This window comes from Thermobia domestica, chromosome 14, assembly GCF_964235325.1.
Source record: "Thermobia domestica chromosome 14, izTheDome1.hap1.1, whole genome shotgun sequence".
NCBI classification, from domain to species: Eukaryota; Metazoa; Arthropoda; class Insecta; order Zygentoma; family Lepismatidae; genus Thermobia; species Thermobia domestica.
The window spans coordinates 75,076,128-75,329,072 of record NC_137467.1 but is presented as its reverse complement, the minus strand read 5'-3'; the positions used below and the strand labels follow the sequence as shown (position 1 = coordinate 75,329,072).

The 252,945-nt window shown below is 34.8% G+C and overlaps 2 protein-coding genes across 3 annotated transcripts; one reads left to right on the top strand and one right to left on the bottom strand.

Moving 5' to 3' along the window:
* Positions 1-14,117: 14,117 nt before the first annotated feature.
* On the top strand, positions 14,118-135,611 carry Ten-m (teneurin transmembrane protein Ten-m). 2 transcript variants are annotated; one of them, XM_081738286.1, is made up of 25 exons: positions 14,118-14,162; positions 39,995-40,165; positions 60,287-60,374; positions 65,887-66,083; positions 76,989-78,905; positions 81,724-82,001; positions 84,163-84,379; positions 87,260-87,454; positions 91,389-91,598; positions 93,973-94,081; positions 95,725-95,951; positions 98,693-98,900; positions 103,304-103,330; positions 106,972-107,188; positions 110,200-110,376; positions 111,303-111,538; positions 112,909-113,081; positions 113,816-114,065; positions 115,160-115,395; positions 117,667-117,824; positions 119,949-120,990; positions 123,174-123,573; positions 124,942-125,122; positions 128,412-130,011; positions 132,865-135,611. In XM_081738286.1, exons 2-25 carry the CDS (start codon positions 40,045-40,047, stop codon positions 133,743-133,745), a joined length of 9,345 nt encoding a protein of 3,114 aa, XP_081594412.1. In that variant the 5' UTR covers positions 14,118-14,162; positions 39,995-40,044; the 3' UTR covers positions 133,746-135,611. The 2 variants fall into 2 exon arrangements, with proteins under 2 accessions (XP_081594412.1, XP_081594413.1); XM_081738287.1 differs by lacking the exon at positions 103,304-103,330 and having other exon boundaries at positions 65,869-66,083.
* Positions 135,612-142,910: 7,299 nt separating this feature from the next.
* On the bottom strand, positions 142,911-143,666 carry LOC145669875 (uncharacterized). Its single transcript, XM_081738221.1, has one exon. It carries the CDS (start codon positions 143,664-143,666, stop codon positions 142,911-142,913), a length of 756 nt encoding a protein of 251 aa, XP_081594347.1.
* Between the last annotated feature and the right edge of the window lie 109,279 nt (positions 143,667-252,945).

The following is a 252,945-nucleotide window of genomic DNA, read 5'->3' as shown; positions in this document are numbered from 1 at the left end:
GTGGGATTTTGAGGAACCACCGCGAGTCTACTGCCATCTATTGCTTGCCGATTTCTCGACACAACTTTCCTTTTACCCTTAAACGAGGGGAGTAAGAAGCGTCCAGATGTGATTTTTCTTCCTTTTTCTTGTTGGTTTCTCTGTTATTTAAAATAATATAGAATAACACTTGACCCTTGATAATAATCTATTGTTTCATTAGTATGTTATTTATTACTGAAATCGGTGAGAAGGAAACAGATATATTGTGCAGTGTGTATTGGTATACAAGCTTTTCCCTCGTATCTATTCCGTCTATCAATACAAAATTTGGTACAGTCATTCCTTATACCTTATAATATTTTTTAAGATACATTTCGATTGTGTGCTTTTACTTGGGATCACTCCAGAGGGGTCCAAAGTTGATGGGAGGAATTTCTGGAGTGAATTTTCCCGACATTCTCCCAATTTTTCCTGTTCAAGTACTTTATGGACCCACGTACATAGCACCTCTGGAAAGCTTGTTCCATGCTGAAGAGAATGAACTATAAACCATGACTTTTCAATGAACAGTGTTGATGCAATAGCTATTTCACTGCTAGTATACGATTTTCTTTATACTAAGAGGGTCAATTGGCCCCAGAGACTTATTCCGTTCTCCATGACACTTAACTTTTTGTGCATGAACATCTGTTTGTTATGTTTATCAAATGGACTAGGTTTGATTCGGGTGTTCGGATGACACGATCGTGTCCTTTCATTGTTAGTACTTGAAGCCATCTATAACACTATTAGTACCAGTGACACTGATTTCTGTATAACTTGGGGTGTTCATTCAGGTATGTGTTTGTTTTGTTGTCAGATATCGCCTACAAGCAATCAATAAGAATTTTAGTACGGGGCCCAAGCAAACTTTGGATGCGTGTATGGTCTGGGTTTCTTTAGCCTCTCCAGGATCTGCGCCCATAGTTAGTACAGATCAAGTCAAAATGATGGACCCGATTTCAGAAATGTATTCTGTGAAATCTAATACATGTGTTATTTTAAGACACCTGCTACGAAAGGTAAACTGTTTAAGTTTTGAAATAAAACACTGAACTGCTGAACAAGACTGTACTATTCATAAAAATAAATACTTTACATGTTTGGTTGCAGACGTGCAGCAATGTTGTGTTTTCAGGTCAAAGTTTTCTTCAAAAATATCACAAGGGTTCTATGTAGTGCATGGAGTTAGTGTCAGAAACCACCAAAATATTTCACTTCCGGCTACCAGTCTGCAATTTTACACAGTTCTTATATGTATACCAAAGAACAGAAAACCGCCGGGAGACACTCGATCCAATGTCCAGAACTCGTGTGATGACGTCATCAAAATGGCGGACAGCTCGATTCAAAAAATAAGCCATATCTCCGTTATTTATGGACCGATTTTCTTCAAACGTGGCTCGTTTTAAAGGAAATTAAATTTGCAATAAAACATGTTACCACAATATTTCCTCTAAAATTAACCGTTTCGGAGTTATTTAAGAATTTAATAAATTAATGAGTATTTATTGAAGAAAAATACATAATAACTCCGAAACCCTTAGTTTTAGACGAAACACTTAGGTAACGTGTTATATTGTTAATTTCATTACCTTTAAAATGAGCTATTAATGAAGAAAATCGGTCCATAAATAACTGAGATATCACATATAACGTGTTAATTACATTATTAAAATGGCGGTCAGAACTAGTAATACATAGCGACAAATTCAGCCAAAATACTTCACTTCCATATACCAGTTCCAAATTTTGCACAGTGTTTATACACATAATAAATAATTTTAAAATACCTGGGAGACACTTGATTTAACACGCTGAACTCCTATGTTAACGTCATCAAAATGGCCGCCGGGATTAAAAACATACAACTATCTTTGCTTAAATACAACTATCTCCATTACCGATCTTTTTTTGAGTCTTCCAATTGTTCCATTTGAAAGAGCATGAAATAAGCTACAAAAATGTTATTCGATTTAGTTTATAGGTAAATGGTTTATGAATTATATATGGCGATGACAACTTGAAAGTGGATTAAAAGAACATCCGTACATTTTCTTCTAGTAGATGGCAGAAGTTTCTACTTGAAGAAAACGCAAAAACATTTCTTTTGTTTTTACTAGTGGTGATTTCTGATACTTACCGAATTTTTAGAAGAGAAGCAAATATTCTATCACACGATGTACTGGAAGACCACCATAGTGCTAGAATGTTTCCTTTTAGATTAGGTCCGCAGCATTCGACAGGACAGTTTGATAGACTTGTCCATGGAGGTTTGCTCTCGATCATACTATGCGCGATGGCTGCCAGTGTTTTTGTACAACTTAAACCAACTGCCAGAGATGTATCCAACAGTGAGTTCCAAAACGGAAATATATCTGGCTGCAAAACAAAATTAAATTTTCCAGGATGGCACATGACCAGTTACATGAGCAGAACAACAAACTAATTAAAGATTCTTCAATTAACCTATCCCGTCTAAGTCAAGGGGAGGGACTATTGCAATGGATGGTTGCAGGACCCGAAGTTGTCCGCATGATTGGAGAGTTCCAAAAGGATCGGAACCTGAAATCGTAACATCACTTCCGAGGAGCATCATGAAAATACTCCAAGTTTTCATAAGAAATTCGAAAACCATGTTTCTGCCCTTGTTGAAGTGTTTGAATCACACGGCAACCCATTCGAAGATTACGAGTTAACTACAGTCAACAGTAGTAGAATCATTCTCCCAGAAGAAAATGCGATGAGCGTCATGTCGGCAAATGCTACAGGGAAAAGCCAATTTGATACATTTGTCGAAGATCGGTTGATCCTTAGAAAAGTTTCCATCCATGAAGTCATCAAAAGAAACAACCTTCCCTTGATGAGTGCTAAGAAAGTTACAGTTAAGTCCAAAGACAAGCAGAAAATAGTAGACGTGAGAAAATACAGTACTCTTTTTGCCAAGTTATACGTTGCTAGTCAATCAAGGGGAATTGACGCCAAAAAGTTCTTTACCCATGAAAATAGCTTATGTCCACATTCCATATCCGACCGCGTTAAGCTCGGAAAACCAATTTAAAAAATCCGACCTGGTGTCCTGTATCGTCGAGTCAAGTGGGGTTCGGGTGACCAGTGCTCATGAGCTCGAAGTTTCTTCGCTCATAATCGATGCAGCAGCCTTGATCCATATGCTTGTCCCTAAATCCAGCCGGACATTTCAAGAGTACTGCAACCAGATTGTTAAACCATACATTCTAATGAGATTAAGATCTGTGGAAAGAGTTGACCTAGTTTTTGACCGCTACCTAGAAGGAAGCCTAGAAAGTGACGTAAGACAGTCTAGAGGGTTTGGGCTCAGAATAAATGTAAAATCTAATGTTGTCATTCCCCTGGTCAAAATGGATCTCCCCGCCGGGAAAAGAGCCATTTGCACCTACAGAGACACCGTAATTGGATAGCAAATGGTGGTGACACTTGAAGCTATATCTTCCGAATTCCATGAAGAAGCCGATGCCCGTCTCCTACTTCATGTATGGCATGCAATGGAATACTCGGGTTGTTCTTAGGTCATAGTGAAAACTGTTGATAGTGACATGGTACTAATTGCTATATATGCCTTTTCTAGACTCAATACACTGAAAGAATTTTGGATTGAATACGGCAGTGGAAAGCCCCTCCATTACCTTCCGATCCACGAGTTGCACAACGAAGTTCCACGAGGAGTTCCAGATCTTTTGCCTTTCTTCCATGCATTTACGGGGGCTGACACTGTGTCAAGTTTTGTAAGTATTGGTAAAACCACTGCATGGAAAACGTGGATGACTTTCCGAGATGTAGACAAAGCTTTTTCGGCATATTCTCAAGTTCTGGACAACATCTCTGAAGATGACGACACGTTTTTACTCATTCAACGCTTTGTAGTTCTTATGTACCATTCATCAAGTTCTGCAGAGTCCGTCAATGAGGTCAGGCGGATTCTCTTTATTCAGCAAAACAGACCCATTGAAAATATTCCACCAACCAGCAACGCTCTGTTGCAACACTTGAAGGGGGCCATCCTACAATGTTCATTGTGGACAAACTGTCTTCAACGGAACAGTCAACGCTTGGATCCTTGCGAGTAGGGATGGAAGAAGACCGCAGATGACTACGAGCCCCTCTGGTCGACAAGCCAAACTTCACCATGGAAAAGCTAAAAGAGTTGATAGCATTCAAGTGCAAACAGATTTGCACGCGCTGTCGATATGTAAAAATACACGAACTTTGTACTTTACTTTGTAGTTGTGAGGGTCAATGCAGAAATTAAGTTTAATGTTACAAACTTGTCACTTTGTTTAAAGTTTACATTGTTTTCAATAGTTGTGGCTTCCGCGTTAATAATCCATGTGGATGTACTTGTTTTCATTGTGAGAAACTGTTGTAAATATCTGTTACTGTTCCTAAAAAAGAAAAGTATTTTTTTATTTTTGCCAATCAGTAAAAAGAGGGCATTGGATCCACTAAAAGATGTAAATAACTATTTTTATTTTCATGTTCACTCTTTTGTGGTATAATTTATAATTAAAGATGAACCACTCTTAAAAAAATTATACAAGCATGCAACATCGCAATGGATGTAATGTGTTTACTTAAGTTAACGCCTCTTATAATAACAGAAACGTCATTGCAAAATATATTAAGCCAACAGCAACCATTTTAAAACTGTTTTTTATCCCCTTCCACGTTGTCATCGTCATAAACCATTTAAAATCGAATAAAATTTTTGTAGCTTATTTCATGCTCTTTCAAATGGAACAATTGGAAGACTCAAAAAATGATCGGTAACGGAGATAGTTGTATTTAAGCAAAGATAGTTGTATGTTTTTAATCCCGGCGGCCATTTTGATGACGTCAACATAGGAGTTCAACGTGCTAAATCAAGTGTCTCCCAGGTATTTTAAAATTATTTATTATGTATATAAACACAGTGCAAAATTTGGAACTGGTATATGGAAGTGAAGTATTTTGGCTGAATTTGTCGCTATGTATTACTAGTTCTGACCGCCATTTTAATAATGTAATTAACACGTTATATGTGATATCTCAGTTATTTATGGACCGATTTTCTTCATTAATAGCTCATTTTAAAGGTAATGAAATTAACAATATAACACGTTACCTAAGTGTTTCGTCTAAAACTAAGGGTTTCGGAGTTATTATGTATTTTTCTTCAATAAATACTCATTAATTTATTAAATTCTTAAATAACTCCGAAACGGTTAATTTTAGAGGAAATATTGTGGTAACATGTTTTATTGCAAATTTAATTTCCTTTAAAACGAGCCACGTTTGAAGAAAATCGGTCCATAAATAACGGAGATATGGCTTATTTTTTGAATCGAGCTGTCCGCCATTTTGATGACGTCATCACACGAGTTCTGGACATTGGATCGAGTGTCTCCCGGCGGTTTTCTGTTCTTTGGTATACATATAAGAACTGTGTAAAATTGCAGACTGGTAGCCGGAAGTGAAATATTTTTACGCTAACTCCACGCACTAATGTGAGTATCGTGCGTAACGGCACACAATCTGTCGATATTCTATCTTTCTGCCAAACCTTCTGTAGAATGTTGCGCTTAATATCAGCAGTTCATTGTATGTTCACTGCTGACTCTTAGCGGTAGAAACATGGAAACACTGCGTGTAAACTAAACTTTGAAAGTTAACCACTCAAAGCGCATGTCTCGCGATAACATATATTTATTAAATTTCACTCAATAAATTTCTGATACCGGATCCATTATTTTGACTTGCCCTGCACAATCAATTTACGTAGTTGCCGGGACCATTGGTGTGATCCCACAACCCATCTCTCTTGGAGTTGAGATAGTGTAGTGAGAAATGGCCGAGAGTTGGATCAACACACGTTTGCACTTTATGCTATACTTCCAGAATCACCCAACCAATAATATTTTTTATTTCAAATGCATTACCTTTGTTGCTGGTGTTCACTGGGTTTTAACCCTTATCCGGGCAAGCTATTTTTGTAACGTAGACTGCAACTGGGGCCTTACCAACTCTATTAGCCTTACCAACTCGATATGTTCATAACTTTTAACTTCGACTAAAGATAGAAGAATTCAGAATTTTATGGCATCGAAATATTTATGGTTATTAAGAAATTCGAAGAAAAATATGAAGCTACTGGGCCTGGGAGGCCCCGGTTGCCCGGATAAGGGTTAATACTCGAAGAAAATTTTGTTTTGATCGATTTTTTAAAGGGCTAATATTTTTCAAAGGCTAATAATTTTTCTTTTGCCCGTTTTTCGTAAGTCGAAAGAGATATTGAAATGTAACTTACCACAATAATAGATAATGTTATTCTATTGAAAAAAGAAAGAATAATCAGTGTTGCCATCCATAGAAATTACAGTGCGGCCAAAATATGAAGTTCCCAAAAATCTAGGTTAAGACACCGACTAGAAAAATGAACTCAACGGTAATTGATGACTTATCATGTTGTCTTGGTTCCTTGTTAACTACTTTTTAAATAATATTTGTATTTATTTTGTAATAACTTTAATAATTTATTACAAAATAAATAAGTTATTACCAAATAAATAAGTTATTACAAAATAAATAAGTTATTACAAAATAAATAAGTTATTACAAAATAAATATAACAATATTTAAAAAGTAGTTAACAAGGAACCAAGACAACATGATAAGTCATGAATTACCGTTGAGTTCATTTCTCTGGTCGATATCTTAACCTAGATTTTTGGGTAATTCATATTTTGGTCACACTGTAATTTTTATGCATAGCAACACTGATTATTCTTCCGATTCGTATTTTTGCGTGTAAAATAATATTATTTATTATTGGTAAGTTACATTTCAATATCTCTTTCCACTTACGAAAAACGGACAAAAGAAAAATTGCTAGCCTTTGAAAAATATTTAGTAGTCTACCCCCTTAAGTTGCAACCACCAAATTGTCGGCGAGAAGGGATCCAATACTCAATTACAGCTACACAAAGTCCCATTGTTCAATACAGTTTATATCATAATCAGTAAGACAAAAACGCTCAAATGGGGAAATTTCCTAGTGCAATAAATTAATTTATTCTGTGATATGTAACGAGGGAGGGCCAATTGTGCCGCCCGAGGTTCCAGCCTATTCAGCCTAGGCGTTAATCCAGGCCTGGAACTGGATATACTGTGAGGGTTAATCTTGCATTATAGTCTGTGTACCGTGTGTATCCTGTACAGGCTTGTTGACAGCCCTGTGTAAAAGCAAACCGATGGATTTCAACTTGTTTCTCATTGTACGTGAACAAATGTAGATACCATATGTTTCCCACCAACTCGTGCAAGATCTTGTGATGACTGAAATCTGTCTGCCAACATAACCGCCGAAATGCACGGTTCTGTCTAAAAGAGAATTTCATTTTTCGACCACATTTGCCAACTTTTCTACATTTTATGCACTCTACTTTCTGAATCTTAGCGAACTGTCTACCCGCTGTGCTTTTATGCATTTTCATAATGCGCGCAATTTCAGCATTGGTTTTGCAACATTTACTTAAAGTTCAAATTTTATTGTTTTTTTGTCAATATTCTCAATTCTAAGCCCGATGTAAATGAATTGCACGACTTTTCTCCTGAAATACACTGAGTGTAAACATTTATGAAAAAAAAGGGGGGGTACGAGACGAGTTTGAATTTCAGAACTGACAAGTTTCACTACACGCTTGAAAACTTCAGCATTCCATCCGAGATCCTGAGTACCTGCACAATGAGAATGGTACTGCCAGAGGCGGATCCAGTGGGCGACGGGGCAATTGCCCTCCCCCAGAAGAGGAAACTTACTTATTTTATATATAAATAAAACTCATCGCAGAGTTTGAAGCTCTTAAAAGTAGTCGTATTACAACCCACCGCCCCCCTCCAGAAGTCCGTCGTGGATCCGCCCCTGGTACTGCACGATTGAGGGGTTGATTAAATAGTCGAGTGCGGACCTCAGAGTAAGCTAGACCGGGTCAGTCAGTAAATATATAACTTCTGTAACTTAATTTGCACTCTGCATAACATTTTCTTCAAATTGATGTATATTTCATTGTAGGCTATATTTATGCTTACTTATGTACTAAACGTTGCAAATACATAAAATTATATGAAGTTATTATTAATTTTTCCATTACTGTATACCTAGATACATTTCCAACACTTACATTCATTCGTGTATCGCAGTATCGATGCTCTTCGTCCATTGCTCGAAATCTAATCTTGGAAAATAAAAATGCATAACACAATTGTTTCGTGGTAAACCAAGATGTCATTAAGCAATTAAATTGAAAATAGAATGCTAGAGTACAGTGATGTGTGTAGCAACTATTACAATTATCTAACAAGAGCAACTCACCACCACCGCCACGACTATACTTCTGTTTACAGAGATGCTTGTCATAAATGCGATTGGATTTACTAGATGTCAAAGAATTAATTATATCTAATTAGATAGTCCTAATTGACAACTATAGTATAAATCCGAGTCACAGTATATTAGCAGATATTAATTTCATATGTGCTAAATCTCATCAAAACTTCGTGAATAATTGAACATTGATATAATGGGAAACCCTACGAGTGGAATATCAACCACTGTGAATAACGAACAAGTCTCCCTGGTCACTAATACAATACCTTTGCATTATGTAGGATGCATGTTTCATCAAGTTCGTTTAACCAAAAAAAAAAAAAAAATCTTTTTTTTTATTTCTATTTGCGTTATAAGTTGCAAAATTTGACAGGTTGCAGTGTGCAAACATTACCATGTCTATTTATGTCCGTTGGCTTGGAGCTGCGTTTATTTATTAACTTTTAGTGTCAACCATTTTTACTAGTCAGAATACTCTATGGACTATTCCGATTTTGTTTCCTTTTGAAAGCAAATTTATCATTTTTGGATCAAGAGATCCAATAAATCAACAATTTTCTTGTTCGCCTTATATTTACAGAACTACATATAGTGTAGCCAAACCCAAACTATCACTTAATTCAGTATGATGTCCTTATTTCGTTAAAAAAAAAAAAAAAAAAGATTTAGGGTCCGTTCAAAATTTTGTTGTGGGCCCCGATCCTAGATCCAGTATATTTCAATTAACAAAAATTTTCTTGTATGCCTTATCTCTGAAGAACTACATATAGTGTAGTCAGACCCAAAACTATCAGTTAACTCAGTATGATGTGCTTATTCCGTAGAAAATACGAAAACACGATTTAGGATCCGTTCAAAAATTTTCTGGCCCCTTAACTAATTATTGACAAAGATCGCAATCTTTTGATGCATTTTTTAGTTCCTAAAATTCTTGGGCAAGATCGCAATCTTTTCGTCCATTTTTTTTTTTTATCATTCTTAAAATTCTTGTTTAAGAGTTCTGTTTTCCCAAAAATTCCTTTATACGTGTACTATAACGAGATTCACTTCTGTCTGTCTGTTCGAGAGAGACAAAAATCTCAAGAACTTCTTAATGGATTTCCATCAATTTTGGTCGGAATGTAGATGATCGAAAGTTAAAAATTAAGTCCGTTGATGAAGGTGATCCATGCACTTGATTACAAGATATGGATAATCAAAAATCAGTTCCCTATGTGTGGCTATGGAAGTAATTATTCATTTCATTCTTGGTTGATAGGCTACTCACAGTGCTGATAAGATTACCAGGTCAGTATAATGCTCAGGATACAAAATACTAATCTCTCGGTGAAATACAATAACATATTTTCTAGTTTCAAATTTCATTTATCTTGAAGTATACTCCCATTTAATTTGAGGTAAAATTGTATATTTAAGCGTATGTTTGGTGAAATTTAGGAAGTGGTATTCTGAATAATATAAATAGATAACTCGGCACCCATAATGTTTGGAGAGCACGTGTATGAGTTCCCCACTTCTTTGGCAGCCACTTTGGACATGCTTTATTCAAACTGTATCAACATTTTTTTGAACAGCATCAAATTTCTTTTCTGAAAAAGAAAACATGTAAAAAATCCAACATCAGCCATTTTGAGCTATTTTAAATCTAACAATGGAAGCTTTACCCCCCCCCCCAAAAAAAAAGGCACCAAGGAAAAAAGTGTATTTTTCTAGTCAGTCATAGTAGATGTGTGTGTGTGCGTACAGTGAACTAAGGACCTGTCTTTCGTTGAATCTTTCCCGTGATGTATAGCCCCAAGCTGTTAATTAACAAAGCATTCATCACAATCTGCTTTTCCTGGCTAAATCCCAATTTCGTCCTTTCGGCTTAAGTGTAAATTCTTGTCCCTTGTCGACGAAAAAAAAAGAAAAAGAAAAGCTTTAAAAATGAGCGAGACGTATAGAGAGAAGAGAAGAAGAAAAAATAATTCAAGAAAAAAATTCAGAATATAAAAATCTCGCAAGAATTAGGAGTAAAAAACTGAGTCTAGGGAATGTTGGTATTACTATAGAAAAACAGTGTGACAAAATTTCAAAGATAACACACTTAAATCGTTTATATATATATATATATATATATATATATATATATATATATATATATATATATATATATATATATATATATATATATATATATATATATATATAATATTATATAAACGGCTAGGAAAAACGAGAAAAAAGTTTTATACAGTGATGTTCAAAAGAATTAGCGTTATTTTCATTCGCTTATTTGAACTAGCACATTTTTTAAAGGACCATACTGGTTCACTGGTAGAGAGCTCACCTCTGTTGCAAAGGGTTCTTTGTTAGATTCCCGGTCAGGCGAGCTGGACAACATCGTATACGAGGGCTTTCCCATTTCGTCCTACTTTCTCATTCCAACAATTCTGGCATAATCACTTCCATTCATCATCTCCTTTAACCTAAAGAGCAGTACAATTTTCTTTTCTTAGAGGATACAGTATGCGGCAAAACAAACAGTACTGAAATTTGCGTATGGATGGCGCACATATTCAAAGTAGTATGAGCTGTGAGCGCCACACGTGTGCTCAGTCGTGTGTGGACTAGTGTAGTGTGCAACTGATGGAAAGATAATGTTACTTACAACAGAGGAGAAGGTGTTCATTCACAAGCACTATTTCCGCTCAGTTTTCTCAGTTCCGTTCGGTTTTTCGCCGGATCCGCTTTCGGTTTTCTTCAACACCGGTTCCGGTTTTTTTTCAAAATTGGTTCTATTTCTGACTAGAATAGTGTTTCGTTGTTCTCCGGAAACCGATTCCGTTTCCACAGAAAGTGTTGTGTGTTTACCAAAAGTTTTCAACGAAACCAGTTTCGGTGAAAACCGAATTGGTTTTGAAGAAAACCGTAACCGGTTTCGGTGAAAAACCGAACTGGGTTTTGGAGAAAACCAAACCGTTCTTTTGGAGAAAACCGAAACCGGTTTGGATGAAAAACAGTATCGGTTTTGGAGAAAACCGAAATGTCGGTCTTTCGGATTTCGGTTTTTCTAGAAACCGGTTTCCGGTTTTTATAAAAAAACCGGTTTTGCCCATCCCTAGTATTTTATCAGTCTCTTACCTCTTTGAAATCATTGCGTATAGTAGGAAAAAATAAACCAAATATCGATCAGAAACCATGAGGTGCATAATAGCATAAATACAACACAGAAACAAAAGTTAGTTTTTCATTTAAGTATACGTAATACTGATTTATATTACTGACGTGGAATCACCTAATTACACAGTATTTCTGGAATTTAAGAATGATTCCAGAAAAGAATCAAAAGATTGTGATTTTGGCCAATAATTAGTTTCTGGCTCAGGGGCCACAAAATTTTTGAACGGCTCCTAATTCGAGTTTTTTTTTTTTTTTTTTTTTTAAATAAGCACATCATACTGAGTTAAGTGATAGTTTTGGGTTTGGCTACACTATATGTAGTTCTCCAGATATAAAGTGTACAAGAAATTTTTTGATTAAAATATATTGAATCTTTTGATCCAAAAAAGCAAACGTCCTTGTGAGTGTGTGGGTAACATACGTGCCTTAGGCGAGAGAGATCTAAGTTTCATTCTAGGTGGCAGCTCCTGATGAGATTCACATTAATTTGTAGATCTCGAATAACCTCGGCGCTGAAAAGGGATATTAAACTCTTGATCAATCAATTAAGAATTGAAAATGTCCCCGTAAAGGTATAACTTAAATGGGATTCATTCTCTCATTTTCAGTTTAAATAGTGAGGTAGACAGTGCCATCACATTAACCACTCCTTCTGGAATATCTTTGGGATTTTCTATAAGGCTTTCCGGGCAGGTTGCAGCAGGGATCATCTCTTTTTTTTCTGGTGCGCACGTTCTTTTTTTCATCATGTGATCCATAACCCTCAAGAAGGAAGCAGAAAGTAATATCAGTGGAAGAAATACTACTTCAGGGACCGTATTTCTGTGAAATAGGAAACCTGTAATGCATCTCGTGAAATTTAGAACAGTGTAATTCACATCAGTGAGAGGTGATCTAGTACAGAAAAGGGACATTTGACCATCATAAGCTAATGAGTGTGGCTGAGGAGATATTGGAACGTCGGAAGTTAGTTTGTGTGGCTGAGAGACTGAAACAAGTATACACGAGGATGATTCAGAAAGTAATGCCTCCAAACTCACTACTTGGCCAATAGTACTGGAAACATTCTGAACTGTTTATCATTAGTGCACTGATGTTTATGCTATAGAATGTCAGTTGTTTCACCTTTCTATCTCTTCTCGTTCCATAGTAATAGAACACTCCATGGAATCCAGTGGTGACGTTTGGTTGGAATTGCGGGCTGCGATTGAATTTCCGACAGCGGAAGGTTGTGCGCCCAGGAACATTCATCGCCGGCGACGACTTGTGGATACACATTACGACCCGGAAACGATGCGTCAGTCGATGGAGTACCGCCACATGTCCTCTTCTCCGCCAAAAAAAAAAAAAAAAAAAAAAAATCAAAGTTGTCCCATCTGGTGGCAAAATGTTGTTGACATTCTGCCTCATCCTGCCTATATAGTCCGGATCTTGCGCCCTACGACTTTTGGCTCTTCTCTAAATTTAAGGGCCAACTTTACAGTTGTGACGCGGAGGTGGAAGTAGCAATTCGGCAATGGTGTCGCTAGCAGTCACTCCAATTCTTCGTCGACGGCATGAAAAACCTTGTTTCGCGTTGGTGCAAGTGTGTTGTCCGTAATGGGGACTTTGTTGAAAAATGATGCTACCACTGGTAGCTGACATTGCAAGCTTGATGCTGTCAAACACAAAGATATCACCTTGGAGACATTACTTTCTGAATCATTCTCGTGTATGTAATTAATTTCAGTATGCATCACAAGCAATTTTTTTTTACCTTTTTCTTTTTCATTCTTTCTTTCTTCTTCTTTTTTACATCATGCGTTACATTTGTTACCGTGGCCACCCTTATATTTGTTTTTGGGTAAATGCGGTGGTGACAATAGTTCCATCCCGAAATAATAATTCTGCGTACATCCATTGGTAATCATATAGACTTGTTACTTAAAGAAAAGAAGAGGGATCATTAATCTCCATCAAGCAATCAACAATGGATATCCGTATAGGAAAATCTATGTGTGAAAAGTGCATTTTCTATCGTTGATTATTGTTTAATAAATCACGAAGCACATCATACAACTTTTTGTTAAATCTTTTTTCTATGAACGTGTTCACATAAATTAAATTATATTTCTTGTTTCCAAGATACCGTAATTTATAAGCTCCAGCATTTGCATGTAAGATACCTATTATAGTATGCTTCCTGCCTCTGCTTCGGTCTCCCTTCACTATTGAAACATAACATCAAAGCGGATCTGAAATACTGAGTCGAAATTAGATTAGATAATAGAGAATGTTAAGGGTTGTAGTAGAGGGGAAGAGGAGAGGTGACAGATTATTAATACGCGTTGCTTTATCATTAAGCATATTACACGCACTTGCCTTATCCTATTGCGTCGACAACTTATGCATATATATATATATATTTCAGAAGAGAAGATAGAGGCTCTTCCTTTATTTCGACCGTACAAACATGCGTCGTTTTGTTTCAACGTAAGAAGTAAATCAGGCACGAACTCGACACAAGATTCACGAAAGAAGAAGAAGAAAAATGGAATTGCATGTCCTTTGATTGGGGTTTGTACGTGTATACATATAGGTAATCCTCTTTCCAAGGTTCAAAGTATCACAAGTTGAAGTTTCATTCTTTAGTTTGAATCACTCTCATTAAAACAGATAATTGCTCTCTACGTACTAAACGCTTTTAAATTATTCAAGAAAAGAGCCTAAAGATGGGAACAGATCTTCCAGTGCTTTTTTGCTTTCACCATCCAATCCATTAATATAAATGTAATTTTACACATTTTCACGACACCTGACTTGAATTTTAAATGTCGAATTTTCTCCGTGTAATAGTAATCCAAGTGACCCGATATGATAAGATGAAAAAATGAACAAACATCTTTTCATGTAAATTTACGTACGTATACATTACAGGGTTAGCATAAATAATCCATTCGTTTTGAAAAGGCTATATTTTCAAAAGTATTACACGCACACACCTGACAGATACATAAAAAGAACCACAAACTCACCAAGTTTATGAACCCTCTACAAATGTCCTTTGGTAATAAGACACACGCGCAGATGATACACGAGCTCATTTCATACACTCTGTAGCATAGTCCTGTCAATTGTCTGCACTGCAGCACTGATGCGTTCTTTGAGCTCGACTCAAGATTGCAGTAGTGGGGGTACCTAAACAAGGTCCTTAACTTACCACCACAGGAAGAAGTCGCAGGGCGTTAAATCACGAGATCTGGGAGGCCAGGGGAACAAAACTAAGTCATTCTCACCAATACGCCCAATCCAGCGATACGGAATGTATCAATGAGGGGGGGCCTCGTCTTGCACTTCCCCTCGTGCTGCCACCTGGAATACACAATACAAACTTGGTCCTTTTCAGAACGAATTAATAGACTGAAATAGTGTGACGTCACATCCTTTTCGTTGCCATGGTGATCGCCATTTTATTTTCTATACAAACACGAGCGAAGGCTGAGAAATAACGCATAAATGGTGATATATTATGTATTTGATTGTAAGCATTAATGTAATTGAGCAGAAATGGAACATGCAATATCCTAGAATTCTTTACTAAAGATTTTCGATATTCTGTAGGAACATAAAATTCTTAATCGTAAACGTAAAATTACTAAGGCAAAATAAATGAGCAAATATGATTCGATCAGAACACACAATTGCAATATTACATGATACAGACAAATCAACACGATCTTTACATAAGGTTTGTTCCCCTTCTGTGCAATACATCGAGGCATTTATATTAACAAATAATGGATACAAACTTACCTCAACTTCAGTTCTTCATGTTTGCCTCCACTCTGCCTTTTAAATATTTAAATTCACCATCATACATTATGGAAGACACGTGATTTGATTCAAGAGCATTTTCGCCTTTTTCCTCCAACTTTACTTCGTTCTCAAAGTATTTAAAAAATTCTAAATAATTTCACAGCCATTGTTTACTCAACACATCATTTACACACTCACGTTTGTATAGAAAACAAAATGGCGATCACCATGGTAACAGAGAGGAAATGACGTCACCACTATTCCAGTCTATTATTTATGCTAACCCTGTATTTAGATTAAATCGAGGTCAGTTTACTTTCCGTAACATCAAACGAAAAATACGAAATGTAGTATATAATATAATATGTCATGGTGAATGAATGAAGTGAAGACTGAAGGATAGTCTTCACTTTATCAAATTAGGAGATAGGGCATAGGCCCTTACTTTCACCTTTCCGCAAATTTGTAGTGGGTAAAATGCACCTTGAGTGCGCACTTTTCATGAACTCATGACACACACAATTCTCTTGATAAAAACGTTTTCCAGTTTATTTTTTCTTATGTGGCAATTGTTTCATCAAAAAAGAAAATTATTATTGTAGGGTGAGATTGTAGCCACAGAAGAAAGTGTGATTTTATTATCTTTGAAAGAACATGCTCAGTTGCTGGTTCATAGGCACAGTAGAACTAACGATAAGCGTTTACTTTAGGTGGCTCTTGATTTTTATAACTGAATGTTTATTACTTGTTCGTAGCTGTCGAGGATTTTATCACTTCTCATTTCTTGAAGGATCACTGAAATGATAAGAGACTTGTAAGTTATTAGATATGTTTTCCGCGTGGAGATTATGAATCAAAACTTACATTTAGGAAAGAACACCAGACAAGAGTCGAAACTGTCTCGTTTCGAAAATGGTTGGAAAAACGATCTTATATATTGAAAAAAATGTATATGTTTTCTATTGGAAGAACTCTGTCTCGTCACGAGAATTTGACTCGTGTACAGTGCTAGTAACATTTCCAACTTTACCCAGCAGGTGTTAAGTCTACACTTTTGGTAGCTTAAATCTGCTCGTCTCAAGTTCACAAGAACGTTGTAACTCAGTTTGTACAGGTATTTTTGACATACCCTGTATATTATATATGTACGTGTTGATTTTTGAAAGAATACGTTCTGCAGTGCAACATATATACATATACACAGAGAGAAACAACGTTATCTCCTTTATCCTACTCGGCATTCACACAGACACAAACAATCTGAATGCTGTATCTAACACTAACAAGTACCATGTAAATAATTCAAGCTGTTTCTCAGGGACGCGATGCGACTGCTGTGTGTTGCGATGTGTAGAGAGCGAAAAGTTGGCTAATGCAGTTTTAATCGCCCTCATCGCATGTACTCGCTGCCTCCAGACGAGGAAAATTTTTAATCCGTTTCCTCTTCTTCGTATCATGTTTCAGGATAACAGCATTAAGGGAAAGACAACCACTGCATTTACAAGTATTCAAAGTAAGTATTAAAAAAAATGGCGCTCATTAACGGAATGGAGTCGACGATATTGAAAGCACTTGCTCACCGTTATAAAGTCCGTGTTAATGGTTTGTGGTGTGGTACTTCCCTATTATCACAAAACAGTGTTAGTTAACCTAGTATAACGACGTGTGGCGTGATAGAATCGATCTCTATCGAAGAATTGGATACTTAAAACTCAGTGTTTTAAATTAAAGTATTTTAACTTGCGCTACCTGAAATCAAGAGAGTGGGTCACATTGGATAGGTGAGAGAGGGAAACATGTATACATAACTTGCATAATGCACTTTTGAATAATACGGGCTCTAACGCGGTTTCATTACAGGGTGGCCCAAAAGTATGTATACACCTCTGCATTGATCAAATATAACATTCTAGCTTATGAGTTTATTTGCCACGGCTGTTCCGAGCTTAAGATATAAGTGAAATGGCTTTTAGAAAACCGAGCTTAAGATATAAGTAAAATGGCTTTAAGAACAAATAATAAAGAAACTAAGTCTATCTGATGGATAACAATAAGAAATTATATAAAAAAGCAATGAGTTGATCAGTACCGGGCTGTATACCCACTTTTGGGGCCACCCTGTATTATATAGGGCAGGGCTTCTCAACGTGAGGGTCACGAGAGGGTTTCGTGGGGGTCGCGAAAATAAGCGGAAGAGATAAATATAATTAAAATCTAATTTAAAATAATATTAAATAGTATTTTGAATTTTGTTCTGATAGGCATATATTTTAATTTTGATTAACGCTCTACCTACAACCTATATGAAACCCAGTTTTACAATATATAAAAATTAAAATTATATGTTCTTAAAACATTTTCAACAGGTGCAGAGTTGTTTAAACATCAATTTAAATGAAAGACGTACTAATTGAAACTAATGAGAACTACATATTGAAATACCAGAAAAATACAAATGCAACAAAACTTGCATATTGAAATACAATTAAAATCGAAAGCTAATAAGATACTTGAGCATGGTGTGATTTCACTAGTGCGACAATGTCCGTTTCAATCTTCGTGACGAACATTATCAAGTCATTTAAAATACTCAATAACATTTTAACAACGAAGTTTTTTTTTTAACCAAAATTAAAAATCACTTTATTTTTTTATCATATGGCCCAAAATTAAGGGAGTTATGAAGTTTTAAAATTTTCAAACGGTCTCTATTTTGAAACAGGATTACGGATCGGATCCGATATTGGTAATATGAATGAATGGTCAAATCTGGTTTTAATCCATTTGCTTTTAGGGAAGTTATGGTACCCACTAGATACAAGAAATAGATTCTATTATTATATAAATAGATGGATATCGTGAGATTTTCGTAATAGGTGTATTAAAAATCCTACACATTACAAAACAGAAATTATAAAGAGGTCGCTGACAAGAGGATGTGATAAAAGTGGGTCGTGATAGGAATTAGGTTGAGAACATAGGCCTGTACTATTGTGCTGCCAAAATGTCTTGAGCCGTGGCAAAAATGCGAACTAAAGCTCACACCCTCACACACCCACGCGTTGAGCCAATAAGGGTTCAGCTCTTGCTAAGCGAGAGAAAGCGAATGGAATTCCTTCAGCCGATAGCAGCGCTTGCAACGAAAGAATAGAGATCAAGACAATGTGGTATATTTATAGTAATGTTTTCCCAAGCTCAGAGTTGCCAATTCGGGGAAAAAGTCGCTAAATCTAGGAGATTGAGCATCTCCAGTAAAGCAACAACAAAAAAAAAATCAATTTTTTGACTGGCGCCTTTTTTTTTTGGGTGATTTTTAAATAATGATTTGGCGTTTTATTTACAAATCTAGTTACTTTTGTGCTGCGAACTTGTCTTGCTGTAATAAAATACTTTTAGTTGGAAATAATTCAATGTGTTTATTTTAACTCTTTTTGTTTGTTTTAATAAGCAGATATGACAAGGAGTTGGGCAAATATACAACTTGACTACCCTTCTAGTTTGTTTTCTGTTACCCCTGCTCTCTAATACAGAATAAGTCAAACCTTCTCTGACCATTAGTTTGCAGAACTTCCATTGAGAAACATAAGTAGTACATCACCTACGATAGAAAGCCGACTGTAGGCCTACCCAATGAAAAATGTGAAACTGTACTTATATATGTAGGTGAAATCTTGTAACCCAGCCGAACAAAATCTAAAGTGGTTGTACATCTTTAAAACACGAACCAAAGTACAGAAAATAATGGGGAATGATCATCGAATTCAAGGATTGGTTGCTTCCTATCGACAAAGATGTGACTAGAGCATATTGTTTTGTGTGGTAGTAGTAATGATAATAAAAGTAGACTTTACCCTTGTTGAAAACATAATAAACTATATAAACTTCGTGTTAAAATTTACAATATAGGCAAAGGATTTAACGAATATGTTTTTAGTGACTTTTCGTCTAAAATTGGAGTCTTTTCATCTCTCGTTTAGTGATTTTTTGTATCAATGGTTTGGCAATACTACCCAAGCTTCAAGCTCATCTGTAATTGCCTGTGCGCTGGTGACATCTCCGTGAACCGTTAGGAATTAGCGTTAGGACTGACAGACTGAGATGTCTTGCTTATGTAATAAGAATTTACGAATTAGCACTAGGTTTACCTATTCAATTAAATAAATAAATAAATACAGGTACCGGTAAATAAAAGTAGTAAATAGCAAGTATGCATGCATGGGTGGAAACACTGTGTAAGTCGAGTCAAATTGGCTTGTGATATGTGATGTTAACTAAACTTACAAGTGAAGAATGGCACACTGAAAAAAATGTATGTGGCGTACGTAAAATCGTATGTTACATTTGTAAATCCTGTAGTTTTTTGGACTTAACGTACAAACACATGTTTGTACGTATAACTGAAAACACATGTTTTATAATTCTTTCTGTATAAATGTTCCATCTGTACGTATTTTCCGTATGAAACAATTTAGGCGGTCAGGTTCTCACATAGAAATGGACGTATATAACATATAGCTGACGAAGGTAAAACGGCATGATGTAACATCTAATGGCAGTGCGTATGTAGCATATCGATAACGTATGCTCCGTACTGATTTCTGTAGTAAGCAAAAGAATTCCGTAGATTTGTACAATATACCGCTGTCCGGAGAACATAGTTTTCTCAGAGCAGCTTGGGGTTCAGTACAGTAGTAGAGTACCCATCTCAGGTGCGGGGAATTCTAGTCTAATCCTATACCATGTAAATTTGTGGTGAATAACATCTTAGCTATGGGTTCTCTCGTTTCCTTCTACATTCTCATTCCAGCAAATTCCTATTTCAGTAACCATTCATTTTCATTAATCATCTGTCTTCTTCAGCCTACAAGACATAATCATAGGACGTAAAACTGAAATATTTCATTTTTCGTTTACAATTGAATATAATACCATAACAACGCCGGAAAATATGGCGCGTTTGAGAGCGTCCATCCAGCAATCTCAAAAGCGTTTTTACAGTCCGAGGTCGACCAGGCGATTTTTTTCTCAGTGCAGAATTGCTATAAAGTTTGATACATAAGTTTTGTTTTTCTATCCGAAAAAGTATCATGCCAGCCAAGTCCGAACCTAATGCAAAATGCTCGCTGAGTAGATCACAGAACCACCATTATGAATATACTCCTCCAGAACAAAGGTACGATGCTCACCGCATCACGCCATTGTGACTACTGAAAATGGCACGTATACCGCTACTGATCGATACCCATCCGCTGCCGTATTCCAACCCCAACTCACCCAGCGCCCTCTCCAAATACGGGAAGTCTTTTCGTCGGACCCTGTATTTATAAGCTTAAACTAAAGCTTATGATATATAATTCTCCGTAACTGCTTTTTCTCTATGAAAAGCAGTTTTTACCTAAAGTTTCTAAAGAAATAACAAAACATATCATAGCAATATGTTTACTATTATTAGACCCTATTAGTGGATAAGTGATAGTTGAATAATAATATTACACGGCTATTTCTGCATTGTTTCATATGGCCATATTAGGAAACTGTTTTAATTCCAACAAGTTTTATTATATATCAGTATTCCCGATAGTTTCCTTCAATTTTTAAAACCCTATTTATTACTTTTTTTCATGTTTGTAAACATAATCTAACATTTGTAAACTTTGCCTATACAACGTTTGCCAAAAAAAATTCTCTCACACTTATTGCAATTTTATTATTTTAGAGGGTCGATTTTTAGAAAAATGGAGATTTCGTGTAGTTACTTTCAAATATTCGTAACTTAGGCAATAATTAGCAAAGATATATGAAACAAGAAGCAGGGTACATCCAGAATAGAGAAAAAAGATTCAGGAGATGTATGACTTACTGCAGATTTAGCAAACCGTCACCTCGGGAGGAGGAGAAAGAGTGAAGGAAAATTAACTCCAATTATCGTTTTTATTTTGTCGTGGCATTCAGTGCGTTATATATTGTTTGTTACTGTTCTACGTAATTTATTTGCCCAAGATACCTAGACGGGACTACTCAACGTGTAAAGCAAAGATATGATGGACAGTTATTTTTCTTCCTACGACTCAGAAAGATGTGTAGAAAACTGGATATTACACAGCTTGAATAAAGACATATGTTGAAAATTAAATGTTAATTGCTGTGGCTTTATTACTAAGCAACTGTGGCCTTATTATTCAGTAATTCATCTGCATGCATCAATTAATATTGACTCACTGAGACACTCTTAAATCCTCGTAGTTCAAAGAAGGTCACAGAGGTAATTAAATCTTTCTTAGGGAAACAGCTTTCAATTTTAGTATGAGGGGTGTTCACTATATTCTAAGTCTAAAGGTGGCGTAACAATCGTGGGATAACGAAACTCAGTGAAACGATTGCATCATCCTTCCGTTCAGTTGTAGTAAGATGGCGGAAAGGCTGATACCGAGCGGTGTCTACGATAGCCAGCAAGATGCTCTTACCAAAGCTGCTATTCAACAGTACGAATTTGAGCCTCTTCTGCATCCACCTTATTCTTCAGAATTGGCCTCAAGTGACTGTTGTTTTAGGAACTAAAGAAACATGGACACGATTAACGTTACAGCGACGATGATGAACTAACGTTGGTCTTTTATGCTGTCCAAGACTGGTTTGACGGTTGTGACAAAATTTCTTCCATGTCTTACCAATCGATGTGCTAAATGCGTTGAGATCTGGGGAAGTTGTGCAGAAATCTGAGTAAATACTTTCAAATCCTCATACGTTATGCTTAGAACTTATTGAATGCTTCTCACAGCACTAAAATCAATTTACTTTTAGAAAAGTATTCAGCATGCCAAGTAATTTAAAAAGAAAGGTACACGTTTCTTTCCTTCTTCAGAGAAAATAAATATGTAATATTTCAGTGTTAAAAAAAAGTAATAAAGCAAGTATGTGTATGGCTGCATTTGTGCACAACTCTATGAAAGTCTGAACCGAAAAAGAGACAGAGAACGCTCAATAATCTACAGACTTGATAAACATGCCGTTACTGCATCAATAAAACAAAAGAGAAGCAATCTTACCGTTCCTTTCGTATCTGCCGACTAGGAAAAGAGGCTTTATCCAATATTACGGGAATTCTTTGACTCTTTCTTGCCTTTGATCTGTTCACGCTTCGTTGGATAAATCCTGTATTTCGCGGAAAAAGATAGCAAAAGAGCGGATCTTACAGCTACGGTGCATGTTATCAAACAGTAGACTTCGGTCTATTGCAAAAAAAGAGTGCACCAGCATGTAATAAAAGAAACGTAAAGAAGAAAGAGCCTTTCTTGTTATTTTTAGTTGTTTGGTTCACTTCCGATTAATTTTGTTTTCAGAGAAATTGTGCTTTGATGAAATTTACTCTACATATTCTTTTTTTTTTTTTTTTTTTTTTGTACTACTTCTACTCTCTCTGTGCTATGTAACGAATTTCAGATACATTTTCTGTTTCATTTGGAAAATCATAAAAATTCAAAAATTATTGTAACGATAAAAAATGTTTTAGATATGTTTCAGTAAAATGAATTATCAGTTTTTATTTTAGAATAGTGGTTTCCAACCTTGTTTATCTGCCCCCCCCCCCACGTTGAGCTTGCATATTTCACACCCCCTCCGCCATCCTTTTTACTCGTTGGTCATGCTTGCTAGGTGCGTTGGCTGACCTCTTATTACGAATTCAGATACAGCTTTGATTTCTCAAATCTTCAATAATAATAATAATAATAATAATAATAATAATAATAATAATAATAATAATAATAATAATAATAATAATAATAATAATAATAATAATAATAATAATAATATCCCACAAGTTTATATTTGTTTCCAGCAAGACTTCTGTATACCACTGTAGCGCAATATTCTTCTTCTTATTATTATAACAAATGTGGTCTTTATGAAGCCACAGTTCTTACCAAATACAGTAGTTATTTTGCGTTTGTTCGACATCTAATTTAATGCCTCTTCGTTTATAATATTTGTAAGAAAAATCATAATTTAGTGTACCATCTTGCAGGCCCGTATCGAGTTTTTTTTTTTTTTAGGGGGGCCGGCCCCCTAAATTTTTGCTGCTCCCCATAAAATTTTCACGTTAGGCTTGCAAATGAACAATAATATGGTGATGAACTATAATATTGTTGAATCGGCCCCCCTAACTTCAGCCGCCCTCCCTACATTTCTGGGCTGGCTACCGGCCCGCCATCTTGGCTCCTTGTAAATCAGATATGAATTTTTTTTAAGTCGCCCTTCATTTTGTTTTAGTACTTTCAAACACACCGGAAACTCTTTCGACAATTGAAAGAAAGAAATGTGATTTGTTATCATACATCTTTAAAAACGAAGAACTGCGGGTAATGTCGAAAGAGCAGGGCAGAGCAGTATTTAGTATTTATTTTCGGCACTGTTGGTAACGATTAATATACGAAAAGTTTGAAGCTCGTTAGTGATCGATTGGTAACGAGCTCTTTCCTTCTTGATTCAATAGTGCCACTATTGTGCTTTTGAATAATAATAATAATAATAATAATAATAATAATAATAATAATAATAATAATAATAATAATAATAATAATAATAATAATAATAATAATAATAATAATAAAACGCAGACTGTCTACATCTGCAATATTGGAACCATTCACAATTGTTCGTTTCATTAATTTTTCCGTCTGGTGTTTTGATCTGAGAAGTTTATTTTGTAGTTGTGTGAATGTTGTATTAACTTCAAAATTTCCCGTTTGTGTCAGTGTGTGTGTGTGTGTGTGTGTGTGTGTGTGTGTGTGTGTGCATGAAGTAAAACAACAGCTTCCAGTTCAAAGAGAAGATTGTATAGTGAGGATTAGATAAGGTGTAGTGTTACGTTCATTAAAAAAGACGATGTTCAAGCACCACAGTGTGTTGTGTGCAGAGGCGGATCCAGAGGGGGGGGGCGATCGGGGCAATTGCTCTCCCCAGAAGAGGAAACTTTTTCTTATTTTATATAAAAACAAAACCCGTCCCAGAGTGGCAGTATTACAACCCACCGTTCCCCCCAGAAGTCCGTCTTGGATTCGCCCCTGGTTGTGTGTCATGCTGTCCTTAGCAATGATGCTCTCCACTCCATCTGATTGGAACGACATTTGTTAACAGCACATCCAGCCCTCAAAGACTAAAGATTTTTTATTGTGAAAAGGAACTGGGTAAAACGTATGAAGTTTGACTGATCTGGAATCTTTCAGGAGCAAAATAACAAGGTGAGAGAAGCATCATACGAACTTTCTCTTCTAATAACGAAAGATAAAGAAAAACTCATATTATTGATAAGACTCTTATCAAACTTTGCATACTGAAGGCAACCAAAATTATACTTGGGGAAGAAAGCCAGAAAAGACTTGACATAATATCAGTTTCAGACAATACTATGAAACGTAGAATTAATGAAATGGCCTTGCATTTAAAAGATCAGGTAGTTGAAAAGGCTAAAAAAAAATAACCCATATTTGCCCTGCTATATGATATTTTCACGGACATAATTCAGTGTTTAATTTAATAGTGTACTGTAAATGAAAATAGGTTAATAGTTCTTTTTTTTTTTAAGTTTGGAGGGATCGTTTAAACGATCTGATATTTTTCTATCATCATTCTCTTTTCTTTCTTTTTTCGTTTTCCTTTTTCTTTCTTTTCTTTTTTCTTTCTTTCTTTTTTTCTTTTTCTTTTTTTTTAAAGCTATTTATCTTGGGACAGAATTTTAGGAATATATACTGATGGTACTCCAGCAACATTAGGTTTGCGGTATGGATTTATAAAGCGGACAAAGGACAGAAGAAATCCCATAATTATTTGTTCGTACTGCATAATTCACTTGCAAGCCTTAACTGCAAAAACTTTACCAAAAGACCAGAACTTTATCATTGGGTATTAAGTTGTTAATTTTGTAAAATCAACTGCTTTGAAAACTCGTGTCTTTGAGGGTTTGTGTGACGACCTCAGTGCTTAACATAGAACTTTACTTTTTTCATACCGATGTTCGTTGGTTGTTGAAAGGTAATATGTTAAGTAGGCTCTACCGTAAGAGCTTAAGTCAGATGTGGAAATATTTAACCTAAGTGTAGGAAAAGATGAACTTTATACTTCTTTTACTGATGACATATTTGTAGTTTCTCTTTCTTGGTGACTTTTGAAATATTAAATAGTCTCAATCTCCAACTCCAAGCACTGAGAAAAATGCATAATCCAGTCGGCATGTAAATGCTGTTTTTACCAGGTTACGCGCGTCACCACATTAAGTAATGTTGTTTCATCCGTAGTACGATCTACACCACCGTCCAGCGAAAATTTTGTATTGTGGGACTACCATTTTAAATCTAGAATTAACGCCATACCCATTCCGACGGTGGTAACTTACGTATATAATGTTGTTACCACCTTTCTACGGTTGTCCCCTCATGGTTCTTTCTAAATCTGTGAGTCCCTACCTTACGATAGTAATAGTTTTTAACACGAACTCCATCATGTGAATAAAATTGTCCAATCACAGCGAGTCTAGTACGACACCGAACTCCAGAGTTGGCATGGTGTTCCCACCTGCTGTACTTTTATACATGAAATTACATTACTTAAGGAGCGCACCCGCGTAAATACGATGTATCCACACAGAAATCCTAGTCCTTTTTTTCTCAGTGAGGTAAAAACATGAACATACTAACTTCTTATGACGCAATAAGAGCTTTCATGGAAAAGTTCCTACTATGGAAACGCCGTTTGAATGCTTCTACTACGCCCAACTTTTCATCTTTTCCTCGATTGACGATAAAGAATCTGATTTAACCATGCGGAGAGACAAAATCAACTCACACCTAAACTCAGTCTAACTCAGTCTATGATGAACTCAAGAGATCTTTCTCCTGATTGTGTGAAGAAGACTGGCAGTGCGAATTAGCAAGAACACCTCTCACCATTGGTGTGGATTTACTTCCACATGAAATACAGGAGGAAGCAATTGAATTGAAGTGCGATTCAGGTGCCAAAGAACCGTCTTAGTCAACGTCTTTGGAAGAGTTTTGGGTTTGTTTCCTGCGTGTTCACCGAAGAGTAGCAAAGAAGCCATGTTCAGTTCCACAACTTACGTCTGTGAATCAGGATTTTTGGCGTTGACCGCAATAAAATAAAAGTATCGCAACCGTTTGAAAGTGGAAAGTGATCTGATGTGTTTTGTCGAACTTGTCACCGAGAATTTCGTGAAGGAAAATCAATCTCAACAATCACATTGAGTTTTTTCCTGTGCCCTTACTTGATACGTTTTTGAATTCCATCTTATACACTAAAATAGTATTTTGTATTAATTTTTAATACCGTAAAAAAAATAATTTGCATAACTATTTAGTTTTTAGAAATAGGAAAGTCGTAATATCAAACACGTAGTGTTTTCAAGTTTGCTAAAGCTAAAGTGTAAATGTTTATTACAAGTTCTGTTTTATTCATAATTTCACATTTTATTTCAGTCATAACTTCTGCTTCCCTTGCTTTATCTTTACGCCTCCCCAGGGTGCGTGCCGTTCAGGTTGGGAACTGCTATTCTAGAGTATGCTAATTTTTAACACGTTTCCTGGTATTGGTGGCCTTAGTCATTTATTTTTACAATCGGCAACCTTAATCGTTTGTTTTTTTCCGTGTACCACTGACAACCTTTAGCTTTTAAATTTTAATTATAAATATTGCTCAGTTTAGCGTTGGAACTAAACGCATAACGTAAATAAAAATGAGTCTATACAAAGCAACCACCTGTTTTAATAACCTTTGTTGCGGTTTGGGCAATATATCATGCGTTTATCAGATAATTATATGTATAATATATAAAATTACGTGAAATGACTCACTCATTGACATAAAATCAAGAGTACTTCCGGCTGACGTGGTAACTTGAAATTTGACGTGCTTATAGCTTTGGGAGAGAAACCAACAGGAAAATTGTTAAAAGTATATATATATATATATATATATATATATATATATATATATATATATATATATATATATATATATATATATATATATATATATATATATATATATATATATATATATATATATAGAACATTTTCTCACATCCCATAATTATTAGATATTTCTGGTAGGACTACAATGATGAAATTAGGCATCCTTATAGCCTCCCGAGTGAATATTTCTAGTTCCTAGGGAAACTAAGGGGGAGAAGTAAATTTCTCAATGTTATTTAAATTGATTTTATTTTTCGATGAAAAACTTTAAAGTTTAGGTATTGAAACTCAGAACTGAACCTGAAAATTGAAATTGAAATTGAAACTCAGAACTTAACCATCCTCGTATTTTTAAAACTAACAAACAAAAATATAGTCAGAAAAATGATTATAGGGAGTTCGGTGGAGTTTTCAAAATTCCACTCCGTGTATTTTAAATGGGACTATTTCCACACACCTCCATCAGCTGCAGAATTTTGAAATTTTCTGATGTTTCAAGGTTTGCGGTGTAACCATCTGAAAAAGTTCAAAATGTTAGGTTTTTGATATATAACGTTAAGGGTGTTAGGGTGTGGACCTATAACAGATCTTGTTGACACTATAGCGCTCGCAATTTTAATCATACCAAGGCGATACATGGTGTGTCCATTTTCTTGATAGAGTATTTTTCATTAATCGAATTGCAGTTCGTATATAAAGGATTCCCGCCTGCTACGTACGATGGCTCATGCCATAAATAATTCATCGTTAGCCATAACTTGTGGAAAATACTCTCGATAACTAAATGGGCTACAAGAATCCTAATTTCAAAAATTGACAGCTGCTTGTCAAGTCTAGCTGGAGGTTTAATTGCCACAGTTTCAAACGCTGTCCTTTCAATTAGTGACATTGCCAGACATCTGCTTGATATTAGCCATAGTATTGGTAATAGGAATAAAGAAGACACAGTGGGTATGAAAATATTGCAGTCCCGCTAATGCGGTCAAAAGAGGGATGGAGGGGGGAAGGGATACTGTCGTAAAATTTAGCATGAATCTCAAAGATATTTGCTTAACTGCACTCATATTGAGTGAACACACACAGAGGAAAAATGAAAAGTGTTTCTTAATTCTTGTATGGATCTCTACAACTCTGGTTTCGTTATTTTTTCCACACGCCATCTTGTTTCAAAATGGTGGCCATTTTAAAAGTTAAATTTGAAAACCATTTTAAAATTTGCTGAGCATGAAAATGTAGAAAGAAATACTAACTTATTTTAAATGAAACTTTCACTACATTGTTTATAAAATATTATTTTAGTACATTGACCCTTTTTCTTTTATTAGAATCTGACTATAAAAAACATTTTGAATTAAGTAATTTGTGTATGTTTACTTTGTGACAGGGATCCTAACATGCTTGGTTTATAATTGACTTATAATTCATTATTATTTTACGTGTAGTCTATTGTGCCAGGTTCGCTTAATAGCTGTTCGTGGCACTCAAAATTAAATAATAATAATAATAATAATAATAATAATAATAATAATAATAATAATAATAATAATAATTATTATTATTATTATTATTATTATTATTATTATTATTATTATTATTATTATTATTATTATTATTATTATTGTTGTTGTTGTGAATTCTTTAATTAGATCATAAAGACTGTCCCAAAAATCGTTAACAATTAACGACAAATTAGTTTTGCAACCAACTGCGTCTCACAAAAGCTAACTTTCTATAAAATTCCTAATTCTTAAAACAGTTTGCGCATAACACTTTTCTTTTGATGACATCAATAATAGATGTTGAAGTGATTGTGCCATTAACTTAAAAATTTATGTCTGAATATTAAAAAAAACCTGTTATTTTCGCGAAGCTACCAATAAATGAATATGGCAAAAACTAATATGAGAATAATGAAAGACTTTATTCTTGTATGTAACTATCATCATCCATTAATTTTGGGAAAATTAAGAACTTTTTCCGTTCCCTAAAATAACCACTGATCCTTGGATGCATGAACATTATCAGATTACGGATTCTGAAAGCAAATAATGTGAGCTTTGATTTGGCGTATTTTTTTCTGTTGCATTTTGTATCAAAAGATTTATCTCTCCTCCCTCTGTTCTTTCTTTGTTTTAACTGTGAGAGAATCTGGATCTGTTCTTTTCTCTTTACTACTTTCTCTCCGAAGATTTCTTTATTTCATGTCTTTTGTAATCTAAAGAAAGAAAGAAAAAAAATGATCTGAATGACACATGAGTTAAAAAGTATTGATTTTCCTTCTAATATGCGTGATTTTCATCGGTCTTTGCTGAATTTTTTACTAACAACGAGATTGCAGATAAATTTCACAAGAGATATCCAGAGAAAGTACAGTAAGAATGGAGATTTAATGAATCACATTTGTCTGAATTATTAGTTCCTGATTTGCATTTTGTTGTGATATTCTGGCACTGTATATACAGTATATTGAAAACTACATAGAAATAATATTAACTTAATAAATAGTAACTACTACTACTACTACTACTACTACTACTACTACTACTACTACTACTACTACTACTACTACTACTACTAATAATAATAATAATAATAATAATAATAATAATAATAATAATAATAATAATAATAATAATAATAATATGGTGTTTTAAATACATTCCTTAAAACTGAAACCAAAAACAGATAATTTCATATAAATATTGCATAAAATAAACAAAAATGTGGAAGGCAAGGCAACATATTACTTTTGTTTAAAGATTATATAGACAATATAATTTCTTTATACCTTGTTGATATGCTAACGTTTAGAAAGCCAAAAAGACAGTTCTTTGTTTACTATTGTTTCGTGTGCCCCGTGGTTGCTCTTTGAAGTAAGAACGATGAGTAGTAAGTACTAAATATACGCGTCCACTGAACGACAATTGAGCAGGGAAAATCCGTATTTGACTGTCGTAAATACTTTTCAAAATTTGATATTTTGGCTTTATAAACGTTAGCACATTATCAACAAGGTACAAATAATTTACATTGTTAGAAAACTGCTTTTCTGTTCAAACCCCTTCTATCATTGTACTGACCTCCTATGTTTACACCTTGCAAAACTAATATCTTTCATTACTTTCCCCATTTTTATTTATATTATGCAATATCCATGTCAAAGTACCTTTTTCTGGTTTCAGTTTTAAGGAATATAATTAGAAATATCATCTGCAGTGCCTCTCAGATCTTGATTCAACGTTGCCAAATTTTATGCATTAGGCTGAAGTATCTCTGACGCAAGGCGATAAAGTTCTCTTGCCAAAATAATAGGTTCACAGTATATGTTCACAAAAATTGAGCTGTTAGAAAAGAAAACTTGTGAGCAGCAATGTATGACGTCATAAAACAGATATTCACATTACATGTTAATTAACATTCATCCGATTAAAAACACTTATACATTATATCTGCATGCCATCAATTCTTTCACAATCTCAATCACTTTTGTTAATCCGTCTTCTGTAGCCAAATGGTCATAAACGTAGGACGTCAAACTAAAAATATTTCATTTAAGTTATTTTTCCTTCTGGTAAAGTTATCAGTACAGCCCGGATTTATGTGCAAAATGCATGTTTATAGTAACATGCAGAAACGTATGGAAAGGTTTTTTTTTTTTTTTTTTCAATGGACTTGTAAGAATTCGTTTGAGAGGCAAATGTTAGCGCATATAAGTGCATATTTTGAGTTAATTTCAGTGTGTTTGCATATATTTCACAAACTTTGCTTGATACTGCATATATCCGGATTTAATTGCTGCATACTAGCATATTTCAGAGTATGAACTGAATCACTTTGTAAACCAGATGTAGATTAAAATTTGTGTTTTGGGAAAATAGCGTTGAGTTTATTGTTCACAATCATAGGGAAACTTACTTTCGATTGCTTTCGCATTCCTGTTTTTAAGATGCACCAGTGGCTTTTGCTGATGTAGAAAATTACTTTTCGATTTATGAAACGTTTCTCACCGATAAACGCAGAAGGTTTATGCAAGAAAACCTAAGGAAGATCTTCGTAGTTCATTGCAACATAGGCCACTAAAGTATTCAAAGAAACTGCAATTTTATTTCCCAGTATATATTTCAGTGCATATTTTAAAATTTTAATGCATATTTTAGTGCATATTTTAGATATTTTTAGTGCATATCTGAATGCATATCTCAGGGTTTGTTTGTACATGGAAATCTGGGCTCTAGTTACCAGACATCCTCGCTCCCGAATATAGGCCGCGGATTAAGTATAGTTGTTTTAGTGTAAAGTGAAAAGCAGCTCAGAGTCATTAAAAAGCAAGTGATAATTTTATTATCATATTCTGTAACATCCAGTATTTTCCTCGAATTCTGTTCTACTGATGCTTCCCTCACTTACATCCATTACAGGGTATGTTTATTCTACCAACACTTGTCTTTATCACTTGTACCAATTTCTCACTTCAACTTCTTCACATTTTCTTTTAATCTTTTTAGATTTATCTTCCTTCATCCTTAACACTGATTTTTGTTTTGTTTTGTTTTGTGTTCGCCTCTTTCTTCATTTATTTCCTTCTTTCTTTATTTTTTTCCCTCCCTGAAGTCTCTTCGCTTCTTTCAGTGTGACAAGGCACAAACAAATTCTTGCACGCTTGTGTTAAAATTACTTGAGGGTGTACGTTCATTAGGTAGTTTACGACGCGTGACGGGTCTATGTTTTCTGGAGCCCTGACGAACTGCCTTCTTCCTGCACAGGTCATGCACGGGTATTCTTCGTATTCTAAGAACGCAGGAACGCACACTTTGAGAAAAAAAAAAAAGCCCTTAACTAACGACTAGCTTTAGAAGTGGGATTTATATGTCTAAAAACGCTTTTGCAAAGAATGCCGTGATTAATGCAGTGCTGTATTATCTAGATTCTAATTGCACATGCCATATGGTTGTTCTTTTCCTAGAAGGTTCAGTTTATTTACATGGTTGTCAGTGTGCGTAGGGAGAAGAATTGAATATGGAGCACATGAACGACAGGATTGGCCTTGCGTTTATTTCTCTCCCTATCTTCTTTCCCTCTGAATTCTATTATTATTATTATCATAGTAATTCGTACGTAAATAGTAATATAGTACGTAAATTCTGTATTATTATTATTATTATTATTATCATTATTATTATTATTATTATCATTATTATTATTGGGGACACCGTAGCCTACTGATTAGAGCATTGGACTCGTGGTCCCGGGTTCGATTGCCGGCCGGTACTTCCCAATTTTCGTAGTCTAGGCAAACTGGGGCAAACTGGGGAGTCACGTGAAAACAAGACATAACGACCATTAGCTCCTGATGCACCTCTTACAGACAGGGTGACTATGTGCTAGTCACTAGGCTGGACGTAGTTCAGATGGTCGTTAGCAGATGGCGCTGGAGCAGGCTTAGGCTCACAAAATAAGCTGTTACGCCAAGTGGTTTGGTTATTATTATTATTATTATTATTATTATTATTATTATTATTATTATTATTATTATTATTATTATTATTATTATTATTATTATTAAGTATTCGGCCTTTTGGCATTTCCTTGAACTAGATTTTTTTTTTTTTTTAATTTTAGGTTTGGGCCCGGAAATATCTCTCCCACGTTTCTCGATCTTCAACTTCCTCTTTTAATCCCAATACTTTCTTTTCTTTTTTTTTAAATCATCGATCAGTTGTGTTCTTCTTCTTTCTCCTATTCATCGCTTTCCTTCCATCTTTTCTTCTATGGCGGTATAAAAAAAGACAATTTCTTCGCAAGATATGTCCAATCCAATTGGGCCTTCCCACGAAGGATTCTCTTCTCTCCTATCCGTTTTAAAACATCTTCGTTTGTTACTCTCTCTGTCTATTTTTATTTTCTCTATCTTCGTCCAACACGACATTGCGAAGCTATCTAAATATTTCTTCTCTAACTACTGTAATGTCCAAGTCTCTGAACCATACAATTCAATACTCCATATTATATATATAGCACCTGATCAACTTATTCCTTACTTAGTCCAATATTAAATCTGTTAGTTGAGAGTATGAGTGTATAAGAGGAAGAAAATTTCCAAAATAAGAGGAATACCAATGGATATATCTCATTAAGGAGAACAAACTGAAGTGAGTAATTGTAAATATTTAGTAAATTCACAGTATCGAGGAAAACGATTTTTCTTTCTACCTAGGTGTAACATAAAAATGAATACTGTATGGTAGCCCAGCAACCTATTCAGATGAAACTGATAGTGTTATATATCCTCAACAGGTTTTTCATTATGGCACTTGCAAAACTATATGGTTAATGAGATATAGTCCAAAATTATGACTGATTCTTAAACTTTATTTCTAGTTATTAAACTTCACTACTACTTCATTACTAAACTTACTAAACTTCACTAAACTGCATTACTATTCATGAGGTATAATTTATATTAATCGATAGATTAAATGAAAGTGAACAAAATAAAGGGCTTGTGGGTTAATCCTAATGCCTATTTTTTTTGACCAAATCGAAAATAACGAATTATTTCTTACGGTAGAAAATATCTCGTTCGTTGCCAGATTTAAAATACAGCATCATCATATATATTTTGCTATTATTGGCAGGTCACTTGCTGCAACTGAGAAGCTTCTACGCTTCACAGTCTTCCGCTAACCTCTTCGTGTTCACGTACATTTTTTTCTGTTTTGATATCGTCCATTAATAGTAATCTCCTTCGCATCCTCCCTCGCTATCCAGCCATCATACCCTCTAGCACGTCCCTCATGATACAGTTCCTTCTTTGCCAACGTCCCAACGAGTGTTTCCCTTCCTCTTCTTAATAACATCTAGAATTGTTCTTTTCTCTTCCACCATTTTTAATACCCTGTCATTCGTTTTCTGCTCGAACTAGCTAATTCTCTCCATTCTTCTCCACCCCTACATTTCGAAAGCTTCCAGTCATTTTTCATAATTTTTGCGTAATGTTCATGTTTCTGACTCGTACAGTACAATTCTGCACACGAAGCATTTTATGAGTCTTTTTCTCAACTTTTTATTCAAGGTCCCACAAAATAGTATTTCCTTTCTCCTAAAGGCTTCTTTCGCCATTTCTATCACGTTCTTTTATTTCACGTTCACACTTCATATAATTCAAATAATACTAACCAGATATTGAAAACTAGCCATTTATTCTATTTTCTCCCATTTTACTTCTATATTTGACCGACCGATTCGTTCCAATCACCATGGTTTTTGTCTTTCTAACATTTATTTTCATTCCATATTCATCACAGCTCTTCCTCAAGTTTTCTAACAACTTACTAGTTTTCTCTTCAGAGTCCGCAACAAGAGCCATATCATCTGCAAACCATATACACCTAATCATTCTACCACCTACTGAAATGACTATTCCTATCAAACTCCTCTTTCAATTACAATCTCCTCTGTCATTTCCTTGCATAGCATTAAATGATAATACAGTGAAACCTCTACTAACGGATACCTCTATAAAGCGGACACCTCCCATAACGGACATATTTTGTAATCCCCAAACACTGTAATAGGAAAAAACATATTGGCAAACCTCTCTAAAGCGAACACTCTCTAGTACGGACACGGACAGTCTTTCTTGTCTTTTATAGGTATTACTTACCTCCGTATTACGGACACTTTCTCTAGAAACAAGTTGAAAACACAGTAAAAATACACTTTTAGTAATTCATACGTATGTCATCAAGGAAGAACATGAGGGTGTGACAACATTTTGCCTCCTCAACAGTCTCTTCAGCAACCCAGAGGAAGGGTCTCTGTTTCACAACATCCTTATATCCTTTGCTTGCATTCCACTCCCACCCAACCTGTTTCAGAAACAAAAGTGATTGACAGTTGCCCACTGTTTGGGATGACACATCATTCTACTGTCCCGCTGGAATCTCTAACCAAACAGAAGATAAGTTTCGTATTTTTGACCACGGGTACGGATATTGTGTTTTTTTTTTTTTTTTTTTTTTAAGTAATTGCTGGACTGCAATTAACTCACAAATTAAAGCAACACACCGAAAACGTAGTAAGTAGCGATAAGTGTAAAGTACAGAGAACTATAACATCTTATTCCCATGTTGTGCCTCAAACATAGGGAATTGGATAACGCAAAATAATGCAGGAACAGTAACATTTTGGTAATATTCATAAATACGTGATTCATGCAAAAATATTTTTTCTAATTGCATATTACATTGTTTATTAATTTACGTAAGAAAATATTGAAACCTCTCTAAGGCGGACACCTCTCCATAGCGGACAATTTTTGATTCCCCACGGCTGTCCGCTTTAGAGAGGTTTCACTGTAATAATAATAAATTATCTAGAATACAAAATACGCTAAATGTGCAAATTCTCTGTATATGAAGTGATTTCGTTATAAATATACTCCAATACTAAGGATGCTGTTACGACAGAAAAAAAAAGTAATAGGATGATGCTATAAAATATTAATTACCCTGTAACTCTATATGATTTATTAACAAAAGTACTTGGTAATAATCAGTTTGGCAGTGACAGATATTAGGTCATTTGGCCCCCTAATTCTTTACTTTATTCTGTTCTTAAAGCAAGGAACTGTTATCGAAAATATCCATGATATAATCTAAAGAGCAACCTCCTCTCTCATTTTGTGAGCCACTTTATGCCTTCAAATGGCACTGAAGTGTAGAATATGGGTGTTGGTAGAGGGAACAAGAACGTGTTAAGAAAACTGTTCCACGATACACACACTAGTTTCCAAATTGCGAAAAAAGAAACTGTAAGTGCAGTTTCACAGTTGACCATAACTCAATGGCTTTCTCTCCTTATTAACTGTGCACTTCGAGGAGCTTAAGGCAATAACTTAGCTAAGTACTTGAGAGGTATTAAGGCTGACGAAGGACTTGTTATAGCAAAAGAGAAGAAATGATGAGGGTGGATAATGAAAAGGTATACAAGCAAGGGGGAGAAAATTTTCGTTGAAATAAGCTAGTGCTTTACAATAACTATTATGAAGGGAGCCAGAACACAAAATACTTAAACAATTTAGGTTTAAACAATTATTTTCAGAATAGAAATGCGTAGTCTATATGAAATTCCTGTTAAAACACAGCGTGTTTTTTCTCTCTCTCTCAAAATTCTCTTATTCATGGTACTCAAAAGTACTAATTTCAATAATACACTAGCTGAACCTGCGCTCCCTACACAACTCATCATTCACATATGAACATGAATCTCCTTGTCATTTTTCATATCATTTGTACATGTCCCTCTACAGACACAAGTGAAGAACGTCTTGATAAAAATTGTCAAGAGGTACCATAAAGGGGAGATTTTTCGATTATTTTTTTCAATAACTCGTACCGTTTGCAAGATTTGAGCCTACTTCCGGTGGAGTTTTTAATTCGTGTATGATCAGTGTTTTCTCTCTTCTTGCATGCAGCATGTAATAAGCAAATATATTACACACACAATTAATTGAGCCGTCCAGGCCCAAAACGGCTCTTGTCCATTTACAGAAAATCCCACAAAACCGAGAAAAATTGTAGGATCGATGCGTTTTGTAGATTGGAAATATTTTTTTTCTATTTGAGGATGTTCGAGTGTTTCACATGAACACACTGAAGTATTCCCAGTTCTACAAAACATGCAGATCGTACATTTTTTTAAAGTTTTCAGTAAATGGACAAGAGCCTTTTTTTTTTAACTGGACGACTCAATTATAATGCCAGTGGTATATAGTGTTCATTGGGCAAAACACTCCAAACAATAAAGATTCATCTTAGACTGGAAAAATGGTTATCCTTCGTTTCCCATTATCATGTGGACATGAGGCAAACGCCGAGAGATATACTAACCCCGTACACAAATGTTTGGTATTGGGATGTATAACCCGTAGGATATGATGCTTTACTTTCTAAAATTTCAATCCTTCCAGTGCACCCCTAAAGAATGTACTCAAGAAATAACTGCCATTTTAAAAAAAAATATTCAATTGGAACTGAACAATCTATACAAAATTTGCAATCGATCAGTGAAAACGGCATCTTTCTAGAGCTTGTGGTTTCCGAGATATCGTTGTCAAAATAATTGGTCACAAACATACTGTATAAACTTTTCTTGGCCACAAACAGATAAACCTAGCATTTTAATATATAGATTAATACAGTGACATACACAAGGTGATTCCAGATTTTAACCCTTCTCCCTTCAACAAGATATAAGAATACACATTTACCATGTTAAGATGTGTATACAAAATTGCTCAAACAATATAAACTTGGCGAGCTTGACACTCACCCACTCCCGTGATGAAATTCCGTGTACACCACTGGATTATATAAAGATAACATAATAAGATAAAAGATAACATAAATATTCAACATATTTCTATATTAATGAATTTTAGTAAAGTTGTTTTACGTTTATTTCTTGTATTTTATCTACTATAATTTTCATTGTATTGAAATATTAATAATTTTTAGTAATTTTGAAAAAAAAAATACTATTGAATTTGCGTAATGATGATAAAATCGTATACGAAGCAATCAGTCAGTCAATCGTGTCAGAAACGTAAAAAGTGAAAAAGCAATTGACTGGACCGGAACTCGAACCCGGGACCTCCGGTATACCATGCTGATGCAATAACCACTACACACCAAGTCCGCTTCCCAGAACAGCCACCCACTCTCTTACTCTCGAGGTCAGTGCTGTCATCTCGGACCACGTGAGTTGTACCACACGGTAATCACACTATTATTCTGGTAATCACAAAATACAATTAGGGTAGGGATTGGGAGAATTTTATTTTGAGTTTTATTTAAATTCCATAACCAATCGCAATTTAATGTGATTCTCTTTATTTTGCTAGATAGGCTATTTACTAAATTCTTGTATTCTGTTTATATTTAGATCGGTTTTTAAAAATTTTCTATCTTCGTAATAATATTGAAATTAAATAAAACTTCTGAATTGACCACGAATTTCTCTTAAATACTAGAAACATATAAGATGATTAAATATATGACGTATTGGTGACAGAAGTCTGAGTTCCTAGAATTACTCCAAAATAAAGTACTAATGTTCAATAGAAGCAGTAGCTATTATTTGTGATTGTGTGTACTAAGAGACTTGCGTATGACGAAGTAATGAGTAGAAAGCGTCATTATATTGACACAGCTACTCGGAATTTAGTTCCGCTGGGAATATTCCACAATTAACTTTATTGTTGGACCAAAGCAAATATATTTTTTGTCATATATATATATATATATATATATATATATATATATATATAAAACGCTTAGAGCATTTCTGCAGGCTTTGATGATCGCTTGCAGCAACTGAGGCTAATGAATTGAATATTTTAATACAACAAAAACATGTGTAGTGCCATCTAGTAGAGAGACTGTATTTTCTGTACTGGTTTCCATGAGGACAAATACTGTACATTTTATGTTTGCTTATACAACGTTAATTCAGGATGTCAATAAAAAAAATATAACTATTATATATATGTATATACATGTACTGTAACATATTTCATTAGTTTATGCACAAGAACTCATTTTGCTATGCCTATTTATTTGCACTTGTAATTGATTTTAAAAAATAAATTATATATGTTTTCCTTAAAGATAACTAGTTTCAATCTATTTTGGTCTATTACAGGAAATAGAAATATAGTACCCACAAATTATTTTACACGTAAAAATAATTGTGAGTTTGCTGATTGCGAAGAAAAAGTCCTTCATTGACAAATCTAGTTCTATTATTAGTACATACAGCATTTACTCAACGCTTAGTTCTTCATTAAGAAATTTAGTTCTATTATTATTAGTACATACAGCACAGGCCCGTATTCAGGGGGTCTAGGGGGGCCGGGCCCTCCTAAAGAAAGAAAATATGAACAAACTTTGGTAAACCAATCTCCCTAGTGCTACAGCTCACGAAAGATTACCACCAAGCAAATGGTGCGCATTCAGCTGAGTGATGCATGGTCCGAGTGTCCACTCTGAGTATCAATACTTCTATTTAAAAAAAAAAAAAAAAAAAAAAAAAAAAACCTGGAGTTCATGATATCTTAATAATTCAGATAGTTCCACCAATGACTGTATGATAGTGGATCCACAACGAAAAAATAATTTTCCCGTCGGGAATCGAAACATGATATTACATGTTAGTTCAAAGCATGAACCACATCAAACAACTTATTACGTATTTCTATGTCATAATATGCATATAATTGAAAATTGCAATTATATTCAGCTAAGTTTTATTTTTCTGATAAGCCTTATTTTATGATTGGATAATTACATTTCGGAAATTGATGGCAGATCAACTGAATGTTTATCTGCATATTTGAGTATGCACTAAAGAATATCCAAATAAACCTTCATAAAGTAGTGAAGTAGAGAACTGTTGAAAACGACAAAACCAAGTCTTCGAGGTTTTTTGTTAGGCATGACTACCATATTTTGACCTTATATTGGTATCGAGTTAAATAATGTATAAATGAAGTACTATTCTATTTTTTAAATCTTCCTATTTGCGGCGTTAACATCAGTATGATAATCTTTCTTTTTTGTTCTTTTAATTCCAGGAGGATTGCTAGATGGTGCTCCCCCCGATGTTCCCCCTCGAAATCCCTCGATGAGTCGCCTCAACGGAAGGAGCACCACGGGAATCATGGGGAACCCCGCCGACAGAGACGGTGATTTCGAACCTTCCTGTCTGGTGAGGACCCCATCAGGCAACGTGTATATACCTACAGGTAAGTTTATCAAAATTATAGCTCATTGCAGACAAGTGAATTGTAGAGGTTGAAATATTTTTTTTGTACAAAATACAAGAGGGTTGTTTAATAATTGTCAAAGTTATTAGTAAAGTAAAATCCAACTTCTCCAATTTTGTAGAACCTCTTGTTTCCCATAAGACATACATTGGCGATCTGAGGTAGATGCGATGATAAAGAAGCATGCGCAAAATTATCAAGTAAATCGTATACCTAAGGTTAAGTATAATGTTGTGCGTTTGGGCGTCTACGAGCTACTTTATTGTCCAAATTGTATATACTTGTATATTGCCGTATTTAAACAATTTTATTCCTATGTTGCTAAATTTATTTTTGTGTTAGCAGCCTAAGGGAACATTTTATTGTGAAGTGATATTTTAATTTCTTGGAAATCTTTTTGGGTTAATGTTTACTATTATCATCTCAAAATTACAGAATTACGTGTTTTATTGAACAATTCGATTTCAACAGTAAATAAAAGTCATTGCCTTTTAAATTATTGTATCCACGAATGTAGTTTTTTTTTTATTTTTTTTTTAACGTTAAGTAGCACGTTTAACATTCTAGGGCCAATACTAACTAAAAATGTATAATCTAATGTTACAAAACTCGTAAGCAGTAGAAATTTAAATTTTATTTATTATATGTTCATTTTACAATAAGAACCATCGGTAACACCACATGATCGCAAGTTTTCTATTACGTATTTTTAATAATCCAGTCTCAGTGTTCAAAAACCGTAAGATAATATGGCTATCTTGCAAGAACTAAATGTTAGTTATTTTCTCTTGGGTAACCCATGCAAATATCAAACTAGCCTCAATATCTAGTTCAGTAGTATTTTACACAACAAGATTTGTTGCCACTGTATTCATATATATATTGAAAAGTCTTTAACATGTATGTTTCCCGTGGGACAAAGTTCAGTAGTGGCCTCAACAGGGAATGAAAGATCTTAAAATACATCTTAAAATTATTATATAATTTTATCATGTGAAAATGAAACCTTTTCTAAAATTGAATATCAATATGAAATTGTGGTTTGGAAGTAAAAGAGGAAGTATAGCGTATTTTCTATTCATAAATATGCGTGAGGTCAACAATGATATGCCACTCCTAACAATCCGAGTATGATGTTTTCTTCTTTTTAATTATTTTATGGTCAATAAGTGCACGAATTGATTTTCATCTGATTTCAATGAAGATTTTCCACTCATACATTGCAAGGGGATAAGAGATGGCGCTATAAACACTAAGTATGGGGGAGCTTTGCTCTCAATTTTTATTATTTATAATTCCTTACTTTTGACAATTTTACTATTTGTGACAATCTTAATACACTGTTTTTCAATTTTAATATATTCATGCGCCGCTTATCCTTTCTTATTACACTAACAGTGTGATAAACAATTATATTTCAAACAGGCAAATTCGGCCATTTTGGCACGTGTCATTTTAGTATATATGCTTACTTCAAACAAATTTGATTTAAAACAAATTTAGTGAAATAGTCGACAAGGCTCTACGGCTGGGACTTTCTTTATAAATCTTCCGAAAGGGAGATAACTGAAACTGAAACTACCAAGGATGTTATAAGTAGAGGATCTGAAGCATCGGCACATCTGATTGGCTACTCTCGTTTCCGCTATCGTCTGATTGGCTACTTTTGTTTCCGCCATGATTGTTGGCTCAAAACATTGCGATCCTATTGGGCGGAGTGGGCAGAGTAGGGGTGGCGAAACTTTGACGTATGACTTCAAGATTTTGTTGTAAGGGCAGGTCCTCTATTTTATAAGATCCTTGGAAACTACATTGCAATTTGCAAGACACCCCACCGACTCGACCAGGGCCGGATTAAGGGAGGGGCTTAGGCGGCTAGGGGCCGTATGCATAGTTATTCTGCGGGTTACTTAGGGGCTACGTACGGGACACGTGATAATTTGCGTTGCAGAGTTCTCCCGCAGGGTCAAACAAGCCCGCAACCTTCCCGTAAGTCAAGGAAATGGCTAGGGGTGCTTCAACGCACCCTTTGCTAGCCCGTAGCAGTTTCTGTTGTTGTATAAAATGCATATGCTCCGTGCTGACAAAATATTTGAGTATGTTAATGACTTTACCGAATTCGTTGAGCTGATTAAGCGATAATAAATGACATATTGATGGCATCCAATTTAAAAATATATACCAATTCCTGAAAGAAGATTGCAGGATATTTTGCTTCCGCTCGTGCAAATATTGAATACAAGGTCAAAGAGTGGACTAACAACTTCTACCTGAAATAAAATAAGCGAGAGATACTTGTTGTTATAGTATTGGTACTGAAGTAGATTTTAGATTAGATTGTAGAATAGCTTCAGAATTGATTCTAGGGGTCCAGTGGTGATTTCAAGGATCGACCGGGGGGGGGGGGATTTCCCCGAGAACTATGACGTTCCCTCAGGACCACATAGCCTATCGTGCTCAATGTGAATTCTCAGTATTTTCGTTACTAATACATTTCATCCGCAGTATATTGAAATCGCAAAAAAGAAAGAAAAAAAACTGAAATCATCACTCATGGGAAAAATTGACTCAATAGTTACACATATTTCATCGTGAAAATGTTATTCTAATGTGTTTTACATCCTTCTCCCTGTTGGTGTTTTCTTACATATCTCGGTTAGCATAGGTAAAGTTGAGGAGCACTAACATCCCTTTTTTTTCACTAATGATCTAACGTTTTCTGCATTCTTGGTTTCTTACCTGACCACCAGCTGCGTACACATTTATAATATGCTTGCAAACTTATATATTATAAATAAATAAGTGCGAAAAACCATGCCCAACACAGGATAAGTTTGCATTTATTCCGATTCCAAGCTGGGCACAATTTGAGGGATCACACATGATTTTGTCCGCGAAAGCAGGCACATTAGCGTTGGTGATATGCGTATAAGGAAAGACAAGTGGACATCATCGAACTCCTGTTTATCGACGCGCTGTAATTGCTCAAAGTATGCATCGGTTCACGTGATTATGGAAACAGTGTTAAGAAGTATGGCTCATAATTATGCAATTATAATGGAAAACTAGGTTCTAGTGACCACCTACTACAGATAGATGTGTATTTTTTATACTAATTTGATCATTATTCGAGTAAACAGTTCTATCAAATTTTGACACATTTCTTACATTTTCAGGTTAGGTTAGAGCTTTGTATTTCTTTTAGCAAAGTATGTCTATATGAAAAGCTCCATTACTACTTGCAGATTAACTTCAGGAGGGCACAGTATAAATACAGTGTGGGTGTATAACATAAAAACTACAGTACATAAGATACGAATCAATTTGTGCTATGTGGCTAAAAGCACGAATGCTACCTAACTGAGTTATGGTTGGAGCGCATCAGGCGGCTCCGAGTGATAGTGAGCGGGTGCGTCCATAGAGAGCAGGCGCGTCAGCGATGGGGATATACGTATATACGAGGATAGTGGAAGAGCACACTTACACATACAATACTTTCATTATCACTTAAATCATTTCAATATGCTGCCATTGATGGTAATTACTCATTCCTTCACGAAAAATGTAGGGCTTCACATCGTATTTTACCTATAAATTTTCTATTTCGTAAAAGTGTCTGCTCGAGTGAACCCCTAATTCATTTACACAACATCGCAAACTCGCCCGTTCCCTACGGACGGACCTCGTCTGTAGCTCTCCAGCTTCACCTTGGCATTAAACCGTAGTAGATGCAAAAATTGCTTGTAATAAGCAGCTTGCAAAGTTTGGTGCGTGGTTTTGAGACGTCTGGCTTTTACTATATGTAGGTATGTCTTATACAATTGTACGCAATTAGATGATAACACTCTAGGAATAAATAGATGAGAAGTTTTACGTTATTTGCATGAAATATCCTCCCAAAAATACTGTATTTATAGACGTAACTTTTATGCCCTCCTAAGGTTAACTTTTACTGGCAAATTGTTTAGAAAATACATTCACAAAAATACTATGGGCTGATTTTGTCCAAAAAAATTACAGTGTATATGTAATTTATTTCTAGTGGGATCTCTATTGTAAAGCTACAGCCTCACACGTTTTCTAGCTACATATCCATATTTCTTTTTGCGAGTTAACAGGCTTTACCTGAAAATGAAAAAAGAAATGTATTGCTAATCTACACCGATATTTTTCCGCTTTTCTATATCACTTTATAACTATTTTCAAGTTAACAGACTTTATCTGAAAATTAAAAAAAAAAAAAAAGATCTGTATTCCTAATCTACACCATTATTTTTCCGCCTTGGCAAGAACAAAGTTCACAACATTTATTTCATTTTTTTTGATATAGCATACGTTGTATCCATGCAGTTGCTGCTTCGATGTTAATTCTTTATCATAGTAGAATTGAGTTTCGGAGTTCTACCTTCAACTATTTTTTGACAAAATTTTAGCCTCGCTCGAGGTATACTAGACCAATCAGCTCTCAGTGTTAACCGTACCTGAGGGATCACTTTGGAAGCTTTATGCATTGCACAGTCAAGGGGAAGGTTGAGGAAGCCCACAGGTACGGTTCGTCTAGGGGACCCCTACGTGGTCGACTATGCATATGGCCCTAGGTGAAAAGGGGCCTTCACTCTGATCAAAATCTCAATTGGTTACTTAAAAAGAATCATGAAGATACAATCATCATTATAAAATAAAATATGACCAAAGATATGTAACATATTTCCTTAACTTTCCTACTGTACTTTCACATAAATGTATTAGGTGAAGTCAGCAGGGGCCACATATTAGAAACAAATTACTAAATTCTTTATCTATATTTGAGGATAAATAATTTGTCATACAACAAGCTTTGCTTTATTTTAAATAAAATAAAATCTGCTATCTGCTTGTATCTCCACGGACTCTTTCTGAGTATTCTAAATTCTCCAGTAAAGACCGATTAGAATGCACAGGATATGAGATATATACTGAATATTAAAGCACTGTAGAGTTTGTTAACTACTAACACTGTTGTAATTCAATATGACCTTTGTGATATCACATGTAGGAATTTAAAATAATTGTACGGTTGATATTAGTGCTTAAAGTATGTGCATAGAGGGTATCACTTATCCTATTAAGATCCCTTATCAGAGCTACAGGTATATTACAAACGAAGAGTACGAACAGGATATCCAGAAATGAAAAGTAATTACCTTATTCGACCTGGGAAATTTATTGGTCAATAGTGAGAAATAAACAAATAAAATCTTTGGAAGTAGTCAGAACATAAACAAGATCAAAATCAGTTATTTGCTACAGAAGTTATTGCTATTATTATTTGGAACAGTACTAACTCCAACAAAACTTTTTCAAATTAAAATGAAAAATCCTTATCATTATTGGTGTGATAATGGAATACGTACTGTTGATCATATAGTCTTTGAATATGAATTACTTAAAACTAGAAAACAACTGTTGCAACAAATTCACCAATATCTTGAATGCGATCTCTTTTCAATAAAACAAATAATTGCTGGATATGATTGGAAGGCTTTTCAATCACCATAACTATACAATTTCTTCAATCAACAAAAATAAATCTTTAAATATCAATTATAGTTACAATATAAATCACATAATCCATTTAAATAAATTATGTATATTAAATCATATATACTCAAAGAGAAATCTTAGAAAAATATTAATTGTGAATAAAGGAAGGCAATACATCAACATTTTTGGAGAAGACAAATATAATTAATGAAGGTTATCAGAAGTATTATGGCAATGTTATCAATCAATATTAACAATATCCCTCAATCAAACAAACAAAAGTAATACAAACAAAAACAATTATCTTCCACAAATCACAATTTCTAAGCCATAAGCTATTACACTAAATCAAATTTACTGTGTCAATTTGGTGCACTCAACAATTTTCTTGAAGACAATTAGACCAACAGAACTTAACTCTTTGATTCCTGGCGATTCTAAAGTGCAATGGTTCATGTGAAGCTATAAAGTTATTTCTTTAATTTTTTCAGTTATATTTATCACATGATTAGGAAAAAGGCTACTGGAACCAAAAGTTCGAGCCTATGAAGAAGGTATCCAATTGGAGACCAATGAAATGAAATGAAAAGAATATCATACTTGAGTCAATTGAGTTCGACAGCGGCTGTGATAGTGACTGCCTCGTAGGTAGTAGTGCTCCAAGAGGAAGGAGTTAAGTGGGCCCAGTGATACACCTACACTACACTTACACTTTATGTTACATTTACACGCACGCATTTTTGCCGATCCCAAACGTTTCAGCATTCTTGCCCATTTGATGTCGAGAACATAATCCAAACAACCCCTGCGGGGCTTCTAACCCGTTCCTACTACTACTACTACTACTACTACTACTACTACTACTACTACTAGAACTACTACTACATTAGCTGTGGATCTATATAGTACAAGGGCAAACGTACTACTACTACATTTGCTGTGGATCTATATAGTACAAGGGCAAACTTATTTTAATGAAAGAAGTTTAATGAAAATTTTAAAACAATGATCGTTAAATCACTTTTTGAATATTATTTTTAATCTTATTTTAACGAAAGAAGTGTTATAAACATTTTTAAAAGTAGTAAAAAAAAAACTGTCAATAGGCAGGATTCGAACCCTCGCCAAAAACATTTTCGTTACTAGCATGTTACGCTAGACCACTTTTTTTTTTTTTTTTTTTTTTTTTTTTTTTTTTTTTCACTTTTTCAATATTATTTTAATCTTATTTTAACGAAAGAAGTATTATAAAAAAATTTTTAAATTAGTAAAAAAAACTTTCCTAAAGCAGGACTTGAACCCACGCGAACAACGATATTCCTTAGTAGTATGTTGCGCTAACCCACTCGACTACCTTTTTTTTTTTTTTTTTTTTAATTCACTTTTATTAACAATTTATATACATTTACAAAACAATAAAAGTATTTAAAACAAATATAAAAATCACAAAAATAGAATCATTTCACTCTTATAATAGCTCTTGATCATACGTAGCAAACTCAGCAATTAGGATATCACTTTATCTTTTAACAACATGCATTGTCAAGAAAAGTATTTGTATAAGGAATATTTAGTTAAGAAAGCCAATCTTTTATAACAATTTCTAGGAAATTTGCAAATAATTCTTTTCTTCTAACTGGTGGAAAATGACGATATTGATCATAAATGTAGTCATAATACTTTTGTTGCTGATGACTCTTATAGCATAATAACATGTAATGCACAGTATTTGCAGCCAACCACATAACAGCATTATTCTTAGTTCTTGGAAAGAGCTTAATATCTGGTTTTAATAATGTTCGAACATGCACCATATTTGGAACAGTACGACAAATTTTACTAACTAATTTCTGGTAACAATTCCAAATTTCTGTTGTTGCAGTACAATTTGTTAAACGATGTTCTATATCATCTACTTGACCACATTGCATGCAGCTGTTCGTATCTCCGAATTTTAAACGATGTCTTTTAGAATTTGTGTCAACTATATCATTTACTACAGCATACCACGTTGATTGAAGTAAAATTTTGACATGAGATGAAAATACATTCTGCCACACTTGTGTCCAATTTACATCAGGGTATTTAGTTGTTAATTTAGAAGGCGGGAGTTCAAGATTTTTCAAAAGTTTTATGTACAGAGACTTAACTGAGCTCAACTGATTATCTTGTAACTCAGCCTTACAATAAAGGTACTCACACACAACATCTTTATAATACCAGAAATAATTTGGAATTACTTGAATATTAACTGGCAAATTAATTCCAATGTTTTTAAGAAGAGTTGTTAGAATTTCGAAACTTATTCCTGCAGAATCGTTCATCATGCTCTGTATGCCTCTATGATTGAAAAAGGCTTTGGCTTTGTATTCGACATGGACAAGACCAAGACCACCATTTTTTCTAGGTAAGCATGTGTACGGATACCTTACACGAAAAACATGTCCATACCAAAGAAACCAATTACCTACGCTTGTAAGTTTCTTTGCTAATATATTGGGCATTGGAAGAATCTGTGAAATATACCATAATTTTGAAAATGCATGATTATTAATGAAATATACACGTGATAATAAGCACAATTGGCGTGACTTATTCATCTGTAGAACTTGACGTACATTATTGAGCAATGTATTATAATTTAGATCTATAGTATCTCTGATTCGAGAATTAAATTTAACACCAAGAATTTTCAAATATGAAGATACAGTTACCAATCCACAGTAATTTTGCTGTGTTTGTGTGCCAAGCGGGAGAAGTTGAGTTTTACCTATATTAATCATCGCACCAGAATATGCTGTATATTCATTCAGACAACCTTGTAATGTAGAAAGATCTAAAGGATTATTAAGAAAAACAGTTACATCATCTGCATAACTACACACTTTCAGAGTTCGATTGTTGAAAGTAATACCTTGAAGGCGATTATGTATACTGTCTAACAGCGGACGTAACGATATTACAAACAATGTCATACTTAATGGGCATCCTTGACGTACACTTCTTCTAATACAAACCGGCTCCGTAAAAAAGTCATTAATTTTTAACTTGGTTTTAGCTTCATCATAAAGCACGCGAATCCACTTAATAAATCTTGCGCCCAAGCCAAGTTTACTTAATACTAGCCACAAATATTCGTGGTTAACCCTATCAAATGCCTGATGGAAATCAATTGACAACAGAGCATTATTTCCTGAGGAATCTTCGAACATAGTAATAACATCTCTTATACACTGTAAAATGTGATATATTTTCTTCTTTCCAACGCAAGCATATTGAAAGGGTCCCGCTAACAAGTCAATATAACTGGTTAATCTCTTATTTAAACATCGTGCCATTATTTTATAATCAAAATTCATTAGCGTAATTGGTCGATAATTAGATACTTTTGTAGGATTAGCCTGCTTTGGAATAAAAACAGTTACTCCAGGTGATTTATATTTCAACGTTGGAATTTCACTAAAATGCTCATTTACAATTTTCGTTAAAGTTTCACCAATTATCGGGAAAAACTTTTGATACCATTCAGCAGGAAGACCATCTATTCCAGGTGATCTTCCATTTGACGCAGTCATAACAGCTTGTCGCACCTCATCTCCACTAAAAGGTGATTCAATGTACTTCGCCGTATCAGAATCTAAAACACAGGGAATCTGAGATATAACATGTTCTGGAATAACTGTTAAAGCCGATCTTCCATATAATTCTGTATAATATGATTGGAAAACTCTTTTGATATCTACTATTGAATTCCAACCTATTCCTTCATCATCTTTTATATTAGTAATTAATTTTCTACTGCCACGTTTGTACTCTTGAATCAGATGGTACAAGGATGGGTTTTCTTCAGGATCAATGAAAGGAGCTTTGCTTCTAACTTTCATACCTTCCATCCGTTGCCTGTTTATATTCAGTAATTTGGCCTTGTACTTTTTAACGTCTGTGATATGTTTTGGATCATGTGTCGCAGCAGCTTGTGCTTCACTCAAGCATCTATAGTAAAAATAATAAAGTTTTCGTTGATCCCTGCTTTTCTCCGAGGAAAACCAACGACAGTAACTCGCAACACGAGGTTTAAGGTACTGAAACCACCACTCCGTTATTGTTTGAAAATATTTTTGTTGAAGCACCCAATATTTCCATTTATTTTGAAATTCCTCACAAAAAAGTTTATCATCGAGAAGAGATGTATTAAAATGCCAATACCCTCTACCTCTTTCAATCTTTAGACCTGGAGCTCGAAGAGAAACAATATAGGCTTGATGATCAGAAAATACAGTAGGAACTATTTTCACAGAAAGGAGATTTCTAACTAAGGTTTGTGACAAATATATGCGATCTATTCTTGATGCACAATTGTTACGGATATATGTAAAACCACGTATATTAGGATTTTTATATATCCAACTGTCTTGAAGGTGTAAGCCCTGTACCAATTCATTCAAAGTAGGACTATAATTAAATCCTGGAGTTTGATCTTCAGCCCTCAAGACACAATTAAAGTCTCCAGCTATGAGAAAATATTCATGATTTGGAGCTAAGCTCTCAGCTACATCAATAGCAAAAAACATGTTACGTGCATTCCTAGCTTGCGAACCAGACGGTGAATACAAATTTGTAATTTGTATGTTACCAATGCTTCCATTGATTATCCTTCCTGTAGGGTGGAATAGAGTAGGTGAGAAATTTACATTATTTTTCACAGCTACTGCCGTACCAGTACCATTAAAATTGAAATTATTATAAACAGTATAACATTTCCCTAAATCCAAATATTGTAAGCCGACTTCTTGTAATAAGGCTAAGTCTACCCCTTCTTTTAACAAAAAATCACGTAATGAGAATAACTTGACATTTGATTGCAAATTATTTATATTGATTGTAGCGATTGTTAAAGACATGCCAACGATGAAGAGAAAATTACGTATATGCACATAGTTTAAAATCTCCATTCATAACCAGTAATGCTATTAAAGGGATACAAATTGTCAATTCTGTTAATAAGATGTGATCAATGATTAAATAAAAAATCAATCTTTAAAATCAGGTATTTGTGAAGCGCTGAACAATATTATTTTACTATTACAGAACTCGTTTATCATAAGATAGCCAAAGAAATCCCTTCATGAAATTTCATCAAATTGTCCTGTTGATTACATATTTTCATTGCAATAATTCATTATCGGTAATTTACTTTGTGTAAAATCAACCTAATTAAGTAAATTATAAATTATAACAACAACATTCCATAGTTTCAAGGCACGTAATTCACTTTTTTAAAATTTCCGTCTTCAATTTGGAATATGAAGTCTAATTATGATGATTTTAAGCAAGAAAACGTATACATTACATATTCATCACATAATATTGTATTAAATCTATACAGTTATCACTTTTTAAATTTACTCATGTTTCTTCCGATGACAGATTAGATGGATCATTTTCGCTTATACTTGTTACTTCTATCTCACGACTTACCGTTGTTTTAATTACTTTCTGAGCTAATTCATTTCTTTTTAAACGTTTCCTTCCTCTTCGTTCCTGTAACTTGGACTGATTTTTAAGATCTTCATCTTGGGTAATCACCGTACCGGCACGACATATTTGTCCTTGCACTTGTTGATCATTTTGTCCCTGAACTTCCTGATCTTTTTCCCCTTGTACTTTAACTTCTTCACTTTTACATTTTGGATTTTCTACATTACTAGATATAGGAGGAGTACTATGTGTAAGAATATCTACTGTTATTCCTGGGAAATTGTTTCCTTGTCCAGTGGAAGCAGATTCTAATTCAACATTTCCTGAATCGCTGAGAGATACATTATTTTCACTACATGAAGACTGATTATTAGCATTCTTTCCCACAGAATTAATTTGACTATATTCTGGATCATTTTCATTTTCGTTGCTTGCTTTTGAAGGGAGAGGAGGGAAATCCTCTTCAACTATTATCTTAAGTTGTTCTCTATTATCACTTTTTGTTATTTCTGAAGTAATATCAATGTTCATGTCACAATCCACTGATTCCTGGCCACTACCATTCAAAGCTGTGGGAATACTAAAACTTGAAAATTGTGGTACGGTATTATTAGGTTGAGTCCTTTGTACTGTCAAAAAATTACCGGTACTCAGTTTCTCAGAATAGCTCAATTTTTCTACTACATTTTTTGGCCTAATCCTCTGAGGACATTCAGAATTTAAGTGCAAGGTTGAGTTGCACCTAATGCAAGTTTTTTGTTGTCCTGGGTATGTTACCCAGTACTTTTGTTGGTTAATGTAAACAAGTGATGGGATATCTTTCTTCAATTCTACTCTTATTAATTTTGTTCCTGTCCGGATTGGATAAACATGCTCGGGAGAAAACAATTCATCTTTAATACTGTACACTTTTCCATAGCTACTCATAACATTTTGAATTGCATCATGTGATAGTTCCATTGGTACTACATGTAATCTCACTGTCACAATCTGAGAATCTGCCCATGTAACCTTTATTTCATGTTCACCTTGATCATCAACAAAGGTACATATTCCGTTTGATTCATTTATCACTCTTTCACATAAGGAACACGATTTTAGCTTAACATATATGCATTTTCTATATACATCAACCTCAATACTCAAAACCTCATCTACAGGAAAATGAAATTTACTATATAACCAATCATGTATACTAATTGAACTTGGCCTTTGATCAACTTTTCCAAAATCAAATTTCAGTGTATTTACACGCTTTACTGACATATTTATGCAAGAAGGTATAAGTAAACCTTAAATAACAATTACCTGTAATAATTTTCAATTTATATCAACTTGTTTATAAGCCTATTATTTAGGCCTAACCCTAGTTACGAATATATTAATTCTGAGATTCAGCACTATGTACTATGCGTCTGTATACGACAAATCCCAGCAGCCAACTACTGACTACCAGGACCGACACCAGCTGACGTTTTTAACCACTCGGCTACCAGAGCCGACAACAATTCTCGTTTACTTTGTGCTATATTTAGATCATGTCTTGTGATATCGCATCTGTATCGACCAATCAGATCAGAGGATATGCTGAAACGTTTGGGATCCGCAAATATGCTACACGCACATACATTCCCTTCTTTTTTCTACTCTTTCCCTTTTCTATTTTCATTTCACACTTCCCTCTACTTTTTTGCCCTGTTCACCTTGGCTTTTCGCCCTCTTTCCCTGTCTGAACTCCTTTCCCGACTTTGACTTTTTCCTGATTTTGACTTGTTTTCCGACTTGTGTCAATTCTTCCCGATTGTGTCCTGTATCTTATTCTATTTTGTTTTTCAATCATAAATCCTCTGTTTGAGGTACACATTTGACCAATTAGCATTAGTAGCACACTTGGCTAGAAAGCTGGTGCACCTACCTATTTGACTGATAATAGTCTTATGAAGAAGAGTCAACTATTTGTTTACCTCAAATGGTAATGAAGGAAGAAATGATAAACAAAATAAAAGAATACACTGTAGCATTTTCTATATACTAACTCGCAACCAGTTAGTATAGTATTAGTAATAACGTAACGTAACTAATTACCCTTGAATACATCTTCACTTCCTAGATAATTACAAAATTATACTGGCATATTGAATTTTCAAAACTATGATGATAATGTTGGTGGTAAACTAAGATATTCATTATATGCAATGCATATAGGTACCGTATATATTACAGAAATATTTTTCAGTCTATGCGTTGTTTATAAAGTACAAAAACAATACGTAGATAATAAGGTGCAGATTGACGAATTGTTGACATTAAAGCTGTAGAAGAGGGAGCGTAAGAAGTGTATGTAAATGCACCAATATAATAATATCACGTCTTATTTGGTTTTTAAATTATATTTTGGCCAGGGAATTAACTGGTTGCTCTTGCATACCTCTCTTGTACTAACACTTCGTTAATTTGCATGGATGATAATCATTTAATTGTAATAAATAGATGCACAGTAGAGCGTCGATTATCCGAAGTAATTGGGGGACATGGGTGTTCGGAAAACTGGTTTGTTCGGGTAATCGAACTGTACTGTACTATACTGTACTGTTTACCCGCGGACATTAGGTCTCTCGACACTTCTGCGCATGACAGAAGTAGAACAGTCCAAAACAAAAAATAGGTGTTTGTAGGTACAGGCAACAAGTGTTCGTTTTCTCCTCTGGGAGCGACTCTGGGGGCGAGAGAAAGAAGGCTGGAAGTTTAAACATAGTTGCCAAGCTACATAAATTGGATCCAGATCAGCAGTACATTATAGTCAGGCGATGATGTCACGCAGTGAATAGAGCGCGCGCATTTTAAATGCAGCCTGCTTTGTGTTTCTAGGGGCTTCCATATTCGGTTGATTGCGCAAAAGACTCGCGCGAGGACATAATCTATTGTCTTTCTCTACAGTAGACATACATTTGTGCTTGAGCAGTTTACTGTTTTTTCTAGTTCTTTCTCTCACCTGTTTCGTGTTTATGCTTGCGCGTGTGTGTTGTGTGTGTGTACGTGAGTTGTTTTGTGTATATTTTAATAAGATGGAGCCAATACCGTCAACCAGTGCTGGCGTGAAGAAATACTTACATGAGTTTTCTCTTGGTTCTCCCGTTTCCTTTCACTTTCTTCATTCCACCATTTCATTCATTTCTCATCATTAGTCTCCTTTAGCCTAGCAGGCATAAGCGTGGGACGTAAAATTTAAGATTTCATTTTTTTATTATTCATAAAATCTTATCAGCTATAGTTTTGATGCCGGGTTGGTAACACTGTTCAAACAAACCACCCTCGCCAATAACCAATGCCTTCCTTCCTCTTCTTCTTTTACACTTCTCTCCTTTCATTAACATAGACTCTCCTTGGCACTCTGCCAACTGGAGGTCTCTGCCGAATGGGCGAACAGTACTGTATTGTACTGGATTGTACTTCTACAGCCAGTGCCAAACCGACAGAAGTGTGCTGATTGTTGAAACACAGCGACTGGCGGCTTGGCCGGTCAGCAGCGCCTTATGAAGGCCCTATTAGAAGCAATGTTCCGCCAGCGGTGGCTCAGTGCGGCGACTACTGTGGGAAACTTGGTTTGGGAGTGAGGGGGATGATGGATGGTAGGGTGGGAGAGTAACAGGTGCGAGCGAGTACACAGTTCGGTTAAGCGGTCGTTCGGTTGACCGACGTTCGGATAATCGACGCTCTACTGTATTTTATTTTTATGGTACTTTCTTTTCCAAAATCCACATACAAGTTTGTCGCCTTGCTTTTAGTGAAACCAATATTGGCTAAGAGAAGTTGATTTCACAATATTATATTGTATTTTCTAATTTCGGGCTAAGTGCTGAATAGAGGCCAGATATGTATGGATAGAAACTACCCTAACCTAACCTATTCTATCCTTCTATCACTTGTTTATGTATTGGCCCTCTTATCCAGGATATTATCCGTATTTTTTTTTTTTTTTTTTTTTTACTGTAGAATGCTGATCTTATTGTTAATATGTGATATTGTACATTCTCTCTCTCTCTCTCTCTCTCTATGAACGTATGTTTGAATGTACTCATCCGTAGGCAGGCATTGTTTAGCGGGGGTAATTCCTTATATGAAATGAAAGGAATAAATTCTGATAAATATTGTCGCTTTGCTACAAAATGCATTGGAAAGATGGAAGAAACGCGCAGCCATCTGTTGGTTAACGCTCCTTTAAACTCACTGTAAATGTTTTCTTCACTCGTAGAGCGTGGCGTAGAAGATTTCTACTTCATTCGGATAATTCAGATGTGGCAGTGCAATTAGATGCAGTGTGCGATGGTAATTGTAGTTGGCATTTAAGATGCCTCTACTATCCATCGGGGGGGGGGGGGGCTAATTTTATCACAGATGGATTTCCCTTCTCAGATATTTAGCAGTTCAAATAAAAAAAAAAAATCCTGTATATTAAATTTGTTTTTATATAGATAAAGCTCGCTTGTGGCTATGTAGATAGCGTACGCGCCTTTGGCGCGGGGACCCGGGTTCGATTCCCAGTGGAAGCTCATGTGGACCGGATCCTACATTAAGCTGTTTTAAGTTCACGTTTCATGTAGCCTCGCTCGTAAGTAAAACTCATGTTGGTATCATTGAAATACATACTTCCCTCAATACACTAGTTTCTTTTACCCTTAGTTTAGTGCGATGTACATTTCCCAAGAACGTGGAACAAAGTTACGACATCAAATAAGGAAAGCGTGTCTATAAATATTACATAGTCACAAACTGACAACAAAGAATCGGTACGGGAGATGTGAATGACGTTGTTGAGTATGTAATATGGTGATACAGCGTTGTCAATTTAGAGGCAAATCGATTTTTCCATACGCACGACGACACGTCTCCAAAGTTCATACATTTTAAACTTTTGAACCTTTTCTTCTTTACCTCTCTCCAGTTATTCAATTCCTTCAATTCCCAGAAGACGGCATGGTAAGTGAAACGAAATATCATTATGTCTTTTATATATATATATATATATATATATATATATATATATATATATATATATATATATATATATATATATATATATATAATGTAGCAATTCAAAAACATAGATTTCTGTATTTTTGCAAAACTTTAGACATTACCGATCTTGTGTTTCTTGGGTTAGTGTTGTGGAAATTTCTTTTCTGATAGCTGTATCAGTTGACCAATAATAACGAACTGACTCCATTGAGGCGTCAGGAAAATATGTATTGAAAGGGTGTGTGTGTATAAGAAAATGGTAAATAAGGCCGTAACTTTACTACATGTATTACGCATGCTGCTTTATTAGTTTCTAGCCAGATAGATAAAGAGAGAGAGAGAGAGAATGTGTGTGTTTGTGCGTGTCTGTAAACAACTACTCTCCCATAAAGTTTTATTTTCCATTACAAAAGCTTCACAGTTTAACTCTATTCTGTACACCCACCCACATAATATTCAATAATTCTGGTAGTATTCTCCGTCAGAAAAGAAAACTTTCAATCACATGAAGATACAAATACATTATTATTTTTAATTAATTTTCTGGAAGAGAGCGTTTTTGTACTAAAACTGTGCTCTCGTATTATGTGCTCTGTTCGCTTTTGTGTTGACTAAATCTCTCTAATCAGACCTCAATCTATTGTTAATGATAACATATAAATAGCTCTCAAATATATTAATTGTGTTAGAGTGTTGAGAGTGAAATAAAGTTTTCCTGTTTTTATCTTTATTTGAGAATAGTATGAATTTCATTCAACTTAACTCGTCCTCATGGCCTTCTGATAATTGAATTCTAAGCTCATAGTAATCATGACCACTCACAATTAAAGAGTTCATACGGGTGTCACGCAAATCCGAAGGAAACATACGGCAACTGATTTAGCATGAAAATTAATGGGGATCACTAAAATTTAAGCTGCTATGGACTATAGGGAGCGGAGCTAAGGCAGAAAGAACTTTGAATGCCGCCGAAATGAGAAAGGCAGTAATGACGGTGTAACTGAATAACTTAGCAAAGAGTGAAAATAAGCAAGCCAAAAGTAATCTACCAACCATAAGAAAGACAGCAAGAACTGTGAAAGACTATAAACAGGGTTGCCATCTCGAACGCAATGTTTCCAACTCAGCAAAAAGTTAATATGTCAGAAATAGCATATGAATAGCAATTTCAATGCTAGGAAAATGCATAAGTAACACAAAGACAATACGAAAGATTTATTTCACATGCGTGAAAAGAGTTGACGATATTCGTGCGTGAATATCGTACGCGAGGTAAGAGAAATAGAGGAAGACTGCGGATGAAGGAAGCTAGTCACACGCGTCCCTGTAGCAGTTTTGTTTCGAAACAAAATTTGGAAGATGTTTGGAATGTCCCGGGATGTTCACTGGAAGCTACGTTCAAAGAACACAAAGCGAATCAAATTTTTGAATTATCTTGCGGAAAATTGGTAATGAACTAATGACTGAAGGCGGAGGAAGGTATCTTGTTGCCATATTTTAATTCTGAGTGATAAGACCAATGTATCGGTGATGAATTTAGCCATGATCTTGGATGGAATTATGTTTCTGGGTTAATGAAACACATCAGCAAATTATACAAGGCCTGTACATTTCGCAGGTTCACAACTTCTTATAAAACTCAACGACGACAGGAACTGTCACGTTGTAAAGATCATCATCCTTCTTGTTTGCTGCCCAGGAGCCACCAAAAGCAAACACGATCCTTTACCCTGCAAATCGTGCCACTAGAGTTGCTCCAGGATGATTTGCAAATCACATTTGGTCATATTCGCTGATCTACTTGCATGTGCTTTCACATTAGGGAACTTAATGACCATGCTCGCTGAGAAGTAACCACTGGGCACCAAAACAAAAATACACCTGTGTGGAAGCAATGTGCCATTCATTCCAGACACCAGCGTAATCATATATGAATGAATGCGTCGTGGCAATGATTGAACCCATGGCACCAAAGATTGTCTTGCTGACTTTCGTGGCAAATGTTCTGCCAGAACGTAAATCTTTAGCAAATCTAAACTGATCTGCAGTAATAATCTACTCTGAAGTAACTCGTGCTAAGTAACTCGTGTACTTACCAAACCTACGGCGATTGTTTAAACAGCTTGGCATCAACGTTGACTCTCGTGCTAACTTTACGTATAATCTTGCTCAAAGCTATATATATATATATATCGTTTGAAGCGTTTGACGCGCGATTTGGACGCTGTGAGTGATAAGTTGTTGTGTGGATCAAGTTTTTTCCCTTAATATTCGTCCTCCAGATGCGTGTTGTGCAGTTGTGAATAATTCCATAGTGTTATCCCATTGCGATGAAATGCTCACGCACAGTATTATCAAGTCGTGCTTGTAAGGAATGTCGGTATCTGCAAGGCGTTGTGTCTTCCAATTCTTGAAGAGTGTTTTAGTTTTTATTCCGCTTTTCTGTGCCAGAACAATAACGATTTTCAGACGCGGTGATATGGCAATCGCTAATCCAGGAGGACATAGCTGGGGAGATTCCGTGCCTCTTTGTTGTTTGGTCCAGATCTTGTATGCATCGGTCAAATAATTGTCCAAGAATTTTGTGCATGTTTTCTTTGGTGGTGATGGAGCATATAACGACCTACTGCTTTCGTGAATCTCAATGCCTGGTGAACTTCGTTCTGGCAACAACGTCATTTCTTCTGGTAACGCTGAGTCATTGCCGAAATCGCTTTCAATATCCTCAACATCTGTGATATCGACGTCTATCATTAATGTGTTAAACTCATCGACAAAAAATACTTTCTCACGTAACTTTAAATCCGTTCCGCAAGAAGATCTTGCTCCCGCGTTGGAGTTTCCTTTGAGATACCGAACACATTTGCTAAGAATTTCACAACTACGGCTTTTGTACACATGATGCACGTTTACATTTCAGCCTCCATAATACCGCCAACTCTGCTTTCATTGACACTACCTGATCTTTGTGATCGAATTCTTACACACAAACACCAATATTCGCTCACACTCGCACTTATCACTACAACTACTAGCACTGGTTCCGTCTCGCGCCTTTACATATCACGCTATCTGCACACTTCTTACGTGTATACGGTCCTTTACTTTTGCTCCCTGTGTTCCTTAGCATAGCACATTACACCACAGCTCTCTTTATTTTGTAGCACACATGTCAACTGGTTTTGTTTACATTTCCGCGCCAACTACGCGGTTTTTTCTTCCAGTTATATATACTACACACAATAAAACCTTTACCACGGAATCTCATTGTTTCGGTGCCATATGCTATTTCCTTTTAGAGCAGCTTTCCGTTGCATAAAGGTTATATTGAATTGTCTGTCGTTCTTATAGTTGGTAAGTTAATTTTAGTTTTCTTATTTTCTTCTTTGCGAGATATTCAGTTTCACAGTCATTACTGTCTTTCTCTTATATTTCAGTTTTCCTTTCCCTAGCTCCGCTCCCTATGGTCCATAGCCTCTTAATGTTATTCCACTTCAACCTTTAAACACTTTTAGTCTCTTAATGCCATTCTACTTCAACCTTAAAACTCTTTTAATCTCTTAATGCCACTTTGTTTCAACCTTGAAACACTTTTAGCCTGTAATGTTATTTACTTCAACCTTAAGACACTTGTAGCCTCTCAATGTCATTCTACTTCAACCTTAAAACACTTTTAGACTCTTACCGCCGTATGCAGAGTCGTTCTGACGCGTGATTAGTGACATACTAAAGAGTTGGACTAACATATGTTTCCTACAGTAGTCAGGCCTTTAGTACGACGCTAATCATACGTCGAAACGACTCTGCATAAGATCTTTAATGTCTAAATTCAACTTTAACCTTAAGACACTTTTAGCTTTTTCACCTCATATTTGGACATTGACATTGAATTTGACTGAGGAAAAGAACAAATCACATGAACTTATTTACATGTTTTTTAAATCGCTATCGTAAACCTTTAATTACTATTGTAGCAAGAATTGTGAAAATATTTTCGTTATTGTTTATTTTGTAAAATAACTACATGATTGTGAATATACATATAAACAATACTGATCATATATGCATGTTCTGTTGTTTCAGATGTACCAAAGAATGCCACATTAGACTACAAGTCCAACTCGTCCTGCAGTAGTCCTTCAAAGGGAGATAATCAGAAGAACTCCGATAGGTAAATTTTAATTTTGTTTTTTAAGTTCTAACATCTAAGATTGATTACTTTTAAACAGAAGAAAAATTATACGAACACTGAAAAGAGACCCCCCCCCCCCCATCATTTCTTTATTTTGTTCTCTTACTAAAAAATGTAAAATGGTATCACTAGTGGTGGTCAAAATCTGTTGCTTAATGACATGTTTTGTATTTAAATATTACATAAGAATTAAGTTTGTGTGCCAGAGAAAAGTCTCATTTTGAATAAAATAAGAATAATCTTATTATTGGTAAAATTAATGTAGCGCATTATGTTTTTATTAAATAGATTAACTATTTCAGTACCATTAAATAATTCACGAAAAATATATAGTTTACTGAAGAAGCCTATTTATTTTATACAAACAAGGAGCTGTCGGTAAAATGACAGGCAAAAATTTTTTTATTCATGGAAATGCTTTTTATCGAGAATTCTGAATTTGTTTTATAAAAGAATAATATCTTAAAATAAATAAATAAATAAATAATACGAGGGAGGATCAGAAACTAAAGTTACAAGACCAATATTTCTGGAGTTTCGTCTGTTATAAAGGAATGAAGACTGTGCGGTAATTTTAATACATAGAGTTAGCAACTATGCAGGGTTTTAGCCACCCGCCACCTACAGCGCTAGTTGTAGGTAAATACAAATGGCAACTAGTTTTGAAACTGGTCTTGCGAAGAAGTCCTGTCAGTTATTCGATTTCTGTGGGTGAATCTCGTCAGCATGTCACAGAATAGTATCGAAAGTTTGCAGCTGGTAGACAAAACGTCACCGACGAGGAGCAATGGCCGATCCAGCACGGCATCGACAGATTTGAACACAGCTCACGTAGAGGAGCTCATTCACGATCATGTTACGGCATTTGATGGCAGAATTGGGAATGTCACTCGGAAGCACTTAGGAGGCCGTAGCTTCGCTTCAGACGAGGAGATGAAACACTTTGTGACAACGTGTTTGAACACGCAAAGACAGATTTTTTACCAGGAGGGAATCTTTACACTCACCTCACGAGGCGATGACTGCTTCAACCGATATTGAGACTATGTCGAAAAATAACCTAATATATATATTCTCTGTTGGCTGTATTGGTTGTATGAAATAATATATACAAGCCTCACTGTAGGCTTTGTAACCTTACCTTCTGATCACCCCTCGTAATGATCGATAGAAATATCCTAAATCGGATGAACGGTTAAATAATGTTATTTGTCAAAATAGAATATTAATAATGCCTGTACTTGAGTTAGTTTTCATTTATTGAGTCTATTTGCCGCATTTCGTGTCGGAAAAAAAAAAAGAGTTAGAAAGGAGACGAACCAACTCAATTTAGAATTAGTACTAAAACTAAGTCTTAAAACACATAATATAGTGTTACCTACGTAAATGACCATTCTCAAACAATGTTGTGCTTATTTCCTGTTTTATTACTGAAACTTTGTCTTTTAGAGTGTAAAAATAATTTAATTCTGGTTTATTGACAAAGTTTTTTTAAAGTTTGATTAAACAGGCGTCTTTGATACTCTGAAATGTGTGTGTTTACATTATTATGATAAGTGTCTGTTTTTGATTCTTTCTTCAAAGCAATTTTTTTTTTTATTTATTAAGATTCCGTTTTGAAGACTACTAGTTTAATATGTTTTCAAACAGCATTTCCTGTTGATACACAAATAATATTTTGTAAATATTGTGTAATAAAGCCTGATTTGAATGAATAAGAACTTTTTTGTGTGTGTGCTTATTTGCTTTCTTTTCTTCCTAATATTGAGCTCTCGTTTGCTGTTGAAAGCTTTGTGGAAAAAAATCTTTTTTTCTTGCGTCAGATTTCTATTTGATTTTTCTTAATGCGAGTAAGAAAGATAGCTTGTAGTCCAAAACCTGCAGATATTCAGATATTAATGTGAAAATCGTGTAAAGATAATACTTAGGAAACTGCTACCACCAAGACTCGGACTAATCTTAGTAGCTATACGTCTATCATTTAATAATTGCCGGAATTTTCAATGGAGAACTTTCATTTTCCTCAACAACGTTTTGTCAAAATACAGAAATTCCAATTAATGTTTTGTATAAAATAACTAGTTTTAACTGTGCCAACAAATTATGTCGTGTGAAAAATGGAAGAATGAATTATTGGTTTCTGGATATTTGTGACAAGCCAAAAGCTATAGAAAAATTATTGAATGCAGGACGTTGCATTATGCATATTTCAGTTTTACGTCCCACGCCTATGCCAGTAGGCTAAAGGAGACGTTGATGATGATAAATGGATGCAAAGGTGAAATGAAAAAGTGGGAGGAAATGAGAGAATCCTGAGGAAACCCACGAATACGGTGTTTATCCACCACAAAGCCCACTTGGCGCGAGCTAAAATCGAACCAGGGACTCCATGCACCAGAGGCGAACGCTCTACCACTGAGCCACCGTGCCTCCTGAATGGAGCACGTTATTTACAACTAGAAGATTAATATTGTTTATAATCTCAAGGTGACAACCGTATAGTACTTCTGCGCCATTCAGTTTTGAGTAGTATCAACCAAAGTTTCAAAGTGGTTCTGTGAAAATTGAAATTTTTAAGAGCAACTTTTGTTATTGCTAATATCGAAGTATTTCTGGTTATAAAATCAAAAGATCCATATATTTCAATCAAAAATTTTTTTGTATGCCTTTTATCTGGAGAACTACATATAGTGTAACCAAATTCAAAGTATCACTTAACTCAGTATGATGTGGTTATTCCATAGAAAATACGAAAACTTGATTTCGGAGCCGTTCAAAAATTTTGTGGCCCCTGATCCAGAAAACTAATTATTGTCCAAGATTGCAATCTTTTGATCCATTTTTTTATCATTCGTAAAATTTGTGTTTTTATTATTAGTAGAAACGTTTTTGTTGTGATACTTCTATATCACAGCAATGGATATCATGTGATGTGATGAATTTGCCGTAAATACTTTAAGAAAATGGCGCTGATAAAGATGGGAGTTCCCTTTGAAAATTGCTAAATGACAGACGTATACTGAGATTAGCCAAGGTAAATATTTGTAATAATGTGGCATTGTAGTTACCTAAGTTGAATTTTTACTTATATTAACGAAGAAGAATAAAATAGTAATGTGAAACAAGAGAAAATTCGTTTTTTTTTTTTTTTGGAGGAAATTCAACCCTGAACAAAGCTTTCAACAGCAAAGGGGAGTGATATATTGGGAAGAAGGGAAAACAAATAATGCATACAAAGTAAAGTAAATAAGTACATAAAACAAGTTGATTTAAATAGTTAATCAATCATTATATTAATCTTCTGTTTTTTTATTATTATAAACTTTGTCCCAGTAACTAATTAACTTGGTATGTTCCTGCAAACGTTATTCTTACAGTCTTGTTAAAAGAAAAAAAGTACTGACCTCTCATCTTATTAAAAAAAAAAAAAAAAAAAAATTGCCCATAAGCAGAAGTAAATCAAACCAAAGATAATTTTCCCGGACTCTTTCTTATCTTTATTTCAAACCAAAAATACTAAATCGCTGTACAAAGAGTTATGAGAATACAGCCTTCTAAAGAGACGTGGGTAGCCAGTATTTTTCTTTTGCTCCCTTTTTGGATCAAAACATCCAATATATTTCAATCAAAAATTTTCCTGTTCGCCTTATATTTGGAGAATTACATATAGTGTAGCCAAACCCAAACTATCAGTTAAGTCACTATGATGTACTTGTTCCATAGAAAGTACGAAAACTTGATTTAGGGGCAGTTCAAAAATTTTGTGGCCCCTGATCCAATTGAATCAAAAGATCAATTATATTTCAACAAAACTTTTTTGTGGACCTTATATCTGGAGAACTGCATATAATGTAGCCAAACCCAAACTACAGTTAACTCAGTATGATGTACTTATTCCGTAGAAAATACGAAAACTCGATTTCGGCCGTTCAAAAATTTTGTGACCCCTAATCCAAAAACTAATTATTGGTCAAGATTGCAATCTTTTGATCCATTTTTTGCATCATTGCTAAAATTCGCGTTTCGTTTTATTTAAGTATTTAACAACATAATGATACAGCTTATTTTTGTAGCTGAAGTTATAAAGAGAGAGCAACAATAGCAACAATCGGGTGGGGGGGGGGGGGCATAAAAAAGTTTGCTAGGGTCAAGATTTGAATATATCATCTCAGCGTCCGCTTGGTAGAACTTAAGAAAATCATAGAAAAAAATCCGTCAAGGTGACCGGTTTTGGAATTTTAATCCCAATTGTGAAGGTGAAACTTTATCTACTAACCCAAGGCCCTTCTGCTAATCCTTACGTGTTCTAATTTTATTTTCCCTTTATTCGAGTTTCCGTTTTATGTCATTAAAGTAAATAATATTTAAAGGTTCGTAAAAGTGTGAACTGTTCATTACAAGGACATTAACAAGGTTTCCACTAGGCACTAATGTAGGGTTGCCAACTCTGTTAAATAAAATTACCAGCGCCTCCTCAAAATTCCCTATGATATAGGCCTATGTGTGCAGTATCTCTGTTCGGACCCATCCATGGAAGAAAAGGTATTATTGTGGACAAAAGTGCATTAGCACCTGTATTGTGCATATCCCTAGTACATTTAGTAATAATCTTAATAGATACATTGTGCTAAAAATTAGAAACTGAATTAGAACTAAAAATTAGAATGGTCGGTATTGATCATTTTATTCCATTTACCAGTAACTTCCACTTCTTTATAATTATCGAAACAGATGAAGAAAAGAGTAGTATATTACGTGACAATTTTGCATTTATCAAATAAGTCCTAAAGAAGAAATTGGAAGTTTAAGGAAAATTGTCATATGCAGCAGCTACGGACATAAAACTAAACAGTGCAACAAACGTTGTACTAACGAAATGCCTCAAAGTTATTTGCCAACATTCAATGGACAATTTAAATTTATCGCTATATTTATGCCACACAATTATGACAAATTGTACACTTGTGTATTTATTGTTGAAAACAATATTTCACAATAAAATCTAATTGTTATAAAATTTCTTATGTTAAGTAAATGAAAGAAAAAAACTGTCATAGATTAAAAAAAAAAGTATCGTTTCATGTATAATACAACGGAAATTTGTATTTGTGAAGACATTGTTGAAGAATTTCGATGTTCGATGTTTTATTTTGGATTACAGATTTCAAAATACCGGTCATAAAGGTGCCGGTAAGAAGTTTGTACCGGTCACCGCCCTTAATCAAAATAACAGCTACATTTTCGGCCAGGCCGGTGAAATATTGGCCAGTTGGCAACCCTACACTAATGTTACTGTATGTGATGTTTTCCAGGAGCATACCGATTCTGATAAGCAAAGCCATGTGCATCTAATATTATGAATAAAAAAAGAAAAGAAAAACTAAACATTATTTTACATTCTGATAATACTGTATTTTAGTTAGTTCGATTTGTGCAATAGGTGGAATATTGTATCACTAATTTGCCAATCAAGTTTCTCTTTTATTTCTAGATGTTCCTTGCCATTTGGAACCCCGGTTCCAGTCCTACCCGTCCGCAATAACCTCCGCCGGCCTAACTCCAGCCATTTCCCACAGTCGCGGTTCCAGTTTAGAAAAGGGCTAGCCTCAAGATGCTCGTGGAAATGTACAGCTATTGTCTTTATTATATTTTCAACTGTATTGACAGCAGCACTTACATATTTGTCAGGTTAGTAGTTTATATTTTTTACTTAATCGTTTTTATACGTAGTAATATGTGGTGTATAGTCATTGTTTAATCTACTAGAAGAATAATTTTGCTTACCAACTAAAAAATTGAGATCTTTTTCAGATTAAATTGAATGTGTTCCAAAATTGTACTGCAATAATACAGTAGAAATGGATAAAAACACCTGATTTTTTCTCTTACACAGTATTGTCTATATATCATCACTGCGCCTCGAAGAACCGCTATGTGACATTTTTGTCGAAAATGAATTATGCCGCGCAAATAAGCCTGAAAGCTGTCAGGCAGCGTCCCTTATAATGTGATAAATGAATATTCAATTGTTTCGCCACAACAATGAAAAAAAATAATAGATTGAAATTTAAAACTTCAAGTTCACATGATACGTATTGATCCTCTATGTGCTTATAAAGACGCAAAAGATAAATCGACATGTGCTACGTGGACACAAAAATAGTAATATAATATTGCTGAAGCAAGCTACAACAATGTCCAGTGCATAATATACACAGAACCAATTTTATTATATTTTTCAAATGTTTCCGTGTATATTTGGCAAAATGTTAGGTTTGGAGTGTTTTTTTTTTTTTTTCTCCTGAAAAAGTTGTGGTTTTAACACATAGCGGTTCTTCGAGGCGCAGCGACGATATGTGAATTCAACGAAATTCAAAGTGTAAAAATGCAATACAGTTTTGCGATTTCCGACCAATGCATTTTTACTCGTTGAGTTTCATACATTGCAGTTGAATTCCCCATTAGCGATATGTGCTAGCCGATCCTACATTCGGCGATGATGGAGCGATGTCTGCATCTTATCGGTCAAATTAAACCGGTATTGATCACTAATATCTCTAATCTATCGTAAGTAATTCTTCTGATGTATTAAAACATATACGCTTTCAACTAGTTTATATTCATTTGTACTTCTGCAAATTAGATAGAGAAAAGAATGTACACATCTTCTGTTATCATCGCGTTAAAAAAAAAAAAAAAAAAAATGACATTCCATGTTAACGAAGAATCGAAACTTTCATTTTCCGGTCATTATCTGATGTGCGTGTGCTGCTTGGATTCCAAACAGCCCTTATTCTTCATAAAATAGCACAAGAAAACTTAATATTGACAGAAATACTTACTTAATTGATTAGTCTGTAGAATATTTTCTGTACAGTTTCACCTACTTATTCTGTTGTCTTGTCCGCCAGATTGTCATTCACATGAAGATGGATTCACTATTAAACACATTTTTCATTTTTGGTGCAACAGTTCTCAAATTGAAATAAGACCTGTTGATAAGCTGGTTCAAAGTGTTCCTGAGGAGTTTATCAGAACATACTGTGGGTGGTGACTTAGTGCGGTTCGTTTTTCAAAGTTGTGTCACCGGTACAGAATTTCACAAATCAATAGCGTATAGCATATCAGTGGAAGACGTTCATTTACAGCTCCTGGTTCAAATGCACTGTTGATGTTTATCGCGGCTAAATGTTCAAAATGCACCAGTTGTAACTCGTAAAGGGAGATCAGTCGCAATTGTGTGTTCTTCGTGGCACACTTTATACTTTACGCTGTTCAACAGCACCTGCCTCCTGACTAAGCGGGCATCTCAGCTTTTTTCTGAACATAAAGAAGTTTGTGAAGTCTCACGCATAACCTCGGTTCATCAATTGGTTGCTTTACAGAAGGTGGTTTCCCACCAGACGTAAACGCAGACGTTTTAGTTCCTCGTTATGAAGTTTGTGTTATTCCCCATTCCTGTTCCTGTCCCAGGATTTTGTTCTCAAATACTCTCAGTCTACTTTTTTCCCTCAGAGTGAGTGACTATGTTTTGCAACCATACAGAACAACAGGCATGATTATCGTTTTATATATTTTAAGCTTCAAATTCCTAGACAGACTTCGCGACCACAAAAGATTTTGAACTCCTTCTTTTCTTTCTCTCTATTTTTCAAAAAATCAGTTTCGTCATTTTAATGGAGATGGGATACTCAACTTACACTATCTCTTTCTTTTTCTAATAATCAATTTTCTTTTTCTTTTCTCTTTTTTTCTAAAAATGTATCCATTATTCAATCAATCTTTCTCTAAAAATCAGTTTCTTAATTTTTAGGGAGATATTATACTTAACTCACTCTATCTCGTCCCTTCCCTCTCTTTTCTTTAAAAATCATTTACTTTTGGGTTTTGTTTACACTTGATGCTAAGTTAACTGTTTGTGTGATTTTAAGTTTCTAACACTTTCCTTTGCTTTACTTACAACTATTGTAGAAACCAATTACAAGAAATAAATAAATATAAAACGAACTACAATATAAATGTCTGTAAAGTATCTAGAAAACATTTCATGTACTATTGTAGTTATTAAAGTGTAATAATATCAAGGGAAAAGAATCGTGAACACACAAAATTACTGTACAAAAAGATTCAACAACTAAATCGTTTAATATTAAAATTCTTGACGTAAATAAACCACTCATTTGCTGCATGAAAGAGGGAAAGGGATGAGCGCGACAGTATGCGCTATCGACTTTGCGTTCAGTTTTAAAAAGCTCGCAAGTGTTGTGCTAACACCATTATTAATTCAATATTATCGATCCTTTAATCGCTTTATATTGTTTTGGTTTTGAATTGTTTTCGTAACAGATTCTGCCTATTTATAATACTTTTGTGAAGATAAATTTAATGTTTTCTTGTTTCTTATTAAAACTTAAAAGATTTTGTTTTCAAACTTGATGTGTGTTAAAGTTTTAATATTTCTTGTGTCTAATGCGTGCATAACTTGTTACAAATCCTATAATAGGATGAATGGTTAAGAGTATAGCTTCCGTGCTTACACCTTCCCATTTTTTCAAAGGAATGTTACTTTTTCCGCTAGGTTATTTGAAATTCCACTAATACTGATTTCTTTCTCACCTCCAAAATAAGAAATACTCTGTTTCTTGCTTGTTTGTTGGTTGAAGTTTTTTTTTTTTTTTTCACCGAGGTTATGTGAAACGTAGACCTAGTTTAATATGGGGTCCGAATCACCATTATACATTTAAATTTTTTAATGTTCTTCCACCGGTAATTGAACCTGGCACAACATGTATATGCACTAGCCATCTTTTTCTTATTCACTCCAACCGGGACATTTGTGTTCATAGTCTTCTGATTAATCTTATTTAGTACTCTGTAATACTTATACAATACAACTGTGACATGAACACAAAAAACTTCTAGGAGAATTGACAATGCAATGTGGGATTTGAACTCACAATGCATTGCGTCTTGCGATCGGAAGCCTAACCCCGAGATCACTCAACTATTGCCACCGGCTTTTTAAAAATTCGCCCAAACTGGGACTTTTATCTCTATGGTAATGTAATTAATCTTACTTCAATGTTCCTCCTAATGGAACACGACAGAGACAAGAGCACAGAAACTTCAAGCACAGTTATAAACGCCCATGCTCTTCACTAGGATTCAAATCCATGATGGATTGCGTCTCGTGATTCGAAGCTGAACGCCCGACACCATTCGGCTATTGCCACCAGCAACGAAGAGGGGCATTGCTGTTTCTTATTGACCTTTGACAGGGAACATACCAGGTCCTCAACTGTTGCAAAACGATTGTCAGTGTGAGCAAAGCCTAGGAAAAGAAAACACTTTCTTGTGTGTGTGTGTGTAACCATTTTGCATATAACTAAGAGAGAGAGAAATTATAAAGAGTACGAATATATTGTAACGTTTCTTTCTTTTCCCAGTGACACGTGCAATGGTGACAACGATTTTTCTTTAAATAATATCAGAACTCGAAGGTTTCGTGCTGCTGCATTCTTGCAATCTCTGTATGTTTATTTATCCTTATCTCCCATTCAACTTTTATCTAATTTCACTTCCATATACTAGCTTACAACGTAAAATATATTGACATAAAGTCAACCAACACGCAGTGAAATCAATATGTTACATAAGAAGAAAAAGATAAGTTGTCAGTATACATTACATTTCCTTATGTATGTTTAGAATTTGATACATTAAGAATATATATATTCCTAAAGGTGAGCGTGAAGTTCTTAATATTGATGGAGGCAGAAATGATTATACATATTATTAGTGTATTTATGTTTTGTAATTTTCATTAATATTCATTATGTAAAAGAAGAGATAAATGAAACATATCCAGTCATACAGAGTATTCCGGAAATACACCAACAAATTTCGCATACTGTTCAGGATCTCAGTACAAGAAAGAAAAAAAAAAAAGTTTATCTGTGATCTTGGTCGGAAACATCTAATCACCGAGATAAGGCCAATTTGATGGAATAGGTCGTAGAGTGGTTCTGTCTCCGTAATTAGATGTTTCCGACCAAATTCGCGGATAACTTTTTACTTGTATTGAGCTCCGGAACACCTATGCAAAGTTTATCGGTTGTTTTATTCAGTGTAGCCAGTCTACGACCAATTCTACTACTTACCTTAAATTGGTCCCATCTCCGTAATTAGGCGTTTCCGACCTAAATCACATATAATTTTTTTTTCTTCTATTGAGCTCTTGAACACGTATGCGAAGTTTGTCGGTTTCTTTCTGGAATACCCTGTATATGGACACACGATATTTCCAAGGTGTATTCGCAATTTTTGTCACTATGTGAACAGATGGATTCATTAGCTTAAAATTGATTTTTTTTCTCTTCAAGTAAATATATAGGGTCTTTCAAAACAACACCGACAACGTTCGGGAGGTGATTCCTGACACTAAGATATGACAAAAACTATAGACCAACCTTGGTGGACAAATGCTTCCTTTCGGAGTTATAGGCTGCCGAAAACATGAAAAAATGAAGTTTAAAAGTCTATCGCTCCAATACTATGGGACCTACCTTAGTCAGGTCAAGACTTTATGTAGGACCTAGTATGTGCCCTATCCAAATATCCACGTTTGAGCATGCTGCGGTACTTCCGCAACAATTTTTATGTTGGTAGTTGATGAGTACTTCAAATTATATGCCCGTACCCAAACTGCCTCTATAAAAATTGTTGCATGAGTACCTTAGGTTTCTGAAACATGTATTTTTGATAGAGTACATATTAGTTTCTAAGTGAAGTCTAGACCCGACTACGGTAGGTCCCATATTATTGGAGCTATGGGCCTTTAAACTTCATTTTTTCATGTTTTCTGCAGCCTATAACTCGGAAAGGAAGCATTTGTTCACCCAGGTTAATCTATATTTTTTGGCTTATCTTGGTGTCAGGCTTAGGCGTCTCTGGCGGGGGGGGGGGGAAGGGGGAGGAGCACGCGTCTCCCCAATATTTTGAAGTACAAAACATTCAATATTCTATTCTAATTAAATTCATTTACTAACGGGAGATTAACATATAAATATTTATAATTATATTTTTTATTTGGAATATAATATGCAGGCTGTGAAACTATTATAACAGAGTTCTTGATATGTCTCAGGGGGACCGTAAAGGTGAGCAGATAGGTAACAAATGGAATCGATGATAATAAACAGGTTGGGCTAGGCACTACCATTTAAAGACTTTCTTTGATGCCCCCCTCCCCCAAATTTTATATGCCAGAGACGCCAGTGGTGTCAGGAATCACCTCCAAAATGTCGGTGTTGTTTTGAAATTTCCTGTATAAACAGAAAACTATAATGAAACTGCTTTGTATGTACAAATCTTACTCGACGAACCTGGATTGAAACATGTCTAAACATAGAAATGCACTCAAGATTGAGATTGGATTGAGAATTGTTTCATAATATGAAGTGGAAACCTTTAATTGCATTTTCAATCTTTACTAATGTATGATATCATGTAGTAGGCTAGAACTCTAAAGGAAACTTAATTCCCATCCATGCGTTGTGTTTGAATTCTACCTCAAATTGACCTATTCATTTCTAGTGGGAAAAAAAGTATGATCACACAAATGTAGTGATCTTTATGGTCCTTGATTGATTTTTGAAAATTACGGTACTTTTATATTTGAAAGCTAAATATACCAAAAGGATTGATTTTGCTTTTCAATATATTCACTTGAGATATGATTTCAGCGAAAGCAAATTAAATGAAAAGCATAAACGAGCGGAATAATTTCATTTGCATTTTCACTTTTATTGAGTGCTTATATACGAAGGCAGTCAATGACATTTATGAGCAAAATTGTACCCTGGAGAGTGTAAATGCTGTAAAATAAATTATTTTATTTATTCTCTTTTTAAGAGAGATATTAAACTTGCATTTTTCCTTCTAGTTGGATCAAAGGAAGTATTATTATAATAAACGCATTTCCTGGCAGCTCAAAATATGAAGGATTTTACTTTGTATCCAGGAAATTGAAAGTCTATCAAACTGTTTCGATGTTCGCAGATATCTTTGTCGTGTCGATGACCTCAATTTGCTGCTCAACTGAAGACTATTATTATTATTATTATTATTATTATTATTATTATTATTATTATTATTATTATTATTATTATTATTATTATTATTATTATTATTGCAATATCTCGGTTTAAACCGGTTTCAGCGTAATAATCTGACAGTATCTCTGCAAGTGCATACTATTGCAAGAATTTGTCTTCAAAGATCTTCCTGACCATATAAGAGTACCTAGAATTACCGATTTTGTGTAGGTTTGTTAGATGTTTTGTGCTTATGTTTCAGTTACTTCACAGTATTTTAGGGACACTGTAACTGAGATAATGATTGGTCTTACTTTTGAATATCTTTTTGACTTTGTCTGCCAGGTCTTTATATTTGGTATTTTTCGTACTAAATTTTGTATGTATGAGTGGCGATGTTACATTTATAAAAATTACTTTTTACTCCCTTATATTGATAATAGTGATCTCGAATCTATTTGTAAGTACCATTTTATCCGTTTTGACATCCCAGAAGAGTTTATATTTATCGTTTTCGAATACTGGATTTGACTTTTATTTGTAGTATGGCTTGGTATCAGTTTTAATTTCTATGTTATGTGCCAGAAACTGGTTCAGTTGGTGAATGCATTTTGCAGCATTGTTGTGTCTTTTCAAATAGTCTCTGGGAGCCATTATACGATATGATCCTGTGATGCGTTCAATTGTTTTTTGATATGTCTCCGCATTTTCTGCATTTTCCATCCAGTATTTCTTGCTTTACTATGTGTGTACAGTAGTTTCGGGTTGATGGCTACCTTAGATCCTGCTGTTTCGGAATAGATTCCAGTTTTATTGAGTTAGGCATTTGATTGTCGTTTATTTGTATTATTGCCTTCTAAATGATTCTTAAAGGCTTCATGGAGTTATTTTGCTCTCCGCTTACTATGTTTTTGCTTATCTGACTCATAGTTTGTGATGAACTCTGTCATGGATAGATGAAGTGGTGTAGGTTTTGTGTCTGCATCCAATAGAAATAAATGGTTGGTTTCTTTTCTGTTGCTGAAATATTGGCAAAGGTCTTCAATCTATTCTTAGCGAAGTTTTTTTTTACCTACGATACCAATGTCTTCTTTTTCTATGGAGAGTTCATTCGCTCTATTGCAACTTTTGATTGTTTAATTCTGAATTCTGTCATTAAATTGCGGATCATTCGTGTTAAACTAATTAAATCAGTCTCTGTCTATTTGATTGAATCAAATAAATATGTAACGAGGGATACTGCAAATGTGTTGTTCGCTTTAACTTTGTTAGCATTAGTAAGCTGGGTATTTTCTTAATTTTTGACTGGAAATCTTTCTGCAGTGTGTGTTTCATTGTGTTCTGTTCGATTCCTCGAAGCTGCATTATTCGTAGGTATTTAAAGTGCTCTCCTTCGTTTTAAGTTTCTGTTTTGTAGTGTTCATTTATTGGAGATCCTTTGGTATTTGCTATTTCTCTATTTACAAAGGTATTGACTTACATTTATTTATTTATTGCTAAATCCATACAGATGCCATGGCTAAAACCTGTTATTACTTTTAGTAATCTGTGTAGTTGGTTTGGGATGTTAGCATATAGTTTTAGGCCATCCATGTATAGGTGGTTGATTTTACAAGATTTGTTGCTGATTTTATCTTAAATCTGTAGAACGTGCTTACTAATGATCTACTAAGAGGATTGAGAGCTGTTCAGAACCATAGGGCACTGACAGAATCGCCTTTGTGCCCTGTTTGTCTTTATTTTTTGGAATACTATCTTGTTCTGTTCATTGGAGAAATAAAGTTTTGTGGACCATTGTTTCATAGCTGCTTCAAAAAGTTTGACGATCGTAGATATATTTATACATTTGCAGTACGTCTATTAAATATGAGTGTGGAATACATTAATCGAAGTCTTTTTTGGTAGTTTGTAAGTACTAGACTTAGGTCTCTTTCCTCGGGTTTAGCTTGTTCAGTATGCAATGTATTTATTATGATCTGGTCCTTGCATCCCTTGAGGACTCTGTAGTATCCTTTTTGTTCTTTTTTCATAATTCTATTTATCTGTAGGTGAGAGTATATATATGTATTCAGTTAGTATTGATGTCATATATTTGTACATTTTAGGAAGGCTGATTGGGCTGTAATTTGCAGGATTCTTACTATCCCGTTTTTTGATAAAATAAATGCCTTTCGGGTTGTTAATAAATTAGGAATGCTCCCTCTGTTTTGAAGAACATGGTTATTGTGTATAACGATGCTGGTATGTAGTGTTGTGAATTGGTTGTACCAGGAATTTTAAATATGACCAGGGCCTGTGATTTCCAATTTGCTGATTTTCCAATTGTTTGTGTGACGTCTGCTTCTGTTATGTAAAATGGTTCTATATCTTGAATCGGTTGGTATCTGATTGTTTCTTCTTCAAGAGTACTGCTTTGATATCATGTGTGCGGGATCGTACCTAGATCTGAGACCACTAACTCGTGATTTCATTTGTCATTGATAGTTCTGTTTGATCAATCTTGTTGTTTCTGAGTTTCCGGTGGAACTGTTTTGGATTCTGCTGAAAATCATTATTCTGTTTCTTTTGAACAGTCTTTTTTTTTTTTTTGTGCGTGCGTGCGTGCGTGTGTGTGTGTGTGTGTGTGTGTGTGTGTGTGTGTGTGTGTGTGTATGTGTGTCCGCGGAATCTTCCTGCATATACAGGTAGTTATTGTGTGAATATATCCATTTCCATGTTGCTGGATTCAGTTATGTTCTCTGTTTGTAATGGCTTGTGTTCAACTTTTCTCTTCAGATTCGTTGATTTGTTTTCCTTGTTGTATTGTGTCAGCTGGCCGAATTTTGTCCTCAATGAATCTGTTCGGTTTTCAAGCCTCTTTGCCATTTGGGGATACTATGTGCTTGGATTTCTTTTGTCGTATTTGTACGAGCTGGCCTCTCGGATGTTTCTGTATTTCTTTCCTTTATCTGCGTTACATTCATCATTGTAGCTGCAGCACAATAGGTAATATTGTGAAGCTGTTATAGATTTTCACATTCATTGGTGTAGTTTGGTATAGCCTGAATATCTACGTAGTGAATAGCTTTCTTGAATCTCTTGTTTCTTGATTTCTTTATGGATATTCTTCATTCGTGTCCATATGTATATGTTTGCTGTAAAGAGCACAGAACTCTGCTTGCATGTCCTTAAATTTGATGTTTTGTATTTCTGTTTTTGCTATTTCTTTGAATTGTGTATCTTGTCTACTATTCTCGGGGTCTTAGGTATCATTAATCTTATGTTATATGAATTATTTTCATAATCATTTCCGCCATTAATTTCTTTTTGGATTTGGTTTGTTTCTATTTCTATGAGCAGGCTGTTAATTATGATTGCTCCCTTTTTGTCTACCAGTTTGTTTTCTAGAAATAACTCGCTAACTTTTGTGGATGTAGAGTTCAAGAAATAGCTAGTGCATACGTTTTCTGTAGCCAATCATGTTGGTTTCTAGCATTGTACTTCCCAAAAAGCAACGTATAATATTTTATATTCATATCTGTGGTCCAATTAATACATTGTTTTTCATTACCCACTTTGGTGGTTATTGTTTTTAACCGTTAAACACTCGCAGCAGGTAAAGCTTATTGCTGGTTGGTGTTTCTTGGATCTTCAACTGCTACATGTTCGGGATCTTACCCGGTCCATGGCGTCTTTTCAGCGTACGACCACCATCAGTTCGCTTACTGTCCCTTCGAGCGGTGGCTCCAGAAAGTGCACTGACACTTCTCAGGTAGCGTCACTTAATCCTATTTTTTAAAAGTCATCTCCATCAGTGACGGGTGGGTGCATTTTATATCTACTGCCAGGTTTCTTTACAACTGCTCCTCTAGATATAGATGTCCCGTACTATATATTTTCTTCCTTAATCCTCGATGGTAAATACATATTTTACTTGTGGAATTGTTTTCAACAACATTAAAAATTATGAATAGAGTAATAATCATAATAATTTTGATCAATCAGCTGCGAAATCACCACTCTGTATCATTCACTGATTTTCGTTTCTCTCTATCTCTCGTATTATTTTTTCTTCTTCTCATGTACGAATTCTTTTTTTTTTTCTCTTCCTCCCCAAAATTTCTCTTTAATTTCTCCACTATTTTACTTAGTTCTCCCTGAAAAAGATAAGTTGATTGAAGTAAAATATTGGGATATTCGTTTCCAATAACTGGGAAATTATGTGATAAACTTGATGTTGATAATACAGTACATAGTATTTTAAACATGGATAGAAAATGATAACAGGACAGGAAGTTTGTGATTTTAATAATAAGCAAAAATTTTTAGCTGAAAATATGTATGTATTAGATACGTAATAGCTGAAGCTATTATTTTGATAAGTGATGTCCATTCCAAATGTTCTGCTCAAGATAGAAAAAAAGTCAAGGAAATTGACTTTAACTCTTGCGTTTACTAATATTTAATATCTTTAGTTTTTCAGTAATTTAAATTTCTTTTTTCTTTTCTTCCGTTACAGCAACAAGTATGTTGAACTGGTCATATCAGAGTGCCAACGCATGTAAAGTTCTAGTGGAAGAAAGTTCCGATTCCCAGTCAGAGGTAAATCGCACGTCCAACAGGCCCCGACCCTCACCTGGAGGTAAATACCTTGAAGCTGTTAACTCCTTAAACAGTAAACTAGAACCACATCCACGTTTTCGTAGAACTGTTAACCAGCATGCTTTTGATCGTGCACAGAGTGTAGATTTTGGTGTTGTGCATGAGAATTTAACTGTTATGCATGTGCCCAAGAATGTTGATGTGGATGTGCCTGATGATTATGATGCTGCTGCTGCTGCTGATTCTGATGAGGATCGCAATTTGTCCAGCGAAGAGAGCAACGTTGATTCTATATCACAGCTTGATGTGTCCGTTTTAAGTTTGCCTGTTAATAAAGAGGGAAATAATTCCGAGTGGGAAGATTTGTATGGTAGTGGCTTTATTCCCTCTGATATTGATGCCCAACATAGTAGTGTTAATAATTCTAAAAATAACAAAGAAGTGGGTGGCAATATTGAACATGTTCAGCGTGATTCTCCCGTGTATTCTTATGGAGAAGATGAAATTGAAATAGTGCATTTGGATGATGCTGTTCCAACTCCAAAATCAAGCAACATTGGTACTAGCAGAGATGGTCAGCATGTAAGACCAGATGCCAATAAATTAAGCAATAAGATCAGTGAAGCCCTTCCATCAAAACAAAGATTTGATGAAAGTCATCCTGATACTTCTGTGGTGCATTTTGTTGATCATTCCAATGCAGATATTGCTGTTGATACTGACACAGTAGACCCTAACATCCCTAAGAAGAGTATTTCTAAACATGTGGAAACCAGTACTATCCATCCAACGAAAAGTGGCCACACAGATAATCATTCGAGTGAAGCTAACGTATCTTCTGCTAAGCATGATATTCCATTAACATCTTTCTTCTCTGTAGAACATGATAGTAGTGTAGAGAGCAAAAAGATGTCCAAAGATTTCTTAACTCAGTTACCTAAAGTTGAGATGCTAGAACTTACGCCTGATATAAATGGTAGTAGACATCCTAAGCGTGTGCTTGTCAATGTAACCATAGCTACGGAGGATGGTAGCCTTAATACAACAGATGGACACCATTCTCCGGCACAGCCTGTTTATGTCTTATCCCTTTCTGTACCTACTGACAGTGAAGGTAATGGTGGTACTGTTGATATAAACCCTTCCTCCCCAAAAGTTGCTTCTGTTCTTCTTGGATTAGGAGAAAATAACACTCATAAGCTACTCTTAGATGTGAGTCAACATATATCTACTACTTCTCCCCCGCCACCTGTTACCCAGCCTCCTGTATATATTTGGGGCGGGCAGTGTCAGTGTTCCTGTCCTTGCTTGGATAATAAAACAGATCCCGGCTTCTATGACGATGAGAATGATTATATTGAAGAAGTGGCACATAGTATAACTTACCCATCAATTGCAGGCAAGACTACACTAGCTACCAGTGATAATTCTCCACATTTAAATGGATCAACAGAAGCTCAAGAGTTGAAAGATGTGTTACCAAGCGTGAAGCACGAGACTTTTACGGCTGATACATCTACTGTAGAAATCACATCAACAAATGGATATGTAGACTATGCAACTACACCGGAAATCGTTGAGGAAGTGAAAAATGTTGAAGATGTAGACTCTCAAATTGAACATGGAGCAACAGATGATAATGTTACAATATTGGAAGATATTGACGTTACAGATATTACCACTCCGTTCCCGATATCAACATCTGTGTTGTCTGAAGAGGTGCAAACGATAGAGGCTGTTGTTGAAACCAGTGCTTCCTCCTCATCACCCATGATGACCAATGTGAGCTGCATCCGTAAACCTGTTCTTCCTCCGCCGATTCTCATATTGGAAGGTGAGGTTCTATCTTCCGTTCTGCATGAGTTCTCAAAGCCTGTGCATCTTTTTCACTAACTTCATCTTTTAGGATTGGAGTGGTGACTTTTCTTCAAAATTTCATCCGTTGACTCCTTCTATCCCCAGAACTTTCTAACTGATCGTGTTCTTTCATCTGCTTTCTAACTTGTAGTATCATCATTATTTATTATAATACCATTACGTAACGTTCTCTCACTATTCAATTGTAACATGCACTAGTATATCCTTTTAATGTTCTCTTCGTAATATGTTCATAAGTATATTAAATTTCTAGTTTCTTTGAAGGCTTATGTAATATTTATTCTGCTAATTAGTTGGTAACCATTTACTCTTTTAATGAGCTTAATTTGTTTCTTTTGTTAAGAAAAAAGGCTTCGATTCATCACATCAGCTTTGTATACACATGTCACATTATTCATATCTTTACCAATAATAGGCTTGTATTGAATTTGTAATGTAACTTGACTGTAATATGAATGTTCTTATATATTAATCATATGTTAAAAGTGAATTTCATGAGAAGCGTAAATCAACAAGATTTACAAATCAATAGCGATAAGTACACAACATTGATAGCTTGAAAATTATCGATGAGTATAGTGGTTGAAACTAATTCTTGCGGGACGTTTGTTTTTACCCATAGCATCGGATAACGTAGAGGAGTTTATATTCTCAAATGTGAAGCAAATGTTATTTACACTATTCATCATGTTTTCAGAACTACTTTCCTATTTGCATTTTTTGACGTCACGTGCTGCTTCTCATCCGTGGGAAGTACGTGTAGCTTGCATTGTATGATAAATGTGTTTCATGCCTCATCTAATGTCGATACTCAAAAGAACATAGCATTCGAGAAAAAAATATTTTTTCCTGTGTTATTTAGCATAATAAAGGGCCAATGGGTGAAGATTTTGACTTCGAATGAGCATAACGTATTTTGTATATACTACTCCGTTATGTTATTGGTTTATGTTTATGGTTTCTTTGGATTGTCTTATGTGCGTTCGTGAGGGTATAACTTATTTTATCGTCAAACACAGCTAGATGGAGTCGTAGAAACGTATAACAAGTATTATTAAGCCAAGCTGCAGCAAGTGCGCGTGCATAATGCAGAAACTCATGATTATTTTTTTAAAATATCGTACAGAACAAACGCTATATATGTTTATGAAATAATACAATAGTAATACAACTCTATTTCAAAGTGCTTACATAGTTATTCCATCGTCTTTTTCAGTCGTTTAGTCGTTTGCGACTCTCCATAACTCTATGGACCATATCGTGCCATTTGCTCCGCTTTTCGAAGTTTTTCCATGCTCAGGTTCATTATTTCCTCAATTGCATCAATCCATATTTCTTCCTCTTCTCCTCTTCTCCTTTTTTCTTCAACTTTTCTCGTCAACAATTATTTTTCCAGTAGTTACTTCATATTTATTACCAAAGGATAATTTACTTTTGAAATGAATTTTGACACCAATGCTACTTAAACAAAACGACGTGAGCATGATTTAGCTTTACCTTTTCATAAGATTAACCTGAATACGTCATATACATGGTTATCTTTGTAAAATATTTTTTCTTCTAATAATCTGTTCAGATAATAAAGTAAAAACAAGATGTGTTTAAATGAGAACATTACTTTGCAGAACGAAAATTCTCATGAAATTCACGTAAAACCATAGCTTTAACAAGTGTTTGAAGATTTCTGCATTCACCATGCAAATTTGATTTATTGCATTGTTTAGCAATTGCAAACAGTGCACAAAAGCAATCAGTTTCTGATGAAGGCAATATTCTATTACCGAAACAGTAACACAGATAAGTAATAATAAGTGTATCTTTTGGTCAAATTTTATTTTTCTTTTAAAAAGAAAATAAACAGCAGAAATCGTGTTGAACGAAGAGGAAAGTAAGTTTTGTGCACTGTTTGCCTTTCATGCGCATTGTTGGAAACTAATATGCTATGATGCAAGCAAAATGTTCCTAGAATAACTGCGATAATGAAACATGAGAAGTGTGTTTTCTTACAGGACACCCTAACTTCAGATAATGCTTGGTGAATGGACAAATGTAATAAAACAATGTAACAAAATATTTACTGAGAGCCTTTCTATTTCAAGGGTGCCCCTTCTGGCGCTGCTGTTGATGTGTGTTTTCCGTACCTCCCTCGAAAGAGGAGAGACAAGTTGCCACAATAGTTGGATTCGGCAGCGTTGCCACAATGAATTGTTTCACGGACTTCGCTGCACTCTGTCTTGTTAACCATTCTAAGTAGCCTACGATCTTCACTCTTCAAGACCAAACGATCGAATGATAAATTGGCAACACAGCTGAGCCCCACACCCTCCGACGTGTGTTTCGCATATTTTCCGAGGGCACACCTGAAATAGACAAGCTTTAGTAATAATTGCTAATTTATAAGTACTTTTCTATCAGTTTGTTCTTCATAGTTAACTGTACAAGGTGAATGAAACATTTAATTCTTTAGAATTATATAGATGACATATTTCATAAAAAATATTAAATTTCTACAGGTTAACAGAATTTAACTTCTGGGACAGAATTTGGTGAAAGCTGATTACGTGCTTATTAAGTATGCTTAAATACAAAGCCTAACTTGCTTATGAGAGTGAAAAAAAAAACAAAAAAAACACTTCTTTCCGTCCGTGAAGGAAATGTGCTATAATATTTTTCTTTTTTCATTTTGTAACTTCCCGCATGACGCCTACGTAAATTGTGTATTAGTAATTATCAGGTGGCAATAATATATAATTGAATACATGCTATGATTTCAGGAGCAAAAACTTTCCCAGGCAGGACATTTCCTCCTGATGGAACAACCTTTTCGCAAATAACCTTAGGTCAAAAATTATCAAAGGAAATACCTCCCTACAGCTATTGGAATATGCAATTCTATCTATCCGAAGCAGCTTATGTAAAATTTGATCATAGTATTCCCCGTGGAGCTAGCATAGGTATATATGCCCGCCGTAATGCCCTTCCAACTCATACGCAATACGACAAGATAGAAGTTTTGAGTGGTTTCAAAGCAAGGACTAAACGAACATCACATGTAAGTATATACATTTTTAATATTTATAACGTTTATATCTTTAGTGTCCTTGGGTAAAGTCTACTGTCATTTCTAAACGTTAGTTACCAAAGAGATTACACAAAGTCCTCGTTTAATTGCACTGCAATATTATGAGATTCGTTCTTGTTGCTGTTTTGAATCTTTTCATCACCAATTAGCATAATTCCAATCAAGTTAAATCAGAATACGTGAAAAACAAAGAATATCCACAAATGAGAATCTGATGAAGAACAAGAGTGAATTTCAACTATTTAACTAAATTTCAAGTCTGCAGGAAGAAAACGTGTAAGAATAAGATTAAAAAGCACGTTAAAACAAAATACTAATGGGATCCTTTTATTGAAACTTGAAAGTTCACAAGTTTTTTTTTTCACGAGTTATTAAATATTAGGAAATAGAATTCTACAACTATAGCAGAAGTTAATTAAAATGATGGTGCTGTTGCTTCTAATTTATTGTAGTTTGTTGCAATATTATAATGTATGCAATTAAAGAAAGAAAAGAAAATTATCAGCTCTGCACTAATGGTACGAGATCTGTCGTTTCCGGTAAGCGTTAAGATACTGATCCTATTTTTCTGAAAGCATAAACCAGGACGCTTCATTAGATCCTCTACGGATACAAGTAGTAGAACATTTGAAATTATTTACGAATACCGGTACTTGAACTACTACTTAATTACGTGTTCCCAAAAGAAATTGATACACGTTTAAAAAAATAATATAGGAACAAGTACTGTGAGACTCCATTCATTTCGCTTGTCATGAAAAATTAAACTAATTAAACAAACTATTTACTGAAACTGCGGCACTTTGGAGTCTTGATATTGTCAGGATGATAGAACAGAATGACAATCAATGACGGTTCTCGATAAAGTCTGGACACTTGACAATTCTATTTGATTATATACTGAATGCCATATTGTTTAATTGTACAGCTCATAATTACATTTATCTCTTTTCTGATTACTTAACTATATTATTATTATTATTATTATTATTATTATTATTATTATTATTATTATTATTATTATTATTATTATTATTATTATTATTATTATTATTATTATTATTATGACGACTCAGTGTAAATGAATTAGGGCAGAGTCCAACTTAGTAATAAGTACTTTTTAACGCCAACTTCTTTTTGAACATCTTGTTAAAATAGTTGAATGTAATAACACTCACTACTAGTAACTATTAGTAACATTATGATTATTAATAATATTAATTGTTTGTGCATTTTTAAACGCTATAGTTTATGAGAAGAAGCACAGCAGTTTTATCATTTACATGAATAGATTGATTTATTTGTTATCAATTTCAAATACAATATAATCAGGTAGAAATGAAGGTAGACATATTTTGATTCCACTGAAATCGAAAGCAGAACTCAATCAAAGCCAAATATATTAGAAGTCAACAAATCATTTAAGAAATGTGTTTCACTGTGTGTTTGGCTCGTGTAAAGGAAATATAATTGAATTCTATTTTCAAAAGAAAAATCTCAGCTTTTGTATATTATTGAGTCATTCATGAAACATTAACGATTGGAATATACATACAAAGTGTTTATACTTAATTCTATGTAACGCATGACATACACTCGTGAACTCATTCAATTATAAGATTCTTTCTTCTTATTCCCTTAGTAGTCAAAGTAATTTTTATGTACCAAGAGTACACATCCGAAAGATTTTGAGCTACTCCTTGAAACTTTTGAAATGAGTTAGACTAGGCTTAATGATAAATTCACTTGTATATGCTTTTCTAAAAGAGAAAATTAAATTTATCTTCTCTGTATATATTTGTAGTAGAGATATTCATATGATATTATATTTTGACTTTTTATCGATATAAAAGAAGTTTATATCAAAGTTGAAGTATTTTGGTTTGAAATTTTAAATGTCTAAATTTAAGACCAACAATTATCAGTTTAGAAGCTAAGGACTTTTAAAGGCATCTGTATTGTTCAATATTTTTAGTATGATATATTTTTTTGTATTTTGATGTTGCACATAAGTAAATGAAGAGTATAGTTATTAAAAATAAAATAGTGCTAGGTGAACATTTAAAAAGTACTACATTTGCTTGGTTTGAACTTATTTTTATTCTACTTGGAACCTTTTGCTGCGTTACAGCCAACAGTCACCAAGGAAGTGACGTGGTACCTTGAACAAGGTCATTGGTTCCTTTCTCTTTATAACGACGATGGCGACCCTCATGAAGTAACATTCATAGCCATAATAGCAGAAGAAATGACGGAAAATTGTCCCAACGGTTGCAGCGGAAATGGAAAATGTTTAATGGGCCATTGTCAGTGCAACTCTGGTTTTGGTGGTGAAGATTGTAGCGATAGTAAGTATCTCAAAAAAGGAAATAGCTATATTCTTAAATAATCTAAGTTATAAGTAATTTATGTCATTTAATATTCTATGAACATATACCTTTGTAGTTGTTATTGACTTAATTGTGTTATCATCTCTTACATCGGAAACAGTATATATATATTTAAATTTGTATTTTTGTAATCATAAAAGTTTTTTAAAATTTTTTTAAATGTATAACTTAACCCATGTCGTTAAATTGAGTGTAGATATTGAAAGTAAATATGTCAACACCTGCATGGAAACACTTTATAATAATAATATAGGCCAAAGTCCTGGTTGTAAGTTCCATCCTTTAATGTGACTAGAGTTGTTCTTTAAGTATTCGTTGTTCATCTTAGTAAGGAGAAAGAATAGTCTGAGAAATATTAAATATTCCCCTTTAATTCTACAGTTTGTCATATTTCAAGTTAATTTAAGAAAGAAAAAAAAACGTATGTTTTAAAATGTATTATTTGCTACTATATGTTTGTTTATATGGCTTTAAAATTTCTATGTCTAAAAGGCCTTTCTTGCTTGAAAAAAACTGTCTGTCTGTGTAGTTCGTTTCTTCTCTCATTGCTTATTTATTAAAGTGTAAATTGTTACATGTATTGTGCAGTTGAAAGTATGTAAATATTGACTAGGTCATTGTTTATTCATCTTCTTGTTCAGGAAGTGCATTATTCTCAACTAGTTGCATGCAAACTAGTTGCATTTATGTTTCAGCATGACGTACTAGAGGATATGATAATATAAACGGGAATATTTATGTGTATGTCGTTAAGGCATGAGCGATGGTTATTAACTAATTTTCTCGATGCGTGTGTATTTGTAATTTATTAATGGAATTTTGAATGGTTGGTTACTGTGTTTGAATTGAAATGAATGATGATTATTGTTTTGGGGAAATCAGACGTAAGTAAATTTAGAAAACAGTGTTTCTTTCTTTTTATTTGATGTCAATATGTTCTCGCGAGTTCATTACTTTCCTTTCAAGAAATAAGTTGTATATTGTAGAGAAAAAGTGTTGTGTACAAAAATATGACTCTTTTAAAACTTCAAGTTAATGGAAACTATAGTTGCACAAAAGTGCGTAAAATTGATATTTGTGTAGACAGATCTGTAGCCAAGAAAGAGCTAGAGCGTATGAAGTTCACCCTATATTATGTTTTGCCCTTCTAAAACACAACGTTGTAGGGAAATTTTAAATTCAAGCAAAATTAGATATGAAATTCTTGCAGTTTTGTTTACCAGAATAAATTTAATTTAGCGCATTTTATAATTTCTGCTTAAAATCATGTTTACTGCTAGATGCACCAAACATCTCTCATTGGGCTTCTCTCATTCAAAGAATTTCAAACTGAAGTACCTTAAAATACCTTATTATGACATCATGACAAGCCACCTCCCTCTTTCCTGTTCTTGAAATTTTCAGTGTTTGTTTAGATGAATATACGTTCAAAAAAATTAACATTCAAGAATGTAAGATGAAAAAATGAAATGACATCTTGAAGTTTTACGTCCCACGGTTATGCCGGCTAGGCTAAAGGAGACGATGATGATGAAAAATAAATGAAATGGTGGAGTGAAGAAAGTGTGAGAACCCTGAGAAAACTCACACATACGGTGTTTGTCTACCACAAAGCTCACATGGCGCGAGCTGAGATCGAACCAAGTACCCCATGCACCAGAGGTAAACGCTCTACCACTGAGCCACCATGACCCCCCAGAATGTAAGATGAAAAGGAGCTAAAGCTTTGTTAAATAGTCCATAAGAAATAAATAAATAAACAGTTTGTGCTGTTCCTTGATATCTGTCATTGCCTCCTCATTATTATTTTGTGCCGCTCTGAGAAATCGGGCTGTATACTGGCCTGAATAGAGAGAGAACACAATTCTCTGTACATTGCCAGAAATTATACTCGAATTGATCTATCTGATGTAGGGATATTGATCTAAGAACATCCGAGAAATCTTCGTTAGAAATGAATATTGCACTTAAATATAAAATAATCCTGTTATGATGTTGGTGTTTAGTTATATACATTTTAACGTAACAATTATTTATAACATTATTATGAATAATGATGAAATATTTGGAAAAAATTCGTTCAATTTTACGTACTACGAGTATGCCGTGTAGGCTAAAGAAGATGGTGATGATGAGAAATGAATGAAATAGTGGAATGAAGAAAGTGAGAGAACCCCGAGAAAACCCACACACACGGTGTTTGTCCAATACAAAGTCCATTTGCTGCAAGCTGGGATCGAACCAGGGACCCCATGCACCAGAGAGGAACGCTCTACCACTGAATCACCGCGGCCCGGGATATTTGAAATTTATTTGATCCATTATATATACGTACATCTGCAATACATTTAAGATATAACTAGGAAATTAGCTAATTCTACAATACATATGGATGAGCATTATCAGGAGAGAATTGGTACTCATTTAAAATGGACTGAATTAATATATGAAAGAAACTTTAGAAAAAATATTTACCTGTATCTTTCTATTAAGCACTAAGTACTGATTGTATTATACTATTCTTAATTGCGGACACCAAAAGAATTGAAGAAAGTCTTGTTTTTTCATCTTTTTCAGGTGCTTTTAGGTCGAAATAAAAATCTTTTGTAGAATTTTGCGAGTGAAGATCGTAAGTTTGTCATTTCCCGTGGTATTATATGTCTCATTATTATGACTTTGATTACAGAAAAAAGAAAATCTTTGTGCTGTTCATAAATTTAAGTGCTTTCCTATTTATGAAATTAAATATCTGAAATACTTTCTCTGTTTATTTCATTATGTTAGCAGCCTTATAATGTTATATGGTAGTATAATATGATGTACTTTTTTTCCCTCTAGGTATTTGTCCTGTGTTGTGCAGCGAGCGTGGTGAATACATTAATGGAGAATGCCAGTGTAATCCTGGATGGAAGGGAAAAGAGTGTAGCTTAAGGCATGATGAGTGTGAAGTTCCTGATTGCAATGGCCATGGCCATTGTGTAAACGGAAAATGTGCCTGTGTGCGAGGATACAAGGGAAAATTTTGTGAAGAAGGTAAAATAACTTGAATGTAACATTTACCCAGTTCCAAGGCGTGCTAGAAATAGGAAGTATCTCCTTTTCCTGTTAGAATTGTGATGTTTCCGACGGTTTAGTTTTCTTATATTTGATAGATGCTTTCGAACGTATGGAATTATATATGTTAATATATTACTTAACACAATTAAAGAAATATTCGTGCTATGCAAAATCGCGTTGTTCGAAATTCTTTTACAACGGGTTTAAATTATTGCAGCGAAGCTCCTCTTTAGTCGCCCTTATGCGTTCGTTTATTCGGATACTCCTTTGAGATGCCTGAATTGTTCTTAGCCAAATTTGACATGATGATTCGAGAGCGCGCTCTGAGTGACGTAAGAGGTCGCATGTCTCGATCGAACGTACCGTTGTAGAATAATACGGAAAAAATGTATCTACGAGATGCCTGAACCGTTCTTCACCAACAATGGCATGGTGATTCGACAGCGCGCTCTGAGTGACGTAAGAGGTCGCATGTCCCGATCGAACGTACCATTAAAGAATAATACGGAAAAACTAGATCTCCGAGGTGCCTGAACCGTTCTTCACCAACGTTGACATGATGATTCGACAGTGCGCTCTGAGTAAGAAGTTGCATGTCCCGGTCGAACGTACCGTTGTAGAATAATGCGGAAAAACTATATCTCCAAGGTGCCTGAAGCATTCTTAACCAAAATTGACATGGTGATTTGAGAGCGCGCGCTCAGTGACGTAATTGGTCGTACATCCCGATCGGACGTACCATTGAGGAATAATCACCGGAAAACTGGATCTCCGAGATGTCTGAACCATTCTTAACCAAATTTGATAGGTGATTCGAGAGCGCGCGCTGAGCGTCCTAAGGGACATACTATTGAGGAATAATCACCAAAAACGGAATGTCCATATACTTAACCTTGAAAAAGCATTTGGCATGCGAATTCTCATTGTACACAATGGAAAATAGAATTTTCAGCATTAGAAATAGAGGGAAACCCTTATTATTTTGTTCTGCGAACATAATGTTTCAAAGCCATTAGTCTTTTCGCTGATATGCCAAATTCAACTGTTTGCATGTTGTATTCATTCACGAAAACAGTTGATGCACTAAAAAAAATCTATGAATAATCGATAAAAGTCGATCGCTTCGCAATAAATTTGCAATTAATGCATACGTAGTTATTTTTTTTTATCAGACAAATTTAGAATAAACAAATTTAAAAGTGAAGTATGTATTGAAAGTGTGTATATAAACTAAATAATAAACAAAAGCATTTAAAAGTTATTTTAAAAGGCGTATAATAGTATTTCTTTCAATTGTAAATGAAAAGTGAAATCTTTCAGTTCTATGTCCCACGTCTATGCTCTGTAGACAAAAGGAGATGGACGATGTAGGAATTGTGATTATATAAAAGGAATTCATGGAATGAGATAGTGAGTGGAAACGGAAACAATTCAAGGGAATCCACGGGCACAATGTGTTCTAATTTAGTCTGGGATCGAATCAGGGATCCCTTGAATCAATGATGACTGCTCTACCACTGAGCTACAGTGCCTCCATTTCCTAATTGTAGTTAAAATCGTCATATCGCAAGCCGATACTCGACTCAATTTATACAGTATTTCCATGTAAGCATGCATACATGCTATAGACTGCTTTCATTAGGATCACGCAGGTGGGACTTATAATATTGTAAGGTTCCGCATGTCTTCACATCACAGTGTAACCATGTGTGTGTGCTACACGTGTTGGCAGTAAACAAATACAACGCAGACGACAGTACCGAAGAGGAGTCACCCACCATCGCCAACAGTCGCCAAGATTGTAATGGTAGTCCGTATGTTACTCCTCATGATAGCAACTATGTCCGTACATCCGTTACTTCTCATGATAACTTTTACATCCGTACGTACGGTACTCCTCACGATAACTCTTAGGTCCGTCCGTACGTTACAACGATAACTGTTACGTCCGTGTGTATGTTACAACTCACGATAACACTTATGTCTGTACATACCTTACTCCTCTGATAACTTTCATGTCTGTATGTACGTACGTTATTACTCACGATAACTCTTACGTCCGTCCGTACGTTATTCCTCAGAATAACTATTGAGCGAAAGCGAATTTTTGAATTCTCTTTTTTTGCAATAGATACCTAGATCAATTATTTCGATCGAGTTAATTCAATTATCTCGACCGAGTATTCTTTGTTAGAGGTGTGGCATGTATGATATTTATTAGGATCACGCCGTCGTATTTTTCCCACAATAGTAGCTAGAGCGATTATCTCAAATGAAATAGTTAATGGAGTTAATTCGTTAACATCTTAACTAGTAACGGCGACTTAACGTCGTCCGTTAATCCACACGATAACTCTTGAACGAAAGCGAGTTTTTTAACTCTTGATTTTTTCGCAATAGATAGTTAAATCAATCATCTCGGTCAATTTTGTTAATGGAGTGAATTCTTTAACATCTTCTTAGCGGGTAACGGCGACTTAACGTCGCCCGTTAGTCCACGCGATAACTCTTGAACGAAAGCGAGCTTTAGAATTTTGTTTATTTTGCAATAGATAGCTATAGAGCAATTGTTCCGACCGAGTTCGTTAACGGAGTAAATTCGTTATTATCTTAACAGGTAACTCCGTTACTCCACAGGATAACTCTTAAATTCAGTCTTTCCCGAAGTTACACATCTTGCCGTTAGATGGCAGCAGACATCCTTCAGCGGTTGACTTCTACCGGATGAAATTGAAACTTCTAGTGCGTGATCCTTTTTACTGTCAACCCGAGTTTATTTAGTATTTTTTTTAAAAAAAACACGATTCCCAACTCATAAATATTTATTAGCAATAAAACCCGCGTTAGAGCAAGACCTGCATTATTCGGAACCACATTATTCAAGGTATTGTTGTATTCCTAACCTTAATTTGCAGAATGCATGCAAGCAGCCATGTGATTCCTGAAAGCTCATAAAATGAAAGAGAAGAAAAGAAGCATGTTATTTTCGCATGTCTCGTAATGTTTGTAATTTTCTTTTACGAATACTAAACGTCTAAAGAGATATAGGAATATATATTAAGGACCATGTCATAACTTAAAGACACTTGAAATGTCTACAGGAAAGTGAACGTGGAAATCAATCGGTATTTTTTGAGAAATAAACATTTTTTCATACACACATACACGCACACACACACACACACACACACACATATATATATATATATATATATATATATATATATATATATATATATATATATATATATATATATATATATATATATATATATATATATATATATATATATATATATATAGAGAGAGAGAGAGAGAGAGAGAGAGAGAGAGAGAGAGAGAAATAGAAAAAACAATCAATTTGTTTTAGCACTTAATTTTGCTATTGATCTCCAATTGAAGAACTTTTTGAAAGATGAAGTATAAACTCATAGTTTAATGCCACTACTATACACAATAGCCTAAAGGAAACTATGATGATGAAATAACTGATCAAGTACTTAATAAATAAAGTACATTTTAGAGCCAAAATACATTTTATATTTATTCGTTTGTCCCAACTATTGTTAATAACTCTACTTTAATTACTCTACTTTAATTAAGGACTTAATTTTAAAAATATATTTTAACATTATACTCTTCATGGAATGAATACGACATTCCAACCTTTTTCTCGCATCAAACGCAAGAATTGCAATCATTTAGCTACGAGGTTGCTTGAAACGAAGGCAAGGGTTTTCTAAGATGTACAATATTTTATCTTAAACATATTTGATTTTGCGAACCTCAAGTAAACGTGCTTTACTTCTTAATACAGTAATCTCATTAAAGAATAGAGTTCAGTGTTATATATATATTTCATATGTTTATGGAGATTTGTATTGTTTAGTATTTTGCTATGTATTTACAGTGGACTGCCCTCACCCGACGTGTTCAGGTCATGGCTTCTGTGTAGATGGCGCGTGTGTTTGTAAGAAAGGTTGGAAAGGAGCTGATTGTAGTATAATGGACAATGAGGCTCTTCAATGTCTTCCTGATTGCTCTGGCCATGGAACTTTTGATTTGGAAACGCAAACCTGTATGTGTGAGCCGCTGTGGTCTGGTGACGATTGTTCAAGAGGTACGATATATAAATAGTATTACAGTGAAACCTCTCTAAAGCGGACAGCCGTGGGGAATCAAAAATTGTCCGCTATAGAGAGGTGTCCGCCTTAGAGAGATTTCAATATTTTCTTACGTAAATTAATAAACAAGGTAATATGCAATTAGAAAAAATATATTTTTGCATAAATTACGTGTTTATGAATAATACTAAAATGTTAGTATACCTGCATTATTTTGCTCCATCCAATTCGAGGCACAACATGGGAATAAGATGTTATAGTTCTCTGCACTTTACAATTATCGCTACTTACTACGTTTTCGGTGTTGCTTTAATTTGTGAGTTAATTGTAGTCCAGCAATGACTTTTTAAAAGGCAATATGCGTACCCGTGGTCAAAAATACCAAACTTGTCTTCTGCTTGGTTAGAGATTCCAGCGGGACAGTAGAATGATGTGTCATTCCAAACAGTGGACAACTGTCGATCACTTTTGTTTCTGAAGCAGGTTGGGTGGGAGTGGAATGCAAGAAAAGGATATAAGGGTGTTGTGAAACAGAGACCCTTCCTCTGGATTGCTGAACAGACAGTTGAGGAGGCAAAATGTTGTCACATCCACATGTTCTTTCTTGGTGACATACGTATGAATTACTAAAAGTGTATTTTTACTGCACTTTCCAACTTGTTTCTAGAGAAAGTGTCCGTAATACGGAGGTAAATAATACCTATAAAAGACAAGAAAGACTGTTCGTGTCCGTACTAGAGAGTGTCCGCTTTAGAGAGGTTTGCCAATATGATTTTTCTTATTACAGTGTTTGGGGATTACAAAATATGTCCGTTATGGGAGGTGTCCGTTAGTAGAGGTTTCACTGTATTATTTTTCTGGTGATATATTTCCATAGGTAAATAGAATGATATTTACTGTAATATGATTATAGACTAAGGTTGTTAACATATGTGGCGTAATGTCAAACCATTACAATACATCTGCATAATATGTCAGGCTACACCTTCATGTCAAAAATAATTAGGCGTTTTGAATATTGTTCATATCTATTAATTTTACTTCTGTTCCGTCGTTTCCATTTTATCTTTTGCATATAGTGTTTTCCATCAACTTCATAGAACAAAGGCATTTCCAAAAATTTCCAGCCTAGCATTGAATTATCGCGCCACTGATAATAAGCCATTGATGGCATTTAGTGCCATCTATGAAGCAAATAATGAATCTATCTCAACGGTGTAACTGCGATAGTTTGTTGGAGATAGTCTTTAATCCAGTCGCTATGCGTTAAACTTGCAAGATACATTCCACACGGCTTCCGCTGCCAAGGCACTACCACTGTATCGCCGGACCACACAAAAATCGGAAAAAAAGTTACTATTATTTTGTTAATACTAGGTGTAGCGTAGTCGCTAACGCTCTCGCCTTCGGCGCGAGCGGTCCCGGGTTCGATTCCTGGTGGGGGGGGGTACTCGGTCGAAAAAGTATAATACGCTTTTTCAGGCCAGCCACCCTGAGTGAGGTTTTCCTGAGTTTCCTTATTTAAATAATGTAATATTTTAAAACTATTTTTATTATGTATGAAGTATACCTCATATTAATTTTTCGTAGTTAACTAATTATTGGTCTAACAGAATATTTGTCATCATTTACAAAGTGCTTGTTTTGATATGTATCTATATAGCTTTATCATTCTGACATAAATTTGTCATACTTACAACTTAATTTTTAATAAGCGATTCTGTCTTTAAGAGAGTAGTGTAATGTTCAAAACTTTAGTTTATACTTCTGTTGGTACGTGCATATTAGTATAATTTTAATTTTTAGTTTTTATTTATTTCCATATAGAAAATAACATGTTTAAAAATAAATATAGTTAGTTCCATTTTGAAAGAACAAACACGTTCTTTGATTTATCATTTACGTCCTTCATTGATTTTTTTCGTGAAAAACCAAAGAGACTATGTATCATACGAGTTCAACCGAACTCATCCAATCTAGATCAAGCTTGGCATGGAGCCTTGACCTACTATACAAACTTGTGATGTATTGTGGTGTGCAGACTTTTGGTTTCCAATGAGCTGTTAAATTGGAGTTTGGACTTGGTCTCATTTTTGAAGGAAACGGAAAAAATCTAACTTATACGATCTGTATCAAACTTGGCGTGGTGGTAGATCTTGATCTGCTATACAAATGTGTGAGAAATAGTATGGTGATAGAATTTTGGCACCCAAGTTCTAGCCTATGAAATATGGAGTGTGGACTTAGTAAAATGTTTGCAAAGCTATTTTAATAAGGATTTCCTTTAAAGAAAATCTATTATAAAGGACGACTTTTTCTTCTACTCTTGTATTGGTTCTTGACTTTCACTCTTTTAATTTTGTATTTCAGAATTGTGTGATTTGGACTGCGGAAAACATGGACATTGCGTTGGAGATTCATGTGTTTGTAACGCAGGCTGGTTCGGAGAGTTCTGTAACCTCAAACAATGTGATCCAAGGTAAACTATTTTTTTTTTCTCTTGTGAATATTAAACTTAAAATAAGATTGATATAACAAGCATTATATTATAACTTCATTTAACATTCAAGGTGATACAGAAAGAAGATATGATCTCAGATCACTATATTTTACAAGCTGTAATTTATAATTACAATAAGCATTACAAATAGTTTAGAGTTTAGTAAAGAATAAAGTTTTACATACCACGTCACAAATTTCCTCTGTGCCTTTCGTTTGCTGCGGGGACAACATCGAAATTATAAAAAAATTAATTCCAATCGTTTGTGGCTTGATCTTTCTTCTTTGAACAAACAGCGTGTTTCCCGAAAATCTGATATCATCTACGAATAATCTTTGGCATCGTCGGCTTAAAACCAAAATGCTTTAAAAATGCACTTAAGAATTATTTGATTTAAACTACTCGCTGAGCAAAACAGGACGTTTATTGTAAAAATTATTACGAATAACAATTTCGCCAACTATCCACTTTTTCTTCATCAACGAATAGTTGGCGAAAGTGTTACACGTAATAATTTTTACAACAAAACGTACTGTTTTGCTCAGCGAGTAGTGTAAATCAAACGTACGCCTACTAAAAGCAAAGGATGGATAAGTTCTGAAATTTGATTGACATGAAGTTCAAATTAACCTTAAATTGAGTTACTTTCCTATTTGGGAATTAATAATGGAGTAAGTTAAAAATTAATTATTCGCTCACTTCTCAAATATAATTGATTCTAGTGTATTCTTGGAGATACAAAACGTAAATGTTAGCTCAAACTGAAACTTGTCGTTTGGTTCCATTAAAGAGTAAAAACAATTCTTCGAAATAACAAATTTTGAAAAATGTATTTGCACATTTGGAAAATACAAAAGCAATGGCAAATGTAGAATTTGTTTTACAGATAGGTGGATTTTTGTACAATCTTCTATAGGTGATAGAGATTAATTCTGCTATCGTAGGAAATGCAAAATGTATACGGCTTTAATTCCATTAAAAAGTTTTCATCACAATGAACAATATCAAATTTAGTATGGCAGAACATTTAGTTGGGGTGTATACAGCGAGGCAAAAAGGCCATTCAGTAACACTAGTTTTGTTGTTAATATCCCCTTCATATTGTACACTATTGAAGTTAAAATTTTATTCCTGTATTGCCTTTAAATTGCAGAAAATTTTAGTGAAATCGAAATTATTTTATCTGGAAGATTTTTATGGGAAAAAGAATATGTAGCTTTCATTATAAATTAATTTCTTCAGAACTATGGGGTTCATACTAATAGTTGTCTTTAGAATTTTATTGAATTCCTTTGATTATTTTCTAGATTTCGAAAATTCAAACAAAATTTTTTGCCATTACTTTTTCAGAATCATAGTAACTGAAGTCACATTGTTTCGATATTTCCTGTGGGAATTACTATGAAATCAGTATTTTCTCACAAATTAGTTTGTTCTTTTCGAGCTATTCGTATTTTGAAATTACTAAAACAGTGTGCATTTTTATAGTAACTACATGTTTGTTTGGTTACGCTTTTTGCATTCAAGCGTACATTATGTTGTATAGATTTAACATTTTAATTACCACTTCTTTATCATTTTGTCGTATTTCTTAAAAAAAGATTTCCTTTCTTTCCGAATAGGTGCAATGATCATGGTCAGTGTAAAAACGGAACATGCTTATGCGTGACTGGTTGGAATGGCAAACACTGTACGCTCGAAGGTTGTCCTAACGGCTGTAGCAGCCATGGCCAATGTCGAGTGAACTATGACGGAGCTTGGGAATGCAGATGCTATGATGGCTGGAATGGAAAAGATTGCAGTGTACCTTTGGAGCAAAGTTGCAGTGATGGCAGAGACAATGATAAAGGTAAGATTTTTTTTTCTAATGTCGAAGCAATAGGTAGGAAAATATTACATAAGTAATTCGAATTGGCTCTACCTGAGCCGGTTATAAAAGTTTAGAAAATAATAAGTCTTATCAAACTTTCTTTTTTCATTCATGCAACTGTATCTAGGTTAGGTGGAAATTATTCGCCGAAAATGATTTGGCCAAACAAAAATGACAATTTTGACTCTCCTAAAGCAAAATTTTGCACGACAATAACAATTACTGGACCCTGTTAAAGCAAACATTTTATACAGAAAGAGTAAATGTGTGTGTTTTAGAGTGTGAAAATAAATAAATAAATAAAATAAAATACAACTTAAATACGAATTAGGTAACTACAGAAGTTTCATCTTACAAACACTAAACGAAGTAAATTTAAATATTTATATGCAACACAATCACTTCGTTTCATTGTGTAATCAATATTAAAATTATTGATCTAGTAGTTATTACTTCATATGTATCAATTGCCGACGACTAATTTTGCCACATTCAAACCAATACTAATTATCATTCATTTATCATATTTATTAATATTTACACTTCACATATAAGTATAATTCTGTATCACTTCAGTGTGAAATCTATCGATCTAATATCTACCACTAACCCATTCGATAATCTTTTCTTGATATCAACACTTAACATAAATCCTAAAATAGTTTTGTAATTAAAACAATCCGCAACCAACCACAATACTAAACAACATTTTATCTCTACACAGGTACAAATTGCGAGCTGTGATAATAGTCAATACACCTACCAAAAACAAAAAAGAACGTTTCATACTCACCTCAAAGGTCCCAATAATTAAGCAATACTTTGGAGGAATTCGGTCCTCATCATCAGATTACTTACGTTTGAAGAAAGTTATGAAAATAAAAACATGTAAGGAGATATAAAGAATAAAAATGAGGAGTGTATTTCCAAAACATGCTAAATCCGTTTGGTAGAATTCTTCAGAAAGGTCAAAATCTATCTTTTTTTACGTTGAAATATTATGACAAGTGATATGTCAAACAGAATTTACCACAGAAAATAATGAATTTTGACAAAAAATAATTACAAAATTTAACGTAAGATGTTCCATAGTATACTCTTCCATGTTCAATTCAAAATCGGACATTTTTGGATTTAGCGTGTTTTGAAAATATACTCTTCAAATGATTCGAAGTAGAAACTATGGCCTATGAGCCACTATATCACACTATCTACTGGTGTGATGGTTCATGTGTCAGTTTTGGACATGAAATGTATATCTACTTCGAATTATTTTTATCCCTTTTACCTTCCCACATGTTTTTACTTTTAACCTTCTTCAAATGTAAGTAAGTTGATGATGAGGACCGCATTCCTCGAAAGAGTACTATCACTGCTAAATTATTAGGATTTCTGTGGTAAGAATAACACTTTCTATTTTAATTTTATTTGCTATATTGACTTTTCATCTTCTTCTATATATTAAGCTACCTCCGTTATTAGCTAACCATAATTTATGATACCTTTTTAAATACCCAACATTGGTTCAACTTGACTGGATTAAAAAAAAAGAAAATGTTCAGTCATGAAAGTAGCAGATGTCACAGGTTTAATTACTAGCGTCTTTGGAAAGTATGGAACTAAAATGCAACAAGTTTGAAAATAAAATGAGTCTGAAAGACTGAATGTGTGCATTTAACATTTTCTCTCGCCTAGTGGCTAGCACGCACGCTTTTGTTGCATTTGGTTCTAGGTTAAATTCCCGATGGGAGACTATTGAAATTTGAACGCATTACTGTGGTTCGGATCACATTTTATATAGACTCGGTGCTCAAAAGGAGCGTTAAAATACCAATAAATTTTTAACAAATCGTCCATTGACAGGCAAAACAATTTTTCTTCACACAGGGTAATTTCTTAATTTTTTATGAGAAATTTACATAGTAAATCATTTATCTGAAAATATTGAAAATATTATGATTCCAAATATTAAAGAAAAAAACGCTATAAGTTCTTCTGCAGACAAAAATACCTTACTTTGTATCCAGTAAGAAGAAGGCTTTCCCGAAAGATTTTGTAGCTCTCTGGCGACTTCGTCCGTCATCAACTGGTCTGTACTGCTGGTCTGTTAGGAGAAAATATTTTAAAACATTCAGAGTAGATACTAACTCACCTGTACAGGCTCCATTTTGGAATAACAAACAATCCCTATTTTTATTTCCAGATTTATTTTGATCTTACGGCTAGCAGAGAAAAAGACACTATAAATTCTTTCGCTAAAATTCTTCATTAGATACAGATGAATTAAGTTTACTAAAACATTCTTCTTTCGTGCAAAGATGAGGACAAACTTTCTGAACAATAGAATGGTTGCAGAATGTATCGTACATATAGTTTCACGTATATCCTACTGGGTATAATATGAGTACTACTGGGTATAATATGCAGCCACCGTTCAATGAACTATTCTTATACTTTTAACATCAGATTTTTACTTTGTTAGGTTGTGGTTCAGTCTGGGGATATGACCCGCTCTTGGCGCCCCACTCGAAGTATAAATATCAAAATGACGCAATTTTTAAAGAAATTGTTACGTATAATAAAATATCGATATGAGAAAAATATTTACCCATGACTCATATCAATGTAAATGTTTCACAGTTAATTATAGGTTATGGTATCTACCATATTTATCGAATTCCTTTAACATTACCGTACATGTTATTTTTATGATTTTGCAGATGGTCTTGTTGATTGTGAAGACCCGGAGTGTTGTTCAAACCATATATGTCGAAGCAGTCAGCTTTGTGTATCAGCTCCTAAACCAATAGATATTCTTTTACGAAAACAACCTCCAGCGATTACAGCATCATTTTTTGAAAGAATGAAGTTCCTAATAGAAGAAGGAAGTCTTCAGAACTACGCACGCCAAGAGTCTTTCAACGAAAGGTAAGAATTTGGTTATTTAGTTATGAAGTGAAAGAGAAATAACATTAAGTAAATGTTTAGGAGATAAATATTTATGAAGGAAAGTGTTTGTACTACTTTCTTCCGTGACTTCTGTGTATCTGTCACTTAAGTATTCTTTATTGACAAGTACCTCAGTGCGTTTTATTGTATTTGTTGTGCCCACGTCATATCACCAATCATGTTTTATGTGGGGAGATTGCTTACAAGTAATGGAAAGCCTGCTAGAATAAGTACTATGATTATTTGTGAAATTCTAACACTCATTTTCATGTTATGCTAGTAATGAAAATAGAATTAGCCATTGGCGTGCAGTGATTCTTAAACCTACTGAAGCAGTTGAAGCTTTAGTACACATAATAATAATATTATTATATGTACACATTTTACAAATACGAATGTATAATAATAATATATACATATTTGGATTTGTAAGTTGCATAATTCTCTTCTAAAAGTGTACAATTATTAAATTATAATAAATATTACAAAGGGACGATTGGAAATTTAACATAGCTATAGAACAGTGTATAAAATGCATTCTTATATTCCGAAATACTGTGAAATATCTGTAGATTACAGATAAATTTGTAGGCCTGACATTGCTGGAGTCAGCTGAACCAATTGCAGGGTGATTCGTTGAAGTACGATTTACTTTTTTTTTTTTTTTTTTTTTTTTCATCAATCCCAGATAGTTCTGTAACAGAATCTCACTCTTAGAAAAAGACATAAATACTGAAGTGAAGCATGATTCAATACGCGACCTGTTCTGCCGTATTCAGTTTACTCCATTTCTTTACCATTAACTCACACAAGATTTTCGTGCGTAGCGAAGAAAGCAATCACGGAATCGTGCTTCATCTAAAAGTTCATTGCGGGACAATGTAAATTGGAACACACAACTAGACTGCGTCTGAGAGAATAAAGTGCTTACTGAAGCACAGCTTCACTTTTTTTTTCTTTTTATTGATTGAATGCACGATACTAGAATTAGCAATTCTATGGAAATTATAGTTTTAACTGTGTTAAGTTCAAACCTTTAGAATGTATAAAATAATAAACAAACAATCCTATTCGATTGCATTGCGTTATATTCTTTGAAAATAAAACAAATTCACTATGACTAATAATTTTACTCTCTAAGTTTTTTACGAAGATAAACATAATTTTGTTCCGGGCGTGTTTTGCTTGATGTTTTCTTGTGTGAAGTTTGCTTATTTTACGAAAACTGCGGAGTAGGAGATAATGGGTATAAAACGAAATAAAACTGATTAAGAAATGAAAGCTATTTATTATTATTTGATACTATTTATTCGAATGAATAATTTAGCAGAACTATAAATTTGATTACTACTACTATTGCAATAGATTATTATTATTATTATTATTATTATTATTATTATTATTATTATTATTATTATTATTATTATTATTATTATTATTATTATTATTATTATTATTAAAGCAAGTAAGACAAAACATTGTCATATATGAGATAAACGAATTATGTGCTAACCAGATATTGTGAACTGGAAAAACTTGGAAGAAGTTAGAAATGTAAAAGACTCAGGAGTAAAATCTAAGGAACAGTTTTGTTTGATGAAAATGTAAAGGTGATAACTAAAGATGCCACAAAGTTAACTTATTACAAGAATTTTAGTAATATTGACACGTATTTTATTGTAAAAGATTTTAGTAAGACGAAAATTAGAGTATATATGTTCAGTATGGAACTTTGTACCTAAAATTCATTTTCAAAAACTAGATTGAGTGCAAAAGAAGTTTGTCAAATACTTATGTTTTTAAACCAGATACGGTTTTACCGCTTATAGATACGAAATATGGGAAATATCTTAAAGATTCTTGCAAGGTTCACCCTGACTTTAAGGAAAGTCAAAGAAATTAAAATGAATCAGGGAAATGCTTCAAAATATGCCGAGGATCAGGGAAGTCTGCTACAGTTCTCAGAAATCAGTTCTTTTAAAAAAAAAACTTTGTTTCTTTAATAATTAGTAGTTATAATGCAAACTGAATGTGCAACATTAAGTTGGCCTGTACATTTAATATTACTATTAATATCTTTTGTAGTGATAATTTCATGTTGCATTCACATTTTTAGTACAAATAAAGTATTCAATTCACAGTTGGTGCTGAGAAGGCGAAAAACAGAATACATGTGCTTTGCAATGAAGCTCAACCCATCTTAGGGTGTAACTTCAAAACCCTTTTAGAAAATGCGTGTCCATCTTTAAGTGTTGGTAATTTTTATTCTTCTATAATGTTAGGGAAACTTTCGAAATCTGGGCGTGGAGAAGAACGGAGAAAATTAGTTGGGTCGAGCGGAAAACGAAGGAAAGAGTGTCAGAGATGATGGAGGAGAAAACAAGTTTAGATATTATTGAGAAGACGAAGAGAAATATTGGCCAAGAAGGAACTGTATCATGAGGGGCGTGCTAGAGGGTATGGTGGCAGAAAAGCGAGGGAAGGGGCGAAGGAGACTACAATTAATGGACGATATCAAAATAGAAAACTCGTATGTGAAGACGAAGAGATTAGCGGAAGACCGTGGAGCATGAAAGCTCATCAGTTGCGGTAAATGACCTACCAATAATGGCAGAATACCTATGATGATGTTGATGATGATGATAATAATGTTAGGAAATAAACTTTGTTCGGAATTGTAGCAGATCATATTGCTTGATTTTTCACATGAGAACGCTGCAGTGGAGAGTCTGTTTTTTTTTCTATAAATAGAAACCTACCTGTAAAAAATTTACATAGTCTAATTGCTAGTAGGCAGTGAAAAATACAATCAAATTTCACGAAAGTATTGAGAAAGTTCCTATCACGCTAGTAATATTAACAGTTATTAAAGCTGCACATAAAAGATATGAAAAACATCTCAAAGAATGAGGGCATATTCAAAAAGAAAATGATAAGATAAAGGCTGAAAACAGTAAAACATCTTTAGAAATAAAGAAGATTGGGGAGTGCCGTCAGACTTTTAGAAAAGAAGAGATTAAGTCAAAAATTCAAATATTGCTGAAGAAAGATAAAAAGTTAGATTGTTTGGTTGTAGATAATCAAAAGAATAGAATAAATTATGTATGTTGACTTGTTTATGAGTGTATTCAAGATGTATTCAAGAAATTATTGTTCGGTACTAGAGTTTTATTGTATTCCAAATACAAGCAGTTTGGCTTCTAATTAGGAAAGTAACGTTACATTATTTTTAAGAAATAAGAAGGAGAGAGTTGGATGGCTATGGGGGTGGTAAGGTACGATTAAGAAAAGTATTTTCTTTTCTACTAACCTGAAATGGTAATGTTCGCGGATCAGGAAAAATGTACTTACTCAGTCTTTGGAAATTCAGGAAATGTTAGGGAAATCAATGTCAGAATTTTCAGTGTGGACCATGTATTGAAAAGTATACGTGTGTTACATGATCGGATACTAATATAAAACTTTGAAAATAACTAATAGTCCAGTACTTCAGAGTGTAAACTTTTTATTAAAAATTCCTAATGCTACGACAAGACAAGGTATGATTTATGTTCATAGTAAGTCTGTTTTAGGTAAGACGCTAAGAAAGAATAATTTTAAAAAAAAATCTCAAGGAAATTAACCAAAATAATGTTATGGTGGTTGTATTTTCATGTATATAAATGAAACAGCAGTACTTGTGATAAGAGTATACAGTATAATTGTGATTGATTCAAAGCTGTAATAAGCGAACAATTTATACTTCTGAATGTACTAATAACTGATTTGACAAAGTGTTGTATTTGACTGATCGCTGCTCCTCCAGTAAGATAAATAAAGATTATTATTATTATTATTATTATTATTATTATTATTATTATTATTATTATTATTATTATTATTACCCGAAAGGAATGCTTTTAAAAATGAAAATGTGTGTAGAATTCTATTTATATATTTATTGTAGTTACATAATTAATATTTGGCTTTCCATTGCTTACAACAAGTTGATTTCTCTTAGAGCGGTGAACCTGTACTGCATGCCACTGTTGAATTTTTTTTCTAGCGGAATTGTTTACGTGAAAATATGTGTGGGGGATGTGTGAACGCAGTATGCAGGTGGTGTGTGTGCGTGCGTATCGTTTGAGTACTATCAAGTTGAAATTTATTATTATTTTTTCCTTATAAGGGAAAGATCATGAGAGTATTTTTTTAAAAGGTATTTAGGGATTTAATGTAATTGTACGTCTGTTCATGTTGAATTGAATACCGTATTACCATTCGTAGAGCACTATTTAAGTACAGTTGTGGTATCTTTCCTTGTTGGATTGGCTTTGCTATGTTTTAATGGCCAGTTGTTGTCGTTAACACTGTGGGCTTCTATTTCTCTTTGTGCTGCTCAGTGTGTTTTGGAACCACTTCAACACAAGGTAAGGGCAAAGATGCATTTTTATGAAGAATTTTCTATTCATTTTCATTCGACACATTTATATCTATTTTTCGCACTTTTCTTTAAGCCCAGGGGTTCATGACAGTTTATCTGCGTTATTTTTTTTTTTTTATTCCCTATACGAAGGAATAACCCATAATGCATTGGTTATACACCCTAAGCGCTTTTATATTGCACCAAGCCTATCAGTTTTTATATATTTATTTTCATATTATATTTATTTTATGTTGTCTACTGTTAGTTATTAGTAGTTTAGACTCGTCAAGAGAAGTTAGTTGTTGTTTATACTGTCGGTTGATCAAATCACTTATCCTTCCATTACCAGCATATAGACGCACTGTCTTTGTATGTATTTATAGTTGAGTTTTGTTTGTGCAGACTTGTGTTTTTGAGTACCTTCTGTTCTGCTGTCCTGTCCTTAGTTCATGTTTTGTCTTAATTTAAATATATATATATATATATATATATAATAGTTAATTTACACCATAGTTAAATTAGGAGTAATTAGGAGTAGTTAGTGTAGATTTATTTTTGAGTAAAGTTGACCACTGTAGCTTCTTGATTGACAAGGGGATTTTAAAGTTTGGTGAATATCTTCAGGAAGTGATTCCTACAAGGTTAAGTCAAAAAAATATCCGCAGTTTTGACATAAGTCTTCGTACGTTGTTCATACTGACTTATGTTCTCGTTTATTTTATTGTTATGCTGTTGTGGTCATGCTATGAAAGTTTGATCCTAATTCCACCATTTGTCTTCCTTGTGTTGCAGATAGATCAAGGTCGCTCCATTAGAAGTTTGCATCAAAGAGCAACAATGAGTAGTGATCCGGTTTTTGTGGTCGGAAGTTGTATACGGGGCCATCTTGCCGCAACGGAGTGTCTACGAATGGATTAAAAAGTTCAAAAATGGTTGCCCAAGTGTTATGCACGAGGAAGGAGCCGGGCGACCATCTATGCCCACAAATGATGACAACATTAAGAATGCACGTGACGTGGTTCTGTTAGACAGACGAGTGACTATTGTGCGGAAAATCTTTGATGGATTGTGACCTCTGGTACATTTTCCGACCACAAAAACCGGACTACTGCTTGCTGTTCCTCTTTGTTGCAAACTTCTAATGGAGCGGCCATGATGTACCTGGAATGAAAGGAAGGCGAATGAAGGAATTAGGATCAAACTTTTATAGCATTATTACAACAGCATAACAATAAAATGCACGAGGACAGAGATCGTAGGAACAATGTAAGAAGAGTCGTGTCAAAATTGCGGATAACTTTTTACTTACTTTCGTATTATCAAATCGATTTAAAGAATCATTTAAGGACTTACGACAAGGAAAAACGCTAATGACAGTTTTAAAAGACGGGAGAAATTCGAAGCAATAGGCATACTGGCATGATTTTCTGTGTGTAGCGTTTAATTGCATTTGTTGAAGTTGAAGTCATGATAACTAAAAACTGTCGCCAGTATTTTCTCTCGTTTCTTACTGCCAAACGAAGCGTTTCTTTATCGATGCTTTGAGCGTGTTGAGTACCTCTGCCGTGTTTGTTTATTAAGATCACACAAGCGGACTTATTGTAATGTTGATAAGTCCGTTACTCCACACAATAACTCTTGAATGGAAATTAACTTTTGAATCACAATTAGAGCAATTTTTTCGGCCGAATTCGTTAATCCATTATCTTAACGCGTAACGATAACTTATGTATATTACTCCACACGATAACTCTTGAACAAAAGCAAATTCTGCCTTTTTGGAATAGATAGCTAGAACGATAATTTCGGCAATTTAGTCAATCCGTTAATGTCTTAATGGGCAAAGGCAAATTACATCCGTCCGTTGCTCCGCACGATAACTCTTGGCTGAAAGCGAACTTTTGAATTCTGTTTTCTTGGAAAAGATAGCTAGAACGATAGTTTCGGCCGAATTCGGCAAAAGAGGCAATCCGTTAATATCGTAACGGAAAACGGTAAATTACATTCATCCATTGCTTCACACGATAACTCTTGAACGAAAGCGAACGTTTGAATTCTAAGTTTTGCAATAAATTGGTAAAGCGATTATCCCAGCCGATTTCGTTAAGGAAGTCAATCCATTATCATCTTCATGAGTAACGGCGATTTTAACGGTAGCTGCCCATATCCTATTTTCTGCTGTTGAAAAAAAAGGAAGTAATGCTGTTAAAATTACACATCTCGCCGTCAGATGGCAGCAAACATCCACCAAAGGTTGACATCTACTGGACGAAATTGAAACTTCTAGTGCGTGATCCTTTTTAATGTTTACCAGAGTTCCTTATCTCATTAATTTATATGAGAAAGTTTCTTATTTTCTTTTTGAAATAAACTAAACTTTTAATGCTTTGATTCTAGTGACTTCTTTCTCAAATCTATATAATATCCCTTGAGTTGTGAAAATTGTATTCTGTGATGTATAATAATTTAAGTAACATTAAAATCATACGTAACATCATACGTAAATCATTTTGCAAGGGACACTGTAGTTAGTGGTTAGAGCGTTGGACTCACGTCCACGTGGTTTCGGGTTCGATCCCCGGTCAGTGCTTCCCAATTTTTAGCGTCCACCTAGCAAACTGGAGTGTCAAACTGTGAGGCAAACTGGGAAGTCACGTGAATGAAAGACGTGACGGGCATTAAATCTAGAAAGCTCCCGATACACCGGTTAGTGACGGTGACGCACCGCGTTGACCATGCTCGTCGCTAGGCTAGACGTAGTTCAGCCAGTCGCTGACAGATAGCGTTGGAGCGGCTCAAATCCTCTAATGGGCTGTTAAAAAAAGAAATCAACAAGATCAAATCCTTATTCATTTTAAAGAAAAGAAACAAAAATACACCTCTATGTAAACCAATGAGCTGAAAACAAAAATGACGGAGATACTTAGCACCATTAAATAGAACTTTATTTTTTCATTTGTTCCCAGGAATCATTTCCGAAAGTTTTCCACTACTGTTTTGAATCCTCCCCTTTAGAAAAAGAAAATACTGTATCAGAGCGCTATCATGCAAATATGCCAGATTTTGGAAACAACAATTGTGTAAATACTTGATCTAAATTAATTAACTTTATGCACTTGTTGATGTATTATTATTATTATTATTTTAATGATCGTGTAAATTTCAATGAAAAAAGCAAATTTTAAATCTAATTTATTTAAACATTTTTCAGTAGGTTGTAAGATTTATCTGAATTCTGTATATTGTTTATTTATATTCCATTATTTTGTTTTCTTTTTTAACGAAAATGTGAAAATGGATTTATGGAAATTTACTTTCTTAGAAAATTATAATATACAATTTAAACCTATCATCATATTTCTATTAACATGTGTTGGATTTAATGAGTCATTTTTGGAGTAGTTAAGTAAGGTTGCAAAAATCTATAGAACAAATAAAAAACTTTCTTTTTCTTTCTTCGAAATTTACAAGTGACTGATTATATAATTAATGACAATTTTGTATGCATATTGACTAGATACTGTAAATGATACTAAGTTTAACGTTTTCCGATATTAATTGTTAGCTGCTTACACTTAAATACGATTAAATTTACGCTTCATCTTATGTGATGTAATTTCTCACTGAAGTCAATTTCTTTCCTAGCCGAACAGCTGTTGTTAGGGGCCGCGTTGTAACATCGACTGGTATGGGCTTGATGGGTGTTCGAGTTAGCACTAGCAGTCCGTTGGAAGGATTTACACTCACAAGAGAAGATGGCTGGTTTGACTTGCTAGTAAATGGAGGTGGTGCTGTTATTTTGCAGTTTGGAAGAAGCCCATTTAGACCGCAAACTCAAATTGTTAACGTACCATGGAACGAGGTAAAATTAATTAATCATTTATATGATATGTTACTAAAAATGTATCACAAACAGAACATTCAAATAGTTGATAAGTATTACTTGAGGCTGAATGTCATTTAGCAAATGAGGTAATGCAGGGTCTATACCTAAACCAAGCTTCTTTTTCTTTCTTTCCAAGAATTCAAGATGTCAGTATGTTTTGGCTAATATTTTGATAAATATAAACATAGTAGAATCCAGATATGATTTATTTCTTTAATAGGAACATCAAATGATAATTATCTTAAAATATGTTTTGCAAACAAAATATATATTTCAGTAAGGTGCCAATATGTACTTCCTAGAAAAGATGCTGACTAAATGTAGGCACCCTATAATGGCAAATGTACTGAAGCTACATATTAGCTTTCCGAAGATTTTCCATGACAATATTTAACATACGACTTAACAATAATATTGTTTTGTTATAGTGGACAGATATTTTAGCGTTTGGCTTCATTTATTTATTTATTTTCATTCATGTGGTTTGGCAGGTACCTTTATGTAGCTAACTCTCAGCATAAATGCAGATCCCGATTCTACATTTTTCAGCGAGTTCATCACTAAATATATTGAGAATAATTAAATCAAGGTATCCGAGATGAGAAGGACATGTTACTTGCATTTAAAATAGAAAGTATACATAATTTTCATTGGGAAGCTTATTAGAAAGAGATCTTGGGGTGTGTCAAAAAAGAGCAAGGCTAAAATGAAGTAAAATATTCAGAAGTGAGCTGAATTGGCCCAGGAAAGGTTCAATGGCAGGCTATTTTCTTCAGCGATGAAATTTCGGATTTCTTTAAGCATAAACTAGTTTAATTAATCGTCAGAGCCTCTTATACTTGCTTTAAAAATTTGTATTATAGATAAATAAATATTGTGTAGTTTTAACTACTACCTGACTACAGCAATAACCTAAATGTTAAGAATATTCTTAGACGAAGCTTAGAAAACTTCGAGTTCACATGATACAAAATCATTGTTAATTATTTATTTTGTATTCAATATGATTGTAAATTATTTCTGTCATATGAAGATAGTCCCGTCATCTACAATTGTAGTTATGGCTTCACAAAACTGGTTATGACATTCAATTATATTTATCTTTCATTTCGTAGTACACTGTAAATATTAAGATATAAACTTTTCAACATTGATCAAGTGATATTTTTGATTTGGTTTGCCCCTATTGCAAATGTTAAAGAAAACTGAAAGAAGAAAACAATTATATATATATATATATATGTGGAATAATCTTAATGATTTATTTTTTAATTGTTAAAACTAGAACCTATGTTCTGTGTAATTTCAATGTTTTTACTATAGGATTTGTTGGGACATTCGAATTCGAATTAGTTTTCATTTTATATAAATTTCAACACACATTATTGTTAAATTGAAAAATTATCATCTTTGTTTCCAAACTTACTGTTCAGTTCAAACATATAAATTAAACAAACTTTAGATATTGTACTTAAAGTGCAATATCTTAATATCTGGGTTCATTTATTACTCGTATACATATTTAGTGTTATATTAACAAACTTGGCGTATTCAAAATGGTGGGTGCGAAGTTAAAATTTTAAAAAAATGCACTTACCATGTATTTACGTTTCGCTAATAATATTTACATGTAATTATTCTTCCTGCGGCCGATGATGATTTAAACTTGAGGAATATGACGTAGTAGTATATTATTTGTGTTAACAAACTTGGCGTATTCGAAATGCTGCGTGGAAAGTTAAAAAAAAAAAAAAAAATGTACTTACTACGTATTTACGTTACGCCGATTCCTGTGGCTGCTGATAATGATGTAAACTTGAGAAATATGATGCAGCAGTATGTCGTTTCTACGCTAATAATCTTTCTTCTCAGATCAGTAAACTTTGGATTGGTTTGATCCAGCTTTCCACTCTTCCCTATGCTGAACCAAAATTTTCATTTTCTTGTACTTTCTCTATAAACATTTATCTTCCATCAATCCCTTTAATGTAAGTATTACTTCCCTCGTTCCGCTGTTTTCCCTGAAGCCAAACTGGTTTTCTACTAGTATTTCTTGTATCTGTGACTTCCAATTTTCTATAGATTTTTGAAGTGTGAGCACGCTTATAATACTGTATAGATATTTTACTTATATCTGCCATGTACTTAAGTGTTTGTTGTGCATCAATTTAATATTTGCGAATCATTATCAGTATTTTATTCTGACATTGTAATACTTATATAAAATGATATGAAAAGTAACACTTCTTAAACTTTGACTTGACATTTGTGGTGTAATGTCTATACAGAATATTGCTTAAAATACAATTGGATACGAAGTTCGAGACAGTGAGAAAACTGTTGAGAGCTCATCACCTTCAAGCAAAACATGCTTCACATATCTTATCACCATTCTCAATGCTGTTTCCAGCATTCGTTTCTATGAGTTCTTTTCAATATTTCAGGATTCGGAGCATTCGTTGATAATGTTATTCCTTTTCAAAGATGTTGTAGATCCTGGATTTTTAGATCGTACGTCTCACATTTTAAAATTTTCTATGTGCCAAACACAAGATTGAGATCAGGTAATCATAGTAGCTATTCTAGAAGCTGTCTTCTTCTAATCCATTGTCTGCTAGATATGGCATCCATTTAGTGGCGTACGATTTTGTGAAGTTAGGTGGTACTTCATGTTGCATAAATCATTCTGGACGTCATCAATCACATCAATTGGTTCCAAACGTACGGAGCTAATTTTCAGCGCATATTGTCGATTCAAAGAAGACTGGGCCAACAGTATTCACCATTTGCAAGCTACACCAAAGCAATTTTGGACAGCTTTGCTACTTGGCTAAGATATATATATTGTACAATAACTCAGTCGTCTTTGTAGTACAACTCGCCTAGCCAGAGAACAATCAGATCATTGTTTCCACTTTCCACCTATCCTGTATTATAAATTCAAATTTATTTTATGATAATTAATAGAATTTTTTTCTTCACTTCAGGTCGTAATAATTGACACAGTTGTAATGACCACAAGCGATGATAAAGCAATAATTGCAACCCCACATTCCTGTGAAGCACACGATTATGATCTTATGAAACCAGTTGTTCTTGCAACATGGAAGCACGGATTCCAAGGTGCATGTCCGGATCGAAGTGCAATATTAGCCGAATCACAGGTAAGTGACTTCGTTAATATTATTTGGATCTTTTTCTGTGGATATTAATTCTTAGTCTGTAGTCATATGATATTTTGGTACCCGTGTTTGTTGGAGTAAATACTTTTATCTTAATGAAAAAAAAAAAAAAAAATCAGCCTATCATTTCTGAAATAGCCTGGTGTTATTGAAATCAAGAAAATGGTATTAATATTGTTGCCATTTGAATCGGAAATTCAGTTACACTGTGGACTATCACTGTGTTATGTTAACGTACTGAATATATAAAACAATTATTTCACTAATTTGTGAAGGCATTAAATAGGTTGTAATTATGAAACCAAATGAACACTTAAAATTACTGTTATTACAAAGACATGTATTGAACAAAGTTTATCAATTACTTTCTAAAAGTCTTTGATAAACAGACAATTGATTGTTTTAATTTTATTCCATTTTAAATCTGTTTCATTCAGATTTTCAATTTACAGATGTTCTTCTGTTTGATTAGTTAAATGTTAAAACAAACAAACAAACAAAAAATACGAGGTATTAATTTGATCATTCTGAGAGCTATATTTATGAAGTCGTGGTAGCTAGATCCTAACTTGATTTGAAGATAAACTGTTTAAGGTTAAAGAAAATTTTATTTGAAACATCAAATATGGTCACATTTGTATGTGTTATAACTTGTAACATAATATTATAAGATAATAGAGAGTCGTGCATGTAACTCACGTACCAATAACCGTTACTAAACGTTTTGAAGCGTAATAGTATTCCATTAAAAGCTGACATGACATTAGACGTTATCACTAAACCTTATTATATTTAACATTTACGTTCTATTGATCGCTTATTATGTGATTTGAAGCGAAAGTGAAATAATTATTTCATTAATTTTCCACGATGTGATATAAATTATACTTTGGTTTACTTTCTAACAGGTGGTTCAAGAGAGTCTGAAAATAGCAGGAACAGGTCTGAATCTCGTGTATCACAGTTCTAGGGCAGCAGGATATCTTTCAACAATTCAGTTGCAGTTAACACCCAATACTATTCCACCAACGCTTAAATTGGTACACTTAAGAATAACTATAGAAGGAATATTCTTCGAGAAGACTTTTGAAGCAGATCCTGATATTAAATTTACATACGCTTGGAACAGACTTAATGTTTATAGGTAAGTAGATGTATAAAAACTTATTCAATTTCTTTATTTATTGCTAATTTGATAACGATCAACTTAAAGTACCATTAACATTGTTAAATGTGTTGTGAAAGAATTGGTCGTTTCTTTAGTTTTCATAAACATTTGTAGAATTGCTAGCTAAAGAGTCGTTGAAAATATTTAATAAACACTTGTGAAACCACTTAATGAATGCATAACTGCAAATATTAACTTAAACTTCGGTATAGTCAACGTATATTTTTTAGTTGCCGGAATTTTCAATAGAAACTCCCATTATTAGCGGAAATTTTCTTTTTTTTAAAAAAAAGCATTTACTACTCTTTCAATCACATTCCTATATCAGCAGGTGTTTTGAAAAAAGGAAATCGCCGCTGATGATGGGAGTTCCTATTGAAATTTCCGACAATTACATAAATATATTGAAATATGTACTAAAGTTTAAGTTAATATAAGTGAAATTGCTTCTTGGCGTTTCTGATATTCCAGTATTCTTTTACAAAATAAAGAGTATTAAAAAGGAAAGAAAATTTCATTATAAACTAATAGCACATAATCGTAACTCTATTCGTTTTGTTAATACTGTATCAATTGTTTTAATTAATTGTAACGGATAACTTACAGAGTTTTTGTAGAATCCTAGAGCTTTGTGAATTTCACTTTGGACATAGCTGCTCTATATGAATCTCACTTAATCTCTAAATGGGGCTGTCAACTCCCTCATAGTTATATAATTAGTATACGCGCGGGATACCCGGTGGAAGCTTATATGGATCGAATCTCATGTTAAGCAGAAGTCCACGTCTCATATAGCTTCGTTGTTGAACTGGACGCTAAACTGCAAATCAACCAAGTAACCAATCTAAACGGAGTTCCCTTCTCTGTTGACCTAGTGCCTACACGTGACTCTTTGGTGCTCGTGGTCCCGGGTTCGATTAACTATAGGAGGGCATTGAACGCATCACAGTGATTCGAATTCCACCTTAAACTGTAGGTTCACGTCTTACATAGCCTTGGTGCTGAAAAGAGATGCTAAACTTCAAGAAATAACCAAACAAGTTAACGATCTAAATGAAGTTTCAATGCATCTCTAGATCAAACATTAATAATTTCTGTTGTAATTAAGTTTGTTTCAATTATTTTCCTTTTAATTCTACTATAATCCTTTAAGCTTCCTTTTATAGCACTTTCGAAAAAGTTTGCAGGCTTTTGGTCGTAAAAGCTTTTGAATTAAAAACTACTAGAATTTTTATTTAAAGATACAACACAACAAGGGAGTAGTTACAAAATTATTTAATATATTGATAGAGTGCATATTCTAAACTATCACCTGAATAATAAGGATTATATTTTGTTCATTTTAGGCAAAGAGTGTATGGTGTGACCACGGCAATGGTGAAAGTTGGATATGAATATAGTGATTGTAAAGACGTTATCTGGGATGTTCAAACAACAAAATTGAGTGGACATGATATGAGTATTTCAGAGGTTGGTGGTTGGAATTTGGACATTCACCACAGATATAACTTCCATGAAGGTACGTTTGCTTGCTATTTTATTTTCCTGGGAGAAAATGACGGTAGTAGATTAATTTAATATACCATTAAATATAACAAAAATTATAATTGATCTGGAAAATATTGAGTGTGAAGTAAAGTGAATATATACAGAAAAAAAACCTTAAAATCACTTGGAAAAAATCGAAGTATTTGTTTTATACTAAGTTTCTATATGAAGTCTTTTTATATTTGAAACAATTATCAATGATGTAAACGTGCGAAACAGATGTACTCAAAGAAAATTGAATTTTGTTCCATATTTTCAAAATTCTTCTTCTTATTATTGCTGTATCTCGGTTTCAGTTTAGTAATCTGACGGTCGTCTCTGGCAAGTGCAATTATTACTATTACTATTATTATTATTCAGATTATCTAGAAATACATAGAAAAGTAATATTGTGTGTTTAGTTTCATATTGTCAATATAAAAACAGACATTAAATTTGCACCTAGTTTCAATTACCAAGACGTATCAGATATGTTTTAAATTGCTTAGTGTAGAACATTTCGAAATATTAAAGCTTAGTAAAGAAAATAGTCATATTCATCTTAAATAGTAATAAAATTTCAATTGTATACTGTCACATTTTAGTGACGATAGCGGTATTAAGTTGTTCATGCTAGCGTACAGAAAGATGTATATAATTTATATTGAGTTTTATGAACTGAAAATAGTATGTAATATATAATTTGTCTTATTTTGTTTCCTATAGGTATTCTCCAGAAAGGTGACGGATCAAATATATATTTGAAACACAAGCCTAGAGTGATTCTGACTACAATGGGAAATGGTCATCAGCGTCCATTAGATTGTTTTGATTGTGATGGAGTGGCAGCCAAGCAAAGATTATTGGCACCTGTTGCTTTGGCTGCAGCACCAGATGGATCCATCTATGTGGGAGACTTCAACTTGGTCCGTAGGATATTAGTTGATGGAACTGTTCGGACTGTTGTACGATTAAAGTTAGTATAGTCGGATTTACATTGTCTTCTTATGATTTATTAACTGTTCGGACTGTTGTACGATTAAAGTTAGTATAGTCGGATTTACATTGTCTTCTTATGATTTATTAACTGTTCGGACTGTTGTACGATTAAAGTTAGTATAGTCGGATTTACATTGTCTTCTTATGATTTATTAACTGTTCGGACTGTTGTACGATTAAAGTTAGTATAGTCGGATTTACATTGTCTTCTTATGATTTATTAACTGTTCGGACTGTTGTACGATTAAAGTTAGTATAGTCGGATTTACATTGTCTTGTTATGATTTATTATCATTTTATTATTATGAAACTATAAACTGCGGTATTCATTTGTAAAAGAAGTTCGTTCTTATACGAATTGAAGAAGAGAGCACAATGCCTCGTCTCATGAGAAACCCTCCTTGAAAAAAGATAGTAAATACTTGAGAGGATGAAGTACAAAATTCAGGAGTTTTAGGGGCTCGTTGTTATTTGTTGTTCCCCTATCCTTGTTGTTTCTTGTATTAAACTGAACATAAAATATCTTGGTCATTCTTTTCCCTGTTGTTTCCATATTTTTTCTTTAGGCTTACTTCTGATCGACAGTGAAGCTCTAATATAAATTATATGCCTATACATGAGTGACATTATCAGTCTAAATGAGGAGGTATTATGCATTTTGACGATTCATTCTTTACTATAATGCAAAATTGCTGGATTATGTTTGCTTCTAACGCAATGTCAGGTCCATGTGCTTGCATTGGTGTTCATGAGTTTATCCAAATTCATGTGTACCAAATTTGCAGATACTTGGGAACAATTTTTAACACTAAAAATGATACAGTGTTACACTATACGATCACTCAGTTCAGACTGTTAACAATTCATGGTTTCTTTTGCATCATTTCCTCCCACATTCTCATTCCACAAATTCTTTCATAATCATTAGTCATTCAACCCCTTTAAGCTTTTCCGTAGTTACGTTAGATTGTAAATCATACAAATATCGATTTATTGTGGTATTTTATTTGCGTTATTTCTTAGCCCAATACTTTAGGTGATATATATTTGTTTTAATTTTTTTATTTTCAGTGCTACAAGAGTGTCATATCGTTATCACCTTGCTCTTAGTCCTTTGGATGGAACATTGTACATCTCAGATCCAGAATCTCACCAGATCATTCGTGTGAGAAACACCGATGACTACACGGATCCTGATCACAATTGGGAGACGGCTGTTGGTTCTGGAGAACGATGCTTGCCTGGAGATGAGGCTCATTGTGGCGATGGAGCTCTAGCTAGAGATGCAAAACTGGCATATCCAAAAGGTACGAGATAACTATAAGGGGAAAAGAAAGGTTAATAATTTTTTAATAAGAGGTTGGTTTGTGGAATATTAAAAAAATACACTTATGTATCTCTCCTCTTATAGTACAATAAACGCTTATCTTTGCTTTTGTTGAAAACTACTCAGCTATTGAATTAACAGTTAAGGAGATAATTATGCCAGATTTTTCAAAATGTTTATCGTTGTAAGCATGAATCCTTTAGACATTCTGGCTAGGTAGCACCAAATTGATATATAAAGATTACGTATAACTAAAGCTAATTTCCCGTAAATCTAACTTATATATTCCCTGTTTCAAGTTTCATTGGTGTGAAGTTCCGAACAGTATTCGCATGGAATTTGAAATTATTGCTGAAGAAGAAATAATCCCGTAATTGATTAAATCTTTTTTCTCTTTTTAAAATCTAAGTTCGCTGCCTTGTAACATGAAATAGTAGAAATACAATCATACATTTTGTGTGTGCCAACACCTTTGTCAATGACTTCTGAGTACTACTAAACTGGAGTCATATGTGAACGTTACTGTCTTCCTGTGGAGCCTTTCTCAGAAAAAAAAATAAATTAATTAATAAATAAACCAACCTCACTTCTCAAAAATAGGAATTCTCACAAAGATTCCACATTAAAGGCTTGACATACTAAAAATAATACAAAATTTACCATTTTTCTTCTGATAGTTTTTCATAAGTGAAAGGAGTTAATGAAATGCAATTTACTACAATCATATAAAATGTTATTCTACAACGAGAAAATATGAACCTGAAGAATTTTCAATGTTGCCATCCGTAGAAATTACAGTGTTGCCAGAATAGCATTTCCCCCAAGCGACTAAGTTAAGGCAGCGACTAGAGAAGCGAACTCAACTGCATTTGATTAGTATCATGTTGTTTTGGTATCCTGTGAACTACTTCTTAAGTAACATTGGGTGATTGTAGTTTTAGTACTTCAGGATACAAAGGAAAACAGTTCATATTTGAGCTATTCAGTATGTATCGTATAACATCGGTCAATAGTTTTGGTTTAATTAATTAATTTATTTATCATAAATTTTCATTTTTTTTCTTAATAGTGTTTATGAAGTTGAAAATGCGTCTATTTTCAGAAAATAATGTGTATTTTAATATTTATCGTCGTTAAAATGTTTTTATGACAAATCAAATTGACATAAGAAAATACTTTACTAGAGTATAACTCTTACTTAATTTGGAGAATGATTTTCTTATAGCAGCTAAAAATATGAATGTTGTCTATCCCAAAGCTAAACATTTTCTTGTTGAAAATGAAAATCAAGCTTATTCGGTTATTTGATTATTATCCTCATGAAAATGATATTAAGTATATTAAACTTTTGAGCTTAAAAAGATGTGTTAATATTACAGGAAATTAAAGTGTTATAACTTCATTTACAGTAGGTTTTATATATATATATATATATATATATATATTTCTGCCGCATTTTTCTGCTTCTTCGTATTCCCTAATGATGATAAAGAAAAAAGCTCAACACTCGATTTGTTTTTTTGTGCTGCATTTAAATTGGTTTCGCTTCTAGTTTTAGTGTTGAAAAGAAATTCAACTTCACCATTCACACTGTCCAAATGACCTCATAACGTTTAGAAGTTCAGCTTTTCTTGGAAGGTGACATTACTAAAAGGAAGTAAAAGCTTAAAAATCATTGTGAAAACATTTGGCCAGCTTTCAGCTAGAATTTTTAAATTGATTATTTTATTAACTATTCTTATAATTACAACTTCTCTCTTTCTCTTTTAAAATTTCAACTTTTTTTTTTTTTGTTTTTTGTTCTTTTATCCTTGTTTCTTATGACTGCTTTATAATGCAGTCAAATCATTGGGAGGGTTTTACTCTTCTCTTCTTTTCATTTTACACAGTTCTAAGTACTATTTTTCTTAATTCATGATTAATATACTTTGTTAGATGTTTAGCATTAAGATGTTGATTATAACAGTGTAAATTTCTGCGAATTTGTTTTAGTATGTCCGCATTAGAACTTTTTGTCGTAACCATCTATACATTAGCTTATATTTACCTTCAATCCAACTGTTGAAATTAGTCCGCAATTTATACAATAACAAAATATTCATTTTTTTCAGTACTGTTTAAAGCCAATGATTCTAGACACCTGAGAGATATTATGACATAGTTGCAGTAGGTTTGGTAATTTCTAAGTAACTCGTTAGCTATTGAAATTAATCTTTTTTAATTATAAATATTTTTTTTTTTACATTTGTAGGAGTCGCAGTATCTTCTGATAATGTGGTTTATTTCGCCGATGGAACCAACATTCGTATGGTTGATAGAGATGGTATAGTTACCACTGTGATTGGGAATCATATGCATAAAGCACACTGGAAACCGATACCTTGTGAGGGAACATTAAACGTAGAAGAGGTAAATAATACAGTGTTCTAGTTGTTCATTATTTTAACTTAACAATAAAACTGACCTTACGATATCTATATATTTATTCAGTAAAATATTTCAAGATTTTTTTCTGTTTCTTTCAACTATCACTGAGCTCAGTGGAAACAAACACACTAGAACTCACATATCTAACAGTCAAAATTGAATCTAAAGAAATTGTTACTTTTTCATACAAAACCAGAGCAGAGTACCTGTATAATCATTACCTAAAATGCACTCGCATAACTAATTGTTCAGAAACCAGAACGCATGAAGTTATAATAATATAATTGTGAAAACAAATAACGATGAGTATCCATTGAGCAGTAAGCATTTACAGAACATAAACTCCATTATATTCTTTTTTATGTTTAGTCACTCCTTTTATTTCACTTACATTGAATGGCTGATAAGAATAATAAGTTTAGTATGTATTTATATTTCCCTATCATTCTAAAATCATAGCTTGTTTCTTAGATAGATATAATAAAAAACCATAGCCAAAGTAACCACTCAGATCTACCACACAGAACATAACAGAAACCTTTACAGCAGAAAGAACTACTGGACCACAATTTTTGGATCAAAGGCTTCAATATATTTCAATCAAAAAAATTCTTATAAACCTTATATCTGGTGAACTACATATAGTGTATCCAAACCCAAACTATCAGTTAACTCATTAACTTATTCTGTTATATATATATATATATATATATATAAAACTCGATTTAGTGGCCGTTCAAAAATTTTGTGACCCCTGATCAATTGTATCAAAAGATCCAATATATTTCAATCAAAAATTTTCATGTAAGCCTTATATCTGGAGAACTACATATAGTGTAGCCCAACCCAAACTATGAGTTAATCAGTATGCTGCTTATTCCGTAGAAAATTCGAAAATTTGATTTAGGGACCGTTCAAAAATATTTGGCCCATGATCCAAAAAACTAATTATTGGCCAAGATCGCAATCTTTTCATCCATGTTTAGTTTTCGTAAAGTACTTGATTCTACTTATTTTCCTCTCAGTGCCTTGAAATTTTATTGATTAATGCCTCTTGTACACTCATTTTTAATACTTTAACAATAACATTTTTCTATACTTTATTTAGCTAGTCTTTCTCAAAGTGGGGCAGAAATTCTTATTAATTCAATTCTGCTATGCGGCTTTTCAATTGTTTTACTAAGGTATGAATTTTATTGCTAACATTTTATATGTTGAGTACACTAATTTAATTTAAAGTCCACATAACAATATTTTACTATTACTCTGGAATTACCTGAAAACATTAAACGCTTCGTGTATTCCGGTATCCTAGGCTAAGAATAAAATTATTTGCTTATCGAATCTCAGATTGTTTTGTTTGTTTGTGGGAATATTACATTATTTTTTAAAAAGTATTTTTCTTGTACTCTCTTAAGGGAAAAAATTCAAAAAGTGAAATAAATTTTTTTAGTTTAACGTTTGATGATTAAGGTCTTTAGGCTAAATGAAGCGGATGAACAGTGAAAATGAACGACTGTGAAATATTTGTGCTCTCCCACCGGAAATCGAACCCAGGGCCACGTGCACTAAAGACACACACGCTGTTCATTATCCATTTTTATGAAAAGTTAACTAATCAACAGAATATTCCTTAATAACTTTTCCCCGTAATTATCCTTCTTCTTCTTCTTTTTCTTTTTTTTACTTAATTTCACTTTCACTTTTTCTCTACTCCATTTTTTACTTTACACGACAAGGACACGGACACAATGATAAAGGGCGGTTAAAATTCCACATATTTATCTCCCTCTGTTAATAGAACCCAAAACCATGCGCATCAAAGACACAGGCGTTAGCTACTAGACCAGCAAGGAGAGCGGCCACTATACCAGTGGGAGGGGATAGAAAATTTTCAATTTAATTCAATATTAAAATTGAAATCTTGATAACTTGTAGTATAATTTTAGGTAGCAGGACAGAAGTTTCAAGTATAACTTCCCTACCTACCAAACATAAAAATTTGAAAGTTTTTTTTTTTTTTTTTTTTTTTTTTAATTTGTAAGACATAACAATTAGTATGTATTTTCAGTACTCGTGAGTATTTTCATAATGTTTTGTTTTCAGGTTCATCTGAGATGGCCAACAGAACTCGCTATTAATCCATTGGACAACTCATTGCATATTATTGATGATCACATGATATTGCAGTTAACACCAGATGGTCGGGTGAAGGTAGTTGCTGGAAGACCTTTACATTGTCCGACACCTGCTGGAGGATATGATATAGAACTAGCAACCCACGCTACCCTTGTAATGCCTCAGAGCATCGCTTTTGGTCCCAACGGAGACTTATACGTTGCTGAGAGTGATTCTCAGAGAATTAACAGGGTCAGAGTCATTGGCACTGATGGAAAAATCTTCCACTTTGCAGGAGCTGAATCAAAATGTAATTGTTTAGATCGAGGCTGTGACTGTTTCGATGAAGATCATTTCCTAGCAGCAACATCCAAATTTAATACTATTTCTTCCATTGCTGTTACACCTGATGGAATATTGCATATCAGTGATCAAGCAAACTACAGGATACGATCCGTGACCTCAAGCATCCCTGATGCTGATCAGCTAAGAGAATACGAAATATTTTCGCCAGAAACCCAGGAGATCTATATTTTTAATAGATTCGGGCAGCATATAGCAACGAAAAACATCCTTACTGGTGAAACGATTTACATGTTTACTTATAATGTAAATACAAGTAACGGAAAGTTAAGTACCGTCACAGACGCTGCTGGTAATAAAGTATTCTTGCTAAGAGATTATTCTAGTCAAGTTCATTCTATTGAAAATACCAAAGGTCAAAAGTGTAGACTGAAGATGACACGAATGAGAATGTTACATGAACTTAGTACTCCAGACAATTATAATGTAACTTTTGACTATCACGGATCAACAGGGTTGTTGAAAACAAAGCTTGATAGTACAGGCAGAAGTTACGTTTACAATTACGATGAATTCGGTAGGCTTACATCAGCTGTCACACCAACAGGACAAGTCATAAATTTGTCCTTTGATCTTAGCATCAAAGGCGCTACAGTGAAGGTTGCTCAAAATGATAGGGAGCCAGTGTCTATGCTTATCAAAGGATCAACTGTTATAACAAAATATGGTAAGTAAAATTTCAGTGTAAATATGTAATATAGATAAAAATGCTTCTCTCTGAGTTTTATCTTCGCACAGATATTATTTTTGTTTAAGAGGGATCAGAAGTGGACATAGCCGGTATGGATCAAGAGCGCCGGTTTAACATGGATTATAACTGGTTCATATTAGCAATGCTGTCTTAAATAACTTGAACTAGAAAAACAAATAATCGAACAAAGCGACGTTTATTCTAAAATAGTAACTGTGTAACAGTTTCGCTAAGTAACTGAACATATTGGCTTCATCAGAGAGTATAAAAACAAAAGAGAAAGTTGCATATAAATATAACAAGATCCCGAAAAAATTGTTCTGAACGCTGATTGGCTGATCAAAACGGATTCTGCCAATCATAACAAAAGTGAAATCACCATTGATCCATTTCCCCTCCCTGTTCCGATAGAAAACCAAACTACAAATTAACTCTTTCCAATAACTTGCCCCACTGTTTGTCAATTTCACGTCCTGCATTCCAATTCATAACACCGATTTTCTCTTTTTCAATGAATCCGGGCTCTTTCCACTTTCTTATTAATCCTTTGTTCCCGTGCTAACACTTCAACAGGACGTTTATTCTCTCTTGTTTTTACAGTGTCTAATTACAAGCATAAATAATGCAATTACTATACTTGTTCGTTTCGTAATACGTAGAATATCCATTCAATCCCTTCCTGGGGTCATTATCAGAAAGAAGGTGAAGATGATTTTGAAAAAAGAATGATAGATTCAGATTTACTATAGGCATTTTCTGGAGAAAATCTGTAGTACATCTGAAGTCTCATTGCCTTGTTTAGGTGGTAAGGTAAATTAACAATGAAAATCATTACAATCATAAAGGTTTAACAATAATTTTACGTTCTGCAACAAATTTTTTGAAAAATTTCAGTAATGTTTAGCCAACTTTATTTAGATTGCCTTAATCTAAATCAACAGAGAATTTAATTTTCGGTTCCTTTTTTTCTTTTTAAAAGTAACGTGTTTCAAACATATAACTTTTTGAAATTTTGAAAGACATCAATAAGCATAATAAATGCAATATTTAATCAGAATTTCTGAGCGCCTTCCATTGTTTTGTAATTTCAAGTTCAAATAACCTTGTATTGTGATGAAACTCATTTGTTTGCAAGAGAAATATAAGTAAAATATAAGTAAGTCCTGATAACATTTTCAACTAAAACTAAATTAAATATAAATTGATTCACTGGGTACTATGGTTGACCCATGGAAGAACTTTCTGTAATAGGCTAGTTTCAGGTAAATATACAATCAAATCCTTTATATCAATTTAGGTAAGGAAACAATTCCTATCGTTATACTATTCCATATTTTATTTAAATGACATATATAGCATAGTATAATAGGGAACCTCATGCGAATTAATTAGGGTATTTTGCCTGCAATCAGTGGCAACGAAAATCATTACAAACTACTGATGTGAAAGCTATCGCGAAATCATTAGCAGGCTTTACATATTAACACTACCTTTTATTTACATGTATGAAATATTATGTACGGTTAGGAAACATTTAATAGAATAAGTAAATAAATAAAATATAGCCATACATAACTACAATACAATGAATAAAGGCGATCTTTTTGTAATTAGAAGTAATTCCTCAAAATTTTCAAAATCTATAATAGTGAAAGAAATTTAAGATGTAGAACCGTCTTCCATCAAAGGTTAAAAAAAAAAAAAAAAAAAAAAAAATCAGGAAAGTTTTCCGAAACATATTAAAGGATACATTTTACAGTGTAAAGGAATACATGATCACAATCTTGAAAATTTTAGTTGACTAAATTGCTTCATATAATCGTATTAGCAATTGAAACCAAATCGTATAAAACTTCGCATTTTTGTACAACTATCATTGTATAAATTTTTGTACTCTTCATTGTATCGCAATGTGAGTTCATATATTGATTTTTTTTTTTTAAATTTTTATTGAAGGTATTATTTATTGTTTATCTTACTGACAAGATCAATGCCTTGTATCATTATGTACAAGTAGCATTGAAGGAACGCAATAAACTGAATTGAACTTCATAAGTTACAGAATCAAACAACAGTTAAATATGTGTTCAATTCTTTTATATATATTTTAGTTTTAAAAAATATTTCTGTAACTTTAAAATACCACTTTGTCGTTAAAGGTGAAGCAGAACATAGAACAATGGTTTTGCCTGATGGAAGCGTGGTGAATGCAGCTCCGTGGTCGCACACAATTAACACAGAGACTGTTCCTTACACAGTTCTCTCAGATATTCATCCAGTGATTGGAGAGAGCTTCCCAGTTCCTGCCAAACAAAAGACGGAAATTGGAGACGATCTTGCAAACAGATTTGAATGGCGATACTTCTTGCGACGTGAGGGCAAAGGGAAGAACAAGCAAGTTGTACAAATTGGTCGAAAACTAAGAGTTAATGGAGACAACTTGTTGACTCTTGAGTACGATAGAGAAACTGGAACTGTTGCTGTATTCATGGACGATCGAGTCGAACTTTTAAATATTACGTATGATGAAATGGCGAGACCTGTGAGATGGGGTCCCAGGTGAGTTATCTACTTGGCTTAGATTATTCATGGTTTAGTAAGGTTTCAGCAATAATTGAAGCAGTGCACAATACTTGTCAGTGAACTACTGATTAAATAATTATAATATTGTAATAATGCAATTATGTAAGAATAGCGTACGATACACGAGATTCTATAATACAAGAGATTAGAACAATTAGGTATTATATATCAAAATGTAATATATTATTTATTATAATGTAATATATTATAAGGCATTAGGTGTTAGTAATCTGGGTAGCTATTTAATGAAAATATACTACTGCCAATAAAAATTAGAACATAAAGAAAATTCGAAATTTGTTAGAGAAGTATCTTATTGGTATAAGAGTGAAATGATCTACAACATACAACAGCAACCGGGAGCCGAGCAAAACATACAAAGATCAATTTCGCGTGAAGCCAAAGTTTTCAACTGATGGAACCATATGGGAGAGTCTTTGATGTGGGATTATGAATCAGCTATGTTCGGTAGGCAAGAGACTAATTGGATGCACGAGCCAAAAAACGATGCAACATAAGGCCCATTAGGACTTATCGGATGCTGCATGTTACATGTTGCTGCGCGTTGTAACGAATCCACTTAGAAACTACAAGCCCAGTAACACCAGCAAACGAGGCCGAAATTCTTTTTCAGTGGCAATGCCTCTACCTAGACATCATCTGTTGTGATGTAGATCAAGAAATATAAACTACCCTTTTCAATAAAAGAGAAGAGGGGGGAGAAAAAATACCCCCCCCCCAAAAAAAAATTATCTGCCCCTCCGCTTACCTTTCGAAGAAATTGAAGCTGGCGTCGTCAGTAAATAGGCCAGTAATGTAACGGCAGCTGGTCAACGTCTCGTTAATGTGTATTAGAGAGGAGCGGGAACAGAAAATTATCATGTTAGCTACATTGCATGTGCTGTAAATCTAGTTGAGGATTTTATTTCATGCATCGCCAATGATAAATTTCAAATAGTTTTGATAATAATTTTATTATTTATACAGAGGATACCAAGATGCACTAATTTTGGAGAATTTTCAGTTATTTATTATTAATCTTGTAATGATTTTAGTTAACGTTTAAATGGGTGTTGTATTTAAAGAGTCATCATCGTGGAAAAGAGTGTAACGGAGGAAATACACGGTAGTAAACGTGCTTATCATTATCTGTAATTGAAGAGAAATAAGGCGTAATTTTGTTGGAAGTATGGTTCAGTTATGACCTTCGAGGAGCAATAACATATACAATTTACTCTATCACTACTTTGAACCTTTATCTCATTAGTTATTATTTTTAAAACTATTGAATTAATTTGTTGAAGGGTGAAACTATTAACTAAATTATTTTGTATTTTATTTCAGTCGCAATGGCATATTTGCTCCCGTTGAACTGGAATATGATCGCTTCAGCCGAGTGACAAAATGGAAATGGGGTGACATGACTGAAAGCTATGGCTTTGACAGAGCAGGAAGGTTAGATGAGATACGATATGCAGATGAAACCGCAATGAAGTATGCTTTCAAGGACATGTTTAGTAATTTGGTAAGTATCTTGTCTTTATTTTGGAAAGGGAAATAATAATAAACTCGCAGACATTTGATTCGATATTAATTATGTGTAAGGTCTACCAATAAGAATGTCAGAATTTTAACTGATAGAATAAAAACTACAAGTAAGGGTGAAATACCGTATACGCTCGCGTAAAGTCCGGGATCGAACTTTAGAGATAACATTTAAAAAAAACTGTATAATGTTCACATCCTAAAAATCACATATTTCTTCTACATGAAAACACAAATTATGGGTATTTTTGTTATATTCCTTTTTAGTCACGATGAAGAATGATCTTATCTGTATAAAAAGGAAAGAAACGAATCATGTACACTTTTAAAGAGAAATAGTGCATTTGTTTTGTTCTCAGTTGGCAGAAGGAACTCAATGAAAAAGAGAGACGTTGCATTATATTCTCTTGGAGATGTCCTTCATTCAGTTAATTACCAGTATTACATACAAGGTTCGAACAGCAATTTATGTCAAAAATCAAAGATGGAAAATTGCGGCCCTTTCTGAATAACCCGCGTGAAGTCCGCACCGTATTTTGGATTTGCAAGTTTAGTGAAAAATAGTGCGGACGTTACGCGAGCGTATACAATAGTTTTCTTTTTATATGGAAAGCAATCAGTGCCGTTATGTTCTGAAGATAATGTCATTTAAATGTCCTCGTCTCCTTCGTGGGAGTGGATACAGAAGGTTTAATTTTGCACCAGTTTTGCTTATATATTAAGCGATAAATTCGCAATAGGCTTCTAGTGTTCTCCTTCAGTTTACGTATTATTCGTGGCTTATTTTCATAGACTGGGGTAAACTTCAGATAACTTCATAGATAATAATTCAAGGGGCGAAGAGGCAGTGAGATCATATGGTCTAGGCGGCCAGTTCACGTCACCATTTCTTGACACAATGCGTCCGGGTAACTTTTCGTGCAATAAGTCCATATTAGTATGAATTGTATATTTTTGCGTGCTAATTTATCAGACTACTGCACACAGCTGTCACTGTTTACTATCACAGATCCGGTCAGTGTTGCCAGAACACTAGGTTCTTATTGGTAAACTCTTTAGTAACTAACTAACCAACTAACTCTATGGCCTATGGAAACCGGAGGTTCAATGCCGCGTTCACAAAGGCTCTCCAGTGACTTCTATCCTTAGCCAATTGGATCCAGTTTCTGCTTTGTATTCCTGATCCATCCATCTTAATATTGTCCTCCCATCTGCGCCTAAGTCTTCCTAACGGTCGTTTTCCGGTTGGTCTTCCAGTTAAGACTTTAAAAGCATTCCTACATCCTGGCTACATAACCTGCCCACATGAGTTTCCTAAACTTGATGACCCTAACAATGTTTGGTAAACCGTATAAATTATGTCTTTAGTAACAAAAGGAACGTAATAATATATGAGAAAACAGATTTTACTTAAAATTCATTCCTTCTTTCCTTCGTCATTATTACTAAATAGATCCAGTTTATGTTGAATGAAGGCAATGGGATATCCACTCAAGCATTGTTTTTGTCCATCAGTTGTTATTTTCCTATCAATATATTGGCCCAGTATCACTTCAGTGATTTTATTGCCGCTATAATATCCATTTCTGTCTACTCCATGATCCATGTAATTCTTTTCTTATTAGTTGTGTTCGAAAACATAACAAAAATTATTGTCTCTCCAAAAATTTCTCGCAGTATAGAGACAATTTCGTTTATCCAGCACTTGCAACTTTATTTGGAAGTTTTATGGTGCTTTTCACTGGGGGAGGGGTTATAATACGATGGGAAGTCAAAAAGTTCCCGGAGTTCTGTTATAGCTCTTTATTACCACAATATAAGTACATATTCATTTTTTTCACCTTCGAAGTTGACATCTTCGGAACACACACACACACACATACACTTGTTCTATACCGCTCCTGCGATTGGTGGAAACACCGACGGAAGTTCTCTCTTGGTATCTTCTAAAGTTCATCCGTCGCGTTAGTTTTGATCTCACTGCGAAACGGAAAAAGCCCGTTTTTATCTTTGGAAAGAGCCAAATATCCGTTGGTGCTAAACTGTTTTTAAGGCTATCAAAGTCTCAGAAGCAGATTTTCCCCAATTTGCACCTGAACTTGATGTTTGCGCGTTGCTCAATCTATGAAATTGCACCAACTGAACAGTCACTACAGTCACTACACACTCATTCGTTCAGCTATATTACTCATACACTGCCTATTATGACCTTTTTCGAATTTATAATTAGGCAACCTAAGGACTACTGTACAAGCTTCATTGTAATTGCATCACAAATGCTAAAACTAGAACATTTCGAGAACTTTCTGAATGCTCCTCGTTATTAAAATAATAATAATAATAATAATAATAATAATAATAATAATAATAAATAAATAAATAAAAAAAATAAAGGTGCTTTCCATGTTTCGTTAATTGATTGTTTTGAGCATTGTGTAATTGATTAATTAATTGTTATGTTACTTATACTCACCTATAATGTGACCTGAAAATCCTAAAAGGATTGTTATATTCCTAGTATAATTACGGTAAACAATCCTGTTGCTTTCACTAGCTGTAAAGTAATGAAGAGCTTTTGCTTCATAAATATTTTTTTAATATTTAATTCAGGTTTTTATGTTGGTACCGCTAAATTGTAGATCAATGTGTAGTGATTAATATTTCAAATAACTTCTTACTGATTTTAGTACATTTTGTGACAAAAGGACTGAACTGAATAAAATGTGAAAAATGTTTGTGATAAAACATTAAACGATATGTTTTTGAAGAGAGAACTTCTTTGCAACAGACTATGCGATTGAGTCTAAAATATCTGCTCTATTCGTAGACTAATTTTACTGAAAATTTTCTTGCAACAGAGTGTACAATTGATTCCAAAAGCAGAACTAATTTTACTGGAAATAGTTTTGTAACCACCAAACATATAACTAACATTGAATTAGCATAATAATGACAAGTTGTACGTTAAAAAAAAAAAGGGAATTTTTGCACTAGATTGTATAATTACATTCTAAAATCGATTGTGTCATGTACATGTGTATATAGTAACAATATCCGAATTCATTGTATAACTTCAGTACAAAAAATTTCGTAGAAAATATTGTAATCTAATTAACAAATTGTTTCATAAGGAACAAGACCCTCAATGCAATTTGCAAGACCCTCCAGATATTTGCTTTCGTAAGATAAATTTCTTTGTCATTTTGCTACTAATAAATCTCACATTACCTGTTTAAGACTTATTTGCTAATTTTTTTGTTTTCTTTTAGCCCCTGAAGGTCACAACACCTCGAGGGAGCGACTATTTCCTTCAGTACGACGAAGCAGGAGCCCTGCAGTCTTTAACCACTCCACGAGGCCATATCCACGCATTCTCCTTGCAAACGTCTTTGGGTTTCTTCAAGTATCAGTACTTCTCACCAATGAATCGTCATCCGTATGAAATTTTGTACAACGACGACAGTCAAATTTTGGCCAAGATTTATCCACATCAATCAGGGAAGGTTGTCTATATTTACGACAAAAATGGACGATTGGAGACAATACTTGCAGGATTTTCTTCCACGCATTATAGTTATCAAGATAACACGGGATTAGTGAAAGACATTGACATAAGAGAACCCAATTTTGAAATGAAACAGGAATTCAAATATCATGCAGGTTTGATGAAAGAGGAGAAATTGAAATTTGGCAGTAAAACTGGTTTAGATAATGCTCACTTTAAATATCAATACGATGGGAACGCAAGAATTTCGGGAGTGGACGTTGAAGTTAATGGGAAAGATCTTCCGCCTTTGCGAATTAAGTATAATCAAAATTTTGGAGTTTTGGAAAGTGTTAGTGATCTTCGTTTATATAGAAATACTTTCAATCGATCTGTTTTACAGGACACTAGTAAACAGTTCTTTACAATAACCGATTATGATCGACATGGCAGAATAAAATCTGTCCTGATGAACATTAAAACATTAGATGTTTTTAGAATGGAACTAGAGTATGATAAACGCAATAAAATTAAGAATCAAAAATATATGTTAAGTGGAACGTCAATGGTGGATCGTATTACTTATAACTCTGATGGACATGTTCTAGAAGTAGTAGGAAGTGGTAATTGGAAATATGTGTATGACGAGAATGGAAATGTGATCGGTGTGATTGAACAAGGCGAGAAGATATCATTAGGTTATGATAGTGGTGATCGAGTGGTGCAGTATGGTGATGTTGAATTCAATAGTTACGACGGTCGAGGTTTTGTTGTGCGTCGCGGTGAGCAAAAGTACCAGTACAACTCAAAAGGACAACTTGTCCATGCTCTGGAAAAGCAAAAATTCCAGACGTGGTACTTTTATGATGATAAAAATCGTCTCATATCGTGGCATGATGATCATGGCAATGTGACTCAATATTTCTATGCAAATCCTAGTATTCCAGATCATGTGAGCCACATTCATTTCCCCAAATTAGGAATAACATACAGACTGTTGTATGATGAAAGGAAGATGTTGGTATCAATTGAAACAGGAGAGAAAAGGTTTTACGTTGCAACTGATCAAAATGGCTCTCCTCTGGCCATCTTTGATACAAATGGCAAAGTTGTGAAAGAAATACATAGGACTCCTTTTGGTAAAGTTGTCAAGGACACAAATCCCGGTTTCTATCTTCCGATTGACTTCCACGGAGGATTGTTAGATGTTACGACTGGCCTTATCTATGTGGAAAATCGATTATACGATCCAGTAGTTGGTCAGTGGATGACACCTGCTTGGGAAGAATTGGCAAACAAGCTTACAACTCCAACAGATGTCTTCATTTATAGATTCCACAATAATGATCCTATCAACAGAAAGCAAAATATTTCATACATGACAGGTAAGTTGCTCTATTTTTGTTAAATATACAAGTCCACACATACAGGTATAATGTGTTATGTGTTGTCACAACTAACTTCGTTAGTGACAAATGGACTAAGGCAGCGTTTCTCAAACTTGTTTTCAAGTGGGAACAACTTTATTAGGCAAAATGGTTTACAGATCATTCTACTCTTATCCCTTTCAAAAGCAAATTTTTCATTATTTGTGTTTTAAGCATATACCAATATATTTTAAAAACAGTATAAATTAATTCGCCTTAGTTGTATATTGTTATGTATTGGTTTGTGTTTTTAATAATTGAATGCTATCGAGACTATTTCAAAATTATCTATATCAGGGTGTCCATACATCTATAAAAGCCTTAAAACCATGAATAAGCCGTGGATTTCGTATACAATGTAAAAACCTGGGAAAAGCCATGAATTTTGTTATCAAACCTTGAAAGTGTAGAAAATTTTCAAATAATAGAAAAAAATATTATCAGAAGAAAATAAAAGTCATTTTGAGTCGCAGAACTATGCTTTGTAAATATTTCAAATTTAATAGTTCCCTGAAATTTAATAGTTTCGGTCTCGTACCGGCCAGATTTTCTTGTTATGCGATCAGTAAAGGTTATTTTTATAAACTTTCCGACCATAAAATTAAAAAGTTTTGAGCCGCGAAAACAGTGAATTCATTTATTTAGTGTGGGAACCCTGTATACATGCTGTTAGAATTTATATTACATTTACCTTAATAAATTGTATAACCTATTACTTGCAATATCTACAGCTGTTTGAATTCTTAACTATAGTGTGTAGTTCGCAATTCACATTGAATTACATTTTTCCTGTCGTGCTTTTTTGGGACTAATGTTCAATTTACGAAGACCAGAAAGGTAGACGTCGAAAACCACTTGTAATCCGCAAACTATAGTTTGAGAAACGCTGGGTTAAGGAAAGTATTATGGGCTAGAAATTGGTATAAAAAAAATCATTAAAATTGGTTCTCATAAATATTAAGTGACAATGTAAAGGAATTTTTGCATCAAAGAAATAGTTTGTTTTGAAATGTGTAATATGTAATGTCTCGAAAATAATATAGTAATTTCTTTAACATGAATATATTAAGTATATTGACGTAATATTTACGTAAACAATTTTCATTTCTGTCGATTTCAATCCGGAAACTAAATTTTCTTAACTCAGTAATCCCTTGACGAAGTTAGTTGTACATAAGATGTTTTAAGGAAAAAGGAAAGAAGCTGTTATGCCTGTTTATTTTTAATTAAGGTTTTAATTTTAATTTTTCTTTATTAGTACAGTTAATCCAGTGGTGCCCACCCCCTCATGTCCATGACGCACCCCCCTCAATTGTCTATCCGTAGGTGTTCTTCCATGAAAAAGAATCTTTTCGATTAATTTTACACCCCCTCAAACATAGATTTTTAACCCCCCAAATATTTCAATGACGCAGTTTGCGTCATAGCCCCCCTTTGTGGGCACCCCTGGTTAATCAATTTTATTTATTAATCAAATGAACAAGTTATGTAAAATTTTATTTGCATTATTTAATATATGTTTTTGCTGAAATTGACTTAATTAATCTGAATATTTGTATTTCTTTTTACGTTTAAATATCTACTATTGCATCTTGTCGTGTGATTAGAATTTCTGTCTTTGAAAGATTGGTACTGTACTTTTGAAAGTCGAAATATTTCTTAATTCCTTACCTTTATTCCAAATATTTTATTCACTTGCATAGTCTCCTAGATATGCTTATCGAGACCTTTCTCTTGTTTTTCTTTAAGCAAAATCCACTCCGAAAATGCCGTATTAAAGATATCTAATCAAGTTTCTTCACTTCTCTGTGGTTCTTAGAATCCGTCTCTTTTCGTTTACTTTCTCCAAATTTCGTCATCCGTTTTCTTTTTATCGAGGAGATACGCAACAACCCTCGGCAACACCATATTTGAAACAAGTATAGTTTTATATATTTTTTTTTTTAAAAAAAAAAAGTGTACAAATGTAAAAGTAAACAACCTAATATATATATGTGGCTTTTCTCGAGGTTCTCCCACATTTGCATTTCATCAGTTCTTTTCATAATCATTCACTTTCACTAATCATCCGTCTCCTTCAGCCTACAGGGCATAACCATAGAACAAAAAATTGATAGATTTCATTTTCGTTTTTTCAAAGTATCACAGTAAAAAGTTGAAAATTGTTTCTTTCTTAATAATTTTTTTAAAATTAAAAGTAACAGTACTACAGTTTTATTATCAGCTACATAAAATGTCAGTATATTATTTACAAAGATACACATATCTAAAAAGAACTGTAAATTGTAACATTCCCGGACCAGGATCATTTTAACACAAATTAACAATAATGCCGATATAGAGAGATTGATAGTGCATTGATGGGCCATAATTTCCTGCATTAGAAATGTTTACTGCCACCTTTGTCTGTAATTAACTACTTATTATCTTATGGCAGTATTTTGATTCAACTAATATGGCGCTTTTATTATTGTGCTGGAAATAAGATTCTCTTGATGTAAACTCTTAATGTTATCGATTTATTGGCATCAATACAAATATACTAAGTCAGAGGAAAACCAATATTTAGCAATAATTTCAGAGTTGACTTAATTTATGTACAATGGCTATAGTGTAGACAGTGATGGTGTTATGAAAATTTGTAGATATGTCCGAAAGAATATTATTCTAAAGAATTTGTGAGTATCCTTTTTTTTGAATGTTATTTGAATATGTTTTTACTTTGATTGATATGATTTTTTAAAAAAAGTTCATTAAATTACTATCATGGAGAATACATGTTTACAAATGTTCTTTTCCTTCTTTGAACAGATCTTCCTAATTGGCTGAAACTCTATGGTTACGACGTCGACAAAATGTTAGGATCTGTCTACACGCCGAAGATGGTTTACAGACCCAATGCTGACATCACTTCCCCTCAATTGTCTCCTGAATTCGGAGTGATATCAGGTTTAGAGTGCATTGTGGAGAAAGTGAATGAAAAATTTAAAGACCTTGGATTTATACCAAAGCCGTTGTTGAAACTGGAAACGAAAACTCGAAACCTTCTACCAAAAGTTGCCTATAGGAGGGCAGTTTTTGGAGAAGGTGTGTTAATATCTCGTGTTGGTGGTAAAGCAATGGTGAGTGTTGTGGAAGGTGTTAATAGTGTAGTGCAGGATGTAGTTACATCAGTGTTTAACAATTCATACTTCCTTGACTTGCATTTTAATATCCATGATCAAGATGTGTTTTATTTTATAAAGGACAATACTCTTAAAATTCGAGACGACCAAGAGGAACTTCGAAGGCTTGGTGGTATGTTTAACATGTCAATTCATGAAGCCGAACACGGAAATGAGTTGAAATTACATAATAATGATGCTGTTATTTACATACGTTACGGCACGGACATAGAACAAGAGCGACATAGAATATTGAAACACGCACATAAGCGGGCTGTGGAACGCGCGTGGGAATTGGAGAAGCAGTTAGTTTCGATGGGTTTCCAAGGACGAACTGATTGGACTGAAGAAGAAAAGGATGAACTGCTGCTGCATGGAGATGTTGATGGTTACGATGGTGTGGACATTCATAGCATTCATCGATACCCACAATTGGCTGACGATCCTAGTAATGTTATTTTCCAGCGCGATGGCAAACGGAAAAGGAGAAAAAGCAGAAGGTCACGCTCACATAGACATGACTCGTGATTTCACTTAGTCAACCACAAAAGTGGAAGCAGAAAATGAAATATTCTGGTGCAGTTTTAGTGGTGACCGTGGTGAAGAAAATATAGTGGGACAAGTAAGAAAAAAATAATCCACATGGACAGGAAATTAGTAAAAGGAGTGGTAAATAGTGTGATAATAAAGAAAGAAATGGAGTGAATTTAGTGCGGATGGATTTATTGCAATGCAAATTTAGAAAAATAAAAAAAGAAATCCAAAATAGCACAATCTGTAACATCATACAGGGTAGTCATCAAATGTAACACAGAAATAACTCACTGAAGACTTAAAATAAATAGGTGTAAAAAATAAAAATTGAAAAAAGACTTTTAAGAAATTGACTGAGTAACTTTTAGAAGCAAACAAATAAAAACAAGTTTTTAAGATAAGACTTCTTTTTTTGCGAATGCAAAATAAACTGCAAAACTCTATGAAAAAGACACTAAAAACTTTTAAAAAAAAGTGTTTGGGTGATTTCTGTTTACTTTATAGCTGTGCCATGTGAGGAATGTATGCCATATGAGACGTCTGATTGGATGAATGTATTGTGCAAAGAAAAGCAAACAAACAATATGTTTAATGAAAACACTGTCTAGGAAAATGAAAAAAAAAAATACTGTGTAATTCGCTGTATTTTAAGTGAGACTCTGCTCTTGTAGTGTACTACTTTATAAATAACAAAAATGCTATATAGCAGCATTTTCCACTTTCACCAAATCACCAAGTAAAACCAATAACATAATTACAACAAAAAGTGCTTTTTTTGGCTCAGCAACTTTTTAGAAGAAAGAATTTCACTCTTTCTTGTCTGTGATTTCCATTAAGTGTTTCTCCTTGTGCTGGGTTTCATCTACATATTTTTCCTCTTTCCTTCAAGAGATGCTAAAAGAATGCTGTATGATTCGTGATTGATTGTTTTTACAGCTATTGCTGTGTTAATAGAAGACTGGAAATTCCCTTAAGAAAAATGTCGTAAGAAAGAGACAAAAAAAATTCTTGTATATAATCTGTAGTTACTGTGCTGTTAAGTACTGATTATTTTTATGTTTCACCCATAATAATAATAATAATAACAACGCTTTATATAATTGGTGCTGCCATATGTTTTTATTAACTTTTTTTTTAGATAGAAAAAAATTGCATCATGTATTTTTGTCTTAACATGCTGACAATGTTTTATAGTCACACGTACTTAAGAAGTTTTAAGTCCCTCCCAATGTGTTCCATTAGTTCTGCAATTACAATAATAATAAAAACTGGTTTTATTTATTTGATTGTTAGCCATTTGTTATAAATAAAAAAAAAAGTAAAATGATATTTTGTCACATGGAAGTGATAGAGAAAAGAACAGGAGTAATAGTATGTTATAATTCATGCATGTGTTCCTTTATATTATGATTATTATTTTTTGACAACGTGAGTAAAAATAATAATAATAATGAACTTTTCACCTCATACAGAAGAATATTTTTGCATGGGTTTGTACGCCCTCATATTTAAAAAAGAACAAAAGCAATACTGTTGAATTAATATGATGTGCAATTCTTGTAAAAAGGCCTCAAAAGTCCCTGGGTCTTCATTATGTAGATAGACTTGTCTATTGGACTCAGGTTCAAAGTACCTAAGGTACATTTTAACATACTTCTTCCCTGATGTTGTATTTATTTAACCAGTGCGCCTCGTGTGTAGGCAAATAGGCATGTCTGGTCAGCAAACAAATTACATAATTGTATATAGAAATAAGCAAGAAAAAAATGTGAATCATTGTATAAATAATTATGTTACTACATGACAAAAAAGACAAGCGGAAAAATTATTAGGATATTTAATAAATGCAACTGACTTGTACTTGTTTGTTTATTTCTTAACTCCTTTATTTCGGAATAAGAATGTAATGAAAGGCTAAGATTGAAATTAGCCTGTACAAAGTGTAATAATATAACACCAATAATATATCGGATGTTCTAATAATGGTGCCCGCGGACCACAGAGCACTATTCTACAACTTAAAATAAAGCAAAAAAAAGGTATAATTGTATACCTTTCGGGTCCTCGTCTGGAGAAGCGAATTGCACTATGTGGGAACGTCGCAGATATAGAACCATAGAGTTGACCTACCAATCCATCAAATAGTTACCTCGATTGTTTCCAGATGGCAGTTAAAGTCGATATATTTTGACACTAGCACCATCTGTTAGCGTAACAATCGATGTAACTGCTTGATGGATTCATAGAGCTATTCTAATGATTCTAAGTTAAATTGCGACGTTGCCACATAGTGAAATTTTGATTCGTCGTAGCGGCTGAAGGAGGCCCCGGAAGGTATGCCATTATATACTATTTTCACTTTTTTTTTGGCCTGAAGAATAGCGGCCTTTGTCTGTGGGCGCCGTTTTTAGAACTCTCGATATAATATAACGAAGGAACAGTGTTGTGTGTAAATACAGTGTTATGTATATGCCAAGCTAAAGTAATTTACGATATATGCCAGTAGTTTAGCATGATAATTTTATTTTTTAGACGCATTTTATATACAGAATTTCTTAGAATTCTTATTAGAACGGTTGCGAGATAATATTACTCAGAAAAGCAAGGATGAAAAACCTATGTACATAGAAGTCAAATTGGACTGAGTTTTCTGGTTACAAGTCTTGCAATCTATCAGAGGATGAACGTTGACAACAAAGGTCTTTTTCTTAAAAAGGGTGTTTACTGAGCATAGTATTCAAAATATCCATTATTGAAATTTCTGCGCAACGTCCCTAACGTTATGAATTATATACCATTAGAAATAACATGCTCAGCTATTCCTACAACCATTAGTGAAGTAAATATGTCACACAATTATATGTGAATGTTAAAAAAACAACCAAAATTATTGATGTTAATCATTTTACAAGTGGAATACACTGCTCAGAATCCAGAAAAAGATCTGGATATTGAAACTGAAAATTGACAAGATTTAGTTACTACCAAAAATTTCAGCAAACAACGAGATTTGGCATAAACAATTAAACAACTATTCAGTTAATACAGCAAGCCGGGGGGAAATAATTAAAAGAAAGAAAAAAGTAACTGTTTTAGTATTGCTTTATAATAACTTTGGTTAAGTTTACTATATATGTAAATATTTACGTTTCGAAAATTATACGGCATGTGTAATTATCTAAGTTTAATGTACACATAATGCTTAATGTGGATTTAAGATCAAAACAGCATTTTCACAAAGTGCTTGTTAGAAGTGAGCAAAATTTCTATAAACTAACATAAAATGAGTCTTAGTTAGTGAAAAAAAGAAAACTTCTGTGTAAGTTTTCCATAGCGAGACGATTTTCAAAAGAAGAAGATTCAAGCACAAGAAATTTACATGATCATATTTGTCCTTATCATTGTTTTCCGTGCAAACGGAATATTGCAATATGAAGTTTTAAAAGGACAAATGAGTTGCATGTGATTTGCCCAGATCTGCTGAGGAAGATATCAGGAAACATCAGAATAGTACAGAGTGAAAGTGAGTGTGAGTGAGTAAGAGAGAGAGAGATGTTAGACGTGATAAATAAAGGAGAACTTTTACAAATTATCATAGATATGAGTCAGTTCATATCATTAAATAATTATTAAGATCTATGTAAGTTATTTTTCAACAGATTGGGATGCTGATAAGCTAGAAACTAATCTAATGTCTACTTTTCTTTACATACAATGTCTTTACATGTTGCTTTCGTACGTACAATAACCCCCCCCCCCCCCCACATATAATACAAATTCCGAAAACATACACGTGATAAATATGTTTTACACATTATTAATATATTTTCAAACATTTCGTAAGATATGTCGAAAGTTTACAGTATTATTGTACAAAATAAATAAATAAAATTAAATTAAAAATAAAACTGATTATAGTATGGGAAAATGAATTAGCTTTAGTAACAGTATCATTTTGAATAGTATTCAAATTTATTTTATTATTAAGATGGTGTCCACCTTTTAGCGTATTTTTAAGAATTCCTAAGACAATATATAAATTTTCATGTAGGAATTTACAAGCAATGAAATAGTGAACCCAGCAACTTATAATATATATATATATATATATATATAAAATAAAACCTGTCTTCAATGAACCCTTTATTAAACGGAAATATTTCACGGTCCCATTAATTTTGGAGAACAAAACGTGTAAAACCCCTTCAATAAGCGGAACTGTGTTACGCGGACAATGGAAAGAAAATAAACATTTAGCGGAAAATTCTGAGTTTCGGACTACAGCGTTTAGGAGATGTTTAGACATTCTGTGAGACATATACATTACACTGTCTGCGATAAAATGTTCGTTCTTTTGTTAAATATTTCTGGACAGTGTTGACCTTCCCCAACCACTACTCATATTCACCCCTACAAATTGTCCTTAATTCTCGCAACTTCATCAAGAATCATACGGAATGTCGGAAAGAAGAAAACGAGATAGAGGAAGAAGAGGAATACGATACCGAGTTCCAAGAAGAGTGTAGAATAAATACATATCAAGATTCTCTCAGAAGTTTAAAGGAACTGCAATATTTGCCTTACAAAAAAATGATTCTGATTCACTTAGTATAATTTCTCAGGCTAAAGTGTATGCGGAAAGTCAAGCAGCCAAACAGCAATGTACACAAAAGACCCTGCTTGGCTATTAGAAAAATAAAGAAAACGTGTGCATAGCATATTTTGTATTCATTTTAATTTTTTTGTGTGTATTTATTCGTAGAAGAAAGAAGTACTGTAATCGAACAATGTACGTACAGCAATATATTTTCTCAGTATGCCCCTTTATAAGCATGTATTTTTTTTTTAAAGAAAGGAAAGCTCTACCTCCACTAAGCGGAAATCTGACTTTAATGGAAATTTTTGCAAGTCCCGCTCGATTCCGCTAAAACAGGTTTCACTGTAATATATATATATATATATATATATATATATATATATATATATATATATATATATATATATATATATATATATATATAACCAATAAATTCTCGCATGGGGAAACTAGACACTCTCCACACGTTTCGGAACAAGCTAGGCCCGAAGTCTTCAGTAGTAAGGTAACAATGATAAAAACGGATGAGCGATAAAGGTGGAGAAACAGGAATACATACCACAGCATGAATAAATATAACGTAAAAGATGTTAAAATACTACGAGCGGAGCACAGTGCGAAAGAATGAGCTGAGTTGAAGGAAGTGCGATGTCTATGTTACGTCACTATTTCCAGATCCAAAATATACATCAAAGGTAGGTAACCAGCAACTTATAATTTTTCGTATGGATACACAGTGTCAATACAAAGAACTTAACTCGTATTTTTAGAATTGAGTAATTGTAATTTACACTTCCGTTAAGTTTGGCGATGTGGTAATTAGCCAGGTGATATGTAAATTATAAAACCAATACAAGAAATGCAGAGCATAACAGAAACACTATCGATAAGAAAGAAAGAAAGAATAAAAAACTGATTTCGTTGGTTTGTTTCATGTCCCTTTCAGGACCGATGCTATATGTGGTGTGGATTAACAACTTCTATCCGAACTACTGAATATCCTTCTGGGAATTGAAAAGACTGAAATTAACGCATTTTAATCAAATTATTAAAACTGATGAGTGAAAACGCTAGTCCCGTTAATTGTGTCTGTGAGAGTTTTATTGGACAGATTCAGTCACTTAAACTGCGCCATTGTTCCCAGGAAAATTAGTCACACTGCAATCGAATCATTTTATATGCATAATTTGCACTTTTAGTGCAATGATTCATAGTTGAAAAGAGACTTGTTAAACTGCTTGTTTATGAAGAAGAATTAAAAATTTCGGTTAATGGTCAAAAGACTTGAATTTTAGTGTGTCTTAATGACTACATAATCAATATTTTGTAATGTTACCAATTTTTCATTTAATTTTTGGGGACAAATTAACGTGGAGTGAATTAGTTACATGAAGAAGTGAGTTAGTTACATAAAGAATTTTTATATATAAACAGTTCAACAAGTTTTTTTTTTTTTTTTTTTTTCAACTATGAATCACTGTACTAGAAGTTCAAATTGTGTTAGTGAAGTGAATCGATCTTGTGAATATTTTCCTGGTGTAAAACACCACCGCTTAAATGCTCGAAATCATCCAGCAGAAATTCTATAGATGCAGTCGTCGGAATTAGTATTTTTACTCATCATTTTTATTAATTTGAAAAGAGAGAAGTAGAGTTTCATATAGTGAATTCACGATAGACTTCCAACTATGAGAATACAATATTAAAATCAGAAGTGAGATTTACCAAATTAGATTTTTATTGAGAGCAGAGATATAATCTGTCTTCTGGAAGCTGAATCAACATTTAAAAGTAGAAATAATAATAATAATAATAATAATAATAATAATAATAATAATAATAATAATAATAATAATAATAATAATAATAAATACAGGAATAAATATTAAAAATTATTGTTACCGCTTGCTGGATTTGCACTGTGCTAATCCAACATTCAAATCAAAAATGGTAGATTTTCGAGTTCCAATTTTAACAGTAGAAGAAGTGTTATTCTTGTGTCTGTGAATCTACGTGAAGATCCCATTTCTCGCTCTCTCTCTTATCGTTTTTACTCTACGGGAATCCAACGTTAAAACCGCAATTGGTAGATCTTCCAGTTCTGATTTTAACAGAGGAAAAAGGGTTATTTTTGAGTCTGTGAATCCACATGAAGAAACTATTCCTCGCTATCTATTATCGTTTCTGCACTATGAGAATTCAATATATAAAACAGCTTCAGTAGATGAATAAGGACAGCGATAGAATCTATTCTGGGAGCGTCCTCTGACATAGTCACTGATAAGACTTCTCTTTGCATAGCATAGGTTGGAAACTGCTGATTATATATCCATCTTCCTAGTCGCTGTATGTGTTGGCGAACCTCTTTTCTCTTCGCAAGCAAATACTTTACCCGAATTTGGTCTTACTGCACCAGGCGACTAGGTAGATGATTAATTAGAATTAAATACACTAACCTAATGTTTCTTAAACTGTGGTTCTCGATGCCTGCCTCTGAGGTTCATCTAGAGTAAACATTGGTTGAGAAAAAACAGAAAAAACAAAATTAAAGGAATTGCATACTTTACCTTATACGAAGAATATCAAGTAGATATAAATTGCGGACCGCAGTGGCTCAGTTGTAGAGTTATCATCTCTGGTGCGTGGATTCTCGGTTCGACTACAGCTCACACAGGTGGATTTTGTGTACATGAGTTTTCTCGAGGTTACTTCCCACTTTCTTTATTCCAACCTTTTTTTTTTTCATTATCATCATCATCGTCTGCTTTAGCTTCGGAGTATAAACATGGAACTTTAAATTAACAAATGAGTTCCGTTTCACAGTGTGAAACCTCAGTGGACTTCCAAACGATGTGAATTCAATGCTCAAACTTGACATTCATTCTTGGAACGATGAACCGATTGCAACAAAACGCTTTTCGATATTTTTACCATTTTTGTTTCATGGAAATTGGTATTAAAACCGAAAGTACAAGTAAATTTCAACCACTTCTGGTTTCGGTAAAGTGTTGAAAGTGGTGGTGATACGTTCTCTCGAGACACTGAATCGATTGCAAAAATTGCGTATCGCTTTCAATGGCGATAAACGTTAGGACAGGAAATGGTTTATTTCTGCCACTTCCGGTTTAAATAGAGAATGAACGAGGGAGATGGAATATATTCTTGAGACTCTGAATCCATTGCGAAAAACCACTTCTCAATATTTTAACGTTTTTGCTGTACAGGGATCAGCGTTGAAAGCGGAAATGATTGATTCATACTACTTTTTGGTCTGAATAGAAGATTAACAGATGAGATGAAACCTATTCATTTGACGGTGAATCGGTTGCTCTGATACCTGTCAACAGACAGTTCTATAAGATATCTGACACACATGCATAACATAGTTCGGATATTGTTTTTTTTTTTTTTTTTTTAAAAAGGTTTAAATGAAAAAGGTAATGTAGAAAAGGTGAAAATTGTATTCTTGATGACCTTTGAACATAACAGTTAATTTTTTTAAACCGGTAAACCTGCAAGAAGATTAATAAGATGGCTCTGATTTCCTTATTCGTTTATGCTGCGAAATGATAGCTGGATTCATAGTTGCCAAATTCTGAATTGACAGATGATATGGGCGCATAGTAGAAAAAAAAGTAAAAGTATTTGCATGAATTCACTACTTTAGGAGCAGGCTCATACCTGTAGATTTCCTCTTCCTTTTTATTATAAATTTGTTTTAACATTTGCATTTTTTTTCACACTCCTCAAACTGAACTCTAGATTTCTTATACTTGGAATATGTTAGGAATACTAGTCTTACCAAGTACTGTATTATACGAGGTAGCAAAATACAAACATAAAATACAATACGACTCTATTTTACACAAAAACACACATAGTAAGGGCAAGTATATTTTTATAATTAGTTGCCATGAATTGTGTAATAATATGTTATAAGGGGATTAAATATTTTCGTCTCAAGTTCCTGATAAACCTGCTTTCTTTCCCCCTTGAAGTCTAGAATTTCTTAAATATTAAAAATTGATGATATTGTGAAAATGATACATTTTTGTAGGTAGTAATTAACAAGTATTACGCATACTATTCAGCTTAGTGGGGATATTTCCTTTTGGAAAACGAAATGGTTATTCATTGACTTACACAAAACAATTATGTTGTATATTAATGACATAATAAGAATATGACTACATAATGCTGCTAATTCTAGGTTTGAGTTTGTCATTTAAATAAAAATAAAATATGATCAAAACAAGCACTTCTTATTACTTATCTCTATTATAGTTTCAGTAATATCTAATTACCTTCAGTGCCATGTAACACGAAGAATATTCCAGACATGAAGAATATTGTGAAAAGGCACCTTTACATAGTTCCTTAATTTTCTAGGCATATTTGTCCGTTTATCTTCTTTTAAAATAAAAGAGCAATTAATTATAATTATTAAATACGAATAAACGATATTGCTGTCTCACATGCTGACAATAAACTTTGAAAATTTACTTAAACTCATTCTCATAATTCTTGAAACAAAAACTGCAAATTATACGTTCCAACAGTAGTTACTTATTAATTTTAATCCAGATGTCACTCTTAATACTTACTTCTATTATGAATACCAATATGCTAATGGATAACCCAAAAATATGCAAAGAACAAGCGCCCATCAAATCCTTAATAGAAATACCAATACCAGTTTCGCTTCTATGGAGAAGAGTGTAATATTGATTCTTTATTCGAATATCAAATAAGGAATCAGTTAGCCATTTCTCACGTAGACCGTATTGGAAACACTCTTGAATCACTTTGTTGAAAGAATTCACATAAGGAGAAGTTGGACGTAACATGTAAATAGTGGGCATTGATGCAATAACCTGTTCAACTTTATGAATCAAAGGTTTATCATTTGAATCAAATAGTGAATGTTTGTTTAATAAATAATCCAGAATTTTTGATGAGCAAAGCACTCCCCAGTTTTCATCAACAGCAAGATTTAATAACGTTTGTTTTGCAACAGTCCAGGATGGAAAATCTCTCCACTTCTTTTGGATCTGTCTCATAAGGTAATCACTAGAATCATTGAAAAATCGTCGCGACGATGAAACACCACCAAACGGAATACCTGATTCTAAAAGATCCTTCATTGAATTAATAAGCGGGTAATCTATTGGCTTTGTTACAAATCCAAAAAGCAAAGCCTGGTAGCTGTTATTCAAAATAAAAGAACCAAGAACCCATGTTAGGAATACCAGTCTTACCAAAATTACACGAGGTGGTTGGGGAACAGATATGCCTAAAGTTACTGAGAAGTTATACATGAAACCAGATTGAAATATTAAGTAATTTTTATTTGTGACATACAGTGTTATTAGTTTTATGCAAATAATAACTAGAACATAAGAAGATAAAATTAAAATCCAACATTGCAGTTGGAATGGAAAAAATATGCTCATCCATTTAGGATATGAAGATGGTTTGCGTACTGCCCATATTATCCTGAGAAAGTCCCCACTCAGTATTGGATGAAATTTTTCATACAACATTAACGCTGGTGTTACACCTATAAAACTACCTTCCAACTCTTTTGTTAATATTCGTCTCATATCGTGAGAATAATTTCCTTTAGCGTAGACCTTACCATGGTCATCTTCACTAATTCTTTTGAAAAGTTTCCACTTAAAATTCATTTTCTTTGCAATTGTATATAATATATTTGGAGTTGGACCTTTAGCAATAAGACTACCGTTTATACTGTTTTCTAATATTACAGATGGAGGCATATGCATTGTTGTAACACTCAGTACACATGAATGCAAGTTTACTAATTTATCTGGAAATAACTCAGCTTTGTTCAACATAGATCCCTTGTGCCATTGGTCTATGAGTATTACTCTGCCCACTGATTTGCAGTGAGTTTCCGAAAATGGGAAATATGTATATATGTTAATGGTTTCCAGAAAATTCGTGTTTTGTACAACAATCACGTTAAAGATATCTTGTCGAAATGCACTGGCAAAAATTTTAGCTGCATCCCTTGATTCATTATTTACAATCTTAAGAACAATTACGAATTTACTTCTAGAACAAAAATATAATAACTTTAACTTATAAATTACACCCGAAAATTCATCACTCTTATTCAAGAAAATCAAATAAACTATAGAGCTTTCGGACCATTCAGGAACAGAAACGTTTAGCTTCAATGTATTTAGAAGATTTGGTAATTTGCTATTAATAACTGAAAATGGACCACTAATACTTGGTAATAAGATATCAAGTGCAGTTGTAGTATTCTTCTCGTAAACAAGGAAGCTCCTTACATTCTTCTCATTCGTATGTATAATGTGTAAAATGCAATCAAATAATTCAGTATTATGTTCCTTTCTTGGCAAAACTGAAGTAATAACACCTTCGCTTTGACCAATGTTTGCCATTGCACAAATGATGATACTGATCATGATATTCCTCTTCATATCGTAAATAGATATTCTGAAATAAATTAAAATCACATTCTACATTAATTAATTTTTACCTACAATATAGTTTCATTTAACTGATAGTTTCATTGAAAATTGTAAGAACAAAAATGCACAGGAGAGTTTTTCTTCTTCTACGAGAGGTTGCTGAAAAACCGTACTCCATCTCAGAAGGAGTGCAGGTACAATGACAAAATTGTATAGTTTTGAAGAACATAATATGCTTCTGTATGTATAAAGGTATGTTTAAATAAATCCCAGAGTAAAGTCCGGGTACGAAAATCTCTGTCCACGAGCTTTCACGTCGAAAATGGCCTGAAACAAGGAGATACTTTTTCGCCATTATTATTCAACTTCGTTCTGGAATACGCTATAAGGAAAATAAAAGATAGCAACCAGGGCCTAGAGTTGAACGGTATTCACCAGGTTATGGCATATGCTGACGATGTAAATTTAATAGGGAATGACAGGAGAACAACAGAAAAAAATGCAGAGATCTTATTAAATGCTTGCAAGGACATGGGTTTAGAAGTAAATGCAGAGAAAACTAAATACATGGAAGTGCGTCGGGACCGTAATAGGGCAAATTATGGATGCGTTAAAATATTAAATAATACTTTGATAAACTGGATACTTTCAAATATCTAGGATCAATATTAATAGACGAAAACCATATTCACTAAGGAATTAAATGTTGACTAAAAGCAGGGAATTCGTGTTATTATTCAGTTCAAAATCTCTTGTCGTCGTGAATTCTGTCGAGGAATTTGAAGCTTAAAATATATAAAACGATAATCATGCCTGTTGTTCTGTATTTTTGTGAAACATGGTCGCTTACTCTGAGAAAAGAACATAGACTGAAATTATTTGAGAACCAGATCCTGAGACGAATACTCGGACCCAAGAGGAACGGGAATGGGGAGTGGCGTAAACTTCATAACGAGCAACTACATAATTTATACGGTTTCCCAAACATTGTTAGTGTCATCAAGTGTAGGAAGATTAGATGGGCAGGTCATGTAGCTAGGATGGAAGAAAGTATAAATGCTTTCAAAGTCTTGACTGGGAGACCAATCGGAAAACGACCATTAGGAAGACCTAGGCGCAGATGGGAGGACAATGTTAAGATGGGTCTCGCAGAGATACGAATACAAAGTAGAAACTGGATAGAAGTCAGTGGAGAGCTTTTGTGAACGCGGCATTGAACCTCCGAGTTCCATAAGCCATATAGTTAGTTAGTTATGTACAAATGCAAATATTCATATTAATAACGAAATTCTTATGGTTTTCAGTCATTGAAGTGATTATGTGTGTTCAATCAGAGAATTTCACGAATGTCGAGATCAGAGCTGTCATCAAATTTTTGTTCCTGCTAGAAAAGTTAGTAAAGTAAATTCATGAGGAAATCAGCAAGACGCTACGAGACTCACCTTCGTTATATGCAATGGTGAAGAAGTGGGTGGCACAGTTTAAACGTGGTAATTCCTCAATAGATGATACTCCACGTGTAGGAAGACCAAAAACAGTGACTGCCCCCGAAACTAATGGAGGAAATTCATGATGTTATCCTTGACAATCATTGAATTTCAGTCTCGGGAATGTGTCGGTAGTATAATTCATAATGACTTGAACATGCACAAGCTCTCGGCAAAATGAATTCCCAGAAAATGACAGGACATCATAAGCGTAAAAGAGTGAAGGCATTAAAGAAAGTCATCTTCCACTTTGACTGTAATGCCGACTAATTTTTGTCACGAATAATAATCTTGGATGAAACATGGTTGTACCACTACGATCCTGAAATAAAACAACAGAGGGGTTATAACGACTTACCGAGGGTAGTCGTCAACCTGGTTCGTCGAAATGTGATATACAAATCTCGAGTGGTAGTAGTCTTTAATAATTATATACTATCGTTCTCACCATTTATATAAAAATGATAACGTTGATAAACAGTGCTAAAAATGGTTTATTAGTTGATATACTTTATAATATATTTTCCTTAACACTGTCAAGCACACAAACTTGCTGACTCGGTATCCATAAACATGTACATAGCAACAACTATCCCATAATAATATCTTACATATCTTAAAAACATTCTTCTTCTGTTATTATTAAATTAACATTCTATGAAGTATAGTGCATATGTATGAGCACTTTCTGCCCAAGGTACAGGTAATTATTACCCTATCCAAAGTATTTTGTTATATAAAATGTCGCCCGACAAATGGACTGAATATAAAAGTCATAAGCGAGTTTGGCTTTTATGTTCAAGAACCACTGGTCCGTTTACAATACTGTTCTTACATTGCATATGTCCATCACATTTTGATCGCACCTCATATATATCTTCATTACATTTCATATATATATATTTATAACAAATATTACACTTCATCAATACTTATTTTTAATTAAATTCATTATATTATTATTATATTTTCTTATTAAAAATATCGTCGCTCATTTATTTAATCGTTGAAGGGTGCGAATTCAAAAATCGTAAGGGACAAACATGAGTTACAAATAGTCAGGGCGCATTATATGATAATCATTTTAGGTGATATTTTAAAATAAACATTAGATTAATAAGACATCACAACATAGAAGAATCTCATTCAAGATAGTTGTCGAATATTTAGTTTTATAGAATAGATCATCTTCTTAACATAATCTTTGACAGTTAAGTTTTTTACACAAATCAATCTAATATAAATAACCTTTGCTTTTAATCATTTATGAATCGAATTATAATTCTTACATATATTAAAAACATTTGAGAATTATCATTGATTAATGAGAATTAAAGAGAATTAAATTGAATAAAAATAAAATAAATGTTCATGAAAATCTATAACTGATATGAATTTAACTTAATTTCATTAACGGTAATCAGGTTACATTCATACTTGCATATGAATTTAATAAAGTACATTGTACTGCACAATCATTATTATGTCCCGTATTATTGTTCTGTACAGGAATTACTTCAATACCTGGATCCGGATGTGAAGTGCCATCTCTTGATCTCCAATTATGTCTATCCGCGTAGTTTGCTGTATTCCTAGAATTTCGCCATACATTCGGTCTATTTTTAAACCTATTTTGATTATATGGTCTAACATATGGATTGCTACGATTAATTAGGTTAGGCGGATTCCCTACATAACTGTCTATTTTGCTCGTTTTGACTGCTAGAATTTACTCGGCTTAGGTTATGTTCCGTATTGTTCACACTTCGGATATTCAAATTCCGAACAGGCACAAAATGATCTGAATTATTCTTATTTTTACCCATTCCTGCTTGTTGATTCATAGCATGGTATTGAGTTTCATAGCATTGGACAAGCATTAATAAATGGTTGAAACTCATACACTGTGTGGAAAATAAGATCTGTTGTAACTTAAATGGAAGCAAATTTCGAATTGATGCTATTATTCTCGATTCCGATTGCAATGGATTAACGACCTTTAATTCGTTGTATGTATTTACAACAAACTCTACAACAGATTTATGCAATCGAGGATTGAAGTGTTGATTTCTAATGGTGGCATCTCTATTTGCCAGCAAAAAGTCATTTTCATAATTCGCGATCAATGCCGCTTTGAATTCATCATATGTACTGATGTGATCACGTACTGCTTTAAACCATAGTGAACAAGGTGGGAGTAATACATGAGGGATTAATTTCATATATTGTGATCTATCTATACACATTATATTACACTCATCCTGGAATTTCTCTAAGAAAGAAGTAGCATTCTCGTTACACTTACCACTGAATTTACTCATGGCTCGTATTTCACTCATCTTAACACTTAATTTTACCTTCCTTTTATCATTCCATGTACCCATTGGGTGACAGTTCCTATTCATGACGTGATGTGTCGTTACACCATCTATGTTTCGTCCATCTGTACTCTTCGGATGACTTTCTTCTAAAATGATATCTTCATCAGATACTGGCGAAGGTGGGTTCATCTCTGGTGAGTGTGGAAACTCCAAGCGACCATCACACGGGTTATTGTAGTATGTGTGGTCCTTAACCTGTAGCATTCTAATTTCTTCCTGTAACTTAGCCAACAATTGCGTGTTTGTACGTATGTTGTTAGCATTACTGATGACTTGGATCTTTTGTTGTTGAACAGAAGATTCGGTTACTTCTAAATCCTTTTTTATATTACTGATTTCTTGGCTCAGGTGGTTGTGATTACTCTGGCATTGCTCCGATATTCCTTTTAATTTTTCCTCGAACTGCGAGGTGATATCGCTCATCGTCTGGATAATTAATTGTTTTGTTTCATCCGACTTCTGTTCCATTCGTTTGCTTAATTCCTCGTATTGTTTGTTAGATTCATCTGACTTCTGTTCTATTCGTCTACTTAATTCTTCAGAGTTGTGCTTCATCGTCTGCTTTAACTCAGTAGACATCTGCATCAATTGCTGCTGTAATACTAGCAAGATTCGATCTTCTGATGATGTCATTTCTGGTGCTACATTATGTTCACCATTGTCACTATTATGGGATTCCTTTTCCATTGTTTCATTGTCCATTTTTCTTATAATTGTTCTACCACTTCGTAATATGGTCAAATTTGTATTCATTAACTATATGACAAAAAGAAAATTCAACCTTACTCTGCTTCGGGATGTGAATTTGCGGTATGGTCCCGGGTGAGGTAAACCAAAATTTTTATAACTAATCCCGGGTTCCGGCACCAAAATTTTTATAACGACTTACCGAGGGTAGTCGTCAACCTGGTTCGTCGAAATGTGATATACAAATCTCGAGTGGTAGTAGTCTTTAATAATTATATACTATCGTTCTCACCATTTATATAAAAATGATAACGTTGATAAACAGTGCTAAAAATGGTTTATTAGTTGATATACTTAACACTGTCAAGCACACAAACTTGCTGACTCGGTATCCATAAACATGTACATAGCAACAACTATCCCATAATAATATCTTACATATCTTAAAAACATTCTTCTTCTGTTATTATTAAATTAACATTCTATGAAGTATAGTGCATATGTATGAGCACTTTCTGCCCAAGGTACAGGTAATTATTACCCTATCCAAAGTATTTTGTTATAGGGTGGAGGCGCTCAAGTTCCTCTCGCTCCAAGAAGTTCAAAAGACAAAAGTCGGGTGGGAAAGTGTTTGCAGCATTCTTCTGTGGTAAGAATGGAGTCGTACTCATAGACTAACTGTCCTCACAGACCTCATGCACAATGCAAGGTATCACTCAGCATTACTCACAAAACTGAAGGACAAATTGAAAGTGCAACGCCACGGAAAATTGAAGAAAAGGAATCCTGTTCTTTCAGGATAATGACCTGTCCATCGAACACTGCAAGCACAATTGACTTTGCATGATCTAGGGTTTTAATGTCTAGATCATTCTCCTTATTCACCAGATCTAGCCACGTCTGACTATTGCTTATATCTCAGACTCAAACAACACCTGAAAGGATTCCAGTTTGGATCTGATAAGGAGGTGATTACTGCTAGGGAGGAGTGGTGCGACAAACAGTTTTCAGAATTTTGTTTGAACTGGTCTACAAGTGAAATGAAGTGCATTGAAGGGGGAAAATCTAGAATAATAGCAAAATGGTATAATTCCATGTTAAACATTCTTCTGGGTTGAGCTCCGAACTTGAGCATAACAACTGATAATAATAAGGTAATAAAAGATTTCTCCTAGTCTGTATAAAAAAAAAATGTTCTGCAGCTGTTATAACTTCGTTATCACTGCTAAATTTCTGTTCTTTCATAGCTAGTTTTAATCAAAGGAAGGGATAATAGTCAGAGGGCGCAAGATCTGAGGAATAAGGTGTGAGGTCAATACACTGAAACACTAGGTCCTTCAGAAAATCCATTGTTCTTCCAGCCTTTGAACGGGAGCATTGTCCTGCAGAAACAACACACACATTCTTAACTCTCCCAAGCGCTTTTCTTTAATAGCGTCCTTTAACTTATCCAAAAGACTGCAGTAATACTCTGATGTTATGGTTTGTCCCCTTGGATGGTAGTGTGATAACAGAACAGCATCCTTATTCCAGGCCTATTGAATTTTTTGGCTTGGGGATCCTCAGTGGGGCCATTAACATGATTGGCCTCCGGATCAAAGTAGTGGAACCAACTTTCATCCTGGGTAACAAGCTGATTTTTTAAAAAAATGTCCTTATAGTTAGGAAGATACCAGAAAATCAACTGAGAACAGTTAACACTTGGATCGAACTGAGTTTCCTTCATTTCACTTACTTCCAAATACACTTTTTTTTTTTTTTTAAGCGGGGAAAGAGAGTTCAAATAATTTCTATTAATCTATTCTTTCCGTGCGATGAATAGGCATTTCGGCTAGGCAACTTAAATGAAGAATCAAAAAACTAAAGTCCATAAAAATACTCACTAGAACTATATTAGATACTGTTATCATTTGAACTGCATTCTTTATAGTGATGGTCGTTGTGTCGAGTACAAAACACAACCTTTTGATTACAAATAGAAGTAACAACCATTTTCTTGACACGCCGATAACTAGGTGTCAATACCAGACTATCTGGTTAAAACTAATGAATGATATTTATGTGCAGTCATATATATATTGAGACCTGTAAATAAGTATGTGGATAAATGTGGCATACTATCAGAAATAATGACAATGACATTATAATGATAATAATGACATTATAACTTGCATGCTATATATAAGATATATAATTATAGCACGTTGTTCCATGTTTTGCGAATACTCTAGTAGCTACTTTTGTTTTTCTCTTTCCTCACTAAACAAACAATTACATGATATATTTGTTCTTGAAATAATTAATTTACTTTGTTTTCTTGCATGTAATAACTCCCAATACACATATTAAATACGAGTATAGCCCTATAGATCAATATCAGCCAAGACAAATATTTATTATCTGAATATCAGAGAAAACTAAATAATATAACGACAACAGAGAATTTCAAGTAGTAAAGTGTAAATAGTTTTCTTGCAGTACGTATTCTAAATTGATTATTTATTAATTGAGAATTTATTGGAGACGTATGTGCAGAGTCTATTTGCTTCCTCCACGGCAAGGTCAATAGCTAACTTATGCTTCAATTAAAATAACTAAAAAATTAAAGAAAAGTAATGCATTAGAGATGTAAATCGAATATAAACTTTACAAAAGGATTAAATAAAACAATCTAAAAAAATAAATAAACATAGGTAATGGAAAATTGAATGCATGACATACCGGGTGTATCAAAAGTTCAGGAGCATAGACCAAGCCCATTATGAGTTTAAGTAAGCAAAAATGGAAAATAAAGAAAGTTGTTGGAAATAAGGCGGTTTTCAATCTAAAACAGTGGAATTTTTGCAATTGCATCAGCAGGGGCGCCGGAACCAGGGGGCAAGAGGGGCAGTTGCCCCTCCTGAAATTTTCAGAGAGGGCAAGATACTGCTTTTGCCCCCTCACTTTCAGACTGTAGAAACATCACACAACACTGATTATAAGAACTAAATTTTGCTTTTTATGATAATGTGAAAAAAATATCTATTCCAGATTCATCTTTCTCTTTGAAACAAGGGACCGGGCGCTTTTTCTTCCCCCATGTTAGAAAGAGTTAGGAAAAAGAATTGAAAATTCTCTTTATTTCCATTGGTGTACATTCTCAAAACACTGTAAATTCTTTAAAAATTGTTGTTTAAGTAATCGTAAATCTGCAATATGAAACGAATCGTCGAGCGAGATTTTAAAGTTTGAAAAATATAACAGTTTAAATGAGTAACAGGACATTTAGGGTATAAATACATTTTCCATAAAGTTAAATTAAGTTCTTACAAACAATATGCAGAGTGCAGTAACTTTTATAGTGAGGAGGGAAAATGTATAAAGTAGGATTAATAATTCAGAGGACATGAAAAATGCGGTGTCGTTCCGTTCGTTTAACCCTTTCACTACCATTTTTTTTTTCGGAGTGAGAAACATTAATATATGGCTACTTTGTTTTCAAACACACACATATATATAGTATATATAAAACATTTTCCGCCGTTTCGTTTTTCGACGTGGAAAGGGTGGGACATATGTATCCCACTGATATTTTTACGTGGGACCTATATGTCCCAGTGGTAGTGACATGAATGATCATCTTGTATTTTCAATTATGATACGTATATTGTCAAAAAAAAAAAAAAAAAAAAAAAACAATTGGGTCGTATTTATGATTACAAATATTTTACATTTCGGCATCCTTTCCCAAATGACAGTACATGCAACCACTGCTTTATCACTAGCACATTGTCCCTCACTTTCATTGTTCACGTTCACTTCCACTACTGTCTATTTGATAATGTTCATAACAATTCTGTGAACCATTTGCAGGCTTCTCTTTACTAGTGGAACATCGATTCATAGCAATAACATGCAGTAAATTACCGCGGGTTCTCTGAGCAGGGGCGTCATTTAGGGAGGGCAGGAGGGGGCAATTGCCCCCCCCCCAAGTATTTGAGGAATACATATACTTTAAATCGATTGTCTACTAATATACTAGTACAAAACGTGAAAGTCTTATGTCAGTGGTGCTCTTGCCCCCCTCAAGCAAAGTCTGAAATGACGCCCCAGTCTCTGAGAATGTATTGTGGGACACATATTATCGTCGACAGCGTCACAAACTGTCGTATCTCAGTTTTCTAAACTTTTCAGGAGAGCGATTTTTAGGTTTTCACACAACTTTGAACAGTCATAACTCAAAATCTATTTTACCGAAAGGAGAGAAAATTTACCAAGTTATAACTTAAAGCATAGGAAATCAGTGGAGAAAGTTTTATGGAATTTGCCTATAAAAGCTTGTGGAAAATTTGGCGGGAAAAAGATACGACAGTTTGTGACGATGGTAATCCTCTCTTGTATGAAAGATACGACGCATATTTTTTATACTGAGAACTATATTAATAGATGAACAATCGGAATATATTGCACTTTTATTGAAAAACTTCGTGTTTATTACACAAAATAATTTAACAAATGCTTTCTGAGATTCTTGAGGGTAAAACGAAATTCCTGAGAACACACACTAAACACAATATTAAGAGCATATTAACCATAACATAAAATAATGCTATCAAGTTGTCGTTGCCAGAATATAAAATCTTGCAAAGTAATTTGTAAATTGCATGCTTTGATATTGCACTTGAGAAGGATGGCTAATGTGGTAAGTTTCTGTAAAATTGAACATGTTCAGGGTTTCGAATGATTAGAGTTGGGCGCGGACACAATGATAACGAGTCCTCGTAGGCGTGGGAGACCCGGGTTCGATTCCCGGCGGAAGCTCATGTGGTTCGGATCCCACATTAATCAGTAGGTCCACGTCTCATATAGCCTCGCTGCTGAAAGGGACGTTAAAAATCAATCAATCAAAACGAGTCCTCGTACTTCTCTGGAGCGATAATTTTTGACAAGTATGCAAAGTAGGAACTTCTATCTGGTGGATTCAATTTGCGTTCTTTTCAGGGAAATAATTATGTAAGTGTCCTCAAAATGACTTGCCTTAAACTGAATGCAGTTTGGATAGTCTTTGTTCACTTTCACTTCGCGCATTTCCGTCAGATTGATTGGATCTCCATTTTCGTCACGTCTAACTGACAGAATACAAAGATATTGGGACAGAGATCTAATCTCATACATCGCTTCTGTCAATACAATGAACGGTATATGGGTTCTTTGTCCTTGCCAGTTTAACAATCGGTTCAAGTTGCGAGGGTACACGCGCCTCCCTATAAAGAATTCTAATATTCCATGTTCCAAATCTCATATCCATTTTCTTTTGCTGATGTCGTGCCAAGTTATCAGTCTTGGTCCGAGGCTTCTGTGATTGTTTCTGAAAAAGTGTCTTTTTTTCTATTACAGGATGAGTTTGTTAGGCTCACCCAAACCCCCAAGCTGGAGGGCCACTCCTTGTCTGCCCGCGACTGCTTATTCAGTATCTTCGCAGCTAGCCTCTATATCTAAAGGCCTTCTTCTCGATCCGCAACCTGGGGCCGCGGTGGCTTAGTGGTAGAGCGTTCACCTCTGGTTCATGGTGTCGCGGGTTCCAACTCTGTTCCCGCCAACTGAACTTTGTGGTGGACAAATAGCGTGTGCGTGGGTTTCCTCGGGGTTCTTCCGTTTCCTCCCACTTTCTTCATTCCATCATTTCATTTATTTCTCATAATCACCGTCTCCTTTAGCCTAACCGACATAACCGTGGGACGTAAAACTCAAAAATGTCATGTCATGTCGATCCGCAACCTGAGGACGCCCCATGCCGTGTAAATATATATGTATACAGCCCCGCATTGATCAAGTATAACATTCTAGCTTATAAGTTTATTTGCTTCGGCTCTTCCGAGCTTAAGATATAAGTAAAAGTACATTAGGAACAAATGATAAAGAAACTAAGTCTAACTGATGGATAACAATAAGAAATGGTATAAAAACTAATGAGTTTATCAGTACGGGACTGTATACCTACTTTTGGGCCACTTTATATATATAAGCAAACTGCTTTGAATATAGGCGTATCTGTCCAGTTGCGAAAGATCTGTTGCTCACAAACTGTCGTAACTCAAGATACGACTGTTTGTGAAAATGGTTTATATGCTTCATCTCAAGATACGACACAGTGACGTCATCACCACCGTCAAAACAACGCACATTACAGATGTGTCGCTTTGGGAAATTGTAGAAGTCAGTGTATGCAACTACATAGTAAAATATCTCAATTTTCGATTTTTTTGAGATACGACACTTTGTGACGCTGTCGACGAATGTCCCAGTGGTAGTGAAAGGGTTAAGATATGAGTGCAGAAACAGAACACCTGTTTCAGCTCTCCTTTCAGACCAAGTTCGTAAACAAGAATAAGGAAGACAGTCACTGCTTATAATAACTAGTAGTCTTAGATATTTAGCTCGCAGTGGTCAAGCAATCAGTGGACATTTGCATAGTACGGATAATTTGATGTCGCTCCTGGCTGAAAGAAAAATGGATGTGCCCGTTCTCAATCAATGGATTAATCGACGGGATAACTGGCTTAGTGCTGATTAAAAGAATGAAATTTTAAAGATTATGGGACATGCAATATAGAGAGACTTGGTAGCAGAAGTTATAGAGTCTCCATTTTATGCAATCATTGCCGACTCCACGACTGATATTTCAAAGAAAGAACAGTTGTCTCTGTGTGCGCTGTATTGACTCTGATTCATCAAACCCAACAAAATATTTATGGTAATGATCACCCCACAAGACACAAACAAAATTCACGATCAAAGATATTCTAACGAAACTTGACCTGAATGCAGAAAATATACGCGAATAGTATCATGATGGTGCAGCTATTATGTCAAGACGAGTGAATGGTGTGCAGAAGATAATTTCGACTCAACATCCGAAAGCTGTATACATTCATTGCAACAATCATGCATTAGATCTTCCATTGCAGGAAGTAGCACGAAAATGCGAATCTTTGTGTGACGTTCGAGCTATAGTGAAAGACGTTTGAAGCATTAACCTGGATTCTGCAAAACGATAGACAACATACGCCGACATTGTTCTTGAACCCTGTAAAACTATCAACGAAAGTAATCCTAAACAATTGCTGCCTCTTTGTCCTACTCGCTGGTGTGTTAGGAGAAAATCTCTAATCAGATTTCAATCTACTACAAGCGAATTCATATCACGTTGGAAAAGAATCATCAGTAGTACAAGTGGTCCAAATGATGATAAAAAAGTAATTCTAAAAGGGTATTTGAAAAGAATAAACAAACTCGGAATGATATTTTTTCTGATAGTCAGTATATGTGCTTTTGTACCTTGTGGACAACTGGCGAAAGTGTTTAAAAAATCTGAAGCTTCTGTTTCTGGAGCTAAAGATCAGCAGCAATTCTATCTAGAGGATACTCTAAGAAATCTACGAACGGACAATGCATTTGAAAACATCTATAAGGAAACAAAGGAAAATGCAAACAGACTATACTTAAAATTGCCCCCTTCATCAAGATCAAACAGAACACCAATTAGGTTGGAACAGACTGATACTCCTTCTATAGCACCTACCCTAGAACCTGTATCAGATCTTCCAAAAATGTACTTCGAAATCATTGACTATTTGTTGAATGAAGTGCAGCGTCGTTTCAATCAGCCAGGCCTCAAACAACTCATAAAACTCTAGAAGATACTTTGTGAGGGAGCTATATGTGCTGGTGGGCCTCTCTCAAGAGATTATTTGAAGCAAGAATGGGGAGTTCATGCGTCGGATTTTAACCTGGATAGATTATGAGCTCAGCTCAGGCTGCTTCCACCTACTTTGATGACTACTGAGTCGCTGACGACTACCAGAATATTAAAAACTAGTGCAGAAATCCCAACTGTTCGCAGCCTTCTCGATCAAGTTGTTCGTCTAGGGACTTTCGATCTCACAATGCCAGCTTCTTGAGCATTTGTGAAAGATCATTCAGCTATTTGCGTCGTCTAAAGACATATTTGAGAACGTCCATGGCGCAGGAAAGATTGGCTCATCTGCTGTTGTTGCATATGTGTAGCGACCAGACTTAGATTTAAACACCATTGCAAGAGAATTAATATCAAAGACAAGCGAAAGAAAAGATACTTTTGGTCAATTTTGAAAAGAAATAAATGTAGAACTACGTAAGTGAATAATGTTATGCGTTATATAACCACTTATTTAAATTACAAAATAGCACTCAAAATTCAATTTAAACTAAATTATTCCTTATTAATTGGGTCGTACTTTATTAGTGTGAAGTGAAGTGAACATAATGACATTAGGAGGAGAGGTGAATGTAATAACGAACTGGATATACTGAAGTAAGTGTAGTAAAAAACACAAATAACTGGATAATTAGTGTAATTGAATTTTCCATATAAATTTTATTAAGTCTTTAGTGAAATTTCCATTTTTCCATTTCTGGCACGAAGTCAAGTAGGTAGAATAAAATATTTTTTCTTATTTTTTACTTGATTATGTAGCCTGCTTTACAATGTTGAAGTTACTTTCTACTACAAAGTGTTACAAAGTTTGTAGTTCTAAATAGTAGTTTCTAATATTACAGTGTACTGCAATATTAGAACAGGATTTTTAAAAATATAATTTTAATTTCCTCGTTTCCAAGTGATTTAAGTAACTTTAAGATTCTTTAATAGTAAAATTTCTGCACCAGACCAAAATACAGCACAAAACTGACACGGGATTAATTAATCTAAAGATGTAAACTAAGATGCCTCTCATAGATGGAAATTTCACTCTCATGAAACTGATTACAGCTTCATTAAATTATTATTATTATTATTATTATTATTATTATTATTATTATTATTATTATTATTAACCAATCAAATTATTGTTACATTACAGACATATATTATCTTACCTATGTTACATTCCCGTGTCTATTTTCAAGACAACAGTTTCCCCCCCCCCAGCTGAAAAATACTTCCGACGCCACTGTGCATCAGTCATTTGGCCTTCACACTGGTATCTATATATTTAAAAATGAAAGTCACTATGTTTGTGACTTTATGCCTCTTGAACCACCCGATCGATCTCGATCGAATTTTCAACATAGGTAAGGTTCGGGCATGGGATGGTTTTTGTCTTTTCACTTTGAGCATACAACTTAGGAGAGGATTAGGGGAAAGGAGATATATACAAATTATCGAAAATGACCGATATTAGTGCCGAATCCATAGTTTTCGAGGTCGCTAAGATGAGCAGTGACACTTCTGATACTACTTAAATCCAAATTCAGCCCACAACTTGGGAAGAAGGAGGGGACATATATAAAAATGACCGATATTAGTGTCGAATCCATAGTTTTCGTGTTAGCTGAGACGAACAGTTACACTTCCGATGCCGTTTAAATCCAAATTTAACCTTTTGTGCCCAAAATGAAACGTATTCTCCCCGTGCAAAAAACGGTTATTCTGCTAGTGCTAGCTAAAAAGAGCAACGTTTCTAGTTCACTAGGTTATTCAAATGGAATACAGAGCAACGCGAAAATGACACGGGAAACATGCACAATGTTATGTGAGGGGAACCTTGAACACCGCAAATCTGTTTCCCAACAATGCTGTATTGTTGGTAAGATGAGGACCCAAGGGAAGAGCCTACTCAACTGACAACTTTGCTTTTTTTTTTTTTTTTTTTTTAACTTAATGAAGAGCGTCATTTTACTTTGCTGAGGTCTCCCAAGTTATCAGTCTAATTCCGAGGCTTCTGTGAATGTTTCTGAACATTTCTTTTACAGGATGAGTTTGTTAGTCTCACGCCAAACCTCCAAACTGGAGGAACACCCCTTGTCGTCTATCCGCGACTGCTGATCCAATATATTTTCAGCTAACCCCTATATCTAGAGGCCTTCTCCTCGATCCGCAACCTGAAGACGCGCCATGCCGTTGTGACAGGAACCCACATTACGTTTTATGTCAATCTAAGTTAAAATATTTTATAATTGGGACAGCACAATCCTAAAACCCAGTACTACGTTTGTAACAATCCTTTGCAATTAACTCTAAAAATACAATAATTTAATACAATAAAAGGTATCGAAAGTTCCAAATTGATTTGCTTTCATTTAATGGCTAATTGGCAACAGTGAATACCTAAATCATTTCTTAACTATGTTCTAAATATATATAAAAAAACAACTAAAATCATATCTAGACATTTCTAGATTTACTAATATCTATAGAAAAAGAGCGCCACATCAAGTCTATGAAGGTCAGATGGGAAGGTCGTGTAGACAAAATGAAAGAAAACAGGAACACTTTCAAAGTTTTAACAGGAAATTCAATCGAAAAACGGCCATTAGGACAAAGTAGAAACTGGATCCAGTTGACTAAAGACAGACGTCAATAGAGAGTTTTTTGAACGTGAATACACAATTTAGGAAAGATATACAATTTAGGACGAAATATTATTTCTTTTTGTTATTTGGTGTCCCATAAAGAAAACAACTTTTAAAATGCCCGCCATTTCTGTTCTAGTAAGTTGGCAGCACTGAATATTACACGACTTTCATCTGTTGGTCTTTGTGTTTATAGTAGACACGGAGCACTGACTAGCGCATGATTGCCATTTGTTTTCTGTACGGGTAGGAATTATATGGACTTCTTACGAGAAAGGTTCCCTGGTCGGGTGATTTCTCGCAACGGTGACGTACATTGGCCACCCAGATCTTGTGATTTGAACCTTGTAATTTCTTTCTATGGAGGTATTTGAAATATTGTGTGCACGCCAATAAACCACTATCACTTTCTAGAGCTCGAGATCGAAATTCAGGGTGTAATTTCAGTACTAGAGATGGAAGTATGCCGAAGTTAGGGAAAATTTCATCAAAAAAACGAAAGTGTGATTGCAGAGTCGTGGAGGCCATTTTAGTGATATCATATTTCGTTATAACCACAGGCTGCATACACTGCAAAATATAAATCACTTAATTTCATCAATAAATTTGTATGGTATTATACACTTAAAAGCTGCGCTCTTAACGGGACACCTTTTACTATCAAATGTCGCAAGTGTTACTGTAGACAGTATTTAGCGTTCATTGTCCTGCGTCATTTCTTCCGTTTTTTGTTTCCATTTAGGTGAAATATACTTAAAATAAATGCTACAAAATGTGTTTAATTATTTTAAATGAAAAGTCCACATTACAAATTTCATGTCTCTAACCTTAAGGGATTCCGAAATATGGAATTTTATTATAACAATTACAACATCTATTTAGTCTCCTTCCATTCTGAATTTTCAGAAATCCTTCCTTTGAGCTATCTTTTGTTACAAACACTTTGGACTGTTCAAGTGTCTACCTTTAACAGTTTGGTATAGGTGTTTGATCAGTCAGTCCATCAGGATTCCTTTCTTTTTTTTTCTTTTTTTTTATAAATATAGAGATACTGTAAAAAGGATTATGTTCTGGCTTATTCCATGTGAAATGAACCAATGCCATTTGCCCTTTTGTCATGGATTTTCTTCATATTTTTTCTTTGGGTAGATACCCATGAGAAATGACCACAGGAATATTTGCAGATTTTTCTCTCCTAAACGGACCTCAGGAAAAATAAATGAAAATCTGGCATTTTCCGAGACTTCTGCCGCGGAAAAATCGACACGTAATGTTAAAAATTACGTAACTCCCTTATTTTTCGGCCAATTGAAGTGTTTCTGGTGTCAAATTAAAGCTAATAGTCTCTACTATTCAGAACTACTGTTGAATCAGAAAAAGTGGTTCATAGAAAAGAGAAACAAACTCTGAAACACAATTTATATGATTTATATGTGATTTTTGTAAAAAAAAAAAAAAAAATCATATCTGCTAAATCACTGAAAACACAACCTCCACATTTTTACCTCAGATTCACCTAAATATGTATGTTCAATAGTGCAAAAATGAAAAGGTTTTTTTTTTTTTTTTTGTGGTTTGTCAGTAAGAAATTATAATGCAGGGACACGACTTATGGCACGTTATTAACATTTAACATTAACATGTTATTAACTATAGAAATGTTGCATTTTGTTGGAATGTTTACTACATTGGTTACATTTGGCTTGGTTCAGATGAACGCGTAACGTGCAAAAATTAATATATTGAAACATTATTTTATGAATACGGAAGGGTATCATAAATATTGAAGGAAGTCAATTGCAATGACATTCTCGCTCACTCACTCCCCATCACACATACCCACGTTACTATTACTAGTGGCTCTAAGGACCAGGTGCCTCACGTGAATTTCAAAAATTGCGCCGTATAGAGTGGATGGCCGCCATTTTGAAAAAGTTTGCCGCCATTTTGAAACTGTACATTGGATCACTTGATTGTTAGATACACTAAATTTTATGTCTTTTGCTTCTATTCTCAAAATTTCAAGTCAAGATACTGAAAATTACGACCTGGAGTGTAGATGGCCGCCATTTTAAAAATCGACCACCATTTTGAAAGTTGACATTGCTCCACTTTAATGGTACGCACAGTAAATTGTATATGTCCCATGCTTCTATTCATAAAATTTCAAGTCGAAAACCCGAAAACCGCCCTATAGCGTGGATGGCCACCATTTTGAAAATCTGGCCGCCATTTTGAAATTTTACTTCTGTTCTATACTATAAAGCAAATTTCGAGCGTCTCACGGTTCTTACCTCAAAATTTCGTGATATTTTGTAATATTTTGCTTGCTTTTTTTGCTAAATACACAGTGGTATTGAAATAAGACACTGTGTCTTGGATACTCCATGATTCAGGGACAAGGGTTAATATTTGGACTTTGTCATCAACACTGCTGGCAGAAAACTTTGCGCTAAGTCTCTCCATCAGACTTTCACAATCCTTGCATTTTTTGTCTTCATCCATCTCATTCTTACAGGACTGGGGCCTTTCAGTACCAAAAGCGTTTGCTGCTAACCCTGTGAAACTGGCAGCAAGACGACTAGCCTTATGTGTTAAGTATGTGCCTCTTCTGTCCACTTTTCTTTTGGTAGCTTTCAGTGGTGAACAGTTAAGTAATTCACACGCTTTATTAGGTTCTTCTGAGACAGATTCATCTGGTTCGTAAGCGTCATAAGAATCAAAGTTGATTTCACTGTCCGATTTGCTGCTGTTTGCTATCACTGCTTTCCTGCAAGATATACACAATTTTGTGCCAGGAATTAGTTCAATATCTGTAAATCTTCTGGAAAATGCCAGCGAAATAGATTTTAAACTTTTCACTACCCTTTTCTTATGCTTTAGAAAAGGATCAATGCATGTTCTCTGCCTGTCTTCATAAAGAGATAAATACTGCTTTAAATGGAAATCACAAATAAATTTCAAGTCAGAACATTTGGCTCTAAGTCTGATAAGTTCCACATCACTTGCTTTCATATCACACACGGAAGTTACTTTCCTGTCTGGAACTTCCTCACATTCCTCATACTGCCTGCAAACCGAACACTGGTCACCTGGTTCCATTTGTAACATTGTTAGAGTAAATTCGAAATACCAAATAACAGTCACTCAGTAACATTATATATATATATATATATATATATATATATATATATATATATATATATATATATAAACTAATTGCCGAACGTCAGTGAGGCTCCTACTTGGACTCGATCTGCTTTTGGATTTTCCTGTGTCTGTCTGTTTGTATGTCTGTCTGTACCACGCTACAGGGCGCAATTTTCGGTATTTTAATACGAAATTTTTAGGATAGGACTACGAGATATCCTAAACTTGTTGTATAGATTTTGGCGGTGATCAAAAGTAAAATTTCAAAATGGCAGCCATCCACTCTTTACGGCGCAATTTCCAGTCTTTTAACACGAAATTTTGAGGTAAGAACCGTGAGACGCTCGAAATTTGCTTTATAGTATAGAACAGAAGTAAAATTTCAAAATGGCGGCCAGATTTTCAAAATGGTGGCCATCCACGCTATAGGGCGGTTTTCGGGTTTTCGACTTGAAATTTTATGAATAGAAGCATGGGACATATACAATTTACTGTGCGTACCATTAAAGTGGAGCAATGTCAACTTTCAAAATGGTGGTCGATTTTTAAAATGGCGGCCATCTACACTCCAGGTCGTAATTTTCAGTATCTTGACTTGAAATTTTGAGAATAGAAGCAAAAGACATAAAATTTAGTGTATCTAACAATCAAGTGATCCAATGTACAGTTTCAAAATGGCGGCAAACTTTTTCAAAATGGCGGCCATCCACTCTATACGGCGCAATTTTTGAAATTCACGTGAGGCACCTGGTCCTTAGAGCCACTAGTAATAGTAACGTGGGTATGTGTGATGGGGAGTGAGTGAGCGAGAATGTCATTGCAATTGACTTCCTTCAATATTTATGATACCCTTCCGTATTCATAAAATAATGTTTCAATATATTAATTTTTGCACGTTACGCGTTCATCTCAACCAAGCCAAATGTAACCAATGTAGTAAACATTCCAACAAAATGCAACATTTCTATAGTTAATAACATGTTAATGTTAAATGTTAATAACGTGCCATAAGTCGTGTCCCTGCATTATAATTTCTTACTGACAAACCACAAAAAAAAAAAAAAACCTTTTCATTTTTGCACTATTGAACATACATATTTAGGTGAATCTGAGGTAAAAATGTGGAGGTTGTGTTTTCAGTGATTTAGCAGATATGATTTTTTTTTTTTTTTTTTTTTTTTTTTTACAAAAATCACATATAAATCATATAAATTGTGTTTCAGAGTTTGTATCTCTTTTCTATGAACCACTTTTTCTGATTCAACAGTAGTTCTGAATAGTAGAGACTATTAGCTTTAATTTGACACCAGAAACACTTCAATTGGCCGAAAAATAAGGGAGTTACAGAATGTTTAACATTACATGTCGATTTTTCCGCGGCAGAAGTCTCGGAAAATGCCAGATTTTCATTTATTTTTCCTGAGGTCCGTTTAGGAGAGAAAAATCTGCAAATATTCCTGTGGTCATTTCTCATGGGTATCTACCCACAGACAAAATATTAAGAAAATCCATGATGTAAGGGCAACCATAAAATCTGATATTGGTTCATTTGACATGGAATGAGCCTTCTTTTAAAGAGAATTCAGAAAATTATAAATCCAGGGTAGAACATTCACATGCTACGACTTTACAAACTGATTCCTGCACGTGCAGCCAGAAAGATAGAAAATCTATCGTACTAAAACCTAACGAAGCAGACCTGTATCCACGAGGGGTCTAGGGGGCCGGCCCCCCGTAAGTTTTCACTGGCCCCCCTAAAATTTCCACGGTAGGCTCGCAAATGTACTATAATATGGTTGGATTGGGCCCCTCTAACTTCTACCGGACCCCTCCTACATTTTTGGGCTGGCTACGGGCCTGTAACGAAGTCTAGGCAAAGTGTATCTAGTTCCAGTGAACTTTCTCACTTTCTGTAGAAAGGACGGAAAGAAGCTCCTTTTGTCTATTTATCTTTAAAAAACGAAAATACCGTGAAACCTCACCTGTAATTTATAACGGATTTTAAATAGTTCAGCTTACAGCGGATAACCCTAGCGTGGGATTGTAAGCGTCAGATATACACAATTACATGTAATTAGTTCATGTTTTCTTTGCGTTATTCTGAAGCATGTTCTTAAAATTGTCAATTATAGCTCCACAGCAATTATTTCATGTCTAAGACGCAGAAACTACAGGAAGTTCAGTAATGATTTGACGTCTGAGACACTGAAACTACAGAAAGTTCAACAATTATTTGATATCTGACAGTGAGCCGCTGAAACTACAGGAAATTCAGCAATGATTTTATGTACGAACGCTGAACCTACAAGCAGTTACAAACGAATATAACACTGTGTTGACATCTGATTACAACATTTGATTTAGAACGAAGCATTTCCAGCTATTGCCTTTCGCATTTGATTATACTACGATTTGTTAGGTATATCTAGCCATAATTCCAATTCATTCAGCGATTAAGTCAATGGGCTAACTTACACCCCCGAAGACCCCACATTGAGAAGAACAGAGGCTGAGGCAAGAAACTCTAAAATGTATTGTATTAATGGAAGGGGACAGCTATATAATTGTTGTTGATAGCCCAGCCAAAAAAAGACTTACGCCAGTGCATCAAGCCATTCTTGTCGGTCTATATTTCTAATTACTGGTTTGGATGGTTTGGATACAAACCTCGCGGCAGAAATTTCGCCGGTTTGAATTTCGTCGTCCAAAATCTCACCTCAGACCTTCGCCAGGGCAAAACATTGCCATAAAGGTTTCTTCAGTGTAGAGTATTAAATAAATTTATTATATTTATGTGTAATAATGGTAACGTGTTTTCATTAAAATAATGGAGGAAGATAATTTCCAACAATGGGCGCACACCAGGTTTGTGGAAACGGTGTTGGAGGTCATAGCCGTTGAGTAAGTTTGGAAGCAAGGTTGCTCTTTAGGGGTACTAAGCTGTCTCCAAAAGTTTTCGACCGGGCACTGAAATACAGCACCACCGGTAAAAGGCCATTCATGGCATATGGTGCCATCTATGGAAGAAATACACGGTATCAGTTTTAAGTTTCAGCTGCGTAATTTGAAATCAGTCACTCTGCGTTGAACTCGTATATTGCATGACAATGCTCCAATTCACAATGGCTGTTGTTGTCCGAACTGCAGTGAAATTCTGTGGTTTCGAGGAGATTCAGCATCCACCCTACACCCCACACTTAGAACTTCAGTCTTGACAACAACAGTTGTGTAGACTGGAACATTGTTATGCATGATGCAGGCTCATCATACAGCAACTAATTTAAATGACTAGTTAGACAGTTCAAACGAATACATTATTTATTCCATAGATGGCACTAGGTGCGGTATTTCAATATCAGGCAGGAAACGTTTGGAAATACCCTCATAACATCTCAGGTGAATTTAGAGATGTTCGTCATGTACCAAGGGGATAGGTACTCTTTGTTTATAGTATAACACATGGATTAGACTCAAATTCTAATTATCTTTTTTAAAGTTATGATGTATCCAATTTTATTACAACATGTTATGTACCTTTCTCCAACCTTAGGAAATAAGCTATATATTTATGTTGAAATACATTAAAATAAGGGGGTAAAAGACGGAAAATCCACCACGGGTTACGAGTTTGTAAATATACATAAATGTAATAACCAATCAATTTTTCAAATAAGCCCATAATAAACGTAAATAATATACTATCTTGATACAATGTAGTGTAATATTCCTATTTAGAGCATCCGTATCATTCCCAGTTCATGCAGTTGTAATCCGTTAACGATAAGTGGTATAAGGGGGAGGTTCCCGAAATTCTGCATTTTCTTTTTTTTCCTGATATCTCTCATTTTTTTTTTTTTTTTTAACCATACGGCCTACTAGTTAGATCCATAGTTTCTTTCAGGCATCCCGTCAGGCACAGGCGGATCCAGGACGGACTTCTCGGGGGGTTGTAATACTGCTACTTAGAGCTACTTTTAAGAGCTCCAAACTCTGGGATGGGTTTTATTTTATATATAAATGAAACCCATCCCAGAAAGTTCCCTCTTCTGGGGGGAGGGGTGATCGCCCCCCGTGGATCCGTCCCTGCCGTCAGGGCCTTCTCAAAGTCCTAAAATATTTACACACAACTTGGATAAAAAGTAATGGTATCTTTGTTTTCACGTTAGTACTACAAGAATCCCGTAGCTGATAAGGGAATGTGAAGCGATGAAATGTGGTGAGTGGTAGGCAGCGGTGAAGCTTGCCTTGAAAAAATGGGTAAATACATATCGTCAAATGGGGTTACTTGAGACACTAAAAAAAATGTAAGTGTAACTGTTTATAAACTGTACTATCTATACTAAAACTGACATAATCAGATGTCCGGTCTGCATACGATATTCAAAAAGCGGAATATTTTAAGTTATACTTCTAGAGTTTTTACAGATACAAAATTACGTGTCTCAAGTTACGCAGCAAGGCGGGGAAACTTGAGACAAGAATCAAAATTGTGTTATTAAGCATGAGAAATCAAACAATGTCGCAAGTTACTGTATGCATCCTAAGCGTTATTTGAGACACAGTTGAAAGCAGGAAAAACGTTTTATTGAAAAAAACTACATATACAAAGGAAAGAAAAATACAAAAATACACGCAGATCTCTATGGAACAATCTCAAAAAAGTATCTTCCTCTTGAGCCTTTGGAGGGGAAAATCTTACAGACAATATATTCCAAATTAACTTCGTTTTCGTCATCAATTACTCTTCATGTTTTCCTATCACTTGGGCTACAAAATACTTTTCACTTTCCCTTCTGGTATTCAAGTCGTAGATGAATTTGACAACGACAAAATCCTCCTTGGTAATTTCTTCCAAAGAAAGAGGTCCGTCAACTTGGTCAAAGTAACTTGGTGGAATTCTGCATTCTGGAGCTTCATGAGTACTGTCATCTTCACTGTCACCTAACAGAATATCATGAATATCATAATCGGAATCTGAGTCATGAAGTGAGTACATAGATTTTGACTCGTCAGTAGATTCCACGTAACGATTTTTAGCTTTAGATTTCTTCTCATGAGAAGGCCCTGACCGCTTGCTATGAGTCACTTCTGAATTTGGAGACGAACTTTGGTCCACATAGTTTGATTCTTGATTACTGGTATCGTTGGTGGGCCCTTTCTCTTCCAACATTTTTGTTACGATTCCTTTCGCAGGAGGAAGGCTCAGTTTCCTCTTCCTAACCCGCAAGGGCTGAGTTTCCTTACTACGCATATCTGATAAGAAATCTTGAAAGCTTTGTCTCCACATATCCTTATGCTGATCTTCATTTGATGTATTGGGTGTGATTTGATTCAAAAGTAGCTTCTTCAACACCTGATTACGATCTAATGGTACAATTCCTGCTCCTCTGAACCCTGCCTGAATATTCTGTGATGTTGTTGCTTCAAGTTCCTAAAGGCAATTCTTTAAAAGGCGGGGAAAAGTGTCCTTAGGAATCGAGCCACTGTGTTTGTTCTTCCATGTCTCAAGTACTTTAACCCATTTTGCTTTTAAAGGTTTAAAGAAAGCAACATCGAGGGGCTGAGTCAGTCCCGTACTATTAGGAGGCAAAAGTACGAACCTGATATTTAAGTTCTCCTATTCCTTGATAATCCATGGAGAGATGTGACTGGTCAAGTTGTCACCTATTAGTACCTTGGGTCTGTCTATATTAAACCTCTTGAAATATGGCATAAGAATGTGTTGAAACCAATCATCGAAAACTTGCATATTGAACTTGCATATCGAGAGCTACTGTAGGCACAACCTTTTGGACCCCCTATTGTCCAGGAGTCATACACAGAATTTATATACCACGTAAGGTGGAAGCAGATCACCGCTGGCAGCGGCTGAAAACACCACTTTTACACTGGATTTTGAAGAGTCAATAACTCTTTCAGGATGCCTACACTTTTTCCTGACAAGAACCCTTTCCTTCCAGGGTCGTCAGAAACATTAGTCTCATCGTAATTCACAATGAGTTGTGGATCCACGTCTCTCATTGTAGCTTCAAGTTCATCGAAATAGCTGTCTAAAACTTCTTTATTAAGGACAGCCCTGGATTCTCTAATGTTTTGGCACAGTCTCTGAGTGAGTTCTTCGGAATGTCGTTCCAAAAAAGAGTCAACCCAGTCTGGGCCTGGAAGATTGTTTTTAAAACGTGATTCCACAACTCCTTTCCGGTCAAGATATCCCTTCACAATGCGACGCACATCAAACTTTGTTAAGGGAAACCCCCACTCACCTGTCAATTGGATACATTCGCTGATTGTGTTCTCTGGTGCAACGCTACCACACTTCTTTGGAAACCACAATTAACCAACTACAAACTAATATATAATGGTAAAACTCTGACGAGTGCAATTGCAGACACAGCACAGCGGGTGGCTTATGAGGGTTTCAAAACAGACCCCCCCCCAAAAAAAAAAAAACATTTATTTTGTTTTACCTATTTTCGTTCCCATCTGACGATCTCGTAATCAAAACCTCTTAAACCTTGAAAATACCAAATGTAAATTAAATGGACGGAATATAGGATCAAGATTTTAAATACTGAACGCATTCAAACAATTCCATAACTTTATTTACAACAATAACCTTAACAGAAATTCAACTATAACAACAAATCTGAATTTTGTTTAAAAGTTAAAAAAAAAATCTATAACCAACTAGTATCTCCTTTTGACGGGAAAAGCTCAAATTTATCCTCAATTAGTCAATCACTGAGTCAGTGAGTCAATCATTGAGTCAATGCGATAGTCAGCGAGAGAAATGAGGTCATAGGAAGGTGGAAAGAATACGTTGAAGACTTATATGAGAGTATGGATAGACCGTGTAGCCTAAATGTTGAAGTAGAAAATAAAGTAGGCGAGGATGATAAAGGATTTAGTATTCTTCGGGATGAGTTTGAAAAGGCTATATCCGAGATTAGCAATGGAAAGGCAACCGGAATAGATAACATACCAATCGAATTCATTAAAAATATAGGAGACAAGGGAAAGAAAGAATTGTTCCGACTATGCAATGAAATGTATGAAACAGGAGAATGGCCAAAAGACTTTCTGAAAACAATCATGGTACCGATGGCTATGAAATCGAACCCAAAGAGATGTGAGGATTATAGAACTATTAGTCTCATATCTCATGCAGCTAAAATTCTGCTCCGAATACTGAACAGAAGGTTATATGAAAGAACAAATAAAGAAGTTGAGGAGGAGCAGTTCGGGTTCAGAAGAGGCAAGGGTACAAGAGATGCAATTGGATTATTAAGGGCGATCGGTGAAAGATTTATAGAAAAAGGGAAAGCGGTGTATGTTATATTTATTGATCTAGAAAAGGGTTTTGACCGCGTGAATTGGGAATTGTTGTTGGGAGTTCTAACGAAGATAGGGTTGGAATGGAAAGATAGAAGACTCATAAGAAACTTATACATGAACCAACAAGTAAGTGTTAGGATAGGGGAAGAACTGACGGAAGAGAGTGCAATTGGAAGGGGAGTTCGACAAGGATGCTGCCTCTCGCCAACACTATTTAATGTCTATCTAGAAGAGATAGTGAAAAAGAGCCTATATGATGATGATGGCATTTCGGTAGGAGGTAGAATGATTAGATGTATAAGATTTGCAGACGATATGGCGCTTGTTGCAGACTCTGAAAAGAAAATCAATAAAATGTTAGAAAAAATTAGAAAGGGCTTTGAAGAATATGGGATGAAAATAAATGTTAGAAAGACAAAAGCCATGGTGATTGGAACGAAGGGGTCTGTGTGACATGTAAAAGTAGGAGGGGAGAAAATAGTAATAACATGGAGTGCGAACGTGAAATAAAAGCAAGGATAGGAATGGCGAAAGAAGCCTTTAGGAGGAAGAAAAGTCTGTTTTGTGGGACCTTGAATAAAGAGTTGAGAAAAAGACTCATAAAATGCTTCGTGTGGAGTGTTGTACTGTATGGGGCGGAAACGTGAACATTACGTAAAGGTGATGAAAATCGACTCGAAGCCTTCGAAATGTGGGTGTGGAGAAGAATGGAAAGAATTAGTTGGGTAGAGCGGAAAACGAATGAGAGAGTGTTAGAAATGGTGGGTGAGAAAAGAACACTCTTAGATATTATTAGGAAGAGGAAGAGAAACTGGTTGGGACATTGCCTAAGAAGAGATTGTATCATGAGGGACGTTTTAGAGGGTATGTTGGCGGGAAAGAGAGGGAGGGGGCGAAGGAGACTACAATTAATGGATGATATAAAAACAAAAAGATCATACACGAAGACGAAGAAGTTAGCGGAGGACCGTGGAGGATGGAAGCTTCTCAGCTGCGGCAAGTGACCTGCCAATAAAGGCAGAATACCTATGATGATGATGAGTCAATCATTCAAACTTTGAAATATCATTGAATTATTTATGCTCACCCTATATATAGTAATATCACAAAATTAAAATTTTACAAATGTTTTCAACCAAAGTCAGCATTCAATGAATAAACCGAACTTCACAAATCTTTGAATTAGTCAAGCGAAGCAGAATTTCATATTTAATTAAATGGGAGTAATATTTAAAATCTACAATTGCATCATTCAATTCACACGTCAAAATTGGCTTCAAAGTAATCAAAATTATTCTCGCTGAGACGAAAATTTAACTAATTTTAATTTATCTATTATCATCTACAAGTTGCGTTAGCGAAATGCAATTTTCTTTCTGATTAAACATAAATTCCCGGATAAATTCCCATTTTAGGAATCTTCCCGGGAATATTCCCAGGGAATATTCCCGAAAAATATCTTAACGGGAATTTACCCATCACTAGTTGTATCCTCATGAAGTTTAGTTTAAATTTTTTCAACTACATTTGAACTTGAATGCAACGTCAAAAGAGTTAGCGAAAAACTTGTTAATTCGTTCGGCATCGAATAAACAAGTTATTGATTGCATGGTAATCACACTGAAATAAAGTAAGAGAAGAGAATACTACTTTTTGGCCATCAAAAGTCGCGAAAGTTAGTGTCTGAAAGACGAAAATTGACGGGAGATAGATACACCGTAAAAATATAAAAGAAATTGATCAGCAATGGTATATTTGTTTGGTCAGGTTATATGGTTACTGTACCTGTTTAGTTTAATCAAATACGTATTGATTTATATCAAAGGCGTTCAGTCATTAATACTTATATTATTGGGTTAGAAAATGTGGATTATCAATTTTGTTATGCAAACTAAATAAAACTCATGTGGCTTTCCTGATCAAAATATTTAGGGACAACGCTTTACAATATGTTCATACGAAAATTTTATGAATTTATAGATTTTATGCTATGGATCACACAGTGATAGAGATCTAAGAATGGAATGTTGATCACAAGACTCGAAAAATTTCTCGTCTGGTACCAGACGATAATTGCCAGGTTTCTTGTCTAGTCTCGAATTTGAAAATGCGCATTCCGTTTCAACATTTGTTTGGTAGGCAGCGCCATCACACCGTCTTGTCTCTTCTTGAATATCTTTGGATAGTTCCTCAGCTTTCTCGTCAGGTGGCAGCACAGGGAAAGCCAAGGGACGACCAGTTCGGGAGCAGTGATGCCAATTGAAGGGAAATTTCCCTTGGCGCAGGGAAATTTTGAGTAAATTTTAGAGAAAAGGGAAAAAGGGAAATTGCTTGTAATATCTCAATATTGCAGGGAAATTTGAACTTCTCTTCAATCATTTATAGATTGAATGTATTTACGTATCTAATTAATCTAATTAAAATTCAGTATAAATTCAACATCCTATTTGTTCCAAACACAATCCGTTGCACATATTTCACATAAATTCTCACAAGTTATCTTGCTTTGCATTCGTTAATATTTATCAACATTACACATCGATCAACATATTCAGTTAAATTCGAAACATTACAACAATGCTTATTTAAAATCTTTTATCAAAATTAATCTTCCGATTGTTGAATTAAATGCAATGCAATAAGATTAAATAATTCTCAATTAAATTATCACTCCAACTATTATAACAGTTTGATTTTCCCAATCAGAAGATGTTTTTCCCAACCAAAAAATTGATTCTGAAGAGGATTAATCAATGTAAGAGAAGAAAATCTGCGTGTCGTGAATGTAAATATGTATATATGGGCGAATACTGGGTCATTAGTGTATGTGTGTTTGTGTAAGTTTACAGATTTCCTGGTGACTGTGTGCACAGAATTATAAATTCTTAAGAATTCCGCATCTCTAAACTTTGTATTGTGCTTACGAACATTCCTCGTGTACAGCCAAAGACAGTAGCAGGTAGTTTTCTTTGTAACTGTTCGTATTCGTTTCAGTAAATATGGGAGTTCTCTTCTTAAGTAAGTACATACCAAATATATACTTAATAATTTCTTTGTACCTTAGGTTACATTAATAATAAAATCTATCATGATATCTATAATAAAAATTAGTTATGTAATATTTATTTTATATTTTTTATGATTTATTTAGGTTGTCCGTCCTGACCGAGGTATTTATAGGGTTTTTCCTCAATCACACCAGGCAAATGCAGAGATTGCACCTTTAACATAGGTCCTGGCCTACACCTTTCCATATCCTTTCCCCTCCTCTACAGTGACGCCTTAGATATCTAAACAACAAATCAAGTTCAAATTCTGCGTAAGCTCAAAGGAAGGCTGTCAGGTATCTGCTTGTATGTGATTATAAGATTGCGGTGAGGGGGTGGAAGCGAAAACGATTAAAAATACGTTTACTAAATACAGTACTTGAACGTTTAGGATTAAGGGAAATTTTGTCCGGAAAAGGGAAATTCTGAAGCTTGTGAAGGGAAAACGGCTCTGAAGGAATTGGCATCACTGTTCGGGAGAGTAACGCTCCCGGAAGTATGTTCTTTCGCGCGCTACTGCCAGCTGTTTTAAACGCTATCCTAGCCATCTGTTTTAAATTGGTCACAAAATTTATATCATGGGGGTCAAGGTGGAACAAAACGAGCGCTGCGAGTCTCCTAACCCGCTCCTACTACTACTACTACTTATCTGCACAAAATTAAGTAAATCACTTTTTGAGTATTATTTTCATCTTATTTTAATCAAAAAAGTGTTATAAAAATGTAAAAAAAAAAACTATCCTTGGGCTGGGTTTGAACCCATGCCAAAAGCGATAATCGTTACTAGCCAGGCACGTAGCCAGGATTTCGTGAAGGGGGGTCCGTGACATGTGTCCTGGTTATTACACCAGGGGCTCGATCATTCTAAACTATTTTACTGGAACATATATGGGTTCGTTTAGCCAGGATTTCGTAACAGGGGGTGGGGTGGGGGTGACATGAAATTCTAAAAGCCAAGGAGATCGATCAATCTAAACTACTTTACTATCAACATATATTGGTTTGTTAGGACAATAAAATGAGGATATGTTGGTAAGTATTTTAATAAACTATGAAGAAATCTCGAGTAAAATAATAATAATAATAATAATAATAATAATAATAATAATAATAATAATAATAAAACACATTGAAAATGATTATACAATATATACGTTCTTTCTCTGTTTATTCAAATAGAACTATTTTCCTTTCATTATGACCTCAATTATTATAAAAAGTACATATTCACTATTATAAAAAGCACATACTCAATAATGTCTTGTAAAATATTTTACAATATCTGTGTTCTTTTCTCTGTTGAATCAAATGTTAACAGAACTTTCTTTCTCCATAAATTTTTGTTTTTATTATTCCGTCAACTACCGGTACTGTCTGTTCCAAATGACGGGTTAAAGAAGCAGTAGAAAATTGTTTTTGAAATTACATGTTTGATACTGCAAGGATGCGATGACGAAAAATTATGATAAAAAATGTCCACGTTATGCTTACAACGGCACTATGCTTTCAGAAGCTTGAAATCTCTCTGACTAGTAGGAGAAATTCTGAGAATTCCGTAACTTTTCTAGAAATTTCAAATTCCCTGACTCTTCCAGGATATCTCGCTCACCTCGCCACCATGGATTGCAAGTAATACAAATCTCCTCATAAGAAAGTGTAACCAAAAGCTTCCTGTAGTTTATTTTTAACGCTGATCCTTCGTTTTCTCACGTCATTTTGTTTCTTCCTTCCTTATTTTTTCATTTCTGGTCTCGAAGGGAAGGGGGGTACGGCCCCCCTTGGCTACGTGGCTATTTGAATGCAACGTGGCAAGAAATGGGTAACGTCAACCAATCAGAACTGTGTATTTCGGTCCTACTTTCGGGAGCATTACTCTCCCGAGCTAATCCTGCCAAGGAGCTACATAGCACAGACAAGAATGAACAGATGAACAACTCCCTATATGCGCTATGGAAATTAGTTTGTATCGTTTGCACGCCGAAAGAGCCAATCAACGTTTGGTGGAGAATGATTCATTGTAGCTTTGGAAAATTCAAGAATACTAATGGAACTCCAACTGACCAAAGCAGTAGGCCTATATATATTTTAAGATTATATATATACTGCTTTGGTCAGTTGGAGTTTCATTAATAATGGAGAATGATGTTTCGTCGTAAGTGGAATAGCGCTGTCATGGGTTGCCCAGCGCATTCTTTTAGTCTGCTTCGCATGTCAGCATGAGGTGCAGTGCAAGAAGATCAGATTAGCAATTATCCGTACTCATTGGCGTCTTTACGGGGGGCAGGAAGGGCAATTGCTGAGTTTCAGATTTATATAGATTTTATCAATAGTAGTAAATCTGTGAAAAACGCCAAGTTTACAGAACTTATGCCCCCAAAGCAAAATCTGAAATGACGCTCCTGCACTAAATAACTATCATAATTTTTTGGGTACCTTTTATAAAAGCATCTTCTTGTATTGTGCCTGGATTGCTTTGTTGAAGTTTTCGTACATCCTTATCGAATTATGTTAAAATAATGTATACAAACTAACGGTCAAACACAAAACAAATGGAAAAGTACATAACACTTTCACCCACCATGTGCTACTAGAGACGGTTATTTTCGAACTTTCCAATCTGCTGACAACAGATCGACTGGTTAGTTCCGTCGTCGTATGGTAGAGGCACGGGCGTCTCTAGCGGTGGGGGGACAACGAGGGGGACGCGTCCCCCCAATATTTTTAAGTACCAAATATTCAATATTTTATTCTTATTTAATTTATTTACTAACGACAGAATATCATATAAATAATAATAATTATATTTATTTGGAATATAATATTCAGGTTGTGAAACTATTGTAATCGAGTTCTTGATATACCTTAGGGGGTCCGTGAAGGTAAGCAGAAAGGTAACAAATGGAATCGAAGATAATAAACAAGTTGAAAAAATGAAATGAAATCTTTAGTTTTTCGTCCCACGCTTATGCCGGTTAGGCTAAAGGAGACGGTGATTATGAGAAATGAATAAACTGGTGGAATGAAGAAAGTGTGAGGAAACGGGAGAACCCCGAGAAAACCTACGAGCACGAATAAACAGGTTGGGTTAAGTAGTGCCATTTAAATCACTTTCTTTGACGTCCCCCCAAATTTTACATGCCAGAGACGCCAGTGGGTAGAGGTGCTATGGTTTGTCTTGTTTCCAGTTCTTCGCCGAGTTTGCGGTCTGTATATTTTTGTCTGTGCTATATAGTTTCAACAAAAAGTGAGAGCTTCCTTCTTTACTTTGGTAGTCATCCGTACAGCAGCAGCGGCAGCAGCAGAACCGGCACCGAAGGCCAGATGGGACTATGATAGGCAGAAGCATCTCATGGAAGACAGTGCACAGAACGAGTGCCCTATGACTTCCATTACGTGATACAGTGTTTGATTTGAGCCACATGAATGAAGAAGTGTGACTGGTGGATGAACACTATGTTAAGTATCCAACCTTGTCTTTTATCTGTACAGTCTGAATCCGTGTCATCTGTATATAAATTTGTAAAATACATTAAACCTTTTTAAATTTCGATTATCATTTCATAGAAACAAAACCGCCATTATCACTCAACGTGCCACCTGCGCAAGTGATATAAAATGCCCCTTCACATTTGCTTGGGCGCAAATGCGACGGCATTTCAAAATACACTTCTCGTCTCGTGGTCAACACTGATGGTAATTCTGAGTATTGATGGTAGGGAAACATGGTATGATAACTATGATAACGTTGGTTCAGAAGTGGATACGGGCTGAACGTTAAGAATCTACCTTTAATACTCAACTATTCAGGCCGTCGGCTATGCATTCTGTAGGTCGTTTATTCAAGCTTTCGAGGTGGCAATTCTGATAGGTTTTCCGTTTGATTTTGCTCGTACACACCAGGCTAATGCCTGAATGGTACACTACTGGCCATGGAAACCTAAACGGCAAACAAAACTAGTTCGAAAAAATACCCTAGATCCTTACGTCCCTAAGATATATGCTTATTCCTCTATTCCGAAATCTATTTTTCCCTCCATTCTGCTACAGAGTAACATGACCATTTGGAACAAATATATTGACTATCTGGTCATTGCAGTTAAGTAAATATGTAATTGCATACACGAAAAGGTCCTAAATATGACATAAAAATCAAGTGAATTCAAAATTTGAATTACTGGGTGGCACAGTATCTTTCTCCTCGGGATGTAGATTACCAATGAAATACTATACACACATGGACCACTTGTAGAGCAAAATCTTCTTGGTGAAGTGGTTAGCATTACGTAATTTCATGCAGGACTTCATTTCAGAAAAGGTTCGAATTCTGTTTTAAAAAAACTAAGTTTTTTAAACAAAGAATCTGCGTCCTGTTGCAAACAGTATAGATGTAAGAAAATTATAAATGTCACAGGTATGTAATATTTAATATTACATCATATAGAGATGCAAAAAAGCCGGCTTTTTTGAATCGATGGTTTTTTGCACATAAAAAAGCCGGCTTTTTTGGGGAAAAAAACGAGAATTTTGGAAATTTTGGCTTTTTTCAATTTCATGATTTTTCTATTTAAATAGCTTTCTTATAGTATGCTCTAAAGTTAAATAAGATTTCATGACTTAAATGCTATATTTCGCTCTGGAATTCACCATCATGATGGATGGAATACACGTTTTATGAATTAAAGTAAACATAAAGTACGTAGTATTTGAGGGCAACTGTAGAAGATATTTAACTTTCTTTTAACTTCTGAGTTATCGACATCTTTTTCTTTTCTACATCATTTCTTTTTAGTCATCCGTGGTTCATTTCCTAGAGACTAGTAGGCCTACTCTAGCTTCTAGCACATAAGTTAAACTTTTGTTTTTCAATATATCAGTCAGAGCGTACGTTTGTCAGTATATCTGTCAAAGCGTACTTCGACATTCTTGTTTTAAACTGTAGCTGTGCAATGATTTAGCAATAATCTTCCGGATACAAACTTGAATACCATTTTATACAAATAATCAGCAGCGGATTCAGAAAAGTATTTTGGGAGGTGTTTCTCTGCTTAGTTTGTTTTTTCTAAAATTTCCTAATTTTTATTTGGGAGTTTATGAGTACAAACATAACTAATATTTCGTTTTGTTTGTATATTCAGCAATAACCTTCCGGATACAACCTTGAAGACCATTTTATACTGATAATCAGTGGCGGATTTAGAAAAGTATTTTGGGAGGGGGTTTTCTTATTAATGTTTAGCTTTTCTAAAAATACCTAATTTTTATTTGAGATGAGCTTGAAGTTTATGAGTAAAGGCATAATAAATATTTCGTTTGTTTTAGAAATTCTGTAATTTCGGGGTACAAGCTTCACCCGTAAAACATCCCCACCCTAACCCCCTTCGCATCCGTCACTGCTGGTAATTAGTAATAGCAACGATTTAAAAACGATAAGAAAGGAAGTCGGTCAGAACTCACAGTACACGCATTATTTCTACATTTACAGATACAATTAGTAAAACTTTTGTCAAAATGGTCGAATGCGGGGTTGAATCCCGGACTTCACGACAGAAGCGCAAAAGCTAACCACTCACTCATGGTTGTTGTGCAGTTGCGTAGTTAAATATATTCTCTCTCTCTATGGCCTATGGAATCCGAAGATTCAATGCCGCGTTCACAAAAGCTCTCCACTTACTTTTTAATCCTTAGCAACTGGACCTAGTTTTTACTTTGTATTCCTATTTCTGCGAGATCCAATTTAATATTTTCCTCTCATCTGCACCTTAGTCTTCCTCGGACGTTTACCGATTGGATTTCCAGTTAAAACTCTGAAAGCGTTTCTACCTTCTTCCATTCTGGCTGCATGACCTGCCCCTCTGAGCCTCCTAGACTTGGTGACCGTAACGATGTTTGGTAAACCGTATAAATTATGCAGTTCTTCGTTATGAAGTCCCCTCATTCCCGTTCCTCTTGGGTCCGAATATTCGTCTCAGGATTTTATTTTCAAATACTTTCAGTCTGCGTTCTTCCCTCAAGCTACCATGTTTCACAACCATAAAACACAACAGGCATGATTATCCTTTTATATATTTTAAGCTTTAAATTCCTCGACAGAATTCGCGACGACAAAATACTTTGAACTGAATAATAACACGAATTTCCTGATTTCAGTCGACATTTAATTTCTTTGTGGATATGATTTTGGTCTGGTGATATTGATCCCAGATATTTGAAAGTATCCACTTTGTCGAAAGTATTATTTGATATTTTAACGCATCCATAATTTGCCATATTACGATCCCGGTGAACTTCCATGTATTTAGTTTTCTCTGCATTTACTTCTAAACTGAAGTCACTGCAAGCGTTTAATAAGAGCTCTGCATTTCTTTCTATTGTTCTCCTATCATCCCCTATTAAATTTACATCATCAGCATACGCCGTAACCTGGTGAATACAATTCAGCTCTAGGGCCTGGTTGCTATCTTTAATTTTCCTTATAGCGTACTCCGGAACAAAGATGAACAATAATGGCGATAACGCATCTCCTTGTTTCAGCCATTCTCAACGTGGAAGCTAATGGACAAGAATTTTTTCTGCTCGGATTTTACTTTGGAATTCATTTAAACATATTTTAATTAATCTAACTAGCATTTTCGGTATTCCGAATTTTGTAAGAATGTTGTACAATGTTTGCCTCCTATCCGAGTCGTAAACCTTTTTAAAACCAATGAAAAGCTGTGTACTGGGTAATATATTCCCATTTCTTTTCCAGTACCGGTATTTATCGAATAGTAAATATCTGATCGATAGTTGATCGATTTCCCTAAATCCACACTGATAATCTCCAATAATTTCATCTGGTATGGAATCAAACTTGTTAATAGAATGTTAAGAGAAAAATGTCTCGATAATTATTATATTCAGTTTTGTCGCCTTTCTTGTGAATTGGAACAATGATTGATTCTTTCCACTCTTCTTAAATGTATTCCATAGATTTTTTCTAGTTTCGTAATGATATGTTGAATTCCTGTCGTTAAAAATTCAGAAACCTTCAGGACTGGGTAAACCGTGATGGTGGTTATATAAGTCAAGGAAACCGCACGGTCAGATGAACAGTCTATTACGCATATGATCCATTAATACCCAATAACACACTGAGCAAGGCTATGTGATTACATACAAATCACATAGCCTTGCTCAGTGTGTTATTGTGTATTAGTACAAAATGGAAACAAGGCCTGATAGAATAGTTATGATCCATTACCAGAAAATTTGGTACTTTTCCGATTCTGAACAAGCTTAAGGAACAGTCAGTGCATTATAGAATTCGGAATTTTACCGATTTTGCAGATTCCAAGCACGTGATATGTGGTAACCTATGTGATCAATGAATGAAAAATTTGTTCGAAATATTCATACAATGTATATGAAAGTTAAAAGTTTCAAGAATGTACAGAACCACCCGAAACCAAGCTCTTGATGTGCAGCCTTTAAGATTATCATATAAATGTATTTCTCTCTTGTTTCTATTTTTTGTTTCAAAAAGATAGTGTGATATTTTGAAGTAAAAATACTACATACATTTTTGCTAGTTATTTGTGTATCTTTTTTAAAACAAAGTACTTATTTTTGTGGATAAGAAGTTAAAAAATTATTTTATATAATTGGCTAATCCTTTGGAATTCATAATGTAAATATGTTAAGGCTTTTTTTTAAAAAATCTTTTCAAATTCATGGTTTATTTTAGAGGTCCTATATCATTATCTACATCAAACACTACTCAAATGAGTTCTTGTGCTGTAGAGAAGCGAAGCAAAGTGTGCTTTATCAATTTAATGCAAAATTTTGAAAAAAGCCCAAAATTTCCCAAGCAAAAAAGCGAAGCAGAAAAAACCGAGTTTTTTTTCCAAAAAAGCCGGTTTTTTTCGAGCCCTTGCATCTCTAACATCATATACAGGGTGTTACAAATATTTCTTACAATATTTTGGAAGTAGATTCCTCTCATCAAAATAAGAAAAAAGTTCATAGGGACCTGTGGTCGAAAGTGCATAGTTTCTTAGTTATAGGCTGCCGAAAACAAACAAACAAAAAAAAAAGACTTTAAAGGTTCATAGTTCCACGACTATGGGACCGGTCGTAGCCGGGTCAAGACTTTCCTGAGGAACTAGTATGTTAATTATCCAAATATCCATCTTTCAGAACTTCCGGCACTTCCATAATCATTTTTAAAGAGGCTGTTTGGAAGTACTTGATCACTTTCCATCTATCTCTAAAAATTGGTGTACAAGTACCGAAGCGTTCTTAAACATGGATATTTGGATAGTTCCATACCATTTCCTCGGTGGTGTCTTGACCCGACTACGATAGGTCCCGTAGTAGAGGGGCTATAAGCTTTTAAAGTTCACTTGTTTCACGTTTTCGGTATCCTTTAAATCGAAAGCTATCCACTTTTGAGCACAGGTTCATATGAACTTTTTTCTTATTTTCAAGTGAGGAATCTGTTCCCAAAAATTATGACATTTTTGTAACACCCTGTATATTAAATCAAATCACAAAACCTTCTTTTGTCTCTAATATATTTTCTTGAGACGAAACTACTTGTAACATAGAAAGTGTTAATCTAGTTCTTCAGTATTTTGTTCAAAGGGAATCATTATATAAGAAAATAAGCGGGCACTAATTTCTATCTACAATTTCAACTGCAACCAATGGAATAATCTGGTTGGCCTTTAGGAAATGCATATTCTGATTCGAATGAGAGAACAAATTTATTCTTAAGGAATATTCCAAATGGAATAGCTTCTAAAGTAATGTAATATATTTATCACATCGAAATATTTGAATTATAGACTCCAAAGAATATTATAGTAAATTAAAGTATATACAGGTAATCATGAAGGTGAGCAGGGCCGTGCTGGGATACTAATGAGGGCGGTGAACAAGTGTACTACAAGGGCGCCCATACAAACGGGAATATATATATATATATATATATATATATATATATATATATATATATATATATATATAGAGAGAGAGAGAGAGAGAGAGAGAGGGGACTTTGAAAGAAAGTATGGGCGTCATTTTATATCAAAATCACCACCAAATTTGTTTTAGTATTAACGTAAATAGCTAACCTGGAATCGAAATCCTCTTTACTACAAAAAAACTTTTTAGTTCCTGCAATAACATTTCTGCCAAATAAAAAGAAGCTAAATGTATCAACAACTTAATATAGCACGCCTATGGACGCAGGAGGCTCATTGCCACGTTTACAAAAGCTCTCCATTGATTTCTGTCCTTAGAAAACTGAACCCAGTTTCTACTTTATATTTCAATCTCTGCGAGAACCATTTTAATATTGTCCTCCCATCTGCGCATCGGTCTTCCTAGCGGTCATTTTCCTATTTGGATTTCCAGTTACAACTTCGAAAGCGTTTCTAATTTCTTCCATTCTGGCTACATAACCTGACCATTTGAGCCGCCTAGACTTGATAACCCTAACAATGTTTGGTAAACTGTATAAAATTATGAAGTTCCTTATGAAGTTTCCGCCTTTCCTCATTCCCGTTCCTTTTGGAGTTCGAATATTGGTTTAAGAATCTTATTTTCAAATACTTTCAGTCTGCGATTTTCCCTCAGAATCAGTGACTATGTTTCGAAACCATACAGCACAACAGGCACGATTATCGTTTTATATTTTGAGCTACAAATTCTTCAACAGAGTTAGCGACAACAAAATATTTTTAACTGAATAATAGCACGAAATCTCTGCTTTCAGTTGACATTAAAGCTTTCAATGATTATGGTTTTGGTCTGGTCTGTTAATAATGATCCTAGATATTTGAAAGTATTCACTTTGTCGAAAGAAAATATTATTTGGAATTTTAACGCATCCATAAAATGCAGTATTACGATCCCGACAAACTTCCATTTATTTAGTTTTCTCTGCATTTACTTTTAAGCCTATATCCCTGCAAGCGTTAATTAAGATTTCTGCAGTCCTTTCTATTATTCTATCATTACCTAATAAATTTACATCATCAGCATACTCCATAACCTGGCAAATACAATTCAGCTCTAGGATGTGATTGCTGTCTTTGATTTTCCTTATAGTGTTCTCCAGAACAAAGTTAAATAATAATGACGACAACGAATCTCCTTGTTTCAGGTCATTCTCAACGTGAAAGCTCGTGAACAAGAATTTCTCTACTCGAACCTTACTTTGGGATTCATTTAAACATATCTTAATTAATCTGCCTTTTTCGGTATTGCAAATTCTGTAAACATGTTGTAAATGTTTCCCTCCTACCAGAGTGTAAAGTCCATAATTGATTTGCCAGGATGTTGTATTCTCTCATTTCTTTTCAAGTATTAGTCGAATGGTAAATATGTAGTCGATAGTTGATCGATTTTCCTAAATCCGTTGTGATAATCTCCAATAATTTCATCTGCGTATGGAGTCAATCTTGCTAATACAATGTTCAAGATGATTTAGTGGATGTTGACACAAGAGAAATTCCTCGATAATTTTTAAATCTGTTTTGTTGCTTTTCTTCTGAACTGGAACAATGATTGAATCTCTTCACTCTTGTGGTAATTCCTCCTTGTTCCAGATATGTGAATGAGTTTGTGTATCTTGCTCTACAATTTTTCTCCTCCAGCTAAAATTAAGTCAACTAGAATTTCGTCTACACCCGGAGATGTGTGTTTAATTTTTTTAAATAGCGATTTCTATTTCTGTCTGGTTAGGTTCTGGAATATACGGTTATGCTGCATGCATTTCACTTTCTCCACGCGCATTTGTTTTTGGCTATGTGTTAAGCAAATCGTCAAAGAAATCTTTCCATCTATTTAACATGCTATCTGTTTCAGTGAGAGCTGTTTCTTTAGGTTTCTTTAATATATAAGCACGAAGTTGATAGCCTTTCTTAAGTTCGTTGATACATTTATACATGTCCCGAATGTTTTTGTTTTCACTATTATCTTCAAGTTAATTAATTTTAACTTTCAAAAGTCGCGTTTATTTTTTATAAAAGGTTTAGCAGTTTTCTGCCAGATGACAATGAAATTTTATGTAGTTATTTCGTTCCGATTTTGTAGCCAACGCAGTTTCTTCTCTTTTCTCTTCTCTGCTACTTTAGTACATTCCTAGTTGAACCATGGTTTGTTCCTACTTGTTTCTGCGTGCTCCAATACTTCTTTTGCTGAAATTTTAATGTTATCTCTAATTTCAACCAAGTATATTGAACACTAGTGCACTCCGAACCTTCTAAAACCGAGAATCTATTCGACACTTCAATCTGGCTCCCCTCTCACCTGACTCTCCTCTATCTAATAAATAAATAAATAAATAAATAAATAAATAAATAAACCGCTCCGTTTTCAGATATTGAATATTTCCTTTATTCAACGATAGTATCTCTCTCACTATCACAATCAACTCCTTTGAACGATCGAACACCAGTTGTGCTAGACTGTTCTTTTGTGTCTACTAAAACATGATCAGTTTGAATATGTGTTTTTCCATCTGATGAAGTCCAACTATATGTCGCGATGTTGGAATTTTGTAATCTTCACGATAAGGTTTCTGGATATTGCAAAGTTCACGAGTCTAACGCCGTTGTCACAACCTTCCTTATGCAAACATTTATTCCCTATAATCGGTTTAAAAATACCCTCTGGTCCTACCTTCGCATTGAAACCGCCTAACAAAATTTTCATACGGCAATGCAGGAGATGATCAAATACCCGTTCTATTCTTTCGTAAAAACTGTATTTTTTTAATCGCCATCCTTATTTTCTGCAGAGGCATGTGCATTTAAAACAATAATATTACACCACCGACCCTTAAGAGAAGTAAAAGAAAATCTATCATTAGCAAATTCAACCTATGTATTACGTATTCGTTTGTGAACAGAAAGCCCTGTTTTTAGTTGGTAATTTTTAATTTGTTCCCCGTAAAAGAACGTAAAATTTCCCGACTTGACTCCTCCATTTCCTTCTCATCTAACTTCCTGATATCCCACTAGGTCCAACCTCTATTTCTAAACTCATTTTTTACAAACTTTAACGCGCCTGCTCTATAGAGACTTCTTATATTTCATGTTCCAAATCTCATGTCGATTTTACTTTGCGGAGTTCGTGCCAAGTTATCAGTTCTGATCCGAGGATTCTGCGAACTTATCTGAACAATCCTTTTTTTACAGGATGAGGTTGTTAGCCTCACGCCAAATTCTCAAGCTGGATTTATCACCCCTTGTCTGTCCGCGACTGCTTACTCAGTATATTCGCAGCTAACCTCTATATCCCAGAGGCCTTCTCCTCGATCCCAACCTGAGGACACGTCGTTCCGTGGTGACAGGAAGACCACATTTTACGGAAATTAATACAGCTATATTTCAGAAATACAACAGGTACTAATTATCCAAACACTGCTTTAAAACAGACAGGAACAATCAATATGCTCGGATATATGGATGCATATTAAGACTGTGAAAGCTTCGATGCCGTAAAAATCGTAAATTAGAGACTAGTGTCAGTGTAGTATTACATAAATGCATCGTACGTTTGACTATCCGAACTATTCTTAATGTATCACATTGTTCCATTTTAAAGCTATATAACTTTATAATATTTTTGTAAATGATTATACTCTTTACCTTTTCTCTCCCAATAGCAACTGTATGAATTTATGATTCAAAACTGAAATACAGAAGAATAAAATAATAAAAAAAATAATGTGATATTTCGCAGGGCATCTTATGTAAAGGGCACCTTGTATTCTTCACAGGTTCTGTACTACCAGTCAGGATTTGAATTTATTAAACAAAGCTGGCATACAGGATAACTAAAACCACTTATCTATAATGTGATGTTCGTAGGGCGCCTTATGTAAAGGGCGCACTGTACCTTTCACGGGTTCTTCGCCAACAGTAACTGTGTGTATTTATTGTACAGAACTGTGCTGTACATAAGAGTGAATAAAATAGTTCATCTTTGATGTCGTCTCGCAAGGGCGCCTAATGTAAAGGGCGCACTGCACCCTTCACGGGTTCTTTACCAATAAAACTGTTAGAATTTATTACTAAATCTTGTACCTTTATTTATACTGTGATATTTCGGAGGGCGCACCGGGACACGTCCCGGTGTCCCGGTGGGCCAGCACGGGCCTGAAGGTGAGGAAGAGAAAGTAACAGGAAAATCATTAATCTGAATGGCATATATTTTTTTATATGCTACTCTATCCAACTGTTTTTAATGTAATGTACCATTACAGTTGAAAGTAATGGCAACTTTTTTTTTACGCACCCTGTACCTAGTAATTTTTTTTTATTCAATTTCGGTTTAGTTACACAATTTATTTACTCTCTTTACTTCGAATTAAATATAATGAATCGAAAGGTTTCATTAGTAACCATATTCCCACTGAATAATATATTTTATTTATATTTTGATTAAGTGTAAATCCCATTTTCGAATATATAAGTCGAATAGTTACAAGGTTTACCATTCTGACGTCATACCGAAACATAGTTCTGTCATTGGATATAAATTTTCTTAATTTCAGACCAATGTAGATTTTGGCCAGGTACCTAATCTTTTCCCTCACCCCCTCTCACTAGTCCATAGTCACTTTCAGATCCGGTTATATCTGGATTTGCCAAATTTCTATTTGCTTTGTAATTTCCGCGGCTGAAGTTTTCGTTCTGATTGGAGGAATTCTCCTACCTCTGGCTTTTTCGGCGCAATGTTATCAGAATAATCGAAGACACCTTACGAGGCGCAGCTTATAATTTCGCCTACATATCTGCGGTAAAAGGACTAGGATTTTAATAGAATTCAGGTAAAAATCTGATTTAATTTCATAGTTGAACATTGAAGGCTGTGTAGGAGCCCCAAAAACAGGGAAAAAATCTACATTTTTCGTAAAGAAACAATAAGTTAGTGAAACATCCAGTTCTGTTTACTAGGAAGCCATGTTTGCTGCCTATCTAGAATAGACAGAGTGAAAGAGTGACTTTACTTTTTTTTTATTTCAAATTCAATTAGGGATTAGGGAAATTACGACCTGTTTAGTGCATGTTGTTCGTGTATTAGGTAGATGTGATTTTTTATTATTTATTTAGTAATTGCATGTACGTAGTAGGTTTGATAGTTGTAATGTAAATAATCATAATGGCAGCTTAAGTTAGCGTAAAAGGGCTCCTATCCCCTTTTCCAAATTGAACCAATTCTAGCGGGGGGATGGGTTAGTTATTATTTGTTTTAGGGCCTTTTCCCCTCTCAGGGGAAGGGTCCCTCAATAAACCTCGTTAAGGTGCCCCCAGGGCATCAATCTTTGGCAATAATTATGTAAACAATTGGTCAGGTCAATTGGACCTAGGGTTACCTTTCTCATTTTGCCCCCCCTTTAAGTTTAATAGAGCCGACTGTATATACCAACAAGGGAGTATTTTTCGTCAACATGCATGTAACTAAATGGTGCATGTTTGGTTTAGTTAGTTGTCTTTATGTATAGTACTAACAGTGGTGTATGTAGTTAGTAGTTTTGTGTGAGTGTGTGAATTTTCGGTTAGGACAGTGTATAAATATGCGTTAAGTTAGTACCATTTGTCTAACTCGAAGTATACTAAACCGAAGTAAATATTAAATTTCTGATTAATGAGTACAAGTATATATTTCAGTACACGGTAAATTATGCCTCCACTACAGCGCCATTGCGTCCGGTTTCGCTAATCAATTGTTTGTTGACATTACGACATCGCATGACTTAGTGATCTAGATTGTTTGATTTTGGCCATTTATTTCTAAATTACATCCCGTGGACATGGTTTTCGGTTCAGATGAGTATACATTCATATAAGATAGCATGAGATCTTACTGTACTGAAAATTTCAGCTTGCTAGGTCCAGTAGTAACTGAAATATCTACTGAAATAAAGAATACCTATTTTCTTAATAGAAGTAAAGCCCATATGCTGTTACTGTTTGTTTCAAAATCTATATATATAAAAGAGAACGCACAAAATCCTTTGTCCGCTCATCACGCTAATACGGCTGAACCGATTTCTTTCATTTTTGGGGGGTTGTTAGGATTTGGACCCTAGATGGTTTTTATCATATCACTTTAATTTTCAATTACCAGTGTCTTGAGATAATTGACCAATCAGGTGTGCATACGTACAAAAAATCCTTTGTCCGCTCATCACGCTAATACGGCTGAACCGATTTCTTTCATTTTTGGGGGGTTGTTAGGATGTGGACCCTAGATGGTTTTTATCATATCACTTTAATTTTCAATTACCAGTGTCTTGAGATAATTGACCATTCAGGTGTCCATACGTACAAATCCTTTGTTATTAGTTCATCATAGGTATAAAAATAAACGTATTTATATGCAACCCGCATGACCCTGTGACTCGGCGGGTTAACATAACTGACAGGCGCTATAAATCACTTGAAAGCGAAAAAGTAAAAATTATCTAAGTAACAAAGTTTATTGCGTTCCGGGATGACCGCAGCGAAGCGGGGTGAACGCTGCTAGTGTAGTATTAAATTCTCTTTTCCCGTGGCTGTAGAAAATTCCATTGTTGCTTTAGTTTTATCAGCAAATTGGAAATAGATTAATCGTTGACAATTTAACTTTCAGTGAATACACGTATGATTTTTTTTTAAAAACTGCGAAGTAAATACAATTTGGGTGCTTCGAAACAAAGAGTACGTGGTTCGATGAATGTTATCGTGTAGTAGTTTGAGCGTGATAGATTGTGATAATTATATATATTTATTACTGTGTAATGTAAATATGTGTATGGCCTGCGTGTAAAATGTATGAAATAGGGTGTCTGTAAAATATTACTTCGCGCGAAAATTAGTAGATAATGAATGAATGTAATGATATATTAATAATATGATATAAAATATGAATGAGATGATGACACCTATATTTAAATGGATAGGCCTAGTGTATGTTATATAGTGAAAATATGAATACGTTTACTAAAAAAAAAAAAATCTCTCGCGTTTTGACTTCTACACCGGTACATTCATCCAACCGAGTTTGCTACTTGAATAGTAAATTGTAGTTGGGAATTGTGTGTTACTTCGCATTTAAGTACCTCATAATAACAGCCCCGGATCTTAAGCCTTTCAATAGATAGGGTAGCATCATGTGGGAATTACTTCTAAAGGTTGACAGAAATGATAATTAAGAAAACCAACTGCTATTTCCTGTGATCATCGAAAAGTACAGGTTTCGGTCATTTGTACCTTTAACATTCATTGCCTCTCCGAGATTTTTTTTCTTCCGTTGCTTACCTTATTTATTTATTGTGCAGTGTTCATATAACTCAGTTCGGACTATCCGATTAAATCAACTGCTACTAAATTAATATTTATGTCATTAGCGTACCCGGACGTCGACCCCTAGTCCCCTTAAGTATTTTCATGTCTTTTCTTAGTTTAATTAGATGAGGGAAATTAACGACGTCCCAGACTGTGGCGTGTCTGCGCAGGGTAGCCATCGGTGAAGTTTGGCAATAGAAATCACCGATCCAAAATTCAGTTTATTTAAATTTTTTTTTATTTTGGCAAATTCTAATTAGGGATATCTTAGCTATTACTCTAATTTCATTACTATTCTGGAATCTTCTAGTTTCCAAGAGGTCGGATGATTTTTTTTCTTTTGAAATTCTAAATTAACGCCGTCTCTAACCTTCCGGAGGATTTTCGGGACCCTGCTGGTTTGGGCCGGATACGGGGATCGGATTTCAATCTTACAACCAAACTCTTGTGGGATTGGGATCTGATGGACACAGAACTTGCATCCTTGGCAGCAGGGCGCTCCTTGAGTCTACGTATTTGAGTAAACCACCCTTTTGGCATGTTAAGAATATTTTGGCTATGGATTTTGTTGAGAGCGAAGTTCGACTTTTATCTTTGTAGCGTTAGTTATTTCCCACTTAAGTCTTTGGCGCCCCTATTCTTCGTCTTCCTTCTTCTCTATCTCTCTCTCTGTCTTCATTACTTCGAGATTTTTTTTTCAAATTTTTCAACCTCCCCCCCCCCGGTTTCTGAAACTCATGAAAATGTACAATATTTATATCACTTATTTCGATCGTATGTACTAACTGAGACATCGAGGGATGCAATTCGTGGAGGTATTGCAGCACATCTCAGGACCATTTTCGCGATATTTAATCCACCACGAGAGAAACTGACGAGAAGGTACACTATGCTTTCAGATTCCTAGAAACATTTGTTATTCATTGATCGTACAAATTATACCCATTGACGACTGATTTCTGGTTTTATTTCTATTGATTGGTCATATAGTGTGTATGTATTAATAGTTTGGGCCCACTAGTTTCGAATAACATTGATTTTTTTTTGTATATACATCTATATATGTACTTACATAGTTTTAAAAGTTACGTGCCTGCTCTATTTGTTGTATTTCCACCTCTTATGTCAACTTACTAAATAACACCAACTTTTTTTTTATATACGCGGATCTTTAGTAAATTGAGAATGATTATTGATTATCGGGTTTATACATATAAAGTTCAATGTCGCAACCTTATAAAAAAAAATAATAATTTTTGTTAGTCAGGGTTTTTGTTTTGTTTTTGAGCCAATAAAATATGAATACTTATCGAATATAAAAAGGTTATGTAGATATTAAATGTCGACGAAATACTACAATGGATATTAAAATGAAATTTATTATATTGACTAATATAAATATATATATATATACTAGTATGTATGTAAAGGGCTCGGTATTTACCCTGGTTGTTTTAGGTTGCCATAGATTTTTGACACCCGATATTAACCAACTCTTTGTGATATATAGTATTACCGCGTAAATTGTAATAAATTACATTTTGTTGAGTTGTTATTGATGTTTGTAACTATTAAAGTTGAATATCATGTTAAATACTGCATGTAAATAAAACAAGTAGCAGGTCGTAAGAAAAGTAAAAATAACCCTAATCCTTATCCAAATTTATTTGCGAGATCATAGTGAAATCAGTAAGCTACGAAACAGTGCGCCCCACCAACGAATCTTCTATCAGTAAACTATGAAACGAATCTTTCCCCTACGATCGGAAACCTAACTATTCAGTGACTAGAAATCTTTTGACTACACGATCTATACTAGAAAAAAATTAGTGATCTTAAATTCAACGAACTGAAATTAGGTTAATAATTTAGTAGTGTGAATACAGGAATATGGAAATATGTTCCCAATGTCTGTGACTGGATTCGATAATTTTTCTTTAATCTTGATAAACTTTGAAATTTTATATCAAGTGCGTCAAGTGACGAAATGAGAAATATAAATATATATGTGATATGAAGCAACTATTTGTCTATAGTTAAAACAAAAAACGATTAAATACTCTCATGGACACAAATCACAGTGCGTAAAGAGAGTTGAAAAAGGAGTTATTATCGACGTGAGAACAAAGACTCATAAAATTGTCGAAATGTCTCCTCTTGGGACAGAGACTCAATAAAATGCTACTAAAGTGTTTTTTTTTAGAATGATTAACCAATTATATTTTTTTTTCCCGCAATGATATGTATTCATTGCACTGAATCTTAAATATATTGACCTTTGAATTTTCTTTTTTTTTTCCTTTATTTTTGTCTTTCGTCTTTTGTCGAATTTTTTTTTCATGTAATCCAACTTTTAATATATCTAGAAAGAGAAATGTGTTATTTGATCTTGTTGAAAGTAGCGAATTTCTGTGCATGCTTATGAAACATTCTTTTCATGTATAAAATTTTTCCTGTTATGTCAAACTAAGTTTTCTTTTATTGAAATGTAATAAATGTCTATAGAAATGTAGTTAGGTTAGTTTAATTCAACTAAATACAACCTGAAGTATACATTGTCCTGTATGAATGTGTGTGCGAGTGAAATGTAGGTTTAGTATTAAGTGCACCAATTATTTTGACATATATGTGTGACTTATTATAATTAATGGTAGTTGGCAATTAAAGTCATTGAATGTCAATACTAACTTAATTTAAGTTGGCTCTATGAAGGAAGTAAAAAGGACCGAAGTAGCCTGAACAAATGATCATCATGGGAGAACTGTGAAAGTCAAAATCTTCGACAAATATGTGATACTCTGATTTTTTTTTCCCTCTGTGGTCGATTCTAACATGCCATCAACTTCGTCGTTCATTTTTCAAATATTGGATATTAGTCTAGAACTTCTGGAAATATTGAATAAACGGTAAAATTGAACTTTCTCATCTATCTCAGAGCTAGATTGGGATAATTCGGTAGTTGGGGTTAAATGGATCTAGGTCGGGGATGTATGGGTTAACATGTGTCTACCTTTGATTACCTTAATACCAAATATTCACCCAATAGCTATTGGAAATGATCCCAATTCGATAATTATTCACTTTCCTTTACCATATTTCTCGAAATATCCAGTAACGGTTTCCTCTTTATCACCTTCTTACTTTACCTCTTTCCTCTTCTATCTTCCTTTTCCTTTCTTCATCTTCTTCTTCCATTTTTAATAAAACTGAAAAGGGGGTCGTGACTGGGAATTCTATATGTAATAAACACGGTCATGTATTTATTTATTTTATTTTATTTTCTTTAGAAGTCCGATAAAAAGTTTTCTCGTTTCGATCGAACCTAGTATGTTCGAAATTAAGGAATGGATATTATATTCCAATATAATTAGACATAAGCTGATAGCTTCATGAATATCCCCACCAGGGGTGAAGGGTTCCCACTCACGACTTATTCCGTGCATCACATTTGTTGCAGATTCTTTCTTCCCTCAATCAGTTTTAGATTGACGAGCCGTGACGGGATTCGTTGTTATGGAAACGGTGGTTTCTATGGCAACGGCCCTTCCTCTTTTTTCAGTTTTAGAGTGGCGACACGTGACAAGACTGTTGCCATGATAACGCATGTTTGCTGTGGTAACGGATCTGAAAATGCTTATTGAATAATACCAGTTATCATGCCAATCAGTTTGAATTGGTGAACCGCGACAAGAATGGTTGTCATGGCAACGTTTGTTCCCATGGCAACGGATCTCAGTTTAAATGGCGACCGATAGATCTGAATTTTTTTTTAAGAATGTCAAAGAGTGAGGTTTAAGGCATGTTGAATTGATTACAACATTGAAATTAATAAGAGAAATTTTATAGTCAAGTGGGACAAGTAGAGTCGTTGGGTACTTTGTCATTTTTGTTTCCTTTTCTAAGGGGGAAAAAGAGAAGGAGTGTCAAAATTTTTTCTAAATTAGAACTAAACGCTAGAAGGGTTTCAAGGAAGGAAAGAGAATGGGAGTCCTTTAATTCATGAATAATACTTGTCTGGATAGCGAATAAGTATTTTATAGTATATGTGTATTTTTGATATATATCTTGTCTTTTGTAAAGTGTCTCAAAGCTATGGCAACAAAAAAGGTTGTTGTGTCACAGGGCGAATGTGAAGTCACGTGCACTCAATGCACATTAGATGAAAAAGAGAAAAGATCTCGCGCCCCGCGGAGATTAATAAGATGCACCGGTTGTGGACTAAAATGGATCCATTTTGCTTGCTCCAATTTGGATGATACTGCTGAAAATGCAGAAAAGGTTCAAACCGGCGAAATAATAAAATACTGTGAGGATTGTGAAAAGGACCGAGGCCAAATATCTCCAGCGGAGATATCTGACCTCGACGATGAGGAAAAGAATGGAAATCACAGTGATTCTCGGGATCAGACGGCAAACCCGAAGGAAGGAATGTCATCTGGAGGGTCTGACACGTCTGCATTAATTCGCCAGATGATGGAAATGATGCATGAAAAATTTTCTAATATGAACGAAAAATTCACTAACATGGAAGTTAAAATAGATCAGAATAGTGCAGATCTGAGGCGTGAGAATGCAGAAATGAGACGTGAAATAAATGAAAAGTTTGATACCTCGAAACGAGAGACCGATGCTCGATTCGAGGTATTAAACAATAAATTTGACCAGATCTGTTTAGACTTTGCTTCTTCGATTAGCAAATTGAAAGAGCAATCGTTTACTGAACTAGAGCAGGTTAGATACCAGGCCCAACAGTCTACCGAGCAGCTCAGAGACGAAACAAATAAAAAATTAAATGAAATAGATGTAAGGTTTGAGAGTACAAACAAAAGATTTGGTGACATCGAACAAAAGGTTGAACAGCAGCAGGCTGAAATAAGTAAATTAAATGTTGTAATATCTAACCTATCAATGGAAACCAAACTAGAGTCGGTTGATCAAAGGATTGGTCAAATTCAAACCGAAGTAGACAGTCTTAAAGGGAATATTACTAAATTGGAAATCGTCAAGTCTGATATCTCCTATCCTTTTCCTGATGGCGATTCTCCAGGGAAAATTTTCCCAGAAACAAGTAACGTCCAACCGGGAAAGAGTCAAGTGTTGCCTGATGCACGGGACACAGCAATGTATTGCCCCCCGCATCAGCCAACCTCGAAATCATGGTTGAGTAATTTCGATGTACCGATGCAGTCGAGTGTTGTGACTACAACAGTCACTAGCGTAAATGCTCACTCTACCTTTGGAATGGTACAATCTTACAGCGTGCTGCCAGGAGGGGAAAGGAGATGTGCCGGACCGTCGGTTACTGCCGTGGTGGGTCCTAAGTTCGAACCTTACATGGTCAACACTAATTATAAAACCTCTCTTGGTCATATGGGAGCGTTCAGTTCGGTGACCACTCCGTCGGTGGCAAATCCGGTGACAACCCCAACCGCTCAGGATAACGCGTTGATTCCAATAGATTCTTTTCCTGCCCCGTATAGTATGAGCTCTAAAGTTTCCCTCCGGGATATTGAACGTTTTCCCACTTTCGATGGGAACATTGCTAACGGGTTACCTCGAGTTTTCCTGCGGAGACTGCAGCAATATCTAGACATGTACAAACTTACTGATGGGGAACGCCTACAGATAGTTGAAAAATGTTTGATCGCCGCTTCGGGCGCATGGTTTGCCTCTGTTAAATACCAAATCCGGACGTTCAGTGATTTTTTGATTCTTTTCAAAGAAGAGTATTGTAATGAGCACATCGAGCGGCTCCAAAAGAGAAACTTACAATCACTCCGGTATGATCGCTCCAAGTATGGGTCCCTCTTGGACTATGCTTGGAAAATCATCGAACTATATTATCAGATAGCTGAACATCCCTCTCAGGCCGAACTGGTAGATATTATAGTTAACGCTCTTCCACCCGATGAGTCCCGGGCCATAGCGTCCCACTTGTGCCAAACGGTGCGAGAAGTCACCTCACGTTTAGCTGCCTTGTGCGGCAAGGAAGTTGGTGGTCCACCAAAACGATACTTCGCCCGACAGGCAAAGATTCTAAAACCGACGAAGACGAAGGTAACGGCAAGTTGCCAGACAGATTTCCTGAGTTATACCCAAGCTGGATCTCGTTATCCTAGTGGGTACGGCTCAGAAAACAACAATAATGGCCGGCGACTATTTAGGAATCAGCCCATGTTCAACAATCGCCGGAGTTATCGTCCCTATGACCGTACCAACATGGCATCGAACCCGGACAGGGGCGATAACACCAGGAGGAATTTTAACAGGACGTACGGAAGAAGGGAGAACGGTAATAGTCAGGGCAATAATAATAACAATAATAGTAACAATAATGTAAATCGACCCCAGAATTCAGTCCCTTCGCAAGTGCGTGGTAACGGTGAGCCTAGAACAATATTAAATGGCAGTGATAGTCGGGAAACTAGATCCTAATGTCATCTGATATGCTAGTCGGCGAGTGAAGCCTTACGAATTGTCTCTGTCGATTTCTCAGTTAGAACTTCTGTCCGCTCTATTGCTATATGAACACTACTGAAAAAAAAAAGTATCGGAACTCACAATTTTCGAAATTTAAAGATTTTCAATTGTACAGAAGATAAACGTAGTGAATTACTCGCGCAATACCCCAAGTAGATATAATATACTGTCCTAGTGAGACTGGTAACGTTTGAATGGGATGAATGAGTGTGTTAATTTAACAAGCATCAGTAGTTAGTATTCCCAATTAGCAAAATTTTGTTATTCTAACAAAATTTTGTTAATGGGCCGGGGAAAACTGTAATGTACCATTACAGTTGAAAGTAATGGCAACTTTTTTTTTTACGCACCCTGTACCTAGTAATTTTTTTTTTATTCAATTTCGGTTTAGTTACACAATTTATTTACTCTCTTTACTTCGAATTAAATATAATGAATCGAAAGGTTTCATTAGTAACCATATTCCCACTGAATAATATATTTTATTTATATTTTGATTAAGTGTAAATCCCATTTTCGGATATATAAGTCGAATAGTTACAAGGTTTACCATTCTGACGTCATACCGAAACATAGTTCTGTCATTGGATATAAATTTTCTTAATTTCAGACCAATGTAGATTTTGGCCAGGTACCTAATCTTTTCCCTCACCCCCTCTCACTAGTCCATAGTCACTTTCAGATCCGGTTATATCTGGATTTGCCAAATTTCTATTTGCTTTGTAATTTCCGCGGCTGAAGTTTTCGTTCTGATTGGAGGAATTCTCCTACCTCTGGCTTTTTCGGCGCAATGTTATCAGAATAATCGAAGACACCTTACGAGGCGCAGCTTATAATTTCGCCTACATATCTGCGGTAAAAGGACTAGGATTTTAATAGAATTCAGGTAAAAATCTGATTTAATTTCATAGTTGAACATTGAAGGCTGTGTAGGAGCCCCAAAAACAGGGAAAAAATCTACATTTTTCGTAAAGAAACAATAAGTTAGTGAAACATCCAGTTCTGTTTACTAGGAAGCCATGTTTGCTGCCTATCTAGAATAGACAGAGTGAAAGAGTGACTTTACTTTTTTTTTATTTCAAATTCAATTAGGGATTAGGGAAATTACGACCTGTTTAGTGCATGTTGTTCGTGTATTAGGTAGATGTGATTTTTTATTATTTATTTAGTAATTGCATGTACGTAGTAGGTTTGATAGTTGTAATGTAAATAATCATAATGGCAGCTTAAGTTAGCGTAAAAGGGCTCCTATCCCCTTTTCCAAATTGAACCAATTCTAGCGGGGGGATGGGTTAGTTATTATTTGTTTTAGGGCCTTTTCCCCTCTCAGGGGAAGGGTCCCTCAATAAACCTCGTTAAGGTGCCCCCAGGGCATCAATCTTTGGCAATAATTATGTAAACAATTGGTCAGGTCAATTGGACCTAGGGTTACCTTTCTCATTTTGCCCCCCCTTTAAGTTTAATAGAGCCGACTGTATATACCAACAAGGGAGTATTTTTCGTCAACATGCATGTAACTAAATGGTGCATGTTTGGTTTAGTTAGTTGTCTTTATGTATAGTACTAACAGTGGTGTATGTAGTTAGTAGTTTTGTGTGAGTGTGTGAATTTTCGGTTAGGACAGTGTATAAATATGCGTTAAGTTAGTACCATTTGTCTAACTCGAAGTATACTAAACCGAAGTAAATATTAAATTTCTGATTAATGAGTACAAGTATATATTTCAGTACACGGTAAATTATGCCTCCACTACAGCGCCATTGCGTCCGGTTTCGCTAATCAATTGTTTGTTGACATTACGACATCGCATGACTTAGTGATCTAGATTGTTTGATTTTGGCCATTTATTTCTAAATTACATCCCGTGGACATGGTTTTCGGTTCAGATGAGTATACATTCATATAAGATAGCATGAGATCTTACTGTACTGAAAATTTCAGCTTGCTAGGTCCAGTAGTAACTGAAATATCTACTGAAATAAAGAATACCTATTTTCTTAATAGAAGTAAAGCCCATATGCTGTTACTGTTTGTTTCAAAATGTAGTATTAAATTCTCTTTTCCCGTGGCTGTAGAAAATTCCATTGTTGCTTTAGTTTTATCAGCAAACTAGCAGCGTTCACCCCGCTTCGCTGCGGTCACCCCGGAACGCAATAAACTTTGTTACTTAGATAATTTTTACTTTTTCGCTTTCAAGTGATATGATAAAAACCATAGAAGATTGCACTAATGTTAACATTATATCGCCTGTCATTTATGTTAACCCGCCCTGCTTCCCTGCGGTCACCCCAACCCGCCCCGCTTCGCTGCGGTCATCCCGGAACGCAATAAACTTTGTTACTTAGATAATTTTTACTTTTTCGCTTTCAAGTGATTTATAGCGCCTGTCATTTATGTTAACCCGCCGAGTCACAGGGTCATGCGGGTTGCATATAAGTACGTTTATTTTTATATGATGAACTAATAACAAAGGATTTGTACGTATGGACACCTGAATGGTCAATTATCTCAAGACACTGGTAATTGAAAATTAAAGTGATATGATAAAAAACATCTAGGGTCCAAATCCTAACAACCCCCCAAAAATGAAAGAAATCGGTTCAACCGTATTAGCGTGATGAGCGGACAAAGGATTTTTTCTACGTATGAACACCTGATTGGTCAATTATCTCAAGACACTGCTAATTGAAAATTAAAGTGATATGATAAAAACCATCTAGGGTCCAAATCCTAACAACCCCCCAAAAATGAAAGAAATCGGTTCACCCGTATTAGCGTGATGAGCGGACAAAGGATTTTGTGCGTTCTCTTTTATATATATAGATTGGAAATAGATTAATCGTTGACAATTTAACTTTCAGTGAATACACGTATGATTTTTTTTTAAAAACTGCGAAGTAAATACAATTTGGGTGCTTCGAAACAAAGAGTACGTGGTTCGATGAATGTTATCGTGTAGTAGTTTGAGCGTGATAGATTGTGATAATTATATATATTTATTACTGTGTAATGTAAATATGTGTATGGCCTGCGTGTAAAATGTATGAAATAGGGTGTCTGTAAAATATTACTTCGCGCGAAAATTAGTAGATAATGAATGAATGTAATGATATATTAATAATATGATATAAAATATGAATGAGATGATGACACCTATATTTAAATGGATAGGCCTAGTGTATGTTATATAGTGAAAATATGAATACGTTTACTAAAAAAAAGAAAAAAAAAATCTCTCGCGTTTTGACTTCTACACCGGTACATTCATCCAACCGAGTTTGCTACTTGAATAGTAAATTGTAGTTGGGAATTGTGTGTTACTTCGCATTTAAGTACCTCATAATAACAGCCCCGGATCTTAAGCCTTTCAATAGATAGGGTAGCATCATGTGGGAATTACTTCTAAAGGTTGACAGAAATGATAATTAAGAAAACCAACTGCTATTTCCTGTGATCATCGAAAAGTACAGGTTTCGGTCATTTGTACCTTTAACATTCATTGCCTCTCCGAGATTTTTTTTCTTCCGTTGCTTACCTTATTTATTTATTGTGCAGTGTTCATATAACTCAGTTCGGACTATCCGATTAAATCAACTGCTACTAAATTAATATTTATGTCATTAGCGTACCCGGACGTCGACCCCTAGTCCCCTTAAGTATTTTCATGTCTTTTCTTAGTTTAATTAGATGAGGGAAATTAACGACGTCCCAGACTGTGGCGTGTCTGCGCAGGGTAGCCATCGGTGAAGTTTGGCAATAGAAATCACCGATCCAAAATTCAGTTTATTTAAATTTTTTTTTTATTTTGGCAAATTCTAATTAGGGATATCTTAGCTATTACTCTAATTTCATTACTATTCTGGAATCTTCTAGTTTCCAAGAGGTCGGATGATTTTTTTTCTTTTGAAATTCTAAATTAACGCCGTCTCTAACCTTCCGGAGGATTTTCGGGACCCTGCTGGTTTGGGCCGGATACGGAGATCGGATTTCAATCTTACAACCAAACTCTTGTGGGATTGGGATCTGATGGACACAGAACTTGCATCCTTGGCAGCAGGGCGCTCCTTGAGTCTACGTATTTGAGTAGACCACCCTTTTGGCATGTTAAGAATATTTTGGCTATGGATTTTGTTGAGAGCGAAGTTCGACTTTTATCTTTGTAGCGTTAGTTATTTCCCACTTAAGTCTTTGGCGCCCTTATTCTTCGTCTTCCTTCTTCTCTATCTCTCTCTCTGTCTTCATTACTTCGAGATTTTTTTTTTCAAATTTTTCAACCTCCCCCCCCCCGGTTTCTGAAACTCATGAAAATGTACAATATTTATATCACTTATTTCGATCGTATGTACTAACTGAGACATCGAGGGATGCAATTCGTGGAGGTATTGCAGCACATCTCAGGACCATTTTCGCGATATTTAATCCACCACGAGAGAAACTGACGAGAAGGTACACTATGCTTTCAGATTCCTAGAAACATTTGTTATTCATTGATCATACAAATTATACCCATTGACGACTGATTTCTGGTTTTATTTCTATTGATTGGTCATATAGTGTGTATGTATTAATAGTTTGGGCCCACTAGTTTCGAATAACATTGATTTTTTTTTGTATATACATCTATATATGTACTTACATAGTTTTAAAAGTTACGTGCCTGCTCTATTTGTTGTATTTCCACCTCTTATGTCAACTTACTAAATAACACCAACTTTTTTTTTATATACGCGGTTCTTTAGTAAATTGAGAATGATTATTGATTATCGGGTTTATACATATAAAGTTCAATGTCGCAACCTTATAAAAAAAAATAATAATTTTTGTTAGTCAGGGTTTTTGTTTTGTTTTTGAGCCAATAAAATATGAATACTTATCGAATATAAAAAGGTTATGTAGATATTAAATGTCGACGAAATACTACAATGGATATTAAAATGAAATTTATTATATTGACTAATATAAATATATATATATATACTAGTATGTATGTAAAGGGCTCGGTATTTACCCTGGTTGTTTTAGGTTGCCATAGATTTTTGACACCCGATATTAACCAACTCTTTGTGATATATAGTATTACCGCGTAAATTGTAATAAATTACATTTTGTTGAGTTGTTATTGATGTTTGTAACTATTAAAGTTGAATATCATGTTAAATACTGCATGTAAATAAAACAAGTAGCAGGTCGTAAGAAAAGTAAAAATAACCCTAATCCTTATCCAAATTTATTTGCGAGATCATAGTGAAATCAGTAAGCTACGAAACAGTGCGCCCCACCAACGAATCTTCTATCAGTAAACTATGAAACGAATCTTTCCCCTACGATCGGAAACCTAACTATTCAGTGACTAGAAATCTTTTGACTACACGATCTATACTAGAAAAAAATTAGTGATCTTAAATTCAACGAACTGAAATTAGGTTAATAATTTAGTAGTGTGAATACAGGAATATGGAAATATGTTCCCAATGTCTGTGACTGGATTCGATAATTTTTCTTTAATCTTGATAAACTTTGAAATTTTATATCAAGTGCGTCAAGTGACGAAATGAGAAATATAAATATATATGTGATATGAAGCAACTATTTGTCTATAGTTAAAACAAAAAACGATTAAATACTCTCATGGACACAAATCACAGTGCGTAAAGAGAGTTGAAAAAGGAGTTATTATCGACGTGAGAACAAAGACTCATAAAATTGTCGAAATGTCTCCTCTTGGGACAGAGACTCAATAAAATGCTACTAAAGTGTTTTTTTTTAGAATGATTAACCAATTATATTTTTTTTCCCGCAATGATATGTATTCATTGCACTGAATCTTAAATATATTGACCTTTGAATTTTCTTTTTTTTTTCCTTTATTTTTGTCTTTCGTCTTTTGTCGAATTTTTTTTTCATGTAATCCAACTTTTAATATATCTAGAAAGAGAAATGTGTTATTTGATCTTGTTGAAAGTAGCGAATTTCTGTGCATGCTTATGAAACATTCTTTTCATGTATAAAATTTTTCCTGTTATGTCAAACTAAGTTTTCTTTTATTGAAATGTAATAAATGTCTATAGAAATGTAGTTAGGTTAGTTTAATTCAACTAAATACAACCTGAAGTATACATTGTCCTGTATGAATGTGTGTGCGAGTGAAATGTAGGTTTAGTATTAAGTGCACCAATTATTTTGACATATATGTGTGACTTATTATAATTAATGGTAGTTGGCAATTAAAGTCATTGAATGTCAATACTAACTTAATTTAAGTTGGCTCTATGAAGGAAGTAAAAAGGACCGAAGTAGCCTGAACAAATGATCATCATGGGAGAACTGTGAAAGTCAAAATCTTCGACAAATATGTGATACTCTGATTTTTTTTTCCCTCTGTGGTCGATTCTAACATGCCATCAACTTCGTCGTTCATTTTTCAAATATTGGATATTAGTCTAGAACTTCTGGAAATATTGAATAAACGGTAAAATTGAACTTTCTCATCTATCTCAGAGCTAGATTGGGATAATTCGGTAGTTGGGGTTAAATGGATCTAGGTCGGGGATGTATGGGTTAACATGTGTCTACCTTTGATTACCTTAATACCAAATATTCACCCAATAGCTATTGGAAATGATCCCAATTCGATAATTATTCACTTTCCTTTACCATATTTCTCGAAATATCCAGTAACGGTTTCCTCTTTATCACCTTCTTACTTTACCTCTTTCCTCTTCTATCTTCCTTTTCCTTTCTTCATCTTCTTCTTCTATTTTTAATAAAACTGAAAAGGAGGTCGTGACTGGGAATTCTATATGTAATAAACACGGTCATGTATTTATTTATTTTATTTTCTTTTCTTTAGAAGTCCGATAAAAAGTTTTCTCGTTTCGATCGAACCTAGTATGTTCGAAATTAAGGAATGGATATTATATTCCAATATAATTAGACATAAGCTGATAGCTTCATGAATATCCCCACCAGGGGTGAAGGGTTCCCACTCACGACTTATTCCGTGCATCACATTTGTTGCAGATTCTTTCTTCCCTCAATCAGTTTTAGATTGACGAGCCGTGACGGGATTCGTTGTTATGGAAACGGTGGTTTCTATGGCAACGGCCCTTCCTCTTTTTTCAGTTTTATTAAGTTGGACACAAGAACATGGTTGAGGTTAGTTTTACATCGAAGTTGCACCACCCGAGTGTGACGTAATGTCACGTGATATTATCATGAGGGGGGAGGTGGAATAAAACGAGCTCTGCATGGCTTCTAATCCCCTTCGCTTTCTGACGCTCGCTCAGCTATGTTTTGTAACGTAAGTAAATCACTTTTCTTTAAACAAATAAAGTTGGCAAGGAAGCGTATGCTTAACTTTCCCCCTCTTCTGTTGGTTTATAACGTCATTGTTCATAAGGGCTATCACAGAAAGCTCGGTAAGTGATGGAAAATCACAATTTATTCATTATGGTATATATTACGTACAAAGACAAATGAGTGTTACTTTAATTTTATTTTAACGATAAAAGTGTTATGAAAATTAAAAAAAAAATAAAAAACTTTCCTTGGGCCGGGTTTGAACCCACACCAAAAGAAATTTTCATTAGCACATTCACTAGCATGCTCGGCCACGAGAACCAACACCAGTAAATGTTTCATTTGTCCTATATGTACGCTACGTGGCGAGAAATGGATAATTTGAAAAAATCAGAACCGTGTATTTAGCTCCTATGGCGGAGCGTGATTAAAATGTATGCATCTCAATTATGATTACTATTTTGCGGCATAATCAAGTGGTTAGCATACCGAGTTCCTATGTGGGAGATGAGAATTGGAATCTCATCACCTCTACTATTGTTTCTACGTTTGGTTTTGTGATTCGATTAAAACATTGTTCGAGAACAGTTTATCACCTCATACGCATGTCAAATATTGGCAAGTATTAAATCAAGCAAGTAGTGTCAAATTAAAGTAATACCTAAAGAGAGGCAAAGTATGATGAAACAAGATCATTGCCAGAAAGAACCTAAAAAGAATGGAGAGATGGAGTGAGAAGGATAACAGTGATTGCTCCTAGATGTAAAAGTAAATAGTTTTATCCATACGTTCTTCTGTTTCTCGCAAAAATTCGCAAAATATCATACCTCTATGACTTACGGTTCCCGAGATATGGCTCCTTAAATCTACCGAAATTCGAACGTTTTTGGCCAATATCTGGGGAATAGTGGCCAGTTGGCCAGTAACCACCGGTTACTATTTGGTATCAAAATGTTCACCATGCCCTTAGGTATTAATCAAGAGCAATGTGATCTCTTTATGACTTACGATTCCCGAGATATGGTTCCTTAAATCTCTTGAAATCGGAACTATTTTTTGGCCAATATCTCGGGAACGGCAAGTCATAGAGAGATGATATTGTTGTTAATCAATACCTAAGAGGATGGTAAACATATTGGTACCGATATTAACTAGTGGCCACTGGCCAAACTAGTGGCCAGTTGGACAGTGGCCACCGGTTACTATTTGGTACCAAAATATTTACCATCCTCTTAGGTATTGATCAACACCAATATCATCTCTCTATAACTTCTTGTTCCCGAGATTAGGCTCCTTAAATCTCTCGAAATCGGCCATTTTTTGGCCAATATCTCGGGAACGGTAAAAATGACGTGAAACATTCCATCACTTTCTCAGATAGTTTTTTATGTTCTATCGAATGGAGGACGCAAAAGTGAAAGAAATCGCAAATAACAGACAGATAGACAGACAGACAGACACACACATACACACAGACGTAGAGAATTTAATAATGAACATTTTAAGTTCGTTGAAAATAAGAAATTGTAAAAATCAATATATTATGAAAATATGTAAAAATATTTGAAAAAAAAATGAAATTTTAATTATATATTTTCTAGAAGATAAACTAGTAAATTTATACAATGAGAGCTGACATTATTTCAATAAATTTGAACGACATTTCTCGTTAGATGTCCCGTGATTATGCTCTTTAGTCTAAAAAAAGATGGATGATTAATGACCATGAATGATTATAAACAATTTGCACATAAAGAATTTGGGAGGAAAAGTGAAAACCTACGGTCATGATGATGCCACCAGGAACTCGCGTGGCCGGAGATCGAACCAGAAGCCCCTCCCATCAGAGGAGAGTGTTCTGTCACTGACCCATTGTGTTCTCTTCACGATTAATGATTATCGTTGTATACACAGGGGGAGTCTATAAATCAGAAATACGGGAGATAAAAGGATGAAAAGCAACTGAAATAGGGAAATACCAGAGATAAGACTGCGCAAGAAACGAGGCAAGACAGAATTTTTCAGACAAAATTCGAGTCAAGACACAGCTCTTCCAATAGAGAAATATACATTTTTCGAGTCGAAACATCACTTTTAGAGCACATTTTCGAGACGAGACAGCTTCAAATCTTGCCTTGTGCGCATCTCTAACCAGAGAGTTAATCGAGTAGGGCATTTTGCTTTCAGTTTAATACAATATAATCTAATATAATTTAATATAATCTACTTTCGGTATACACACCTAACTGTTACACTTCAAGTCTCTGTTGTCGCTGTGCTTTTGGTAATGCTTGCATCTACCATGCGCACTAACAAAAATCCTTTTCAAACATGGTTAATGAAATCTTTCAGTTTTACGTCTTACGATTATGCCGGCTAGGCTAAAGGAGACGGTGATGGTGAGAAATGAATGAAATGGTGAAATGAATAAAATGGGAGGAAACGGGAGAACCCTGAGAAAACCCACGCACACGGTGTTTGTTCACCACAAAGCTCACTTGGCGCGAGCTGAGATCGAACCCAGAACCTCATGCACCAGAGCTGAACGCTCTACCATTTTTTTTAGAATACATTCTGTGCTATAGTTGCGTGAGAGACATATATAGAGACATATTTATATGGATAGGCTTAAATCTAAAGACTAATATGAACACCTAAAACATATGTGCAAGGAGAAATACAAAACAAACAACATTGCAGCTTAAGAATAAACATCGAGAGTCACCTGGAGAAATCGAGAGTCACCTGGAGAAATCGAGCGAACAATCTTTGCTCGTCTAGGTGAGTAAACTGTTTTTTCCGAACTCGGTTCAAGTATGTCAGGTATAGATGTCAGTCACAGAAAGGTCGGTAGTTGTCTATAAATAAAATAGTAGAGCAGATGAGCCAGGTAACTGCTCGTTGTTTGGTAGGCGGGAACCACTGAAATTCCGGAAATAAAAGGAGATCAAAGGTGAAACATCTCCCTGAACCGCGACAAATTAACCCAAGAAAGGAACACAGAGTTTGCCACGCAGGTCGCGTAGCCGTGCATTGTGTATATCGGTGTTCTAAAGTGTCCACCTGCGGACAAAAGTCACATATGTCGGACGCACTCCTACCAATCTGTAACAGTCTGGTTTTTGTGACAGTCAAGTTATTTACTAAACGATACCAGGCTTCTCTCATTGGGGATGTAAGATACGGCGCTTGAATAGTACGCCAAATAGCAGGCCAATTGTGGTGCGATTCTCTGACTTCACATAGGGGAGTGACATTTATCAATTCAGATTGCAACAGTGTGATATAGAGAGATTTAGGAGTCCAAGCCTGGGAAGGGTTGTCACTCGGAACCATCGACCAGGCCAGGATGACCTGTAAGATGTATGTTGGACACGATTCAGGAAAACGAACATGGGCAGGATTGTTTCCTGGCCAAAGGCGATCTACCCAGCATTGGAACCATTGCACAGTGTGAGAGGAGGCATGTTCCAAATGATGTAGGGCGGTGAGCATGTAAAGAGCTCGACATTTGTGACGCACACTGATGAGATTTAAACCGCCACGCGCAGTCGGAAGATATAAAACGCGTCGTTGCACGCGGAACATGTAGCCTTTCCATATGAACCAACCAAATAATGACTCAATTTGGCGCGCATATTTATCGGGCAGTGGAAAAAGACGCGCTAGGAACCAGAGTTTGGAACTAATGTAAATATTCAGATAGTGAATGCGTTGAGCTAGAGTGAAAGTTCTTGAGCGGCACAATGATAAATTCATACGCAGCACCTGGAGTAATGGCTGCCAAATATGGTCGTAAGACGAGCGGCATACGGCTTGAAATCGGACGCCTAAAATGAGGAAGTCTGTCGTGCAGGTCAGAGAGGTTAAGACGTCCCTGGGAAGCAAGGTCTGAAAGTTATTGACCGTCAGAAGAGTTGTTTTGTGTAGGTTAAGTTGCAAACCGCTCGCTAGGGAAAAGTCTTCGACTTTTCGTAACGCTGAGACAAGTTGAGCAGTGGTAGCACAGAGGAACGTTAGATCATCCATATACGAAATGGCTGTCAATTGCTTGAAGCTGTGAAGAGCCGATGTAGAGGGGTGCTGGAAATGATGAAGGAGAGGATCTAGTGCAAGGCAGAACAATATTCCCGAGAGCGCGCAACCTTGCCTGACACCTTTATGAATCCCAAAAGGGGAAAGAAGATGGCCATTAAGTTGTAACTGGGAAGTAGCATTGTGATAAAGCTGGTGCAGAACGGTAAGTATCTGAGGAGGGAAGTGATACTGTTGTAAGACTTCAAACAAATAAGAGTGGTTTAGGGTGTCAAAGGCTTTCCGAAAATCGCATGCAAGAACTCCTACGGGAAGAGATTGAAATTGGGCATAAGCAAGGAAGTCGCGAATGGTCGCAAGTGCGGTATGAATATTGTGGGAGGGGTGTAAAGCCGTTTGAGCGGGGCAGATGTACGGAAGGATAACTTGCTTAATACGATTGGCTAAAAGCTTAGTAAAAAGTTTGTAATCTGTGTTTAGAAGTGTGATCGGGCGATAGTCCGCCACGCTTGTCGCATTGCCGCCTTTGGGTAGTAGAATGATAATGCCTGCATGTTGATAGACCTGTCCACCTTGCAACAGAAAATTAAATAATTCACAGAGTATTGGACCGACTAGTGGAAAAAAACTGGAGTAAAAGCGGTACCCGATCCCGTCTCTGCCCGGAGATGTACTCCGTTTAACTTGGGAGAGGGTTGTCTCGATTTCGGAAAGAGTGATGGGCGCAAGTAAGGAAGTGCACTCTTGTTCGGATAGGCACGATGGGATCTTGGTAAGGAAAGGGGGAGGTACTGTGTTAATGTCGGGTAATGCGTACAATGACGTGTAATATTCCTGAAAATGCTCGTACAAGGCGTCTTTGATAGTGAGCTGTTGCGCATCCGAAGTGGACACATGAGAGATAAACTGATGTTGGCGATTTAGGCGTTTAACATAATGATACAAAGACGAAGGTTCAGAAACAAGTCTATCTGCCGTCCCGTCGTCAATGTAAACGCTCAGCGATTGAGTATGTTGCAGCTGTTTCAATTGATGCTTAACACGCATGATCGCCGCCATATTGGAAACGCTACTTGGTTGGTTCCACAGTTCGTATAGGACACTGTATAAGAATTCGTGCATCTCGCGATAGTTTTGGCGATGTAATTTCCCCATGCCTTGAAAGAAAGTTCGAATTTGGGGTTTAATGTAGCGACATCACCACATGTTAATATTAGGATAGATCGTACGAGCTCGTAGCCATCGTGTCCAACTAGCATGAAATAAACACCGGACGTGGTCGATGGTTAAAAGTTGATTGTTTAATTTCCAATAACCACGACCGTACAATTTGGGAAGTTGCGTCGGAAAGCGTAAGACCAGCTTAATACCTGTATGGTCTGTAAAGTAAGCCGCATATTGCTGTATATCAAATACTCTGCTTAGGAGGCTTGCCGGGAGATAGCAGCGGTCCAAGCGTGAGCCCACTTGGGCTGATTTGAAAGTAAAAGTGTGATTTTTATGAAAACTAAGCCAAATGTCTTTTAAGCCCAAATGTGTAATAAAACGATGAAAAGCTGGAGATGGGTGATATTCACCGCTCGTATCTTGAGGAAACATGTGACAATTCATGTCTCCAAGAAACAAAATTGGATATCGTGTAATAGGTAGCAGGTCAACAACTTCTTCGCGATAAAAACGTTCGCGGGCCATACGCTGATTTGTCCCTGAGAGGCCGTAGACAGCCAAAATACATATACCATCAATAACACATCGAATGGCCCGCCCTGACGAGGATAGTTGGATATGCGTAGCTTGGAGGCCTCGTTTCACAAGTAAAGCAGTGCCCAATGATGGGGGCGCAATATTGACAATAGCAGTATAATTAGACACAAAGGATAGGTCGGGATCCTTGACCTCCTGCAAACAATATATATCAGCATCGTGAAGCGCTATGAAGTGCGCTAATAGCTGTTTATTCGATATGCTGCTTATAGAATTAATGTTTAAAGTTAAATACGAACGGGAGTTGACCCCAGCATTCATTAGGTAAAACACAAAAAGCGTACCCACAAGATAAATGTGTACTTTACAAGGCCGTAAAAATCTCCAGGACACATACCTGTAAGTGTACCTCGCCCGCAGAACAGCACACACACTGAGTAACTCTGCGAAACACCATACATATTGTTGACCACATACATATATATAAACACACACACACACACACACACACACACAAACACTGAATTGGAAACACAAAACCAAGAACTTCTCGAAAATAGGTTAATATCTTTGCTATACACAATCAGAAAAAATCCAAATTGACATAGCTTTCCCACATAACGCAAGTAACACAAGCAAGAAGCAAAACACCAGAACAGCATACAACTCGTGATGACGAGACGAAACAAGGAAACCAGTGAAGTCTTACCACAGTTGCTATTCCACAAGGTCAGGCGTTTGGAGGTCACTCACACTTTCTCGTATATTCGGTTTACGTTTTTTCACGTGTTTTACTGATAAAATAGGCGAAAAACAGGTTGTATCATAATTAAACACGTCAGCGGGCAAAGGCACAGCTGGACGAAGCACTATATCCTGGGTCGTGCCATGCTTAGCAGAAGGAAGACCTGTCGCTGGATCATGAAGTACTACTGTCGCATATGAAGCGAGAGATAAGGGTGGTGTACCTGGGGGCCTCGGGGGGGCATGGTACCCCATCATCCAAATCAGTGGGAACTGAAGGTTGCTTAGCTGGTACTGTGGTAGCGGATGAGTCATTTGATGGCAATTGGGGGAAATCAGTTTCTGAAGTAGACACCAGTGTTGACACTTGTTGGGACGTAGCGTCGGAATTTGTAGCACTAACAGAGGATGTCAAGGGCACAGATCGTTCGGGTACATGACGTGTAGTTTTTGTAACATGACGTATATCTGTCATTACAGGGGTGTCCCCTTCCAGCCGCGTGGACCGGGCAGGACGTCGCCGCTGTTTACACGTGGAAATCAGGTGATCGAGTGATCCACAAGCGTGGCAAGTTTGTAACTGTCCTGGATAGGAGACATTGCCTTTAATTTTTCAAAATGTAATCGAGTAGGGATATGTTTTTTTTAACGTCATCGAAAAAATCCTGTTACCATTATAAAGGCGTGTAGGAAACACAGTTTTCCAGACTTCATACTCCATACTTTTGATGATAAGTCTTTACTTTGACTCCAACTGTGACTTTAATCGGTTCTTATAGGTTCAGTTACTTCCTGGAACTGTTTGTGCGTGAGTCACTTGTTAGAACTGTTCGTGCCTTTGGTGTGACGGCTTAGTTCATATTTTTCCCACTAGGTGTCTGTGTAGTCATATGGTAGTTGGTTAGTAGTCACATGTTCTGTGTGCATGTATGTGTGTGCTGCTGTTTGTGGCATGCGGGAGCGCGTAATTGAATTGGTTGAATTGAGTTAGAGAAAACCTATCATAGTTGTGGTCTAAACTGAAGATATTTTCGACGTATTCTAAAAGTGGACGTTTATTGGTTTCTTGTTTGTAATAATAGCAAGTGTGCTCGGTTTAATAAAACGACGTGTGTGCGGAAAGGAACATTTTTCAGTAATGTTGAGTATTGTGCATGTGTTCTTGGTATCTTATTTTTTCGTGTGTGGAATCAGCAGTTATGAGTTCATTATTCATGAGATTTCTCCTATGGCGAAATGGTGAGTGTTTTCTTTTTTTAATTCATATTATTTTTATTCTTGATTTGTTTTGCATTTGAGTATTAGGCAAAGTATTTGGTTTGCTGCTGCTTGTCCTATTGTCTTGTTGAGATGTAATTTTTTTTTCTTTGTCATGCACTGATTTATGATTAGAGACGAGTGTTTTTTTTTAATTTTTCCCTTCTTATCTTAGCTTTATAGTAGTGGTGTGATTATTTATTATTATTTTGGATGTTTTTATGGTACTTGAGCGGGGGGGTTGGGGGGCGGTAGCCCCCCATTTAGATCTCAAAATTCATAGTCACCGCTTCACCTGAATTGATGTTTAGTAACATTGTGGCCCTTGTACTTATAGTATAATTCTTAACATCGTATAGTAACATTGTGGCCCTTGTACTTATAGTATAATTCTTAACATCGTACATTACTTTCACTGTGTTAGTAATTGTAATTGATTCATGTGATCCGGTTCCGGGAGCAGTTTAGGAATGATTCCTAAACTGCTCCGGGAACCGGATCACATGAATCGGTTGAAGTCACAGTTGGAGTCAAAGTAAAAATTTGCCCTTTTAATTTCACCATAATTACATAATACCTGAGACACTTCTTCATTAGGAAAATCGAATGGCAAGTCCATAATTTTAACTCTCGTGAGATTAACTTGTGCGTCCATAATATACACATCGCTGACAGATTGATCAAAATGGGTAAAAGATAATTTGTCTGGAGCCTTAGACATAAACTTTTCGTAACTATCACTATTTTTGAATTGCACAAACATGCAATACTCTTCGTTATGGAGCTGTAAAGCTTGGAAAAAATGAAATGAAATCTGTGAGTTTTACGTCCCACGGTTATGCCGGTTAGGCTAAAGGAGCCGGTGATGATGAGAGATGAGTGAAATGGTGGAATGAAGAAAGTGGGAGAACCCCGAGAAAACCCACGAGCACGATGTTTGTCCACCACAAAGTTCACTTGGCGGGGGCTGGGATCGAACCCGGGACCCCAAGCACCAGAGGTGAACGCTCTACCACTGAGCCACCGCGCCCCCCGCTGTAAAGCTTGGATATCCTCAAATATGTTGGGAAAATATACACATAACCAGGCATGTAATTTAGCCGGGCTAGGGCGTATCGTGCGTGTGGTTTTGTCAAAACCAAATTTTACACTATTCTTACGAAGTTCTTGCATGGTACCACTAACACTGGAGCCACAAAACACTACCAAAACTTGCAAACCCTGTTCAGTTATAGTAATGTCGAAAGAAAGGCGAAGCTCGCAAATACAAATCACTATTCCCGGAGCTTAACTGTCAACGTCTACTCCCGGCAACAGCCAGTCAGCGAATCCACCATTGAGCCACCGCGGCCTCATACTGCGGAATTTAGTTTTAAGTCTTTAGATAACTTTGACTTTTTCCCCACTCAGTGTTTTATTCTAAAATGTTATTTTTGTATTGCTAATACAATGTAACTAATTTTAACTTTAAAAAATACATCCATAAAGTTAGATTGATTGTTCGATTTCACACGCATTTACTGTGATTTTGTTTTACGAGAAAAAATCATATTAAAGATATATTAATCACTACGTATTCTTTTGTCCGCGAGAACCACCTACACCACGAATACTAAGGTTAAAACAACGTGAAGTATATTTTAAATCAACTTAAACTTCTTTATGTGAATTGAGATTTGGCAAACTGACATTGAATTCATTTGTACAAATTTCTTTGTATATGTAACGTATAAGAAATTTCAATTATACGCTAAAGTAAAGAAATGTATTGTACGGCACAAGTTCTATAAAAAAGTAAATTAAATTGTAACAAATCAATCACATTATTGTTCAAAATTCGATATGAAACAAGAAAATTAAGGAAACCAAAAATGGATTAAAAGATTGCGATCTTGTCCAAGATTTAGTTTTTGGATCAGGAGATAAAAATTTTTGGAACAGCCCCTAAATCGAGTTTTCGTATTTTCTATCGAATAAGAACATCATACTAAGTTAAGTGACAGTTTGGATTGGGCTACACTACATGTAGTTCTCCCGATAGAAGGCCTACAAGAAAACTTTTGTTGCCCAATAAAATTAGTTTTTGGATCAGTGACCACAACATTTTTGAACGGCCCCTAAATCGAGTTTTCGGATTTTCAACGAAATAAGGACATCATAATGAGTTAACTGATAGCTTGGGTTTGGCTACACTGTATGAAGGCCTAGTCCTCCAGATATAAGGTCTACAAGAAAATTTTTGATAGAAATATATTGGATCTTTTGATCCAAATACTTACTAATATATGGAAATTAGACGTCCATTAGAGCCTCCATAGCTTGAACCTCCAAGATTTCTTAACACTTGTGTAACAAATACAGCTATTTCAAAAGAAGATAATTTTCCTTCACTTAATGATTAATGGTTCAAATGTGTATCAATTCAACTCCTTTGCGTTCCGATAATGAGACATGATAATGATTCCCATTAGGAGATATAAACATGTTTACCACATGAGATCAGCATTCCCTCTTTCTTGTATGGCTTATTTAATATCTACCTTTATTACAATATTCGGAGACGTGTAGTACTTATATATTCCTAATATTTATGTTCTAAAACATGTTTTCGTTTCATGTGTGACATTAACGATTATTTTGAATGATTTGAATATTATCATACATTTTACAAATATATAACAATAAGAAATACGAGAACATTAATTTCAAATACCACTAAACAAATTTTATTTAGAACACATAATGATACAAGTGGTACGAAGGTTGGTTGAAAAGTAGTTCAATCTAAACAATAATGCTTGATATTTTCGTATGAGTGTGTATGTGTTTCCTTTCGTGTGTTAATAACTGTATTTGCGTAGTATCTTAAGATATTAAGTTTAGTCCAAAATTCGGATAGATAAATCAACTATAAAAAAGGTAAATATTTGCTTTTATACAGGGCGTTTCAAATCAATGTTTGGGAGGTGATTTCTGATAGTAAGATAAGATGAAAAATAGGGGAGATTGCCCCAGTGCCGGAAACTTAAGCATTTTCCATTATTTCTCAAAATTCTCTCAGCGAATAAAAACAGAACTTACAGTAAACATAAAGGATAAAATGAATAATGATATACTCTAAAATGAAGTTCAAGTCTGCTTTTTTTCTGAGTTATTTATGAACTTCCAAAGGTGTCTTTAAAGATGATTAAAAAAAAAAAACTGTTCCCAGTACTGGACACAATTCTTTGTATAACAGCAGTAAGTAGGATAAACTTACCGAGTTCAGTTACTTAAGGAATATGTTCTCAGTCATGGTTTGCAGTGTTCACATACAAAATAATTCACAGTATCGCTATCAGCACATGCAATGTGAGCTCAACGACAGATGTAACATTGGACCCAGTCCTCTTCAAATGTCTCTCCACAAATAAGGCATATAGTCTCCTTGGATTTGTTCTCTCCATCTTCATATTTGTTTTCTTCATTTTTATCCTTTCCAATGTCATTTCGAAACTGAATTTTTCTTTTGGCAAAAAGATCTGTGTTGTATTGTTCCCAGGAAGTCTTGCTCCTCTTTTTTTTCTTCCTTCTCTTCCAGGCGTTTCTTATAGGGCGTGCCATACAGAATTCTGTAAAATTTATCTCCTCTCGATTTCGCAATTTTCAGCAAAATAAAGAGAACGAATTTATTTGTAAACCTAAAGTTGATGCCGCTAATTGAAATGAAACCGATATTATAAAGGTAACCAAGAAAGTTCTGTCGCTTTTTTACCCAACACCTTCGAACATCGACATGTGACCTAAGACGTACCGGGAAGATCAAAACTAGTCCTCATCAGCATTGACGACCTTCTGCCAACGTTCTGGAAGGCCATGGATTCCATCGCGGTAGAACTTGGTGGTGTGTGAAGAAATTGCTCTTTCCTCACCCAGACAGCAAAGAAACACAGATGTCTGTCGCGTTGCATTCTGGCCAGGAGTCAAATCATATGGGACCTATCGACCATACTTGTAGTGCTTCCCAAGTTGATGGAGCTGCCGAATGATTTCTCTACTCACACTGAACTGTATAGTTCCAGTTTCTTACATGTCTGGCCACTGTTCGCCTCAGTTGCTCTCTGAAGATCTTCATTTTGTACATGTGTTGGTCTTCCGGCACGTGGTGCTTCTTCGAGTGTTTCGTCGCCGTCTTTAAACTTAAACCACCGCTGCACTGTCCGCGTAGTCACATCATCACCAAAGGCCTGGCGTATCTTCCGCCCCGCTGCAGTGGCGTTTAACCCCAGTTTGAACTCATAGACCATACACGTTCTTATAACGCTCTGTGGAGGTCTCATGTTCACTCTGTCCTTACATAAGTTCACGGTGTAACTGAACTATCACAACCAGCTAGTATGTTGGACACCCACACCAACAACTGACCTTTGCCATACCTCACTTCGCATTCAACTCATAGTGTGAGGGCCAATTGAAGAGAGACCTCAACAAAAAGCGACAGAACTTTCTTGGTTATCTTTATAAAATATAGCCTCATTAACGATCTCTATTATGATATTATAAAGGTGATTCTGGGGTTAAATTATATATACCGTCAAATGGGGTGAAAGCGGACGGATCTGGGACATTTGCAACTGTGCTGGAACTACAGTACATTATTTTGTTAACGTGAATAGTTATATCGTGGGGAATATGTTTCAGGAATACAATAAACGAAAGAAAGAAAATGACCAACGTACACATAGGAAACATTAAAATGTATCCGGTGATGACTTCCTGTGATGGGATGAGAGCTCCCTCGTGGCTAAGCGGTTAGCGTACGCGCCTTTGGCGTGGGAGACCCGGGTTCAATTCCCGGCGGGAGCTCATGTGGTTCGGATTCCACGTTAATCAGTAGGTCCACGTCTCATATAGCCTCGCTGCTGAACGGGACGCTAAACTAAAATCACCTCACCTGTGATGGGATGACTTCGGAAACGATAGTATTTCTGCATAATATTCTGAAGCTGTGGTATGAAATCGGACAGTAAACAATACTTGACAGCAGAAAAGAAGGTTGTCAGACATTTATTTGAATGCTTTCATAATTTCAGTTATACATTTACAACCATATTTAATATAGTGGCATACCAATATCCTGGAAACTATCAAAGGAAAAATACATATTGGTTTGAAGCAATAGAACAAGAGAACAAGAAAAAAAAAAGTATTGCACACACAATCATGTTCTGTTTAACCATTAGTGCTTCAGATTAATACAAGCTTTCGTGAAAGTAAAACTTACCCCTTACTTCACGAGGCTTCGTTAACTCTTAGCAAGTTTGTTCTCTGCCAAGCCTATCTCCTCATCAATTTGCAGGAAAACGAAATCGGATCGACTATTCAAATAAGGACGGAGAAATTTCACCTTCACATGCTTTGGTCTACTTCCCTCACAACTTCAACATAAGTTATTTCCCAGACTGCGGGTAGTAATAATTGACCACAACGAAAGCCTCTATGTCCAACACATTATCCTGTTCATGTAATCGCGTCACACACTTCACTTCATTTTCTTGGTGATCACTTGGTTCTACTTCATGTCTCTCATTTTCCTGAACAATCTGTGCCACAACTGACTTTCCAGGGGAAACGTCGATCATTCTCCTTCGAATTCTAGCATTAGCTGGCGGAGCGGTGGCTCAGTGGTACAGCGTTCACCTCCGGTGCTTGGGGTCCCTGGTTCGATCCCAGCTCGCGCCGTATGGACTTTGTACTGGACAAATACCGTGCTTGTGAGTTTTCTCGGGATTCTCCCGTTTCCTTAAGCCTCACAGGCATATCCGTGGGACGTAAAACTTAAAGATTTCATTTCACTTTTTTCTAGCACTAGCTGAAGTCGAGTGTCGTGCGTGTCGCAGATACCTATACCTTCAGATGTAAAAAGGAAACTCCAATTTGTAGCTCTGTAGAATGCCATGCATTAACAGTTTTCTCTTGTGCACTTAAACAGTTTGGTCTCCCATAGTTTTGGTGTGTTTCTTGTGCATTGTTTTTATTATCGAACGCGGCATCTGATAAGCTTCGGCTGCTTTACGATAGGATAGTCTTACCTCTTCGACAGCATTTTCAAGTCGTGTCGGATCGTAATTTCGTTTTGACTGTATTCCAAACTACTTCTTGTAATAACGTGGTATCGTCCGAAATCACCAATCACTCCACTCCACTTCCAAACATGCATAACATTGCAAGATGAGAGTTTTTAAAAATTATTATTGTCCGTCGTCCCATTTAAAAGATTTTGCCCTTTCTTTGGGTAAGTGCTTCATAAATAAAATCTTAGATTGCACTTAAATGTGAATAGCCTAAGAGGTGTATATTAATGTAATTACTATTTATTTACTTATTGATCACAGATGCATGCAGTGAGGTGAATGAGAAGAAAAATTACATATAATCAGATATAGGCATAATGTGATGAGAGGCCAAGAGTATCATATTAACATTGCAGTGGATAACACATATTTATTGTCATGATAGGTTGAGTTACGGCGAATACTGAGTTTGAGTAAATACAATGGAAGGTGCGGTAAGATGAAATGCAGTGCTCTGAACGCCACATCACGAGAATTTGTTAGTGCTGACGAATGCAAGTTATCTTCTGTTCCTGGGGCGATTCAGGAACTGATCGAGACGGAGGAAGCCCATGCTAATAGGCAGTTACGTTGCATATGATGGACATATGAAGGATGAAGGTCACATGGTTGGTAGATGTGAAAGATTTCGGGATCCACTATTTCATAATCTAACTGTAAATGGTACAGAGTCATGAAATGCTGTAGGAAGTATCGAGTTGGTGGACAGTAGTGATCTCGGTCGTATCGTAGGATATCTAGTAATATGGGGTGGTGCTGGTCAATGCACGTGCAAACGTACCGAGTACGAAGCTCTGAGATGACTTAATAAAGATGGAAAATCAATGAGCTCATACAATAATCCTATTGGATGCAGTAAGCTGATGCGATGTGCTAAACGAAGAATATGGAGCTCCAGGATAGCCAATTTCTGATAGAATTTTGACGGTGCGGATGTCCAGGCAGTGCGTCCATATGTTTATGTATTTCGTATAAAGACCTTATAGTATTAAGTATTGTTGATGCTTTTAGCCAACAGTTTGTGTTAACTCAGCGCTTGAATAGATTGAGTTGATTTTTCGCTTAGCCTATGATCTTGGTGAGATATAGAATCAGTAAGTTTGGAGTCAAATGTGACGCCAAGATAAGAACGAGTATTTGATGCCAGCATAGGAATATGATCCACTTGAAAATTTAATCGACTAAAGTTTCTGTATACTCATGAACGGCATCTACGAGATAAGAAACAATAGCTTGGGTTTTGGTAGAATTAATGCTTAACCGCCATATTAACCAGTGAAGGAATGTGTCAATTGCTGTTTGGATTGTTTTGCTGATGGATTGCACTATGAAGGCCGCCGTGAAAAAGGCGGTGTTGTCAGTAAACCGAAATATGGTTGTGTTGTTTGGAACAACAAGGTCAACAAATACAATAGGTATAATATAGAAGACAGTGACGAGCCTTGGGGGACGTTAGATTGTAGGAAGATTGGATAAGACAATGTTCCGTTAATACAGATGTAAGTTAACCGCTCTAAAAATAAAGAATGGATGAGCCGGACATATGGAGACAGAAGAACATAGTTATGGGTTTTTAAATAGAAATCTGGGTGCCAGACTTTGTCAAAAGCTTTTTCTAGATGAAAGGCTACCTTGCAAGAAGGAAAACCTGTGTTATATTGGTTATAAACAGCTGTGGATAATCTCAATAATTGATCCAGCGTACTGAAATGAGGTCGAAAACCGGCTTGGTGAATGGAAAGTAGATTATGAGTTGTAAGATAGTTGTGCATGGGGCGTACTAGGATTCGTTCCAATATTTTGCACAGACAACTAGTTAGATGAATAGGGCGATAAGATTGTACATCAGACGGAGGCTTCTTAGGTTTGGGAAACAGAAGAACTTTTGAGTATTTCCATTTGATTGGAAAAAATCCAGTTCGCAGGACTAAGGAGTATTGCGTTTACAGAATAACGTCTGACGAATATCGTCTGGTTGAATCGGAGTGGGAACTTGATTATTCGGTTCTAAAGAATGGTTAATAAATGGGCAAAGAGAAGCAAAAGTTGGATCTGTACGTAGGTTTATTGAAGTTTGCAGTTGCTGCAGTGTATGTCAACCTGGGAGAGGTGTAAAAATATCTTGAAAAAAATGAAGCAAATATATTAGCACTATTCATATCAGTGATGACTGCCTGATTATTGCGAACAATAGGACATGGAGTACGGGAGACTGTGCCAGTTATGTGAAACTGTGCTTTCCGCCGAGAAACGCTATTTTGTCACATACCAAATAAACATTAACTCCATAGCCGCTGTACTCAGAGGTTGAATGAAGCGTTCACAAGAGCTTTCCATTTACTTCTGTCTTTAGGTAACCGGATCCAGTTTCTACTTTGTTACCCTATTTCTGCGAGATCCATCTTAATATTGTCCTCCCATCTGCGTCTAGGTCTTCCTAATGGTCTTTTCCGAATGGACGTCCAGTTAAATTTTGAAAGCGCTTCTACTTTTTTTGGTTACATGACCTGACTACCTGAGTCTCCTAGCCTTAATGATAAGCGCTACAATCACATATGTGTATGGACAAGCAAATTAGCTGGTGAAAAAAAAAAATTCAGAATCTTGGAACATTCATGAATCTCGCCTCGCATTCTAACAGCTTTATGAATGATCTGTGTGAAGATCTGATTAACAAGAACATTTCATTAGTGAAGTTAGAAAATGTTTCCTCTTTTGCTTTAAAAACTTCTCATGAAATACATAAAACAAAAAGTTCCAAGTGAATCATCTTTGAGAAAGACTCACGTTGATATACACACATATGTTGGTGACAAAGAATATCTAATTTCAATTAATGAAACATGCGATATTCTAGACCGTCAGGGGTAAAAGTGGTATTGATTCAGCCCCCATTTCATCCTGTGTTAAGAAGATGAGTTATATGGATTATAGTTGTTCTCTGTTCTGTATTATACTAAAAACTTCGGATTCATTAAAAGAATCATTAATACTTTTGGTGAATATGATGCGTCTTAAATTGAGATTTCTCCAAGTTTAAGAAGAAATCCTTTTAAAAAAAATGACCTGTCATCCATTACAACACATTTCGCAAAGTTGCCAGTTGCTATTATCAAACTTGAAAAACAGAGTTGGTCAAGTTTTCTGAAAACCTTTCCATGATGTTAATGATACGAGTGTTGTACCTGGTGACAAGGACTCGTACTTTGGCGAAAGGACGATCGTTTTGTAAGCGGTAATCCAGATTTGGAAAAGTTGAAGAACATTGTTAGCGTTAAGGAATGTGATGCGTGATGTAACTGTTGACAGTGACATGAATCTTTCCCAAAGAATAATATATGGATCATTAGATATCGTCCCTTACGGATTGCGCAATTTACAAGTTTCCAGAATTTTAAATTGTAAGTAATAATTGCACAACGAAACTTTTTATTTCCATTATCCAGCAACAAGATCCATATTTTTATTCGATTTAGTAAACCAATTATAGTTTTTAAATATTTAAGTACGTATTTTTTTTTCAAAATCAGTTGTTTATTCTTTTATATTTATTTATTTATTTATTTGCTATTTTAATTTTTGGACTTTTATTTCGCAAGTTTGCCACCCATTTCGGGCTTTTTATTTTGCCAATAAATCCGGACTCTAATTATTACTCTTTGTAAAGGGAATAATATTTGCATTGTAATTAAATTTTTAAATAGAAATTTGTACATAATGAAAACTTACGCTAAAGCTTATATTTCCCTTAAACGAAACATACTACTTCTATTTAATGACTTGATTCACACTTTTATTGGCAAGATTGAAATAGTTAAAGATTCTCTGGGGCTTTTCCTTATAGTCTTTGCCTGTTTTGTTTTAATATTATTGGGCCCTATGCAGAGTCGTTCTGAACCGTGATTAGTGACATACTAAAGAACTCGACTAACATATGTTTCCTGCAGTAGTCAGGCCTTTACTACGACGTTAATCATATGTCAAAACAACTCTGCATACGGCGGATTATAATTAGTATTCATTTATTTATATTTTTCGTGTTATACTGGGTGTATCAAAAATCTGGGGCCATTGGCTAATTCAATTAAAAGTAAAGGTACAAAAAATGGAAATGGAGGAAAATTAACAAGAATAGTTGGTTTTGAATTTATTTATTTATTTTTGTCGCATCAGCCGTTGGGGCTCCACGCCGGTATGGCGCTCTATTAAATGAAAAAGCAACGTTGTCAATTCAGTAGGCTGTTCCCTAGATCCCTCACCATACCAACAATATATCATTGTTGGAAAACGAGTTTGAGGTGTTCAACGTTTTTCTCACATAACAATGTACATGTTTTTCGTCATTTTCGTGTGGCCCTGCGTTCCGTTTGAACGCCCTGCTGAACTAGAAACCTTGCTCTTTTTATTTAACATAGAATGTGAGACGAATATTTGGATCCAAGAGGAACGGGAATAAGGAACGGAGGAGACTTCATATCGGAGAACTGTAATTTCAACCATTTACGAAACATTGTTAGAATAATCAAGTCTAGAAGACTCAGGTGGACAGGTCTTATAGTCAGAATGGAAGAATGTAATAACGCTTTCAAGGCTTAAACTGGAAATAAAATCGCAAAACGACCATTAGGAAGACCAAAACGCAGATGGGAAGACAATATTAAGATGAATTTCACAGAAATAGGAATACAAAGTAGGAACTGGATTCAGTTGGTTAAGGACAGAAGTCAGTGGAGAGCTTTTGTAAACGCGGTATTGCACCTCCGGGTTACATAGGCCATAGAGTTAGTTAGTTAGAGTATCCTACCAGCATAGAGCCCAAACAGCTGGTGCAGTTGCAAAAATTCCTGTTTTAGTTTGGAAACCGCCTTATTTCCAACAACTTCCTTCATCTTCCATTTTTCCTTTTACCCCTCGGCGTATACGTCTGTAATAAAATATCGATGAATGAATTAATCAAATAATTGAGAATACTACTGTGAAAGAGAGAATACAACTTGAAATTCTCTGGTGTCATTGTATTACTTTTTGTCTGAAATTCACGCAATAAATATTTGTCTTCTTTGATATTGATCAATATATGTATGTGTTTATCGGGAGTTATTGTATGCAAGAAAACAAAGTAAGTTAATTATTTGAAGAATACATATCTCATGAGTTTGTTTATGAGCAAGGAAAAAACAAAACTAGCTACTACACTTTTTTCAAACACGGAATCACGTACTATAATTGTATATATATATACAGAATGTAAGTTACAATTTATCATTATTTCTAATAGTATGTCACATTTATCCATGTCACTTATTTGTGTCTCAAAATATATGAATTCACACAAACATCATTCGGTAGTATTAACCAGATGGTCTTATATTGACGTCTAATCATCGGCGTGTCATGAAAATGATTGTTACTTCCACAATCAGAAGGTTGCGCTTTTGTACTCAGCACAATGACCATCACTGTAAATAATCCAGTTCAGATGATAACAGGATCTAGTACAGTTCTAGTGAGTACTTTTATGGACTTCAGATATTTGACTCCTCATTTAAGTTGCCTAGCCGAAATGCCCATTCTTCGCACGGAAAGAATACGTAGATCAATAGAAATTGTTTGAAAGGTATATTAGAAGTCTCTTTTCCGGCTACAAAGTGTATTTGAAACTAAGTGAAATGAAGGAAACTCAGTTCGATCCAAGAGTTAATGTTCAAAAATGCATTTCAGATACTGCAGAAGTAATTCTTTGGGGAAATTTTAAACCTCGCCTTTTTCGAAATTAGGTGAAATGAAAATCCTACCTTCTCAATTAAAGTGGAATGATAAATGTCCACGTAGATCCAAATGCTGAATATGTTCAGAAATAAATTCAAACGCTTTTAACGTTTCCTTACTTTAGTCATTTTATAAATACAAAATGCTCAGGCGAGATTTGGTCCTGTGAGATTTTGGACGACGAAGTTTTAACTAGGATAAATTCTGTCTCGCGAGGTTTTGGTAAGGCTAGACTTTGGGATGCAAGGTCTTGTTCAGCGAGGTTTTCGCCAGGTGAGATTTTGGTTAGGCAAAATTCAGAGTGAAGAGGTCATAGTCATGCTAGGTTTTGAACAGAGATATTTTGGCAAACGCAAGGTTTTGTCTGGGTGGCGATGTTTTGGCCTTGAAATTTTGTGCGTACACCAAATTAGGCCATGCCGATTTGCGTGTGAAGAAATAATATGGGAATTTCTTTTCCCATTGAAAGTGGAATTTTCGATGGTGCTGGAACATGTTTTCGCTTAATTTAAATAATGAGTTTATATATTTTCTTTGTAATTTTATCTTCGTAAGATGAGAGGCTCCTTAATTTTCTACTATTGTTACACATTTTATATCATTTTCCCTCCCCTTTAGGATACGCATAGTTTTCGGTCACTTTGATCTTCTTCGTACCTTTTCGGGGCTATCATTTCCGTTTCTTTTTCTTTGATTGCAGTTTCATTTTTGACATTACATAATTTAATCTTATTCATAATATCTGTTGTACAATTCTTGAAGTAGTAATTTCGGATTTCGGATTTTAGATTTCTGGGCTTTTAGCATCCACGGCCATTTAGCCCGTCACGTATGAGGGATGGCATCCCTCGGGGAACACATTATCCGGGGAAAGGGAAGGAAGGAAACGGCATAGGACCTATAAGTTAGGTACCACCCCAGGATTTGTCTGGTGTGAATGAGAAAAACCCAGAAAAACCTCATTCAGGATGGCTGGCCTGAAAAAGCGTTTTACACCTTTCCGACCGATTGCTAGTAATTTCGGATTCTGGGTATCTTCCTTTTCTGAATTATACTTCGATTTCCTGTCTGCATCCTGTTTTAGCTACCTCAATTTTTCTGGATGTAAATGTATAAGTTCATTAGTTCTTCGTTTATTTCACTTGATCATTTCATGCGCTTTATCAGTTCCCTGCTTTGGTGCTGGTTGGGTTCAAAGCACTTCCTGCCGATTTAACTGGCATGTGTTGGATGCTACTTACATAGACGTCGACTTTGGGGGGCAGGACACTTTTATCCCCCCAATATTTAGAGGTGGGGTCCTCGCCCCTCCAATATAATCCGGCCGGGGAAGAATTAACAAAGAGGAGCAAGAATTTCTGTCGTAAACTTCTTCGTTCCTTTAATTCAACGTTAAAAACAGTCTTCTAGAGATGGGCACGAGTCGAGCTAAAACTCGACTCGACTCGAATTCGAGTCGAGTTCCGAGCCGAGTCGAGTTTGATAAATGGTTCGCTCATTCAGTTCGTTTTAAAATCATGGAATGATTAGACTGGAAAGCGAAAGCTATGAGAAATGTAAGCGATAAAGTGGAATACTTTTAGTGTTGCTCACGAGATGGTACATTGCTTGCATCTAATTTCGCCTCAATAACGAGACGACAAAGGATTTTATAACGAGGCCTCAAATGTCGTTAGCACCAATTTAAGTATATACTTTAGTTCTTACCATCAAGGCTGAGACCTGCACGGTCGAATTTTTGAGCCCAAACAGAAACCCAACCCGGGTAGTGATGTAAACTTGCTCGGCTCGGTTCAACGGAGCAAAAACCTCGAGCCGGCATGGTTGGGATGAGCCAGCGATTCGCCTCAACTGAGCCATCAGCTTTGTTCGGCTCGGTTTGGGTGAGCCATCGGTTGGAGCCGGCTCGGCTGGGATGAACCATCGGCTTAGATCGGCTCACCTAGTCGGACAACCCTAAACCCGAGCAGCTTTGAACATGTTTGTCCAACGCCCTATAACTTTTAACAATTTTTGGCTCGAGGCAAATCCTTGCTTCTCCGGAACTCAAATCCAGAATCTCGTGAACGATGGCCATGCTTCCTAAACTTCACGACTACCGAGGTCGGCAGTCAACTAGTTTTTAGTATTCAGATAGAAACCACCTATCTTTCATGTTTATGCACGGTGTTGTTATAATAATAATAATAATAATAATAATAATAATAATAATAATAATAATAATAATAATAATAATAATAATAATAATAATAATAATAATAAAGTTGTAGTAGCAGTAGTATCATTGATAATAATTACACTATCTATGTAGGATAGTTGAAAAGAGTACTTGAAACTACACAAAATTTAGCTCTATTTGGCTCGTTTTGGCTCGACTCGACTCGAAAATCGACCTGAATTGGAGTGCAGTTTTAGGAAATTTTTCGAACCGAGTTCTCGAGTCGAGCTTAAATATGCCTCTTTCGAGTCGACTCGAGTTTCAAAGAGAACTCGCTCCAAGTCGCTCGTGGCCATCCCTATAGCCTTCTTATTCGATAGAAAAGGCCGTTTTCAGAATAGTGTTGAATAGAGCACTTAAGCTTCAACCAACACTGCTCTGACATGTGAAGATCAGTGCAGTGTGAATTCTGCAGCGGAGTAGCGGATCGAGATTTTTTTTTTTGGGGGGAAGGGGACCTTCATCAAGCAGTTAATTGAAAACGGTTGAATACGATGATGATAAATTTATTCATTGTTTGGCCCCCCCAATATTTTCCTCAAGTCGGCGCCTATGGCTACTTATCTCTTCAGCTATTATTTGTTCTGTATCCCTGAAGACGTCTGGTATTTCAACATTCTGTCACCGATAATTAGTGACGTCCAGCATCAGCTCCTGAGGTGCCTGGAGCTGGAGCAGTGAATTTCCTCTGAAGCTTTCTTTTCTCTTCTTCATTATCTCCATATTTATGGGTTTTGGTCTGACTGTTATCGGCAGTCATCACCTAGTCTTTGATGTTTCTTCACCATGACCTTGGAAGGTAGCAAGGGAAAGTGCTTATATGATTTGTTTTGCCCTGTTACTGTTAGATATGGCATCTGCTGTTTGCTTAGGCCATCATCATCACTTGATGCTCTGATTCTACTCACACTTTGATTGAGGTTTGCTTACGAGAGGGGCTGAAAGTTAGCAGCCAGACCTGCTTCAGGATATATTATCCTAAAATTACTTATTGCATTTTCTTTACAGATTATTGATTGAGCCATGGCTCAGCGAAATGTGGAATTCACCAAGGAGGAATTGCGAAGTGTTGTGAAGTTCTTCTTCCTGCAACAGAAGTCGCCGAAGGAAATCTATGCTAGACACATTGGTGTGGTGAATTTTCAACAGAATATGATGAAAAGTGTGGGAGTTTGCTGCTACTGTCAGCTCTAGAAAAAGAGGATTCAAGTTCAAAAATTGATTTTGAGTAAAAGACGAATTTCACTTCAAGCGATAGCTGAGTTCTTACTCATACCCAAAAAGTGTGTGTGGTCAATAATCCATGATCAGTCGGATACGCACAAGCTTTACACGAAATGGGCGCCCAAATGTTCGAACGCCGATGAGAAACGCAAAAGTGTCATCTTCTCATTTGATTTTGCGGTATTTCCTAAAGTCTAAGGACGTTTTTTTCAATCGACATGTTACCCAAGATGAAAATTGGTTCCACTACTTTGATCCGTAGACCAATCATGCGAATAGCCCCAACCAGGATCTCCAAGTCAAAGAAATTCAGAGCACAGAGATTCGCAGGCAAGGTACTTGCGTCGAAATTCTGTTATAATGTTCCTGTTTTGTTATCAGAGTACCTTCCAAGTTGACAAACCATAACATCAGAGCATTACTGCAGTCTTCTAGATAAATTAATGGACACTATTAAAGAAAATCGCCGGGAAAAGTTAAGAAGTGTATTGTTTCTACAGCACAATGTTTACGTTCACAAGGCTGGAACAACGATGGATTTTCTGAAAGCAGGTGGTTTCGGTGTATTGATCACACACCATACTCCCTAGGCTTTGAGCCCTCTGATTATTTAGCAGTGATAACGAAGTTATACATCGGGACAGCCTTAAAGGGCTCTTTCCCCAACCACTGCTTCTTTTCACCCCCACACCCCTCGGTTAGTCCTCGCGAGCGTGTAAGCTGTCACTGCTTTCAGTGTTGCCGTACCTCCGATCCACTTCTGTAGTTAAAGTCCGGCAAAATAAGGAGAAAGCTTTCCTTCCTATTTTCAGTTAACAACAAAAAAATTTAAAAAAATCAACTAGGAAAAAGGAAAGAAGGAAAAGGAATTGAGGCAACATTGGTTTTTAGCCAGAAGGGATCATAAATCTCTACCACGTGTCGCGGAGACTAGTTAGCGGAAGGTTTAGAGGGGTGGACAGGGTTTTCAGAATTCTTGGAAAAAGAGCTCTCTAAGAATTACCCAAAGTTTATAGCAGCCGCAGAACATTTTTTTGCAGACCAGGAAAATCTTTTATTATTGTCATTATTATTATTGTCATCAGTTGTTGTACGTTGTACCCAAACATTCGACCGCTGTACATTATAGGTTATCTTATTTTGAAATGATCAAATTCGAATAATGCAGCTTTTAAGTTATAATTAAATCGTTACAAATAGTTTTAAATCTGCAAATTGCCTGCAAGCGCGAGACATTTATTGAAATCAGGCAGTGCAGCCAGTGACATCTATTAGTGAGACCATTTACTATTATAAATTAGCATTAAGCCACAGTGACATGTTTTGCTTTTATTAACAGGATTACTCATTCTGGAAATAATTATAGTATCAATAATACGAAGGGCTGCTGAAAAGTTCGTAACTCAACTCATAAGGAGTGTACGTGAAACAAGGAAATTTTGCACCTAAATGCTCCCCCAAATTTCAACACATTTCTTTACACGGTGCTCCAACTTTTGCAGACCGGTTTTAAAAAATCTGAAGACTGTTCGTCCAACCAATGTTCCATAGCAATAATCACCTCCTTACAAATCAAAAATGGACTCACTTCAAGTGTTGTTTGAGAATGGGGAATAAGTAATAGACTGACGGAGCTAGCTCTAGGGAATGAGGAGGATGATCTAGAAATTGAAATCCTAGGTCATGAAATGTCAATTGTGTTTGAAGTACTCGATGGACAAGGGCACGGTATTGAAGGAATAGAATTATTTTTCTTTAATTTTCCACGGCGTTGTACTATAATTTGTCTTTTAATTTTGTGAGTAACGCAGAGTAATTCTCTGCATTAAACGTCTATGAGGCCTATGAGTCTATGAGTACGATTCCACACTTATCCCAAAAGAATGTTGCAAACACTTTCCTAGCCTACTTTTGTCTCTTGAACTTCTTGGGGCGAGAGAAACCTGAGTGCCGCCACTCCAATGATTGTTGTTTCGTTTCAAGATCGTAGTGGCACAATCATGTTTCATCCATGATTACTAATTGTGGCAGAAATTGGTCGGCATTGCAGTCAAAATGCGAGATGACTTAATATATTCACTCATTCTTTCATGCTTTTGAACTACTGACAAATTTTTTGGAACCCATTTTGCAGAGAGCTTGCGCATGCCCAAGTCATTATGAATCATGCTACCAACGCGTTCCCAAGAGATGCCCACAATCTTTGCCACACATTTCGCTGAGACTTCGTGATTATTAAGAATACCATGAATTTCATCCGCGAATTCGGAGACAGTCACTTATTTTGGTCTTCCTGCACGTGAAATATCATCTATTGAAAAAATTGCTACGTTTAAACCGTGCCACCCATTTCTTCACCAATGAATATGACGGAAAAGAGTCCCGTAGTATTTCATTGATTTCCTCATCAATTTGCTTCGGTGAATTTTCTTAGTGAAAAAAAAAATGACGACGGCTTTGTTCCCGATGTTCCTGAAATTTGGTGATTGGGCGCACATGATCACTTCAGAGACCTGTAAAACATAATGGGCCTTATGCAGAGTCTTTGTGACGTATGATTAGTACCATACTAAAGAGTTTGACTAACATTTGTTTCCTGCAGTAGTCAGACCTTTAGTATGATGCTAATCATACGTCAAAACGACTCTGCATAAGGCGGGATAAGATTTTCGTTATTAATATAGAAATATTTCGTTATTAATATAGAAATGTTGTAAATATTGTGTTCCTGAGTAAAAATCTCAATGAGCTAACTACCAATCACTGACCGTATGGCCACATTTTCTAAAACAACCGAAGGTACAGATATTCTGGATTTCGGTGAATATGACTGAAATCGTGATATCCTGAGAAAGTCTCAATGGGCACAGCCTCTAACCACAGACTGTTTGGCAACTAAGAGGCCACATTTTTGAAAGCAACCGAAGATAGTTATATTCTGGATTTCGGTAAAAATGACTGAAACCGTGATATGTTATAGATACTGCGATCTTGAGAAAAAGTCTCAATGGACACGACCACAAACCACTAATCATTTAGTCACTACAGAACCACTTTTTTGAAAATAGCCGGGTATAACGATGTTCAGAATTTTGGTGAAAATGAATGAAACTGTGATATGTTGTAGATATGATCCTGAGAGAAATTGTTAATTTGTGACTACCGACCAACGGTATATCAGTTAGTAGAGAATTTGTTCTCATTCGGGAGGTCTGGCTCGGGCAGGTCATTGTGCCTAGGGTTTTCCAGAAGTTTTCTTTGTCGCGCAAGATGATGTTATCTATGGTTAAATGGTATTGGCCGCTACTCTCCCCATCCCTTTTCCTAGTTGTTGGATAGGACGATAAGATCTAAACCTTTTCAGGGTTTCATACAATTCCACCAAAATTTAGAATATCCTTACCTTCTGCTGTTTTAAAAAATGTGGCCCGTAGTGGCCCAATTGACAACGATGGGTGGTTTGCTCCATTGAGATTTTTCTCAGGATCACAATATCTACAACATATCACGTTTTCAAGCAATTACGCTGAAATCCAATTTCAATGAGGGGTCCTTCGTATTTTTACATGCAGAAACATATGTTACTTAACACTGTAAAATTTTGTCATTGTACCTGCATTTTTTCTGAGATAGAGTACAGATTTTTCAGCAACCCCTCGTAGCAGAAGTAAAATTTTCCTGTGCATTTTTGTTCCTATAACTTTCAATAAAACTACCAGTAAAATAAAACTATATTGAAGGTAAAAATTTATTAATGCAAAATTTCTTTTTATTTCAGAATGTCTATTTACGATATGAAGAGGAATATCATGATCAGTATAATCTTTTATGGAATGACAAACATTGTTCAAATTGAAGGTATTATTACTTCAATTTTGCCAAGAAAGGAGCATAATACTGAATTATTTGATTGCATTTCACACATTATACATACGAATGAGAAGAATGTAAGAAACTTCCTTGTTTACGAGAAGAATACTACAACTGCACTTGATATAATATTACCAAGTATTAGTAGTCCATTTTCAGTTATTAATAGCAAATTACCAAATCTTCTAAATACATTGAAGCTAAACGTTTCGGTTCCTGAGTGGTCCGAAAGCTCTATAGTTTATTTGCTTTTCTTGAATAAGAGTGATGAATTTTCGGGGGTAATTCATAAGTTAAAGTTATTATATTTTTGTTCTAGAAGTAAATTCATAATTGTTCTTGAGAATGTAAATAATCAATCAAGTGATACAGTTAAAATTTTTGCCAGTGCATTCCGACAAGATATCTTTAACGTGATTGTTGCACAAAATACAAATTTTCTGGAAACCATTAACATATATACATATTTCCCATTTTCGGAAAGTCACTGCAAATCAGTGGGCAAAGTAATACTCATAGACCAATGGCACAAGGGATCCATGTTGAACGGAGCTGACTTATTTCCAGATAAATTAGTAAACTTGCATTCATGTGTACTGAGAGCTACAACAATGAATTTGCTTCCATCTGTAATACTAGAAAACAGTACAAACGGTAGTCTTATTGCTAAAGGTCCAACTCCAAATATATTATATACAATTGCAAAGAAAATGAATTTTAAATGGGAACTTTTCAAAAGAATTAGTGAAGATGACCATGGTTATGTCTACCCTAAAGGAAACTATTCTCATGATATGAGACGAATGTTAACAAAGGAGTTGGAAGGTAGTTTTATAGGTGTAACACCAGCGTTAATGTTGTATGAAAAATTTCATCCAATACTGAGTGGGGACTTTCTCAGGATAATATGGGCAGTACGCAAACCATCTTCATATCCTAAATGGATGAGCATATTTTTTCCATTCCAACTGCAATGTTGGATTTTAATTTTATCTTCTTACGTTCTAGTCATTATTTGCATAAAGCTAGTAAAACTGTATGTTACAAATAAAAATTACTTAATATTTCAATCTGCTTTCATGTATAACTTCTCAGTAACTTTAGGCATATCTGTTCCCCAACCACCTCGTGTAATTTTGGTAAGACTGGTATTCGTAACATGGGTACTTGGTTCCTTTATTCTGAATAACAGCTACCAGGCTTTGCTTTTTGGATTTGTAACAAAGCCAATAGATTACCCGCTGATTAATTCAATGAAGGATCTTGTAGAGTCAGGTATTCCTTTTGGTGGCGTTTCATCGTCGCGAAGATTTTTCAATGATCCTAATGATTACCTTATGAGACAGATTCACGAGAAGTATAGGAATTTTCCCTCCTGGGCTGCTGCGGAACAAACCTTATTAAATCTTGCTCTGGATGAAAACTGGGGAGTGCTTTGCTCATCAAAAATTCTGGATTATTTATTAAACAAACATTCACTGTTTGATTCAAATGATAAACCTTTGATTCATAAAGTTGAACAGGTTATTGCATCAATGCCTACTATTTATGTGCTACGTCCAACTTCTCCTTATGTGAATTCTTTCAACCAAGTGATTCAAGAGTGTTTCCAATATGGGCTACGTGAGAAATGGCTAACTGATTCCTTATTTGATATTCGAATAAAGAATCAGTATAACACTCTTCTCCATAGAAGGGAAACTTGTATTGGTATTTCTATTAAGGATTTGCTGAGCGCTTGTTCTTTGCTTATTTTTGGATTATCCATTAGTATATTGGTATTCATGGTAGAAGTAAGTATTAAAAATGGCATTCGGATTGCGGAAATTAACAAGTAACTACTGTTGCAACGTATAATCTGTAGCTTTTGATGCTCAAGAATTATGAGAAGGAGTTGTAATAAGTAGATTTTCAAAGTATATTGTCACCATGTTAGACGGAGATATCGTACATTCTTATTTAATAACTATACTCGTAATTAATTGCTTTTCTATTTTAAAAACAGACTAGCTGAACCTGCGCTCTCTACACAGCGCATCATTCGCATATGAGCATAAATCTCCTTCTCATTCCTCACAACATATGTACATGTCCCTTTATAGACACAAGTGAAAGACTTCTTGATTTTAAAAAAATCGGCAAGGGATATCATAAAGGGGAGATTTTTTCGATTATTTTTTCTCAATATCTCGCACCGTTTGCAAGATTTGAGCCTACTTCCGGTTGGAGTTTCTAATTCATGTATGACCAGTGTTTTCTTTCTTCTTGCATGCACTATGTAATAAGCAAATGCATTACATATACAATTAATTATAATGTCAGTTATATATGGTGTTCATTGGGCAAAACACTCAAAAAATAAAGATTTATCTTAAGACTCGAGAAATGGTTATCCTTGCTTTTTCACTATTATTTGGCCATGGAACAAACGCATGAGACATATACAACCCCAATATACAACATTGTGGTGTTGGAATGTATAACACACAGGATATGATGCTTTTTTAAAAAAATTTCAACGCTTCCAGCGTACCCTAAAAGAATGTAATAAAGAAATAATGGCCATGTTTTTTTTTTAAGTATTCAATTAGAACTGGACAATCTACGCAAAATTTCCAATCGATCAGTGAAAACATCTTCTTTCTAGAGCCTGTAGTTTCCGAGATCTCATTGCCGAAAGGAAGGCCACAAACATATAAACATAGTTTAAAAGAACTCGGAAGATGGAAGCACAACTCACATGCATTGATTTTAGAGAAGGCTTATTAAAATGCAAAGGCTTTGAACAATAATTTTATATCATAAACCTTATGAAAAAGATATAGTTAACTAATTTAGACTATTTAAAGTACAAATACTTAAAATATTTGTCTCTGTTAAACGTGAAATCACACATAACCGTAAATGAAAGATTTGAAAGCTAAAGTTATAGGTTGGAGCTCAGGCGCTTTTAATTGCTATTGTAGCATTTTAATAGATAGATAAGCGGACAAATATTTATGCCTAGAAAATTAAGGAACTATTTATAGGTAAACATGCTTTTTGTCAATATCTTTGTGTCTGTGGCCTGAATGTTATTATATATTGCTGAAACTGTAATATAGATGAGTAATAATAAATGTTTGCTTTGGTCATATTTTAGTTCTTATTTAGGAGACAAACCCAAAGCTGAAATTAGCAGCATTATGTATTATCATATGTTTGTTATATCATTATGTAATTAATATAATTGTTTTGTAAAATTCAATCAGTTAGTATTTCTTCGTTTCCGAAAGAAAAAATAGCCCCATTATCCTGAATAGTATTCATAATCCTTGTTGATCACTGTGTGCAAAAGTATATAGTTTTTCACAATTTTAAGAAACTCTAGACCAGTGGCGGCTTTAGCGGTTAGGTCCGGTAAACTCGTGCCTACCCTAAAAAAATGAAAAATACAGGGTGTTTCTAAACAACACTGACAACGTTTTGGAGGTGATTTCTGACACCAAGATAAGGCAAGAGGTTTTACCAACCTGGGGGCAGAAATCAGTCATTTCGGAGTTATTGGCCGCCGAAAACTTGAGAATATAACTTTAAAGGTCCATAGCTCCAATACTATGGGATCTACTGTAGTCGGATCAAGACTTCACTTAGGAATAATACGTGCGATATCCAAAAATACATGTTTCAGAAACCAACGATACTCCCGCAACAGTTTTTATAGAGGGAGTTTGACTACGGGCATATAATTTGAAGTACTCAGATCAACTACCTCTATAAAAATTGTTGTGGATGTACCGCAAAACATCGGAACATTTTTAGAAACAAATATTTTTCAAATATGTGTAGACTGTCCTAACATTTTAGAGCCACCAGGATTGTATCGGAATGATAATAAGCGGCCAGATGGAATTACTTTGATACCTTGGGAAAGGGGCCAGTGTCTAGTATGGGATGTAACATGTGTAGATACTTTTGCCCCATCTTATTTAACGTCAACTAGTGAAGAGGCGGGAAGTGAGCAGAGACAGCGTGTATGCGAAAACATTCTAAATATTCAAAACTTAAAGATCACATTTTTATTGCGTTTGCCACGATAACAATGGGTGTTTTTAGCAAAGAAGCCAGAATGTTTCTAAAGGAATTTGGATCAAATTTAATTAACAAATCAGGAGATCCTAGAAGTGGTTATTTTCTGACACAAAGGATAAGCCTAGCCATACAAAGAGGCAATGCCATTAGCATATTAAACTCCTTCCCATCTTCACCCAAGCTGGATGAAATTTTTTATCTAAAATAAATATAAACATTTTCTGAATGTTAATAATTGCTGCTTCAAAGACATATACAGTATAAAATGCTATTTTTGTTCGTTATTGTGTGATTGGGATTATGGCAAAATCTAAGTATAGAGGACTGAAACACTTATTAATCATTATGTGTTACCCTTCGTTTTTACAACTGTCGGTGTATATAGTAGCACAATTATGTTTAATTTTTACTGTTTGCTGTTTTAAAGATATCAATTTTGATGTCAGAAGAAACAAACTTTAAAAGCTATAATGGAGATTATATATTTCTTTAAAACTTAATCAATCAAACGTGTTTATGTATCCATAAGCGAGGGAGCGGGTCTACTCAAAATTAAAATCCTAAAGCCGCACCTACTCTAGATATCAAAGAGAAGGCAATAGGTTTATCAGGAACTTGCTTTTGAGATGAAAAATAAGAAATCCCTTTATAGCTTACTGTTACACAATTCATGAGAATCAATTAAAAAAATACTATTACAAGTTCATGGGATTAATTATATATGTAAATAAACTTGCCCTTTCTATTTGTGTTTTTGTGTAAAATATACAACCACACTGTATTTTATGGCTGTAACTTACCACGTCGGTAATATAGTACAGTGAAACCTGTCTATGTTGGCCACCACCGGTTCCATCCAAAAGTGGCCAACTTTGACAGGTGGCCAACTTACAGAAAATAAGTGTGATTTGTGCATTTTTAGAATAGGATTTCTAATATTGCTTGATTGTAAAATTTTAATAAGCAGTGGCACGACAGCTACTTATAAATAATGTATATAGAGTAATCATAAATATACAGTACTAGAAAATATTACTATAGTATGCAAGAGCGCCGATTTCTCTGTAAATTGTGGGGGGGGGGAGCATTCAGATGTATATATATGAAGACAAATTGCACTCAAATTATACCAAATATTGTATACTCATAAATAAAATAGGGGCCACATGAGCTTTGGGGTGCCCGGGCCCCTCGGTCCCCCCAGGATCGGCGCTCTTGATAGTATGTTTAATATATATGCATACCTTTCTCTTCCTGAAAACTAGTCTGATACATTGGATTATTCGGATTGAAAACACAATAACGCAAACAATCATGAAATAGAAGTTTATGTACGCAGTTTATTAAAATTGATATTATAGCACACTGAGTTACTCAGATTGAAAACAAGAAAAGCTAAGTTATAAATTGAGAAATTCATATGCAATTTATATGTCTTCTTTTCAGTTGTTACTGAATGGTGGTTCATTCTAGACATATTTGCTTTATTCTTTTTGGCAGATATGCACATTCTAATATTGTAGTTAACTACCTCTTGTTAATGAGCTAGAAGTGTTTTCCTCGGAGCAAAAGATGTTTTGAGAAAATCTTGAGGGAATTCATATCTCAAAACCTCCGCTACCTTTTGGCATGCAGTCAGGTGCCAATAAATGACAATTGAGCTTTAACCTTGAGAATTTTTCGGAATTACTAAAGCTTCCCACTGATGAAAGGAGCCGATATAGCTAATGGTTTTACCAAAACAGACAGGGTAAACAAATACGTACAACCATTTCCTGAATTCCTGTACGTGCTTTTTCATATTCACATCTTCGTTCACCACCCCTTTATGAGGGTAGTGTTCTGGTCATTGACCTCCAAGAACAAATCGTGCGAATCTATGTTTCTTTGTGTCTAGTCACAAATACAGAACATCTGCCTCTCATATGGGAATTCGAAAGAGTTAAGAAAAATAACAAAATTGTATTTTTCGTGGCCAAGATACGCAGGTAAATTTATCATTATCAACATAGGGTAAACATCGCTTCAGTGTGTCCAACTTCCAAGATAGACAGGTGGCCAACTTACAGAGTAGTAAGTAACGAATGTCTTATGGGAAAATGCAGGTTCAAGACGAACTAGGTCAAGATAAGCAGGTGGCCAACTTAGAGAGGTGGCCAAGTTGACAGGTTTCACTGTATTTGGTAAGATTAGTATTCCTAACATACCCCAAGTATAAGGTCTTACCACCAAGTGTACATTGGGAGCATTTTGAGAATTTAAAAAATAATAATGGAAATGTTAAAGCAAAAATTATAATAGAAAGAAAGAGGAGATCTGCATGCATCTGTCCTACTTCCATAGTAGCAAACTCACACAAACAATTTATCTTTCTTTATTTTCCTCTATTATACGGCCATGTCACCTGCCAATTCAGAATTTGGCATCTATGAAGCCAGGTAGCATTTCACAGCATAAAGGAATAAGAAAATCGGAGCTATCGTATTAATCTTTTTGCAGGCTTACCAGTTAAAACATGTAAGTGTTGTGTTCGAAACATTCGGGTATTTCTAGAATCCTAAAGGTAAACATATAAAATCGTTTTGCATTATAATAGTAAAGAAATCTTCTAACGTCCTAAGTAAATTTTCAATGCTTCCTTAATCCTAGAGATCCCAAGTTATTTTATGTTACATGTCATCTAGAGGGGAGGGGAGAACTCCATGAATCAACGCAGGATATTTTATATACAGGGTGTTTCAAAACAATACAACATTTGGGAGGTGATTCCTGGCATCAAGATAAGAAACCTTGCTATAAAAATGCTTCCTTTCGGTGTTATAAGCAGTCGGAAATATGAAAAAATGAAATTTTTGGCAAATAGCTTCAAAACTATGGGACTTAACGTAATTGAGTCGAGACTTCACTTAGAAAACATTATGTGCGCTATCCAAAAATACATGTTTCAGAATCCTAAGGCACTCACGCAACAATGTTTATAGAAGCAGTTTGGCTACGGGCATATAATTTGAAATACCAACTGCCTGTATAAAAATTGTTGCAAAAGCACTAGAGGATTCTGAAACATGGATTTTTCGATAGGGCACATACTAGTTCCTAAGTGAAGTTTTGACCCGACTACGGTAGATGTGCATTTTTCATGTTCTCGGCAGCCTATAATTCCGAAAGGAAGCGTTTGTGCATCTAGGTTGGTCTATACTTTTCGCCTTATCTTGGTGTCAGGAATCACCTCCCAAACGTTGTCGGTGTTGTTTTGAAACACCCTGTATATAATTAAAAGCAAAGGAGTTACTTTGAATGTTGTTAGCCCATAATCATCAATGTATTCTCGTGCATAAAACATATAAGACTTATTTTGTTTCTCACTCTCTCTATCTATTCTTTGTTGATGTCGACCAGACAGGAAAGTGTATAAAAACTGACACATCTACAGCGAATAGTACAAAACTATTGCTGGTCGTTCAGAGTGATCAGATATATATACTTTATTTAATTCGGAGACGTGAGAGAGAGAATTACGTTAATATTTTGGCCAGATACTAGTCTGGTAGGCCTACTTAGATTAAATCGTTATAATGTTCAACTGAAATGGGTCCAGGTAGTCCCAGGACCCTTTCGGACCTACTACCTTATTTTCTAAGCTACTCCACTTATGAACTAATTTATTACATCACTATGGCAACTTTTTCTAAATGTAATCAAAAATAACTAAAAACAAGAATTTTATTAAACCAAAAATGGATCAAAAGATTGCGATCTTGGCCAATAATTAGTTTTTGGATCAGGGGCCACAACTTTTTTTGAACGCGCCCTAAATCGAGTTTTCTTATTTTCTACGGAATAAGCACATCATACTGAGTTACGTGATAGTTTGCCTTTGGCTTTGGCTACACTATATGTAGTTCTCCACATATAAGGCCTACAAGAAATTTTTTGTTTGGAACATATTGGATCTTTTGATTAAAAAAAAAAAAAACAAAAAAAATTGGTGGATGATAGTTTGTTGGAATTTTGTAACAAAAACTACCTTGTAAATTCGAGCAGCCTCATTGAGATTCCTAGGATTTATGAGCATAAGCAGTGCAGCAAAAACAAGTTTGTAATAATAGATTTATACGAGGATCAAAACATGATATGTATATATGTACAGGCAAGCAAATTACAACGTTACGAATTAAATTTAAAATATTTAAAGACCACTGATGAAAACGAAATATTAATATATATTATATTTGCGTTTCCTTTTAGATTTCGATTTTTAGCTAGCAATTTGGGACACAAATTTAAATTTGCATCGTAATTTATAAATTTTGCATTGCATTCTCGACAGCAATAGAAATGGAAATTAATTATTTATTTTATTGTTTTATGTGGATATTAAATAATAAAAATAAACATGTTATATAACAAACACGTAAACAGTACTAATGATAAGCAAAATAGATGTATATATATATATATATATATATATAGGGTGAAGGTAACTATGTGGACAAACTTCAGAAGGTGATTCCGGACACCTGTACGAGAAAAATCTTTGGAACATATGCGAGCTGATCAATAGTTTGGAAGATACAGGACACCGAAAGCGTGGGAAAATTAATTTTAGAGCTCCATAGCTCTACTATCCTGAATGACAGAGCTAAGGCGGCAAGGTGACGTCAAAGAAACCGAACCTGCTCTATCCAAAAATGCCTATGCTGAAATCATGACATTCGTGTGCAAGAGATTCCCCAAAGGAAGTGGGGAATCCCCGGAAATTGTCTGTCGAAATGTGGGTCTGCAGTTGTACGGTTCGAAGGTTATACGAACAGTAAGCAGTGATATCTTGTCGGAAATATCATATCGCCAACATTGTTAATATGGCGCAGGAGTGTGCATTTGCTATGTGGGGTTGCACACCTGCAACATCAGGCAGGAGTTACAACAGGGAAGAACGTGCTCTTGAGTTACCATACATGAGTGGGGTGTCGTTTGCAATGAATAGAAGTAGCAACTGCAATAGGAAGACTGCAATAGGAAGACATGGGACTTAGTCGTAACAAAGATGAAAATAGGGTGCAAGATCTCGAAATGTATGGCATATGAAAAACTACTAAATAAGACAAACATGCACGTATATTGTACGAGTGGACCAAGTAAACAAAACTAGAAAACTAGTAGGTCAGTCTTGTCTCACTCTTATTCGTATATACTTTGTTTTGGTGTTTCCTTTTGACCAGTTCCAACTGTTACACCAAGCGAATGTGTCAACCAGAGCAGTGCATACATATGCTCGTTGTATTATAACAGTGTAACAATCATTATCAAACCATTCTCTCGTATGAAATTTAGACGGAGCGATATTTTTAAACATTTGGTAATTGTCCTAATACAAAGTAGACTTTAGATTATTAGTTACTTGTGTTCAGGGCTACGGATGCGTTCGAGTCGAGTCGAGACAGAATTTTCCTGACGAAATTCGAGTCTAGACACAGCTCTTCCAATAGAAAAATATATATTTTTCGAGTCGAGACATCACTTTTACAGCAAATTTTTGAGACGAGACAGTCTCAAATCTTGTCTCGTGCGCATCCCTATTCAGGGGTGCGGCGATGGAGGTGGTCCGAGAGTCTGGATCCCCAAGAACTTTTAATTTTTAAGAAAATTAGCACAATTTCAGGGGCAAATATACAAAATTATTTGCATTTTGTAGACTACTCCGAAAACTCTTCGGACCCAAGAGATAAATCTTTGGTGCACCACTGCTTGTGTTACATTGTGTTACTCATTGCCTGATTTTGAACGTCTATGTTGCAAAGGGACATGAAAGGCAGAATTGTTTTATAGGCCTAAATGACCCTGAAAAGAGCGAGGAAACCTAATTTTGAAGTTCCGCCACTGCATCGAAGACAAATTAAATATCGATTAAGGCACACACTTTTGTCACATATGTTGTGTTATAAACAAGTTCTACTAAAATTAAGCAAGAGTTATTTGAGATCAAGTATATCTCAAGAACGATTAAATAGACTAGCTTTAATGGCCATTGAAAATAACATACTCAATGAAATGGATACGGGTGTAATAATAAGAGATTTAGCCAAATTCAAAGCCAGAACAGTGTCTTTATAACATGAACTTTTCAGTAACAAAGAAAACTAGAAATTAAACCAATTACCCTAGTCGTATCACTAGAAAATACTAAGTACCAGTGTGCTTTTAATGATGCATAAGAAACATACCTCTTTGTCAAAATCAAACCTGTGTCAATGTTAAACTTGAATCTGATGAATTTTATTCTGTTTCGACTTTTATTTTTCAATTATACTTGTCAAAATATATCTTTGGTATTTATCTTAGTTGTGTCTTGTGCTTATTTAATAGAAATGCTATTAACTAACTAACTAACTAACTAACTAACTAACTAACTCTATGACCTATGGAACCCGGAGGTTCAATGCCGCGTTCACAAAAGCTCTCCACTGACTTCTATCCTTATCTAACTGCATCCATTTTCTACTTTGTATTCCTATTTAATAGAAATGCTATTAATTATTAAAATTGGAACTTTGTTCAGTATTCATCCACAGTTAATTAGTTATAATTTCGCCATTTTTCGTTAATATTCACAGGTTCACTATATATATTAAAGAAATTTGCAACTGTAATAATTATTTGAAGAATTTTTATCCATTAAAATTTTCTGGTCTTCTATTATCATTTAGGTGGGAGGGCCTAAATATTGTTTGCTTACACTTAAGAAATGTCTAGAACCGGCCCTGACTTTTTTTTTTTTTAGAACATTGTTTGTGGAGACGTTTAGACAATTGTACTCGGGTTCTTAAGAGTAGGTTTAGGTTTGGCAAAATTGGCCTTGCATACTTTAATGCAGTATCTCATTGCATTCATTCGGATAGTTGAAATTACAAATCCAATGAAAAAAGGTGATATTAAGGGTCTCACCTGTATACTAAATTTATTACGTAAGGTCCAGCCATTATAATATACATATCTATATCTATCTATCTATCTATCTATCTATTTCATATATATATATATATATATATATATATATATATATATGTGTGTGTGTGTGTGTGTGTGTGTGTGTTTGTTTGTAATTTGTTTTTGTTACAGTAAATCACGATGCACTTGAGCGACAAGGCTCTATTGCGAGCCACGCCTCTTTGGATTTATGTTGTTGTTTTGTTCATTTCACCAGTGGCGGCTAATGTTAGTGTTGCAGCATTGCGCAACGACCAAAGTATTTCAAGAAAAAAATATAAGCAGTAGTAGTAAAGAACAGAAAAATACTTTCTAATACTCCCATATATACTTTAAATAACATACTTTTTACTTTTGTAACTGTCCGTTCCGTTAATCCATTTTAAAAAGTGAAAAACAATCCGTCACAGAGTCTCTAATTTATATTGTGTTGCAGCGAGCATACAACGACCAGATTCCTTCAGCGCGGGAATTGGAGCGAATGTTAAGTCTCCTTTCCCCAATCTCAGAAGTTAAAGGGACTGGTCGTTGAAGTGCTTCTGCAACGCAACACGGTTTCCAGTGAACGAGAAGGTTTTTCGCGCTAAATAAGATATCAGAATTTTATTTCACTACCAATTAACAAATGGAATTTCCTTTTATGCATTCATATTTTTACATTACGGTACTATATTGAAGGAAACAAATATAATGAACACTAAAAAGAAGAAAAAGTGATTGGAGAATTACAAAATAATAACGAAAATATGTAGTAGAGCAGAAAACAAATTAAAGTAAACACGCATTTACAAGTTAATTCTTAGCTTATATAGATAATGAAGGCTTCTTGTACAGTAATTTGTGAAACAAATATTAATAAGTCAATATATAGAGTCTCCTCTCTTTGGATGTATTTTAGTATATACTTATTTCTTTTATAAAATAAGTATGTATTTTATATTCTTATGTATTTTATATTCTTAGAATATATGTATTTTGTTTTCTTGATAACTTTCCACACAAAATTGTTTGATGGGAAACGCCACATGGAATTTGGCACTAGTTAGCAATGCTCAGGGACGCAGGCACGGTGGGGTCACAGGGTCCGGATCTCCCCAAAACTTCGAAAGTTGACTAACATTTGTAGACTTTCCTAACGAACTATACTTGTTTAACAAAGAAACTATTGATGTAGGCTAAATATTTTATTTTACGTCTCATCATCTACTCTCTTTTATATATATATAAAAACAATCGTTCTATCATTTTTTCTTAAAATATAGGTGACAGTAATTAAGAATTACTTACTTATCGTCTTTTCGAGTGCAGAATAAGACAGGTTCGAAATTACATAGACATATTGGACACCCTCAAATACTTTGGACCCCTCCCAGCAAACATTTCTGGGTGTAAAATTGGCAGTGCGTTTGTTTCGATGTTCTTTGACTTTGGCTTCTGTTAATGCTGATCCTACATCTGGCGGGTTTTGAAAGTTTACTTTCCAGAACGTATGGCATCGATAAGCATTGTGACATTCGCAATTCAAATACCGGTACCTCTTTTGTATCAGCTGTTTTTTTTTAATCAGCTGTTTTGGTTTTTAGTTATTAGATTTAATTGTATTGTGTGTGTTCTAATTCTGTAAATAACCTACAAATTCTGAATGAATTCTATACCATGACTTCTGTAAATACTGTAACTTTAAATTTAACAAAAATGCCCAGCTTTCAACTGAGGAAAAATGTGCAATTAAGAGTTAGACAAAACAAGCAAAGGGCAATTCAGGAGAATGTTGAAAACAAAATCCGGTTCAAATTCACAAGACATCTTATGGAAGTAATGTTGTTTGCACTATATATATTTCCACAATTTATTTTTAATTTTTCTAGATAAACTGTGAATAAAGTGTGTTTAATTTACATTTTCTTTATAACACTAATCTGACACGAACTGTCTTCAGTCTACGCTGCAGAGGAATTCAGATCACTATCAGTGACTGGATTTGCTAGAGTGAATTGTTCGTAATAATCTAGAAACATTATTCAGTGAATCTACGAAGCCTTTGAAATTAATATTAACTGTACCTATGACGTCAGCAAAAGAAGAAAGGCTTTTTTCCACATGGAAAAGAATTGACACTTTCAAGAAATTGAATGTCCCTATAAAGGTTATCACCATTGGTTATGCTTTCCATCAAAAAAGACCAGATAATAAGAATACCAGAGTTCAATCAGCATGTATTAGGCAGATTTGCTCCAATCAAGGAGTTGGGAATGAACTTACTAATTAAATAAGGTGACTAATGGATAAAATGTTCCGCATCATTTTTTTTATTTTTTTAAAACAGAATGTTATTTAATTTCACATGTCACGTAGCATTTGCATCTAAAGTTATGCTGGTTAGTCAATGAGTCCACTGTATATCTTCTGTCTGCAATCGTTCGTACTGCAACACCCGAAACCACAATCCACCGGCCGCCACTGCATTTCACCAAATATTTCTAATATAGAGGCCCTCTCAAAACTTTTCATGCGATTCTGTGAAACAGGAGGTAACCCCCTTATTGACCCCTGACCATATGTCCCTCAGTAAATTATTACTATGACCTTAGATTTGTCCCTTCCAGGAAAGAATTCCAGTAACAAATATATTTATCACATGCTTACAAGTTATGATAAGGATGATGTAAGCAATAGATAACAAGTACCCCTGGTCCAATGAATAAGAAGTCAAAGTCCAGTGTCATTATCAACTGATGCAATCCTACGATATTAATAGTAAAATTATCTTTTCTAAGATAATGGACAATAAAACGTTGATCTTGAGACAGTATTACTTCATTATTATACGTAAGTTCAACGGATTGGTGTCCGTTCGGAGGTGTGAATTACTCTCTACTTCTTAGGTAGCAAATTGAACAACTAGAGTAAGTAACTATAGATACCTATACACTATACAGTAGATATAATTGATTTTTATTCTGTGGTTTATTTCTAAGATACTTATTTATCTTTAAGTAGAGCTACCAAAGACTGATATCTAAAGTAAACACTTGACTGACGAGCCCCCACCATGCCTCTGCAGAGATCCAATAAGTGATATCGCTTAGAAACTACAGTTGGCATTGAATATGCTGTACAGCTAATACGATAATAATACTCTTTTTGGTTGAGTCGTAAGAAATTAACAAGGCTGCAAGGAATGCATATTCCAAAATCAAGCTTTATTAATTCTTGGTAAAAATAATGGCGTGCAGTTACATTATATCGGATTTAGGCTTATGCACAATAATACACGTTTAAATTCTATCATTATGATTATTATTATTTAAAACAAATCGATATGAACTTGATTGTCTGAACATACCTTGATACGGTTATGTGTACGCCAGTGGTATACATATACCACCTCTATTGGCTTGAAATTTCATTTATTAGTGATATTCAAATAACAGGATCGTTAATTGGTTTGTTTGAAGTTCAACGTTCCTCTTAGCATCGACGTACTTTGAAGTATGGCGTTGGCCCACATCTTAACGTGCAATCCGAGATACGTAAGCTCAAAATGGAGATCGAACTCGGGTCGTATGTAGTGTTGCCACGAGACGAGATTATACTTAAGATTGTCTCGTCTCATCTACAAAGATGTGCTCATCTCGTCTCGTGACAGCACTAGAGCGGTCGAGCACCACAAAAAAGAGCTGTTATGCCAAATGATTAGAATTACAACTTTTAACCAAGTTTGGTTTGGTTTACAGAGCACAACACACAACACGACTACAATCTTCCAACAACAACTGCTTAGTTTCAACTGAACAAGTAATGAACTACTACGACAGGAATATTTGCCAATACCGTCAGTACAGTCGAAAGGTAAGCCTTCCCCACTTATTTTGAATCTTTTTTTCAGAACCTTGGGCGCCATTTCAACAAATAAGAAGGCCTAAGTAGTTGTATTCCTAAATCTATCCAAGCTACGCACGTAGGAGGTCGCCCCAGACAATGGGTAGAGAGTTTAGTTGAATAGAAATGCACTATTGTTTAAATGACATATGATGACAGGTAATGCTTGGTGTATTATTGTATGTATAGGAGTTACACAAAAGAGAATAATAAAAGATGTCAAAGTTATAAAGATAAATGATTAGTAAAAGAAAAGAAACAAACATTGGAAACTTGTTGAACAATGGTAGATTGTTATAAAGAATAATAGAACTATACAATACATTGTAATTGTATGAAAAGAAGAATAAAAGAAAAACCTTGCAACTGTATGCTTTAAAGAATAATAATTTAGGTGACGAACAATAGTGGATTGTTATAAAGAAAAGAATAATACCAGATGTTGATGTCGTGGGAAGTTGAAGAGAATATTGCACAATAGACAAAATGTGCAATATTCAAGAAAAGACTTTTTAAACCGGCGGCGGAATCGCGGACGCGGCGCGGGGCGCGAACGGAAAATACCCGCGTGCGCGGGCGCGAGCGCGTGACGTCATTTGAAATTTTTATTTAAATATTGGTTTTAAAAAATAGGCATGTATAGTTTTGTTAGCGATGGAGAACCGTCAGTTTGTAGAAGACGTTGATGTGAAGCATAAGTTAAACGCTGAGAATGAATATCCAGATTCTACAGATTGTACAATTAATTAAAATGAATTTGAAACAAATATGAATATAACAATATAAAAGTTTATACAAGTGATACTGAAGAGGGATTAGATAATGAAGTTTCGGGTTTGAATTTTCGGAGGATAACTCAGATTTTGAGGAGGAATCAAATGACGAAGTGGTATCAAATGTGGGTACGCCGCCATGTTCACCTGCTTTATCAGAATTAAGTTGGAACTGTGAATGTGGTGTTAATTACGTGGATGTGAACTGTGTTAGAGAATGCATTGTGAAATGGAATCCAAATGATTATTTGATATGTTATGCATGTTATTGGCATGATACATGTGAATGGTCTCATGAATGTTTTTATTGTAATGAAGACGTTTTAGACATTCGTGTTTGGTCTGTGTTGGTGAATCCGCGTGTACAGGAGGAACTGTTTGAGATTTATGCAGAAACACATACAGTTATTATACCATTAACAAGAGATTATTTTAATATTACATTTGGTGAACTATCAGTGGATGTGAATGTACGAAAAGAACTTTTAAGTATTTTTCTTGAAAAAGATAGATCGAACGAGTATACTGAACTGTGTTAAGAAAACGTACTGGACATAATGTATTGCGAAAATAATTTTTGTGTATCATGTACTGAAGAACATATTAGTAAAGTTTGTGTTTTAAAAACTATAAGTGCATACTTACGCTTTAATAATATTTCTTGTGAACAATGTTTGCTGCATCTTGAACATCAATGTTTATTTCTTCATGATATTGGAACTTTTGCTGTAGAACATTTTTCCAACGACATAACTCTTATTGATTTATTTGAAGTGTTTGAAGAACATCATAGTGAAATTTCAAGTATAAACTTTATACGAAAGCGCGTGATTGTTTAAAAACACTGAATTTGTTGGACAAATTATACCGTTTTTCTTAGAACGTAAACATAAAATTTCACCATGTGTTAATGAATACATTATTGACATACAAGTTTTTAAGATTTCAAATCATGAATTTATTATACGTGAATTTTGTTTAACTGCGTGTGATGATACAGTAAATTAGCATTGTTTAATAAAATCACCAGTAGAATACAATGTACTTCCGTTAGGTTGTCAAAAACAAATTGAATGGCTATCATTAAACTTACACGGATTAACTTTGAATGATAAATGCGGTTATACTGTATCACACATACGTAACCTTATATATCAACTTTGTAAACAAGATGCAAACTTTTATTGTAAAGGTGCAGAAAAAACACTTTGGATTAAAAATATTTTTGCACTAGCTAATGTTATTGATTTGGAAAGTAAACAGTGTCCACCATTAAACACATTACATGCAAACGTATTTAATGATTATTGTGCATTTCATGAACAAAATATTAAACTTGACAAAAATTCAGGATGTGCATTTCGTAATGCACAACAATTATGTTATTGGTGGAAGTTTCAACGTACTATAACATTAACTAATGCATTTGCAAAGTTGTAAAAAGGATATGATATGTTCTTGTAAATAAAAATACTAGATTTTAAATTGTAAATAAAAAAATATTAAACTAATCTACTTGTTTTTCTTTTTCATTATATTGGTTACATGATTGAATACAATTTTATCATTTTGTTTAAGATTATTTTTTCTGAATAAATTTAAACATTCTTGAAAGCTTTTCTTTCGTACAATATGATGCAGAAAGTACAACACAAATTGTCCACACAAGATTGAATTATCATCTTGATATGCGGAACTATTTGTAAAATATATTTTACAATTTTTATTTAAAAAGTTTTTATTTCTTTTGGAAATGGTAAAGCTAGGCTATCGAAATAGTACCCTCTTTGATTTTCATCAATGAATACACACACCCAATGTGTGCCACCTGAAGATGAATTGCTTAAATTTATAATAAGTCCAGCCGGTGGTTGCACAGTTTTTGGTATTCTATCAATATGGTAAATGCCATGTACATTTGCACCAGTAAGTTTATCACAAAGTAACACTTTTATTATATCATCCGTTTACATAACTTTTGTTTTTAAATTCACATCACTTTACTTTACATCACGTTATACGCGTATATGTTGGAAGACCTAGTGGAGTATATGGAATATTCTCATAAAACGAAATAACATGTTTAAAATATTAATGACAATTTTTTATAACTTTTTTAATAACGAAGAATGGTGCTAACGCATAAAAAATACTTTTGACAAACTTCATAGTATGATACCTTGCAACTCTTTGAATAATCACGCAAAAAATATTGCAATATACAATGTTTAACACACTTTGTACCAATAGGGCACATGTAATTGATATGCTTAGAAGTGAACAGTTATACTTCTTTTATTAAAATCATACTTTTAAAAAGTATTATCAGTATATATATTTGTATCTTTATCAATTTGAATTAAAGAATCAAACTGGGCGTATACAATACATGTTATAGGTTCAGTTAAATTTTCAGAAAAGGAAACTTTAACATTTACAGGTGCATCACGCACAAGGTCCCACGTACAATCATCTAATGTTGCTGTAGGTGATAGGATAAATCCATAAAGAGTATAGCCGTGTGGATATTCTTCAGGAGTAATATTAGGTGCATCATCTTTATAATATAAACCAGTACCGGAAAACAGAGAATGGTAACTTAGAAGGTACAAATTGTTTTTAAAATCGGGGGTGAGGGGACTGGGAGGAAAAGATTTTGATCCAACCTGTAACTGCAGTTTGTTAACGTTAAAATGTTGAAAATGAAATGGATTTAGTTAAGATTTTCCATTAAATGCCGAATTGGAAACAAATCCGATAACAACACCTTTAGGTACGTTACCCAGAAAAATATTATCAAGATTTATGAATTAACGTTTGCAGGAATAGTATACGATCTTGTTTGTACTCTTGTAAGGGGATATTTTGTTGTTTAATGATCCATATTAGTATTGATTTCCATTGCCAAATGAGGTGCAACATCGATGCGACGTATTTGCAAAGTAACATCTTCAAGTTTTAATTTATAAGAAGTATTTGCAGGAGATAATAAACAAAAAGCATCTTTACTACGATGTAATTTTATACGAAGACCTATTTTATTTACAAGTGCTCTTGGTAATCCAGCAATATCTGTATACAAACGCCCATACATTTCAAACGATTTACTATTTTTAATATAATTAACACGTTGTTGAAAACCTACATTAGCATTACCTATGGTATCAAATTGTTTAGCGGTATCTTTATACCACATACCTAATTTCAAATGTGTATCAGAAGCATCACGGGAATAATTTAATAATGTTTCAAGGTACGCACGATAAGGATAAAATCCTGATGAAGAAGTAATTAATTTATCATTTAATGAAATGTCAAGTTGACTAAATATTGAATGTAAGAAATTATTTGTTGGTGCTACAACATCGGTGTCAGCTAATGGTGTGTCATCAGGTTTTGTAATTTTACAACGTACTTAAAGATAAAGATATGCAGTATGAATAAATTCTCCTGTTTCACCGGGAATAAAAAATTCAATAGGTCCATCAGAACTTAATGTTGAAATTGGACGGTATTCAGCATTAAAGCAAGATTCAATTGCAGTTTGTGTCATTGGAGTACTAAATAAATCGAAATCGTTGGTACAGCATTCCACACTGCTTGAATTAAGTAGTGCCATTATGAAAATATATCTGTAACACGACTTATTTTTCTTTTTAGTTTTCTTTTGCTTTTATTTGTACGCTTACGTTTTGTTGGAGGTCCAAAACGAACAATTGCCGGAGCTTTACGCTTGCGTGGCCGTCTCTTACCACTTCCAGTTAATAACTGACCAACTTTGTTAACACCTTTTGTCTTTAATGTTTCACCAGCTTCTTTTACACGTGCACGAACAGATTCTTTAAATGGTTTATCTTCTAATACATCACCCGCTACTTGTATTCCCGTTTGTAATGGTTGTCGACCTAAAGTTTTTGCACCCTGTTTAAGAAATGGTAATGCAAAATGAAATAATCCTTGGAAGAAACTACCTATACCATGTCCCCGTTGATATACAGGTCCTGAAAAGTATGGGATACCATGTCCGTAATGTCGTCTAAATTTCATTTTTAAAATATAATTAATTAATTAATTTTTATTAGGAGAGCGCTTAAAATGAAATGTAACACTTAGTTTCCCAGAACGAAATGGCAAATTTCGTCCTGCATGGTCTTTTAATAGTATTTCAATACTGTTAAATGGAAACTTTTCAAGTGGAAGATAATGAATATCTTGAAATGTTAATGTTTGCACTTTCGCGTATTTTACATCTGATATTGTTGCAATACGTAATAAAGGTGCTTTTGTATCACCTAAAAACTGATATTGTATGATATCAGTATAAATAAAAATTTGATGTGGATATCCAATATCAACATATGGTTGTTTAAATCCACGTTTATACAAAACAAGATCTTTATGTTGACGAAGTCATAATTGCATTGCTAATGTTGGTGATAATAAGGCAGATTCAACACGATCACTACAATCTACTTGTACAATATTTGATATAGAAAATTTTATGTCTTTTGATACTTTATTTAATTTATAACGAAATACTTTGGATAGTTTAATCATTACCTGTACCTTGGGCAGAAAGTGCTCATACATATGCACTATACTTAATAGAATGTTAATTTAATATTAACAAAAGAAGAATGTTTTTAATATCTGTAAGAGAGATAGATAGTGTTATGTAGTTAGTTGCTATGTAATTGTTTATGGATACCTAATCATCATGTCTGTGTGCATGACAGTTTGAATGAAAATATATTATAAAGTGTATCAACTAATAAACCATTTAATACCGTTCATCGACTTTATAATTCGGATCGAAAAGGTGAGAATAATAGGATATAAAATTATTAAAGATAATTTTACATGCAAATGATTACTACCACTCAAGATTTATATATCCTCGATCGAACCAGGTTGACGACTACCCTTGGTGAGTCGTTATAAAAATTTTGGTTTACCTCACACGGGACCTTGCTGTAAATTCATATCCCGAAGCAAAGTAAGAGTGAATTTACTTCTGTAATAAAGTTGATGAATACAAATTTCACAAGACTGAGAAGTGGTAGAATAATTATAAGAACAATGAACGGTGAAGCAATGGAGAATGAATCCAATAATAGTGATAACGGTGAACATAGTGTAGCACCAGGAATGACATTCGAAGAACGAATCTTGCTAACCTTACAGCGGCAAGAACAATGTCGTAAGGACGATTTTGAAGCTATGAAACAAAATTTGGTCGAATTGAAGCAGAAGATAGAACAGAAGTCTGAAGAATCCAATAAGCAATACGAGGAATTGAAGCAGACGATAGGACAGAAGATAGAACAGAAGTCTGAAGAATCCAACAAGCAATACGAGGAATTAAGTAGACGAATGGAACAGAAGTCAGATGAAACGAAACAGTCAATTGTCCAGGCGATGAATCACATCTCCTCGCAGTTCGAGGAAAAGTTAAAAAGAATATCTGAGGATTGTCAAGATAAGCACAACCACCAAATCCAAGAAATCAGTGATGTAAAAAAGGATTTAGAAGTAATAGAATCTTCTGTTCCACAGCAAAAGATTCAGGTTATCAATAATTCTAACAACATACGTGCAAATACGCAATTGATAGCTACTCTACAGGAGGAAATTAGAACGCTACAGGTTAAGGACAACACATACCACAATAATATGGGTAGTGAGCGCTTGGAGTTTCCCCACTCACCAGAGATGACTTCGCCTTCACCTGTGTCTGATGAAGATATTATCTTGGAAGAAATTCATCCGAAGAGTACAGATGGGCGAAAAATGGATGGTGCAACGACACATCACGTCATGGATAGGAATTGTCACCCAATAAGTACACGGAATGATAAAAGAAAGGTAAAGTTAAGTGTTAAGATGAGTGAAATACGGGCTATGAGTAAATTCAATGGTAAATGTAATGAAAACGCTACTTCTTTCCTGGAGAAATTTCAGGACGAATGCAATATAATGTGTATAGATAGATCACAATATATGAAATTAATCCCTCATGTATTACTCCCACCATGTTCTTTATGGTTTAAAGCAGTACGCGATCACATCAATACATATGAGGAATTCAAAGCGGCATTGATCGCGAATTATGAAAATGACTTTTTACTTGCAAATCGAGATGCCACCATTAGAAATCAACATTTCAATCCTCGTTTGCACAAATCTGTTGTAGAGTTTGTTGTAAATACATACAACGAATTAAAAGTCGTTAATCCCTTGCAATCGGAATCTAGAATAATAGCATCGATTCGAAATTTGCTCCCATTTAAGTTACAACAGATCTTGTTCTCTACACAGTGTATGAGTTTCAACCATTTATCAATGCTTGTCCAATGCTATGAAACTCAATACCATGCTATGAATCAACAAACAGGAGGGGGTAAAAATAAGAATAATTCAGATCATTTTGTACCTGTTCGGAATCTAAATATCAGAAGTGTGAACGATACGGAACACAACCTAAGCCGAGTAAATTCTAGCAATCAAAACGAGCAAAATAGGCAAAGTTATGTAGGGAATCAGCCTAACCTAATTAATCGTGGTAATCATGATGTCAGATCACCCAACAGAAGTAGACATAAAAACAATCGGAATATAGGGCGAAATTACAGAAATACAACAAGCTACATGGATAGACGTAATTGGAGGTCAAGAGAGGGCACTTCGTATCAAAATCAGAATCACGATGAAATACATGTACAACATATTGTGGAACCTAATCATGATTGTGCAGTACAATGTACTTTATTAGAATCATATGCAAGTATGAATGTAAGCTGATTACCGTTAATGAAATTAGGTTAAACTCATATCAGTTATAGATTCTTGTAAACTTTTATTTTTAAGTTTATGTGTTAATATCAATAATGAAAATAATTCTTATAACTTCGCTATACAGGCAATATG

Bases quoted from the DNA above. Each gene is read 5' to 3' on its own strand.
- Ten-m (XM_081738286.1), top strand. From the start codon at position 40,045: ATGAGTCGCCTCAACGGAAGGAGCACCACGGGAATCATGGGGAACCCC. The intron at 84,380-87,259 runs GTAAGTATCTCA...TTTTCCCTCTAG, and splicing joins TGGTGAAGATTGTAGCGATA to GTATTTGTCCTGTGTTGTGC. The intron at 94,082-95,724 runs GTAAACTATTTT...CTTTCCGAATAG, and splicing joins CTCAAACAATGTGATCCAAG to GTGCAATGATCATGGTCAGT.
- LOC145669875 (XM_081738221.1), bottom strand. From the start codon at position 143,666: ATGTATAACTTCTCAGTAACTTTAGGCATATCTGTTCCCCAACCACCT.